This window comes from Hippoglossus hippoglossus, chromosome 3, assembly GCF_009819705.1.
Source record: "Hippoglossus hippoglossus isolate fHipHip1 chromosome 3, fHipHip1.pri, whole genome shotgun sequence".
NCBI classification, from domain to species: Eukaryota; Metazoa; Chordata; class Actinopteri; order Pleuronectiformes; family Pleuronectidae; genus Hippoglossus; species Hippoglossus hippoglossus.
The window spans coordinates 25,042,429-25,330,786 of record NC_047153.1 but is presented as its reverse complement, the minus strand read 5'-3'; the positions used below and the strand labels follow the sequence as shown (position 1 = coordinate 25,330,786).

At 40.9% G+C, this 288,358-nt stretch overlaps 3 protein-coding genes across 8 annotated transcripts; 2 read left to right on the top strand and 1 right to left on the bottom strand.

Annotated features, from left to right (window-relative positions):
• Positions 1-49,789: 49,789 nt before the first annotated feature.
• ntrk3b (neurotrophic tyrosine kinase, receptor, type 3b) lies at positions 49,790-217,575 on the top strand. 6 transcript variants are annotated; one of them, XM_034571640.1, is made up of 18 exons: positions 49,790-50,499; positions 79,409-79,483; positions 82,620-82,691; positions 117,584-117,652; positions 128,379-128,533; positions 128,895-129,037; positions 130,573-130,714; positions 136,218-136,523; positions 137,052-137,066; positions 140,488-140,534; positions 142,178-142,271; positions 177,096-177,284; positions 189,839-189,969; positions 196,808-196,980; positions 198,854-199,097; positions 199,272-199,334; positions 209,587-209,745; positions 213,406-217,575. In XM_034571640.1, the coding sequence occupies exons 1-18, from the start codon at positions 50,258-50,260 to the stop codon at positions 213,589-213,591; spliced, it is 2,505 nt and encodes an 834-aa protein (XP_034427531.1). In that variant the 5' UTR covers positions 49,790-50,257; the 3' UTR covers positions 213,592-217,575. The 6 variants fall into 6 exon arrangements, with proteins under 6 accessions (XP_034427531.1, XP_034427520.1, XP_034427542.1 ...); XM_034571629.1 differs by having other exon boundaries at positions 142,178-142,280; positions 189,842-189,969; XM_034571621.1 differs by having other exon boundaries at positions 49,795-50,499; positions 142,178-142,280.
• Positions 217,576-246,029: 28,454 nt separating this feature from the next.
• LOC117753437 (piggyBac transposable element-derived protein 4-like) lies at positions 246,030-246,751 on the bottom strand (the record flags this gene model as incomplete). The annotated part of the gene is made up of 3 exons (XM_034571521.1): positions 246,030-246,287; positions 246,381-246,577; positions 246,703-246,751. Coding segments are annotated over 3 exons (504 nt in total), but the record flags the coding sequence as incomplete, so codon positions are not given.
• An 11,199-nt stretch (positions 246,752-257,950) lies between these two features.
• On the top strand, positions 257,951-259,207 carry LOC117759350 (piggyBac transposable element-derived protein 4-like; the record flags this gene model as incomplete). Its single annotated transcript, XM_034581418.1, has 4 exons — positions 257,951-258,028; positions 258,546-258,633; positions 258,769-259,021; positions 259,075-259,207. Coding segments are annotated over exons 1-4 (552 nt in total), but the record flags the coding sequence as incomplete, so codon positions are not given.
• Positions 259,208-288,358: the final 29,151 nt, after the last annotated feature.

The following is a 288,358-nucleotide window of genomic DNA, read 5'->3' as shown; positions in this document are numbered from 1 at the left end:
AAGTTCAAAATTCAACTTGTTGAAACCCACAGAAACCCTGATAATTCCAGCAGCACCTATTTCATAAAGACATGCTAATAAATACCACCACATTTCTGGTTTAATATGACCAGGGCTTTATTGTCATCATCACATAGAGCCTGTAAAGGGGCAGCTATTGATCAGAAGGAATAAGTGTCTCAGTTATTAGTTATGCCGACTGGAGACTGGATTTTTTATTTTCTCCATTTGGGGTGAGGGGGCGTCTGTTCCACAAGCCGACCTTGCTCCATCCATCACAACCTGCAGAGACAGAGAACCTCATCACACTTACAACCCTGATTACTACCACAACAGTTGGACCAGTCTGAAGCTGGTAATACTGTTGGTTGTCAGGGTGAATTGCTGAAACTTCGTCTTCCAACCTGGGTCAGCAAACCAGTGAATCACCACACTGCATCTCGTACAGCCGCCCACATCCTCCTCCTTGTTTTAAATCGCTGAAGAAATAGCCTTACTACCTTTCTCCATTGCTCCACTCGTCATATATTTATAGAACATCTGTCCCAGGAATAGAGTCAGGCTACTTAATGTCCTGCATCTCTCACTAGTTGTTGAGCTGGTGATCTTAGATTTATAGCTTATTCTGTTTTGCATTCACTGATTCAGGCTATTTGAGAGCTGAATGCATAAACTCGTGGCTCTAATGGTGAGACATTAAAGGAGAGGCAGAGTGGTGCAGGACTGATAATCCTCTGAGGGTTTTCATACTGTAGGTTTCACACTCCAAACTGCTCATCCCTGAATGTGATACAAGGAGAGTGTTGACTGAACCTGAATCAAAGTCTGACAATCATTTCTGTCTCTCTGTCAAATAAAACCTGCCTGTGGCGGGTGTGTAATCTATATAAAGCAATCCCCACATAATCACAGCAAATACATACGCACTAAAGTGTGGCTTGCATTAAAGAATCCATCAAGCGTGTCGTTGTTTTGGTTTCGGGCCCCTCCGTGCCTTCTGCCCAGGTTTACATTCTCGTTTCAATCATTTAGCTGAGTGCAGCAGAGCAACAGTGCTTCAGGAGAATAAACATGTGGATCCTCAACAACACAAGTGATATTAACATTGTCAGAGACTCAAAGTGTTAGATCCCAGTAATTGATTATATGATAACCAGGAGCCACAGAATGACACTGCAGAGGGCCGGGATGAGGTTTAAATTCATTTGCTTGATTGTTTGACACTAAGTTCCTCCTTAATGACTAATTTGACTCTTTGTCGTTTACTTTGTTTCTTTAGCCAGAGTTCTTCTTATGAGCTCCAATGGTTTTGGTCTTCAGGTGTTTTTAATACCCTTTATGCTTTTTAAAGTTGCCTTTTCCTTCTGTTTTATCTTAGCAGTACTTTTAATGTTAAGTTGTCATTACTGTAGTTGTTGTGTACTGCACATCCCAGAGATCATTTGCCAAACAAACAGTGTGGGTAGTATTGTGTGTGATGTTTTGATGGATTTCAGTATAGGTGGCAGAGTTGCTATTACAGAGTTGGGAAAGGTAACAAAATAAACACTAATACAGCAGAATATCAATCAGTGTTTTAATCCACAGCTGAAACTTGGCCTAAATCCTAAATCATATGTTGGGTTATATTCTATATTTTTTGTATTATAATAAAAATTAAAAAAAATCCCATGAAAATACTGAAACCAACAAAACCAAATATGATCCACATCAATGACTGTGACCGGTCCCTTCATTATGGAGTCAAATAATATAAAATAATGGATGACACCACAGGAGCAGTGTGTTGTGTTTTACGTTTGTAGAAGTGGTCACCATCTACTTCAATTGTATTGGATTTGGCTGCAACTCTGTTTACCCCTGAAACTCCAAAAGTGTTTTGTGGACTCAAACACTTCACCCGGCCCTCCATCGGAACAGTGGTGAGTAGATAATGAGTGAATTTTCATTTTTGGGTGAACTACCCTTTTAATGTTAAACACAGACACAAAATTTGAGCTAAAGTGAAGTATATCAGTTATACGTAGAGATTAAACCTGCACTGTTTAGCAAAGTTAGGTTTTATCAACATGTGATTTAGATTGGGTCCAAACTGTGTTTTCTATTCAGTGATAATGAAATGTGTGCACAGTTGACATTTTGGCTAAGAGTGGTTTTAAATGAACTACCATGATTTGTAGTAACGCAAGATAGTTTGGGCCCCTATAATCTTATTATAATGTGACCATGATGTCAACCCAGCCATTAGCTTTTCATATAGGTCTACATACAGTCTCTCAGGGGTTAACATTCACCAACACAAGGTCTTGGCAAAAAAAAAATTCTGACAAATATGTTGCCACTGTTTTGTGTTAAAGTAGAAGAGATCTGGAAAATGTAAATGGTGGAATTAAACTCAGTTTTCATGTTGAAGTCCTACTCTGTTAAAATTATGAAAGAGATTGAATAAAGGAAGTCTAGTGATGTTTGATAACTAACAGGTTTATTGAGCATTGACCTCGACTCTCATCACGACAACAAAATGAATGATCCTCGAATGACACAACTACAGGGTGAACACACATTTAGAGTCTCATGAGTCACTGATTTAGAATCAATGATCAAAAGTTTTCTTGAACTCAGAAGCACATCTGTTTGTTTGAATATTTCTACCTGGTGAGAATAATGTCAATCAAACGGAGGTGTTCACTAAATAACTGCAGCATCGAGTTCAAAATGTAGATTTGTTTGAAGTGGGATCATAGTGATAAGAGAACGGATCCTAGCAACAGAGCAGAAACTATGAGAGTGTAGTGGCCATACTGCAATTTACCTCACCGCAGGAAGTAAATGTTTTATTCGCCCCCTCACATTCACAGAGTGGAAGTGGACAGGATGCTAAGGTTGGCCGCTGAAACATTTGTGGAACATCTTTTGTCAGAAAAATGACGTCAGCATTGTGATAAATAACAATAAACTTTATTTGTATTGCAGTGGTCTTTCTTGTGGAGTTTGCATGTTCTCCCCGTGTCTGCATCGGTTTACTCTCGGTAATTCATATTCACTTCCTCCCACAGTCCAGGAATGTGCAGACTGCAATTCACTAGATCCAGATTATTTTTTGGATATGGCCAAATTTACACACACTCATTAATATCAGTCCCCTAAATATGCTTGATTTCTATCATCAACCTCCATTAATTATTCTCTGAGAAATTAGGGGAAATTATGAAAAACACTCTATCTCACAAAATTAAAGAAAGTGGAAAAAAATTCATTCCAGGATCAGCCCATTTTATTAAACTTTAATTTATCTTTTAATTCTATTGTCCTTTTTATATTTCTGTATTCTCTTGTCTACCTCATTCTGACCTGCCTGCTGCTGTAACAAGTGGATTTCCCCAGTGCGTGGATCAAAAAAGTTGTATCTTATCTTGTCTGAATTAAAATAAAAATGTTTTGTTGACAATAATAAAACTATAGGGCACTGCCAGGTTTATCCTTTAATGGAGGTCTGAGGCAGGGAAGGTTAGGGAAGTGAAAGAGGTGGAAGAAGATGCAGTCAGGGCCGCTTATTATAGCCACTCCAGGTTTTAAACAGCAGGTCTGCAGGTTAAGTAGCAGCATCACTCTGAAGGCTGTCATGACAGGCATGGCTGCAGATGATAGATGAACTAACATATGGACCCATTAAAGAAAGCTCATCAGGAGGACATACTGTACATTCTCTGCTCGTACCCAGTCCTTTGCTTGTTACAGACTGCAGGACCGCACAGTGGCCCCAAACAGTTGTTGCCATTTGAAAAATGTGGACAAACTGCTGTTGGAAGATTTTTGTCCACTGTCACACCTATTTAAAAGCTGTCCTTGATAAATCAACACAGAACCAAGGATGAGACTTTCATTGACTAGTGTGATATCATGCAATCAACAATGGATGATAGGTTGGCATCATTTATAGATTAGTCTTCACCAGCAACCTCCGATCAGCCAGATGGCTTTTAAAGCAACATCTTTTGTTCTGTGAAAGAAAGAGATTATCTTCTTTTTTTGTTTACAGCTTCAAGGGATCAGCGTAAATCTTTAAGTGTGAGTAAAGTTCTGCACGGATAAATATTACACTGTCACTGTAAAGGACTCAGGGGAATTTTATTGAACAAATGGCAAAGAGGTTAAGCAGAAATCAAACAGATGGTCACTCCAGAGCCCGGTGGCCTAGAACAACACCTGTAGCTGGATTGATCTATAGGTGGGGTTTTAACATGTGTGAGGAAACAGATCAGTCATTTGGATCAACTCTAAATATAAACAAGCAAAATCTGTTTCAAGATGGCATCTTTGGAGGTCTTTGACATGACAATGGGCTTCATTCACAAATCTGGGATTCATCAATATGTTTTGTTACCTTCATTTGTTCGCAGAGTACCATCACATTTAAAACTTCCTGAGACCATGTGTACGCACAAATGAAGGTCCGGCCGTCTTATAAAATGTAAACACACCCTTTTAACCAAATGCATTATATGTTAAAACAAAAACAAAAAAGTCTTTAATAGACAACAATAATTTAATTTATTAAGGCATTGACCAAATGTAACATAAAACCATGAAATTGACGCCCTTTCATCCTCATCATTTATTGTCATTAAAATCTTCAACTATACCAGTTGTGATTGTATATTTAGTTTACAATAAAGTATATAAGAATGTTCATATTGAAATGTAACAGTTTTGGCTCTCATTACACAAGTTAACTATACTTGTTTTTGTCTTTTGGCTAATTAGCTGTTAACTGGAAGCACTGGTAGCTTAGTCCTTCGTTCATCACCACTCTTCTCCACACAAGAAAAACCAGCACAACTGGGACAGGAGCTGGGAGTGAGGAAGAAACAGACTCCAACAGAGACACAGGATGACCAGGCCTTTAATGTGCGTCTGATCCGGAAGCATCGGTGATATAATTTTTCAGCGGAGTCCACATTTGCGTTGCGATGCATCTTAGAATGGAGAAATGACCACAGCTCTAGTGCTCAGCTCTGTGCAGGACACAGCATTCAGCGCCTCAGTTATTGCAGACCAGGTTTCATTTCTTTAATCATCGTCACTCTGGAGCACACGCTACAGAGAAGTGTTCGTTTTGTGTCTTCCATCTCCGACACAATTGTTTCAATTTCTGCTGTGAAATTATTTTTCTCTCTTATAACTTAAATTTCTCTGAGTCGTGGCAGTATGCTAACTACAGAGAGCAGACACGCGCCTGAATGATTCTGATTCACAACCACACACATGGTGGTGAGAACTAAATCGGCTGGTGCGCACGTGTCATTGATCCGGCAGGGATTTTGCGCACGCACTTCTTTTCTGCGGAGAGTAGGAACATTTCTGTGCACATGTTAGTGAATGAGGCTCAATGTGTTTATTACAATGGTTTATCAATCAATGTAGAGGTCAGTGTATACATTGCAGCAGTGGCCACAAAAAAAGTTAACATATGGACAGCGAGAAGCATGAAGCTACTTTTGATTCATTGTGAAACTGTCGCAGGTCAGAGGACGTCAGCTGAGCAGACAGTCCTTCATGTGTGGCCCAGGACACGTTTGCATTTAAACGTGAAAAGATTGTGGCGACACGGGTCCTAGACCACCTCCGAATGTGATCTGAGTGATCGGACCTCAGGGCGCATTGACAACACGTTTGGGTGCGTTCACATGTAACGCTGTTCACTTAGAATCCAATTCATTCATGATGGATGGATGGTCTGAAAGTTTTGAAAAGCCCATGGAAATATATTACGATAGCATCAGACTTCTTGGGTAATTTGAATTGCCTGGGACTAACAACAGCAATGCATTTGGTCTTTGCAAATGGAATGATATATTATTTGCATACAGAGAGGACGTGAGATCCGATCAAGTGGTCACTGAGGACAAATGTGGAGATGCATTCTAATGCCAGGTGTGAACTTAGGTACTCAGAGCTGTCCACTCGTGTTCAGATCACTTAAGATGAATCTTAATGCCAGGTATGAACAGAGCCAATGCTGTGTAACAGCAGCAGCGCACTTTGTTGTGGAGATGGAGTCTTTGTCATGTTAATGCTCCTCATATTGCTGAGAGGGGGGGCGGGGTACTCCAGCACGGGGACAGACAGACATTTATCACAACAGCCTCCTCTTGAATAGGTTTTGTAGACTGAATTAAATCTTCTAACATGAAAATCCAAAATCTCAAACAACTTCCTGTTAGACCTGACTGTGAGCACATTTCTGCAGCTATAAAATTCAAATGTATTTAATATTATGAAGGCAGTGCAACACGCTTGAAATGCAGGACTTTTGCATCCATGAAGATACAAAAAATGTCATGTACACATACATATTTGTGTCATATCACATTTGTACACTTGATAGCGTAGATGACAATGTTGTGAAACAGGACTGTGATGAAGCACTTCTGTCAAGGTAAGACGAGGTTGACGTCACAGCCAGAGAATCTGTCGTCTAATCCCTTAGTTTAATTCCAGCCTGAAGAGAGAATCAAACTAATACTATAACTCATGAAATGGAAGAGAATTGCTCAGAAGAAATATACATTTTCTTAAGTTAGTATTAGCAGTGAAGTGAGTTGGCTGCAAGCAGACATAATTCACCATATTATAACATGGATCATATTATACCATCCTCACCAACACTAACGCTGCTTTCAGACACAAACTGAATTACAGATCATATCTGGACATTCTCCAGAGGGGATGTCCAAGTGAGAGGCTCTGGACTTTCTCCAGTGTTTCTCCGGCCAGCCCCCAGGAAAAAAACTCTGAATGAGTTCATGTGAGAACACAGGAAAAAAAAGATCCCGATGAAGATTAACCGTTAGCAAGTGGGCGTGTTGATGACATTTCTAAGAGATGCAAAAATGAAAAAATGAAAGAACAAAAAGAAAACAAATGTCTCAGGATGAACAAGTGCTGCTACACATGTAGAAGACACTGATGAAGATGTCAAGAGAGCTGTTTTGGTGATAAGGGCCGACACCGGTTTCAATGTGCTGTAACAACAACATGATCTCTGCAGCTAAGTTACGTCCTTTCTCTTCCTGCTGCACCATCCCTCACCTTAACACTCTGGTAATTCCTGTGTTGTTGTTGAACCGAGCGAAGAAACTCCTGCTGATTTGTTTATGTTTGAACGGTAACATCCGGAGAAAGTTCGGACCCCAGTGCACTCGTTCTCCAGAGTCCATGTCTGAAAACGGCTTACTGTAACTGGACAGGCACATCTACAAGTGGCTGCTATAAGAAGAGACTGTGAGGAAAATAATACTGTAACTTCACAAAGTAGAATCAGAAGTGATGAGTACACAGGTACAGAATAGTTAATGGCAGGTGGGCATTTCGAAGTGGCTACTAATTTAGTTGTCTGTTACATATACTGTATGTGGTGCAACAGGTCGGCATCTGGCTTGATAATCAGGATTTGTCAAAGCAATAATGATCCTGACTGCTCTGTATTGACTGTCCCCACAAGAAAAATGGCAACATTTGTTATTGTTGAGATGCATTAAACTTGTTTGCTATATTTACATTTATCTGAAAAGGACCTCTAGTGGCCATATGAATAATGACTCCGAGTCTGTCTGGACCAAAGGTGGAAGCAGTGTGAGGACGCCTGTAGAGCAGAAGTACCTCATGGGGCTGAGCTCTGGGTGGTTTGTGGCTAAATCAAATCAAACCTCAACTACTGTGCTGGCTGATCATAAACAGATCAATACATTTTGTAATGCTTTTGGAAGGTATGTACAAATAACGCTCAATCCTGTTGACCAGAGCTTGATGTCAAAAAATGCCAGGCCAGTAATCTTGAGAGTTGTGTTCATAATGGATGATTCACTGCTCAAGATTTACAACCTGTGTCAGCACTCAGTACCGAAGCAGAAAGTAGTCAGCCTTTATTCAGTGATGTGGAAAGTAAAGTTGTGGCAGTTCGGCTGGTGGATGGACATGCAACACATCCGACTTCCATACAAGAAACTAGAGTTCATGACGTGTCATAGATAGTCAGTTAAAGTTTACTCCTACTCTTACAGGAGTTAGTTAGTTGTAATCCTACCTTTACTAATCAATGTTTTGGATTTTACTGTCATATTTCCCCAACCTTAAGTCTGCAAAAGATTTTTGGTCAATTGCTGCCAGTGGAAACAAGTTGTGAACACAACATCATAACCTTTTATGTTGATATTGCAAACAGATATTTACACATTTAACAGTTTCACAGCAAAGTTATAGTTCATTGAGTCCGACTTTTGTCCATCTGGTGACTCTCTTTTAGCTCGGTTTTTGGTCTCGACTTACTCTTAGGGGAAATTGAGCAGAAAGTCACTAAAGCTCCTGAGGATTCAGGCGATGAGTGGTGCAACAGGACAGGACGTGAAGAATGATTTCTGCTGTGGAGATCACACGTTTTCGGTTACAGCACATCGGCATCGGCCCTTGTCACCAAAAACTCTCTTGATATCTTCGTCTTCTGGCATTTGAAGCTCAGGAAAGCAGAAGAGAGCTTTAGATTCAAGGGGGTAATGTGTTGTGGATTTATCTCTGTGAGAGAACACTTTCACACCTTCACATTACTTTTACATTGTCATTTGATTCTCTATGATAATCATAGTAGTCATACCCACCTCAAGCAAACCTTAGGGTTCATATGCAGATGTTGTAGAAAGCATTTCTTTTTTGATATTGGAATTAGTCTACAACAGAAACAAAAACAAAGTATTTGCTGTTTGCAGAACTCTCCATCATCAGCAATGTTTTATGGCTATCGGGTTGGACTCATTTGTCATATGTGTGGGTTTGAAAATCAATTGAAAGCAGCTACCATTGTCACGCACGAGTTTGAAGACTTTCGGATGTTTGTACAGAGAGTGACTGTGGTGACTTTTTCTCCTGGGATATAATGTATATACACTTTCTAATCTACATATTTCTAAGGGCCTGCTGAATTATCCTCTTCCTCTCTTTATTGACTTATTTTTCGTCTTTTGTTTTTGTACGAGTTTATAATTTTAACACATCTCTTTTCACACATCTTCAAAAACTGCATCATTCACAATGACCAACATTAAATAAACTATATTCTTCATCAAATGATGAAAGGTTAATTGAGAAGTTAGACCACTATGGAAAACTGTACAAAAGTCACACATTTTCATGCTTGTTTTTAGTATGAAATTGAAATGAAATCATAATTTCAAAAGGTGAAAGTAAGTAGATGTTGTGATTATTAATAAAAATAATTGCTTTTTAGATGTCAAAATAAAATGTTTATCAGCAGTTCCTCCTTTGATGGAGCGAGAGCTGCCTGTGAGCAGTGAATTATCGGTTCACTCTGTCAACGTGGCTCTGTCATCATATTGATGATGAGAGTGGCTACATATTCCAGGAATATTTTAAGTCTGAAATATAACCACCGTTAATTATTCCTGACAGTAAACATAGTAAATTCAAAATTTAATGATGCTCCTGTTTTCCTGAAATAATCGCCTGTTCCATTAAGTTTGGTTGAGATATGAAGATCTGTATTTCTGAGTTGACAACGACCCACGCAGGCCATCGTTCTTGTCCCAGTAGATGACCCTTAACTGCCAGGCAGCTTGTTTACATATATTGTTTTTCTTTTCAATCGTCCTTTCTTGGATATGGCAGACATATTTCCCCCTCATATTCCAGGATAATTGGCAACCTGTTTTAATTTGCATCAAGTCTCTCCCAACACACTCTAACGAAACAGACTGGATCTTGTTTTTTCTTTATTCATAGTTTTTTTCGGACTACTCACGTTCTCGACAATTTCAGTCAATTTACTGATCTGCGCTAAACTAGACTAAAGTAAACGTTTGTTTAGAAACTTGGCTTCTATGTTAAGTAGAGGAAACCGTTTTTCTATAATAAGAAACTGGGACGAAGGTTGGTTGGTTGGTCAAATTAGACCCGTTACTTTCTTCTTTAATCTTATGTGGTGTATGTGGGTTGATTTTCTTGAAAAATAAAGAAACTGGGATTTTATTCCCAATAATTTATACAGAAATTTAAATCCTGTAAGGAGGTGGCATGATTAATTAGTTGTTTACTATACTGAGTAAACTCTCCCTCACCTCTTATTTAACCTTTTACCGCTGCAAGCTCATTAGAATAAATGGTTGTAATGGAATGGATTAAATTTATCTTCATTTCAATAAAATCATTTGGCACCACCTTAAAAAAAAGCTTGCTATGTTGACTCTGACGCTCTAACTTCTATCACGAGATGCAGTGTATTTTAAATTGCAACAAACATGCTGTCCCTGATTTACTCATACTATCAAGTATTAAGGCCAGTTAATGGTTTCTACGTGCCCTCGGAGGGGCACAGACTGCTGACATTGACGAGGAGGCATTTCTTTTTATACTTCAATTGGGGTGTAAACATGTGCTTTGGCACGGCATGGAAAAGTAAAAAAGATTGCGACATGTGGACAGTCAACTTGGAACACGAAGTGTGAACAGTTTGTTGATAGAATGAAGAGACTCGAGTGCAGTTGTTCAGACATTCCCAAAAAAACACCAATGAACATCACAGAGGCACTAGAATCAGTGGAATTCAACCTCTAGGGAATATGAATGTCATTTATTGAAAATCGCTCGGTGTGGACCAAAGTTGTGGTCTGGCAGTGACAGATATGCTGCTCAAGGAGGTTAAGTTTTCATCAATGTGTCTTTGTCTTTGTGTCTTTGTTTGTTACACAATTACACAAAACATTTTTTTTCCATGAAACTTTGTGGAAGGACGGGCAGGGCCTGAGAAAAAACCCTTCAAACCTGGAGAAGATTGAGTTTCTTTCTTTCCTTTTTTAGCAAGATAGGGCGTTAGCCTTGGTGGAGGTATGTACATTATGTTCAGTGCAAGAAATGGTTGGGAAAAACATTTGGGCAATTGGAGGTATTTGCCTGAGCCCAATTACCACTTTCTTCAGACTGAAATGCCAGCTGTACACCTACTGTATCTCGTGAAATGGCTTGATGCATTTGAGCATTAAACTTGAGTTTTGTACGACCATGCTTCAGCTCTCTCTCATTGGGTTTTGTGTTTTTGTTTGTTTTCTGAAAAATAGATGAATCTTTCCATTTATTTGATGTAGTCTGCCTCTGTGAAATGAAAGCTTCTTCATTCATTTACATGCACATTAGTATCCTGGGTACTGTTGGCTTACTGCACTAATCTGATGGAAATGAGAAACCTGGTTTTCTTACAGGCCCTCTTTACCTATATGGTCCACAGCGGTGATTATTATTATCCTGATTAGACCTCTGAGCGCTGTGTGGGTGTGTTCACAAGGAGCTGGGCTGAAATCTCTCTGGCCTCTGAACTGGAAACAAAGTTTTATCATACTGACCTCATGTGTTTCAGCTACACTCACTTGTTTAGTCTTTTAACCTCTTGCATGTTGTATAACATGCATCATGTTGATTAGTTTGTGGTCTTAACATTTTACATTACAGAAACATTCAAATACAGCTGCCATAAGTCCAAAAGTATTTCTGCAATCCCCCCCCCCCCCCCCCGCACACATTAAACAATATCAATTTATATATATATAGAATAGAATTTGTTAGACATCGCAGATACAAACAATATTGTCTTGGTAAGTAAAGCGGACTCAAAACTCCACAGGGCATCTTTTTATTTGATGTTAAAAAGATGGATTAATTTTAAGACTGAACCCTAAATAAACCAAATGTTTGTGTATTGTCAATAACTTGATTCTCTCCAACATGGCATGCCAGCATGGTATAACATTGGTGCCTCTAGGCAACAGCAGCTCTGCTTTTAAGTAAATATAATACGTCAAAATGTTCTGCTACACATATTGGCTGCTGCATCCCGGTACTATATATATATATATATATAAGTAATATAAATGTGACTTATCCAGTAACAAACAACTACTAGTCTGCTTCCTATCAAAGACTGACTGATGGCATTAATTACTTAATTTATTCAATGTGCAGATGTAGGGGGATCCAAATGCAGAAGAGAAATAATGCATCAGTTAAGTGATAATCAAAAAGATGATTTTATCACCAAGATATAGCTGCTTCAGAAATGTGAATGTACGCTTCCAACTCTGAAAAATGTTTTCATTGCTATTTGAATCAATCAGAACTGTTGGTGCTAGCAACAAGGAGAGACAGAGAGAGAATAAACAGGGTCATGGCTCAAATGAAAAACTGGGCAGGCCACATAGGTCAGTGTAGGTCAGTGATTTATGCAGCGTGTCGACACACTTTACCCGAGCAGAGGACTAATTGTCCTAAAAAAAAACTTAAGACACTGGACCACGTTTTTTGATTGATTTTGATATGTGTGCAAATGTAGGACAGGGACAGACAGGGAGGGATCTATCAGGGTCACAATAGCCTTGGCAGATGAATAACAACATCAGTTATTTTAACTGTGTGTCCTTATTTCCAAAATCCAAGTAACTGAAACTGAAAAAGAATCCCCTTTAAAATCAGTCAGTTTCTCCAGCTGAAGATTTGAGCATTTATAGACTGTCTCACTACACAGCCTGTCCTCTCACTGCACTGTCAGCCCAAATGTTTCAACCAAAAGGCAACAGCTTTGAATCATAAATTCACTGGAAACGAGACAGACTTGGTTAAAAAGTAAGGTACAGCAATGATGATCAGCTACGACTAGTGACGTAACTGGAAAACGAAAGAACTGGTGGTGGATTTCCGCAGGCCAGACACTCCCCCCCTGTCCTGGTGAACATCCAGGAATGGACATAGAGTCAGTGACCTCTTATAAGTACCTGGGTGTTCACCTCAACAATAAACTGGACTGGACGGATCATGCCAGTGCACTCTTTGAGAAGACTGAGGTCTTTTGGAGTGCAGGGGGCACTGCTAAAAGCCTTTAATGACTCTGTGGTGGCATCGGCCATCTTCTTTGGAGTAGTTTGCTGGGGCAGCAGCATTTCAACTGCTGACAGGAAGAGACTGGACAGACTGATCAGGAGGGCCAGCTCGGTCCTGGGATACCCGCTTGACCCAGTGGAGGTGGTGGGACAGAGGAGGATGATGGCGAAGCTGTCTTCTCTGATGGACAACCAGTCCCACCCCCTGCAGGACACCATCACAGCACTGGGCAGCTCCTTCAGCGACAGACTGATCCATCCCAAGTGTCTGAAGAAGTGGTATCGCAGGTCATTCCTTCCTGCAGCAGTGAGACAGTACAACCAGCTCTGCTATAAGTAAAACTACATTCATCACCATTATGGACTGCACTTTAACACTTTAAGTCTCAACTGTGCAATATTCACTGTGCTGTATTCATCTGTCTGAGCAATATCAACTGTTCATGTGCAATTCATTCACTGTAAATATCCTCACATTGCATATTTTTTTCCTGTCTTTACACTGTATATACCAGTTTATTTACATTCATGTTTTTCTATATTTCTATATATTTTTTATATATTCCTTACACTTCAGTATTGCATGTTACTTATTACTTGTTGATGTCTTTTTGACTCTTGCTGCTGTAATACTGTAAATTTCCCCATTGTGGGACTAATAAAGGACTTTCTGTCTTATCTTATCATAACCAGCAGTTTACTTCACCTGGTTCGTTCTGATAACATAAACATATTTGTATTACCTTCACCATGGAGGTTGTGTTTTCATTTGCAGTTTTTGTTTGTTAGCAAGATTATGCAAAAACTATCGAATGGATTACCACAAAACATGGTGGACTGAAGTGGTGTGGGTCAAAGAAGAACCTTTTTGTTTAACACTTTCAACCTCCCAAAATAGGATGTTTTTCACCATTTTCGTTTAGAAAAATTCATGGATCTTAAAGAGAAAATTCAGGTATATTCAGGGGACTGATATTTATGAGTGTGTACAATTTGATGCATATCCAAATAAAAAACAGATCAGGTAATTGAAATGTGGTTTCATAAGGGGACTGCTGGGCCCTGGTGGAGGTATATGCGCTCTGCTGAATGTCATTCTAGTTTCCTTCTGAATTCAGGATTGGCTCCTGCGGCCCTATATTATGTCATTTAAAGTGTGGTTGACATTATATTAGAGAAACAATGCAGGTAGTAGCCAATAATTCTCATTCTCAGTCCTCTTTACCAAATTACCTGTGCAAATTCCTAATGCTTTTAGACAACTTTCTGCATCAAGACTCCATTTAGAATGAGAGTGGACACGTTGTTCACCAATTATGGGGAACAATTGGGGAACTTTATCCCCAGATTGGGCCAAAATCTAAGCTTCATTTTATCAACAAAACATTATCATTACCAAGTCGACTGTTCTATTGTGAATAAGCTGAAGTTCACACTGTCAGTGTGACAAATCGGTACCGACCGACTGTCAGGCTGACTTGCAGCATAAAAACAATGACAAATAGGTGGCACACTCCCATATATATATATATAATTATGTCTGGCTGCCTGTGAGCACTACAACCACTCTTTAAAATAACTGCAGCAGTTTACAGCAAATCATCTTGAGTTTGCTGCTTTTAAGATAAACAGGAAAGTGTCTTGAGTCAGGTGGGATAATATGGCCCTAACATAAAGATCACACTTGAAACAAAGCCATAAACTGCATCAAAGTATAGATCAAATATGAAAAACCTTGAAAAGAAAATGTTTGGCTTCTTAACATAAGAATATAGTTGAGAGATCTCTTTCGATGTGTTGCCCACTACAGCCTGTCTAACAGCTTCCTGCATGTCCAAAAGGCTTCTGGTAAACCAACTACAAGCCATATGGACTGTGAATTATCCAACCACAAAATGTCTGCACTGGCGCTAACTTGATCAAATTATCTTATTAATATTGAACTGCAACTGCACCTCGAGGCCTCAAACATCTCCTCATACGACCGGACTGCATTTCGCCTCACAACGATTCTGTGATTGCACTAAACATGCTGATGTGCATTTTTGGGGGAGTGTGGAATAATATCATTAGTGGTTTGGTGTAGCCGGAGGGGGAGAGAGAGATTGGTGATTTGCAATAATTACATTAAGAAAGTGATAGTGGCTGACTTAAAATGGAATAAACATGAGTGCTTAATGCAACCCTGCATTATTCTCCCCATCTCCCCTGCATTGTTCTAAAGAAATTGGGCTTCTGAGAATTCATAATTACTTGTTTTATTCTTGGCCTAGCTTATGAAAGATTAAAATTACGTTTAAGGCAGGCTTCTCCCTCTGTTGTTGCAGGAGTGCTTTTGTATGCCAATATCTGGAATACTTATCACAGGAAGGGATATCTCATAAATGCGTGCTCGTGGATACTCATGGCTACTCTGCCAAATTTGTCAGCGGCAAATGTAACATCTAAACTCTGTTCAGACATGCTGGGCGAGTGAAACCCAGAGGAGCCCTCTAAAGAGGAGACTGAGGGGAGCAAACGACAGAAAATAAATGGCATGGAAAAACATGGGCTTATGATAAGTCTACAGGGAAATGGTTTGTTGGCCCTGTGCCTTTTGATATCAGTTTGAATTAGAATGATATTATTGATTTTTGCCAGCACGGCCTGAAAACGCGCCTGCAGCCAGTCCTTAGAGAGTAAGGAGACAGAGGCAGAAAAAGACGAAAGGACAGAGGGAGGCATGGAGGGAGATAAAGAGGAACAGGCAGAGGAAGACGGATAGACAGAGGGAGGGAGGGAGAAGAATGGGTAGATAGAGGGAGGGTTGGAGTAAAGGAAGAGCAAAAGGAGGAAGCATGAGTGAGGGTCTGCTTGCAGAAATAGAACGACTCCCCAATCAATTGTGCGTCTGTGGCCCTGCTGTGAGACTGCAGGGGATCCCTCAGCAGGAACACATAAAGGAGAGGTCGTAATGGGCCAATACATGAGATAAATGACATTTACTGCTATGGAAACGACTCCAACCTGGCTGGAGGTTGCCTACCTTGCTGGCAGCAGGCTTGTATTTATAGTCCTCTCCTGAACCTCAATGTGCAATTTCTCTGCCACCCTACCATCACACACACACATACACACACACACACACACACACACACAAACACCACTCCCTCCTCTTCCATCTCCTCCTCCTCCTGCTCTTCAGCTTTGTCTTTTGTATCCTTCTTCTCCTCCCTTGGTCTCTGTGATCCTACATTTGATATGCTGCCACCCACGTATCCACATCACCTCCTTTCCTGCAACCGGTTCCTGGCCGCCATGGTATTCCAAGGTGGCCCTGCTGGAGACTCACCACTTCCTGTTCGCTCAAGAACTGACCTGCTGCTGCTCTAAGTGTTGCGCAGGGAGCCACAGAGGGGAGTAGCACTCATGGAGGGCAAAGATCAAATAGGTTCAGATTGTGTATGACGCTGTGGCAAATATGCACAGTAGTTTTCTTTACTATCAGTTTATTATTTAGTGATCCATTCATCGGATAGTGATGTCGGCACTGACTTGTTGAACAGTCTGTTCAATATCTTTATAATAACAGTATATTAAATGACAATGTGAAATCAATGTGACAGTGTCAAAGCAGTCAGTTGTAGTGATGACCCCACAGCGAGTTATCAGCTGAATCTGCAGCTCCCCTCGGCTTTACTAAGCTTTTCAGCGAGTTTTAGCGCATTGTTCAGCTATCCAGCACAAAATGTTGATGTTTTATTAATTCTCACAGCTTTCACTCTGTCAGCTGCAGGTGAAAACAGTGAGGAGGCTCTAACAGCCCACTGGACAGTACTGCACTAATGGAGCAAATAGCTGAGAGCAAAGTGGAGCGGATTTTCCTCTCCAGGAGTGGGTGGAGACCAAAAGCGGAGCTAAAAGAGGAGTGAATACATGTCTTAAAATCAGCTAAGATTTGAATGTTCCTTGTGCACAGCTTCACGCATGGACTCATCTGGTGCCACGGCAAAAAAAATAATAATTCAAGGACTGCCGGTGACTTCTCGGGCTTCCGCTGAAATAAGTCATGCTGTAAACCGCCTACAGGTGACAGGGGGCTGATCTGCTATTGATTATTGTAACAGAGGGGACACTGGGGAAATGATGGCATGAATGGAATGGGAATTTTTCATTTCTGTGGCGGGCTGTGTGGTTTCTGGAGTCATACAAGGACATATTTTACACAGAATAATAAATATGTTCCTCTGTCTGTATTCACGTTTCTATTTATCCTGATGCCTTCATTTCAGCTTCAGTGACACCTAAAAAGATTTCACAATCTATTGTGTACAACACCCTCACCCCCTCTTCTCTCCCTCACACTCTTTATCTCACAATGGGAGATGAATAATTAATTCCTTATTCAAAGGAAAAGGGCAAGCATACTCACAGTATTGTCCATGAACCAGTGCTTATAACCCACAGACCATTGTCACATTCATGTTTCCCAGGGGAGCGATTCCAACACAATTTACTGAGCATGAACATTAGTCTGTCAGAACCAGGCCAGAGCCCCTTTCCTCCCCAACACAACAACTCTGGTCAACTAATGCTCAGGGGACGAGAAGCATCAGGGAAGGCTTTGCTCTCAAGTGATGGCTCTTAGCGATGCTTATTCATTAAACAGAGTGTCTGAAAAATACAGCTCTACGTAATGTATCTGCTTTACACATCCTGAATTATTTATAAGCAGCAGGAGAATGGCTTCATATTCAGAATGGGTTAAAAGCTTAAAGGTCGTTAAGGGACTGAAATCATTACAATGGGGAGTTCTGCAGGGACACTGATTAAAAGATTCACAAACTAACAAAGTTCTCCCAGTAAAGTAACGAAAAATAAATAATCTGCCATGCTGCAACAATTCGGTGTCTGTCTGTCGCCCGCTGTGAGTGTGTCATCTTGTTTCTTCATCTCAGCTGTTTGGGGATATGACTGGTAGCTGTTGGTGGAGCACGACGCAAACCAGGTATTTGATGCAGCAGTGAGATCGGCCATGTTGTCTCTTTATTATAATTTGCAGGCGTGGATCCAGGGGCAGGGGCCAGGGGGCACTGGTTCCAACTGATATTTGATTGGCCCCTGTCCTGTCAGTCTTTAAAAATAGCATTACAAATATTAAATGATTTTTTTTTTTTTAAAGATGTTGTTTTGCACACAATGTGCCTCAACAAGGAACATTTACATAATATATTCAATGATGTGTGGCTCTTTGCGTTGTAGCGCAGAGCTATAGAACTTAAGTGAACAAGGAGTAACTTAAATGCATGTTAGCAAATCAGGAATTTTGCATGTTGGACATGTAATTGGCCCCTTTGTGTAAACTGTGGCCCCTTTATGGCCCCTGTTTTTAAAAAATCCTAGATCCGCCACTGATCCCATGAAATAGTGTCACCATTGTCTTCCTTCTTGCTGTAGAAGTGACGATCCAATCGGACTCAAGAAACTGAAAGAGACAGTAAGGAGAAAGAGAGAGCCACGGAGAAGGGAAGGAATATGCTGGAAATATAATTTAAAAAATGAAGGATCCACAGATTTAGTTTTTTTTGTCCAGAACAAACTTTAATACACAAGAAACACCTGCACATTCCCTGCATACATGTATAATTCCATCAATAAAGATAAACCCTTAAAACTAAATACAGGAATAAAAAGGTACAGCTTGCACACCAGTGATTGTTCATATATTCACAGGGACAGACTGCACTTCTAAACAGCTGCTGGTTTACTGTGAACCTCAGCATGGAGCCCAATTGACTGTTGTGTACAGTCTCCAAGAGCTGCGAGAATAGCTGTAGATTTCTATTCTATTGTAAAGATCTAAGCATCCACTTTTCCTTGGCAGGGGAAGAGTTTGCAGCAGAAGGCTCGTGGTTCAGCTGGGTTGTACTTAGTCTCATGGGCATCGTGGGTTTGTTTTGTGTGTTAAATGCAATATATCAATAAAAGTAACGTCTCCCATTCACTTTAAAACCACGTGCACCTTTATTCTAGGAGATTTGCAAAAATAATGATGGATTTTCAAACGCTTCTCTGCAGAGGAGCAAATCATTTATGGCAACACTGGGATTCCACCCAAAGCACCTCAAGGTGAAGCAGGTGTACTTGGTTACATTCCATCATTGTTCACCCCACACCTTTCCAAATAAACAATAACAATAATAAAATGCTAATTTATTGGTCTACCTGATTCGATTTCAGTTGTAGTAGTCTCCTATATAGTCTCTGATATGGGTGATTGAAGTTCATCCACCTGTTTAATAACAGCATGAGAACTTCCTGAAAATGATAGTTTTACCCACTACAGCACTGTTCAACACCTTCATATACAGTCTATGTCACCACCTGCTAAACTTTGAACAGTGTAGCGATTCTCATTCACAGCCTGAAATGTAAGCAGCCCACAACTACGTCACTAAATCCCTCTGGCACAACTCTGTCACTGCAAGCAGCCCAGACTGACCAATCACAGTTCTTGTGTTCTTCACACGGCATCTCCATGGTCCCGATATGGAGGTACCTTTTTAAAGAGGTGCCTGCCAGCTCTGGAGCTTCCTCATGTAGCTTCTGCAGCGCCCTGACGCAGCCTAACACAGACTAACACAGCCTGACACAGCCTAACACAGCCTGACACAGCCTAACACACACGTATGCATTCACATAATGCAACATGCAAAGATTAATACACATAAAGTCACACACACATACACACACACACACACACACACACAGAGCTGGCATCTAATCTTGTGTTCACAGTACAGATGGTTATGTAGGAGTGATTTAATGAGGTGTGTGTGTGTGTGTGTGTACTTGTACAGATATCTTTGTGAGGACCATTTTGAGCCCACAACATACAGAGTGAGAACATTTTGGACGGCCCTTTCTGACCCATGTTTAATGGCTTATTTCAGGGTTAAAACTTTAGGGTTACGATTAGAATTAGGTATAGGTTAGGATTAGGATTAGGCATTTAGTTTTGATGGTTAAGGTTAGAGTAATGGGCATTATGCCAATGAGTGTCCTCACAAAGATAGATGTACAAACATGTGTGTGTGTGTGTGTGTGTGTGTGTGTGTGTGTGTGTGTGTGTGTGTGTGTGTATGTGTGTGTGTGTGCGTGTGTGTGTACGCGCACGTTAGAGAGGTGATAGTGGAGGTAATCGTCAGCCTGCTGGTAAATCCTGCCCTCTATAACCTTTCACTTCCACCTATATCATCACCTCTCAGCTTCAAGCTGAGTGTGTACATGTATGTGTTATACAGTGTTAATTAAGTGTTACACACGTGGAGCATATTGTATCTATTCGCACACAGAGATAACAGAAGAAGTAACACAACCCAATAACACACGTATAGAAACAACCTGGAAGTATTCAGGTTCAGATAAACAGCAGACACAGCATTTGAATGGATGTTTATATCCTGCATGTATGTGTGAATTGTGTTTTTGCCCAATATGCATGTGTGATGAAGTGAACGCAGCAGCCTCCTATAAACTAAATAGCTAGACCCACTTAAGGCTCTGTAGCGTGTTGTGTCTGACAGCAAGTTAATCACGCAACACAAAACATAAAGAGTAAACAAAATAAGAGGGAAAAGCAGCGTCCACGCAGAAATTGGGTCAAATCATTAGATAGTGTGTATAAGCTTGACTCCTCACTTCTGGAGGTTGTTATATCGCGAAGATAAAACATTTGCTGAAAGTTATATCTGTCAGAACTATAGTGCCTACTGTATAGGTACTAGAAACAACCATTCGGTAAAACAGATCAGATAAGATAAGATACGATACGATAAGTTAAGATAAGATAAGATAAGATAAGATAAGTAGCTCACACATAAAACTATACACCAACAATAAGATACAAGTCTTTAGGTTAAAAACCGGATCAAGACCAGCCAAAGAATCACTAAGAGCGAGGCCTCATGTATAAATAAATAAATGACTAAATGGCTAAATAGGTTACTACAATTTCTTTGTGTGGTGGTGGTGATGGTGAATGGGGGTAATGATGTACTATGTCCTCACATATTCTGTAAATTAGGAAATTCAATGAGTTTATTGGCACTATTTGGCAAATGGAGACTGTTACACATCTGTGCCCAGAGCTGATCTTATTTTGTAAAATATGTTTTAACAGTCCTGACCATATGGTTTGACTCTACAAAATTATTTGACCAAATTGTTCTTGGCTCTCCTTTGCAAGGTCCTGTCACGTCTAAATAAAGTGTCAGGGAACATTTACGATACAGACACCTACAGTGAGCCTGAATGACAAACAGCGGTCACGGCAAAAGACAGATGAAGACAGCACTGTTTCATATACCATGTCTGAAAAACAGCTGTACAGAGGTATTTGCATGAGAAAATAAATGGCATGACAGATGCACTACGCCTTATCTCTCTAACATATCCATGTTTAATTAAAATCTTGCATCGGCTTTGAATATAAACACTGACATATCTCAATCACTGACTCCGTCTCGTGACAGCCTGGATCAAGATACATAAAAATTCCTTCACTCACTTTAGCTGCTTTCAGACATGTACTGAACTCGAGGTAAACTCATGAAATTATCTGGAGGGGTTGTATGTGAAAACACAAATGTCCGAGTCAGTTGATTTCCACATTTTCCAGAACTTTTCCTGCCAGCCCCCTGGTAAAAACTCAGCAGAATGTCAGAGTGAGCCATGTGAGAATACAAAAGGAGATGGTCTGGAAGGATTCGCTGCAAGCAGGTGGGTGTGTTGATGAGGTCCATACACTTTACAGAAGCAAAACTAGAAAAAAACAAAGAGAGTATGAATGTATGAATGAAAAAGAGGAGCCATACACCAAAAAGACAGAGACGAAGATGTCAACTTGGAAAGAGATTCGAGATCTTTTGGTGATAAGAGCCGACGCTGGTGTGGATTTGCTGCTAAAAAGAACATTTCGGCAGAGTTTATAGGTCATGTCTGGCCTCCTGCGTGCTCTACTCAGACGCCCCTCCAAAGCCTGAACGCTCCAGAGATTTTCCTCTTGTTGTGAACATATCAGACACAGACAATATATTTATATGTGAAAGGCAACATCCGGAGAATGTGAGGAAAATTCCATATTTCATTTAAACAAATGCAAGTTAATGCTACAGTGAACTACACATGACTTTTCAATAAATCCAATAAAATGTTACCCGAGGTTAAAAAGAACAAACTTTGGCTTTGGGCCATAAATAGAACCTTAGAACTATCCTTTGCCAGTGGACACGTGCTATAAATTGTTTTCCTTTGTCTTGTGCTAATTTAAAACACAGGATTAATCAACAATTAACTTACACATACACTATCGTGTTTTCTGTAAGATATCAATGTTAAATTTTAACTGCCTGTGCTCTTACATCTGCAGTAGATACGCCGCCACAGTTTCTTAATGGAAAATATATAATAGAGTAAAATTTAACAGTGCTTTGCGCTGATAAGTCAGGTAATGGATTTAAAGACTTTCAAGCAGTTGCACTTTACACACAGGTTATCTTCAGGGTTCAACATGAAATTGGTTTAAAAACCAGACGTGATGAGGGCAAACAGCAGCTGATGTGCATCCCGTCTCCGTTTGTGAAGTGCTGTAGGCTGGTGAATAATTGGAACTCTGGATGTACAGCCACAGACTGGAGCACTGGCCGGCCGAGATAGAGCCTAGCTGAACAAACCGAGAACAGCAGGAGTGTTTTAGCGGGCTGGCTGCCGCTCTGTGATGCCACCTCGAGTCTGGCGGGGACGCATGGCGGTGTAACGAGCCTCATTAGAACACAACTCCAACGCCACATCAAAGCCTTCCCTCTTTAGAGCAGGAGTGGGATCGCAATCCTTGGGATATTTCAACACCTACTCCATCCCCAAACCTTCACATCTCCCTCTCTGGGAGCAGCACGAGGCAAAGTCAAGTTTTGGGTCATTTTTAGATCTCGGTTGCTGAGTGATGGAGGCGGCGCTAATTAATACAGAATTATGATAATGGTCTTGAGGATGGGGAAAGGGCAGATGAGGCTTCTTATTAACTCCTCCGCTCAGGTGATGACAGATCCGGGCCCTGATGTTCTCTGACATTGGGCCTGGACAGAGAGAGACTTTTTCATTTTGTCAAGTCAGCAGGCCCCAAATCAGGAGCTTGTTTTTTTTTTTTTCTTCTTTTTTTTTTTCCACCGTGGGCCCGACGCCGCCGTCCATTTTTTGGTCAGGGCATTCATGCTGGGTTGTAAATATCTCAGGGAGGAGAGGGTGACCTCGTTTCCACCTGATCTCCTGCACACAGACACACACACACGCGCACCTCTTCCTCTCTTCTGCATTACTCTAATTGGAGCTCAGGGTATGCAGCCTTTGCCAGACACCCCCCTTCTCTCGCTCTCTCTCTCTCTCTGTCTGTGTCAAACTAACTCTCTCTCCCGTTTACATGTCAAAGTCACATTTCTGTCTCTTTGTCACATCTGTTTCTCTCTTGTCAGCTTTCAGATGATTAGAACCTTTTTTATTGAGCAATTTGCTCCATATTTGTGTAGGATTTTGAAGACGGTAGTCACAGTAGTCTGCAGCGGATATCTTCTTGTACACTCCAAGCACAACATTAAGAAACTGAAACCACTGATGTATGACTTCCTGTCAAATTTTTTTTTATATCTATTTCCTCCCCATAAACTACATTGTTGGCAATTACACTTTTTTGTATGTGTGTCCTTGATCGTTAATGAATTAAAATCCAAGTCTAGCAAGCACTGAAGCAGGTGAGCTAAAGCACCCGCCACACTGAGTGCAAACTCTCCCACCACAGCAGAGTCTACAATCACTTTTAATGGAAACTCCTGAATACCTCTTCCGCCATTAGAATCATTAAGCTTGTACCTACTGGAAGAAACACAATTTCACAAGTTCAGTTTGGAATGCTCCAACACATTACTCATTTGCAGATGGAAAGCGAAGAAAGCGGTCAAAAGGTTTCACTCATGCAACACTAAATCAAGAGCAATTTGTTAAATGATCTCAACTTCACGCCGCCGCAGCATCTCATGCATGATTCAACAATTCAACAAGGAGTATGTGAGAGAGACTTTCAGACCTACTTGCCCTAACATTGTATTGTAGATGAGTTGTATTTTTAGACTAATCATTGTCATCAGAGGGGCCTTGACTGTGCTGGGTTAACCAGGGAGTAATCAATAATAAAACTAGTTAAATATTACTGTGATTAGTCAAAACACGTTTACATATCCGTTCCGGATATTTGAATAACTCATAATGAGCAAAGGGTATCATGCCCTTTCCACACTAATGTGGATAATTTCAAAATAAACTTTTTCTTCTGCATTTTGGTCTCTCGTCGACACGCAAAAAAACATTTAAAGACAATAATCAGAGCACGACGTCACATGTGTATGCGTGTAGCTTTGTGTTACTGCATCATAGTCTTTTGGACTGTGTACCAGGAAGCTCTTGGATAATTTGATGAAACAGACATCAAATAACTATTGGCAAAAATATAAGTAAGAAAAATGATGAGCTTCAGTTGTTTTGGTTTTGCAGTTACTACTGCCTAAGGAGAATAAGCTCACTGAGCATGCTCTCTGATACGTGTGACGTGGACTTTATAGCCACCTACTGGCTTGGCACGCCTGTGTTGGTAGTTGTTTTTGTTTTTTTGTCTGGACAGAGATATTTTGTAAAACTAAGGTTAGTGGAGATCTTTTTAAAAATGAAGGGTAAAATATCAGATCAAAAAGATATCAGCAGTTGTGTAGCAACAATAACAAAAAAATTATAAATATAATAATAATAATAATACACTTGCAAAGCTGACAAATCATCAGAAAAGCAAGATCATAATCAGCAATGCAATAAAACAAAACAGATAGAACAACAATAAAAGAACAACATTAGAAAAATTTAATTAAAAACATACAAAACTGTAAACATGCCTCCATCACACCAGCTGCCTTCCTGCACAGTCTGACTCCAGTATCTCATTAGCTTGAGCTGCAGTTAAGTCTCATAAAGCCGGTGACTTGGGACACAGGTACGTCAGCAGGAATCAGCCCAAGTATTAGATCATTTGGAGGCTCATGGAGGCAGTTCACACCAGTGATGGTCTGCTTTGTTTCCATGTTCTTCATCCACGTTTGACAGACTTGGCAAAAGGCCTAAACCTTATTGCAGAGCAGGTAACAATGATGTTTTGATGAGCTTGGTGAGTTTCTGGAGGTTTTTCTCTGTTTTAAGACTCTAAGTTTGATGGGGAGGAACTATTCCTTTGCTGGACTGAAACTGTAGCTGGATTAATGGTTCTTCTTAGTTTTTTTCATCTACACACAGGGTGTCTGAGACCTGTTTTTCTGTTGTCCATCTTGCTTGTGCCTCACAGAGCAAATATGCCTCTGTTTAAATCAATACAACTGTCTACGCAGACCACATAATGACTCATGTTCCACACACACACACGCACACACACACGCACGCACACTACAGTGTTGTTGTTGTGCTGGGAGGTTTTGGGTGTCATTTTTTCTTGGTATAAAATGGGTGCCGACATCTAGATGTATTAAGTGTGTTTAATTTTCAATTATACAATGTTGCACTCCCACCCACAAGAGTGTCTGAAACACTAAACACAATACGCAGGTATTGAGTGGAAATATAAACAATATGCATCATTATCCTCCCAAAATATGAAGCTGCCAGCTACATAAAGATGATAGGTCATGAAATCAATAAGTATTTTTCTTTACTCACTATGATAATTATGTTGTTCCATCCATTATTTACTGGGTGAGAGGCGGGACACACCCTGGACAGCACCACAGACGTACAGAGACAAACAACCATCCATGCTCATATTCACACCTACGGTCGATTTAGAGTCTCCAATTAATCTAACCCCAATGTTTTTGCAGTGTGGGAAATCCAGAGTATATGGGTTAAATATCATTTCATATTTCGAAAAAAGACTTGGAAAGGTTAAACTCTATGTTTTAAAGCTTGAAATCTAATAAAAAAAAGGTTTTGCAGGATTTAAGTGATGAAAGTTTTGCATAATTGATGGAGTAAAAAACATTATTATTATTTCTAATATTCCAGAACAGACCAGCAATGTTTTTTTATTTTGTTTAGCAAAGGAAGTGTACACTTTAGCTGTGTCTCAATTTAGGGGCTGCATCATTTGGACTCTGCCTTTGAGGACCGATTGTGTCACAGTGGCATGGTTAGGCTGTCACATTCCAACACACTCCTCCTAACACAACCGATAAATGCATCCTTCCATCCTAGAGCAAGGGAGACCCCAAGGGGTGAATGCCCCTCGGACTAAACTATCCCAGGATTCCTTATGCTGGCAAGCGCTGAGACGTCCGAGGTTTACACGTTTAAATGTAATATCGGGCTTTAACCCAACTCAACCCGAACAGCCACAGGCGTCAAAAGAAAAGAACTTTCTCGTTGTGTCCAACTGCACTTCTGTTGCTAGACAACAATACTAAGGATGTGACAAGCTGGTGATGCAGAAATCCTCCATAGACCAAACTATGTTCTTTCGGTTTGGCCAACATTTGGCCTAGTCTAGACTGCCGCCAGTCATTACACTCATGAGCTGCAGAAAGTTTTTATCTTCCATACAAATATCCTTCTTTTCAGGGCTTTTACACACCCACTTGGTCTCACTTTTCTAGAGCTTCTCTTAAGGTTATAGTTACATTAAAATATGATGTTGAGCATTTAGGTTGGTTATACAAAAGGCCAGCCTGCTAAAATCCTCTGAATTGAACTTATCTTTCATAGATTTGTTGAAGCTTTGTTTAAAGTCACGTTGCAGCCTTTTGTTTCACACGTGCTGTCCCATTTAAATAAGTGAACAGGTAGGAGTTTAGTGTCTTGTTCAGCCACACCAATTAGGGGTGGTTATGTAAGCGGACGATTAAAACACTTGGCAAACCTTCCACATTGCACTGTAACGTGCTGTGAGTTTCAATGTGTATTAAACCTGGTCAAACATGGACGCTAGCAGCATTAGTGCTGCTGCTGTATGAAACCTTGAAGAGATATTGGATGTGCTGTAACTGCAGTCCAGCGAGTTTATATCAAAGTCTTTTTTCACAATGTTACAGTTGAACGTTTAAAGGTTCTTCCACATGGCGAATGTGTGGATATAAAGTGCAATAAGTGTGACATTTAAAAATCAATCAAAGTAATTCAGTTAAGAATATAATAAAAGTAATAACTTAAACTATCTGAAGCAAAACAAAGTGAACTTTTTTAATGATGAAGACCCTCTTCCCTCTTTCCCACCCTTTCTGTGCCTCTCCCGCTCTCTTTCCAGATCAAAGTCGTTGCTGTAGTCATTCCAGCACTGTTTAATGAACATATTTCCAGTCCACCCACACGCTTATTCAGAGCTGCCCACATCAAAGAACTTAGGAGGAACCTTGACTGTCGCTGTGATGAAGACTAGGCCTACCGCTCCGTTATTCCAGCTCTGCCTCAGGCCACAGAATCTGGGAGTTCCACAGCTCTGTGTCCTCCTTTCTGACAGTGGTGAAGTCATCAGCCACCATTAAGATGGTATGCCAAGATATGCAGATAAAAATGAAATATCACAGGTCAAGTTGTAAACTTGGGTGAGCTGTTGTTCCTGCTGGTTTATGAAAATATGATTTGGTGGAGGTAGAAGCTTAACCTGTGTGAATAGACACAACCACTCAAATTCTATTTTTCAGTGTTTCAATGGCTTACGTAAGCGGACATAAACTACGGAAAATGTCCGCACAACGGAATGCCTTTCACATATGAAGAGTACAATAGTAGGGTTGGGGCTGATGGACAATGCCATTGTCATGTTGAGCCGTTTAACAATACAATTTAAGTGTCTACTTCAACGTATAAAAATACAGAAATACACTGCCCCTCGGGATAATATCAGAAGATTATCTGAAGTTCAGTGCATGTCTGAAAGCAGCTGTACTGAGCCCCTGAAAAAACTCTGCTATTTTGCTCTTGATGACCTTAAAGTTTTAATCTTTGACATCTTCTTTTCAAAGTTGGCTTGTTTCTTTTTCTTTTCCCAAAGAGATTTCTCTTGCTGTTTTACTTGGCTCAGAGACCACACTTAAAAACCCAACACAAATTTATTGGGAATAAAGAAAAGGGTGAAGTGAATAGTTAGTATATAATGGAAGCTACAGCAGCAGGAACTGCATGTCCTGTGGAAGAAGTAATGGATTAATCACAGAGAGGAAATCAGACATGATGAAAGGGTTTGTGACTGTCTCAAAGACAAAATTATAACATGGGGATTACCTTTCCAAGATGAAAAGCACTTTAAAAAATGAGAAGGGACTGAAGATATAGCTCTCATCACGACAGCCTGATCATGCTCAGCTCAGATGCTAAAAACAACGTTTCTTTGCTTCTAAATTAATATTGATCTGATAGAATGATTTCCTCTAACCTAGCGTTGCATCTTTAACACATGCCGTGCTGTTTTCCACGCCGGGTTGTGAGTTAGCGGCTGTCAGAATTGTCATCGGCAGCGCTCGGGATTTTAAATGAGGAGGTGGTGGAAAACTCACACGTTTCCTGAGGAATCTGTCATGCTTAGTGCTCTTTTCAGAAATAGCAATAATATACTGTCTGACTAAAACTCCAGAGGGACAGATGGCATTTTTCATGAATCACCTTTCCAACATGTTTGCAACCAGATGGTCTTGTGGCACCTAAAACCCCACAAAAGAAATGTTTAAACTGATCTATTGCAATTCTTCTTTATGACAGAATTGTATGTGACAGGTTAAACCTAAAAAATTAATTCAATAGAAGTTTGACGCCTTATGAAACTGATGATGTGCTGTTTTTGACTGATCAAATCATGCTAATATAGAAAGAGGGATAGATAGATGTACTTTATTGATCCTACATTGGGAAATTACTGTGTTACAGCAGTATGTCAAGGGTATTGCACATAGAGCAAAGTAGCAATAAAACAGATATGAAGAATTAATAAAGCTCAAAATAGAATGTAAAATTCATAAAATGTACTTGAAACTGTACATACTCCCAAAGTAAATTATACACAGTACAGTACTAAATATAATAGACCAACTGGCAGGAAAGGTTCTGGAAAATGTCCGTAGTAAGTGACTCAGACATTTGTGTTCTCACATCCAGCTCCTCCGGATATTTTCATGAAACTGTCTGGAGTTCAGAACATGTCTGAAAGCAGTCAGGTTAATTGTTTTTGCCACTTGGATCATAGCAACAAGCTAAACACAACTTTGATATGAACATGAACTTAAAAAGTGTATATAGCAAATGTGTTCACAAACATGGCCCACTTACACATCCAGCAGAAATGGAGCACCATTAGCTTTCACCTTGTGTTGAACTGGTGAATATTAAGTCCAATGTTCTCTCTAATTTGAGCGGTTGCAGTCTCTGCTAAGGGATGTGTCTGGCTTTTAGCAGCTAAATGTGCCACTTTGCTGTGTGGCGCTCAGGCAGGTAGTGCACAGTGGGTTTATCAGAGCTTTTTGGCTGAAAACAGCTGCCTGCTGCTGCTGCTGCTGCTGCTGCAAGAGGTAATGAGAGCAGGGAACTGAACCAAAACAGTGAGGTTACTAGCTATAAAACTTAACACTTAACTAACTGTAACTATAAAGCCCACTAGAGCTGAGGGGAACTGCAGATTAAGGTAATAATTCTCTGTGGGTACCTTAAGCGGGACTCTTTTCATTTTACACGTAATTTGAGCGATTTTTAATACAAAAATACAAATCAGTGCTGCAAGAGTAAATGTCTTGGAGGGACTTTCTTCGCATAATATTGTTATTAATAACATCCCATTCCTGCTCCCACTTTTTCTTACCTGCAGAAACACAAATTTAACCAAGGACAGCTTAGTCTCAACCTCCTTTAACTGTCATCCACTGGTCTGCCAGCAATAGCTTATCCCCATGAGCAGTGCTTCAAGTGCCTCAGCATCAAGAATATGTGCAGCGGACGAGCCAGAATGCTCTTTCTGCAGAGAGGCGCCGGCAATGTTACAGATATTTTGGTCTCTCCCTGGAGCTGCAGTAGGAACATCATGATAGTGGCGACCTTGTGTGCCAAAAAAGATGCATTCAGGACCAGTTCTTACTTGACAAAAGAAGACGACTCCGTGCCACCCACTGGATGAGTGACAACGACGAATCTTGTCCATCTTTGCTCGTTGCAAACTTGCGCTACTCTACTACTCCATCTCTCCTCGTAGCAGATTGCTCCTGCTAAGAGCATGTACAGACAGCAGGAGCTGTAGACCGTGATAAAAGCACCAACACCTTGTTTTCCTGCCACTCCGCTTGTCTCAGCTGCTCACAGAGCGGCCATAAAGACAGGTGACAGGAGTGAGACCTGTCTTTTGTTACCCTGGCATATGGGAGCGGGACTGGTGCAACAATGTCTGGACAGGGATCACTCTTCAGTTCATACATATCAATAAAAAACAGATGTAGTTTTTCTGAAAAGCTCCTAACAATAAAGTAACAGCCTTAAAAACATGTAGACTGAAGAGATAAAGACAAATCCCTCTTGAGGTCTGAAATGTTCACTGTAAGGCTGTTGTCACTATCATGGTCAATGTCATGGCCCCGTCCGTTGTCCATTAAGTCTGGTAGTTGTTGTTTGGTATGACTGCATCTCAACACAACACAGAAAGAGTTTGTGGATATTGAACGGAAAGGTTGCGGTAAATGGCTGGATGTATGTGTTGGCTGCAGGCAAACAATTTATCCCTTGGAAGGACGCTGAGGCTTTGTGAGAAGGAGGTGAAGGTGACCAGTGATGGGTGGCATCAGGGCAGATCTCTCATTTCCTCAGAGCCATCGGGTGACTTCAATCTCTACAGCTAGTTGAAAGGGCTGCAGCGGACCACAGTGGTAATACCTCAAACCTACCATGTTCTCGTCTTACACTCTGCGACAGACGAAGACTTATTTACTGCACAGAAGTTACACAGTTCCTTTGGTTTGAGAAGATAAGGTAATAATGCTAATACCAAAGATTTTCCTACCATTAAAACTATTACGTGAGCGTTCAGTCTCTTTTAATTTGTGAATAAGCTTCTTAATGTTTGGATTATTCATCCCACTTCACATCTCAGAGGAACAGCATAATTGAGCAAGTCACTGCACACAGTACAAGCACAACTGCACCTTGTACCTGTGCAACGGTGCGATCCACTTTTAAGACGTTAAACTTCTCACTTGCTCGACACAAATCAGGAGCAGCAGGCAAGTCCGATTTTATGGCGTATTTAAGAAAAATATATCTCCGTATAACGGCCATAATTTTTGTAGTAAAAAGGAATGCCTCTATTTTCTATGGTGAATTGTTAATGAATGTGTAGAGCCAGACACTAACTCTGCTTGAAATATGAGTTCCACTCCGTGGCATGAAAGAGATGAATTTCCTGTTAATGAAACGTTGAGTGTAGTGTGACTAGGCTGTGTTCATTTGTTGTGACTTTGCTATAGTCGTACCTGAGTGCCTGAATAGAACACACTGCAAAACAAACACTATATACAGTATACACCATCTTTTTTTTCCTGCTGTTTTGTTGTTTTAAGACAAAACCACGAGAATAAATCAGGTTTCACCTTTTGAAGGCCAATAATGATAATTAATGTTGGTTCTCATATTCACAGATGTGCACTGTACAAAATGATTAATCCCTGGTGACATTCCTTGAAGTTATAATCCTTCTAACATTTTCAGACTCACGATAAATGCAGCAGAAGCAGAGAGAGCACCTTTTTTTTAATCCATGTCCTTTTCCTTTCTTTTCAAGAGCAAATACACTGCATTTCCTGTGTCTGCTTTACAACAAATCCCAACATCTGTGTTGCCAGTTTACTGCCGTCAACATGAAAATAACAGATGGAGTAAGAAGTTAAGATTAATGAGTTAAAATTACAAACTCGAACACACTTGGCTTGGCTTGTTTCCTGTAAATTTGAAAAAAAGTTATTCTAGTATCGGAATGGCAGACTTCCATACACTACTGAAACTACTACACCCACACAATGCAGATACAATGAATGAATGCTGTCAAAACATGCTGTCCATAAATAGTTTCAGAAACAGGATATAATTTCATGAAAATATTATGGGTAATATGTTTTGTGTCATTTTGTCTCTTCATGGCAAACATTTTCGAAAACGTTTAAGTGCCGCTTGGTTTGTGCCTGTAAGTGAGGTTCAAATGACCTTATTTGAGAAGGCAGTAGTGCAAACTGTGAATATGAGAAAATATAAACTTTGGGGTTGAAGCTAGGAGGATGTCACCAGTTGTGACTGAAAAACAACTTTGTATGTTGCACTAATGTAAGGAAAAAGTTTTGTCCCAGTTTTAAACACATAGCTGTGCAAGGTGTACATGCACAGGCAATCCCTTTTGTTATCTGATGGATTTGGGTCCAGTGTGACGGTGAGCTCATTCCCTCATGAACTTCTGCATCCCTTAATGCCTAGACTTGCAGAACAACTAGTTGGGGACATTGACACCTTTAGACAGATGGCATGCGATAGTACTGCAATCCTCTGTGCTGGATATTAGCAGCCGAGCTGATAACATCCATCAACACAGTCACCATGACCCAAGTAATGACATTCACAACAAGCCAAGCCTCTGCACTCTCACCATACTTATCAGATGTGCATTAAAGTAGTTTCCAAGTACTTTTCAATGATGGTGCAAATCTGAGTTGTGAGGTCTCCATGTGTGAGTCAGCAGTGCTGCACGCACTTCAGCCCAAGCCAGTCTGACCGAGTTGGCTGCCATACAATCCCTCCTAATATAATAGAAACCAATTAACTGAGTGGGTGGCTTTACCCAAATCTTGATTTAAAATGGAGCTTTATTAAAAAGAGTTACAATGTGGCAGCATGCTTAACCTGACTGGTGGCAGAGATATGATAAGGAATGTAATCCCTGAGGCGAGAGCTGATTAGCTTATCCTGTCAGAGTCACAGCTAGAGCAGAATGAAAATGGCTGCTGTCTTGGGAAAAAATCTGTTATTTAAAGCCAAACAAATATATATATACATACAGTTGTTATGTTGTTAGGGACATAGACAAAGACATAGGCATAAAGCTCAGCCACAGTATTCATTATTAATTAATTACTGCCCATAGTGACTTTACCAGGTTTATCTTTTTAAAGTGCAGCAGACTCCAACCTGAAAATATGCATTTAGCTAATCTCATCCCATTTTCTGTTTAGGTTTACTAGAGCAGTGCCTGTTCTAAACCTGCCTGTTTGGAATGGGATGTTCTCTTGGACTGTGTTTAAGCTCCAGAGCTACAGAATTATTCCTTGTCATTAGTGAGTCCTCTTCAAACAGTTCTACAATATAATGTCACTTTTGTATTGTTTGTGTGCAGAGTGTTTTACAGTCTGTGGTGCAGAGTAAAGTTTGAAATCCTTCTACCTGTTTGGTTTGCAATGAAGATTTTTATAATCAATGTTGTTCATAAAGTCAAACTTTTTTCATACATTACATATCGGCTATTTCAGAGACCTGTTAAGCAACTGACACAATGTTCAGACTCAAGTTCACACCTTTTTCAAAATAAAAGCTTTGTAATTGAGCTCTATATAAAGCATTGCAGCAACAAAATGAACATTATACTTTTATATTGAAGACAAGTTGCCAAACAGGAAGTGATACTATGTCAATGTCAATGCCAAGACGGACAGCAGTCTGATATGGTGAAATAAAAGGAATGAAGTCATCAAAATGATCTGGGGGTGATTTTGACTGTGGGGTTGACCCAGTTACTGACCACTGCTGTATTTTAGATGAGAACATCGGCTCACAGACTGATGGTTAGCAGTTAGCACACTGTCCTGCCCACACTTACTACTATAGAGCACTGGTTGCCTTGTTATTCAAATTTTATTAATACTGAATGTATGGCATGTCCAACTCACTCTGCAATTCCCTGGGCAATTTACTATACAGATGCCAACTGTAAAGCTGATTAGATGAAAAGCAACATATTTCTTCCACATACACACAGACAGACAGACGTAGATCAACAGTGCAGCTCAACCAGGATTTGATCAGCAGCAGTAGAGTTCAGCTTGACTCTATACTGGGACTCTCCTCATCGACTTTAAACCCCATTCGCTCACTGATTGGATGAGATGTCAATGACGTTTTAATGAGCTATTGGGAAGAAAGTAATATACTGTGGGCGTCCACTCAAAAGATTGAAGCATCAGCACTACCACTTAACCCCACATGTGTCTATTTACTGTAACTACACATGTATCTCCCTACAGCGCCTATGTTTGTAATTTTGGATTACGAGAAAAAGTCAAGTAATGTTTAATGTATAATAATCCATAATGCATCATGTTTGTTGCTATGAAACATGCCCTTGCTCCTCACACAGTGTGGGCTTTTATTCTATCCCCGCCAGAGCCCATCAATGTCAATCAGACAGTGAATATAAAATGCAATGTAAATGAATCTGCGGTAGCAACCTCCAGCTGGCTTGTTTGACTTGGCTGGCGAACGCTGACTATTGTAGGTACAGCCATCTTTTACTCCTGCAGGCTTCCTGTTTGCCTGCTCCTTGTCACTGTTTATCTATGGATTACACCTTGTCGGCTTGTCTGCATGTCGCACTCCAATTGCTGCTCCGTCTTCTTGCTGAACAAGCATCTCTCTTGGACGGGCTCTGCGGTGCAAATGAGGAAACAGCATATTTTTTACACAAAACAGGATTTATCTGAAAGGCGTTTTGGATGTAGTCCCTTTTTTGTAAAAATGTAATTGTGTTGCCAGAAATTGGTCGTATGATTTTAAAGCTCTTCATTTAAGGTGGAAATTGAAAAGTGTGGAAAAGCATGTGTTGCTCCTGCCCCTTCAGTGTATTAAATATTGTTATGATGGATGGAGAGGAGGTGGGTTGGCTTGTTCCTTGGAGTGGCTGTGCTCTAATCCAGTGGTTCCCAAACCATGGGTCTTGACCCTTTTGGGGGGGGGGGGGGGGGGGGGATCATGAGGTGATTTTCAGTAATCAATTACAATCTAAAAACAATTAACAATAGCATGGGTTAGCCATGATTGTTATAATTGAAAAATATAAAATAAAGGCATTGTAATGTCATCAGCCTTCCACTTTTCTTTCTCCCAACATGACCCCTGAGGTGATTGTGACAGATTAGCGACAGCATCCGTTGCAGCAGGTCAATTTACACCACAGGATTTTTCTTTTTTTGTGGACTTGCTCAAATCAATATCAGTTGGGATAATGGGGGGCCCCCAAGTCTCTAGCATCATTACTTTGGAGGTTGGGGTCTGAATCTCTGCTCTAATCAATTAACACTGTATGTCCAGCCTCATTATGTCCATTTAGGATGATCCTGTACCTCCGTTTTCCCTTGTTAATAACTGTATCCAAGTATTTTATAGTTTATTTGCCAAAACTACATCTCTCCTTTACCTTAACCATACTGTAGTTGCCATATGCAAATATTGTCGAACGTTTATGATCATTGGCTTTGAACTTAATTCAGGATTTTACAGAATCGTCCCATACTGATATTCTTGTCTGGCAACAGTGATGTGAGGTTTGTTGATCAAACCAAAATCTTCTTCTCTTGTCCACATCAACCTCATTAACACTCTGAGGCAGAATCTTGTCCACCAAAGGACAAAAGACCCAGGTATAACAAGAGCAGTGTAGTGTGTGCAGTTCAGTGCAGTGAGGTGCACACAGAACTGTACATTGGGGAAACAAAACAGCTGCTTCACAGGCGCATGGGACAACACATGAGGGCCTTGTCGGGTCAGGACTCAGCAGGCTGTCTACATCTAGAGGACACCAGAGGAGACCGATGGTTTAAAATAGGAGTGAATGATTCCATCTATGAGAAAGTGAGATGACCAGACTGGACAGAGGAGGTGCTCTGCCACTACTTGTTTTCCACTAACAGTGTTAAGATCTCTCCACAGGCAGCTGGACACCCATTCTCACCATTGCTGCTTTCAGACATGTACTTTACTCCAAACTTTCTCCTGGAATAAACCAGAGGGGCTGTATGTAAGAACACAAATGTCTGAGTTAGTTGCTCCAGACATTTTCCTGAACTTTTCCTGCCAGCCCCAATGTAAGTGAGTCCTTGTGAAAATACAGCAGATATATCAGGATAAAAAAAGGGCCATACAAGTTGAAGACATCAACAAAGATGTCAACATAGAAGGGAAAGAAAGTTGAGTACTTTTGGTGATTAGGTTCCGCGCTGGTGTCGATGTGCTGTAAACAAAAACATATGATTTTCACAGTGGGATTTATATATCAAGTCCTGCCTCCTACATGATCTACCCAGGCGCCAGCCCTTGCCTGATTGTTAGTAAATGTTCCTGTTGTTGTGAATGCGCCTGTTCGGACAATCGCCTGCTGCGTTCCTCACATGTAAAAAGCAAAGTCCTGAGAATATCCAGGCCCAGTTATCCGGAGTCCCTTTCATGGCTCACATGATACCTTGGTTGGTCAAAGGCCCACTTGTCCAGTTAGACCTTTCTGCTTTGTTGGCGCAGATAGAACAGGAAATAAAAACACAATCCTCCAAAAGGAAAAAGAGACACTTTCAAAATCAGCCTAGTAATACATTTTTAGACTGACAGGCCATTACTTGATTACACATCTACTTGACAGATGTTGTATGTTGCCGACATGCACCTCGATACACAGGGGGCTAATTGCAAGGAAGCATGGTGAAACGTTGTGCGACACCACCCGCTGTGATGTGAGTATACAGAAGTATCAGGTAGCAGTCTACTGACAATATGAGCTCAGGGAACCAGGTCACTGCTTTATTTTTCTGCCTGCAAAACACTCCTCGTACACAGCCCTTCATTATTAGACTCGCCATGTTCTGTTCGCTCTTTGATCTCAAGGTGCAAAAATCGTTTAAGATTTACATTTGGACATTAATTATTCGATCTCTATTACAAGTGACAGTAAACATAATCCAGTAAATATATAATATACTTCACTCTGATGACAAACACTAAACAGAAGCTATTATGAGGCTCAGGGGTCACAGGCATACAGCAGAATCCTTTAATTAGAAATAAGACATATTTCCACATGCCTGGTATGTGCACAAGCCGAAACAAAAAGACAAGTAGATGTTAAGCAGGGAGGTGAGACATCTGTTTGTAATGTTGATGCCTCACATATTATCCCAATGAAACATCCTCACATAAGACCTTCATTTTGCCCTCAAGCAAAAACACTGGTTGTAACATAAAATAAATTAGTTGGTGTGGTTGCCCAGGGGTTAGGGGAGTGGTGCGATGAATGCTGAAATTCTCTGATGGAGCTGAATTTATTGTTGGTGAAAAGACTTAATAATGCTAAATGATATGAAATTGGTTGACAAATGCCAAAAATAAGTTTGCTCCTGTTTTAAGTTTATCATGAAGTTTCTCTACATCTTGGCTTGTTAAATGTACAAAGGTTTCAGTTTGATAATTATTAATTAAATAATAATTCTTAACTTTGAAGTCATTTAGCATTTTAACATTGAGAAACACATTCTCCCTACGCTGACAATCCCTCACCTTATGGATTTTTGGGGGCCAACGTTAAGTCTGATATTGGAGAGTAAAACATTTCTGATACTGATATTATATCTTGAATTGTGAAAATGTAATGATAAATATAAGATTAAAAAATAATTTATTTTGTGTAGAATGCATTTGGAACCTAAGAAACATTTTATTCTGACATGTACACTCAGAGTATTTGAGAGAACATTTCAATGTTCCATTCAGACCATGTAAGCATATGTCTTGAAAATGGGCGTTTAAAAAAAAATCTCACTTAAATGACAACCCTCGTTCTCTGACAGCAGCTATCATATTTGTAAAAATGATGGATATCTCATTTCAAAAAGAGCCTTACACTTGCAAAGCTGCCCACGCTCACCATTTGTCCTGTCGCTGTCTGTGCTGAGGTGTAGTGAAGGTGACAGACACCACATTCTTACCTCTACCCCTGTCTCCTAACGACTCTGAAGTGGTTATCCCACAGTCTTTCTTTGCTATGATTCTAGTTGTCTTCCTGCCTTTAGTTTCCATGAGGCTATGCCCCAATTCATTGTAGAAGTGCCACATTTCACTTTCTGCTGAATTGCTTCTTTACATTGACTCTAACCCCGAGAGCAGAACCACATTTTTATTCACTCTTCAGCAGTGGAAATTTACAAGAAATAGTTGTTGTTTGAAAAACTAACACTATTCAAAGAATCACTGGAAAATCCCTACTGTGTTTATGCAAGTTACGAAGGAGCCTCTCTGCAATGCACATGTGAAACACCCCTCAAACCAACTCGTTTGGCCAATCGTCTCCACTTCTCCTGAAAGAGAAAGAAGCTGATTGTGGGTCTTTGGCCTTTAAAATGCTTCCTCTCATTTCTCCACAGTACTGTTTGTCCTCTCAGCTGCCTTTCTGTCTGCCAGCCAGAGCCGCTGCCTCTTCCACTCCCCTGCTCCTCCTTCTCTTCTGGCCAAGCTAAGCCACAACTGTCCCACGTGCCATGTCTGCTGGATGTGTGAACAAAGCTCAGAGGGAGCGAGGCGAAAACGGACCTCTTAAGTGAGTCAGGCCCAGTCAGGCGGGACGGTTGGTAATGTCTTCCTCTTTGATTCCTCAGGGAACGGAGACAGAAAACAAATGGAGTCTGACTCCCTTATTTTCTGAAGGTCCTACAAGTGACCTGTCGCTGCTGTGGAACATGGGCTAGGGTGCTGATGTTCGTGCTTCAGCCCATTGCAGGAGAGCTGTCCAACGCTCTGTCAGCCTGACACAATGGAGAAGGCCCCTCAGCCCTCCCCTTCCTCATTCCCATTCAATTCGCAGCCACAGACCACAGCACAGCTGGCTTTGTGACATCGCTGACAACTCAGTCGGCCCTCTCACACCTCGATGACCCAGTGAGTAATTGGTCAATAGAAGTCGCTAGTCAACGACTTGTGCGGGCGATTGATGACGCATGGCATGTTCGCCCTCACTCGCCATGCTGTGAACATACCTGCCTGCATCAGCTGCCGAGGGATAAAAGGGAAATTCACAGAGAACGAAAAATAGCCAGTGAATAATTAATGCAACAGTAACAGCACACATGCGCTCGCATTTATCTAATCACTCCGCAGTGGGAATGTGTACATAATAACAATATTATCTGTCTGCAGTGTGGCTGCCAGCAGCCTCGGCCCATTTGGCTGAGCGCTAACAGAGTTTGGCTACCAGTTATCACAGGGCTGCATCACGGCAACTGGATATCTGATTCAGGCCCATGGATACAGGATTTCCATCTCAACATGTCGGAGCATCAAGTCTGAAGTCAGCGCTGTGCTCATGATCCAGATCCTGAGAGAGAGAGAGATGGTGGGGGAGTTACAGGTTGAAGTTCAAACATTGTTTCTCTATGTACGAGCTAACATGATGTAAGACGGCATGCAGGAACATACAACACACACTCCCTGCAGGTTGATACAGCACAGACACTGCTCGGCTGGTCTGCATTCCAACACAAAGCTGGTTAGAGAGTAGGATGCAATATTAGGTGCATTGTAGGGAGAATACTGACGTCATAACACAAAATGTTTCATCAATCCAGTTACCTGATTCACAGACTGGGTTCAGTGCTCAAGGACAGTTTGATGAGAATTGTCACAAACTGGTTGTAGAAAGTATTTGAGACATGAGATTACAGAGAGGGAAGAATTTTTCAGGACACTGCGCCACCTTGCCAAGCATTCTGAGGAATTGTGTGTAGGAATGTGTAGATACAAGCCTGTTGTCCTAACTTATTTATGACAGAAAATCATAGGTGTATTGTGGCCCGAATGCATTTTAACAACAGTCCACCACTCACAGTGAATACCACTGCCAAGGCCCAACAGTCACGAGATCCGGAATTTGGTTTGGAGCTGCACCAAATCACCAAATTTCACATACTCATAAATATCAGTCCCACAAACATACCAGATTTTTTCACCAAGATTTTTGAATTCATTTCTGAGAAATTAACGAAAAAAAAGGAAGAAAATTAACCTCCTACTCGTAATCAAACAAACAAACAAATGCAGGTGAAATCATAACCTCCTTGGTCAGAGTTGTAATTCTGGCACTTATGTTGTATGGATTGATTGATAATGTCACCTCATGCATTAAAAGAAAACTAAATAAAGCATTCCATCTTAAAAGTTGCAGCTAGTAATCGTCGGGCAGCACAGTGAATTAAATTATTGTAGCTGACATTACTAGTAAAGATGAAAAGGCAGGACAACATCCTTCCATTCATCATTCACTCTTGGTTTCTTTATCTGTGAGGTATTTGCATAGCTAGCAACCAACCACCACACCAGTTTTTTTTATCTCACCCTGGCAGGTTGTGTTACTAAACGTCACTAAACAGTTTTTTGTTTCACACCTGGATCTGCCCTGTGTGACCACAGTTGTTTAATTTGTGACTACGGGCACGTTCTCACTTGAACTCGCTGCTTGATGAGTCCTTTCAGAGTTAAATGCATGGCTAAATGGCACCTTGACAGGAGATGAGTCCACGTTGAGGGGATTTTTGCTCTCATTTTTCCAGCCTAAATTATCCCAGCAGGTCACAGATTTGAATACACAACATTATGTTCACAAGCCCGCATTTTTAAACTATTACACGAAGCTCCCCACTCCAATCACACAGCCAGAGATCTAACTGTGTGAGCCATCCAGAAATCACTTGTTATTCATTTTCTACTTTATTTCTTTTCCGCAGTAGCCTCCAGCAAGCATAAGGAGCAGCGCAAATCCTGCAGAGGAAGGAAGTGAATGTGGAGAATTTTGACTGCGCTGTCAGGGGCAGTCAGAGCTGGTCCAGTGTGTCGGGATTCAAGCATAAACCTACAAATAAGAGCAGAAATTAGGATTGAAACATCCTTCATGTTGCTCTGGGAACATTTAACTAAATGACTCACAGTGGAAGGATGGAAGGCTAGAAAGCTAAATCATTTTCGCCTTATTTTCTAAAAGATTTCAAAAGCTTTCGTCTTTACGACCAATCTCATTTTCAGCTCTGCACTGTTATCATTGATCTGTTCATGGTCACATTTATAAATCATGCAATTGGTAACCCAAACCTAACACTGCCATTAAAATTCAGAACACATAAAACAAATGGAACATGCTGTGACTTACAAATTGACAGATGGATCTGACTCAAAACAACATTGGATGATAGCTAAATTTAAGAGAATCAACTATTGTTCATATACACCCAAACAAAACCAAATGAAATTTTCATCTATTTCGCTTGTGGAAACCTGTTGAAATGGTTTTATATCTCCCTAAGGCCATCAGACAACAGGCACCGCAATGACGTTGCCACTGTCACCAGCTTTAACAGAGTGAATGAAGCTGCAGTGTCAGGGCTCTGCTAATTTGAAACATCTAAAAACCTTTGTGCCTTGTTCAAATCTATCAATGCCTGTGATGTAATTACATTTTAAATAGGCTCTGGTGATAAATTGAATCTCTATTTTCTTCTGCCCCTAACCAAACTTGATTAATCCATTTTTAATCAGTTGGAGGCAGGGAGGTGCCTTGATGTTTCATTTAACCGAGGCTGACAGCTCAGACAGCCATGCTTTTGTCTGACGTGTCCTGCAAAACCTCGAGACCACAGGTTGGAGACAAAGGAAAATGGAGTTTTTCAGTGACCAATTGACACCTAGTTGAGTCTGTCTGCGTACACTGGATTCTTAGAGGCATCAAGCATGGTGGCGGCGTGCTCGCTTGCCATGTGCAGGGGCTGCGATGTTTTCCCCCGCAGATCTGAATCAATGACCCCTATGAAGCTGCCTCCTCTCTACACTTACTGTACAGTGTGCGGCTGAGCTAACAGACAAGCTAAGAAGAAGTGCTTCTAATTATAGATGACAGACACAGGCTCATTCCCCCAGCGTCTTCCTCCTCCCAGTGGCCATGCTGCAAAGAAAAACACTGTTAAATAGAGGAACTTTCACCCTCTCCTGTTGCAAATGCAGAAGCTAAATGCAATACAATACACATACAGTGATATAGTTTGTTCAGAATATAGAAATAGCTGTGTGTTTTTTTTGTGTGCTTATACTCAGTGGTGGAATGCAACCAAACATTAAAGCATTAAGAAGATTTAAGGTTCTGTATATGTTTCCGTTCGTTTGTACTTTACACCCTTAATTTAACAATTCAAAGGGAAATATAATAATAACAATTATTATTATTATAGAAGAGGAAGAAGAAAATTAGAATGTTATTTTTATAAAACTTTTCTTCGCAATGTTACAAAGTGATATAAAAAGAAGAAACTGCACAAACAAAAGGAGAAAAAACAATTGAACAAGTGAAGAAAAGATATGACAATTAATTATAAATTAATTGGAATAGTCAGTTTAAATGTCAATCATTTGTTTGACATTGGAAACAAAAACTCAGCTCTTTGAAATATAAATGAATTAAAACCCCAAAAAATGAAAATAGAAAGTAGAAAGTAGAAAAATTATATTTTTCGGACTTTGGATCCAATAGATCAGTTGTTTGACCTTGTGTTTGTTAAATGTTCTCTCACAAATACTACTACCACTACCTGTGTAGAGTTAATAGTGTACATGTGTTCTTATTTTCTGGTTGAATGGAAGAATCGAGCTGGTCAAATGTCATCTATGGACTGATACAACAATTATGGGCTGGGATCGCCATCTCAGAATCTCTTCAGATTCAATCCAGTAGTTCAAAAAGCCAATCAACACTTATATTCTCCCTCACACTCACAGTTGAGATTCGACAGATTGCATAGTCAGTTTGGAGCATGTTCTAGAAGTGAAAGTGTTGCAAAGACCACACAGAGCGCTCTACACTGACGGTGTGCAGACAGTGCACCACACCCCGTAAGGGGACAGTGTACACCACACCTTTAAATGACATAGGGATAGAAGCGCTAAGCTTCATATAGGTCCTCCCTCAATAATAATTCATGGATCTTGATGAAAAAAATCTGACATCTATACTGGACTGATATTTATGAGTGTGTGCAATTTGGTGCAGATCCAAATAAAAATCTGTACCTAATGAATTGAAGGTGACTGATGGGCCTTGGTGCTGGTATTCACTCTACTGAGTGACATTCTAGACATTGATGTGCTCTTTTGCTCTTCAAAGAAATGCTCAGTTAGGCTAAGGTGCACTAGTTAGCTGGACATAACATTTGTAGTTTAAACCCTTTTTTGCTCTCATGATTCTCATTTTACAGAGGTATAAGTTTAGCAAGTGATCGATTACCTTAATTTAATCTAGAGGCATAGTTCAGAATATTGATGGGATTTAGAAAAATGTGATAAATACCCTGGTTAAACCGCAGTATGGCTGATGATTAAATGTGTGTGTGTGTGTGTGTGTGTGTGTGCGTCTTGCTCTGTGACCCACATGTCTCTTTTGAAGAAGATGGCAGATGAATCACGTGTGGCTGCTGGTTATAAGACAGCGTCTGGTGTATGTGAGTTCACATATCATTGAGCAATAGTACAATGACACAGAGGAAAATCAACATTTGGCAGTTTCCACCAAGAAACACCAACTGTCATCGTTCTGAGGGGATTACATTCTTCTTCTGCTGTGCGACAGAAGCACTGAGGGGTGTAAATCTCAGGTCAGGATGACAATGTGTAATGCACCTTGACTAATTGTCTGTAGCATTTCCAATGGCAGGAGCTGAATGGATGTGAAAACAGAGAAAACCATAGGAGCTGTTGTGGAGGGCGGAAGGGTGTATTTACTGTAGCTTCTGGACTGCTGGGCATGCTGTCTCCATCCTTGGCAGAGCTGCAGAATCACAGTCGGGGATAAAAACACATCCCTCCCATAATGTCACTGTGAAGCCTTTCTTTCCAAATCCTCAGATTTGTTCTGTCTTATTCATCTCCGTATTCCTCCCACTCTGCTCCTTTTCAATTCTCATCAGTCATATTTCTTCTTTTTCAGTCTTGCTTTTTATTTTCTCTAATTTTCACCTTCCCCCTAGTTCTATAAAAACTCAAACTTTAACAAACCTCATCCAACTTTTTCCAAAGCTCATGTAGAAATGTACAGAACAGTTTTGCACAGAAACCATTTCACAGTGTACACTTATATTTTTACAGTTTCCCCGAAACAGTGCGTAGAATAAATACACCTGTCATTCCTCTTCTCAGTTCTGGCTTCTCTCCTCTGGCAGAGGCGGGCAGGCTTCTGACATTTTTTAAATGAAATGTTGACACAGTTTTCCCTTATGATACAAAACAACATAAAAATAGATATATAATATGTGTTTTGCAGACAAAATAACTACAGCAGTGTGCATCCTTAATGTGAATTACTGAGATGAGACACAGTAACTAAATGAATGAGAAAAAGTGCAAAGGAAACTCTCTAAGTTGAAACATTTATAACTATTTTCCATTTGCAAAGCACTGATTGAATGTGAAGAGTTCTTCCATAGCCTTGACTCCCACACAGGGAAGTAGATTTATTCTCTTTAAACAAATTATGACCTTCAGAAGGAAACATCTAATCTGACCTTATCTTTGATGGAAATTTGATCTTGACCAGATGGAAGTTTGACTTACTTCCTCATTGGAACGAGCTGGGATAATTATTTCCCCGCGTTTAAAGTCTTTGTGCCAAGCCAATCTAAGGTGGTAGCTTCATATTTACAAAAGCCTTTGCGTATACTGTAACTCTGCAACATGAAAGCAAATATAAAACATATTAACCAAAATGTCAAACCACACTTTTAATATTGTGTATCTGCTGATACTGAGCAGATAAATGTTTTTATTGTATTTTTGCTCATTTTCTTCTATGCAGCAGCATATGCAGCACATCAAGTCACATTAATGGAAAGTAATAAGTAATGCCTGAAGGGAATAGAACCTGCATGATGAATTTTACATTGTGGATCTGCAGTGACACAACGATTTGCAGAGGATTGTTATGTTTTCATCTCCAGAAGTTTGAAGGTGCTATGGTAGCTTGGAGGGGAGTGGGTCATTTTATGTCTTTGTTCCAGGGGCTCACTATCTTATAATCCTCGTACGCTCATTCTCCTGTATCCAACATATGGAAGGCAAATTAATAAAGTGGCCAGAAAATTAATGATACCAGATTTAACAATTTGTTTATTATCAAACTTGTATCTTCACCTCTTAGTTTTGGAGGTGGTTCTAAATGCCTTTAGAACGCAGCGCTGGAAGGTGGAGCTAAGATATGCTTACCAACCCCTCCCTTCCATCTCTCCCCAAAACATATTAGCTTGCTAAAGCTAAGTTATCTAGGTTTTCTAGCTATGAGTCACAACTCCAGTAGCAACAGTATCAACCAAGCTGATTGAACTGCTGGCACAGACAGCCGGTGCTGAGACAAGTTGGGATGAAGCAACCGTGTCTAAGGAGTGTGGTGGTTCCGAGCCATTCGAACCGCTGGCACAGGCAACTCGGGTTTTGGAAGCCGTCTTCTTCATACAAGATTTCTGTCTGAGGACCAAGGGGTGCAGGAGAGGATGGTGGACGTCTCTGAATGGTAGACGATGTGGTGGTTTAGAGGTTTCGTCTCAGCATAGATTTGAAAATTAACGTAACTTTCCAGATTCCCACTCACGAGCGGTCGCTGGCAGTGGAGCGTAATGAGCCATAAAAACATTATCAGAATGTTACAGGATGTTTGCTCTGTTAACCAGCCTGGTTAACAGGAAAGCAGCATTTTGAGAAAATAAATTGAGGTCTCTCTGCACTGAGGTCTCTCCAACTGAATAAAGTTCAGTTGGAGAGACCTCAGTGCAGTATTCAGCAACGCAGCAGGGTTTGAGGCCAAGCCATCTGAGATCTATGATAAACTGTTTTTTTAGTTTGCAGTTTATTTTGACATGCTGAGGGGCACAGTTTCAGGTCTTTAATTTGAAAAATTCCAAAGATCAGTCAGATCAGTTTTCCATCCTCCATGAATGCTCCACTCAATATAACAACACTCCAGCCCCTCTCATTAACACTAACCATTATTCTCAAGTCGGGTTTAAAACATCACTTGTCGAATAAGAGCGGGTGAAAACAATGTACTGCTGTAAAACACACTCCACAACTGTAATATAAAAAAAAAAACATGTTGAAACACCATAATTTAGCTGAAATCACCATATTTACGACGGCTGCTTGTCCTCACTACTTGCACTCTTACTTCATTCCCTGTACTACAGACTGTAATTTCAGGGCTCCCGCTTGGAAACTCAAACAATAATCAACTTCATGCTCTATTGCATTGATCAGTACATGATGTAAAACCTTTCTAGCGAGATGTTATCAGTAAAATGTCTTGTGAGGTGTTACTTGGAGAATAACACGTGACACTGAGGTTGGAGAGACCGTGCAGGGATTGTAGGGAAGATGATCTTTTAGACACACATGTTGATCAGATATCAAGATGACTACCTCACTGTTTTGTTTTGTTATATTTGGCTTAACAACAAGAAGGGTGAACAAAAAGTATTCCTGCCAACCATGCCAAAAAGCCCCTTCACATATAAAACATACTTGTTTGAATGGTCATTTCTGTCTAACCTTGGTTTTCAACAACGAAAAGGTTATGAAAATATTAAAATGACATTTACTCATTTTATCTTTCTCTCAATCCACAATATGTTTTCACAATTGTCTGTGCTGTATGCCTGTCAGATCACCGTCAGGCTGAACCAAACACACACACACACAGTTTCCAACAAGATCATATTTGATCCATGCTTTTAATTCATTGTAAACTGAGGTGGGCTGCCATAGTCTAATCCAACAGTAGCAGTTATAAGCCAATCTGGAGTGTCATTACAGCTCAAACCATGCAGCTAAGCTGACCTGCAATGATGCTGCAACGTACAAACACCACACAACCGGACATATTTGTGAGTTGATTACTGCTGAGTTTGATTCAAATTAGAAATGTTTGTCTTAGCAAGCCATACGTGCTTTAGCAAGAGCAACTGGAAAGGGGTAGCACTCTGAATGCCCAGTATGGCATTTGAATATACTGTTAAGTAATGGTGTTACGGAGTTTTCTGAACATGAATGGAAGTACTGAAGACATTTCCTACACTTTTAATGTCGAAGCCGATATGTGCCTGACGACCTACAACATGAATTCATTGTGCGACAATCAGCTCAAGGCTGTTTACAATATGCTTTATGATATTTTATTTTTAAAAGAAATAGAAATTGCACTTGATGGGAAGTTCCCCATCCCTGTGTGAAACAATGGTACTGTTCTGCTCCGGCTCGATGATGCAAACTTGCCTTTTCCTCCTTTCTTTGGGGTTCAAAAGATCTGAGAGGGTGTCGTCTTTTAAGTTGCTCAGTTTGGAGAGACAGCATAACCCTCCCTCCACTTAATTAGTCCTTTGCAACCTCATGCTCTGCTCATACAGCCCTTCATCTTCAGCTACCCCCTTTGAAGGATGTACACTTATATTGGGTGTTCCCGATTGATTCTCAGAGACCAGCTGAGCTGGTAAAGCACTGAAGGGAGGTGCATGTCACAGCAAACAGACACTTTAAATAAGAGAGGGTTCGTGCACGGCTGACAATCAATGAAGGATGATAACTGATTGAGTCAGAAGAAGTAAGATGGAGGTTTGGTGTAGCTTGGTGTCTAGCTGGAGGTTGGCTCTCCCAGTGATTGCAGTCTGTTTGAAAGGCAAACTTCAGATATTGTGGGTGATTGGCCGATAGTCTGGGAGATTTTGAAACTCCGCAATGACTCCTGGAAATGAAATGGAACAGGAGAGTGACGGATTCACTTATTCTCATTTGATTTGAGATGGAACTGTCTTGAGCTCAAAAAGGTCTTTAATGACCTTTTCAAACTTCATTAATGGAAATATTTCAAGACAGATAGAACTTCAGGAGGGGATCAGGTGACTTGACATCATCTTAGGAACCAGTCACATTTTGATAGAACTCTTGACGCCACTTGAAAAGACCTTCATCTCAGATACGATCAGAGGGACTATGACTGGGTGTTAATACTGTCAGCCAAAAAATCTCTCTCTATAAATATATGTAAAAACTTGTCTTTCACATTTTATTAGTCTTCCCTCTATTTTTAAAGTTTAATCAACAAAAGCAATTTCTGGTCGCAATGGGTAAGGCACTTTGGAATTTGATGGCAAATAAAAACTGGGATAATGTTTCACAGTTCAATAGCCTACAGTACAAAAGTAGAATTTTGTAATCTGATTACTATGCATAGAGGCAAATAGCATTCGTGAAAAAAGATCTGTAATCAATGCAAATATGGCACGTTATTCAAATGCTAAAATGAAAATGAGTTGTGTTACACAAGCTCTATCAGAATATCAAAGCAAGGTGCTTTGCTTGAGCTCTCTCAGATAAACAACGCAGAACAACATCAATTTAATTTGATTCAAAACTACCTTGATAATTATATTTGAAAATTAAATTGTTTTCATGCAGGTTTTCAGTGTGAGAACTTGATAGAGTCAAATCCAGAGACAGCCAAACAAACGTTATTTTTCATTCCAAAAATGTTAATTTTGCTACTCGGTATATCAAGGTGCTTCTAACTTCACTTCTAAACCGGTGAATGAGGAGGATGGTTCAGACTTAGCAGTAAACAGTTCCAGCTTTATAGGAGATTATGTAAAACAAAATTAATGAAATTACCAAATAAAAATACAGCATTCATATTCCAGCTGCTACATTAAATGCCTCTAATAGTGAGAAATGTATGTATATAGACTGCAGGGTGCTACAGTTGCTGTGCCTATAAACATGCAGGATTTACTCCACTTTGAAGTTTTCATGTTTTATTGAGTTACAACATTGAATCAAAGTAGAGACATCAAGCAATTTGATGTCTCTTTTGGACACGGATCGGCAGAAAACAAGCCTTTAATGTCAAAATGAAAACAGATCTCAAAGTGATGTCAATTTATTAGATAGAAAATGCATGTTTGCGTTGGTATGTGCCATCATTTGCCATCTCCAAAAGTCAGTATTTAGATGCGCCATTGGCAACAAGTAAAGCAGCATGAATGGCTCTTTATTACCTCAGCCAGAGAGGTTATGTTTTCAGCACTCTCCATTGGTTTGTCTGTTGATTGGTTTAAATACACAAAAACTGCAGTACAGATTTCCATGATACTTGGATGGACATGGGCCAAGAAAGAAGCCGTTATACTTTGCTGCCGATCAGAACAGGGGGTGGACCCAGGAACATTGCAAGGTTGCTATTTTTTGGACATTTTCATTGGTTTCCAAGGGATTCATTCATGATTCTTGATAAAAAAAATCATATATATATATAGTGTTTATCAGTGTGTGCAATTTGATGCAGATCCAAATAAAAATCTGTATTTAGTAGATTTAAATGTGGTTTCATAATGAGTACCATTGTGGGCCTTGACGGAGGGATGCTTATATGATTTGTATTCTATTGTTTGGCACTTTGTAACTGTGTTTTGAAAGGTGCTTTTCAATAAAGTTTAACATTAACTTTGCACATGTAGACATTCTTCTTTCTGTCGAGCCATTATTTATCAATCTCTTCATGACTGGTTTAACTGCACCACCCCTCATCTATATTCGAATGTTTAGTATATTGAGTTTATAATGCAGCACAGACCCAGTCACATGACGAGTGGGATCACGGTGGATAGCATGCAGTTTCTGCAGGTGTCAGTATGACTGTAGCCGGTGGGAGGGACTTGATGCCCCAACTTCTCATTCTGTGTCTCCCTGCTCTCCAGCCAGTCGTCCTGGTCCTGCTCGGGGAGAGAGACGTCGACAACAGCAGCGCGTTACTCCGGGAAACACCATGAATCTGAGGCTGAAAAGACGACCGGAGCCTCGCCTTATTATTTCGCCCTGTTCTTCTTGATTTCCGTTCTCTTTTTTTCTGTTGCATCTATTTTTTTTTCTTTCGCCCCCCCACCCCCTCCCCTCCTTTTCACCCAATCTCTGACGCGCAAGGACACTACAGCATCCATCCACGGAAAGGCTCACATAGAGCATCCTCTGTACAGACGCACCACCATCCTCCTCCTTCCTTCCTTCCTTCCTTCCTCCCACTCTCCTCCTCTCCTCTCTCCTGTTCTGTTCGAACGCAGAGGACATCGGGACCTCGTCTTCTCCCACCCCCCGATTTACCCGGAGACATGGATCTATGGTTTCACTCGATCCGGATTTGCTGGTGGAGGGTTTTGTTCCTGATGAGTGTTTTCCAGGACTATCTGAGCTCCATGCTGGACTGCCCGCCGACCTGCAGCTGCTCTCAAACAGAGATCTATTGCAATAAGTCCGACAGCGGCAGGTTTTTCCCTTTACTCGCCCTGCAGGACACTGGGAACAATGGGAGCAGTGTTGACATAGCAGAGTTATTCAAAAACATCTCCTCTATGTAAGTAGATGCGGATCCTGCCGTGCGTTTTGAATCATTAATTGATCACATATGAGGCGTCTATGCGCCCTGGGTGGCTGTTGCTGGGTTTTTTTTCTGCACTGATCTGACTTGTTGGCTTCTTATCTTTTATTCGGAGACTTTTCTGCGCCTCCATCAGTGTGTTCGGTGGCATTTGGTGATAAATCCGCGTTTAATAAGGCTGATCGTGTGTGTGAGGGTCAATGCGCTCCTGCTGCCTCCTCTGCACAATAAGAAAAAAATCCTTTGCAACCTTGTTGGACGTGGCAACTTGATCTTGAGCCTTGCTGGTGGTGAATGTCGGGTTTCTTCATCCTTATGTGTGCGTGTGTGTGTGTGTGTGTGTGTGTGTGCGTGCGTGCGTGTGTGTCCATAAAGTTGCTCCTCCGCAGCGGCACCGCAGGCCTGAAAGCTAAATGACAGAAGGACGTTGCGGAGAACCTCAGATCACCCATTCACTTTCATTCGCGTCCCCGCGCACAGCAACTGCTCCGACAGATTGTGCCAAATGAAACAGAAATAAATGGCGCAGTAAGGTCAACCGGATACTTCTCAGCCCCGCATCCTCCGGGACCGAGGCGACCCGACAAACTTTAATATGCCCAGATGATGCGGGTGCGTGGGGGGGTAGGGAGGAGAGGAGAGGAGGGGGCGCTGGAAACGTCACTTGTGGCGCTTCATCCTTTCTGTTTTTTTGTCCTACACAGACGAACACGTAGCCCGGGCGCGCGGCTCTCTGGGCATTCATGAAGTGCTTCCTTTAAAACAGAGGAGCTGTGATGACGGCACACTCTCCAACCCCCCCCCCCCCCCCCCCCCCCCCTTCCACCATCACCACCCACATACACCCACCCCCAGAAGTACATTTTCATTCTGCATCCTCCCCCCCCACCCCTCTCTCTCTCTCTCTCTCTCTCTCTCTCTCTCTCTCTCTTCCTGGCATCGATCCCTCCTGTCAACATCAAAGCTTTCTTTCTTGAAAAGTCAGAGGAGGAAAAAAAGAAGAGAGAGAGAGAGAGAGAGAGAGAGAGAGAGGGAGGGAGCTGGGGCCTTAAAATAAGACCCCTGGTGTCGATGGGGGTGATTTACATATAAAGTCAACATCTCCCTTCAACAAAGTACTGGAATTCCCCGCACGGCCTCCGCCACAAAGGACCCCCCCCCCCCTCCCCATCAGTCCTGGTATCCCGTTTACCCTCCATCCGTCTGAGGGAGACAACAACTTATTTTGTGACACGGTCCATCGCCTCTGTGCGCCACTAGAGGGTAGCCTGGTACCCCTTTATACACCGGCAGCAAGTGCCCTTTACAGCACTGGAGCCGTTTACGTGACTGTTTTATCAGACAGGCTTCTTTGTCAAAAAACCCGGGGCTCAGAATAAGGCCCAGCAACATTTGGAGCAATGGTTGTTAAAGAGATGAAGGGTCGGAGGTCACAGCACACAATGAGTGATTAAAGTGGCCCCAGAGTGACCCCCCCCCTAGATAAGGATTTTCTCCTTGTGAAACCTGCTCCATTCACTATCCAGCCATTTCCCTCTGCTCCCGCTCACTGGGATCAACAGTAGGATAATCTAGCTCGTGCATTTTTCACTTAAAAATGCCAGAATTCGTTTGGTTACGAGTACAAAGTCACCCGTGAATTGCCTTTGAGAAACCCCCAATGCAATTGACCCAGTACTAATTGTCCATTTTATGGTCCCTGGCCAGCAGGCTGGTTGTTTTCTTGCTGCTCAGCCCCGACGGGCAAACTCCACCCAGCACCACCACGCCTCAATGACAGCTTATCAGAGACCTCACCGCCCCGTGTCTCATCAGCGTGCATGTCTGATAGGTATTCAAACAGCACAGGCGTGATTATTTGTAGAGCTGGTGTGAAATCAGATAGAGGACTAAACAGGGACACATCAGTATATAGTAATTTAGCATTAACATGTACATAATTAATCAATTGTCTCAGAACAATAGCAAACAAACACATTGTATATCTATAAATATATATCGCGCCCACTGAAACATATAAATAAACGTGTCTCATAAACAACAGAGGTTAATTGCTTGACATTCATTTAATATCTGGCCAGCAAACGCGCTCATCAAAAATAAAACAGTGCAGTCAGTGCGTGAGCCCACAAACAGCACAAATTGTCCTTGCTCCTCCATCTCTTTGTGAGGTGTGAGAAGCATGCAATTTGCTAACAAGAAGTCTATTTCATTCATCACGAGGGAAACAGAGAGAGATGGGGCCAATTTAGGAGATAGAAAGTAGAGCGAGGGCTCCTTGCAGCAACTGAGGGAGGATTGGCCAGCCAAAGAAAACTGCCAAGTTCAGATAATAGTTTTCCATTTCTCTCACATTAGAGATTCATCACAAGAGGCATCAGTGTTTGAAGTGGATAAGATAAGGCCTTGCTGTGATACTTGAGGAAAAAAAACAGTTTTGTGAGAGCAGCTGAGGCATTTGACAGGTTTGTGTGTGTGTGTGTGTGTGTGTGTGTGTGTGTGTGTGTGTGTGTGTGTGTGTGTGTGTGAGAGAGAGAGAGAGAGAGCACGGCTCTGACCACAGGTGCACATTTCTTTGCTGGATCCAATCAGTGTTTCCACCTCTGGCGTTGGCATGAGGTTTGGCTTCATTTTGTTGTCCTTTTTCTGAACCGACGAGAGGCTGGTTAGCAAGGAGAGGCTGAAGTGTCGCACCAATCTGTGCCGTCATCACCGTGGCGTCAGTCGCTAAATGCCTGTTATTCCGAGGAAAAATCACCCCCGCAGTCATCTCGCTCCACTTCATTCCCTGATGCCTCCATTCAACTCTGACGTCTAAGCGTATGTATTCAGCAATGTCTATTCATTCGCTGCTGAACCTGCTGCAAAGCTCTTAACTATTTAATCATTTCGTGAGAGTTAGTGAACGCAACCTAGTAAGCTACACAACTGAACCTGTAGTAGCAGAAGGCCTATTACTTTGTGTACTTTACATTATTATTATTTTATTTTCGTATGGTAATGTAGTGAAATATGCTCATAAATATCCTACAGGGACTGATTTGTATTCACTAACATTCCATCAAAATCGTACAAATGTAAATGTGGAGCCCCTGACATCCTGAAATCATTAATTAATAATTATACATTTTTTGTCTTGTGTGCACAAAAGTTAATCATTTCAGAACGTTGAGACACTAACATTTAGGCCATATCTAAATTTTACAGCCAATTACATGGTTTCCTACTTGTTCACAGAATATGCAGATTTTCCTGGAAGTGAAACATTGTGCAATTTTCTGGTCCACCAAAACTTCCCATAACTCTCTGGGAAATCTGCACTGAGTTGATAGTAAAATTATGGAATGTTATCACCAATGTATTCACTGTAATGTTAAGCCTATCATTATCTCATAGGGATTCATTTTTCTCAATTGTGTTCCACTTTAGATGTTTCAAGACATAAAAATACATGTTTTTACCATTTCCCCCCCCAAAAAAGTGCAATTACCTTGTTTAGATTCCTAGAATTACATGAACTCTTTCCTCCTCATGTAACAATACTAAATCTATTATTATATGAGTATTTTAGTTTCGAACAGTTTAACTATATAAGACACAAGATGCCATGACACCATGATCCTCTCTTAACCATCGATCCAACCATCCATCTTGCCATATGATGTAATTTAAATACATATCATATTGTGTTATTCTCACTATGTTTAGTCATTATAGAGCACGCGTGTCTTTTTAAAAGTGAATGTAAAAAACAGAATTCCTCAGTTTGTCTTTGAATCGTAGTTTTGGCTTTTTTAATGCCAACTCTTTGTTCAATTTGTGGAATTGTAAAATTGCCATCTGTTTATCTGCAAAAAGAGAGCTCCACACTCAAAATGCTTCCCTGTTTATCTACTTAGCACAAATATGGCTTGAAGTTTATCATTTAATATCTTTAAATCTTCATGATCCACTCTGTTAAAGTCTGTGCCTTCTCATTTCCAAGGACTTATGTTATCCTTTAAAATTCCTCGTAATGTTATATTTATACTGATTAATCTTTTAATATAAAGAAAGTGTCACTTTCAAGTGTTAGACGCCACACTTTGGAACGAAGCAGAGCAGGGACATTGGATCACAGAGAATCTGTATAGAATGAAGGAGCAGAATGATGAAACAGACCTTGATCTCTGACCTCCATGTGGAGGAAGGGAAATAAAAAAAATCACTTGGTGTATGTCATTAAATATGAAAATAGGATGGAGGGTGTTAAAAAGAGCAATAGAAAATTAAAGCTGGTACATCATTGCTTGCATGGTATATACTTCACTGGCCATCACATTGATTTATTACCTATACACTTTGGATCAATCAAAGTTGCACCGATTCGTCAAAAAGGTTTTTGAGAAGTTGCTTCTCTCCTTTTTCACAGTTGAAACATTTTAAAGCAGCTCGGCCGAGCTGCTCTAAACTATTGATCTGTGAACACCTTCAACTACAAATCTTACATGAGACCTGCCAGCTTGCTGATGCTGCCAAAGAAACCTGTTTCACACAGGAATGTTTCACAGGTCCATTTAGATGACCTGTGTGGGCTGGTAGTGTCCCCTGGTTCAGACACTGAGCATTACTCCGTTACATAAATTCAACGTTTTCTCTACCCCTTCAAACTCCAGTGCAGCCCACATATTGTGATTGTGTGTGTGTGTGTGTGTGAGACCAGTAGAAACTTCAATATCTGCTGTATACTGCAGGTCTTGCATAAGGCTTCTGAATGGGAATAGATAAGCGAATCTTTATAGAATTTCACTGAAACTGTTGTCACAAGTGGAGTATTTCCTGTTCAACTGAGAGTCTTTGCTGAAGTGCTGGAGTACCAGTTGAACCTGGATTGAAAAAGGTCTTTCAAACGTTTGGAGATATTTTAAAGGGCCCCTCTAGTAATTCAGCATTGCTCTTACATAATTTGGGAAACCTTCAAGAGACAAATTTACAAAACAAATGCTCGAAATTAGCAGTGCAAGCTCAGATGTCCGGAATTTGAGACCCTATTGGTCAATGTCCAAAAATGCCCTTTATTAAACTTGGTTGTGCCATTTTTTGACCCTCCCTGGCTGATGTATGCCCTTTATTTTCAAATCTCCAGTTTGTAAAACAGCCCTCTGAGCCATTGAACATGTCAAATTATAAAATATATTTTTTGTATTGTAAAATACAGTATGTTACTACTTTAAGTAGCATTTGCCATATCCATGCTAATATAGCTCCGTAGAAGTGTTGTGTGTCGGAAGCATTTTCCATCACAGACATAAAGGATAAAAGAGATGCAGGAAAACAGTGACATACTAAAGCTGCTTAACACAAAACACAACAGATAATCAGACTAAAAACTTTTGGACTCTTATCATGAAATGTAATTTACTTGATAACAATGCACTTGCAGCCAGACTGCATGAATATGATTAATATCTTTTGGGGAAAGAACTGACAACTTCCAGGGTTTCCCAGGCCCACAGAGCTGGAACACAGTCAAAGGGTTTGTTCCGCCCCCTAATCTGCCATGTCAGACGGACATTAGTGGTGGTTATTTCCCCTCTGCATCCACATGCACTCACAAACCTTTACTCTCTCTGAAAACACTCCTACCTTCCCCTCCTCGCTGCTGGTATACTTATTTTATTTCCCCACCATGCATCACCTCCCCCTGCTCTGTATCCACCGCTCTGTCTTTGTTCTCTGCTTCGCTGTGTGAAGTTTTGATGTCTGGGTTTCTGATGCCCAGCTCACCTGGATCTGTTTGTCATCTCGATTTATTTCTCTCTGTCACCTTGATGTTCCTATTTGTCGTTTCCATTTATTGAGCCTTTTTTTCCCTCCTCTATTCTTAAGGGGTGAGGTTTTTACGAGCCTGCAGGGGTTTCTTTGTGTGATCTGCAGTTTTTGGTGTGTTAGTGTCTTTTGAAGGCACAGGTAAATGATACCGAAACCTCACTTACCCTCCGTGAGCTTCTCATGAAGAACATAGCTCGGAGTTGTACACCTGTCTGACACCAGCCTTGGATATCGGCTTTATATATATGTATGTATAAAATATTTCTATCTGTAGTGAAATGTGTATATTATGCACGCATTCTTGCTCATACGGGAAGTTTGTAGTTTTATCAGAGAGCTATTTAGATACATAAATGAATTACTGGCCTGTCTTTTGCCATAGAATCCCTTTCTGATTAAGTGGTTTGCACTTAGGATACAGGTGATCTTGACAACCTTTAAACCCCTCGGCCCATCTCCAGTCCCATGATGCCTCAGTGTCATCCTGACTAATGTCATTTAACCACCCAGGACGAAGTTGCTAACACACGTCCTGCCAGTTGGTTCTCACCATACGGACCCCCTGCTGCCTCCGCATTGCGAGGCTCACCTCAGGCAGTGCACAACGAGCTCCACTGTTATAAGCATATCATCAAGTTTGCATGAGCCTGTCTTTGTGGAAAGTAGGTCACGGCTGCCATCTGAGAATTACGGGGAGAGAGCAGCGTTTTTTTCCGTTCAGATCCTCTACATGCAGGGGATATGCTGTGAGAAGTCCAGGCCACGTGACTGACCCAGGCTCTCCCACGCCCCCACCGCCTCAACTCCCGCATCTGCAGGCAGCCCTGGTGCCTTAAAAGTTGCATACTAATGAAGGGCCCCCCCCTCCCCTTTAACAATCAAAAGACGCATTGAGGATCGACGGGTGAAAAATACTGAAGGCTCTGCTGTTTCGGCCAGGATTAGAAGAACCCTTTAAAGCCTTACAGCAGCATTCCAGGGGCTTTCTGTTGACATTTAGCTTCTTCATTTATACAGCAGATTATGAGTCAGTGGTGCTACTGTGTGCAACAGTTTGTTGTGTCGAATGTGGGGGATTTAAGGGAACAGAAGAAAAAAAATCATGCATCTACCTATTTAAACTGCAATTTGTTCCATAGTAGCATGAAAAAAATAGACACGACGGAAATAGTTTCCTTGTTTATAGTCAATCAATTTACATATATTTACATGCACTGGCTTTTGCTGGATTTTTTTTATGTAAAATGTGCCATGTGACTGCTCAGTGCTAATCAACAATTATCAAGTATACTGGCTGCCGTCAGATATCTAAAGGCAGACATTTTTAAGTCTAATCAGGTAGCATGAGCTTTACTGAAGGTTTATTACAGTTAATCATGTTTAAACATGGTATCTGAGGCTTAGTGAAGCCACACTGAAAGCAGCATTACAGCTAATTCCTTCTTCTGCATGATACTGATGGATGATTCATACCGTGAGGTGTCGGTGTCTTAGAACCTCTTTTCTCTCATTCTCTCTCTCTCTGTCTCACACACACACATGCATTGTTAATATCCTCAGCGATAACCTCCTCCCAGGTGAGGAGGTATGTCTGACCGTCACCATGTCCGTTGCACTTGTGTCGACTCCCATCAGATGTCACAACAGATTCCCCCTCCTACCTCCCTTCCTTCTCTCCCGTCTCCTTATAAAGCTACTGCTTATAATTCATGTGAGGTGTTTTGTGTTTCAAAAATAAAAACATAAATCATCATATATTATCAAGTAGGATGAGTCACCCCACTGTCCTCCATGTCAGCGATGACTGCCAGAGCTGTGTGAATAATGTAGCTCTCTCAGCCCTCACTAAGCTTCAGCCATGTTCTCCTTTACGGTGCGCATGTGGATGCGAGCTATTCAGCGGCATTGTCCATTCTTTTTCGTGAAAGAAACAGTCATTATTAATCTGAATACATTTATCGTTAATCTCTGTGCATATTCCATTCATCTGCAGTCCTGTGTTGTTTGTAACTGCCTGCTTTACAATTCCGCTTCAGCGTGTAAGACTGTGACCTCAAATGGCTGTTTAGGGTCGTTTGGGGCCTGGAGCGTATCCCAGCCTTCTTCCCAGTATTCTTGTTATTTTTTTATTATTTATTTTATTTTAGGCCACCGCCATTTGGTAAGCTCTGAGCTACAAAAACACTTTCTTTCAAAAAACTGAGGTGCTTTGTGTTTTTAGCATTTCTTTCTCAGACATTAGCAAAGCAGTACATTACTCAGATAAGAGCAGCGAGCTGCCCTTTCCTGTCCCCATCCATCCATCCATTTACTATCTCTTGAGGCAATATGTGCTCTGATGTTTGGGTGGTAAACACTCATAATGAATTAATGGCTTTAAAATCCTGGCTGTTTAGCTTTGACAACCAACATCATCAGCTGTAGGGACAGGCTAAAGCATTTGCGGCACAAATGTACGTCCATATTTCCCAGAAAGCAGAGAGAATTTTATATGTGGGCCAGGAGTGCAATAACAGCTTCTACTTATTGATTACCTCTGATATCTGTATTTTCTCTGTTCTGTGTGACTATTGGTGCGTATGGCACTACATCATAACATTATGGACATGGCAGGCCATTCAGCCGGCCTCACCGATCATTCCCAGCGAGCCGAGGCCTCTCTGTGGCCGTACAGGACTGGAGAGCACCAGGAGGGTTTTTGAGACCCTGACGGAGCTTTGTGTGGAGGCAGATGAGAACACATTTATACTAAATGGTCCTCTGGGACTCAACTCCTCTCCCTACTGGCTCCCTGTTGGTGCAACGACCTTGCTACTCATCTTCACAATATCGCAGTCACTCTTCATCTACCTTCACTGGCTAAAAATGTCATCTTATTAAGAAGTACCTGAGGTCCTCTCTAGAGCTTTACCCAACCTACAGTTTTGCAACACAGTCAGACAGCAACATTCATGTAATAGTAAAGCAAACAAACCACCCTGTCCTTTCAAGCTAATGGGTGCTAGCTACACTAATCATGGTTCGGAAATATTTTTTGAATAAGATTATGGTGTATTTCAAACTATTGCTTTTAAAAACAAACCATGAAAATGTAGGCTAATTTCAGAAATCTAGTTCTTTTGTTTTACGATTCTCAAAATTCAAATTGTCTTATAGTTTAGGTTGCTGAGGACAACAAGCTTGTACATATAACAGCTTGCAACATTTATTTTTAACAAGAAATTAGATTTATTAGCATTAGAGTTGTTTTTACATGGACAAACCCTCTGTTTTGGCAAATGACCATGTACCTGGAAAACCCTGTTGTGTTACCTTGACGACCAGCATCCATGGATTCTGGCCACCAGGCCTACTTTAAAGGCTTTTAATGTTTTCTTGGTCATGTCATGTGTCTTGATACGTCTGAAAGTGCAACATAAAAATAATCTAGGAGTTGTTTTAGTTTTTAAAAGATGAAGTGTTATTATTAAAATGAACAGTAAAACCAACAGAAAGGTTGTCGTTCAGGGAGCCGTGGCTTTGAAATTTGTACTTTGTTATCAGCCTATTTTTATTGTCTGGCTTAGTAAACTGGGAATTATTGTTATTCAGTTGCATACCAAAAATAAAAGTGAATAGGGCGATTGAGGCGTTGCATTGCTGATAAAACTTTATAGACACATTATTGTAGCTGCTTCCATGCTTCAAATTCTTAGAGGATTTCTTTGGCGAAATAGTTTGGCTTAAAATGTTCACACGATTAATAAGGGTTAATGGTGATGTTCAGATTTCATAGCTACATGCTATATATTTATTTGTGGTGTGAACTGAACCTTGATGTTTTTCGTAAAAAAACGTTTTCTATTCTTTTGTCTTTTGAACTATTAATATGAATTATAATGAATGTGTGTTTTACATATATATATATATATATATATGTATTTATTTAATATACAATGACTTTCAAATATTTCGGATCCATTTGCATCGCTAAATAGGTAACAGCCGAATATTCAACAAAACAAAGTTTGACCTTAGACAGCAATCATCGGGACACAGGAGATTTCAGAAAATTTCATCATCCCACATTTCATGCACTTCATGTAGTACTGTGGTTGGTGTATAATTTATTAATAACACAAGGTCCCCACATGATATGACTGGGTGTCAACAGAGTCAACAGTGCTAAAAAAACAAGCACAGCCACGAGTGCATACATTATGGCAGGAGCGGTGGTACCTTTGGGAGTCAAACTAATTTGTTGCCGTGGCAAAATTAGCCTCCATGAGGAACACCGCCATCTCTCCTTTGACAAGACTTTGATGGAGAAACAGGCTGGCACGTCAGTCAAGAGGAGTGACTTGCGGCGGCAGCTGTCTACATTTGACACTGTGAACTCTGGAGGCTTCTTATTTCCAGAGGAAGCCATCACCTGTCAGGCATCACCAATGTGTTTATTGTTACTGCAAAGATCAATGTGTTCCACTTTGGTTATTTTACAGAGGAGACAAAAGTGTCAGTGATTGAATGTTTGGTGATGTTCAGATTCCTGTCCTGCTGAAGTGAACCGTGTTAGGGCCTTATGTTTCCTAAATACTTATTTAACTTTTAATACGGTCTGATATATAGGCATTTGTGAAAGTACAGATTCTGAGACAAATCGCAGGAGGGCTCAGAAAAATTAAAACCAACCACCCACCCACACCTACATAGATGATATGACATGAATACTGCACAAAAGTATTTTTGTCTTTCTAAATAGTAATTTAGCATGTTTCTGTGGTCAGGGTCTGGCCTATTTTCTCTGCTTACTGCATGCAATTAACAGCTAAATATACAAAGAAAAAGGTCTTTCACACAGTTTCAAGGTCTATATCTGTCGAATAGATGCAGACACACATCACGGTGTGAACAGCAGGCGCCCCTGTGAGATGCAACAGAACAATAATGCAGCTGTAACACGCTGCACATGCACCAAGTGTTGCACAGGCGTTAGCGGTGTATGTTTTGTGTCTCTGTGCATTTTATGCCTGTATATGGTTGTTTGATCGATTTTCATGGTACCGATGGTCCAGGTACCTGGCCCTATATGATTAGTAGGCCCACAGGTCATCCATCAACGTGTACAGTATGTGTTTAGGAATATCACTCATGATACGTTCAGGAGCATTTGTAAAACATGCACAGAGGGGTGACAGCCAACTGCCGAGGCTTTATGTCTTCTTGTAGACTGATGAGACGTGTCCTGAGGTTAATCTGTCTGGCTGCACGGATTAGGAGTGGGCTCATGGACCCTCATTTTGAGGTAGTATGTATTTGTGTAATACAGAGAGAGAGAGTGTGTGTGTGTGAGTGTGTGTATGAGAGAAGCAGTTGCTTAAATGGAAGCAGAAAGAAAAATAGCAAACAAATCAATTATTCAGCAACCTTGAGCTCTATCCCCCGCTAGTTCCATCCTTCCTACAGGAGGTAATTGGTTGACACTGTAGACACATGTGAGGACTAGATGTTATTACAGTTCACATCTCAATCAGAAAACATGAACATTTTGGAAGGTATTTAACATCGACACACTTCCCTTTCTTTTCACGGAATGTGAGAAAGCTTGAGCGTATTCACCCAGAGAGATAGAAACATGTAACTTTCCCCTCCTGGTGTATTGTGTTTTAATGAAAGGATTCTTCTGCCAAACACTGACACTGTCAACTGTAGTCCACCTTTCTGAATTATTATTAGGACTGCACCAGTGCACGTAGCAGCCTACAATTTAACCACTCCTGATTGTTAAGACAGCTCGAAGAGATACGATACCCTTGGTTGCCTTCACACCTTCACTTAACGGAGTCTGCTCTGTGAATTCACAGTGTTTTAAAATGTCCAAATTAGCTGAGAGCTTTTTGCTGTGAATAATGAAAATTATGACCAGAAATAGAATAAGAAACGTAACTTCATGGGAATCATAGATAACGTCCCTTGTGTTATTAATAATGAAATAAAGAAAAAAACAACCTACCTATCTATCTTAAGTAAAGCAACTACAGTTGTTTGCTGTCTTGCATAGATATTTTATGAGATTCTCACTGACTCCTTGCTGCAACTCCATCAATCTTCTTTTAGCTCTCAACAAGAAGGCAAAAACTCTATTTCCCGAAATCATTGAACATTATTTATTTAAAACAAAGTGAGTTTTTATTATATTATTATTATATTAACTGGATAATGAATTTTGCCAGTACTGTGGGTCTGCCAGATTGGTTCCAAGGTGACTGAATTATTTTTACACAAGGGCTTTGTTGTAATGTAATATTTGGATGTTTGGCTGATCATTTTATACAACATATACCTTATATGTATATATATGTATATATATATATATATATGCAATCTCGTGTATATGGAAGTCATGTCATAAAGAAAAGAAACAATACAATTCCCCCAAACAAATACAGAAATTAACAAAGCCACATATATCCATGCAGATATTTTAAACCCTAATAATATGTGCACTTATGCTTACATTCTCACTCACATACATAGTGTTGTGTTAAATCAGGTGAAAAGGTAGTAAGCATAGAAAACAAAATAAAATGAAGTGCATACCGTTGCCAAGGCAAAATGTTACAAGACTGCATCGCCAATTCTTATCAAAGAAAAGAAAAGTGTGCCCACTCCACAACCCTCCACAGCAGAGCCTATATTAAGATGGCTTCCTTCAAAGTTTGTAATTTCCTCTCTTTATCTTAGAGAGGGTGTGTTTTAAGCTCAGTTAAAATCTGATATTTGAAGCTTTTAGCATTTAGATGCAGCATCCTGCTGGTGGAACAGCTGGAGGTAAAACGTTAAGAGCTCGTCCACTGATCGTTTTTAATATCACCTTGTTGAAGAGCATGTGTGCTTCCATAAACTGAAATGTGTAATCAGTCTCCTTTAAAAACCACTACCTGTATTCCGCCTGTCAGGATGAATGCACCTCTGATCTTAGCCATTGAGAGGTGAAATTTGAAAATAAAGCTTTGAACACAGAACCTCTTTGATGCTTTGTTTTGAGGAGATGATAGAGCTGTTTTGTCTCAGCACCTCTCCTCCCCAATCTCACAGTGTTTTACTCCCCAAAACAGGACACATTCACTCACTGTCAGCTCAGTGTTATTTTTACACCTGGATAAATATCATCAGGGCTGAATCTAAATCCAACCATGAGCCTCGTTCCTCTGCCGCAAGTGTAAATTCCTCCTGTCAGAGTCCTTTGTCAACATAGGAACGCTAATTTATCAGGAGCTCTAATTAGCACGAGGACTCAGGTGGAGAAGTGTCTCACACACACACACGATCCAGCTTAACCTTTTGCTTTAATTTCCCCCGAGACTAATTCCTGGTATTCACAGAAAACAGCTCTGTTTGCCCTTGTGGTTCTGAGCCTACAGTGTTTCATATCACTGCGTATTGTCTGATTTCAATTTGATGTGTGTGTTTCAAGCTGCAAATATGTCTTCAAATAATTGAAAAAACTTCCCCACACTTCCTCTGTCCTTCACGACTAATTAAACGTACGCACTCCATAAAATCAATTCGTCAGACCTTTTTCTTTTACTACATCGTCTTCTACTACATCAGAATCAAATCGTCCTCTACTCCACCCTCTGGTTCTCACCTCACTTTTCAAAATAAAGTGACAAAAAAAGGTTGTGTGAGATGATTGTAGCTTTCGAGGCACAATGCACCGAGATGACTGAAGATTGCCTTCAGAGGAAATGTAAGGCGCAGATAAATAAGGAGGAAACTATTCATTATTTTCAAAATCCATTACCTGAATAAGCTCAAAACCCTCGTACATTGATTTTGATGTGTTGGAAAAAGCCCTATAATAGTTAACATGATGATGATGATGTAAAAATGCAGCCTCACAGAAAACTCAGTTGAGACTGAATCATAACAACACTGATGTGAAAGTACTGGTACAGATATGTGGGGACTCTTTAAATATTGAACAAATATCCTAATTCAAATAGGATTTTCACATTTGGGAAAAGTCCATCACAACCTGCCTCATCCGTGCCTCAGGAAGTTCGAGATGGATTGTGTTGGGGTCTGGAGGATGAACTCAATTTTGCATCTTATCACATGCACTTAACATCCGATTTGCCAAGCACAAGAAATATATAACAACACTGTCACTGACTTACATCTGGGGTTTATGCAGAGTCATCATTTATGTTTGGATCATGTTACATTTGGGACCAATTATTCGCTTTCACAACATCTCATTCCATAGCTACGCAGATGGTACACAACTGTAGCTGTCCTTCAAAACCATGTGACAGCAGTAAATTGACCTCACTAATCAATTCATGGCTGACATGCTAAACTGGATGTCCCAAAACTTTTTTAAATGTAACTCTAACCAAACAGAAATTGTCATCATTGGCCCTGAACACTGCCCAACTCAAATACAACCAGTCCTTGGCCCCGCTCACTCCCACCATTAAGTCAGCCATAAAAGTCAGGGGTTAGTTTAGACAGTAACTCGAGCCATGAAGAAAAATAGTCCACTCATGTTTTTATCGACTGAGGAATATTTCCAAAATAAGGTATAAATTATACAGGCCCGTATATATTCTTATCTCGACTACTGCAATGCCTTGTTTACTTAGGCCAGACTTAAGACTAAAGGTGATTGAACCTTTGCGGCACTGGCTCCTCGGCTGTGGAGCAGCCTTCCACAGACTGTTCGATCTCTATTGCTTCATTTAAATCTTAAAACTTACTTTTACAGATAGCTTTTTAAACCTGATAGACTTTACTTCTGTATAGTGTTTCCCATTAATCATCCAGACTGTGACAGCCTGCCATATTCTATTTTGTTCTGCCACAGTTTCATAAGGAACCAAAACATTTGATAAACTTCTCATAATAACATCAGAGATCTGTAACTTCTGACTATTTGCTGTTACCCTGTCCTACCTTGTGCTTGCGCTATGGTCAATAACGTTTTTTTTACCATCCACAAAGACAGGCCTCATAGTTTCAGCTACTTTTGTGGTTTGCACTGCAGTTCTGTTAGGTCACGCAAGAACGTATCTTTCACTCTTTAGACTGTGTACCTGTCACTCGGAATCTATTGTGCGTGAGAGTGACCTTCGTGCACATGCACACTCAAGCACATACCTCACGTACGTACCCCCACTGCTGCCATTAACTTGACCTTGGAAAGCACCTTGTGCTCATTTACTTGCTTGTAGTTATTATTATTATTATGTGTGGATCATACAGTGTGGCAACTTGGACATCTTCATTTATGTTTCTCATATTATTTTTAGATCTTCATATCAGACTCACACCTTCCCTGCATCTTTTCTCACATTGTCTATCTCCTTGCACACTGTCAGCACCTGTAGTAGATGTGAATTTGTTGTGATGGTCCTGAATATGATATCCATATTCATATTTAAGCACTTTACTGCAATGTCTTGCAGCCATTCAATAATGTCATAGTTTGAAGTTAAGTGAATGTTGGGCTTTAATACTCCACTGACTTTGAGAATGAGAGATGCATAAACTGTCAATAAAACCCTTACTAATGTTCTAGATTAATTCAAGCAATAAACCACTTTCCTTGTGTTAAACTCAGTAAGTCTCAGGCTTAAAGTGTTAACAAAAAGCCTAATCTTACATTTAACGATAGCTTTGAGTTTATTGCTACATCGTTCCATCTCAGTGTTGTTGCTACAAGTACGTGTTAATGTTTTGTGACTTAGTTTCACCCTGGAGGCCATGCATAAGGTAGTCCAATTAATTCCTGGGCCCAGTTTTATCCCACAAAGTGAACGAAGAAATAATTGATATTCAAATAAATCAATTATACTCCTCGAGGGTTTAAGAAAAATAACGGCTAAAGAAGCCACTGACGATTATCATAAATTCCCTGGGATGACTTATTCTAGGAGCAATAAAGTTGCTGAGTCAGAATCGTGCTTATATTTTCCATTTCAGACGTGTAGCTGGTGCTCTCTGCTGAGATTATCACACAGGCAACACGCATTATTCTAGAGCACAAACAGCCAGTTTTTGCAAGGTCAGAGTTCCTTGCATCGAGACAGCGGAGGGTGATAGAACACAATGGACGATAAAGAACGGGCAGATAAAGGAATGAAAAATGAACAGAGAGATGAAAGAGGATCTTTAACTGTCCATTTTCACTGTAAACTGGAAGATAGAGACAGACCTCAGAATGCTGAGATGGAGTGCAGTGGAGTGTAACTCAACCTAAACCCAGTAATTACAGTTTTTTTTTCTCAGGTGATGGGATTGCTTGGATAAGGAAGGTGAGAGACTGTTTGTAGCTGTTGAGTTCTTAAATTTCAAGAATTCATATCAAGGGGGGAGTCAGAAAAAGGAAAATTTGCTGCGAAGATTTTAGCAACACATAATGACGCTGCCTTGACTTCTAAAATGTTTTCAGTCTTGTAAGTGGATGTTGGTGCATCACAATGTAATTGGGATACAATGAATAAGGCGTTTTCAGACATTTTTCAGACATGAACTTCGGAATATTGGGTCCAGAGTTTGCCTCCAACACAGCAGCACATATATATATATATATGTGTGTGTAAGATTTTGCATATATATGTAAGATATAAAGAGCTGACATGTTATACTACAGGTGAATGGAGATGAACATCATAACTTTTAAAGATTGACACAATTCATTTCTCTGTTTCATAATTATGATAATGGTTGGAACTAGCTGTCACGTGTTGTTAGGTACATCCTTGAGACTCACTTTCAGGACCGTGAACGTTTAAATGAAGAAAGAGGACACAAGCAGTATGCACACATTCAGGGTCATTCCAAGATGCAAAATGTTCTGTAGTCACTTTAGACTAATGTTTATTCAGCCACAATTAATATGGTGGTGTATTGATGAATAAGTTCCATTTGCACAGACAGAAAACACAGACAAGCCATTCGGAGCATAATTAACTGGTAATTGAGGTGTAAGGTAATTACAGAGCTGGGTTATTGATCAGGGGAGGAGTTCAAAGAGTCCGCCAAGTCCTCCCAGGTTAGAAAAGTTCCTTTAAAGGTGATCTCAATGTGTTGCTACACGTCTGGAGCACGCAGACACTTCACTCCCCAGGCCTCAATCTCACACCTTCACTCATATTTCAGTCCAACTCTGAATTTCAAACCTCTCTCCTCCACAATGACACCCCGCCTTTTGAGATAGACTTTAAGAGGAAGATGAACTCTGAGCTTGGCTAGTCAAATCAATCTAGTCACGGTGGAGGAATGGAGCTGTTCATTACAGGGAGGGCTGAGGAGCTCTCCGATCAGCTCTCTAATATCACTGTGATCCTCTTCTCTTTTCTTACCTAATTGAATTCTCCAGGAGAGATGCCCCTCAGCTGCACATTTATCATATCCTGAAATTGGAGGAGACTAGCTCCATGAAGGACGTGCGCGGAACATTTAATCCACTCCTCACGCTGTAAGCCGAGCGCCGCTGTCTCTGCCAGGGTTTGAGTTATCCCACTGTGGACCGCTGGCCTTCAGAGAGGTGTTTTCATTCAAGATGAACAGGAGCGGCAGCAGGAGGTGCGGGCATCCCGTATCGAATATGCTGCCTGTCATGTACAGTATGACCACCATCCACAACAGATGGCATCGTAATCTGTAATCAAAGGCCCTTAAATTCAGCTCAATGCACAATATGTCCCTCTCTACTTCAGCTCTTCATTTCTGTCCACCGCTCTCTCCTTGCAGGGGTAGACATTTAGCTTCCCCCTTCCTTTCCTTTCCTCCTTTCCCTAAGATATATCTTAGCATTGAACATTAAAGATAACGTTACTTCATCAGATAGGCAGTCAAATGGTGCTCAAAGTGTCTTGTTAACATAAAGATGAAATGCTGATAAGTAGGTGAAGAATAAAGAGGAGACAGTTGTGGAGGACAGTTCCCCCATGTTGCTACATGTTGTATTGTACTGTATCCTTATTTCTACATCATGTATCATTTCATTTCCTCCTCAAAGCCTCCTCTATCTTTTAGTTCAATCTCTCCTAACCAACCATACCTGCTCTGTCCTGTCACTGCACTATACCTTTCACAGTATAATTACAGATATAATAATACATGCAATATATTCATAGTCAGTTGATTATTAGAGTGTGCAGTGGTTGGAGCGTGTGAATGAAATCAGATATTTATAATTCCAATCATCATGTCCAGATGGGATGTATTTCGAGTACACTGAATTGTGCTAAGTCTGCCACGTTTGCATGCAGTATGGTATTTCTGGCAGGGCTCCAGGGCTATACGATCACTTATTTGATTAAACCCTATCATGCTGAGCAGGATACTGGAGCTTCGAAAAGTTGAGGTGTAACTGCTGACAGCAGCAGAAAGCCTCTCGAGTCATGCTCAGGTTTTTGCTGTGGTCATATCCTTCTATATCTCACAGGCAATTGGCTTGAACCTACTAAAACCTACATGTCATTATGATTAGCTATTTTTTGTGTGTTGTAAATAATTTCATATCTTTGCCTCAATGTAGTTTTTTCTCTTACATGCCCATATTATATATCTTACCCTTTCTGTGTGTCAGTGTGTCATAGCTGTTCCTGTATATTAAAGGTCTGCTAACTTACAAACGTCAATGTCCGCGGCACATGGGAGTCCTTCTCTTCAGCAGAAAACACTGCTCCTGGACACCCCTTCCTTCTTCAAATGCCTCGTTTGCATTTTATGCTATCTTTCCATGATGCCTCTCCGTGAAGTAATATGTCTAACTACAGTTTTAACTGTAATGTAAACAGATTTCACTATTTTAATATTAGCCACATAAGAAGTATACTTTAAACATCAGAAATAGGCTGGAATTGTTATGTCAGAATGGACACCACAGCTGAGGAGGAAGCATCTGGGTAAGGGACAGGCATTTCTGACCTTTTTGTATACAGTCTAAAGCTGTGCCAGACCAATGCTTAGAGGGATAGTTCACCGAAAAAAATAAAATTCACTCATTATCTACTCATTACTATGCCGATGGAGGGGCAGGTGAAGTGTTTGAGTCCACAAAACACTTTTCTGAGTGTCAGGGTTAAGCAGTGTTGCAGCCAAATCCAATTCAATTGAAATAACTGGTGATATAGCAATTTTCAAACGTAATAAAACAACAGAAAAAAAACACAACATACCTCCGTAGTGCTCCTGTGGTGTCATCCAAGTGTCCCGAAGCCCCTACATTCATATTTGACTCGAAACGTCGTCATTGACACCGTGTTTTTAACCTATATGTCCTCTGATATCCTCCTAGGAGTCGCGTTAACGTTAGCACGCGCACACCGGAAACTGCACTCAAGCTCATGCCCAAGGGCACGGGTGGGGTGTGCTTTAGCACCGCTACATCCACTAGCATCGCCACTTCCGGTTGAAGAAGGACTTAAATTGTATTCGATTTGGCTACATCACAGTTTACCCCTGAGACTACTAAAGTGTTTTGTGGACTCAAACACTTCACCCACCCCTCCATAGGTATAGCAGTGAGTAGATAATGAGTGAATTTAAATATTTTCGGTGAACTATCCCTTTAAGTATCAGACTTTAACTTAACCAGACAGAGACCTATTAGCATCGAGCTTGAGTGTATAGCGGTGCATTTATCTGTCAAAGAGTAAAATATATCCATCAGGTGTTGGAGATGAAACAGAGCTCGAAGCAAAATGAATATTGGGAATACAACTCCACATGAATGCTAATGTTGCTCAGTGTGTACATGTTTATAGACAACAGTATTAGCAGCTTTAAAAAGTCATATCTTGTCAGTGTCGTGTTGACAGCTTGACCTGCAGTCACCAGGTTTCTGCTGCTTTAAGTTTCTGTTGAATGAAAACAAAGCAAACTTTAAATGTCACACATAAAATATAGTATTTATTAATCGGGCTCTTACACGGTGCCACTGCACTTTTGAAATGGGCTGTTTTTAATTTCAGAGCATTAATGGTGTAATGATAATGTGGTTTGACAGTGTTGATGTACTCGGAGGTGTACAGTGTTGAAAGTGACATTCGTTGATTTGCAGATCTGGTGCCCTCTGAGCTACTGCTGAGTAACTCCAGTATGGAGTCAGCTGAATCCGGAGAGGATCATAGCTTGATGACACTTGGTAAAATGGCATGCTAATTATAGTAATTTTCATTTTGGGCACAAATGCTTGAGCTCAGTCATGTGCGAAGTGTTGATACCTTTCAGAGCACGGACCAATGCTCCCACGACGTTTAGCCCTGCCAAATCTCTGCTGCGGATTGGCTGAGCCTGTAGCGAGCAGTGACACTTAGAGGCTTAGGTAGTTTCCACCCAGGGCTGGATCGGCAAACTGGTGACACAGAACAGTCTGGGGGCGAGCCATGGGATGGCATCCTGGCTGGGGATATTAGCAGTGCTAAAACACTCTGAGCTGATGGCTCTGGCGAGGCTTCAGAACACCGCGACTCTCTCACATGCAGGAAGTGACCTGGACGATTATGTTGCTGACAGATATTTTTACTGTGAATAGAGCTGCATGTAGACTTTAGTTTTAGAGACACAAGAAAATAATTAAACCAGCCAGAGTCTCCAGAGCAAATGTCTTTTAGTATCAGCCTTTCACAGGTTATCTTTACACACTGACTGCACACACACACACACACACACACACACACACACACACACACACTCTATGGTAGTGCCTAGAATATGCAAAGGCCCTTAAACAAAATGAATGCTTAAAGATTGTGAGACTTTGTGAGACACACATATAAAGTCTCACAATGTTTGACCAGTCATTTTGTTAAAGGGCCTTTGCATATTCTAGTCACTACCGTAGTGAGTGCGTCTGTGTTTCTCATTAAATCGAGTTAACAATCAGGAAGAATATTCTTAGAGAACACTGTTCGCATCATGAATAGAATATGAGTCTTGTCCTCTGATTTCAAAATCATAAAAAATTAACCGCTCTGAGGATTATTTGAATTTAGGAATGTTGCAGATGTAAAAAGATGGTTTTCAGTGGGATTGATAATGACAGGTGTACAGTCAAGGGTTTAAAGGCAAATGAGAGTGTGTATGTGGGCATCTTTTACTATATACTATGATTCATATACAGGATCTAGCCACACAATCTTTCTAGTCCACTTTAAAAAGGACTGTATAGTGTAGTAGTCTATAATGGCCGCGTCCACAGAGACCAGCACTTAGTAGAAGCAACTGGCTGTCAGCCCGTCTCTTGCCGAGAGAATCAGTCCCTGAGAAACCACTGATAACTACAGAAATCAACTGAAATTTTATTCCTGCTATTTTTTCATTTCACTTTGTATTGAACTGGAGTCCCTTTATTAGGCTACCCTCTCTCCCGTCCTCCGTTTTTCACTCCCTATGGATTTTCAGTTGCAGTAGCTGGAAAAATTGGGCTTTATCCTTAGTGCTGAATCCATCGTTTTCATACAGAGCAAATCATTTTTAATATAGCTGTAATTTGGTCAATTTTGCCTGTCACTTTAATATCGATATCATATTCTCTAGCTCGCAGTCTCAGCTGTTAATGTAATTGAGACAAATTGTCACAATTTAGCCGGTTTTCATATTTTTCCTGTAAAAGTGCGGCGGGGATGAGAGGTGGGCCCATTTGATTCCATGACGTTTCTGTCTGCCAATATGAGCATGGAATCATGTTTTTGTTTTGAACCTTTATTTATCAAAGGAAGATTCACTGAGCAAACATGCTTACTCTATGTCTTGTGATCAACACAGGGGTGAAACGAGGCAGGGAAGTGGCCCATAGATTCCTCTCTATACTGTATTTTTTGTATTTGGTCTATATTTTTAAAGCACTTTTCTAATCTTGGAGACCACTCAAAGCGCCCTCAAGCACAGTCTATTGCCTTTCACCCATTCACACACACATTCATCCAGTGCATCTATCGGCAGCACTTTTTCTATGAGGGGCTGTTTAGGGTTCAGTATCTTGCCCAGGGTCTCTTCGGCATGCAGAGGGGGGAAGACTGGGATCAAACCGTAGACCTTCTGGTTAGCGGTTGACCGCTCTACCTCAGCCACAGGGCCCTCCATCCTTCCTATAAACGTGTACTCCACACCATCACTGTGTGTGACTGTATGGACATGAAGCTGAATTTGGTGGAAGTCCAACGACCCTCCAACCACGCATCGCAGTTAGCTTTGTATAATAATACTGATGTCGGACGTCATTTTATGAATCAGGTTCTGACCAGCAGATGGAAGGCAGATTTAATTTCATTGGCTCATACATTAGGAAGGAAGTAGCTGCTACATCTGTCTTCCTATGCGTGTGATTGCATTTGCATAGAGGTAGCAGGCGTGGGTTTGTCTCAGTGAGCGAAACTGCAGCGATCGTAATACTTGATTCCCATTTACAAGCTTTGAATGCCAAATGTCCCCCATGATTGGTTTGGAGGATGACTCGTTCCAGCCTACCAGCTGCAGTAAATGTTGAGCGAAATAGCTTCCTTTGTTCTGTTCTTCATCATCGCTACTTCCTCTGTGTCCTTTTCATGCGTCTTCCCGCCTCATCTTTACAATGCAGCTCGCAAACACTTGTGAGTCAAGCTTTAAAAAAAAGGAACGCACGCACGCACACACAAAGCAAAACAGGTTATCTGATTGATGTTAGGCGTGTGCTTTAATCTAGAGGAGTGCTACTTCACCACTGCGTCCCCACTCTGAAGTGTTTAGGCTGTAGAAGAGTGCGGCTCTGCCTCCATGAAAACAGAGAGGGAGGCAGAATGTAGATCAATATCCCAGGAACACACCAGAGACATTCTATTTCATTAAACATTTTCCCATTAAGGCGGTGATCCGAGCGTTGTAGATCATCCCAACAAAGTCGTAAATCACAGACAGACAGCGGCATTGGAAACAATGGGCAGAATCAGAGGAGATTACCAAGAAACAGAAGATATTTGTTGTTTGTGCTGCTGGGGGACTCATGTATCTCGAATCTGCCACACATTTTAACTGAGGAAATGCTTCAGTGATAGTGTTGCAACTAAATCATTTTCATGTCCATCACATTTTGTCAATGGCATAGCTGATCTTGATCATTAACTAACTGAAGTACCTAATACAATACTATGTACTTATTATGCTATAGTATGAGATAGCATAGGATCACTTTGTTGAATGTTAAAACAAGGCTTTTCCTACTAATGGCAAGTGAGCAGGTTATTTGGAGTGTAGACGGGAGGTACCTTGCTAAATGGCACCTGAAGCTCACCGTTGACAAAACTAATTTGTGTGACTATGTGAAAGGCGACACTAGAGTTTACATGAACACCAATATTCAGACATGAACCCATTTAAGACAATAGTTTCAATAAGCCACTACATGTTAACATCATTTTCAGATTTTCTTTACCTGAACAAGGTCATACTCAGAATAAGAGATATTAAAATAATGTGGAGTATTCTGACCGTAGTTGCATTTCGTAGACATGTATGCGTCTTAATCCCATAATAACGTCCTAGTGGAGTTTTAACTGTATTACATATGTGTCATTGGCATGCGGCAGTTACCAGTTGCTTTGACAACGCATGTGCTGGGTTTGAGTGTAAAGTAGTATGTAATGTAGATGTTTTAATCAGACTATGCTCTGTAACATATGAATGGAATATTCTATTAGCAAGTCATAATTAAAAATATCAAAATATGATCAATTCTATCAATTATAGGGTCAGAATATTGTGGTCCATATAAATGCAGTTACAGTTATTGACAAAACCACAAAGAATGATCACTAGTGTATCACCTGGACTTACAGAGCATTTTATCATGTTTCAAAAAAAGCTACCTGCCCAGGATTAGCGCACAGTGGAGAGTGTAATTACTTAAGATCCAGAAATTAGCTTTGTGAGTTGGTTGAAGCTAAAATGAGGCTAACTACTGGACGTAAATGTGTCTAGATGTCGATGTTGCTCCATGTCTGCTGAATGTCAGCCTGTATATAATCAGCCAAAACAATTAAAAAGGGCGTTAAGTCAGTGTTTTGTTTACAGCTTGTTCTGCTGCCCATATGTGAAGCAAGTGTTTTCTTCATAGTTATAGTTTAATTCAAATATATATATATATATATTTGAATTAACCCCCCCATACGCAGTCAGCAGAGGCTGAAAATTCAACGTTGTTCAGCTCGTTTGTGTTGCCTAACTTGGGTTTAAAGCTAACAGTTGATGGTACAAAGACAAAATACTTCTGAGAAGCTTTGCTGTGATTTGTGCTCATTACAGCTTTGCTTGCTATCTTCAAAGCAAAGGAACGTAATATTACTGATTTACTTTACCGATAGGTCAAGACGACTGCTGGATCAATGGGGCACACTACTCTCGGTGGTCTGTTACGCTTCTAGACTGTATAAATCAAATTACAACTCAGGTTCACACGTTCGGATGAACAAAAAAGTGACAGTGCTAAAGTCTTGTGGGCGAATGAAAAAGCTGATTGAGCACATTGCTTGTGTAAGAGTGTCTACAAAGAGACGTATAGTATAATTCTCTTTATAACTTTAAAACTTCCACACATTGTGAGCAGTTACAAAAGGAGAGCAGAGAGCTTCTCTTTGGCTTTTAATCCAGTTTCTAAAGTTATCTACATTTGTTGTGTTCACCTATATTAATAAAAGAAAAACTGTTTTATAATGTATTTTTCTTCATATTCACAGAAGCTCAGATACAGTAGCAGGTAGGGGTTCAGTGTGTAGCCCAGGGCGAGTGCAACACAACAGATGGCTGTCACTGGGGTTGAATCTGTTACTGTTTGGTTCCAGGGTGTTCTCCTCGAGCACCAAACCACCCTGCCACCCAGTTTAGATTGTACTTTGCTGGCAGTCATTTTCTAAAGCAGATGGAAGGTGGCTGTAATTTCACGGGCTTGTATGTTAGAAAGCACGCTGGGAGATCTGCCTGTACAATTTGTTCCGTTAGTGTCCTGCTCATTTCCTGTGTAGCAGCCACTTATTGACAACAACATAACAAACATGTCTATTCAGAAAGCACTTTGGACAGGATTAAAATAAGTGTACGGAGAACAAATAATTTGAAGGCAGATAAGAGAGAAGATAAGGGAGTTAGTCTTTCATTCTAATCATGCTGTCAAGAAATATAAAAACTCACATCCCCTTTTCTTCTCATTGCTCAAATCCCCTCACTTCTGTTGATATTCATTTTGACAGAGTAGCAATTCAAATTATTGCACTGTCTCACTCACTGCACGTCTGGATGAGACTGTCAACTCGAATGCCTGAAAATGTAAAATGTAAGCGTCTCCATTACTTTTCAAATTATGTTGATTTTATTTTTGTACCATTTTATTTGTGCATCCTCCAAGGATTCGGGAATAACAGGACAGAGATTGAACGCCCCTGCATTATCATACCATCTTTGTTATTCATATCCATCTTTTCACAGTCGTCTAATCCACATGCATATTCAGTGTGCCGCAGACAATCAGAGGTTCAGAGCTGACAATGTGCTCATGTCCACGGGGAGGTGTTTCCTGCCTCTGCTGTTTGTTGACAGTGGCTTGATGAAAATGAGGATTGCGCAAAACAACATCACAGAGTAGCATCAAGCATCTAGCGTAAATATTGTTGGGATTTTGTTGCATTGATCCATGACGGCCATATCGCGGTAGATGCCAGACTCCTGTAAAAACTTTCCTAATGCAGATAGAAACAATAAAAAACGGTTAGACTCACTGAATGAATAAAAGCAGCTTCTCAGATCTCTGCAAAAACATTTTTTAATTTGAAGGCCAATAGGTGAACTTATTCTAATTATAAATTATTCTTTTGTGTAAAACAATTAAATATATTAGGTTTCTCGTCTTTCCAGTAAACCTGTTGTTATTATCGGATTGAGTCAAACAGTTTCATGTGGTTTTCGTTTCATCATTCGAGGAACAGAAGTAGTGATTTGATCGTTACTGAACCTGCAGGTTGTCTCACGATTTCATCATTTCAACAGAATCACATTAAAATGACGATGAAGGTATGAGGTTTTGTTTGGTTTCTTTGTATCTGTTTCTTTTCCTTGTCTCGTACGTCAAACTAGAATAATTAAAAAAAATTATAAATAATTTTTTAAAAAGACTCTCCAACCCTAAAATACTAATTTATTTATTTTTAGAGGAAAGCTCCAGCAGAGTCTCCCCAGGTCCAGATTGGCTTAGGACTGAGGAGGCAGGGCGATGTGTATAAGGGTGATGAATGAGGATTGTTGCAGTTATTAAGTATTAATTAAAAAGGTATTATTTATTCTTTTAGTTGGATATTTTTATTTAGCAGTTCTAATATTTCAAATGCATTGTCTTCATCTCTTTCTATTGTGAAATGCCTTTATTCGAGGTGCAGCATTGTCAGCCATATTGTGCCGCCCTTATGATCTGTGCATTTTAACATTCAGTTAAACAGTCAGATGAAGACCCTGCGTCGTGGGTTAATCGACTCATAAAGTAAACCAGCTCTTATTGCTGCCGCTGTCATTTTTCACCTGTCATGTAACTTAAGCCTTATTTAATTAACTTGTGTCCGTACAACACTTCCTATTATTATTATTATTAATTATTATCTGTGGGAAAGTGACACTTTGACAAATTGTAATAATATTTGGGTAAAACTGCCCAACAAATCCTATTTAATTAAAACAGTACAAATACACAAATTCACGATAAAAGCTAATTCCGTACACTGTTTAACATATATATATATATATATATTAAGAGACTAATTAAACTTTCTGAATGATTAGAAATTTAATGTTTGGGTAATAATTCATTTATTTGAATTTAGGTACAATCACATTGTTAGCATCTGTCACTTCACCCAGACATGGACAGTAAAAGTGTTCAGCACAGTTGCCTTCTCTTCTGATGGTGTTACTGTACGAACCCTGTCTTATATTCTTGCTCATGGTTTGTAGAGGTGGTTCGACTTTTTCCCTCACCCCGCAAATGCTCAAAATGTCAAAAACCAATAGAACAAAATATTATTTGGATTTTGGCCACCTTGTCAGTGTTTCCCGAGGCTCAAACGCGTCAGAGCCCAGTGTGTGGACCTCACTTCCTGTGTGGCTGCCCTCTCCGCCTGTCACTGAGGCAACACATCAGTAGTGTGAATAAGCAGAACCGTTTGCGAGGGGGACACCGTCATATCAGCTCGCAGGTCTCTTTAATGACTCAGCTCCCCGCCTTCACAATCAGCCGCTTTCACTGCAAGAACTACAATCTCCACATCAGCGACGTTTCTTTGCCAGGGTGACGCAGTGACAGCGGCCACATGTTTTCAGACACACTCTCACATGTGCGCACGCAAACATGCGCTTTACTCTCCTACAGTGGTCAGCTTTTAGTGGTGTCAGAGTGATAATAAGACCGTATACGAATGAGTGGCAGAGTGACAGTGATAATCATCAGCGCCCTGTCGACTGGAGTAGACCCAACCATGATTTACATGAGGCCTGGGAAAACAAACCAATCAGCATTCTGTGGCTTAATGGAAACACTCATGTGTATAAATGAATTTATCCAGAAACATCACAGAAACTGTGGTGCAACAGGCAGATTATTGTTGACAAAATCACTATGCAAGCAAATGTGTATGAGAGCAGCAGTAGAAAGCAGACCAACAGAGGGAGGGAACAACTAAATTGGGTTTAGATTAAAGCAAACAAACCCAATCGAGAAAACAGTCACAGTTTCTGGTGCAACTGCACAAATGTTGTTTGTGCTCAGTCTGGATCTCCCAAAACATCTGGCAAATCCAAGCTCAATTTCCTGTGCCTCAGCTCCCATTACCATCAAAATTGCTGGTGTTCTCGGTGTCATCTGTATTTTAAAATTCTTTTTCTGGGAAAAAAAATCCAGAAGCAGTACCACTCGTGTTCTCTTATCACTGACTGCTCCCACCTGCCTGCCTTCATAAAATAGTTGGCACCCCGGTGGCCAATAATAAAGTTCCAGTGGTGTTGGTTACGTTTGGCAGACCTGCATCCTCCTCTCCACCAGAAGCAGGTGATGCACCCGAGTGTGGTGCAGTGCCAGTAGATATGCTACAGGAGCAGAGAGGTTTCACCAAAGCCAAGTTCAGAAATGTTATTTTCTGCCCTGCTGTTGTGAGAAAACACTGTTTTCTGGTCCCAGAACTCATACTGAGCAGGAAATCTCAGTGCAATTTCAATGTAATGCTTAAACAGCAGGACTGTCATGTATATAAAAGGCTATGTGTGGATGTGTCCCTATATGTGTCTAAACTTTATATGTACATATAGTTTGCTGCATAAAACCTTTCAAAAAACGTCACGATGATATGCTAAAAAACAACCTCTGTATCTTGTTGTATGTGTCTCACTGATAGTTGTGTTCATTGATTTAAAATTTGACATTTAGGATGAAGTTCCCTTTAGCGTTTAATCATATTTTACTTTTCCAGAACAAAGCAATAAAGCCCTTGCCATGCCCTCCGCTACATCTCCTCATTTCCCCAGCTTAATTGAAGCCAGTGTGCGTTTGTGTGTGTGTGTGTGTGTGTGTGTGTGTGTGTGTGTGTGTGTGTGTGTGTGTGTGTGTGTGTGTGTGTTTTGCCCATTTTATTTCCAAACCATAACAAACAAATCATTTACAAATGCTCTTCTCCCTTAAGCTAATTTAAAGACGCCAGCTTCCCTTCTTTTATCCTATCACATAGTCAGAGTTTTCCCTTGGAGTCTGATGGTATTACCCAAAGTAAAGTCATCTGCAGCTTTTATTTGCTCTGTCCCTTCACACGTTCGCTCACATAGATTAAACTTCAGAAGCCGCCTTTTGGCAATTAAATCTATCATAGGGCAGCAGAGAGTGCTTCGTCAGAGCTGTTCCAAAAACTGCAATTTAAATGAATATGGATTCAGAAACTTTGACAACCCGCAGCCAGTTATTTTGCAATTTGGGACTGGAAAAAAAAGTTTCCTCCCATCATTTTTCCTGGTTTGTTTTTCTTTCTCCTTGGATGAACGAGAGCCTCTCATTTACTATTCTCTCTCTTTCTTTTTACAGACACATAGAGAACTGGACAGGACTACAGACTCTGAGAGACGTCGATATGGAGCTCTACACTGGACTGCAGAGACTGTGAGTGTTGATGCTGTTATCTGGTGGGAAGCGAGGGGGAGGCCAGTCACTGACACTTCACTGTTTCTCAGTCTTACCGTGTTTCAGATCTGGGGGAGTAAAATGGAACCTGTACCGCTGTTAATCCCTGTTTTGCATTAGGTTGCCAGTCGGCTTGCTGCAGAGAGGCCAATGGTTACCTCTGTAAAATGAGAGAAGTAACTCGAGTGGCTGCAGCTGCAGCATCACCAGCGACGTTCTGGGATTTAATGTCCGAGACGTCTCTGAATATGACTTAATCCAGGCTAAGTCTCAGAGGAGGCGACAAGTTGTTCGTCGGATTGTGGGGAGAGAAGATGGAGTGAAAGGCGTGTTACTGATCCTAACGCAAGCTGATGTTTAAACAAGCTTTTAATTCTTTAAAGTCACACGCTGGTGGAACATCCCCTTTGCTTTGCTCAGCCACTGATCAAATAATACTGAAAAACAGCAGGGAAAATTGAATTAGTGGCCCCTGCTGTAGAATTGTGACTTTTTTTCATTCTCATCTCTTCACTCCTTGAAGCAATGTTACGCTCCTTTCCTGCTTTGCTACCCTGCACTGTGAGACCACATCCTTTACTTTCCTCTCGCCTGTGGCGCTCCTCCCTCAGCTGCTGACTCCGACCTCCTCTTCCTCTTTGCTTTTTTCTCTCTGCAGAAAATCGTATTCTCTGTTGCCCTCCAAAGTCAAAGCTGGCCTCTCCCCTGATCCCCTTGATCCCTCATCAGGGAAGCCAAGTGCAATATCTCCACCACTAAATTAGCATTTTTCTCATTACCACTGGTTCTCTTCTGCCGCCTTGTCCGGGGACGCCAGCTTCCCACCTGAAGTTGGGGTTTCCCAGGAATCGCTGTTACCTTATGTGATGGTGCCTTGTGGGGCTGTAAGCAGTCCAGAGAAATGAGAAAAGTTACTCTACAACACTTACATTATCTATGTCACAGTTTACCTCCCTCATCTGAATTTAAATAAAGTGGAACAAATTATTTAATAATTCATCTGAAAAACTGAATAGTACTAAATACAGTAGTACGCATACATCCACCAAGACCCAACAGTCCCCTTAGTTCAATCAAGCTGCATCAAATTGCACACACTCGTATTAGTCCCCTATATATGCCTCATAATTCATCAGGATCCTTCAATTATTTCCTGGGACATTGATGAAAATGTCAAAAAACACCCTAGCTCGTAATGTTAAACGAAGTGTAAAATTCAGCCTCTTTCTTCAGATCCGTGTCAAAATGTAATGGGTTCTTTTTTGGCCCAGGTCCCATTCTTCCACCAAGTTTCATGGAAATCCATTTTCTAGTTTTCCTGCTGACAAACAAACAAACCAACCAACCAACTACAACGAACAGGGGTGAAAACATAACCTTTGGCGGAGTTAAAGAAATAATTATAATATAGCTGACTGGCTGCATCCCTCACCTGTTTATTGTAATAATCATTTTTGAAAGGGCCTAATCTCCTTTTACAGCGATGGTTTTTGGCAAACATACTCGAAAGGAGACAACACAGAGTAAAAATAGTGCATTCGCTGGGGACTGTTTTCAGGTGTGGATTAATACAACTTTAGTGCACTACTGAGCTATTACAGCAGTGTGGGATGCCGTATGTGGGATTAAATCAAAAATAAACTGATGTGTGTGTTCATGGTAATGAGGGAGCATGTCAGCCAGTGCAGCAGTGTGGCTCACTGATTTCCTTTTAATGACAGACTGTGGCTCAGAAGAATAAGGAACAGTGGGTCAGGCTTTGGCTTCACACACACAGGAAATTGTCGGATCAGTTCACTGCCAGTTTTGGTGTGTTAAGGGGTTTCATTTATAAAATAAATACAGAATTCATATCCTTGTTAACATATGTGATAAATGTGTGCGTTTATTTAAAATAGCTGCCAGTTGGCATCAATCATAATTTTGGCATCAATTAGACTGTGTTTTATGTGGTGGATGTCAGAAGCACCCTTAATTAAAAAAAAAGATTTGTTGAAATGCTGCAGCTTTAAAACTAAATAACAAAAGGATATTTTTAAAAAACAAATGTGTCTTTGGCTTAAACTCCAATTTTACTTTAAGACTTCATATGAAATCCAGCAAAAATCAAATCACTTCTGTTTCAGAGAAGATTGTGTTCAATATAATTGTCATTACTGCTGAGAGATTCCACTAAAACCAAAGCTCCTATGTTGTCGTGCTAATTTCTAGGCAATAAAATAATAGTAAAATATTTGGGCAATCTTCCCAAGGACCCTTGCCGATCCCAGAGCCCCACTTTGGGAACTTTTAGGTGATGAAACACCACGTCGCTGTCAAACACCACAGAAGTGTGATCAGGCTTCTAGAAGGTAATTGGCACCAACAGCTGGTTATAATCAGCACACTGCGTTATGAGGCGCTCACTGATGATGTCAGTGACTTCTTTGGAGGCAGACATCTGTGATTACAAGATTAGAAGTCATTACCATTGTAGCCCAGAACAGTGGCTTCCAAACTGGGTCGCGAGGGATTCTCCTTGAGAGGATTCCACGCGGGGTCCCCAGAATAAATGAGGATTTCAGAGTTATTTTGCTCAATAAAAGTTAACACAATGGGGGAATGCCTTGGAATGCATGCTCTAATTTCACTTGCTTTACAGACGTGCATGTTCACAAGGCTTACATCACACGGTGGTTCAAAGTGTGGCTCCATTTCAGTGTCAGCTCTGCAGGGTGTAGAGAGGCAAATGAAGAATTAGAGCAGACAGATAATTAGGACTGTTATGGACAGGAAGATATAAAAATGTCTTGAAATGGACCAGTGAAGAAATATAATTTTCTCACTATTTCTATTTTTTTGTATTTAGTTCATTTGCAGTTTTAGTAGAAATAAAAATTTAAAAAACTTGTTCACACAGGAAAAGACAAAATAAATAAATATAAATAAGGAGCAGAGGCAATGAAATGCAGAAAAATTAAATGACATAGAAAATACTTCAACATGGCCCGGATTCAGTTATGTGATCATATCAATGTGATACTGTGTGCATGCATTTGTATAGGAAGGAAATAAATTACTCTGTTTTGGTGCTCACTCTATCATTTCATCTGTACTTTACCTTTTGTCATTTCAGAACTATCATGAATTGCAACCTGAGGGTGATCCAGGCTCGAGCGTTCGCTCAGAACCCACACCTACGCAACATGTGAGTAAACATTTCTGTCTTTGACAACCATGTTTCCTGTGCCTTCAAAACATTTATTATGATCTAGAATGCCTGACAGCTTGTAGTATATGGCTGCAGATAAGTTAGTGTTGAGCAGAAGATGATGCAGTTGATAGAGACTGACTTCGGGAAAATTGGGACGCCGCCATTACTGTCGCAACAGCAGCACATCTTAAATGAGACATCCTTTATTTGCCTTGGATAATTGGATTCCTATCTCCCGGTTCTTTGTGCTTCCGTAGAGCAACATGCAGAAGACGCAGTTCCATTTAGTCTGCTCTCCCCAAATGGACAATTTGTCCAGGAGGCCTAGCTTCAGAGAGCTGGGCGAAGAGCAAAGTAATTTCTTTAACAAAGGCTGATGTGTCACCGTATGACAGCCTGTTATTCCCCAATTTTCCAGGAGTAAACATGGCGAGAAACTCAGTCACAGTCTTTTACCTGAACACTCTGCCATTTGCAATTTCCAGTTGTCGACTGAGAGGCAGTTTGGTCTCTTTTATTCTGCAAATGACTGCTGTTAGGCTTAAATGTGTGCACCTTGCACTGCGTGTGTGGGTGTGTGTGTAGGTGGTGGTGGTGGTGGTGGGGGGGGGGGGGGGGGTTGGTTGTCTTTCATAATACGAATGGTACAGCCGTATGCAGTATTGGTTCTCTTAATCTGGTCTGTTAGTGAAAAGGAAAAAAAAATCTGATCGGATGCTTACTTTTGGGCTGTCTCTCTTACCAAATATAAAGTGATGAGCCACTGGTTTTAATGTTGTGGCTGATTGGTGTCATTGCTTTGCAGATAAAAAACTATGTGCTAAAGATATAAGAAACAGTCAATGAGAGGGTGACGATGCCCTTTTCTCTTTTGTTCTCACCTGTGGTTTAAGGCTAAATCAGAGGGTGAAATTCAAAATGAGCTAAAATGAAGCGTTAAATATTTGCATTGAAGTGTTAATTTAAGCTTTCCTCACTTTCACGATCCCATACTATATTTACTGACATTCCCTTTTAGATTCAGGCTAAAACTCTGGTTTACAAATGGAAAAGACATCTAGTGCGTTTCAGTGGATTTCGCCAGCGACAGTTCTTCCCCAGACATTCCGAGACAGGCCTCTTTTGTGGTGGTGGTAATGCAGGTGAATGGTTGCTAGGTGACCTGAGGATGATGATGTCAAAGAAGATTAATTATTATGCCTAAGCTTAGCCACAGAAGGCTGACCTCATTGATATCCGTGTCAGATGCTTCTGCTAAAAGCCCGGCCAATCAGACGCTCCTTTGTGAGGAGAATTTAAGCCATTCTCTCCATCATATGTTCAGGCCATCACAGGCTAAATCACACAATTAACACCGACAGCTGTTATTCTCTACTTACAATTAATATTCTTCTATTGGTGTTAAATATATTTATCAGGTATCGTTTTGTATGTATGTTGTGTTACGTACCTTGACATAACAATTAATTCTGTGTGAACCCCTCTGAACTGTGATCATCAATCACGGTTCTGTACGACCTCATGTATAAGCTGCAAATGTTTGTCCAGTTTACTAAATTATTACCTTTAGAAATTGATCCTTATCTCTAAGGCCAGCAGCATTATTATTTTTGCAGCATGTAGGGAGCCATCAATATTTACAGGATTTTCATCAGACAGATTGAGCTAAAGTTAGCTTAATTAGCTTTCTAGCAACAGTTGATAAAATATGCTAGCAACAGCCAAAATCCACAGTTGCCAGTTTGAAATTAAACTACTATTTCTCTGGATGTTGGGCCTGTTACTGCCTTCAAAAATCATTTTAGCTCTTTCTCATTGTAAAAGAACACAATTCTCTGTAAAAAAAACAATCACAGCTACAACAGTCTAACAAAAAAAAAAAAAAACTCAATACAGCTCACAAGCTCTAACTGAATGGAAACATCTGCCTGGCTCATTAGAAAAGAGCTCAGCTATATTTAATATCCTTTTTTGTAGCCTTGTTTATTTTCCAAGCAGCTCTTGTCAAGGCATCAGAGCTGTTATTATGAGGTGACCTCTATGGGCCGGCTGTATTTTATTTGAGCCCAAAATAAACCTAATTAAAGGCTACTGCAGCCTGAGAGAGTGCTTCAGTCTGATCAGCAGGATATTGGTACATAAAGATGAATCCAGAGATGGAATCCACGCAGCAGCTGGTATGTTCAATAACCCAGTATCCTGCTGATTCTTGAGCAAGACGCAGAACAGTCGAATATATACTGAATGACATCACGCTGAATCTAAACGTGATTAACTCTCCAGCATTAAAATCTGTGTAACATGCACTCATCACACAAATATTTGGACAACCCTCCGAATTAATATGCTTGTGAGATGCAAGCAGGAAATCAACAAACTGAGATTTACATTTTAAACATTTGGTGATTATCAGTGTTACAGAGAAGTGACGCACACTTACAGCAGCAGGAGGTCAGAGTCATACATGATGATGATGGACGCTTGTGATGTGACTGCGTAGGAGTTTGTCAGCAAAATAACAGTTATTATTATCTACATTCATCACAGCCTTGTGATTTCCATGTCCATCACTAAAATCACAACAATCTGTCTTGTCCTCTCCGCTGTTCCCTAAATAGAAAAAGAAGCTGCCTGTCGGTCTCCGCAGTTGATTATATTCTGTAGGGTCTGAAAAATTATAAAATATTAACCTGTAAATATAAAGTATCGTGTTAACTTTGCTACTAAGTAATCTTACAAAAATTGATGTGAAGATTTTTTTTCTCGTCAAGTAATTTAAGAGTATCTCTGTGGGGTATCTGCTTTTTAAAATAAAAGAGCACTCATCAAGTAAACATATTGCTGTGTTTGTCTCCGTGGCACCGGAGACTCTGCAGCAAATTCCAACTCAGCAGTGGCTGGAGAAACTGATGAAACAGCCTTGAACCTCTTAAGTACCATAAGGGGACACTGAAGGGACAATCAGTAATATTTTGCCCTGTTGCTGCAGAAAATGACCCCACTCCGTGCCAGTAAGACCACAGTTACATCATGGGCTGCTGTGATTTTTCAGGACTTGCAAACAGTCTTGTGTTGTCCGTATCACTCCATGGTTTATTTCATGCACATCAACACTTCCCGGACAACCAATAATGTGTGCCACCAAACCGAGCTCAGTTTTATTTGCACATGCGTGGAAGAACATGCAGGACAACAAGGAGAAATAGTTCCCTTGGAGCTTTTCAATTTCAGACCACAGATCTCCATAAAATATTTTGTGGCATGTTAAATTGCTCATAGGCTATTTGGTCACAGAGGAGACTAGTTCGCCACAGTTGTAGTTTTTATAAAAGATATTATTGGGCACTATGGCCATTATAAGCGTGGCTGGTGGAGAGAGAGCGGGGGGATGCAGTTCATAACCAAACCTGCGGCCGCTGCTCAAGCTTCAGTACATGTACTGTTTATACCCTAGAATTTGCCGGTCGTGCTGCTCCTGTTGTTTCGGACCAGTGTTGTTTCGAATCATGTGAAAGTAAATAAATACTACTGTTTTCAGCTAAAACCCAAATGAACTTGCTTAACACCACTTAACTACCTGGTTCTTACTCAGTCTATTAAAAAGAAGTTAAACACTGACTAAATACTGTGTTAAATTAACCAGTAACTACTTCCCTTCAATTGTTGATATGGTTTTTCTGCAGATCATTGGCAGCCGGGGCTAAATTGTGATTGTCATTGTTTTATAAATTGACTATTTTTTTCTGTTCGGGAGTCTTCCTGCTCAATGTGATGGTGGAGATATAAAGGACAAGGGCCCTTGTGAAATGGTTTTAGATAACAGTAATTATGTGAAAGCTTTAATCTTCTTCAGAAGGTTCTTTACTGAGATCACACACACGCACGCACACACACACACACACACACACACACACACACACACACACACACACACACACACACACACACACACACACACACCTGCTGCCACTGAAGGGTTTATGCTCCACTTCTTGCATCTTGAATTGCAATAATTAACTTAATGACATCATATTTTGTATTGCTGCTACAGACACTGATTTTACAGTAATTAATCGTGGCAGAATACATTGCTCTTATATAAGACAAAGTAAATAGCTTCATCCTTCCAGTGTTATTTTCTTCCCACAGTATATAGAACGTGCATCCTCTCAATGTTTTGAGTATATTACTTTATTTTCAGTTTTACTGTGTGCTGGTATCGAGTGGAAGGATAAACAAAAGGCCTTCTGTCCCTCCCAAAACATTATGCCGCTGTCCACGTACAGATGTTTTTACTTTGTTGCTGTGATACTTGTGTTGCAGATATGTAGCTTATTTAACAGGTAATAAACAAGATTCCACCGGCTGTTTTATAATATATAATGTATTGAGACAGTGGCAGGAATAAATAAATAAATAAATAAATAAATAAATAAATAAATAAATAAATAAATAAATAAATATACCTCAGCCAAGGCCCAACAGTCCCCTCATGAAACAACATTTAAATGCACTAGATCTAATTGGACCCCCACGGAATTACACACACTCATAGATATCATACCTGATCCTTTTTTTCATCAAGATGCATAAGAGTAAAAAAACATTACAAAAGGTGAACACTGCAGCAGCTATAGTCTCTCTAAGGTCTGCAGGAATCAGGAATTATATCCACAGGCCAACAACCATGTCTGACTCTGGTACATGAGTAAATCTTACAAGCCCTAAAAGTTCCCACGTGGTCTCTGCAGCATTCTTTAGCATTTTTTTTGCGAAGGGCAGTACATCCCGTCGTTAACTTGATTTGTATAATTTTCGCAAAAATACAGCACACAAGTAAAGCACTATCAAATTCTTTTTTGAAACATGAAATATACTTCATCTATAAGTCACATACACTCCTCAGCCTATTTTCACTCTTTTGGACTGTTCATTGTGACATTCTGTAACAACAGTAATTACTTGCTGACTGACACATGATTTAGTCTTGAATCTTTTTCTGCAGTAAAGACATACCACTCCCATACAGTATATATAGCTAAGTGTGAAACCTGACCCCTGGGGTAGCACGATTAGCATAGCATAAAGAGTGGAAGAAGGAGGGGAATAATTAGTCTGTTTCTGTCCAAAGGTTAAAAAAAAAAATCGGTCTACCAGTGCAGTTAGAGGTCACGAATATAAATGTTGTATTTTGTTTGTTTAATAATAATCATTAATAAAAGTAGGGGTAGTGACTTTCTGTAGAGGTGCTAACACCATTTAAAACCAAAAGGTATTGTGCCTTCCTTTCCTTCTTTCTGCCTGATGGGACTAGCTCCACATTTAACACAACACAAAAGTGATATCAATTTTGTCACCTAATCTCGGAAAGAAACCAAAAACCATGATTAAACAAATTACTGAACTATTCAGGGACACTTGTGACTCTCTGTTTGACATGAGGCAGAGTGACTTGCACCTCCCATTGGCACTTTAAACAATACTTGACTGCGAGCTAGCGGTTGAGACCGATTAGAGTAATTTCAACAATCACTTCCTGTCCTACTAATTTGATCCGTCCATGTGTGTGTGTGTTTATCTTGCACACTTTTATCCTGCACACAAAGCTCCATATGGAAATGGACGCTATCAACAAAGGTGCCATGACAAGGTCCTGGGCTTTCAACTCATTTCTGCCACCGCTGGGTCCAGTTCTCTGTCTGATGCTGCTGGTCGGCTAGGCGATGCTTGTCCCTGCCTGTGTCAAATTAAAGGTCAGTGTCTGGATGGTGAGGCTACTCCTCTCTAAATTCCAGTGTAGCCGAGGGAGAGGCCCAATAAATCTGGAGGGAATGTTGTCACCGGGGAGTCAGAAAGGTCACTCCCCACAGGGAGAGGGAAGCAAAGAGAGTCTCTCTCATTAAATCTTCCCGGCTACATGGTTCTTCTTTTTTTTAATTCCTAAATGTCACTTTCATACTCGGGTCAGCTGCCTCGCTAGCCTGAGACCACCTTTAATTAGATGTCTGATTATTCTTTGTTTACCTTGTCAGGGCGTTTAAACTGAGAGCAGAGATGCTTGCTCTTCAGCTTTTCTCTAAAATACTCTTCCTTTTTCCCCTTTGTCTTTTTGAAAGAGGTACTCCCTCAGGTTTGCAGGTAGCCTATTCACTTCAGGTGGTGGCTGACTGGGAGCTGAAGCCGTTACCCAGATGATGGCTGCAGTCTCTGTAATGTTCCACCTGGCGTCTTTCACAGGCGTATAAAAATAGAGGAGTGATCTGCAAGGTGTAAATGAATGCTAAATCCTGATACTGTCTGTGTCAAGCACCTTCCATTCACACTCTAGGCAGTTAGCAAACACCCATAGAAACCAGGAGTGCTGGAGGCCGTCTCATCTAAACACAGCCCTGTCTGGACTCATTGGCTGCTGGACTGAACTTTCACTTTGTTTTAATGCATCTACGGTGTTAGCCTGATTTTTTATCCACATCCATTTAATTAATGTTGAAAATAGTCTGATAAAACCATAACTCTTCTTTGTTGTATGATATTAAAAGAGGGTGGCATTTACTCAGAGAAGTGGAGCTTTCTGGAGAGTCGCCGTACTTTAAGTCATGGCAAGCTGGTGAAATTTGTGATGAAGAAAGTAGTTTTTCTTTTAACCTATGCAAGGCCTTCATGAGAGAGTCTCGTTTTCACTCTTTATCTTTTCTGGAAAAATCACTGACAGCTTGAGAGGAATTTATTTACTGTACACATAACATTCCTGCTATGGGTGTTTACTTTCATTTAAAATGTGACTGTAAATGTGAACAAAGCTTTGTTATGCTACTTTCTGCAAAGCACATATAGAAGCCAAATCTAAGTCTAGTTTTTAACAGTTTAAAGGGATGATCTTCTTTTAGAAGTTAAATGTTGAGGAACAGAAAAAGCTAAAGAAATATATCTACTATACAATACAAAATATATCTAATCTACAATCACTTCTACATTGTTAAATCTACAACAATTCTCCCAAGAGCAAAATAATTCTATCTTACATTTGGTTTTCTGAAATCATAGCAGTGCATTAAAATCAGTTGTTTGCAGAGCTGTGGTAATGAATCAAGTATTGTGGGCTACCTTAAGGTGTTTTGCTTTGTGGGAGTTATTGCATGACTTTTGATCTCCAAGAAATGCACAACGGCTGTTATTTCTCCGTATCCTGTTGTTTCTTAATTTAGCGTTGCTCTGGAGGAGGACCTCCTCCTAGAATCCATCCTCGAATCAACAGTAATTCAGCTGAGATCTCACTGTAACAGTTCCTGCCCACTGTGCACTGTGTGGGCGCGTTCCCGCTTTCCGAGTGTGTTAAATTGGAAGTTGGCGTTGCACGGTGAGTAAAGGTTGCATGGTCCTGGCTCCCTCCCACAGACCGGCCTGTCTCTCTGCTCTGCCCGGGCTGAAGCCCTGTGACTGTGAGAGATGGCAGATGGGGAGGTGAAGGGTACTTAGGATCTCCCTCTCACATTAGATTTTGTAGTAGACCGCCTCCGCCATTTTCCAAAACCTCACCACCCACAATGCACCACATGAAATCACTGTGGGAAACAGACCATGGGTTGCATTGTAGGTGTGCCAGCTGCTGTGTTGCCACAGCAGGTGAACCAAACTGGCGTTTGATAATGCACACTCGCTTTCCACTCTGCATTCTGGAAGTGGGGTGGACTTTTTCATGAAAAAAAAACTGCAGCTCAACGGGGCATCAAGAGAGAATGACACATTAGACATACCGGTTAAACAGGGCATACAGCAGGGCTTATTTCCCAGACGTGGAGGTTTGAACAAACACAAATTGAATCAGCATATTCATAAATTCATAGTAAGTTCAAATTTACATTCTGTCCTCTTGCTCGGGTGCTTGGGTGCACGTGTGGTTAATCTCAGTGTAAACACAAACACGGAGGTTCGTCACCCTCTGACGGTGATGTCATGGAGCAGGCTATGTGCTGGCTGCGTAAACTGCAGGCAGAAACGCTCTGCTGCTCACCCCCTGACTCTCCACTGAGATGCTCGCTGGTTGTGAATGAGGTGCATAGTCCATACCCTCTGCGCCGGTTGTATTTATGCAAAGAATGAGTCCTGTGGTCAGGCGGAGATTAAATAGTGCTTAGATGAGCTGATGTTGTGTACAGTTCAGAGTAAAACTATAGTTTCAAACAGGAAAGATTGTCAGACATGCCTGGCCCATCTACAGACTGACTCACTAAAAGACATGCCCACTTCAATCTATTAACTTCTGCATTGTGTGTGCATAGCCGGGTCAGCATGACACATTTCTGTTGTCTGCCCTGCTGCTGTCTAAATCCATTCTGAAATATATCAAGGCCTTAGGGGATGGTCATAATGATTTATTTTATATTTTGCTAGTTGTCCAAATACTAGTAAAAAGGACATCAGTGGACACCACTGCATTGGGTGACATAGGATATTTCCTAGAAATGTTCTGAAGATTAAGAGTTCTTCATATATTCACTGCCGCAATAAATACTACAGAACTAAATGTGGCTTCACCCGGAGCTAAAACCAGCCCCTGATAAATACACAAATTGCTCCTGTCTGAGTAATGTTTGCCAGAAATCACAGTACCCAGGTGTATTTGGAAATAACCTCTTTATAAAACATAGATGTAGCCTTACTTGGTATGCATCAGTCCTCTCAGTAGAAATTGTAGAAAGCAAAGACCACTTTTTGACCACAGGGTTTCCTCCAATTTTCTTTTCTTTAGACATTTCGACAGAGTAATGCATGCTTGTTGTAGCACTGGCGTTGTGCGTCACTTGCAGACACGTCAGAATTGAGCTTTTTAAACCAACTGAATTTAAAAGAAAACTGACTGATGGCTTGTGTTCTCAAATATACAGTATTTACACAACGGTAAATAGTCTCCCAGCTCCCTCAAGCTGTGGGCCCAGTATGACGTTAATGAGTGACTGTTAAATGAAGTCAAACATCTATTAAGCTAAATAGACCAAGACATATTTCTGAGTAGCTGGTTAACCAAACCAATGAGAAGATGTTTTCATTTTGACACAGATCAACATGTGTTGAGAAGAATAAAAATAAATATTTTTTCCAACTGGATGAAATGTGTGCTAGCTGAGATCTGGAACATAACAACCCTGAAATGTGTTCAGAAGATTAGGTTGTGAGTTAGCCAACAGTAAATCAATATAATTTATGTTATTTTCAAAGAGAGCGTTTATGTTTTTTGCTCGTTATTTCTGTTTGGTGAGTAAAGGATTACCATTACCTTTGAAAATAGTCTCGCAAGCAAGTATCAACGGGGTCCAGGTCCCCCTCCAAATTCATTAAGTTTGTATTAATTACATTTTTGACAGTGAGAGCCAGGAGGCTTCGCCAAACATCTTGTTTAAAGTGTCACTGTGAAAGAACTATAAATCCTATTGCTTCAGTGAGCCCACTGTGCAAAACAGCCCATGTTTACCTACAAAAGGAGAAACAATTTGTAAGTGCAAAGTGAAAGATGCGGGAGCTACAAGGGAAAAAGTGCAAAATGTTCTATAAAATCAGAGACACAGGAAGTAGGTTAGAGAGTGTGATGCAGAAAAATCTAAATATTTAAAAAAAATCTAAAAAAACTTATACTGTGATTTTTCTAAATAGGTGCTTTTGTGTCTAGGGGTTTGTGTAGCATTCTTTAATAATAATAATTACAATCTGACAGAAACAGTAGGATCCCTAGAAATATCGTACTCCCTCCTCGGGTTTGGACCCCGAATTATGTCCAAGCTGATAAATCTCCAAATACAGCACATCTTTCAGGCTAAATTATTGGATGGTGGTAATCTGAGTGTTTCAGTGTGTGCTGATCCGTGTGCCTTTAGTTCCTTAATTACTTTTCCGACTTCACTCAGTCAACATCTTGACAAATTGATGTGGGAGTGATACATGGCTATGTAATATCCTGCCATATTTAGCATGAAGATTGTATAATAATGCACTGCTCATAAAGCACTGTCCCCTGATTTGACAGATGGCCATTTGGCACCATATCAGACTAAATCAAGATCCCAGTGAGTGAGAAGGGAAAAAAGTGGTCAAAAGAAAAGGCAGAGACAAAGAAACTGGCTCAAACCAAGCCTGAAAAGCGAGTGACAAAGAGAGAAATTGGCTGTGAAAGCAGACAGACAGAGAGAGAGATTTAGAAATAGAAACTGTGAGACATAGGCTACAGTAGATAATGACAGGGGGGGGGGGGGGGAGAGGAAGGAAGAGAGAGAGAAGTTAGGCATGAAAGCACCGCTTTCTTCAGGCCTTCACCTCCAGGCCCATTCAGAGAGGCCGAGAGAGAGTGGCCAGGCTGTGCGGGCGATCTTTACATCCATAATCACAGCACTCCAACAGATCTTAATGCCTTATGACGGCTGTGCTGATCCTGTCGTGGTGAGCCACAGGAATAATGGCTTCAGTTAATCTGCAGTATAGGACATTCAGTCTCAGGAGACTCCATGTCAACTGGCGTGACTGGATCGATAGTGTCTGTAACACTGAGCTTTCTCCTGCCGCCTCAAATTCAAACCTCCCACTGACAGTTCACTGCATCCTCACCTTGCTGCTTTTGATCTCTTGAGTGTTGAACAACCGAAAAAAAGGGGGGGGGGAAATGATCGAGGCAAGAAAACATTTTCTTTACCTGAGGTGACAGAGCGGCTAAAAATAGTTGCTTTCATCTTGGTGAAGAATTGGTTTAAGGCGGCATTTAGGAACTCCTCTGCAACGTTCCGTCTTCTTAGCCGAGATGCTGAGGTGCTTTCAAGTTGCGGTCCAAGGGTCGAACATGCGGTGACATCATGCTCCGCTCTCACAGTGGTAGCTAGCTGTGTGTCTGTCAGTGCCTGTGAGCTCTGCAGCAGCAGCGGCAGCACTTCTCCAAAGCAGCCAAATCCCGTAGGCCAGATGAGGTTCTCTGAGTCCTGAGGCAGCACTTTGCCCTGGCCTCCCTCCCGTCCGCTCACTCCCTCCCTCTTCCATCACTCGCCACTCACTCTGCAACCTGCGCGCTGACAGACAGTTGTCTGGCTGAGGCCTGACATTCGGTGTACACAGCACCGAGCCCTTCGACACAGGCACTGTCAATCAAACGACACAGCCAAGGAACCCTCAAATGTGTTTGGACAAGAGGATGAGGATTTCAGCCGAGCAGATTGCTATTTACTGTGTCAAGGGGGGTGGCTGTGGGAGGGCGAGGGAGAGGGGGTATCGGCCCTGCTCTCCTCAGCCCCTGTGGCTTGGCTGCCTGGCCTCTGGATGGAGCCTGCGGCCTCTCATACACCAATGTTGCATGGTGCCGCGAGAGTGAGGCAGTGAGCTGATTTCCCTGTGACAAAGACGGATAGAGGTGAAGGACTTTGATAATGTGAAAACGGAAATACGTTTTTTTTCTCCTCGGTGTATCCAGGGAGGCTGATAAGATGGCTGTTTAGAGCCCTCTGTTTCCATCTCAACAATTCACTGCCTAAGAAGATGCACAGGATGATAAATCTCAGTTTTAATAACACATTGTGGACACTTCAGTTTTGTTCTAATAATTATAATAATGATAATAATAATCTTTATTTGTATAGCACCTATCATACAATAAATTAAGTTCAAAGTGCTTTACAATAAATCAATTTAATGCTGCAAGTATCACATGAAATTAGATATAGAATGAAAATAAAAATCGAGATGAAATGCAGTTTTAATGTAACATAAGATGTCAATTTAATAAAACCCAGCTGTTATAATAAGATACAATAAAGATGTAATAAGAATATAGTAACATATGATTGAAAACAAAACAGATGTACAAAAATAGCCACTTAGAGCATAACATTCAAGTCAATTACACTATTTTCAAAGAGATGCAGCAGTGTATACATGCAAAGTCATTGTTAGTTAAAGATTAAAGTAAACAGATACATTTTTATCTTTCTTTAACAAGAAGTAGGTAGTGTGTTTCACAGCTTTAAGGCGTAATTTATCATTTTATTTGGGCTATTTTTGTCCTTTTTAAGTAAATCAAATCTTAATGTTGCAAGAAATCAGTGCAGAGCAGCTGAAAGTGGACTAATGTGCTGTCTCCTCTTGGTAATAGCTGCAGAGTTTTGAATGAGCTGAAGTCTCTAGTTTTTTTTGGGAGGTCAGTGAAAAGTGCATCACAGGAATTGATTCAGCTAAAATGAGGCATGAATCAATTCTTAAGCATCTTCTTGTAAATGGTTGTTCCAGAGACGAAAACATTTTGTTCCTATGGTATCTGAGTTCAAGAGATTGCCAAGTTTTTTAATGAAGACTTTGTTTTCCCAGGTTATTAAACAGCACTCTTATTTTAGTACCAACTAGTTTTTCAGTTTGTTCTTGTTTAAATATTTAATCATCCATATATTTTTTAAATTACATATATTCTGCTAGAATATGCTAATATGTGTTTACACCTGGCCAAAACATTTTCTTTAAAGAAGATATTTTTATATACTTTATATCTATATCTATTTTTAAAAATGGCAATTTTTTCCCCCCTACATCAACATTTTAGGGGATTCGAGGTGAGAGTAGCAAGTGCAACAAAAAAAAACAGGTATACTGAGTGAACAGAATCCATTAGATGTCCCATTGGAGTTTTGCACAGACCATTAATGCTTATCTCCTGTAAAAGCTCCGAATCAGGACCTCAAGGAGTCAGAGTTATGGTGGAGCTTGTCATGTCAGTTTGTGAAGCTAATGTTAACGTTAGCTTAAGGTGCTACAACGCAGAGCTGTATTGATGTAATGTGACCTACCAACAGTTTTTTTTATCATTAATAGAAGAATATGTAGGGGCTGTTATGATGATGGTTCATAAGGTGAGTGTAGTTGACATTTCAAGTTCAACTCTAATTGTGGAACTTCACAAATGGTTTTAAATTCTCAATGGCTAAAGGTCTTCAAAATGGCTGTTACATTTTACTGTTACATTTCACAAAAGACAGTATTTGAGCTTTGTAGCCCGGCAACAGAGATGAGACGGCTCGAGGGAATAATCATTTTCAGAGGTGCTAACTCCCTGCCTCTCTCCAAATGTCTGAAAGACTGTGAAGTGATGTCAGCAATCACAGCTTAAGACACACTGAACCCTTTGATAATCAGCAGAGCCCTCTCTTATAAATGTCACCATGAGTGTAGCGTGCCGCACACACATTCACACGCTTTCATTGTCACTGTCCACATCAGAGCTTTTCAATTTCATTTGCTCTACTTGTGCTTTCTTTTATTCGAAAATCAATTTTTTCTCGCAGTCCACAGTTCAATTCAAAACCACAGAAAAATCTGACGCATTTGATACAGTGTGATTTAAAGCTGATTCAATACAATTCCTTTCATCCCCAGTGAGTACTTGTTCTTTCTTATTTAATGAATAACAAAAGTGCGACTAACACAAATCAATTATTTACTCAGTTTATATTTCAAACAGAATCAGGAATGTGTGCTACAGACAACTCGGTCAGTGATACAGCAGATAATATTTTAGCTAGTCCCCAAGGAGGATAAGTGTTACAAGATTTATTTTATGAAACCATTCATGTGTTTGGGTGTGATGCAGAGTCGATTTCAGACAATGTCTGAGGTGTAGGAAGTAGGTGTGTTATTGAATGTAGTGAAATAGGAAAGCAACACCATGCACGTACCAACACAAAGACACACTCCAGGTGGAAATTTCAAGTCACCTGGTGATTCAAAACATTTTGTCAGTATACCTATTCTCAGTGAGGGCAGATTCACAGCATTATTCTGTTTGAACAGATCAGTGTGAAGATTTGATGTTAAAGATTCTAGTATTTGTGTCATGCCTTGGTTGTATCTAACTACTTTTGTGTTGTGCCAATATATAAGCCTGATTATATTAACTGGTTTAAGTTTGATGTCGGCTAATTGGATTTTCATTGGACCACCTGCAGTTCTTGGTAATATGCATATGTGCATGTATTTACAAATATCACTAATCCTGATGGAGGGGGAGAGGAGAGGCATTATATGATCACATTCACAGCTATGGTCAATTTCTGGAGCCATAGTACCCAGAGAAAACCCGGAGTGAACATCCAAACTTCACACAGAAAGTCTCCTGGCCAAATCGGGACATCAAACCAAGAACCCTCTTGCTGTGAGGCGTGCACTTGTAAGGATCAGTCCATCGAACCACCTCTCTCTTACAAATTACTTTTTCTTTGTTTAGCTTTTGATATTGTACCAAGTTGTGCAGGTGCAGATTTAATGCAAACCATTCGACTCTGGCTGTAATTAAATCTGTTCTGCTAATGATCCAATTAAAGCTGAAGAAGTTGAAGAAAGGCTATGGCACTTTAATTAAGTCATGTCAGTGGAGAGTAAAACATTGGCATAGCCTTTCTTGGCTTCACAGTTGGCTTCCTGGCTAACTCAGAATTGCCCTGGCCTCTGGTTTAAATGGTGTTCCTGAGTGATAATGCACACCAGCTTCACACTTCTCCCTGCTCAGCTTGCAGCCACTGGCTGTCGCGTTCTTTCCACTAACCCTATAGATGCTCAACACATTATTCTGTTTTTGTTTTGTTTTTCACCATTTTCTCTTTGCACCATGACAGCTCTATCAGGACTTATATCCCACCCCAAAGAAAAAGACAGAATGAAAAACAACAGCACAGCGTGGTAAAAAATGAAGCACTAGGGCACTAAAAGGACACATCTGGAGGGTTGACAGGTATCAGATATTATAATATTATATCGCAATGTTCATATTCTCCAAATCTGCCTTTTAAATTTTTTACTCAAGAAATTGGACCATCAGCGTTATCTTGTTTGTTTGAAACATGTTTAACTGCCATTACTGAGGGTAAGTAACAGTAAGTTCTAGTTAGGAAAATGAATAGTGGCATTGCCCTAAATCCTTGCTGAACAGAATTTATCTTGGAATTTTAGCCGTGTTAGTGCGAAGCTCTGTGAATGCAATGGCCATCTGTTGGTTGGTGCACTGCTTTGGTTTAAATTAAGAATATGTCAAAAACTGTTGAGTGTATTGCTATGAAGTTTCTTCCTCTCAGTGTTCTCTGTCAAAAATCATATTAGTAAGTTTATAGTCATCAGTTTTTTGCATAGAGGCACAGAAACTGAACCAGGCCAAGAGCCACAAAATTATCCCCAATGGTGTTGCAGAGTGCTAAGCGCGGCTGAGAGGGCAAGTTTTTTGAGCTGTCTTTGCTGGGTTTGGATCTGCATAGCCCACCGCACTGTGTCTCCAGTGGGTTCATGGGAATTAAGATCTGGCAGCCCCGACTGGGTCAAGGTGGCTTCCTGCTGTCTGAGACTCGCGGGGATGCCAGCCTCATCACCCCTGCCAGTTTAACAGTACCATCTGCCCCTTCTCCTTCTTCCGCTCAGCCAGCCTCGTCAAAACAAGTCAAGATGGCAGCCCCAGGTGGCTGTCTATGACAGCTACGGCAGAGGGGATGCTGGGAAATGCTGAGAGCTGCTGTGGGGTAGTGGCAATCATCCAGGCAGGCCTAGGCTGGTGTATACTGCATAACCACCTGAACACCTTCTCAGCTGTGAGACAGCTGTAGATGTAGCAACCTGCTGCCCCCTTCGCTAGAAAGCCCCCTCGTCGGGGATTACAAGTTACCTCTGGATCGGCTCAAAGGATTGGCAGACCGCCTGCACTCTGTAACACGGGGCCTCTTGCAGTTGATTTCTAAGCTGGAGTTTTTCTGTAACTCTGTTCCTGTTCCTGGTTCTTTGGGTATAAAGTTGTGTTAACACTTCTATTGACTGTGATGTTGTGGAGAGCGGGCACCTTCGGAGATGTTGTGGGATAGTTACACAATCTGACTATTAAAAATATTCTTGTGACAATAGGTGTAGAAGATATACCTCAGTATGACATAATACTAATTTTATAGCATCATGCAGTGGCTGTAGAAAAACACCACTGTGGTGCTTATTCTCTATCTGCTGTTAAATATTGTTCCGCAGGGATAATGTAATTATATTTACCATGTTCTATGCTGGCCTCCTTACAGCCACACACAATGGTGCTGCAAAGCTAAATGACAGCAGCCTTTAAACACAACCAGCGGTTCACTCTAAGCAGGCTTCTGTGGTGGCAAGCAGCTAGTTAGCATGACAAGCATTGTTAGCATAGCATTGTGCGTGCTGTATGTAGCCCATAATGTGTGTAAAAAACAGGGTGTAGCCACAATGTAATGGTTGAACAGCACCATAGACGACAGGTGACAAGTGTGTTTACAGTGTCTGTGTTCTCTGAAATGTCAAAGCAGAAATTAGCGTGCTCACCTGGGTGCCATGTTTACATCATTTTATATAGTGAAGGAAATTCTGTTGGTTCACTTCTTATCTTAACAGTATCTCTATGAACAGATTCTGCATGTGAATATGCAAAAATGCAACACCTTTGGGCCTGTAGATATTTGTTAAGAGAAATTAAACAAATATCATCTGGATTTGAAACAGCTGCAAAAACTATTACTGTTTGTGTTTTATGGCGAAAAACGTTCGGCTTATGTGATTTAAGAGTGTAAATAGTGTACAGCGAACAGAATATGGAGTCTTGGCCTGGATATGTCTACACCAGATGCCCCAAAATCTTGGCCTATGCCCCGAGAGTCTAATTCATCATTAGACAATAGTAGATGGGCTCAGAGATTGACACTGTACTTTACTCTGCCATCTTGTTTCATGAAAGTGGTGAGGGCCAAAGGTTTCACAGGGAGACACTCACATGCACTAATATGGACCTGAGTAGCTCAGATCACAACACAGACCGACGGGTGTGTCTTAATTCTCTGCTCAGAACACTTCTACTCCACTATATTGGTCGCTATATTAATGTTCATATAATCTTAATCTTAAACCCTGCATTCAAATTACATTGGACATATTTGTCTGGGGTGAGAATAGACGTTTGACACTGTTGTTTACTTGATGTGTGACCATGTGGACTATTGTGAGCCACTGGATCAGACAAATAGAATTCAGAGGAAGAGTTTAATGAAATTAAAAAGCAATTTATTATATGATAAATAACATTAAGATGAGTCGCTTACACTCTAATGATCTTTCACCCCAAATTCATTGACATTGCTCAAATATATCGATTTGCCTCCAGAGGTTGGTAACTACATGTTACATGATGTGATGTGAAGAATGGAAAAGACAACTGGATGTAATAAACTTCCTCTGGTGTTTATTCATACATATGTGTGTAGGACTCACCATTCCAAAGCTTTAAAAACACTTATCAAGAGACCATTAATGGAGCGACGCCTGCGAGCTAGTTCAGGCAGCCGACTCGAGCTGCACTGCTGCAATCATGTGACACACACCACGTGACATACCTCACTCTCCACCACCATCTATAATACACACCCACCTTATCAGGTGGTCTATTTAAGCAGAGAGAAATTTCCCATCATCCCCACTGCTCGCACTGCTGCTGCAGTATTGCTACCAGTTGCTTCAGCCCCTCCACCACCCCAGCAGCCACCTGTAGGCTCCGACGGGGGGTTACAAGTATTTGCTCATCACTCCCATATTTCCTGTGTAATCATATGGGGGAGTGATTAAGTTGGAGCCTAGACACCAAACAACCTGTTCTACTGCTGCAATAAACGTTTGAACGTGAGTTGTCTGACTGAACTCATATTTGGTAGAGAAAGTGGAGTCGAATACCACTTGCTTCCTAATGACCTTTTTTCTGTCCTGTGTATTACGTATTTCTTTTTCCCCCAATTCAGTTTGCAATTTCATTTTCTCGTCCTCTTAATATTGTAGATTGCTCAAAAGCCACTGTCAGTCTTAAGCTGTTTGCAGAAGATGACATGTAATATAACAGAGGGGTCATAAAGCGTCACATTGTACTTGTTGCTTGTGCAATATATTAATAAGATGGTACTTTCCAGTTTGAATCAACTTCCAGTCATTAAAGAAACAGATCAAAAGATTAATGAAAATTCAATAATTGATTCAACATAAATCATTGAATTAATCAAAACTTTTGAACAAAATTTTTATTTTGAGTAATAATCTGCTTTACTTTTGCTTCAGTCGTGGTGAAAAGCTGACAGTTTCAAGTGCGGAAAAAAAGTAGAAAATGGCCATAAATGCTGAATGTACTCGAAGGTGCTGTGATGATTGTCTCCTCTTTTTATCTCACATCCATCCGTCTTTCAGTCGTCTTTGCTCCCGTCATGCTCAGGGGGAGTTTCAACCTCACGCACCTGAGTCGATGTGATTAGCTCTACTTCCCTTCTTCTTTTAACCATTAGTCATTACCTGGGACATTGAGGAGACGCCACTTGGCCAAAGCCGCCCTGATGTGTGATGCATGGCAAGGTGATGGTGTTATTGTTGCAGAAGTGCAGTGTGATGAAAGGATAAATGGATCCTCCAGGCTAATGGAGGGAGGCGGCCCAACCTGCAGCCCACTGAGTGGAGCCAGCTGTAGCCGAGCCGGGAGGAATCGCTCTGGCTGGGCGGCAGAGCTGTTTTTCATGTTCTGAACGTTGCCGTGCTCATTTCTGCCAGCGAGAGCGGGAATGATTTGGATGTCACCTCCTAGGGTTATGTTTCTGAAACACGAGGTCGATCTACCTGAATGTATCATTGTCATTCAGCCCACAGCCTCTGTGCTCTGTACCCGCTGCAGAGAGGCTGCAGATGTTAGACATGACAATTCGGGCTGAGCTGACGAACACCAAAACTCAGTTTGTATTTACAGACCATAAAAAAAACAAAAAACATTTTGGATGATAAATTGACTGGACTGAGGAGGCACTTGAGATTATTTGCCATCTTCCCAATAATTATTATAACTCCTTTAAACACCTTTTATTTAAAGTTTAATGTTTCTGTGTCTTATAGTTTTTACTGTGAAAGTGCTAATTCATAGAGATGTTTCGACACTGATGTCAGTATTGGAATTACCTCAGATACTGCAGAAAATGCATTGGCCAGTTTGCAAATCTTTGTATCAATCCAATAACACATCTTTATTAGTTTCACCCAGATAAAACTGCAATTTCTTTTCCTGGAAAAAACTTCACTGCTCCAAAACAACAGTTCTGCTGCGCTGCTGTTAGAGTGGGGTAGAAGAAGAGATTTCTTGCGGCTTAGCGTTGCCAGAGCTTGTTAAAATATATTAAATTTTCTAAATTGTGCCTGCACGTAATCAGTTTTTAAAGGAATTGTTATTTATTCATAGATTTATCTCGTTTTAAAGTTGCTGTTGCTCTGTCTTATACTGTTACTTAAAATGTCTTCTTATGCCTCTGTGCCAGCGACAGCATTATGTTTTCGGGTTGTCCGTCCGTCCGTACCATTCTGGTGAACACAATATCTCAAGAATGCCTTGAGGGAAATATTTCACATTTGGCACAAATATTCACTTGAAGTAGGATTTAATTTTGGTGACCCAAGGTCAAGGTCACAGTGGCCACATGAAGTATATTTATGTTATTGTTGAACTGGACATCTTTAGTTCAGCTTGAGGGAATGTCTTCAATTTTGGTCCCTGGACTCAAAGATGAAATGATGTAGAGATATGTATTGTCCATGCAAACTGCACTGGTTGGCCAAGGCATACAACCGCAGAGTGGGAACTCTAGTATTTTCATAAACTGGCTGCACTTTAACAGCAAAACAAAGGAAGTAATTGTTGTGTAAACCCAGATTTATTATAGTTCTTTGTCACTTATGACTGTCAAACTAGATAATAAAAGAAGTTCTATATTATTCTTTCTCTGTATGTATTTGTTTTGAAAAGGGTTTAACCTGAGCCAGGACATCAACAATGATAGCAATCATCACCTCCATACAGGGTTAGTAGCATAAAGCGGTTAAAATACATTATACAAGTTTCTAAATGCACTGGTATTGGATTGGTACTCGGTTTCGGCCAATACGTAAAGTGTAGGTATCGAAATTGGTGTCGGGAGAAATTTAATTGGGGCATCTCCATTGAAACATGCTCACAGTCTGTATTCAAAACAAGCCATCAAGGCTTCCTTAACTTAGTGAAGTCGCGATGTAACAGCCACCACATGTCTCTATGGCTTCTGTAGAGTGTTTTGCTACAATAATTTATTCATATACACTGCTGTCACACCACTGCCACCAGTCTCTCACCTGCAGTCCCAGTTGATCCCTCAGTATTTCACTCTTGTTGTCGCAGCTGCCCTATCATGCGTCTTGCTGATGTCCCCTCTGGTCTTAGATTGTGCGAACATGCACACTCCACTGACTGGCCTTAACACACACTGACACTGTGTTTGGCACTTGAAACCACAAATATGTCTTTGGATGGATATCAACTCTTCAAATAAAACATAGGAAAAGTGTAAAATATAGGGCCTGTAAAAAAAAATTTGCTCAAGGCAGGCAATGACTTGACTAGAATGCAAAATTGTTCCTTCCACTTTAATCTGCTCCTATTATGCTTTTATGAGTAATTCCCAGCATTATTATGGGAGTTTGTCAAGTAATTACTTCCAATTGACTGCCTCTGGAATATTACTCATATTGATGCTGCTCCTTGGTGAATTTTAGAATATGCCTCCTGTTGGAATATTATGATTATTTCTTTTAAATAGAATTCCAGAAGTGCTGCCTCACTAGAAATAATTTACTGTTGCTCATTGTCAGCCGGATATTCTCTGTTACATTGGTCTGTCACTACTTGCAGTCTACCCCTCTTTGTAAAGTGCCATTTAAACAGAATGCAGATACTCTGTGTATGAACATCTTCAGGGAATGCAAATGGCCAACACAGTGTCTGTGAACAAAATGTCTTCACATCCAGAAATCTCTGTCGGCCTGTCTGTCCTGTGTCTGTCTATCTGTCTGTGTCTGTCGTGTTGGACTATCTGTGTGTCTGTCTGTCTTTGTTTGCCTTTCTGTGTGTGTACAGTATGTGTGTGTCTACCCATTTATCCCATATTAAACTCAAATATTGACAGGGTCATTTTGAGTAACGAGTATAATATAATATTCATATTGAACTTCACTTGTAACTAAATGTACTGGCCAGGTTGAAAGTCAAATGAAAAGGGTTTGAGTATGTGAGTTAAATCCCAGCATTAAATTAATTTGAATATAGTATCTAAAAGGTGGCAGCTTCTGTGATATGCGAAGATAGATATGTTCAGCTAAACAGCAAACAATGACATACTTCTTAATGACGTTGTTTTGGGGGATACAGTCTATGATTAAATTGCTGACGAGTTTAGCATAGCTCAGTCTTGTTGGTAGCCTACTGTTAACGTATAAAGCCTTTTTTCACAGTGATCACACATTTGAATGGTATAATAAATCTTTATTGGAAAAAACAAGCATCGCTAATTTTCAGCAAAACCAATGTTTGCCAGTCATGTCTTTCACGGATGAATGAACTCTCACCTCAGTGCTGAGCCTCTGAAACGGAGCTTCATGTTATGCATATGCAGCAGCTGTCAAGGTGTAGGTGGCAGGCCATCACTTTAAGATAACAACACATTATATGAAGATGCTTAGACAGTAAATCTTCATTCCCCACACCCTTACTTGAATTTCCATAAATTTGCATTATTGTTGAGTTAATAAGTGGGCCGCTGGAAAGTTGATTGTCCTTGACGCCCGTGTTTTTGAGTTGTCAAGGAGAAATCCGCACTTCAGATTCAGTTCCCTTTTTTTCCTTCGTTTTTTTTTTATGAAACATGAAGGAGTGGAGACTGTTCTCATTTCATGCATCAGATTGTTAAAATACTTGAAGGTGCTAAAGCGTACCCACTTGACACCCTGGGTCACTGTTTTCAGAGCTGTATATCCATTTAACTAGCTGTTTGGACCATATAGGATCTGTGAAATGAGCAGGCGCCTTGACAAGACATATATAAGCGTTCTGGCATCACTGTGAAAGAGAAAACCATGTGAGCCTACAATAAAAACGTCTACCTTTTTAGGAAATGTGCAGTGTTTATTGACCTACACCCTTCTGTGATGACTAACATCTTATTTATGTTGCATCTGTTCTCTCAGGCATAAATCAGTGTTTTGTCGTCTAAAACTATGCTTCAGTACTTTCTGCAGTTGCTCTCCTGGTTTCCACAGTAACCAAAACATACACAGCAGCTTGACATGCACACAGAGATTCTGAGCTATAGCCATAGAAAGCAGCTTTACTTTGAAATTAATGAGAGCGTCTCCATTACTACAAAAGTGCTAACAGTATGTCATATTGGGAATGAGTTGCACTTTTGTGGCACCGGTGTTTCATTCCTGATAGAGGCAAGTGAATGCAGGCCTCAGTGGTTGATGCGTGCATTCGTCTTCCTATAGTGAGTTGAAATAACTAAAGATAAAGTTGCCGTTAGTGTATTGATGATGTAAACAAATCACAGAATGAACGGCTTTGCTCGCAGGCTTTGATGTCTAATTTACAAAAGGTGGCACATTCTTCAACATGGCAGACTCCAGAAGCGTGGATAATTTGTAATCCACTGCTGAATATGTGTGTCTGGCTGATGTGGAATATGCTCACTACTATAGAAGGAAAACACAACTCCTGGATGGTGCACAGCAGTGTTATCAAGTAACTGAATACATGTTGTATCTTTACAGGAGCATTTCCATTTTCTTCCATTAATACTTCAACTATGCTACAGTTATTTCACACCTGTAGATACATGCTTATAGGTCCGATTTAATTGTAAGATTTGATAAATCATATATATAAATATCATACACAGTATACATTTCATATACTTTTTTCATTTTTTTCTATTTCCCTTTCTATTTACTCATTTATTATTTTTCCTGCTTTTACATCAAGTCTATTTGACAAATACAAATGTCCTCATTGTGTGACTAAAATAGGATTATCTTATCTTACTTAGCTCATCTTAAATACATAAATATATAAAATATGATGCATTGTTGAAGATGAGCGACACTAAAGGTAAATGCTACTTACATATCTCTGCACTTATCATATACTGTCGTACAACGTAGATAGATTTTCTGCCCTAATTTTACGTTTATTGTAATTTTATGTTTACAAACTGCAGATTCTCTTTTTATTGATCTACACACAATAGATTGACTTCCAGACCATTCTGGAAACTGCTGAAGGTGAAGGTTTTCTAAACCACTCCTCTTGGAGAAGTTTGTCATGACTTCAGTGAGTCTGCAGTAAAAACTGGGATTTCTACAAAGGTTCACCCTGCAGCTTCTGACAGAGGCACAGTATTCCCCTGCCGTATCAAGATGATAAGGGCTTTGATTGCACCTCTAAGGGTTGTGTTCATCTTCTTAAAGCTCCGATCGCTGTTGTCTCAGGTTATTGGTGGGAGAAAACATTTCCTGCAGCAAAGGCAGAATCCAGGCCTTAGCCTGTGGCTGCAGTAGAAATGTTTTAATTGGCTAAAGCAATGTTTAATCCAGTCCTCGGGGCAGCGGGTGAACAAATGGGCACCGTTGCGTCCTGGTCCGGCTGCCCGCTCCACGCTGCAGTGGATTTGGATGCAGCTCCACCTGATATGAATGCCTTAATCACTTCTCTGAAACCTCTAGATTATGACTAAAAAGCACTCAGCCGGTCAGGCTCACAGCGGAGGATTTATGTAGTAGTGCTTTGCAGAAAGGTGCCAAAGACACACAGTCATCTTCAATTCCTTCCCCTTGACTACCTTTATGTCTTTATTCTCTTGGCTGAAATTACTGGAAGAAAATGTTGTTTGAACCCATCACCAAGTTATGTATCATAGTCTTGGGTTCATTATTACCTCTGCCTGAACACATGGGAAAGTACTTTTTACATTATGGATGTAGCAAACTATTACAAATATGGAATTTATTTATCATAATCATGCTCTGTTGAGCTGCTTGCTTGCTGGAAAAAAGTACTCTGAGAAACAAGGCTGGAAGAGAGGCTGTAAATGTTTCTCTCAGTCGTCTCAAGAAAAATACTCCCGGGTGTCCTTATTGGTGTTTTAATCAACTCTAACATTTTATCGATTTCAGCAAGAGGCATTTCATAAAGCAGCAGGCCAGAACAGGTTGGCACTGTGTACCTTCAGCTGAACATGCAGCAAACATTTCTCCAAGGGAACTATGAGCCATGGTTCACCATCATACACCACTGCTTCTCTCCCCCACACAACGCTTGTCTCCTGCAACAAAGTTACTTTTGCAGTGCAATGCGTCTGAGGCTCAGTGCATATTTCATCTCCATAATTAACAAATGTAATCAGAATTAAAGCTAAAAGGTTTGAGTCTGCCTGTGGCAATGCTGTCAGCCCAGTGGCGGTTCTGTCTCTGCTTGTCTCATTAGATTGATGACAATTTCCATTACATTACTCAGTCTATATTAACATCTCCATCCTTATCTGGGAAAATAATCAGAATCATGGCTTAAAGGCTTCGTTCTCTTGTATCTTGGAACGTCGACTCCCATCTCTCCCTTGCAATCAGCAGCATAGATGAATGACTGTGCACAATATTGTCTTGCATTAATTACACTGATAAACTGAAACCTCTAATGAAATTGCAGGAATATGTTCAGGTTACTAATGGCTCAACCCTAATAGTGCTAACCTGACTTAATGGCTCAGTGACCTGGGGTGTGAGGTGTCATGCTTTTCATGCTGGCTCACAGCTCTTTCCACGTCATTTCCTTATCCTCTTCCTACCACCCTTTCCAATCAGCTAATGCAGAAATAGCACAAAACAATTTAAAAAAGATTAAAATCTGCCAAACAATGCCAATACACTGAGATTAATTTGTTGGTGTTATTATACTGATAGCAGGATTCATCAAAACATGGTGAAAAGGCAGGATTAAGCCCTTATTAAAAGTAATCATTCCTTGTCGTTCACACATGTTCCTGGTATACAACAAGTTAAAGATATCACAGGCTCTTATTAATGTAATGAGTTGCCACGAGGCCTTTGTTTACAGAATAATTATTGGGCTGAAGATAAAGTCATCTATTCTCAAATACTGAATGATTCAGGTAGCAAATTTAGAATTTGACTGAATGGGTAGTTAATCATTTTTTAATGAAGGAGATATGGATTAGGACTTTTAAATACATTTATAGCCATGCTACATGGTGTGGCTCTATGGTAGTCAGTCGGTCTGTTCAGTCCAACATATTAAAAAAACGATTATATTGATTGGCCTCAAGTGGTTCATATTTGGATTTTAATAAAATGTCTCAGAAGCTATTGGATGGTAGCCTAGCCATACATTTTGAGAAAGATACCCATGGTGCACAGAGAATCAATTTGATGATCCCAACTTTTTGGCAGGTTACCAATCCAGTACAGGACTCTAGGTACGCTTAGCAAGGTATAAACACTTGAATCAGAAGCATCCCAGCCTCAGTCCAAAAATAACCAGTTCTGCCTATTGGCATCTTTACAGATGAACTGATCTCCATGCACCTTTTTACATCACACCATATTTCACACATCTACTGAAGATGCTGCCCAGTACAACCATAGTACCGACTGCTACACTGCTTTTGACAAACAGTTGGACTCATTAAAACAGACATGGTTCAAGTAGCTCCTCGAGTGATCTTTGATAGCGGTGTCCGTTTCTCGGTATCTAACCCTGTTGGATGTCGAAGAAGAATAGACAGAAAAGCAGATGAGAGAAAATTCTGCCGTGAGATTAGCATGACACATGCACACATATACCACAACCAGAGGATTTTTCGGAGAAAAAAGAATCAACTATTTTTATCCCTCTTCCCCAGAGCCAACCTTACCTATGCTTGATGCAGATTTGGGGTGAATAATATTCTTCATTATAATGAAGTGGTGGCTGTTTGAAGTTGAGACTTGGTTGTTTTGATTAAATGAATTCCATACAGCACCTCCAACACAATTTAAGGGACTTACTCCCTGGCTTTGTATTTCCAGTGATTGGACTGCAGAAGGTGGGAGATTTTTAGCATATTCAGTCTAATGCCCTTACCAATATAATACATACATGCGCTATCTCACTCAAGCATACCTCACAGTACATCCCATGGTGTATTTGAGTGTTTTTCATCAAGGATTTACAGTTTGTCTTTGTGCTGGATTGTGGTTTGACAGGATGTTTTAAAACATAAATATTCAGACCAGGAGTATTTTTGATTAATAATTCTACTTCCCATATTTATGACCTTCACCGGTTGGAAAGCAAATCTAAAGAGGACAGCTAGGAACTGAAGGTTTTCTAATTAAAGTATATTACTTTTTTCCACCTGTGAACTTGTACCTTAAAAAACAGCATATAATCTGCAAATATGTCTGACGCTGTTGATTGAAGTGTAGAGACTACAGTATAGTACACAGGGTTCGGTGAAAAGAAAGGCTTCAACTGCTGTGTGCAAATTATTCTATTTTTAATTATGTCCATTAATAAATAATTACCGCATTGATTTTGACACATTTGGGCAATTAGTGTAAACAAATGAGTCGCCTTCAGCTTCATCGTGGCATTTCATAATGATGTGTCCTCAGGTTCGGTTGAGCCAAAACCATCTGAATTTCTTTGAAGTAAAAGGACTTTACTTTATCACACAAATTGGAAAAAGGACAAGTTAGTAGCTGATATTCTACTATAGGGCAAACAATGATTCAGAGAAACCTGAGAAGATGAGACATTTCCAATAACGTCAACTTTTATACCATTGCTTACGGTTATTATACCACATGTATTACAATTCAAACTTAGCTCTTACTTAGCTTGTCTGACTTTGGAGAAACTCAAAGTTTAAAACACTGAATGAACACAATCATTAACATTTTTTGCATTTTATAAGACAAAAATAAATCTTTATAAACCAATCAGAGATATTATTGGAATCATAATACAAAACAAGCCAACATTTATTTAATCATCTAGTCATAAAAACAATTTGATTGTATCTGGTCCAGGTTAAGTGATTTTCATCATTTTCTGAGCACTACGCCCGGGCCACACTGGACACAGTTCAGCAGCAGAGCGCCTACTGCCATGATGTCACTTTACATCAACATTTTCATCCTTGACGAGTTGACCGACATTGGAAGTTTTTTTTTTTTACCTGTTTCACATAGTCCACTCACACACGCTGTTTGCTCAGCGTGTGTGAGTGGGAGAGAGTTTTAATATAACTACTACAGCCCTTTTAAGGTTTCTGGTATAATCACTGTCTTTTAAAAGTAGTCCTACGTACTCAAATAAATACCTGTATTATACAGTACGAAGCAGTGCATCTTCCACTCATGCTAGTATTTCAAAATAAAAAAAACCTTTTTAAAACAAATGAATGGATTCAGTCAACAGAAACGCAGGAGTGCTTTTGTTTTGAAAATGGGTACAGGAAGTGTTGCAAACATTTATGTTCGTGACATATTTGACAGATATGTCTTCAGAAATATTCGACAGAGCATTAAAACAGTGGGTGAAAGATAATTTTCACTGTTTATTCTGCTGAGAACAGCGCGCGGAATACTGGGGAAAAAATTGGCGAGACTGCTACCCTCTAGAAGAGCAGCGTGGCTTCCGAGGCTGAACCGTGCCGCATCAGGTGCGTCAGGTCTAATCTGTTAACGTGGCCGTGGAAATGAAAACCAAGCCTTTCAGTGTGGCCAGTGGGGCCCCGGCTTACTACTTGAACATGTATTCATTGTTCGATTTGTTTTGCAACGTAGAGACAGTGCTACAAGCTGCAAACACAACATGTTAGCAAACATTTTCTGTCTTACTGACGCATTACATGAGCATTCATTTGTCGCAGTTAGTCTTTACTTCACTTTGGACAAAATAATTTCTGGCCACTTGGTAAATACATGAAAAAGAAAATGTATGGTCCTGTTTTTTCTGTTTTGGTTGTTGTGTTTCAACCAGGATAGCATACAGCTTGAAACAGGACTGAGAGTGATTGTTGAGCCAAAACTGTGAACGTGTGGCTCCCAGGGGGAAACTTATCTGAGCAGGTGATTAGCTGTTATTTTGTTATTTTACATTACAGGTAGTCATGTAACTGAACTGTGTAACTATATAATATTGTATAAGGCATGATTATAAATTACAAATTTTGGATGTTCAGTGCCAATTTTAAGTGCACAAAAATATCTAAATCGGTGCTCTCAGTAGTGTATGGAAGGTGTGTGGATGTGTGTAACCTAAAAGGAACAAAGACAAAGCAACCAAAACACCATTAAACCAAACCCCTGCCATCTGGAATGAGAGAGAGACAGAACTGATCATTTAGCTTCAGGGGTCGTCCCAATAGCTCAGCAAAGGAGTGCGTGTGAAGGTCAGGGTGGAAAACAGGCATCAAAACCAGAGATCTGGGTTCATGTGATCTTTTTTAACTTCTCTCTAACATCCGTTACAGCTACTTATACAACAATCTATTTCTGCCCAAGTAGTCTAGTTTCCAACCAAAACGGACCAGAGTTCAGTAAAAAGCTTGTGCATAAAAGAGATCTTCTTCTTCTTTTTTTTGTTGCAGTGGTTATAAAACAGTAATGTTTGGTTGAAAAAGCTTAAAACCGCTCAGCAGCAACAGAGAGTCTATCAAGAGAATTGATCCTCATGTAATACATGAACTTCAAGAGATACATACACTCCCATTGAACGAGAATTTTAGTTATTCACAGCATCACCAATACAAAAGGAATCCGCACATTGGCAGGAGGTTGGTGTGTTTAAGGAGCTGTAGTGCTGGGCTGATAATCTTTGAACTGTGTGCTATAGCAAAAAGGAAAAACATAAAATAGATGTCTTTGGCAGCAGGACTGAATTTTTTATAAAATGCAGGAATGGCAATGTTAGGGAAGTAGAGCCCACAAGCTGTTTTAAAAGATTAGGTGCGGTATATTTTACTGCTCATGTGATATGCATGAAATGGTATGGATTTGGAGGAGTACTGAAACATGAAATGTCAACAACTGACAAAAAGCCAATACCTGTTTCTCCTGGCAATTTAAACCCATATGTAAAGAAGGTCCAGTGTGATCAGAGTCAAAGGTCACACACCACAGATAATATTACCAAAGAAAAAGAAGGTGAATTAAAGCCTTATGAAGATGTGATTAACATTATAAAATATTGACACATTGATTTACTGTGGTGCTCCTCTTTAATTAAACCTCATCATTCTGGGTGGCATTTTAACCACTGGGAAATCACAGGATAAGGCCTGTAATAGACACGCACATTAAACAGGACAATACCAATAGAAAAAGCCAAACCTATCAAGGGGGTGTGCAAGAGATGCAGTTTCTGTTATCTCTGATGTTCATTGTCAATACAGGACCATAAATCCAGTAGAAATCATAGAAAAGGGAACTTGACTGAGAATCGTCATCATCGTATTTTTCGAGACATATTATACTCATATTCAGGTTGTTATATCTAATTACGGTTATTACATGAAAACCTTAACAGGCTCCAATGATAAGAAAACACATCACTTTCCTCATACTGTCCATTCCTGCAGCTCTTCTTTTCAGCCTCTGTCTGAAACGCTTGGTTTTAGCTCCTGTCTCTTTAAGGGCCACCTTCTCATGAAGCCCAGTCTACTCTGATTGGCCAGCTGGCCCACTCCTTTGTGATTGGTCCACCACTTCCAGCACTGGTAGGAAATGCCGGCCACTGCTCTTACTTTACCTGATTGCTTTTTGAGACTACACCGTTAGCCTGCATTATACAAATGTAATGTGACTTCACAATGGTGCCTCAGTATCGGCTGGACTCCCTATGACCAATAAAGCACACTAGAGGAAAGGGAAAATTTAAAAAGCATATTATGTCTACCTGAAGTTTTCTTTGGTGGTGAAAATGATCCACCCATAGTTTCTGTATTCATCAAGTCGCCTTAAAACAGTGCAATAACAATGATATTTATCATAGCACTTAAATACACTGTGCAATATTCACATCAATTATTATTTATCATACTTATCTTTATCAGTCACTTAACTGCCGTTGTATGCACTACCTCCATTTATGTTAACTTATATTCTATTAAGAAAATGTACTATATACTTGTTTGCTGTATTATATTATTGTTATGTTTAAAGATATACCTTATTATATATATTATATTTTTGTTTATTATACAGTTGCTTATTTTATTATCTCTCTATATTCCCTTTGTAAATCAGGCACAGGCACACTTCGATCTGAGGATGAATCTCATGGTTTCGTTGTGCTTGCACAATGAGAATTAAGTTCTTGACTCTTGAATCTGTACATCGATGGGTGCGTTGCAAACTGGAACTGCCAATAGCCAATTGAGAATACTTTCAACGGTGGCAAGTTGATGAGCAAGTTTGCTGTAATTATTACATTACATTACATTACTTTTATCCAAAGCGACTTACAATAGTGCATTCAACATCCACGATGGGCCATTTAGGGGTTCAGTATCTTGCCAATGGACACTCCAGCATGCTGATGGGAAAGACTGGGGATCGAACCACCGAACTTTTGGTTGGAGGACGACCCCTCTACCCCACAGCCGCCCAATTAATTATGACTGATAGGTGAAAAATCCCTCACATTCATTCTGGATGTGATTAAAATCCTTTCACAGGTTATCTTAAATCCTGTCCAACTGGGGCTCAAGAGGCCTAGGATATTTGAAATATGCATTTTTCAGCCCGTGACGGCGGCAATGCTGCTGTGGCTGAATATGCATGTCAACATACATTCTGTACTCTATCACTGTGTGCATTCAGGCAGGATGCATACAGCTGCAGCTGTACAGAGCGGATGGACTGGTGGACCATGAGATTCATAGTTACACAGGGTAGCATGAAAAGCATGAAATAAGTTTTGTGCAGGCAGAGACATGCAGACAGCTGGAGTGTCGTAGACTTATTCAGACATTACACCTGGGACCTTAACTTTTTATTTGTCAACCCGCAGCTTGAGGACAATCATGTTTTTGTAGTCAGATTAACCTCTGCAAATGAGAGGGGCTACTTATTTGGGGATAAGTGGTTATGGTATTGATGTTTCAGGCGCGTTATCAACACAGTAATTACAGGAAGTGCAAAATAATACCTGGCAAAACATTTCATCTGAATGCTGACATTCATGCTCAATGTTTCCAAGAGGATATTTTCCTGGGTGTTTGGTGTTTAGATGAATAAAAGACTGTCAGACTGTCTGCTGAATCACTGTGGTGTTGCATCAGTCAGTGATAGATGCAGAATGAAAGTGTATTTCCATCTAACACGTTGGGATTTTAAGTATTTTTATGTTGTACTGTAATTACCCATAAGTAATCCAAAGCAATGATCTCTCATTTGTAGACACACGCAATTTGCACTTCTACTTTCACGTTGATGGCCTCCATCCAATTACTTTTACGTTCATATTATTAAAGTAACAGTATTTTGTGAAGTGCAAATGGTTGCTGTACAACAGGAAAATCTCCCTACTGTAAAATGTCAGCTTTTCAGGACCAATTTAAAGGAACAGGAAATCTTTTTTTCCGTATGAAATGTTGTTAAAGTGAACAGAAAACAGCAGCAGTTGGTTTGGGGTATTAGCAGCTTCTCAACGCAGTGACAGATGACGACTGGATTTCACGACGTCCCTGCTGCTGATGGGTTGCGACATCTCGCACGGTGGCTGTCTGGTTCTGCTCTGCGTGGTCCTGATGTCAATCTGCAGACGCTTCCCCACACTCAGACAGCATAGCTACCAGTGATGCTGCACTAATTAGCCAACCCTCTCGAGTAGCCAAGCCCTCCCAGTGGCATCTGTGCCAAACAGAATTATTAAAGAAGGAGGGAGGAGGAGTCGCACCTCTTCTGCAGAGGAGCAAATATCCAGGTTCTGTTTAGCATTCACCTCGTCGCCCTCTGGCTGGGGAGCCAACCAGGCATCAATATTAACACCTAGATACATCCGTCGCTGTAACACATATCTTTTACCCCAGCCTGATGAAAATTTCATGTGAATAACATAATTATAATTCCTTATTCAAATGAGTCTGAGGAGCAGAAATAATTTGTGGCTCAGTGACGGAAAAACTGTGGATGCTGATGCAGTGTTTGTTTCACACTTAAGTCAAAGTATAGTGGTCCATGTCAATGTACAGTGTGTGTGTGCTTGCTGGGTGGTGTTATACAGGATGTCCTTCCAGTCCTGGATACTGAGCTGCCTAGCTTATAAATAGATTAATTTTCTACACCGCTAATTTTTTAATTTAATAATCATTGGCCTCCCTCTTCACAGCACTTGGCCTTCTTCACCTCCTGTCTTTTGGCATTCCCTCAGCTTTGATGGCTTACTTGTTGATTTGTTTATATATTTATTAATTCATTTACCCCCCCAATCCAATTTCAGCTGACATTTCTTGTGGAGATGCGAAGCATGACCTTTGAAAGCAGAACACTTCCTGCCAGAGATATGAAGGAGGTCTCACTACCTCTCCTTTTCTCTCCTCTACTCTGCTTAAAAGTGCAATACCACAAAAAGACGGCTGGGGGTTGCTCCAAAAAAATCTCAGGCTCAAAAAACATTAACTTCTTTAATGAAATATAAGTCATTAATGTTTTATGGTCATGAGTCATTACAGTGTCATTAGCTGAGTTTACTCCGTCTTATCAGTGTTTTGGTGATCTATCTGGAAATAATGTCGTAATTAATTAGATATTAGGGATCAAAGAACAGATTTTTGCAGTCGCGTCTCTATGATGTCACTACTCGTCAGGGATGATTGACAGCCAGCAGTTCAGGTGGGGCAGACCCAGGGGCATACTTCAAAATGGCATTTCACAAACCAATGGTAGATGGCACAGTGGGCTGCCACCTTTTGCCCTCAAAGGATATATATAGATATGGATGGATGGATGGATCTTCCATTTTATAAAAACACAAAATGTTTCAGTCCCATCCATTTAATTGAACTGCAGCTAAATTTACTTATGGATGTACATACATGTACATTAACGCCTAACCTGCCCCATGAGTTGGTTCTTCGAGGTCTTCAAGGTGACTCTATGTTTCTGTGGATCCAGCAGTTTCATTTATTGAAAGGAACTCACCAGAAATGATCCCATCTTAAGTCTTCTTTTATAAGAAAATATAAGAGTCAACAACCAAACCGTCAGCAGTGTCTCTATGGGCTCCTGTAATTGGATGTGTATTTGCATCTTTGGTCTGAAGATTGTCTCTTTCAGTGTCTGTCGTGTGACGTGTGTCTGTTTGGAGATCTGTGGTCTAAATGTGTCTATTTTGGGGTGTGTGATTTGACGTAAATGTTGAGCAGCCTCGCACTACATCACCTAATGAGCTGCTGTTTGCTCGCCCATTCTCTCTCTCTCCCCTTCTCTCTCCCTCTCTGTAATGTATTCTATCAGAGTGTGATACAGGTCCAGAGGGACCACAGGTTTTCTCGGGGAGGTGAAACATCGTGCAGCATCTTTACATATTCTCACACACATCCCCTGTTTTCTGAGCGCTGCATTCGCATGAGCACACATTTCAAACTGACAGTATTTAACAAGTGTGTGTGAGCGGCTTCATGCAAACATGCTTCTTTGGATGTTAACTGAGTGTGTGTAGGCGTGTGTGTGTGTGTTTGTGTGTGCACGTAACTGAGTGTGGGCGCATGTGAATGTGTGTGCACATGTGAAATCACAGGAAATGAGAAAGTCCTGCAGCATCCTTAGTCCTTGTTGCCATAGCGACACTTCTGGTTACAGGAGTATCTGCATTTCAACATGAACTCACCCAGTCACAGTACTAGACATTACTAGCAAGTCCTTATACTCCATATATTTAACAATTATTTTTATATTTTATTGTATTTCTTAAAATTGCATTACTGTTGTGTTGTTGTCTATATGGTTAATTAGGTTTTACCTTTACCACACCATTAAAATATATAATACTTGTACACACCCACATGGTGAATTGTAAAAAATCATTTTAACAGTTATCTGTATTAATCTGGCTAATTTGCTATATTCCAATTTCCTGTAGGCTATATCTGTTTTTTTATTGCTGCATTCTGTTGGTATCTCCATTGACCCACTGTGTACATTCAAATTTGTTATTGCACTGTATATACAGTACATCCTCTGTCATTTCAATTAGCGTGACCAATACACACTGCGAGCGGTGCTGTTGGGTTCAAAGTGACCGTAATATGGAAAATGTGTGAGTCGTTAGACAACTTTTCACATCAAAGAAAACACCAGATCAGATCAAATGTTGCTCTGTCATTTCTCTCTCGTGGTGTAATGCAGTGCATTGATGGTGCCTGGACTGATGATAGGATTTGACGGTGTACTTTTAGACTAACTGCTGCAGTAATGTCCACACAGAGACGTTGTATTGCTCAATAACTGTACAGACAGATGCCTGTTGCCCATATTTTAACTGGTTAAAGCTTCTGGTCAAATCACCTGTAAGTCTCTGGCTATTTGCTATTGAGTTTAGTGGCTCTGTGAGCTGCAGGGGTTCCTTAAGTCAATTGAATTATTTGACTTGAAAGCAGTCAACTTTCTTTTATTGAGTTGGCCAGGCCCCGAAGCTCCACACAGCCAGAGCCGTTTCCCTTTCCTTGTCAATAGTACTTTGCTTTATTTTTAACTATGAATACCAGCCTTTATATAAATTTTTATATCAAGTTTTGTTCCATTCAATTTTAGCGCAGTGTTCATACTGAAACACATCACTGCATGAGTAGAAGAACACAGCAATGTGGGGTTCAGACAAAAAGAAACTGATAAATGAACTTCACCTCAAACAGAAAATGGAACAGACATGACATCAAGCAAGCGACTTAAATTAATTCACATGTAACATTTAACTTTCTCTTTGTTTTGTTTTTCCTCTGCAGAAACTTGTCAAAGAATCCTCTCAGCACTCTGTCATGGCAGCTCTTCCAGCACCTCCAAATCTCCGAACTGTAAGTGTTCTTCCCCTCTCGGATCGCTCTCGTTGGCTCGTTTTTTTTTGTGTGTGTGTATTTTATTTCAGCAATTTATCATCGCTGCCTGCGCACTATCTGCCTCAATAAAAATTTTCATCATACCACACCAGCACACCAATATAATTCCTGTCTTTGTTGAACAAAAACTCGAATTTGTCTGAGCACATGTAAAAGAGGGAACCTATAGGCGGTATAGTGGCATTATGATCTAAGAAGTCATTTGTTGACTTAATTAGCACACACAAAGGAAATGTAATGGCCTGGTAGGAGGAGGGAGTCGGACCCCATTTTCTTGTTTGTTATGAATATTTTAGCGATCATTGTGTTTATGAAATGAGTTTGCTCTTTCACCACCGGGGAGAACATTGCGATGCCGACCCGCTTGTAATTTACACATCATTACCGCTGTCAGATCTGTCCATCATGTGAACCTTTTGCTTGCTTTGAACAGTAGCTGCACTTCCTGCGCCTCGTGGCATATAGAGCTGAGGTGATACGAGACTATTTCAAGCAGGCCTCCTTATTGTGCTATTTTCAGAGGTAGAAGCAGGGCAGGTCCTCTGAGAACACGCCACAATGCTGATTCGGAGTGGTCCTGCCTCCGTACACTCCAGGTAGCACAGTTGAGGGAAAGCCCTGCTTACACTGACACTGTGGTTTTGCATTTGGGGCATTTAGCTTACCCTGTCATAGTGAGAACTCGCGGGACCCTGTGATATTACAGAACATTCTTTCTTATCCAGCCCGCGTAGGAGGCAATTCACACTAGACCCCATACCAGTGCTACACAAGTGTCCTCTCACTATGGGCCCTCATCAGAGGCAGATGGGTCTGTGAATCCCTCAGAATGCCCGTTATTGGGTTGTGAGATTCATTCTTCAAACTCGTTTGTACAAGTTCTCTGCTTTTGTCATCTAACCAGCTGTTCAGTTCAGCTTAACTAGTTTGGCATTAAGCTTCTCTTCTTCTTGTTGCAACGGCATTTTCTCAATCTTTCATATGAACATTAGATGTAACATTAGATATGCAAATGATACTTACATCCCATGGAAACATTAAAAATGTCTTCAGCTTTTTACTGAAGTATTGGAATTCTAGGTGAACACATTCAAATGTTTGCAACATTGACTAGTTTGAAGTATGCAACGCTAACTTTGGCACTTCTTTAATGTCAAACATTCACCAATCAATCTATCTTTTATAATATGTAATATATATATATATATATATATCAATTTTTAAAAATGCTTTATTTTGAAAAACTAGTTTAAATATAAATATAAATATATAAGTGTGTTTCTAGATACTCGGAGTAAATAAAATAACAAAAGAAATATCAACGTATATAACTAAAACATAATTGATTAAAACAGTAGTAGAAAAAAATTACAAAACAAATTATTCAATTAATGAACAATTATAATACAGTAGTAACAACAGTAACTAATTTACTTTGTTACCTTTATACTTGTAGCCTTAATCTAATACTTGTAGAAAAGAAAAGATTGGGGTATTTTCTCTGCCATTTTCTGCAGGGACACTGACACTCAGGATACTATGAGGTTTCAACAATTTGACAGACTACATGACATGCAGCAAACCCAAATAACTAGCTCAGATCCGTCTTTACCAAATCACCCCTACATCTCCCAGAGCTCGATTTGCTCTGATGTGCAATCCTATTTGTTCTTAGGCAACCATTTTAGATGTGTACAAATGGTGTCTTTGTTGTTCTACATGAAAAGCAGGGCAGGGTGATGCCCGTGTTTCCTGGTGAATGCTGATGAGGAGCGAGGGTTTATGTCTATTCCATTTGGTGTGTTTAGTTAAGAGGTGTCAGTTAGAGTGGCGTGGCGGCACAGACGTGGGCCGAGGCGTTATGCAAGAAAGAAGCCATGTGGAATCAGGCCTCGCAAATAGGAAATGAGTCACTCTATCATGGGCAGAGTCTGCGACGTGGCCCTGACATCATTACTCTCCTCACTGTGGCTACATGCTCGCCCGGACCATATTAGCTTGGTAGGTGCCAATCATTTAATCACGCCAAATGAACCGTGCTCACCGGGTGGCTATTGCCTTTAATTATTAGAATAATTCACAATGCAGTATCAGTGATGAGTGCCCACACATGCTGCTGAACCACACTGATATTATGTAAATGGAGGGAAGATCAAACCAGCTGAAATAATTTCCGTTTTATGCGACAAAAGGAGAGCATGGCCCTATGCCATGATGCTGTTGCAACACCGTGTTATCTCAGTCACTCTAGGCGCTGTTTTTTGTAAGTGTATTTTTTAACAATGAAAGAGTAAAATTTTTAAAGCCGTAACATCGGTGACAGTGACCTGCAATGAATATAAAATGAGTTCAAGCTTTTTTAAGCCTGCAATTACAATGTATGGCCTTGGAAGCTTAAAACATGATGTTTGACCGATTGATTTCAAAAGTCAAAGTCTATTATTTGAACACAATAGCTCTAAATGCTACTTGATTATTTATAAAGATGAAATGAAAACAACAGGGGGAGAGGCGTCCATAGAATATATTACAATTAAGAAAATGTATTTGTACAGAACAAGCATGCCCAAAAGGTAATGCGTCAAAAGTGATAAAAAGCACCAGTGCCCTTCTGAAATCCCAATTAAACAACATGTAGTTTCATCAAAGCTGTGTGATGAACCAAGATAGGAATTAAATGCTACATTTTCTGCTTGTAACTGCTCCTACACACATAATTAATTAGGTGTAAAACATGTTAAAGTAGCTGAATAAACGACTGAGCTTCTTCCACATGAAGGCAGGGCTTCTCTTTTCACCCCGAACAAGCACTGACTGTGTAGTTCACTCATTATGTGGCCTGTTTAGTAGCATTCTGTGGTTTTTAGGGGCTGATGCTTGCAGGTTTTATCCACAGATAAATCTGACGTGGGGACAAAAGTCAACCTTTATGATAAGACAGTTGCTAAAAAAAGAGAAAAAAGGAGTTTCTCTCAGTAAACGTATTTCAAGTCTGTTTTCCTCTTATCGGACACCCCTTATCAAGCTTAGTACATTGTAACTGCAAAACAGTGGCTTTGTTTTGCAGGTTGCTTGTGCAGATATTTCACACTCCCTGCAATATCTTAATATCAGTAACAATAGCAATATTATCAGTGAAATCTCAATAATCTCAAGTCTTTTGTGGCTCCTGTGAAAAGGCCCCAACAACACATTGAAGCTGTACAATAGATGTCTGCCGCGTACTGCCTCTGGATGAGACACAGATAATCGGCTCTGCCTCTTTGTCTGTGTGCCCTTTAGCCAAAGGACCAGAGCTGCTGCAGTGTGCTGCACAGCCCAGCCAATCACGAGCCTGAGAACCGCAGCAGGGTGAAGGGGGCGGCTAAATGCTAAATCTTCCGCTGTGGCTTCCAGGGTGATATTATTGGAGATTATTTGAAGCAGAGTTAGCAGCAGTCACCCGGACTGGCGTCTTCGAGGAAGCTCATTCTGTCTGGTCCACAAAAAGAGAGCAGAATATTCGTATTCGTTAGGAGCTGAAGTGATCGGCCTGAGGCAATGTGCATCCCGAATCCCTTTATTCTGTTAGCGCTTCTTTAATCCCAGCTCTCTGGGAAGCAGGGCCGACGCGAAGTCAAACATTTACGCCTCTCACTGCAAAATGGATTTTTCCTTGAATATGGATGAAATATGAATAGATAAAACCTGTAATCGTCTGATGTGACTGCCAGTGAATTAGGATGAATTAAACATAAAATTTCCAAGGGCTCTGTGAGCAGGTAAATTACTTGATTTTAACCTTCATTTCATTAGGCTCCGATTGCACTCAGGGACATGACATTTACAATCATTCTTCAAAAACATCAAAGACTGACTTGCGAGAGGAAAAGAGTATGAAAATGTTAAACGTGGTAGAAAAGACTGGGGGCAGCAGTGGCCTGTACATTAAAGAGGTCTCCAGCTTAAAAGCCACACTGCTGGGCAGAATACATGTGTGCAAAATGAAGAGGAGACCTTCACTGATTAACTGATTTATTTTTTATAGTATAAATGCAGTGTTGAGAGGGAAGATGTTGACCAACTCTAAAATAAATTATGTCCGGACATTTGTTCTGCAGCTGCTATAGCACTTTGGCCCAAGAAAAATGTCCCCATGGGGACAATAGAGTATATTTGATTAAAATAAAAGTACAAAAAATACCGAATACAAGACAGCTCGGCTTTAAGGTGAACTCAGGTATCAGCAATCATCGTGGCATGAAGTCAGTGTGGTTTATTAAACTTGCAAAGAAACTGAACGTGCAGTAACTACATCATTCCAAATACTGTAGACAAAAAGCAGTAGTTATCCACGTGACTGCATGAAGTGACTGCAACAGTCCCATTCACTTAGAAATTATCTGATTATCCAGAAAATTTGTGAAGTAAATGTGCAGGGCTAAAAATTACAGATGCAAAACTCATTTCTTTCACATTATGGCTGCAGCAAAGTTTTAATCAGCTTTAACAAGTGGGGCTTACAACCTGAAGTGGAAACTGGATTTCAATGTATCTTTGAATGAGTAGAATATATGTCCTTCTAATTTTGGATATGCTGGCTATTGAGTGTTTGAGTCACATAAGCTAAGTTAAATATAAAATAAGAAACTGGGGCATCGCCAGCATAAACAAATAAAAGCCAGGTTAAAAAAAAACAGTGAGGAAGATGGACAGCTCACAAAGTAAACTCAATACAAAATACATTTCCAGTGAACTAATTCCACCATTGTTTTTCTTTGCCTACCTCTGATTGATGGTATGATACTCAAAATGCCCTCATGTTTTCTCACATCAAAAGCTGACCTATAAACTAAAGGCAGCATGATTTGAAGTGAAATTTCTGGAGGAAGTGTTGAATTTCACTCAGGTTAGATCAACATCAGTCTGGGGACTGGCTCTGACATGACTCATGCTCTACTGAGTGATTAGTGCTGCGAAAATGGATGTTATACTTTATTTAGTAAGACAAAAAGTAAAGATGGAGTTTAAAGATGGTAAATTAGAATTAAAGGTCTCCCTCTTGTATAATCCTGTCCCAAATAAAAGGTCAGTAAAGGCCCTGGCCTCAATTTGAGAATTTATCTGAATTCTGTAATTTAAAGCTACAAAATATTCTGTTTCTGATGTGACATTGCTTAAGCAGTCAAAACAAAAAGAGACATGGATTGAATGGAGAAAAATAATGAAACCAAAAAGTAATTTACCCACCAGAACGGAACACAACCACCAGTGCACCACTTAACACTCCTCAGCTAAAGCATGGCCAAATAGTCCCAAGTACAACAAAGAATTGTCTTGAACCTGCCTGTTACTTTTCCTTTGGGACAATAGAGCCCTAATGCACCTTGGAGCAAGGCATTTGACCCATAATTAAACTATGAGGTTAGTCAGATTTGTTGTTACACTTGACAGCTCATATGTGAAAGTGTGTATATATTTATATAAACCAGTATAGCAAACAAAAAGCAGCTTTCAAAAAATATCCCCAAAGTGTCGGAAGAGTCCATACAGCAACATTAGAATGTGAAGAAAAAAAAAACAATTGTTGAGCTGCTGCTCACATTGTCCTTTTTTGCGACCTGGAGCCTTCCCTGACCTGACTCTGGTGCCCCTGCTCCTCTACATGATTGCAGTGCAGGTGGTGTTGTCGATAAGCCAAAGTCAGGTCTGGCTCCTCAGACAAATTATGCGGTAGAGGTTTAAAGGGGGGGGGGGACACTCAGGCAGTGAGAGAGCCTGCTGGGACACTAACTGGCCAAGTGGCTGCAACCTTACAGAAAAGCTATCATGGGACAAACAGTGATTTATTTATTCACAGCGTGATACAGCATGACAATGATGGCGGCTGTCCAGCAGCAACCAGGAGTGTGGCGAAGCAATGATACACACTTTGTACGGCTTGGTAAAAGCAACTGTTTGCAAATTCAGCCGGATCAGGGGGAAATGCTTCTGTTGTAATAGCTCTTGCTGAAGAGAAGAGCATTACATTTGACATTGGTTGAGTCAACTCTCCGTTTTTTCTGCATTTATTTCCCCTGATTGATTTACACCATTTTATCTTGAAACTCTTATCTCTCTAACTCCTGCTGTACAGTAAACAGTATGCATCATTTCATGTTACTGACAAGGGACGAGCAACAGTGCAGCAGGCACCAACCACTTTATGTTCCTTGCTTTGTCACCTCATTCAGTCCAATGCCTATGAATAGATATCCGACTGTCAATCAGCTGCTTCAAGACACTGGAAGCCAATCTAATAAGATGACAGCTGGATAATCTCTATTCTGCATGATAACAATGATGAGAGTACTGGCCACACTGTTGGATTGGAGTTATATTGTCACTTTTCTTAGTTCATGTTAAAGGCCGTCTTTATTAACTGCGGTTTATACAAACGGGACCGATGCCAGGTTCAAGTGCATTGCAATGGTTAGGTCTAAAAGAGATGAAACCATGGATGACCTTTTATAAATCTACAGAGGAAAGGAATGACCTGATCTTGGTCAGCTGTCTCATTTGGTCAAAGCAACACGGGAGCACTTGGTTCTGTTCCTCTTGATGAGAAGAGAGATAATGTTAATGCTGCTAGTATCGGGGCCATGGAGATAATTATAATGACTTATGTTTAATTTGAACAAGGCAGAACATAGTAAAAGAGACATTAGTGGCATTCGGCACATAGTGGATGCACCAGTCGTGAACAGGCACTTTAATTCAAAGTAACTCACATTATAATCTTATCATAGCTAATGAAATACTCGTCAGTAATTGTTACATCTGATAAATATGCCATTCACTCCCTTCCTCACATATTTGTCTTGTGTTTTTGAGTCTTTGAAGGTGAGAAAAATAAACCTACCCTATATTTTAAATATTATATAAAGTGCTCACTCCATCTATACAGTTTCTTAATGAAGATCATTTTGGAGTTTGACGAACATGCTTTGACAATATAGGTACAGGAACAATCCCTGTCTGGTGGAGGGTTTAGCAAGCAGTCAGTTGACAAATATTCAAGGATATACAGTGGATCCTCAATTTCATTTTCTATTATTAAATATGCATTAACATGTGGATATGCTGGATTGTCATATAAGTGATGTGACAGGCAGGAAGAAAAAATAACCCCTCTTTTCCGCTGAATTACCATAAATCCTGGCCTCACAGGAAACACAACCTACAGTCACACAGATCAGTGGAACAGTGGTAGAGAGAAAAAAAAGCCAAATAAGGCAATTTATTAAGCACACGGGATTTGAAAGGCTAAAATAATTCCTGACAACAGTATAAGGAGAGGAAGCAATGCATTCAAGCTGAGATCAAAGCACACAAGCAACAATGCAGAATATAGCTTATCGTTGCTTGTGATCCGCGTCTCCTCAGCCAAAGCACCTGTGTGTACATTTCCCAGAAAAACAGCCTCCGGTGGTGATCATTACCTCTCCTCTGGAGTAGTGGGGTGGATCGTTAGCCAGCTTCAAGGAAACATCATGCTGTTAGCTCTCTCCATCTGGGGTCACAGCGCTGTTTGCTTTTGTTCTTTTCTAAGTCTAATCTGCTCTCCTTCACACATTTATCAACTTCCATCTGTCAGTTTGCTATATTTTCTTTTGTTGTCTTATTGCTCGTTTAGATGGTAAAACTTTAAAATCGCCACTGCGATGTTCAGACCTGGCACGTGGTTAACACACAGGGATGCAGCTTTCTTATCCTGCTTTTTCCAGCTTATTTTCAGTATCTATATACAGCAGCACGTTGGAACCTATGAGCTCTGCCCAGAGCAACATGGGGTAATGTATGGAGGTTGAGGTTTTTATTAACAATTACCATAATTACAGTACAAATGGAAAAAAAGCCTAGGCTGCCCTGCTCTGCCGAGCTTTGATCCCTTGTGCTTTGACTTTCTTAGCGCTAAATTAAATTCTTCTCATAGGCATTCAGGGAGCTATCTGTCTGTGGAGAAAGCTCCTCTTGTATTTTTAGAAATCATAATATATCATGGGATATGTTTTCCTAATGGGAAATTAAGACATGTGACATTGAGTTGGCAGTTCTTAGTTAGTATGATGTCTGTTTTATTATACTACTTTTACCAGTAACAGATTTTACAGATTTATAGGAGATTCATCATTTAATCATTGGACCTTCATTGGACCTAAAATCGTATTGGTGTGTTTTTCAGGTTTGTGAAAAATGAACTCTGGAACTAATTATAGGTAAAACAGAGACTAAGAAATGCTTCATTTGAAAAAAGCATGCAAAATATAGTTCAACAGTCAACCAAACATTAAATTGTTTAAATTTTAACCATACACATTGCCTATATAATTATGATATATATTTATATATATATATATATATATATACTGTATATATATATTGTTAGATTCTGAATAATGCAGTATTCAGTATTGGTATGTAAGTTAAAATGTATTCCATCATTGCATCTTCATAAATGAATTGCTACCAATCATGAATAAAATGAATAGGGTTGTAATTAAAGAAAAAATAAGTTGGATGATAATGGATGGTGTGTCTGTTAGCTTGATGAATAAGTGGTCACATAATGAATGCGGCTCTAACAACAGTATCAGAATCAGGAAGCACCTGATAAGAAGTGAGATCTACCTGCGGGAATCTATTCTCATTACTTCATACAGCATGGTGGACGTAGCCCATACATTATTCATACTTTCTGCAATATCTTATTGACCTCTGTCAAGGACATTTGGACAGGCATTCATCTTGACAAAATTGGTCAATCACAGCCTCCAAATTGGACATATGCAAAATGCAGAGGTGGCACGCCATGTTGAATAATGTGATTGTGTGGTGCACACTAGTGTAAGGATAAAATGTATGCACAGAGGAGCCTAATGATACCAGTCTGCTGCTAATACAGCTGCGGACTGATAGCCTGGACACTGCTTTGACCTTCGACCTCCTCACATTTGAATGCCACGATGCAGACATTCATTTCTTTCCCTCTTGTCTGTTGACTTGAATAAAATATGATGACACATATCTGTGGAGACTGTCATGCAGTAATGTGAGCAGTCACTGTCATTAGATTGAAGATTTTCATCACTGACATTGTTAATTATATTATGATTGTGAAGACTGTTTTGGGTTGAGAGTGTTATCAGTTTGTTGCTTTTCCTGCAGCAGATGTTTCCTCCGGTTCTGCTGCTAATGAAGAAGATTAAGTGTGTGCACAGCTTTGACGAAGCAGCTGGCTGAAGTTCATTTTACATCCAAAGATTGTAGCATTAAATCTTTTCCTGTGAATATATCACTCTTTCCTGATGCTCCTGTCATTAAGTTTGATTTTAATCATTCAAGGATGATTAACCATAAAATGGCATGTATTCAGAATTTCTGATGGGGTATATATTTGGTTTTAGGAGATCGATCAACAATTGTTTTTGATGAAGAAAGAACTGGATAAAATATGTGTGGCCATGTATCTTACACCGTAAAGAAGACATGCACCTCCCTAAAAATGTAACCACACTTTGCGGTGATGAAAGCTGCTGTGATTGGTCGACCTGGTTGCATGTCTAGTCCAGTGTTTCTCATTGAAACGACAAGCAACTGACCCTCGTGCTTCAGTCAACTCCAACCTGATCTACTTAGCTTCAGCCTCCGCTGTTTGAAGTACACATACAGTGGCATAGTAACCTTACTTGCAACTAGTGTTTGGTGTTGTATTGAATAGCGACAAAGACATACAAGTGCACAGCTGTAAATGCTCATCACGTTGTTGGCCTCTTGTGAAGGGCTAAGGTGTAGACTCTACCTGCCTACACAGATTGTATAAACCAGGCTTTTACCTAAAACTAACTGATATTATTCTTTGTTTTGGTTATGTAGCAGTATCCTTGTTGTTTTTAGTTGCATGTATTATATTTGAAACTCAAAGATGATGCAATCAAAAGCTGATGTCTGTCATATTGGGCAGAAACATGACCAAAATGGTGGGGGGGGGGTTCTTTACAAAAATTCACAGCAATGGCAGAGATCTGAACTTCTGAAGACTCTTTGTCACAGGGAATTTCTGAAGTGAACTCCAAGTCATCAATAACACATCCGATTATAGGCCGGGTAATACAACTGAATCAGTGAAAACGTTATACAAATCCTGCAGCTGTGCTTATGTTTAGCCCGATTTTCTACTGGTCTTTGATGAAAATGCTGAAAGGCAAAATCCTCTACTGGCAATTGGAAAGGAGTCAATCACTATTTTCTTTTAGTGGGTTTACCTGCTTTAAAAAAACCTGTGTAGGCCTATAGCCGATAATTTGAGTGTAAAAGAGGTATTGTAGAGGTGCAATTTTAATTTGACAAATCAATTTGTTGGTGTTGCTGAAGAAAATGACAGTATGCTGCCTCAGTCATCAGTCATCATGGTTGTTGCGTTCGGTAGACTGCTCTTTCTTTTACTGATATTGTTGTTGTTTTTTATGCTTTTGTTGTTTATGTAGCTGAGGACATAAACAGACGTATCGTTTTGCTGTAGTTACGTCACTGCCTGTGCTGTATGTGTGTGTTCTCCAGATAATGGTTCGGTGCCCCTTTGCAGCTTGTATCCTAAGGTGACTGGACAGTCTGCTTGTTGTTGCTTTTGTTGTTGACTCTTTGACTCTGTCTTTTGTTTTTAAAGGCGTCTGGATGGTGTGGTGTTCGACTGCGGTTGTGATATCCGCTGGATCCAGCTGTGGCAGCAGAGAGGAGAGGCCGGGCTCCACACGCAGCAGCTGTACTGCAGGAACGGAGCCTCAAAGATGCGACTGCACAGCATGTACATCCACAACTGTGGTAAGGGAGGGAGGGGGGTTGATCTGCTTTTAAAGGGAGGAAAAGAAGCGAAAACAACAGGGTGTGGGGCGGGTGAGGAGACGGGAAAAAGTGAAAGGTGAAGCAGGTGGGGTAAGAAGACGGGAAACACAGGAGGGAGAAGGGAGGGTTAAAGGTGAAGTAGAAAAAGAGAAGAGAAGGGGGATGAGTTGAGGAAGAGGAGGAGGTGTGACAGAGGGTTCAGAGGGTGAATCTGGTTTGAGAAGCTGTGTGTTGATTCCGACAGAGGCTGTAGACTCTGCAATATTATCTCCTGTTGGTGACTCATCCCTGTGACATTTAATGTGTGTTTGTCTGTGCGTGTGTGTCTGTGTGTTTGCAGACTTGCCAGAGATCAGTGTGAGCCACAGCAGTGTGCTGGTGATGGAGGGCGACAATGTGACGGTGAGCTGCAATGGATCTGGATCTCCGCTGCCTGAAGTGGACTGGACTGTCAGCGGCCTGAACTCCATCAACACACACCTGGTCAGAATCTCACACACACAAACACCTGGTTGCTCAGAGATTCTCAGAACTTAACCTTGCCATAACATCTTGAAAAAACTAGAATAACAATCAGTAGAGTGCAGACCTCCACTAAAGCCCAACAGTCCCCTTAAATTCAATCAAGCTGCACCAAACTGCAGACACTTATAGATATTAGGCCCCTAAATATGCTTCATTTATTCCATCAAGATCTCTGTATTATTCCCTGGGAAATCAATGAAAAAAAAAAAAGTCCTTTCTCACAGTGTAAAAGAAAGTGAAAATTCCTGGATTTGCCCCATGGTCCAGCTCTATGTCCAATCATATGTTCCATGGAAATCCTTCCCACATACAAACAAATAAATACACAGAGAGGGGTGAAAACATAACCTCCTTGGTGGAGGTGACAGCAACAAAGGACCCTGCTACTTTGGTAAATCCACATCAGATTATTATAGTTAAATGCCTTTTTTCTCAAGGTTGTTATTCGTCAGGAACTTATATTTCAGTTAATTGGACAATTTAAATTTAGTGTAGTTGTGAATGTGAGTGTATTTTGTCTGTATATTGGCTCTATATTGTTGGTGATCTGGATCATAAATAACAGAGAATTCTTGAGATTTTTTTTCTCTTATTTCTTTAGCTACTTCACACTAAAACAAAAAATTATCGCATTTGTCTGAAAATGTGTTCAGATCACAGTTTCACTTTACTGCTGATTGCACTAATTGTGAATTTAGTCCGACTTTAACCTGCGCTGAGGCTGGTTTGGACCCTGTGCCTTTTTTCCAAAAGCTTTAATGTGTTTAAAAAATGCAAACTTTGGTCTGAAAATCAACAATCAAGCTGTATAACTTATTCACATGCTGAGAACAACTTGGCTGTATAGATGACCATGGTGACCTACCACTGTTCAAACTACATCAGTCTATGTGTGAGTGAGAGGCAAGGGTTGCACCCACAGTGAGCTAGCTAACCCTCTAATCTCCCCCCCAGAGTCAGGCCCCAGGGACGTCACAGCAATAACAACAGCAGAGATAAACAGCGCTGAGAGGAGAACAGCAGTTTCTGAAATTGCCATGTGGCTGTATTTGTCATCGGTGTCTTTAATGCTCGCTGTGACTATAGAGATGAAAGTTACCTCAGCCTCGGGCTCGATGTTTTGCGGTAGACAGATATTGTAGCTCATGGGGATGACTAAGAGTGTTGGGGAACCTGGCCAGCTAAAGGCAAAGAGGGAAATGTAAGGCTTCCTGAAGGTGGAAAGGTGTACATTTGTGATAAAACTTATCAATTATCTCTCTTTACATGCTTGGTCATTAGTAGAAAGACCAGACTAAATCTGTGAAGTAATTAATGCCAATTGATGGTGTGTACTCCCTCACTGTATTCTGTATTCTAACCAATAAATAATTCACTAAAGTTTTAATTAAGTAATTAAAGATTTAAACCCTGCAATACAAGTGTATGTGCTGCACAGTATATCATCGGCATACCCAAACATCTCTCTGTGTCTGCTCATCCTCTGTCCACAGTCCAATGTGTACTGGCCCAACATCCACTCCATCAACCTGACTCTGTTCAACATCAGCCGAGACGACAACAACTTCCAGCTGACCTGCATCGCAGAGAACGTGGTGGGGATGACCAACTCCTCCATCCAGCTCAACGTACAGTGTGAGTTGGATTTTTCCTGTGATCAAATCTTTGAGGAAAGTTGTGTTCATTCACTTGAGAAGTGAGGGGAGGACTATGTTCAGGCCTTTAGTGGACATAGTAACTCACAGCCAGAGACGAACATTTTAATCCTAGAGGCTTTTCTTGATCCCTGCTTTCTTCCACCTTGTGCACTCTTTTCCTTAAAGTTATAAATTATGAAAAAAACTCTGCTTTCACATTCAGAGTTCGTGTTATGTGAGGGTGAATATGTTCACATAAAACATTTGCTTATTCACACTGATTTGTTTAGTAAATCTTAATTGCAAAGCTATTTATGTTTATCTTATAAGGTTTAATATCATCAGGACAACAATCACAAAAGACTCATAGTTTTCTGGACAACAATGTACAATATAAAATTTGTATATTTGAACTGCTCCCTTTAGCACCAGGGTTCTGCAGCAGCCCACAGGCTCTGAGAGGCTGTATGTAGGCACAGTGCTTTCAGCAAAACGCTAAATTCAACATGCCAACATGCTCACAATGAAAGTAGTCTGTGATGTGCCTGGTCAGAATTATTCAGGATTTTGAATTGTGCTACTTTATAAATACAGTAGTCCAATAGCATGATTCGTATGAGTCATAACATGATTGGTTACCATGCACCAGCGGTCCCAACTGGGATTTTTGGCCCCATGTAAAGAAGTTCCATTAGGCCCGACCACCCGACCACCACAGAGCATGCCAACACTGAAAAGACATGCATGCAAATGTACGCAAATTGTAAATACAGTGAATTCATTATTTGTTGCAAGACAATATATAGTATATCTTTTACAATTGTATTTGTAATTTTAATGGTTCTTGAATAGGAAACTGTCTGAATATAAATAAATTACCTTAAATAAATATAGTTTAAATATCCATAAGCCTCTTCAATTCAAATAAGTTATCATCTATGAAATGACATGAACAAAATGTTACAATCAAGGTTTTTTTAATACACCATCTAGAAAATAATTAGTTGTAAACTATACAAGTAATGAACTACAGTATTTTAATTCCTATTATTGACAAGGACTCAATAATTTTTTTCCATTTTGATGTTAATAAAACAGAAATTCCCTCGGACCCAAGCCAATTACCCCAATTGACATTCATTCAACTGCTGCTCACCTGCTTCTTCAGTTGGGAGTATAGGGTAGGTTCATTGGGGGATTGGGAGGCGGGGCTGCTGAGCCTGAAGCCTCATCTGTTGTTGCCAGACAGAGGCAGGAACAAATGATCTCGTATTTAGTATGAATAGCTCACTAAGTGTTTGTCTGGATTGATTCAATATTGGCTAAAAGAGGAGTGAATTTTACACACATCATTTTCTGTGAAGATATTGAGTAATTCCTCTCCACCAATCCAGAACAACACCTGCATGTCTTTGTAAAAACGTGGGTGATATTCTGACACTTTCTCTTCTTTTGCTTTCCATTTCCCTTTTTGTTATGGGAATGCAGATTTGTCTTTAGAACCATTTCACGTAAGGCTCTTTGGATGTTATTCCAAAAAAATAAATATCTACATCGTAAATTAAACGTTTTATCAAAGATGATCAATTATTATTTTTCATTTGATAAATATATATATTTTAACATGAAAAATAAATAATTCCATACTAAAAACGATGACCTAATGTTTCAATACATGTTTCAATTCGGCCCAGGCTTGGCACTATGTCTTTAACTGGACACATGCAGGCAGACAGAAAGGAAAAATAATCAAAGAAAAAAGTTCTGGATAAAATACACTAACTTTGAGATGGGGAGGTTTCATTATGAACGCTTGGAGCCAAGAAGACTCTGCGATTGTCTTTTGCATGAGATGACTTTCACAGCAGCTTTAATGGACTGAAATATATCTCGTATTAAAGACACTGACAGCGTAAGAGAATAATTTACAACAGGAAAAAAATCTCCTTTATCAGGCAGAAGAGACAAATCATGCAGGTACATTTAGAATGCAATGATGTGTTGCACAGTTACAAACCAAGTGAAATTGATGTAGCCAATTAACAAGAATATACCCTGCAGCCCACAGGAAAGTGTGGCCTTGATTGGAGCAAAAAGAGAGAAGGCAAAAACATAAATCCCTCAACAATGATAAAGCAATGATTTCATAACCATCAGCATTTCTCTAAATATCCACGCCATGAATTATATTACATGCCGTATATAAGCTCTTATGTAAGTTCACCCTGTGGATTGGCAATAGGCAGATATGGGACACATTGCATTCAAAGCCAATATTTATCAAAGGTGGCAGACATTATTCTCTTTTTAGGAAGCTTGCTGTCGTGAGGCACAATCTATTGTGGCTGTTTGCGATTCATCCTGCCACAGGACGGAGGAGATTTGTCACCGACTCAAACAGGAGCAGAGCTGCTAAGGACCATGCCAGAATGACTGATAGACTTTGCAACATCTAGGCTTCAGGGCTTCCTCCACACGGACACTATCAATGTACATCTCCAGGCATTTCTTTTTTTCTGTTGACACTCTCTGCTGGTGCTGCAAATTGACTTATTAATTTTTCACCACATGCTCTGATGGTAATTACATTTCCTCCCCTGTGCAGCCTATTGTCTCTGGAAATGTCATAAAATAGCTTAAACTGCTGCTCTGATTAGGGAGTCATCTGATTGACAGCGAAATTACCAGCCGTCAAGTAACGTTCCCTGCATTCAAAGATGAGTTCCCTTTTTTAGAGAAACTGTAATTAGCCACGATGCAAATTCTGCAGGCCCATTGTTCTGCTGCAGTGTGGAACAATAGCAGCTCTACAGCAACGTAGATTCATATGTTACCATATATTTTACTGTTGGACAAGCAAGGTGTAGCTCTCTGTGAAGAACATGGCACAAGCTAACACCTGGGTTAGTAGTTCTGTTCCCTAGGTAGCTTCAGGGGTAGAACAAGGAATTAACTCTAATTATAACTAATTAATAAGGAAATTATCCCCCCTGGGACCCTGAATATAACTTACGCTTCGTGCAGGTTAAAATCTTAATCACGATTTGGTTCAGCCCGGAGGGAATACGTGTCCCATGAAATGCTTAGCCTCCCCTCCCACTGCCAGCCATGATGTTTTATCTCTTGAACATGGCATTTGAAATATGCCACCAATGTTACCACTTGATAACATTGCACAACTGGCCTTGTATTCAGTGTTGTCACTGATCAAAGGCATGTAGTTATCAAAGCTTGTCATCTGTATGAGCGCCACAAGGACACCATGTTGTTATAGACCAGTATGGAGCAGTGTAATGACTTGTATTGTATTGAGTGAGACTGGGCTGACAGCTTTGCTGAGGGGAAAATGGATCGGTCCTTAACTGTCCATCAACAAGAGAATTTTGTGTTTCTCTCTTTTTTCTCCTTCTCTGTCTTTATAGGCTCTACGGCTATAACCACCCTCACGTCCTCCTCCCTCCTCCCTCCTCCCCCCTCCTCCGCTCTTATGTCTGCCTTTTCGCTTTCTTCCTGCACACACCCCCACACCAACATGTTCACACATCCACATGCCTTAGCCTTTAGTTCAGTTGAATGACTTTATTGTCACTATTGTCTGGCAGGAACAATATCACCGAAGCAATTTATGAAATGACAGCTTCACCGATAAATAGATTATTCATGTCCTCAGTGGACGATTATTTGCTTTGAAAACATAAGCGCTAGTTGTTACACACGTAATGACCAGTGCTGTAACTGACAGCTACATTTATTTCATAATTTTAACTCAAACCATCACAGTTTATCACTGTTACAACCACATAGTGAAATATAATGACACTCAATAAAGCAAATACCTCCACTAAACTACATTTAAATTCACTACATCTATTTTTTATTTGAATCTGCACCAAATTTCACACACAATATCAGGCCCCGAAAAACATCATCATCATCATCCATGAATTCTTTGAAAGAAATAAAATGTTGAAAAAATGGAATATGCCCCTGATCCAGATCTACTGCAAAATGTTATGGATTCTTAGTTTTTCTGGTTATAAGTCCAGTTATTTTTGCGTGGTCCTGCTAACTAAGAAATGGATAAACAATCACCATGAAAACATAACCTCTGTGGTGGAGGTAACAACGTTTTTAATACCAGATCTGAACCGCCATACAGGAAGACAAAGGCAAGCAGAGGGGAAGTCCACAATCTTGATCCAAACTAAAATATCTCCACAACTATTAAATAAATTGACATTGAACTTTGTGTGTACATTAATAGTTCCCAGAGGATAACACCTCGTGGCTTAAGCTGATATTTTCACTAATATTTTCTCTTGTATCACCGAAGGGTCAAATATTTTACATATTCAGTAATATATTTCAGGATGTATAAATATACAGGCCTACATCTCTTCATCTATCAGATTGGTTGGAACCAGATAATGAACAGACGTGATCATTAATTATATTTAATTAATAAATGACTAAACAAAAAGCCCAACTCCACCTCTTGGTTAAAATTCTAATTAAGAAACATGCACTGTTGAGTAGCGCACTGAAGGAGACTACAGGTGGGGATTCATTGGGACAGCTGCAGAGGTATCTGAATGACCACATAACCACACACATACAACTCTAGATATCGAGTTATATAAAAAGGATGGCTTACACATGCTGGAAATTGCAGGCTTTAATGAGGGTGGCTGTGTGTGTGTGTGTGTGTGTGTGTGTGTGTGTGTGTGTGTGTGTGTGTGTGTGTGTGTGTGTGTGTGTGTGTGTGTGTGTGTGTGTGTGTGTGTGTGTGTGTAGGTGGATAGGTAGGTTTGGTGGGGCACGGCTGATATGTAGAACAGACACAGCGAGAGCGACTGCCAGATTAAATCTGCCTGCCAAATATTTCCTTTTGATGATGAAGCTGCAAAAGTGACTCATGCAAAGACAAATTAGCAGATCAATTGTTTATGAAACGTATCTGATGGTTTTAAAGTGATAAATTGCCTCGTAGCTTGGCGTCATTGAGGATTCAGAGGTGTGTTGCAGTATGTCAGGAAAGTGAGGCCCCGTGCTTGTTTATGCACAGGAGATTCCTCTGTGTGTTTGAAGCAGGAGGAGTCCCTCTATCCGTTTGCCTCTCCATCCCTTGCAGTGCTGCAATTTGCAACACACAGTAAAAGGCTCATTGCCACTCCCAGGCAAGAAACCTAAGTCCTAAATGTCATCTTTCCTGGAACAAATCAAAACAGCTCTGTGTTTAGTCTGCTGCTGCATTTTTTAGGTTGTTCAGAAAAATTAGGAAAGGTTTTCATCAGCCTGAGGGTGGTGGAACTTTCTCAACACATAAAGGTCTTCATACTTCACCTTATGTTTAACACAAAAAACAGACAACAGGTTCTGTGATGGGAGAAGGAAGGACTGTGATTAAGAGCTGCTCATTCTATTCTTCCCCTCGTGCTCTGCATGCCCATAACATTTCTGTGTCTTTTGAATGACCTGGTTTCCTCCCTTCCTCACTGCAGTTCCTCCAGTAATCCTGAGACTGGCTGAGCCAGAGCAACGCCTCCACACCTGCATCGAGTTCACGGTTCGGGGTTACCCCCACCCCAAGCTACGCTGGTTCTACAAGCAGAAGGAGATAATGCAGAACGACTACATTCGGACTGAGATGGACTTCTACCAGGACTATCTGGAGGGTTGTCTGACCTTCCAGAACCCAACGCACATCAACAACGGCAACTACACCCTGGAGGCCAGCAACCCGCTGGGAACGGTCACAAAGACGGTGTATGGTCACTTCCTAATGGAACCAGACATCATTGACGAAGGTGAGTGAGATATTCCTTCTTGGTGGGTCTTCCTCATGGTACATGTGTTTAATGAGTGATGCACAGTTGACAGCATGATCACAGTAGAGTACACTAATTGGTATAATGTAATTCATACAAGGTTTACTAACACATTTTGCCTTGATATCCCATGGATATCCTTTGGGAATGAGCATCACCATCATAACAAGGCCTCAACCACTTGGATTTCTTGTCTTCACTACCTGGTGTGTGAATTACAGGTTCTGTTCTTGGTGGAAGAACGATTGGGGGCTTTTAGTTTTTATTAAAAATCTTGCTTCACAGGCTGCAGGTTGTGCTGCTGATCCCTTTTGGCTGGATAGCAGCCAGGGTTCATCCACAGTTCAGTCAGGTTGATTGTTCGCCAGCAGTTCATCCTCAGTTCACAGGGAGGAGAAATAAACCCACAAAGACTCACAAATTTCTCCCCATGGTCAATATTCCAAGGTTAATACCTTTTGTCAATTTATTGACATAGTGTGACTTTCTCTGTCTTCTCTTTTGCAGACATAGTGGAACTAGGTGAGTGTTTCAATTTTCAACTTTAAACCTGCTATTTTCTTTGGTTTGTTTGGTGTCGTTAAGCACACATAGACAAACACATCACTTGTTGGTCGACTATTATGGGCTCAGATCATTGTTTGGCACAAAATGGTATGGGCTTGATCGTATAGTTGTATGAAGCCTTGTCAACTTGAGTTTGAGTGCTGACTTTTCCACAAAACAATTTTATTTCTACACAAATGTTTTCTAAAGCCCACATTTCAGCTACAAACATGACTTTCTCATGCAGATTCACTTTAAAGGTTACAGAGGCTGATATTCAAGTTTGGATGGTCAAAATCTTTTCGACCCCAATTTGAGGCCATAGATTATCTGGGGTGGAGTATTAGGGCTATTTAAAGGGATAAAAATTAGATTTCGGGAATAAAGTCAAATATTACGAGAATTAAGACTCTTTGCTCTCTTTTCCTTTATTCTAATAAAACTATATGACTATTTTTTCTAGTTATATTACAACTTAATTCTTATAATGTTTTGACATTTTTCTCATGAAATCTTAATTCTCCTAATATTACAACAGTCCTCTTAATTACAACTTTGTTTGTGTTTTATCACAATATCATTTTTTAACATGGCCCTAATACTCCATCATAACTATCACGACCACAACCATGGAGAAATTTGTTCACTTTGTGCTGCAGTCAGTGCTGCTGCTAAATTTTGATTTCAAAGCTTCGCTAAACATAATGAACGTGTGGTACACAATTTAGCTCAAGGGCACACCAGGCTGTTGAGAGAGAATGGACAGTATTCCCCTTCCCTGCTTGGATTATTCTCCCTAGTCAGGATTTAAACTGGCAGCCTTTTAGTCAAAACCTGCTTTTTTGAGTCTGTCGGGGTGAGGCTGAGTTTTTAAACTAAATAATACATTATTCCTCATACACGCTCGTGTCATGTTGCTGTTCATTCTAGTTTTAAAACAAGCGGCAGCTTCTCAGTGGCTTCTGCTTTTCTACAATTCACCAGACACTTTGCTGCCTTTTTGGGGATTTGAGAGATTTCATGCTTCAGATGATGCTGCAGTGATGCCCTGCTTTACCTTCAGACAAATAATGTACAGTCTCATAGTGAGACAGCCTCTTATGGCCACAGTCTGCTACTGCTGGTTGCTACTTGGTAGGTGAATTATTGCCGGAAATCTCTAATTTGATTCCAAGGAACTCTATTTGAACAGCTGATGTGTTGTTGTTTTTTTACTGTTTGCTAAACCCACTGAGTTACTGTTGCTTCACCTGACGATAATAAAATAATAAGAAATGAAAGAATTATGAAAAATCGCAAATCCTTAATTTCAGACAGAGAGAGACAAAAATATGTTTCCTTTCAGTACATGCAATTTAGCCAGCTGAAATGACAGCAACATTTCATAAGCTGTACCTGCTGTTCGAGCTTAGTATCTGAATGAGTTGATTGAGTTGATTGAAATTGTCCAGCTGACTCATCATAGGGAACCATATGAAAGGGTTTAAAATATGGACCTGGTGGTTACAATTATTACCTGTCCTTAGTTTGATTACAGCCAGGAACATAGCAGTCATGTCATTTGCTCCCTACGTCCAGCCTCAGATTTCCCTCATTGTGTTTATTGGGAATTGTATCAGTGACTTAACATGCGTAGAGTAGTTAGGCTGCTTCCCTAACACTAACTAACTGACCTCAGTGTAAACAAGCTAGCTTCCCACCTCATTTGCTGGTGATGTGCAGCAGTTTGTGAAGCAGTAAGTGCTGTCATATTGTGGGAATGGTGCTTTGGCCCACACTCACACTGCATTGTAAATCTCTGGGTGTGATGCGTGGCTTGGCCTCAGGCTGTTGTGACCGCCTCACTGTTGATGGCTCATACAAAGTGGGCCGGTCTGATCTCTGCCCTTCATCAGAGTCTTCTCTCATCTCCATATGAGGCCATTTTTTCTCATCAGCCATGGATTATAAAGCTGCAGCATGGCCAGGGACAGAGATGGATGGAAACTAACTGTGTAGTGAGCTGCATTAGGCAGGCAATGGCTCTATGTTGCCACACAGACACACTCACAGACACACACACAGTCTTGCAGGCTTACACGGCGTCTGGGAGCGAGGAAGGTGAGGGAGAGGTGTTTAGGTGATGAGAGTGTGAAACATTATAGCCGTGGTGTGTGAGGGAGTCCAGCAGTGGAAGGGAGACTGACGTGCCGACCGATGCTAATTCTGCTGAGGAGAGAGGAGGGCAGAGGGAGGAGAGGACAGAGGGATGAAGGCTGGGGGGGAGGGACAGAGATGGTAGTTAGGGCACACACACTCACACACAGAGTCATGCACTTTAGTGTACTGTGTGTGTCAGAGCCAGTGGCAGCCAGTCTACCATGTGCTCATTAATTTGCCCACAATTAGTCTCTGATGTCCTGGCTGGAGGCCTCAGAGTAGAGTTTCCCTCACACCAGCTCATTTGGTTTCGTGGCTCTGCCTCAGTCCTCTTCTCCTTACACTCCTCAAACCTCTGAGCTTTACCAAAGCCTCTTGTTTGTCTAGGTGTGACGTGCATTTTAACATCAACAAATTAGTCTGAATGGATTTTCAGATTGATATGGCTACTCAGGACTGAATTTGGGTGAGATTTTTTAGTTCAATGGGTTTTTCAGCTGATTCAATTTTACCTAATTCAGCATTTGGTGCTCTGGGCTTTATACCCTTCTTTTATTTTTGTCTGCTTGTATAATTGTGTTAAGTTCTAAAACTGCTTGTTTTCATTATTCTGTGCCTTTGTGTGCGTACAAGCATGAGCATGCATTTGTGCAATTGAAATACAATTCCACAATCTGTTTTCTCTTACTTAAATTTGAGACTTGAGTCTAGGTGAAACTGGATGGTAAATTCCAGGCCCCGGTCGGCTCTTGTGACAGGTGTCAGACTTTAGTGTGCGTTTAAGGCTGCACAGACTTTTAAAAGCCTCATAAAAATGCTTAGTTCATCAACATTGTCTCAAGCTGTTATGGCACAGCTGTTGAAGTCAATCCACTTCAAGAGACCAATAGCAATGAGCCCTAGCACAAAATACTGGAATGATACTGAAAATATGCTTTCAATCATACACACTAAAGAGCACAGCATGTGCTCTTATTATAGCCTTTTAAGCTGTGCATTTACCTGTGTAAGTGTTATACTTGTTTAATGTGATAACCGGTGCATAAACAGATTCATACCATAGTAGACCAAAAAAGTCACTTATTCTAGTGCATCCACTGTAATAATACATGACAATAAGAAATCTTACCACAAAAATAATATAAAACATTCACAGTTCTTCCTTATTTACTGTAATTACTCGAATGTATACCACAGACATTAAAGATATACTATCTTCCACAGCAACTGATGGCTGTTTTGTGTTTGTGTGTTGCAGTTACAACGCCATCAGATTCAAGTCGACCAGACGAAGATACATTCGGGGTGAGTTTTCTCCTTAATGATGTTGATGAAACGGACACTAAAGATGTTACCCCTGGACTCATCAGAGAGCTGCTGTGTGTTCCAGTACAAACCCCACACTGCTTTTTTATTTGTCAAAGGACCCTTGTAGAGTTTTGTACTGCGTGTTGACATGCAGCGCCCAGGCACAAACACGACAACACAGCAAACAATATTAAAGTCATTTGTCATAGTTGAATGTTTGGACACTAATGGTGATGGGGATGGTAACACATTCCTGCAGTGAGTGATGCTGTTTTAAAATGTTACGTAACATGTGGATTCTAAACAGTTTTTAAAACCAGTGCTGCTGAGTTGAGACAGAGATGCTAACACTAGTGTGGTCAGTGGGCTGAGTGAATGTAGGTATTACACGTATGTCGTAACAGTAGAAGCTCTGCTGTTATTAACAACAATAATAATGACTGCAGTCACTGAGATGTGCTGGATACATAAGAGCTTAGCGGGATACATAAATGGAACGGAGCCATTATAAATGTATAGCATGCTAAAAGACTGGACTAACTAATGGGTTTAGCAGACATCAGTGTTAGCATTATTCTAATTTCTGATAGTATGCAGAAAGGAATACCACACATCTCACACAAATATACTACACAAAAGATTTACCGTATGAGAAAAAAAATGTAAACTTCCCAAACTAAAATTAGTCAGCTAATGAACTGCTCTTAAACCTCAGGAGTAGTGTCCTGTTACTACCCTAGGCAGCAAGCTAATTAGCTGGACATGCTAACGACTGCAGCATAGTACATGTCCAATACCTTTTTTCTCAAAGATGGTTTCTGTCATTTAAGGTAGTTCTTATCACACTGATGTTTGTTCAAATGCATTTTTTTTCTGGTAAGTTAGCTTTGAATTAGTTACTTGATGATAGAAAAGTGAAATTTCACTATTGACAATTGAGACTGATTCAAGAATGGTTGAATGTATATATTGTTCGCGTGACCATGCTACATCAGCTCCAAATGTGCAAGATTGTCTTTAGGTCTTTAGGATGTTTAGACATATAATCAATAATACATTTGTTTGGCAGTTTAATACGATTTCTATTTATAACATTTTTCATATTTTAAATTGTTCATATTATATTTGATAAATAAACAGTTACCCATTTAATAAATGTGCAATAAACCTGACAACTTGCAGGTGATGATGAGAAGAAAACTGCACTGTGTAGACTGAAAAAATAGCAGCTGTCTTGCTTTTCATTCTGAACAGTTTATTTTTAAAGATCCAGATTGATAGAGTTTAGATAAGAAATAACTGTTTGAAATGAGGATGATAAGCCAGATGCAGCAGCTTCTTCAGAGTCACATCACACACATGACTTTAAAGTAACTGCTGCACTTTTTCCCAAACTGCACTGAGAGTAAAGCTGACTATAGATGAGGATCACATTTAAATTACATTCTGTCAACTGGAATACATCACAGCCAGACAGCTGTTTCACTTTTTTATCCAGAGAAAGAGAAGGGAAAAACCATAGTAGACACAGTTTAATGGATTCAACTCTGATTTGCAGTATTTAAGGTGATCAAAAATGAGGCAAAGATTTTGAGGCGCAGTCTTTGCCTGAGTCTGACACAGTCTTTCGTCCCTCCCAGGTTTCCATCGCCGTTGGTTTGGCGGGCTTTGCCTGTGTCCTTCTCCTCGTCCTCTTTGTTCTCATCAACAAATACGGCCGACGCTCCAAATTCGGTATGAAAGGTAAGACTACACAAATAGTCTGACGAGCTGATGGGCAGACAGGCAGCTTTGCTTTTTGCCTTTCTGCCAGTTGCGTCATTGTGTTGAATCCATTCCATCAGTTAATCTCTATAAAACCTTTGTTCACTGGAAAACGTACATGCAGCTAATCTAGAAGTCCTGAGTAAACCCTCTGCATTCTCGTTCCAAAGAAGTCATACTGCATGTTTACTAAAGAAAACTACACTTGAGTAATATTCTCAAGTGTCCCCCCCACATGCTGCACATGGTTGAGTCCTGCCAAAGGACATACATTTGCAATTAGCCATTCACATGCACATATATAGACAGCTGGATCAATACTTAAGGACTGAGTGCATGCAAACGAGGTCTATGCACTGTACATACACCTCATGTATTCACTGTGTCTACTATGTAGAGCAATTTCAGAAGGGATCCTGAATTAATTAGTGGACTCTGCACTGTCGATCATGCTGAGGAATTCAATAGGATTAATACGGCTTTTGTGCATGCTGAGCTTTCCTTTTGGGCCCGTCCCAGTTTTTGCTGATGCCTCTGGTGTTGCTGTTGTTCGAGGAGGTAAAAGCTGTTGTAGCGCTGATCTACAAACAGATGAGGAGAGGACAGCAGCGGCTCAGGTGCTGAGGTTCAGGTTCAAGTGTTTGTATCAGTTGGCAGGCCGAGTGGTGGCATCTGCTTGTGTTTGCTTGTTTGTGTTGGGCGAGTTTGTTTGCCACTCACAAAACATACAGTACATCCTCCGCCCCTCTCTGTTAATATTTGGGAAATGTAAATAATACAATCACATTTAGAAGCCTTCTTTCGATAAATGAGAGGTGCCAGAAATTGGCCCAAAAATAAGGCCAAAAATAATATGTTTGACGGTAGGTCTAAAAAAGCACTTGCACATACTAAAAATGTATGTGGTTTGAATATGTACTTTATGTTGTAAAATAAAAAATATATGTATTTCCAGTATACATTTAACAGTTCGCACATTCAGACAGAAATGACTCACCTACCTAAAATGTGTTAAATCAAGTCAAAAACTTGTTTATTGCTCTGATATCCTTGACCAAGTTCTGGTGCCGAAATTCAGATCAAAACATAAAGGATGGACGGCATATGAATTATCCATCTGAATTTTGCGAAGCCTAAAATATAAATGTAAATAGGAGACTATTGAGAAATGCACAAAGTGAAAATTGAGAAATTTCATTTACAGAGAAAGTGAAAATAATAAAGTTTCAACATCAAGTATTCATTTGCAAATTCGATAATTAGTTTCCAATGATTTACACATACCCACACACGCATGCTAACCCTAATCAAAACCTAGTTCTGACCAATGCTGAGCCTTCCACAGTGACAGTGACAAGTCACCATGGGAAAGTCTAGATATAGTCAAAACACACACTAACCACCCCCACCCCTATTCGGTCCCCTGCTACGTCTGAGCCCTTGAACCTAAGTGTAAAGTAGCATTAGCTACCGCCACCTCTTAATAGCTACTTTACAGGATAAGCGTTTGTTACTTACCTCAGTTAAGAACTCTCTGCTGTAATTATTTAGGAGGTGACAATTATTGCATTGGACTAAAGCTGCCTCTAAACAAGAATAAGTCTTATAGTTAATTAGGCTTTGCAGTCGTGTTTGTAATGTCACGACATTGTCAAATGTCACAACGAATTTAAGCAGCGCTAACAAACTGCCCCGACAGAAGGGAAACAAAAGTCACAAATCCGGATTATAAAGAAGCCTAAAAGATAATAAAAACAAGATGATGTAAACAAAAGCTCACACACTGTACAAAACGTGTTAAAAATCCATGACATGAAGAGACTGTAACCCCCTGTGTTTGTATGTATGTGATAAGATTTAATTAGTGTCATAGCTGTTTACTAATGGTGCATCTACTCTCCAGAAACATCCTTAGGGTTGTGAAGCACCATAATCAGGTGGATAGCAATGCATTTTACAAGTGTTTTAATATTTATATTATCCGCCCACATCCGAGAGTCAAGTGAGAAAACACACATTTGAATTGTTTATTAATGCAACAGAAAATAGTACGCTTCTTGCTGTGTCTCAGAACTCATCACTCCCCTCAGATCCGACAGTCTGCCAGACCCTTCCAGGGTGTGTATGGTAGATGATTGTAGAGAGTGATTATTGTTAAACCACATACAAAACACATTAGTCTAAAAAAAGAGGAAATATGCTTCAGCTGCGAGCTCAGTCCCTGGGCAGGTGAAGGGAACAATAAACCAGAGAGTAAGACCTAACACCACCACTACAGATAACACAACATCCTGTTTATAACCACAGACACACAGACATAAACATACAATAACACACTTCATAGGAAGCAAACACAAAACAGAATTTAAACATCATTATCTTTCTATTCACATGAATAGAGCCGTGCAGCTCGAGCTTTCAGAACCAGCTTAAAACATTTGCTTTTGTGATTTTTATTTAATTTACAGTCCAGTAAATGCACCATCTGAGAATTGATGAGTCTTAGTCATTGTGTAAGTGTAAGTCTTAGTGTTACAGCCCTGCCTTATTACACTTTACACTTACTATCAAATACAAGCGGGCACTGCTTAATAGTGCTGGCTGCATTCAGAGCATAGCATGTTTTAATGGTCAGCACACCCACTGTTACTTGAGTCAACTCTTAGCACAAGGATGCTTCAAATGCAGTTTCAGTTCTCTCCAAGCAGCAGCGCTGAAGAAGGTAATTTGTCTCCCTGATGACAAGGTCCAAAGTTTTTCTCGGACAGTGTAGGGAGTTTTTGGGAAAATTGTATTGCATTACAGGGCTATCTCACATTCGACTGCAAAGCTCACCACTCCATACAATATGTTGAGATTAGCCGCTTTGCTCAAGGGCACCTCAGCGTTTTCTGTCGAGAGACAGAATAGCATTTCTCATACATTTTTCTGCACCCTTGCTAGGTAACTAACTGTTTTATAAATGACTGTAATAGCTCAAGAAAACAGAAACACATTGAAGGTTGAGCATATCACCACACTGAGTAATTTCCACTGCTAATGTTTTTTTTCAGCTTTTACATAAAGGCCAGTGTTAGGTGGGGAATCAGCTGCATCCTATAATGTGAGGGAGGAAGATATGATACTGCCTTTGCCGTTCTGCCTTATTGTCACTGTAATGATCAGCTTATTGTCTTTGGGTCATGATTACCAAATAAGAGGCATCAGTTTTAGTTCTGCCATGTTTCATCTTTTCGTTCTCCATCTCCAGACTGCAGATACCTGATCCAGTTCACTTTAAATAAGAGATGCCTCTCTCCTCTGTCACTGTCAGTGATTGAAGGAATAAAAGACCTAAAGAAAGGTGATGTCAGCGTGGACACTCTTTCAAGACCTCACGCTGCTCTGTACAAAGGCCTGATTTGCCAACCTGTGTGTGTGTGTGTGTGTGAGAGACAGCGAGAGAGTTTTCTCCTCCCACTCTTGTTCTGGAGAATCAGCCTGAAGAAGTCATTACCTTTGGATGGAGCCATAATGGATTTTCGCTCCACTAAATCACTGGGGCTCTTTTGGTTGTTGGAGTTTGAGCACCGACCGTTTCTGGGCATCCAATAAAAATTCTGTTTATATATTTTTTCTTTGGTCTGGTCGGACCTGTGCATGTGTGTGTGCGTGTGTGTGTTCGAGTTACATTCAATTGATTTGCTTGCCTTTCAGGTTTATTCACAGGCCGCCTTGCATTTACAACTCTGAGTGATACACTGCTCCTCTGTTTATCTGCTTGAAATTGTGGTTTTATGAAAGATACCTGTCTACATGTGTGTATAAATATATATATATATATATATATATATATTGTGTGTGTGTGTGTGTGTGTGTGTGTGTGTGTGTGTGTGTGTGTGTGTGTGTGTGTGTGTGTGTGTGTGTGTGTGTGTGTGTACGCGCATGCATGGGGCAGCTGTGGCTGAGGGGGTAGGGTGGTTATCCTCTAACTAGAGGCGGTTCGATCCCAGTCTTCCCCCTCTGCATGCCGAAGTGTCCATGGGCAAGATACTGAACCCCGAAGTGCCCCTCATAGAAAAAGTGCTGCCCATAAATGCACAGTATGAATGTGTGTGTGAATGGGTGAATGGCACTAACCTGAACTGTAAAGCACCCGGAGTGGTCATCAAGACTAGAAACACGATATATAAATACAGAGCATTTACATATATACAAACATCCACAGATAACCTGTTGCTCTGATCAGTATGCTGTCAACTTACCTCCAGCAACAACATCTTGTAGCACAAGCAGTGGCCTCTTCGTTCACATAGTGATTCACACCAATGGGTTTTGAAATCTCTTTCACACATATCTTTGTCAGCGGGGAATCAATGATGCTTCTTTGGAAAAAGACACACAGCATGCCAGTAATGAGTATTACGCTCCCTTATCGTCTTTTCTTACGTTGTGGTCGAAAATCACCCCACCTCTGCAGCAGTAAGTGCAGCCAATGCAACACAAAATGTTTATCATTTGTGTTCAGGCCTATTGGGTGCACTAGCTTTTTTTCAGAATGGGAGCAGTAGACCTGACATATAAAACTGTAATTGACTTCGAAAACAGAAAAAAACTCTGTAAAACCTAAAATAATCTCATGAATATTTTTGTCATCATTACAAAACAGCGTCTCACGCAGTCCTGAATGTTGGAAATAAAACCATTTTGAACTAATTCTGAGGATCCCAGTAGGGCTTGGGAATCAGTGCCACATTCTGCATATTTCTGGGTCTCTTCCACAATGGAGGTTGGCAGCTGCTGAGTGTTTACATAAGGAGCAGATGATGCGGGCACTATTTTTGGCCGCATTTCACTACAGAGTTTTGACTGAAAATATATATTTAACAAAAGCACGCAGAGGTAACAAGTCAGGAGGAACAGACAACTGATGGAAGAAACTGAGGACATTAATGTAAGGAAAGAAAAACACTGTTTGTTAACCCATTAAGACCTAAGGCACAAAATAGAAACAAACTCTATAGCAAAAATGACCTTCTAAAACTTTATAAAACTCTTCTTTCTCCTCCTCTTCAAACATGTCTCTTACAGACTTTTTGCAGGTGAAGAAAGCTAACAAACAATTAAACGACAGCATATTTCCCATAATGCATATTGCCTTTCCTGTAAGAATTTCTGTAAATAACAATGTATTTCATGAGTTGCATGTCTTCAGAACGATGAGATCATAAAATACGTGCACACGTCTCAGCAGGCTCTAAGGGAAAAGCATGCAAACATCGCTCCGTGTTTTAAAAGTATATACACACATATTGCATCAGGTCTAAATGGGTTCAGTAAATACAACTTAGTTATAAATTGTTATATTCAGTTTATGACATATCTCATCCACACAGCTTTCATATACACTTACTTGGGGGGGATGTTTCTGTAGAATATAGTGAAAAAAGTTTAAATTTTCAGTTACTGCTTGTTGCTGCTTTCAATTTAGCTCAGTAAGAGAAGATGCTTAGGGTTGTGTGAGTAAAACACGAGCTGCTCCTGAGGTGCATTTAGGCAACAAACAGCTTAAAAGCTTAAAGTCTGTCACATGGGCCACTAACGGTGGGCGAGAGCTAAAGATTATGCCACTGAGAAAAGTGAAGACACAGTCTGCCGCTTAAGCGGTTCATTTTTTAAAAATTCTGGGTCAGTTTTGATGTAGCAGCTATGAGACCATGTTTTGTTAATAACTGCAACAGCAAAGTGATTTGAATTCCATTTACAATCCGTGCCTCTGACTGACTATTTGGTGCCTGAGACTCATGGGTATCGTATCTTTTAGCCCTGAGAGAGCGATGGACATTATCAAAAACAGGGCGTTAAGTTGCTCTTTACAAGGGATCGAGACAAACTGGGTGAAGCTTTGTTGATCCTGTGTAATTAGCCAATGAATCCACAAAAATGATTTACAAAATAAATCAATATGTAATTAATGTTTTCCAGCAAAAATGCCAACGTAAACTCAATATGATTGACTGGCAATTACATGATGTCATTATGGAGTTGGAAATTGTGCCCATTTTCAACTTGAGCGTGGGCCACATTGGATAGGTTAGCGACGTGTGTGCAACGTCTTTCTTTTTATTTCAGTTCACATGTTATCAAGTTAGAGTGGTCACACTGCCAGCATGAGGCGTGCCAGAGTCAGGGGATATTTTCTCCGCGTTCACAACAAAACAGACTGTAAAAAATATCTTTCATCACAGTTTCACTTTCTATATCTGTCTAATATGTCACAAACATACATTTTGCAACACTTCCTGTACCCGTTTCAAAGTAAAAGCAACGTTTCTGTTGACTGAATCCATTCAATTGTTAAGGTTTTTTAGCGTTATTGCTGGACCGCATTACGCTACTTTAATTCAAGGACACACTCCCTGTGTGGACAACTGCCACCTGCTGGACGCAGCAGATCAGCGACGCAGCCGCCACGCGTTGCACACACACCCAGTGTGGCCCAGGACTTACTCATATTTATGAAATGCATAATTATACTTTTCGCACTCACACCACCCTCCCATGATAGACAGACTTTCAGGGTTTTCCTGTGTGTGTGTTTGTGTGATCTGGATAAATAAAACACAAATCTGGCCCTGAGTCTTTAACCCTATTAATACTATGAGGTTGGAAATGCTGAGCAAGCAAATGACTGACCCATAAAAGCTGAGACGCCAAGAAGTCAGGGTCAGATGAAGCAGAGTCGGAGGGGTCAGGCAGCAGGCTACCTGTGAGTCAAGGTGAGCACTGACACTGTTCACACTGAATCTGAATTTAGCCATTTGGCCACTTAGTTTACACTACTACTACTCAAAGTGCACAGGCTCAGTGCTCAATAGTGCATGTCCATTATAGTCCATTAAAACTTTTGAGTTAATCAGCATAGACAGTAGTCAGGTTTTCAGACACCCAGATGGAGATGGAGGTAATGCCCACCAACACAGTGACACATACACCTACACTGACACACACACACGAACCATACCCTGCGGCGGCCAGCTACAGCCTCTGTGATCCAGGCATGTGTGTCAGGTCGGCTTACCCTCCTCTCCGCTACATTACCTGAACCAGGCCTGGGGATGATCAGTGCTCACACGCACACACACACAAACACGCACACACACACACACGCAAACACACACACTGCAACATTTACTGCATCACTGCCCCCCTTGGACTCCAGTGGCCTGAGTGAGCTGTGCTGCCAAGCAGTGAGACACGTCTGTCTAAAGAGAGACAGACAGACAGACAGATACTCTTGTTAAGGGTCTGTAAGAGTGTCAAGCAAATTTTTCACAAAATCAATTAAACTTTGTTTTTCCTAAATGTGGACCTGCTAAAGAAACTGAGTCCATTCAACATATCTTTCAACAAATGTAATGAAAAGTCCCCAGACACACTTACACGGTCACCAATATTTAACATTTATTTTATTAGTTTTTACCTGAATAAGGTCATACTCAGAATAAGCAGTAATCGAATTAAGACATGTGGATAATTGTGACCTTAGTCACATTATGCAGAAATATATATACTCACATTAAATTATGGCTGGGCGAAATGAGCTACAATTAATATCACGGTAAGTAATCCCTTCAGTACTGTCCGGGTACTAATATCTTCTGATTAGTGTTGCCGTTTGTTTAAGTGCAAAGTGAGTGCAGGTCAGGGGGGAGTGGGGGGGAGGAGGGTGAATGTGCATCTGCCCTGATCATGAAACTGTGGCTGTAATAATTTTGCAGCTGTTTCCACCTGTTATTGAAAACCGAGTCAACAGAGTTTCCTCTCCTGTGGCCGGCTCAGTTTCCCCGTTGTGTTCCGACACTCCCCTCATCTATTTAAGCTTAGATCATAGACTGTATATAAAGAAGGACATATTGTCCGTGATGTCACCCGTTGGTTTCTAAAGAGTGGAAATGAGGCTCTCTGAGGCTCTCTGCTAACGTTTTACCAAGCACCTTGCATGAAGGCAGTGGCTAATATGACAATTGTGTTTTTACTCTTTGATTCGAATTCGATTTATCACGGTGAGGATGGTGTTGCACAATCCATGTCATGGCTCACTAGCATACTAGTGATGACTTTGATATGGTGTTCCGGCCACTCCTTCATACTAGACATCGACATTTGTCAGTTAGCCTAACAACTGCTTGGCAAAGCATCTAAGTGTAAACAAGAGGTCAAATTAACAACTTGAAACTCTTCCAGAATTAGACACAAAATACTGAAAGGTATACGGTAACATCTATCTACCATGAAATATTTCAGCCTGTGGGTTTAAAATTCAGGTGTCGAATGTATGAGTCATAATCAGACTATGGTGTGTAACATGTAGATGTGAATATGAGAAATTTATGTAAACATCATAATTGGATGTCTAATTTAGAATATGGTCAGATTATTGGTGTCCAGTCAAAGTATGCTGCCATATGTTTGTTAACATACTTGAGTATAATTCCTGGTACTCCTATGTTATGCTACTTTATATTTCTACTCCACAGCTTTCCTGATGGGAACGATTTTATTTGTATTAATAACAAATAGCTTGCCAGAAATTTGCTTTTAGGTAACAATGAGAAAAATCTTTAAAAACAACAACTACAATCTTGCTGTTTGTTTGAAAATCCCAGAGGGCAGAAAAGTGCCAACACTAAGTAACACTTTTGCTAATCGTGCACAGATGGAGTCTTGTTAGGGACAGATGTTTTAGGGTCATTTCATGTTACATAATTTCTTCTTTTGCTTTTCAAAATAAAAGGATTCTATTCATAAAATCCTTTGTCTCAAGCAAACATAGGACATAACAAAGAAAATGCTATGAATGTTTTATTTCTCGTCACTCTGCTTTTCTTCAGCAGTGGCACAGAGATACAGATCGTGAGTGTCTTGTCTTCCCTGCACAAACCATGTTTACCCTTTGCTCAGTTGCCGCAGCAGCAGCCACCTTAATTGGCTGTAATTCATTCTTCTGAACGCATGCGACAGATGGGGATTGTAAGGGGAAAACAGCAACAAGCACACGGCAAGTGCTTTTTTTTAATAAGCGTTTCATAATATATGTCTTTCCAGAAAAGACGGCAGCAGGAAGTGAAATTCGTCTTCCATTATCTGTCGTCACGTTGCATTGTCCTTCAGACCATCTCTGCCGCTGACGCCACAGTGCTTTTAGTGAGGAGGGATCTGGAGGCTGCCTGCACTCTCTCAGCCACAGCATGATCTCATGTGTTTCCCCTCTCGATCTTTTTGCACCTTGTGTAGAAAATTAATACAAATACAAAAAAGGGATGTTTACTTATTTACAGCATCTCACTTCAAAGTTTCATGAGAACCTTGTTTTCTAGTTTGGCTGTGGTGCTGTGTGTCCCTGGATGGAGTTGGAGTGCAGGGTGACCCGGGGCTGCTGCTGCGGACATGATGTTCCTGGTACAAATAGGATTGCTATTTTTTGTTTTATTTTATTTTGGACTTCGGACTGTCAGCACTGGACTGCTAATAGCTAAGTGCCTGCTGTCCTCTCAGAGTCTTTCTGCAGAGCTGTGCACTGCTGTGCTGTGCCACGCATTGTAAAGTAACACCCAGTAAAAGGCCATGTTTCGCCGAGTGGTCTTGTTGAATGCACTTTGACTGGGTGTATGGAAGCTTCTCCCCTTTTAAGCCTTTGCTATCAATAGTTGAGAAGGTTGTCCTCGGTCTTCTGAGTTTAACAATAGCTTAATATAGCATCTTTAAAATGTCAGGATACAGATGGAGGATGAGAGGAAGAAGCTGCACGTCTCCACCACAGGCTTTCTGAAAGGCTGCGGCAGTTTGGTTCCATCCCCGGGGGGAAATGTTCAGAAAAATAACGCGTTGGCTCCTTTTAACAGCCGTGGAAAGTAACAAGAGCTAGCTGTGTTAGGGAACACAAGCACTTTGTTTTATAATGAATACAAATGTAGTTACACTATAAACCATTTAAGAGGAGGGACTGACTCCAGTGCAGCTAAACAATAGGTCCATGTAAATGCATCAGGGATCACTTCTACATTTCCATGTTTCAATTAGTATTGATCTGGGAAGCTCCTCAACTGCTGCTCCCTCCTTTTATTGTGTGCTGCATCTCAAATTGAGAAAAATTGGAGTGTGAATCTAAACAGCGCATGTCAGTGCTATTGTTCTGATGTCAGTCCAATCATGTATATTGCTGTTGATGCTATCACACCATTTTTTAAACCTTTATTGAGCCATTGGTGCATCACATTTGTTCATAATAACCATGCATAGCACACACACTGTCTTTGTCAGCCATTTACTGCCAGACAACTTTTTTTGCTAAAATTCACAATACGCATTTTTTTGTTAGAGGTGCGAGCATCTCTATCAGCTAATCATAGCCACATTTAGCCGTGCTTTGAGCTTTCATTCCAACCCCCAAACATACAGTATGTACCCTACCCAGGAGGACTTTGCTAATGGTTATTGCACTCATATTTCCTGCACTTTAGATGAGGCCTTGAAATAGACTCATGGCTGAATAGTGCTGATGAGTTTCTTCCAAGTACTGTAAATGAACATTAGGGGACTGAGTCTCACTAGACCACCCTCTTTGACTACAGTGAAGTCAGCTTGGATAGCACTCCTCACATCTTGTAGTGCAGGACTGCTTGTTCCCTGTTGACTGCACAGTGTCAGCAGGAGGTGTTTCTAAGTGATGCTCTTGGTCTAACCGTTAACAATCGTGTTAAAAGCTGGTTATGGATTTTTATAAAAAGATACATGAAAGTGCCCAAAATTGTAGAATCAGAGAAACAACATTTTAGCCCTCCGTTTCCCTCTGGAAACCCCTGGCATGACTCCATTTTGGATTTTCTTCTTGATGAGAATGATGCTTCGCTTATTATAGCACTGCACCAGAGAGCCTCCACTCAGAGGTGGGAAGGTGATTCTCAGGGTGTGAGGTTCCTGCCTAATTTCTTATTTATGTAGTTATTTTTCAATAAAAAGGGAGAGAAAGAGAGGCATGCTGTGGAGGATTTTAGCCCCCGCTCTAACCACTGGTTAATTCAGTGTGAATTTTAGCCACCGGCCGGGCAAACAGCTCGCATTATGTAACAGCCAAATGTAGGGTTCTGCATGCTCACGCCCACGCTGGAGAAGATTGTGATTCTTTCATACCGACAGATTCAAAAATGCAAGCTGATGCACAGGAATTATTTCTTTACAAAATCAATGATGATGTGACCATGTGTTTATAATGTTAATGATAAGAGTAATATAAAATACTAGCCTATATACAGTTTAACATTGTGTGTACTACCTTGTATATCCAAATATACTGTATATATTACTGCAGCACAGATCGTAAAGTGAGAGACAGGATTCATGTTGAACAGTACCAACACTGTGCTGCATGTTTGATAGCAGCAAATTCCACTACCTGTGTAACTTTGACACATATGAACCATCTCTGTGCATCTATTAATATATTATATATTAGTATATATACCATAATTTGCTATATTATAAAGAGCTGGAACTGGACTGAATAATAACAAAAGCCTTCAACATATTATTCCACACACTCTTCTATACAGTTTACTCTACATTCATTTATATACAACCTTTTTACCTCTACCTTATATCCAATGATAATTGTTCTAAAAATAAAAAAATGTACTTTAATAACAGTTTGTTTGATAAAAACAATGCAGCAGTTGATCAGTTTTTTCTTCAAACTTTTTTCAGAATTCTTTTCTTCTTCTTACTTTGTTGAAAAAACTGCTTCATTTTAAGGCCCATTAAGCCTGAATTCATAATGGTCAGGTAGCTTTTCCCTGTGTTAAATATGGAGCACTTTCCATCTCTATCCCCATATTCCCATCGGCCCATCTTCCCATCAGCCTCTCTCCAGTTTGCATTAACACACCTCTGGGAGCAGACTGCAGCCGCTGTGATATAGATAGAGAACCAGCCTCCATTTTTCATAAGGCTGGTTATAGTTTTAGCTCAAGAGAGTAATTGTTGTGTATGACAACTAGGGGATTAATTATTCATAGAGCCATGGACACACACACATGCACACACAAGTCTTTATGAATATCTATAGATAGATAGATAGATAGATAGATAGATAGATAGATAGATATACCTATATATGTACAGAATGCATACACTAACAAATCTCTTGTCTCTCTGCTCTCCTCATCTATTTGTGTCTCTCTCCCTCCTCAAACCATTCTCCCCATTTGTCTCTCTATCATCTCATCTCCTTTTCTCTCTTTTTCTCCCTCTCTCTTTACACACTAATGGAGTTAGTGATCACCGGGGATAAAACAATTAAAACAAAATTCATTTGAATGAATTAAAGAGTCGGGAGCTGCAGTGGCTGACACTTCTCAGGCAAGACAAATTATCCTGCAAGGCTGGTTTAGTAGCATTTGACAGTGGCCTCGTCCCACCTCATTAACCTGTGCATTCACCCATGAAAATGCGTTGTCAGTACACGATAGTGCAAAAGAGACAGGGGGATAAATATGCGAGGAAGGAAAGGGTTAACACACAGTGTAAATGTTGCTGTGGACACTTCTGATGGACTTGGCCGCGTGGCGTACAGCCTTTGGAGTGAGCCTTCAAAGACAATGGGGGTGAATAAAAAGTCACCTTCCTGTCACATCCATGCATCTTCCAATATTTTCAAGTGAGCCGCAACAGGAGATGCACAAGATTTGCAGCCTGGCTTACGAAAGACTTCAGAGGTTGTTAAGGAAATGCCAAGGCCATCTGTGCTGCTCTAAGAGGGTGTGAAATGAAGATGGAGAGTGTGTCACACTGCGATGAGAGGTCATTACTGGCTCCTCAAAGGCAGCAGATTATGTCAATTTTACAGGTCACAGTCTTGTGGGTCACTACATTTTTTATCCTCTTCGTCTCTGTGACACCTTAACGCTCGGTAATGAGTCCAGAAGTGTCTTGAGTTCAAATGTGCATTAAGAGCTGTGATGCTCAGGAACAGCAGTGTCGCTGGTGATGATTAGATGCAGCCAGATGGCGTCAGGATGATGCTTCTTGTGCTCAGAATAACTGCAACAATCACTCTCCCTCTCTCTCTCCCCCGGCAGATTGTCACTTTGTGTGTTTATGTGAGGTGTAATGACTGAACACACACCACAGGTTGTACATCTTACTGGCTCAACAGAGTCGTTTTCATGTGACTAGACTGTGTGTCATCCAGAGCAATTAGATTTCTGAGAAGTTTTATGCTGTCCCTGCTAAAGTGTTCCGAAGATTGACACTGAAATCATACATGGCTTAAAGCCTGTTCTGTTGCTGAGCCTGACCTCTGACCTCTCCATTGAGATAACAGGATTTCTCTGCAGGGAGCCACACAACTATAGTAAGTTAGCCAATAGGCACTTTGGCTCTTGACAGAACTGTCAGTGGTCAGACTGCACTCTGATATTTCTGTGCGGGCACAAAGCCGTGGGAAGTGCATATCCACAGGAAATCTTTACAAATTGAGATTGTGTTTATGCAGTTCATTAAATTATGCATGTGTTTCCGCGTCAGGGCAACTTTTTATGTATAGACAAGTGCACAGAGCATTAGTTTGGTGAAAGCACAATTAAGCTTGTCCAAAACATTTTAGGTAATTAAAGGTTTAATTTAAACCTCCTTTACGTTATGGTGAATGTTTTATTAATGCATGTTTTAAGCACATACAATTATTTGTACAAATGCAAGTCAGGCAACTGCCCTGGATTAATGGCTCATTTTATCTGTGAAATTAGCATCTACACCACTTGGATTTGTTTCAATGGCAGATCATGCCTGCCCGCTGTCTCTGCTCAGAAATGTGTCAACGTCCACACAATTGTCTAGTTTTCACTTTTAAAGTTTATTGTGCAAATAATTTGGACTAGAGTGTGGCCTCCCCTCACACGGTTTTGACTTGATTTTGATTTGATCTCATGTTGTCACATCTCTATGATTTGTATCACATAGCAAGGTGTAAACCATTTCAGATACACAGTATGTCACATCAAACATTATGAATGAGCAGCTGCAGTTTCCGTGTTGCAGTCTGCCTCAGGAGGTGATTACCTATTAATCGAGCATGTTCGAACTCCACCTCATGATACTGCAAACCTTCCACTGCAACCACTGCTCAATCCTCTTTATGCGTTACTGCACCAAGGTTGTGTTGCTAGGGCTGTGTCCAAAATGACTCCCTAATCACCATAGTCCACTATAGTGAGTTGGCCATTTTGTAGTGGTGTCAGAATGTTTGGTGAAATTTGTTATTCACTATACAGTGCACTCATTGCCATAATGCATCATTAGAAATTGTGTACAACAGATCGTCACTAACCGAGCAATATTTACCATCATGCATTGCTCTCGCAGCGAAGAGAGCGAGGGCTGCTTGAACTGCCTGACCTGTGATATAAATGTAAATAGGAGCAGAGCATCACAGCACAAACTGCGGCAAGCAAGTTCATTTCTACATTTAAACATGGTCATTCGACCTGTTTTTCTATCAGTACGAAGTGTAACATAAATATTTACAATTTATAATGGGATTTTTCACTGGCCGATGTTGTTGTTGTTGCATGTCATAATCCTGTGACAAAGATGTCATTACTGGTGCAGAATAGTGTCCGAATGCTTTTTTTTTCTTTTTCTGATGAGCTCACTATATAGTGCTCTATATAGAAGACCCTATATTGTAAAGTAGCGGTTAGGGAATGAGTGATGTGATTTCAGACACAGCTCACATCACCGAAAAGTTTTTTTTTTAAATCCATAGCAATTGTGCATGTGTCACAAGTTGGCACTTGATTGCACTTGCGCCCATTTTCAGCAAAGAGGAGCCCACTGTGTTTTGAAGAACTGAGACCTTGACCTGCTCTTACAGAAACACTTTTTCCTCCATTAGAGTCATGTCTGTTCCACAGTCATTCTTTAATAATAATAAAAAAAAAAGCTTCTGTCCTCCTGTTCCATTCACAGAGCTTTTGAAATCCTTCTGAGAATCCAATGGGTCGCTGTGATATTATATTGTAGCTGTAATATTGCATTTCAGCTGCCTGGCAAAGTAGCTTTATTTCTGTGTCTGGACTTCATGGCTGCTAACTGGCAGGGAGATAAACCCTGTGTAGCCCAGGGGAGCGTGGTGATGATGAGCTAAACAAACAGGCTAACGGTACCACAGCACCACCGAGGCAGCTGAACACAGCATGTTCTTTACGCATGGAGAGGGAGGACGGATGAGGAGGTGTGAGGCCGGACGGGAGAGGGGGGACGATGGGGGAGAAATCACAGAAAGGGAGGAGAGGAGACATAGATGTGTTAAGGGAGCTCTGATAAGCTGCATGGCTCAGCTGTGTTTTAGCTAATGGGTGAGCTACTCTGCTGACTCTCCTCTCTGACTGTGGGGACGAACATTTCACTGTGGTGTGTTCAATTCTTTTTACCCTGAAGCATCTGAGGGGCTCTCAAACAAGTCTCCCCCCCGTCCTGACAGATGTAAGGTCAGCTATATAGGTTTATATGTAACAGCTAGGAACATTATAATAACAGCATCATTACAGCAAAGAAGAAACTGAAGTAAAAATACACATGCAAAGCTGACAGTGTCATTAGAACACTACAACGCTGCACATTACAGGATGCAATAAACTGTGAAAGGTCTACAGATGTGCTGCGGTGCATTTGTGTGTGTGTGTGTGTTTGGGAACCCTTGATTTAATACCACCTCCAGGGACTGAGCATTGATTTAAGAGCGTCTTCATGGCGACCACAGCAATAGGCACTTTCTGGGTCATGTAAGAAATGGCATCCTTAAGATTTATATATGAACGCCTCCCATCCCCTACAATCACACACACACACACACACACACACACACACACACACACACACACACACACACACACACACACACACACACACACACACACACACACACACACACACACACACACACACACACACACACACACACAAGAGCATATTTAAATTTGGAGAGGTTCAGTAAGTCTACACACAAACTGAGAAATAGACAAAGTCAGACAGAACATACTTATTGTGTGTGTGTGTGTGTGTGTGTGTGTGTGTGTGTGTGTGTGTGTGTGTGTGTGTGTGTGTGTGTGTGTGTGTGTGTGTGTGTGTGTGTGTGTGTCCATTACCTTTGCTCTGTCAACAGTAAAACTCAGTTGAAGCCTATTTTCACTGAGCGAGGTGGAGCAATATGTTTTGGACCAATGCTGTAGCTAAGATAAGATCCACGCCGCTGCAGCCCACAATCTGATCCTGCTGCTGTGCCGCAGGGCAAAATCCAATTTCCTCCACACTGCGAAAAAAAAAAGCAAAACAAGTAAAGCAAAAACACTTTTGTAATCAATGATTACATTGATTTTTGCATGAAATGACTATTTAACTTATTATGCATATTCCACTAGGACAACGTGTGGCAGCTAATATAGTGTTTGTACTCGCTGGAGGATTTTGTCAGAGTAATTGTACGATAAGGCCTGGCACATCTTTAACCTGAGCCATTGTGTCTCCCTGGCCTTCCTCCACCAGACCATGTTTGCCTCCTCACAACATGACATTTAGAGCGCAAATTGTCTGGCCTTTCAGAGGGCTGGACTGTCTAGCTCATACTGACAAGACAGACAAAACAGTTCCTCAGATAACTGCTCCTTCCTCAATTATTAGACTTCTTTGAACTGAAAGTTCCCTGCTCTGCGCACGTCTGTCATCTCGTAGCGATAAGCAGGGCGGCTACAACTCTGCGGTTGATTTGCCAGTGCACTTTGTCACTGTGTTGCTCAGGGTGTGCAGGGGGGGTTTATTACTTGCTCACAGGTCAGCATGAGACTATGAAACCAAACCATTTGAATACTGATGAGCAGAACGTACCATTTGTACCAAAGTGTCCAATTATAGCTCAGCAACTGTAACTAGGCACAACAGGCCGGTCAGTGTTGGATTTCATGTTGTCGGTTCTCGTGAGATAATGTGTTTTGAAGTAGGAATGTGGAAATTACATAGACTCTGTGGACAAAGTGTGTTTTATGTTTGTGTTTAGAGTGTTTCAACACCTTGACACCTCTTCCCAATATTGAAATAATTATGAAGAGCAAAAACAATTGATCAGGTGTGACAGCCATATAAATAATTTAAAACTTATGCACGTCATTCATAATAACATCTGTAATGGCTAAAAAGAGCCCAGGAATATATTTTTCCGGTTATTCTGACACCATATTAATGCACAATCTCTCCTGCTCTGTCTGATATGAGCAAGTTAACACTCCAATAACACGAAACCAGCATTAACGCAAAATTAAGGTAAATTTGCCAAACTCTAGTACTTTATTGTTTCCATTGTAACATTAAAAGAAAAACATACTCTTTGAATATAAACAAGGAAAAGATCTTAAATTGATCTCCTGCCTTGTCAGAGTATGTAAGCTAAGCCGCTAAATAGGATTAGCATGAAATAACAGCCTAATCTAAGATTGTATTTTAGATTATATATTGTTTGACTAAGACTAACTAGCTCTACACTGCAATAAAAGAAAATCCCTTTAACTTAATTTGCATAGATCATCTGCGGGTGATGATTTTTTAAATTTGCTTCAATCTTTTGACCTGTAGCCATCATGTCCACATTTGAGACCACTCTCCAATGTACTTAATTCAAAGTCAGCTGCAAACATTGAAAAGTTAACCAGACAGCATTTCAGCCATATTCAACTCTTTCATATTTATCAAAAAATCTGATGCACTTTGGCTTCATCTCTACTAATGATGCAGCTAAAGTACATCAGGCATGCAGCAGGGAGAGGCAGTGCTACAGTAGCACCATCTGTATGTAATCCTCTGTTGATCTTCATGTAGCGCTACCGCAGTTCTCAGCTAGCCAGCTCGTCTTGTTGCCCCCAGAGTCTTAATCCCTCCTCCGCCTGTTGTGTTTCCACTCCACTGGGGACCAATCGCACCAATTCCACTCATCGAGCTTGATAATTAGTGACAATTGTAAAAGTAATTTACAAACTCGAGCGATGCCATTGAACAAATGGTGCCAATTAACTAGAGATGCTAATGTGGGCAGAAATGCGGAAAAAGCAGCTTTCGACCTCCATTACAGTGAGAGGAGGAGGGCCAGGAAGCTGTCCTAGTCCTGTCAGGAGCCATCGTCCAGGGAGGAGAGGGGAGAACATATTCTCATTGTTGGTCTGGGTTTGTCACCGTGATACAGATTAATCCCACAAAACAAATAGCCTACAGGTATCGTGGCCAGGGCAACAAGATTTTAATGTACCTTCAAGGCTATTAACTGATGCCCTTATTTACAGCCACTGGCAGTCAAACAGTGTGTTTCAACTCCTACATCATTAGCATAGCAAACAACTCAAGCTTTGCTTTTTGGAAGAAAAAAAAACTCCCACCGTGTCAGCTGAAATTAAAAAGGCTGTGTGCACGAGAAAAGTGCATCATTATCACAGCACTGAGATGCTGTAGGTTGCTGCAAGTGGTTATCGGTGTTGGATGTGGTTACAGGCTGAATATCTAAGTGAACAACAGCCGGTTAATGTAACAGGACATTTAACGGTATTTTTGAGAAATGGGTGTGTGATTTTTTTTTTTCTTATTCAAATATCCCCTGCCTCTGCCCTCATTTTCACCTCGTCTGTCTGGGATTTAAAATGACAACATTTCAGCCACAAGTTGGACTGTGTTTGTTGAGCCCCTTTAGTTTAAGAATACCCTTCTCTTCATTGCGTAAATCAAGAGATCCACAAAGCCTCTGGTGTGTGGGAACGAAAACTGTAGATGATGCGGACAGATTAAATTTTGGTCTATTTGTGTTTTAGGTTTTAGAGAATATCTTGAAGAGGCTCATTATTTGAGGTCGAGGCCCCACTGTCTCATTATGAGTAGTGTAATTGTTGCTCGGTTCAATGCTTCTAGCTTTCCCCGACCTGAAAAAGAATCAGTAATGTGACTAATCCACTGTAAGCCAAAGGAAGCCTCCAAGTTAATGGTATAGTTTGGCCTTTGTACAAACCTCTTCTCTCCTCTCCTCTCCTCTCCTCTCTATCCTTCCCTTCATCGTCCTCCTTCTCCGGGATTAAGAAACAGGAGGTGTACTCTCATTCTGTCAGTCATTTTCACTCTTCCTCCTAGGCCTCAGCCTCTATCAGTGTAAACAGAAGAGGGAAGGCAGTGTTTGGTGTTTTCCCTCGTCTAAAAACCTCCTTTTGGTGTCTCTTTGATCCCAGGCGCCGGAATAATAATTGCTATCACTTATGAAACAAAATGACAAGCGCTGCCAACAGCTTAGCAATGCAAATACAAAAGAAAAGAGAACAGAGTAATGGGGATATAGGTCTATGAAGAAGAGTTGATGCTGTCAGTATGGGCTGTGTGGAGGTCCTGAGTGTGCAGCTGAGATGGTTCTGAGTGCATTTTGGAGATGCTGGATGATTTATGTCAGAGAAATATTTTTATTTTTAAATACATGCATTGTTTTAATGTGCTCATCCATAGGACTGTGCTTTATTTGGCAATTTGACATCGCAGAGTTTTCTGCCAGACACCAGCACTCCCCCATTTTTTCAGTTTTGATTGCAACTGAAAGAGTTAATGTCCAAGGACTAACCGTAAATGGCACAAAGGGAAGCAAAAAAAGAAAAAAAAAAGTTTGCAGAGTTAAAACTGAAAAAAATCATGTAAAATTTATAGAAAGCAGACTTTTTCTCAGGGATTTTAAGACTGGTTACTTTACAGCTTTGCTGTTGAAGTTAATGAAGCCTTGACACTTTCAAACCCTCTGTACAAAGACTGTGCGACTACACCCTGTGATTCATTAAAGGACAATGCCATACATCAGAATGGTAAAGCTGATAAATAGATAATGACTCAAAACATTAGAAGAAAAGAACCAGAGAGAGGCTTTGTGTGAATGAGGAGTACTTTGATTAAATTTAGGTTTAGGGTATTTATCATGTAATTATACATGCTTTAATTACAGAGCTCACTCAGACCTATGTACTGTATATCTCCTTGTGTACTGCATTTAAGCACACGTGCCATGCATCGCTTTTGTGTCTAAACTTTGGAATAACAATTAATCAAGAGCAAAACATCGCACTAAGCCTGCGAGTGGACATCAGAAAAAGTTTAATTTCTACAAGAAGCCCTTCCTGAAGAACAGAGAGCCAGCCCCACTGGGAGCTGAAGACTGGTCTTTCTGTCTTACATAAAGTGGACACAGCCAAAGCAGCGATGGCTGGATGCTGGTGATTCAAACAGCATAAGGAACGAGAGAAATGAAGGAACTGGATGACTCCTCTTAACTCTTTAAAGCTGTTGAAGAGGATAAGCCTCTGGTGCTTTTCTCAAGCTTCCTCTGACATCTTCTGTTGATGTTTATTTAAATGGCGCTCAGATCGGTGTGGAAATCATCCCGTCGCGATTGCCCAGCAGGACACAAAACAGCTGGGCTCTGGAAGGGAAACAGAGAAAGAGAGAGAGAGATAAGAATATTTTCTAAAAAGGACAGAGGAAGAAAAACTTCAGGGTTTTATGTAAAGGAAGGGATTTGTGTGAAATGTATTTTGTGTAATGAGACGCTCCAATTCTGCTCTTTGAAATAGCATTACCTGGAGCTGGAAAATAAAAATCTCTGCTTCTGCCTGTCCCCCTATGGACCCGGCTGTTCTCAGCTTACACTGGGCCTATCCTCCATTTCACAAAAACACTCCAATGCTGTATTTTCTCAGATTTAGTCGTCAGAAGAGGGTGTCATTTCAGATATCCTGCTGGGAGATTGCTCTGTCTTCTAGGACATTCTGACACAGAGCGTTAATAATGTAGCTCTCTTTTCATTGCACTCACAAACACAGCCAGTGACCCTATTGCCATCAATAGGTTCGCTGAAATGTCTGCAATATGAATAAGCTGCTGCTTTCTGCTATATTTTGTTAGATTATATAATATATAATATATTACTTATAATAAAGACTTTTTTTGTTTGTTGCCTCTGCATGGCGTGTGGCGGACATCCATTTAGCTCTGAAAACATGGGAGCGCAGGGGTTTCTTTTGCGTGATAAGCATCGTGACCGCCCCTTGTCTCAGCATCCTCAGCATCCTGGCCCATTTTCAGGCAGCTCATTCACTTTATTGCTCTTCGCTGATGGCAGCACTTTGAAGTGTTTGCTAAAGGGGGGTGGGGTGGCATGCGCGGGGGCAGGGGAAGTTTAATTGGCCGCATTAGCTGGTTTGCTTCTCTTTCTCTTTCATGGTGCCCCCTCAGTTACACTGAGTCGGATTAGGCAACCGACAATTTAGCCCCCGCCCTCCCTCCTTCCAATCTTGATTCTGTGCTAGCAGAACTGGGTTTTGTGTTGAGTTTTCTCTGAAGGATCCGTGTTCATCTCCACCAGCTCCTTTTAAAAAGTAGTTTTGGAGTTTTTGATTTGGGAAAAATAAACAAAAATAGACAAACTCAGGTCCTCAGTCCCCTCTGTGTTTTACATTGACATGAATCTGTTCAAGCGGACTACAGGAAATGTTAAATTTAGTAACTTCATCCCTGTGCACATGACACTGATTGACAGGATGCCGTGGGTAATGATGTGTTCTGTTTCACAATGTGTCACCCACAGCAGTCGCCCTTGGACAAGTTTTGATGTTTGTTTTGTTTGAAATGCCTATAGACTCTTGTACATCCGACATGACATCTCCCGCAGTGTGTTTGGCTGGATGAGGCTTCCATGTGGAGAGAGACAGTCGAATCAATCATTTTAAAGGGCGTACAGATTTTGGGGGGGGGTTTGATTATTTGAAGCTTTTTTTCCAAGCCACCTTTTTTTACCGGTTTAAATTCTGCATTGAGGTTTTGCATGAAAATGTGTTGTGTGACTGATACACTAAAGCCTCTTTTATACCAAAATTGGCAGGTATATTCAGATTTATTAAACATGGGTAAAAGAAAGGTGATTGGCTCCTTTCCCATTGCTAGGAGGGGAGTTTATTTGTTTTTCTTCCCTGGTGTAAAGATCAGTAAAGATCTCTCACCTCGCTGTCTTGCCAAATTAGTGTGTTCACTCAGGTGACATGTTTCCATCACTGCCAATCGAAGCCGGAGCCGATGGAAACCCTCTTCTGCAGAGTCCTTTTACCCGGGAGCGAATGCAGATTGCATCCATTCCCATTGCAGACAAAAGCCAGATGTGGGTGTTCGGTCGTTGTTTTGGCCAGTTGAAAAGAGGCTTAAGTTAAAGAACCGATTATGGTGCTATTAAGATTTTTTTTTTTAGATAGTATTACACTACGTACAGTCAATGGAGAGAAAACAAGTATTAACCCAATTATTACTCATGATAACAGACTTGATTACAGTTTATAACACATTCTGTAGCACCACACTTACCCCTTATGATGCTTAAAAATGTAAGTGCTTAGAGAATGGCCAATATTAAAAGAACCACAGAGAGCACTAAATCCTATATATGAGGTATTGTGTGATACGACACTCTAACCTGGACCAAAGAACCTGTGAGGGAGTGGCGTCCATTCTCTGAGCATAGTAGTACAGTGTTCGGGTTCAAACGAAGGGAGGTTCATATCACAGCTAACCTTGGCTGTGTGCCCTGCATGGCTGCCCCTGTAAGCCATCAGTCTGCTGAGAGTCTGACTGAAATATTAAAGGGCCTGTCTGCTCGCCTGCTGTAGCACCTCACCACTAAGCAACCCGAGTGCAGTATATGTCATAGGTACGGTGTATTTGTAACGGATGGAGCCCAAGGTGAAAAAGGACTATTTTCAGTTTAATTGACACTCATATTACCTTCAAGCCTCTGATGCATTCATCCGTCTAGCTATACATCCGTGACTGACGTGACCTGGCTCCAGTTCGTTACATTTGTTTGCAGGATTAGGACTTAATTAAAAAACTGTGACGGTACAAATACATCCTGTTATCATGAAAGAGATGCCCTTGCAGCATTGAATCTTCCTTTTGTAGATAAGCACACCAGACACTGTACTGTAATCTCTCATGTTGTTCATGCAGCACATGCATGAGGGTTTGATGATAAGTGGCCTGCAACACACTAGCAAAAGCATATTAATAGATTTACATCCTAAATCAATGATTCTGCACCTTATCACTGTTCAGTGTTGACACAGGAAGTGCCCTTGATGTTGGAGGTAAAAGGTAAGGGTTTGGGTTAGGGTTACTAACTGCGCACATTATAATTCAGCACCATGACAGCCATCATGTCCCAACTTGAGATGTACTGACACCTTCTACAAACATGTTTTGCATGTTTGTAGATCAATTTAGTTGTAATGTATTTCAATCAATCACTTGTTGATTCTGTAATGGAATAAAACAAACTGCACAAAAATGTCCATTCAGCTCTCCACAGCTGTTTCACACTTCAGTCTCTTTGTGCTCTGTATGTAGCAGCAGCAAGAGAATGGAGCAGAGATGATGCCCTGTGTATGAAAAAGGGGATATTAGGCAGGTTGATTTGTATTCATGTGACACACTCTGGTATGTAATCAGAATGACCCTACGTGCTCACACACACACACACTCTTCCCTACCTCCTCCTCCTCCTCTTCTCCCTCCTTCACCGCCCAGGCTAACAAATCTGTTTGGTCCTGAACCCTCCAACGAAGGAAGGAAGTTGTGAACGACCTGAGGCAGGAAGACCCCTGGGGCAGTAAACAAGAAAGACAATAGAGAGAGATGAAATATATGATGAGTCTTTTTAAAAAGGGCTTTTAAGTTATGATGAAACAGCAGTAAACAATGCTGATGGAGGATTTTAGATTTTGATCAATTGCTGTTGCTGTCATTCAGGAGGAATTTGATTTTCTGATCATTTTTAGCCATGTTGTTTGAATTTCAACTCAGTTTGACAAACGTGTTCAATGTCCTGACAACTAAGACCCCTGAATGGAAAGAAAGTTGTCTGGGCAATAGTGGAGAGAAAACAAAAGAAGGTGCTATGATGGCGAAAATAGGGACATTACCATGTGATAACCTGAGACCCCACAGCAGTTCAGCAATTTAATTGTGCGTATTCTAGTCTAGTCCTGAATTAATGCTTAAGAAATGGGCCCTGAATACACCCACGTGCAGAAAATGTGGTTAAAGTGCTTCCTCCTTTTCATTTTAAGTCCAAAGAGTACAATCACAAAACACAAAGAGCTGAGAACCCTAGCTGTGAAAAATGAATTACCAGCTTTTCACTGCTTTATTCTAAACTTTAGTTTTTCCCTGATTCACTTTAACATTATAATGTTGGCTCATATGGATAACCATGAAATTTAGTAGATTCATGGTTCCCAGAAGATATACTCACTGTGGCAATTCCTCAACATATTCATATGTGTCACCAGGAGGCTGACACGTTTGGTGTGTTAGTGAAATGTCTGGGCACTGGATGGATATCCATTCCTAGTAGTTGCCCTATCATGTTTCCCAGAGGATGAATACTAAATATTTTGGTACGGCTAAACACAACAGGAGATTCTGGGTCAGATACATTTACAACAACAGGGAAAATGTCTGGAACATTCAGGCGAGGGGGTGATGCCAGAGTAGCGCATGCCGGGGGCAGGACATAACGTTTGAAAAATCATGTGTTTGTTATTTGCTTGGAGCACATCAACATCAACCTTGGCCATATTGACATCTTTATATCTTCTACATGCTTCTGTTGCCTGTTAGAAATGTAATCAACACGCCCACTCGACATTTTCCTGCTGTATTCAGGAAAATGTGCGGACTTTATTGCAAGTCTCAAAGCAGCTTTAATGACTTTGATGATCCACTGACATTTATTGATTGAAATTGAAAACAGATATTCATGGTCCCCAGAGGATGAAGACTTTGTTGATGACTTGATTTTCTTTTAGTGCCACCATGAGTATGACAGTCATGGATTTTGAGCCTGTTGGATGGATTACCACCAAAAACTCAAGGACCACAGCAGATGGACAAGCTAAACATGATCTATATCAGCATGTTAGCATGCTGGTGTTTGCATTTAGCTCAAAGCCTTGCTGTATACAACCTAGGTGCATGAGTGTATTATCATTGTCTTGTTTCCTATGGTAGCGATGCACATACAGTAAGGTATACACTGCTCCTCACTCCTTTGTGTGGTTTTCAGCTATCATTTTTATACCTACTCAGCTACACATGTCTATACTGCGAGTCTGTGAGCAGTGAACTGTTCATGTTCCATGTGCAGACTGTGAAAACATTTTTTTCTCTTGGGAGCACAATGAAGTAGCTGTCTGTCTTGCTACCCAGCCTGCTATAAATATTTATATAGGGGGAATCATTCAGGTTCAGTGCTGCCTTTGAACTGATTCATTTAGCTGATATGCAGATTGTCTGCTAAGTAACAATCACCTCTGTCCACAGGCCTCCTGTGACTAATAATTTACCTCTCTGCTAACCCCCCCACCCCCACTGAGACACTTGTTGCCTCCCAGTAGCATGACGGGACATATTAGCATGCAGAGGGTGCACCCACATCACTGATGCACACAATCATCAAGCCATTTTGTGGGCTGCAGTGGCTGAATGTGACTGTCACTCTCCTCTGTGATTTACATGCAAACTCTGCCAGATTCTCGACGTTGGGGAATCGCTTCATATTCTAATGCCACAAGAAGACATATCGCCGTCAAGAACACAGTTGCTGCTGCACACGTGTTAGCTGTGTGGGCTGTTGCCTCTACTGGTTCAGGATGCAAACTAGCTTCCATAACAATGCCACCACAAGGTTTTTCATTTGGCCCTTTCTGATCGGCCTGCCGTGAGAGAAGAATGAAACCCCTAATAGGGTGGAGAATGTCTTCTCAGATTGCTGCAAGTTTGGGGTGCATAACAGGTAATACAATGCAGCTCCTGCATTTGGTAAAGATCCTTACTCTGTCGTTGTCATAAATCAAGGAACAGACCTGGGACAGGTCGGCTGTGGCATGATGTCATTTTCCATCACTTTTCAGACTTGTGTAAAATTGCTTCGTCTGTCTTCAGGGAGCTTAAAGGGTAATGTGTTGTCAAAGATATAAAAGCTGATAGTGCACTTTGGGAGCAGAGTCAGAATAACAATTTCTGTGTTTTGTTTTATTATCATTCTCAGCATCAGTACCACACATACACAGCAACACCAGCTGTAATTGGTTCAGTGCTGTGTCATTGCAGATAATGTTCGCCGAGGTGTAGATGCTTGATTTTAGAGGACATACAAGTGGCTTCAGATACAACGACTGATGGGTTTACAAATGTCTGTTTATTTCTGTTTCGACTCCGCCTCAGTGTTCGCCAATAAATACCACAATAAAGAGAGAGCATTTTGTGTTGTGTGGGGCGACTGTAAATTGTCAATAGCCTACATTGCAGAGGACCATAAATACCAACTGTCGGAGTGCTCATATTTAGCCACATTTGGTCACCATCAACTGGAGAGGAAACAACATGCAGTCAAGAGGTGTTTCACTGCACAGGGGCTGCTATTTGGATTTTATGAGAAATAGGATGAGTGTTGTTTGCTGCCGGCCTGCACGGCTGTCACATGTTCGTCATGTTTGTCTGTGAGTGGGAGGTTGAGTGAGCAGGCTGAGGCCATTTGTCAGAAGAGTTATTTACATGTTTTCCCTGTGCAGCAAAGCGTGCTGTCATCTGAGCTTCGCACACAACCTTAGGGGTTCTTCACACGATTGTGCCATTTGGCAATTAACTGGCCTTTTTATAATGTGACGCTCGCTGTGTAGATTTACACAGTGGCTAGCTAAACTAGTGACCTCAATCTTACAATAATTTTCAAAAGTGATTAACTGGTTCAACTTAAGGTTGCTATTTGGAAATAGTGGTGGAGCGATTTTGACAATTTAGAAGATAAAATACTGTTTTTGTTAAATGGCAGCAAATTAACCTCCTGCAAATAACTACTTTTGACAGACTAATGAAAAATGCTTTAAACATTTTGACAGTAGGTTAATATTTGAGTCCTGCCGACATCTTGTCTTTGCTTCACCACAGGCACAATGTTTGCCGTGATTTCACTGTTTTCCACTCTTCCCATGTCTGCATTTAATTAATTTCAAATCCATTGCTACCTAGAAGCGGAGCCTTGCCTCAGTAAGTTATCCTTCCTGTGTTCTCTTGTTCATTTTACATGTCCTCAAGTTAATTCCAGCTCTAATTAACTACCTTTGAAAGAAATCTTTGTGATAATTACCTCAAGAAGGTGGAACGGAAGCAATCACACTTTGCACAATTTATTTCCCACCATGGGGAAAACCCTACAGAGTCACTGCTGCCTTTTCTTCTTTTTTCACCTTCAGCATTCACTTCCGTTTGTATGGAAACAAAGACACAGACTGATACGTTTTGGTCTGGTCTGGTATATTTGCAAAAAATATTATTAAAAGAAAAATGCTATGAAAAGAAAAACAAGTGCTGGAATAAATAAACTGTGCAGATGAGAACAGAAAAACCGGGCTCTCCTACAGCAGGACCAGGAGGAACAATGAGGAAGGGTTCTACTAATAACATATTGTCACTACTCAGGTTAAAGCAAAGCGAAAGCACCCATAATGTGACTTGACTTTGTCAGCATGATCCCGTTCCAGAGACACCTGCAGTTTATAGTGCTCCTATCCAACCGGTATCAATCTCAAAACACAGGTCAAGTTTAATTTACACACACACAAACACACACACACACACACAATAATACTTGTGTCATGCTCTGGTGAGAATTTCCAGCCATTAGACATTGTGGGGTTGAATGTAAAAACTAACTACAGTCTTGATAATGAAAGAACTGTTAATGTGCAATTGAAAGTCTCCTATCTAGTGAGGATAAATTAATTTCTGTTCCCACACATTTGGTATAATACTCCTACTATACTTCAAGTTTTCTGGTTTGACTGCATATACGTTAGACAGAGAATCTGTCGACTAATCCATGAATTTATAATCACTTATCCATTATAGAAGAACATGTCCGTTCAGGTTGTACCAGTAAATAATTTCTGCAAAAATTCCTTTGAGGCTGCACATATATGGTACAAGCTCAACAACCCCAACCAATAACATAGATAGGGCAGCTGCTGTATGTGGCTTGAGAGGTGATACGCAAACACAAGTACTGATCCACTCACTGCACAGTGCACAGTTTTACCTCCCCAGTAGATATATGACACTCTTGGCTGTGTCACTGTCCTTATTATGGGTCCTCTTGGTTACATTCGAGAGGGAATCGGCCTCGTAAACAGATTTTATTGTTCAAGAAGAAGACAACAAAACACACAAGGTCATATGTCTGAAACTATGAATGCTGTGTCTGTTTTGTAGATGTGAAGAAGGAGAAATAAATGATTTATACAATCCTATAAACATTTTGGCAATTGTCATTTCACAACTTAGTTCAGGAAGTTTGGCTGACACATGAAACAACACACACATATACAAACGTACATACTCAGAATGAAAAAGTCGTAAACAGTAGTAAAGCTTATTTTCGTTCCTTATTCCTTATTTAAGTGTTGAATTTGTTGCCTTGGTGCCTATTTCAGGCAGCATTCTCCTCTGCTTCTGCTCCTGGCCAGTTACCATTTCAAGATCCCCTTCAGCACAGGAAATGAGAGCAACTTCAGAGTTAGCAACCTACACATTGATTTTTTTTTTGGGACAGATTTAGATCACGCAATGATATAGTCGTCATACGTGTTTTACTGTGTTTTTGTGGTGTTTTCTTTGAATTGAATGAATTGTTTTGTGGAATCAGTCATTTAATGACCTCACCGGGCTTTAATTTTTCCAGCAATCAAGTTTGAAAGAATTTGGCATGACACACGATTAGTTTGAATGTATTTGAATACGAACTGCCCACTTGACATTGCTGCGCTTGTCTTTGGTGAATTCTAAGATGGGTGACCGTGCAGATTTGTTGCTGTTGTAGCCGTTGCATGGGGACAAAGAGACTTATCTTTGTTTGTTACGTTGCAGTTTATGGGTTAGAACCCATAATACTTTCACACGCCGCTTCTCAGATGTTTTGGTGTGGTTGTCCGCTGACGACGGCTTTGCTTCCTAGCGTTGTCTATTTTCGTAGCAAATCAAATGTAACATTTGTGACTAGATAGTGAGTGCCCTCTGCTGGATCACAAGAAGAATAGGATCCCCGCCGACCCCCGGGATTAAGACACTGGTGGTGGTGGTTGATGATCCTGATATGATGATGAATGACTCTGCTGGACTCGGCCAAGGCTTTGTGGAGGCCGGTTACAGCTGATCACTGAAATGATGGGGAAGAAAGAATTTAAGAAAGTAAGACAACAACCACATGATTGGCTGGATGAGATTGTGGCAGAATCTGATTAGTCGTTGAAAATTCCTACAATCAGCAGAGAGAGAGATAGAATTATGAGTCATTGATTATAAGAAAGTCTTCCTGTCTGTATAAAGTCAGGAATGTTAAGTCGGCTTGTGTCTGAAATGTTCAAAGGTTAGAGTGTTTATTAGTCTTTATTCGTGATGAAGACCTGGTTAACAGATTCAACCCTTCAACAAAACCTTAATGAGTGAGTGTATTTTAAAACCCAGGAGAGTAAGGCCACACTGTCTCTGCTCCTGTTGAGTAAATTAGTTTGACTTCTTAACTCTGAGAAACAGATGATGCAGGTGTCACACTTGATAAATTGATTTGGTTGAATTAGCTAATGCACCTGCGAACTGCACCTTGCATGAACATAAAACATTTGCTGCACATTTGCTGGGATTGCAGAACGTCAAAGGGGAAGGGACATTGAGTAATGCCATCTGCGGTGACACATCTCCTGGAGAATCATGGACAGATCTTAGCTGCGGTGCCATATTTCTGAAGAAATAGAGGGATGTTTGCAGGAGAAACATTTTGTCAGACAGAACGTTGAACTATGTGAGCAGTGAGATTTAACTAATGTTCAAACAACATCATGCCACAGGGATATAAGACTTTTCCATAAGGAATTCATGGGCAAACTGGTGAATTATATATGTATATATTTAGCTTGTAGTGCCGTGCCCTTGGATGATCAAATACTGCACATTCTTGCCAACATGTTTATGAGATGTAGATGTGTATCTGATATGAGAGTAGTTCTTTACAATCACCAGTTGGATAGTTTTTATGTGATCAAGTTATTGTATGTCAGACCATTTGACAGTTTGTGTTGTATATTTTGGTTAATGCTCTGATTTGCTTTCTCACTGAGAGGTGGAGTAGAAGAACAATAGTATGCAAAGACTGCAAACCATTTATATTGCCATCAATACTTGGATTAACACCGTTTTCCCAGGGTCTGTGTGAGTACAGTCAGCTCCCCTGTCTTTATTAACAGATTTATTGCTTTGATTGGCCACTTTTCTGCCTGTCAAACTGTGACAGGACGGCTGCAGCAGAACCAGGAAAAAAGCTGTAGCTTCTCTGGCCATGACTTGCTACACTAACGTTAGCTAGTCGACCTACTGAAGCGCAGCTAGTTTATGGCAGCTGAGCTGTAACATTCAGCGTGTGTGTGTGTGTGTGTGTGTGTGTGTGTGGGAGAGCGACAGAGAGAGAGCAGCCATTTTATGTGACTGACAAAACGGAAATTTGCTGCATGGAGATTACACACGTCACATTCTGCCTCACAGGTCAGCTTCAGCTCTGTATTTGTTACTTTAAGAGAGAACAGTCAGAGCTGTGGTCTGTCGCTTCTATGTTCAGTGCACTATGAAACACAATGATTTTAACTATCAAGACCCCACAGGTAACACTTCATTCAAAGTTTTATAGAGAAGTGGATCAGTTTATGTGAGATTATACAAGTGAATTACATGTTCTTAGATAAAGGTTTCTTTGTATCACAATTATAAGTGCCCCAAAACACATGAAAACCTGAATATGTATGAAAACACTATGTCGAGTTAACAATAATGCTTTTTATTTATGGTTCCAAAAAACCTGCAATGTATAATTTAACAATCATTTTGTGAGATTTAATAAAATCCAAGGCAATAATAAATACTTTAGAACTAAGAGCTGTTATCAGTCTGGGCAATAACACAATATCAGTAATTATTGCATTGCAATTCACATCAACAATATAACAAAAGGCCAATGTGTATTAAAAGAATGCTTATGCCTAAGAAAAGTGAGGAGGTCTAACACGTAAAATAAATAACAATGTGACATCTATAATAACTTTATTTGTTCAGCACTTATCTACACAAGATTACAAAGTGCTTTCCAAAATACATTGTAAAAAACAAATGAATACAAATAAAATGTATAGAGAAACCCAACAGTTCCCGCAATGAGCAGCACTTTGGCGACTGTGGAGATAAACAACTCCCTCATTAACTTGAGGAAACCTCTGGCAGAACCAGACTCAATGTGGGCGGCCATCTGCCTTGACCGGTTGGGGTGAGCAGGGAAAAATGGGGAAAAGAGAAGAGATGGGTGGAAAAGTAAGTAAATCTGACTGGCTACTGCATTGTATGGCAGTACTATGAAAGCCATTTAGCCCGCTCAGTAGATCAGACATCTTCTTCTTCTTTCTTCTATTTTGTTCGTTTTTTTATACTAAACTCTATATTCAACAGAGTTAAAGGCTGTCCCATTTAAGGCTGGTCTACCTGCTAGTGCCATCCGACCTCTGCAGCTCATCCAGAATGCAGCAGCTCAGCTGGTCTTCAACCTACTTAAGTTCACTCACACTACTCCGCTCCTCCGCTCCCTTCACTGGTTACCAGTGGCTGCCCGCATCCGCTTCAAGACACTAGTACTTGCGTACCGTGCTGCTAAGGGATCAAGCCCAGTCTACATCCAGGACATGGTCAAACCTTATGTGCTTGACAACATGTATTTAGGCATTTGCCTATAGTTTTGTATATGTCACTTTATTAATTACAATTAATGTGCACTTTATATTGTTATTAACTCTAAATATCCTGTTTGAACAGAATATATTCTAAAGAAGTTACTCACTACTTGAGTAGTTTTTTATGAGATACTTTTTTATTCTTAATCAAATACTTATTTTGTATGAATACTTTTACTTCTACCTGAGTCATTATAATTATAAAGTAACAATTATCTAACTTGAGTACTGTTTCTGTTTACTCTACCCACCACTGCTGATTTCATGCTTAATGTCCTGAAAATAATAGTGTCAGTGCCAATATACGGGTTTAATAGCTAAGAGTTGATTGAAGGTAGATGTAGATGTCTGTATTTACCATCACACATATCATATTATAAACTGTATAATTTGATAAATACAGAATTTTGGGTCAAAAATGTTTAAAGCTAAGTCAAGGTCTGATTTAATTTAACCTTCTGTATGAACCAAGAAAAGTTGGGAAGGGATCAGACATGAAAAGAATAGGAAATAGTCAAGAGTTGTCTCATTTCATTTCCCATTTCTCTTGAATAAATCAAAGTTGGTTTAATAGAGAGAAATGAGGTAGACGTTTGGGGGGGTAATGTCTAGTGCTGAATTCCATTCAGTCCATAAGCGACATCTCAGATGATAAAAACTCTCTCGCAGGCCGTTGGGCCTTTTCATCACCAAGGTAACATAAACGCAATTTTTAGAATGCTCTCAAGTCAAAAATTACAATTTCCCCCTCACTCTTCAGCAAAACTTCATCTCCCACAGAGATGTCGTTTTTTGAGTGCTGTGGTTTGGGCCGAGGCCAGGCGTTCCCCAAGGCCTCATCCATCTGCCACTGGAGTCTGATCAGATGGGCTTTCATTCCATTTCATATTGAATTAAAAAGCAGCACATAATACATAGGATCCATTCAGGGTTATCTTTTATCAGTTTTTAAAGACTTTTGCCCATGACTCATCATGCCTTTCTGTGCAATGATTTTATTTCAAGTGTTCTGACGTCTGAAGCAGTGTTGTAATGCGAGTGTAGCCTGTGCAGTGCAGTGGAGGGTCAGAGGCATCAGGGGAGATTTGGAGCTGTACTGCATCTCAGGTGGTTGAGCAGGTAGTCAGCCAGTGAAGACCTGTGCTCTGTTCCCCAATAAAGTGGATGCTCAGCTACTGAAAGTGTGTATAAGAGCCAATGTTGTGAATAAATCGTTGCTCACATGTTTCGCTCCATCAGAGGATGCCTCTGTGCCACCCCTCTGCAGCTGAGGGTGTATAATTTGATATGACTGGGTCTTGATTACTGTTTTCTATGTAAGGTGAGGAAGAGACTCAACTTAGTGGGTAAACACATTTACTGTCACTTCTCCAATGAATCATCTAGTGCTGACTTCTCATCACTTGCTGCTCTCCCCCCCCCCCAGAAGATTGCAGTTGTCACAGCTCTGTGTTGCTTTTGCCACAGCAGAGATCACATTGTCTGACAGTAAATCAGGTCTGTGTTGTATGACACCATAAATTGATCCAGCGTAGACAGCCCTGCTGCTCCAGCACCAGCTGTGCTCATAAAGATTTGAACATATATTAGTATGTATTGATGTTGGTAACCAATCCTGTTCATATATCATCAGAGAATAGATAGATGGCTGTATGAACAGAATCACTTGAGAAATGAAAACCAAGGTTCAAAACAGACTCTTGTGTGCTGGTTTGGTGGTTCTGAGATGATGCAAAAGCTATATGTGAAACTCAGGTTTGTTAGTGTTGTTGAAGCGGAGCAGATTTTAAGTAGATTGTCTCTCAGTAGAACGCACACCACAGCCAACACTTAACAGTCCTCTCAAATGCAGTTGAGTTTCACCAAATTACACAAACTCATAGATATCATTCCCCTAATTATGGCTAATTTATTTCGTCATGATAACGAATTATTCTCTAGGTAAACTAAGAACATTTTGAAAAACACCCTCTTAAATGTTATATATTATATATATAAATATATTATTGGATCCGCCCCCTAATACGGATCTGCACCAAAATTTAATGAGTTCTCTCCTGACCCATACCACATCCTTCCACCAAGTTTTGTGAAAATTCCTTCAATTGTTTTTTGTGTAACCTTGGTTACCAACAAACAAAGAACAAACATACAAAAGTACAGGTATGAACCTCCTTGTTGGATGTAATACTAGCAGATTTATAATTTTAGTATGAAGAAACATTACTGTTGAAAACATCTGTTGATTATGAACCCTCAAAAAAGTAAAATCTGTATAAGCAACATACTGTATATAAGCTATATATATTTTACCAAATATTTTGATAACCATGGTAACACTTTGTGTGTCATCACGAATGCAGGAATTAGTGTTTCCACATTAAAAATAGTAGTAATGTTATCAACCACACTGTATCCTCCCCAAATATTACAGGCCAGCCATTAGGAGCTATTAACAAGGGGAGAATCTTTTCCAACAACAATCCTTCCTCATGATCACGTTGGGATTCAGAGTGTGCACGGAGAGAAGAGGCTGAGAGAGAGTGGGGCATGAAGGAGCTGAGCTAATCAATAAAAAACAAGATAAAAAAACATTTGAAATAGAAGAAAAAAATCAATGTCTTGTGGTCAATGCTGACTGCTAACAATAAATCAATGTACGGGCATGCATTTGCATTAATATTTCACTCAGTCAAGTACAGTATGTTTTCTTATGAAACAATAACACTCACTGATCAATATTATATTACATCTAAGTCAGATATCCGTAACTGAAGCCTCACATTTTCACTTTTGAACTGTTGGGTAATGTGTCATTTGTCTCCTATTCCTCCAGGTCCAGTAGCTGTGATAAGTGGTGAGGAAGACTCTGCCAGCCCTCTTCATCATGTCAACCATGGGATTATTACCCCCTGTACTCTGGACGCGGGTCCTGATGCAGTTGTTATAGGGATGACTCGTATCCCTGTGGTGGAGAACCCTCAATACTTCAGACATGGGCACAACTGTAACAAGCCAACCACCTGTAAGTAACATTTCTCTTTGTTAGCAGTTCATTGTGTGAAAGTGTTCCTCATGTCTACTGCTGACCATCTTCACACATTCTTTGGTCTCACCTTGGTAGAGATACAAAGGGCCCCTTGGACCAGGTTGATGTGGTTAGGTATTTTAAGTTCATAAGGCGCATTAGAAACCCAAACCTCCAGAGCAAAGTGCAGCATCTGGGCGAAATGCCAGATACCAATCACCATGTCTTTATGTGGCTCATTCCAGCCGGTTCATCTCCAGTGTAATCTGCTGTTTATCTTTACAATAAGAAGTGCCAGGGCCCTTGGGGCAATATTGTCATCTACAGAGCCATTGTGATCATGTGGTGTTTGCATATGTTGGCACAGTTCCAGCCTTTTCCTATACAATCTGTTGACAAAAGTAACCCTCTGGTGTTCAGACAGCTCACCCTCCACCTCACCTCACTCACTCTCTCCCGGGACTTGACACTTGTTGGGGAAAAGACAAGACAACTTTAAGGCCTAATTACTCACAATTACATCAACTGCTCAAGAGAATCAGCAGAAAACAACTGGCACCAGCTGTTTCCCCAACTGGATGTAGTCAGGGGAAACGCTCTCCTCCGGTCCGAATGGCAGCAGACAAAATCTGTCTACCCTGGTCCCTCTCAGCTTCAAATGCATTGTTTACATCTTGGCTCACTCTCAAAATCGCCGTTGGTCAGGCTAGGATAAGTTGACTTCTGAATCGGAGCCAATGAGGAGGAAGGAAATCCCATTTGGAGGTGATAAATAAATGACGAGTCATATGTATTAGGAATGGCATGAATTGTTAATGGCGAGCCAGTGACTGATTTATAATGTCTCATGCCTTGCACAGGAGATCTGATTGTGAGCTAATGAATAAATGACAACGGGCACAAATGAAACTTTCTCCCGATTACAGTGAACCTGTAATTGAGAGTCAGACCACGCATGTGCACGATGGCAGCTGAATTCCACGGGATGTTCTCCCTTTCAGAATGCAGCATCCCATAGTCTTTTAGTCGTTTCTTTTTAGATTTAATTCCGAGTGCATGCCTGAAAAAGGAAACTGTAGGAAATGGACCCTGAATTCATCACAAGGTCATAATGGCCACTGCTTTCTGCCATGGGCTGGAAAAACAAAATGGCTCTGAACGGCTTCTGCCTCTTGCGATCGTTCACTGAATATGAATATACGCTTCCCCCTCAGGACACACACACACACACACACAGGGAAAGGAAAAATCTGTGTGTATCCATGTGTGTATATCTACAGTCTGTATGTGGGTGTACGACAGTGAAAATGAATCTGTGCATGAATGTGGATGTAGGCATTCTGTTAGTGGGGCTTGTAAGGTAGAATCTATTTCCCTCGGGTCGCCCCATTGTCCGGCTGGCCTCTCAGTTGCTCTGTTCTACGGCTTCACATGTCAACTAGAGAGCTTCACTCAGCTCAAACACTGCTGCTTTATTGATGGTTTGTCACCAATCCATAATGTATTCATTCATTTCCTTGAAAGCTTCCTATCCAGCGTGCTTCCAGGGTGTCACAAACACATGCATGTGCACACACACCCACACACACACTTTTTCTTACCCACATCCATTGGTAGTTCAGGTTGGTCCCAGTCTGCTTCTACCACTGGTCTTCTGGGTAATTTAAGGTGTTCCTTACTGTTCGGTACTGTGCATATGGAAACCCTCTCCAACAGTCTGTTGCTGCTATCTGCCATGCTGGCTTCTGTTAAAACAGCTGCATGTGATAGGAAATCGCCTGCTGCATGAGTCACACCAGTGATCCCAGCATGTCTCACCAGATGTATTATTCATGAGTATTTGATCTTCAAGTCAATCCTACCAAATATATACCGTATGTATTGTTCCATCGGTTAAATAGTTAGTAGTCAGCTGAAACAGAGCACACAGTAACAGAATTGCTGCTGTCAGTTTCTCACTGCACAATAAATAAATAAAAAGACATCAAAATCAACCAATCGCAGTTGTCCTCCAGCTGAACCGGCGACCTGTAAACATGAATTTGTAAACAAGCTCGGCAGATTGAGGACATTACAGCAGAGCAAAAGTGTTGTCATTCTGATGCCAATTTAAAAACATGGCGTGCGTGCAATGGGCTCATCTTCGGGATGAACCAGTGGCCTGGACTTATTGCAGCGGTAAACAGACGATACGTGACTGATTAGGACATTCGTTGAGATCAGCTTTTTTTTTTTTCAAGCCGAGCTGAAAAAGGCCAATCCTGGAGAAACGTAGCGGCATTAGGGAGATAAAGGCAGAAAAGGCAAAGGACAATTCTTTAGCCTAATGACAGATCCATATCTAGCAGGATCCGCCGTCTCCAAGCGAGTGGCTTTGTTTTATCGTAGCTTGCTATTTTAATTACGGATTTGTCACATCCCACTGGCCAAAATTAGACAATAGCTTTTGATGTCGGAGTGTAGCGCGTAGCCTTTCATTATATCCATGTTATTAGGGATATCACATGTGGGCACAGCTCGGACAAACCCACGCTCTTTCCCCCCTGCTTTTAGTGCAACAGAGGCATAATTATGCTCAAGGTGATGTTTTTGAAGATTAAAATGTCTCCAGCAGAGACAAGGAGTCACTAATTTGGTAGCTTGAAAGCTCAGCATGTGAGTGGGAATGAAAAGCAGATTGAGTGAAAGGCAGTTAAGTTATCGTATTCCAAGGCAATGATTCCATGAATTATAGTTTGAGAGAGAAAACCCCACAGGCTAGCCAGTTGTGAATTAAAAAAAAACACTTCAATTTCTAACTGAAGAAGTCCAAGATGAGTTCTTTAAGCTTGGCCCAAAATCCAGAAGCGAAACAGAAACTACTCAGTAGAAAAGAGCTCCAAATACTAAACCACACATACAAAGTAGAGTGTTCTAAAAATTGAATTCATTAAAGAGTAAATTAAAAAATGTTTGCTTCTGCAAACACATTTAATTGGTTTGCAAATCTTTGCAAAGCAGAGCAGTGGCAAGAAGCTAAAAACTAGCTAGAGTCAATTAAAATACTCAACCATCACTCCACAGTTTTTGGCTCCTACAGTGTTAACCTAGAAAAACTGCTTGTAACAATGTCACTTGGTATTTAAATACCAATATGAGATTTATTATGGTAACATGATGTACAACAACACATGACCAATTTGGTTCAAGCATGAACACGGGAGTTAAAGATTTCTTCATTAAAGTTGCATGTTAAAATAACACATTCTCATGGGTGTTGACACGTCTGCACCACAGTGAGGAGTTCATCAATGAGCACCCACTTGACTGTTTTATAACAGCAGAATAAAACAAATTTACACAGAATTAATTATGTCAAAACTTAAATATAAATGTACTTTTCTGCTTTTATTTAAACATAAATTTATAGTGTTTCTGTGATAAAAGCTCAGGCTGGATAACATGCCTCTCCTCTCACAGGTCAAATATAACCATTTTGTGTTGGGGGCATAGACTTTTAAAGAACCTCCCCTGAGTAGCAAGTGTAAAGTACTTAGTGCTTAAGTGTACTTAATGCTTAAACTTTAATCCAGCAATAACACAGAGGTTGAGCCCAGGGAGCAACTATTGTCAAAAGGAAATCAATCACTACTTTACTGTGTATATATATAAATAAACAGCAAGCTTTGCGGTATGGACCCATTAAGTGTTCAATATTAAGTAAATAGGGCATCATGAAATAAATAACCGCTTGATTAAATCGTGTGATGAATTAATGAGGACGGCACAGGGGTGCACTGTCGCCTCACAGCAAGAAGAAGCCCCACATGAACCTCATGGCCAGACACTGCCTGTCTGTGTTGAGTTTGTATATGTTCTCCCCATGTCTGTGTGGGTACACTTAACTGAAGACTCTAAATGACAGTCGGAGTTAATGTGAATGGTTGTTTGTCGACCCTGGGTGTACCCCCCCCTTTCACCCAGTGTCAGCTGGGATTGTTTCAAGCCCTCACGTGACCCTCGAAGTAAAAGGATGGATGAATAAGGTACAAAAAGTACTACATAAGGATTTCATAATGGTACTTTTGCATCAAAACGTTTTAGGACAGTTTTGCCACATATCGCCACCCTCTCATCATTCAGCCAATCGCATTCTCCTGCTACTCAACTAGCTTAGCAACTAATACCACATGTACCATTAGATACACAGTATACAGGAACACAAATTGACATTTTATTCAGATTAATAAGGTTGCAAATGCCACTGGACCTTAGCTAGTCAATTTAGAGCTAAGCTGGCTAATAAGCTTGTGTTATTTACCGAGCATCAACTTAAAGAGGTTAATTCAGAGTCAAACATTCAATGGGTTGTTCCCTGACTCAAACCACATCCTTCCACAAAGTTCCAAGGTAATAACAAACAAACAAATAGACTGGGGTGAAAAGATAACCTCCTTGGTGGAGGTCACAAAGATGATGCATTTTGTTTCATAATGAAGAATTGTTTTTTCTTTATGTATTAAATTAATTTATAATATAATTGACATAAGTTCATTAATTGATTTCTTGTCTTATTTATTTGTGTGGTATTGAACATTTTGGGAATACATATTGTGTCACATTAGGAAATGCTAAAAATGGTCTTGGTTGATAGTAGCAGGTAACTTCTTCATTTCTAACATCATCAGAGTGACTTTTGCGATGCATTTTAAACAAATCTTAGCGCGGCCATAGGTGGTTGTTCACACAGGTCTGGGTGTTCAGGGAGGCCAGGCAGCTACAGAGACGCAGGCCGGCAGTCAGCCAGCAGCAGCAGGTTAGGAGAAGATACCCACTGAGAGTCAACAATAAAGGCTGGTGTTCATGTCACAGCTGCCCAATGATGCTGAATGACACACAACCCTTGTGCTGCACTGAATTTAATCGCAGAGAGTCTTTTGTATGCTATTAGCTGTTGGATGAGTGCCTCCCACCTCACTAGGAACATCCTGTGGTGCTCTTTGTGTAGACGGGCAAAGGTTTAAGTACATTTCTTTTGAAATACATTTTCTTTTAACTTTTCCTTTCCATATGTTAGTTAGTCATAGTATGAACTAAAATATCTCAGAGGAGAGAATTATAAACTAATTAGTTTGTAAGTGAGCCTGAACATTATTTTAATTGTTTTACCATGAATACATGTATTTTGTAAACCTGTGCATTTGGAAAATCTGTATGTTTCTCTTGTGTTTGCAACATTAATCAGGAAATGTGTGATTAGTCATCAGTCCTAAACATTCATAGATGCTTGAGTTTAATAGGTTTTAATTAAAAGTCGTAGCGGTAGTAGTGCAGTGGTAATATTTTATAAGTACTAACCTAATGGTGCAGTGAAAAATGTTTATGGCTGAAATTGAATGACTTCATGTCCAAAGGTACTAAACATTGAGCATCTTATTGTTAAAGTATCAACCCTGCAAGACATGTTTTCGGTGACCATAAGGACACACATCGATCAACCCACCACACACACTCAGGGAATCTGTCAGGAAAACACACACATACACAAACACACACATATATAAATCTGAGGGAAACACACCGTCAAACACTCATAAACACCCACATACTCACACTAGGGGAAGTTGGCAGGTAGCTGTGGTGAAATGCGCGCACACACACACACACACACACACACACACACACACACACACACACACACACAGGTACAGAACAAAGCCCTCCAAAACATCTGTTCTCTCCCAGAAGCCTGACCTGACTAGCTGAGTAAATCTTGGTGTAGCGTTGTGTCTCGGCCTCCAGGGAGAATGTATGCTGGCGTGGAGTCCTCAGGTGAGCGAGGACAAATGAATGATGCTGAGCTGCAGGATAGAGATTTAATCTCAGGGTTTTTCAGCACACCAATCTGGGTAAATAGGCTGCAGGATGCGGCCCGAGTCCAACCTGCAGAGGAAACTGAAGGTTAACGTAACTTTACCTTGCCACAATCGACAGGCATGATCCATAATAGCTGCTTTGCTCCCATAAGTGGGGAAAACGAGGTGATCTGTGGTTATTCAGCAGCTAAATGAGACAAATCTGAATGAATTATTTACATCCAGGAAAAAAGGAAGAAAGAACAACTGGAAAGAATGTAAAGTTACACAGGTTTCCAATGTCTTTGCTTTAGTAGTAGACAGCGGTTTTCTCTGAAGAGCTCCTAATTTTCTTTCATCCATTTGCGCCATTTATGCAAACATTATTTACCTGTTCTACAGTCTATTAGCTGAAATATGTTTAGTCAACTACTAGGTTTAAGATATACAATACATGATAGAAATGTTAATACATCATTGATTTATAGTCTGAAACCTATGAAGTTGTAAAACTGAACTTTTGGCCTGAAAACACAATGAGAGTATAATTAATTTCAGGGATCAGATGCTTGTGGATTTTGCAGGTTTGGTGATTTGCAGGTCAAAAGCGTTAAAGTTTTTTAATATATTTCAATTGCACTTCACTGACTGCATTTCAACATGTAGTTCTACAGGGACTCGCTTGTCTGGGCAAAGAGTCAAATTCTTTTACAGCGGTGCAGGTGTTAAAGTTATATGCCACCACCATTATTTATGTCCACCTTCAAGTGAGATTTATTTATATATACACCTCTATATGCAATGATGGATAGCTTCATATTTATATCGACATCCGTCTTGGTCTTATACCACTGTGTGGTGATTTTTCTATTGTTCTAGGTAATGTACTGTATTTCAATGTGGCTCAATGTATCAGCCTGTTAATGCAAGTGTCTCGTTTTTGAAACAAAGTCTCTAAATGGGTTTGAAAATTTGCCAAACGTGGTGACAAAGCTGCTAGGCTGACAGTGATGTTCGTCTTACAGGAAGAGCAGTGTCACTGGTGATGAAGAGTCTACATCCCTTGTTGAACACGAGGGAGTCCTGACTGGCTCATCACTTATTCTCCTCTGTGGCATTTAATTCTTCTTTTTCTTGACACTCTTTGACACCTAGAATCAAGGCAGAGTTTGAATCCTTTCTGACAGAAATGTAACCTGCAATAAACTAAACCATGGCCCGTAACTGCTGATGCCTTAAAAAGACCAGTCTCGGAGTAAAAGTTCAGAAAGAGTTTATGTAGCATCTAATGAAGTTGGACTATGGAGAGGCCAAGGCAAACATGACAGGCAGAGGAGTGAATTGTTGAAATAGTGAAGCAGCATTGCTTCTTTTTTGTTAATTTACATAAAGATGGAGGTGGCAAAATGTTGATAAAAGTGATAAAATATGATACAAAACTATGCAAATTAAGAATTTGCATATGTGAAATAAATCGTCTGTGACACTTCACCTCACATTACTGAAAAGTGAAAGTCAAGATAAAAAATAGTAACTTTTAAGGAAGAAGTCGAAAAAATAAATCTATTGTGCTCCAGCGTGATGTGGTTAAACCAGTATGTAGGCGTCTACCTGCTGACAGATGACAACCTTCACAATTTTACATTTTTGGCATTTCACCAGCGAGCTCATCCAGAGAAGCTTAATGACGGGTGCAGCCAAAGAATAAGCCTCAGTAGCTGGATCATCAGCGTGACAGGCAACTGCCAGTAAGGCCAACACTGATCCTTGAATGATCGTAAAAGATGGGGGGGTACAGGGACAAGAATCAAAGTAAGGGATAAAGAAAAATGTTATTCACATTTATTTTCAGCAGGTTATAGAAGTTAGGTAAAGGAAACTCCTCAGACTTGAGGGGTAAAAAATGCTGTCTCTTTTTTTGCTGAGAAACTGTAGGAGACATTGGGCCCAAGAATTTCATTCAAAACATATTTTGAATTAAAATGTATGGAAAGCGACTTAAAGATGTTTTTCTCAAGTCTCGAAATGCAAAATCTTTTAGCGGATGAGGAGTTGACAGTAATGATGTAAACGTGTCCCTGTTGGGGATTTCACCCGGCAAACCAGCTGCCAGTTTCTACAGACACTTATATTCTGATCTACTTTAAAACTGGGACAATTCTTTATCTTTAACACTGACTTCAGAAACAGCGAGGAGAAATGCCATCTGGCAGAAACACCATTGAAATTGGTGGTTTGTGGATTCTAGAGAAAGAAAAAAAAAGAAAAACAATAATTGCCTGAACCGATTTCCCCCAACTGTACAAAAGTGAGGTCAAAATATCTTATAAACTGGTGCTGCCATCTTGGGCTGTTATGTAAAACCTGTGCTATAATGATTGGAGAGTGGAAACATAGGTACACACGATCATGGCATCTCACCTCATTTTTACTCATCTACTTTTTGGAGAACTCCATTTGGATAAGGCAACAAAAAAGTACCGCGGAGAAAGAACAACTCCTTTAAAAAATGCATAACAATAGCGGGTGGCAAGGGAGTAGCAGGAAGCAGTTCAAATAAATGAACTCTTGACTTGGAGGAGGAGGAAATTGTGCAGTAGCTTTTGATTTCTCTGCATGTTGGAGCATCGTGCATACAGCTGTAGTGAGAACAATTCTCTGCTTATTTAGCCTTTCCAAAACCACAAGAGCTTAAGTATGAATTTAACAGTGTTTTATCTGCCCCGGCGTCAGGTGAAGTAATAAGCACATCTGGTTAACAAGCTTACTACCTACTCTGTGAGGTTACAGGTTCCATTAGTGAAGACACCTGCCATAGTGAAGGCTAACATTAGCAGCCCTCAAGTATTATTAGAATTAGTTTGTACTCCAACAACCAAAGCCAAAAACTGACATCGCATTGGTTTGTCAAACACAACTGTTAGCCTTCATTCTAAAGCATTTTCTTTTGTAATGGCAAAAGTGAGGCATATAATGTGAAATTACAAACAATGAAGTGTAATGTTATTGTTACATCTCTTCCGACTACACCTTGGCTAAGAAGATGGTCGAAATCAAGTTGCACTTACAGTATATGTTGCACTTTGTGGTTTGCCTTTTTTGAAGCTAATGTACCTACATGATTCTTGCGGTTTTGGGTTTGTACCCTCATGGTTAGATGCACTTATTGTAAGTCGCACTTATTGTAAGTCGCTTTGGATAAAAGCATCAGCTAAATGATATGTCATGTAATGTGTAAAAACAGTTATATCAGAATGAAATGACTCCTAATTTACACTTTTCCTCATCATATTCACAATTATCACTCGCTTTTGTTTTTCACTGCAATAGAGGAACAATCTTTTTCTTTATTTCAATGTATTTCACATTGATCATTTACTGTTGAGGATGCTGACTGTTTTCCTGGGACATGCAGATTCAATCTCAGTTGTTTAGCACGATTTGTGTTGCCATCGTGTAATGGATGGGATGCCTTTCAGGGGTCTTTATTTTAAAACAAATCATCTGGAGACATTAAGAAATGTCCAGAGACACTATCTACATTCAACACATGAATCTAACACTACAGCTTAATTAGCTAAATAGCTGCAGTTGATCAAATCTTCAGGGGATGGTTGACATTTCAGACCTTATCAGCCCCCTATAGAATCCCTATAAAGAAAGGTTTACAGTGGCAACAGTAACTAAGTGACACAGTTTAGCGAATGATCATAATTAAATTGCAGATGTCAGTTAACTGTTTAATCTGCAGAGAGAGATCCTTGGATGTTGGGAGAAGTTGAAGCAAGACGACCCGTGTCTGAGTTTCAGGCTGTGGTTGCTGATGACCTTCGATTGACAAATGCAAATGCAACAGCCTCAGGTTTAAGGTCTAAGGTCTGCGGACACTTCAGTGATTTCCCTATATACTATAGCGCTATACAATCTTCAGACCCAAGTTTACAACTTTTCAAAATAAAAGTTCTGTAATTCAGCTCAATATAAAGCATTGCAGCAACAAAACAAACATTGTGCTTTTACTGTGAGGGTTAATTTTAAAGAGGAAGTGATTTTATAAATGGTGTTGCCATGACAGAGATCAACACATGTGACACCTGTGAATGGTGAAATAAAAATAATCAAAATCATCTGTGATTTTGACCCGCGGTTGCTGTAGTTTATCCGAGGATGTAGATGAAGACGTGTTCATGTCGCTCAACAGACTGAAGGCACACCGTACACCCTCACTGATTGACTGACGGTGGCCAGCTGTTTATTCAATTTTTTTTTATTTTAAAGGGCCAATATTGTGTAAAATACATTTCCTGGGCTTTTACTAACCGAAATACTTGAAGGGGGTCAGTAGGTACCCTCAAAGTATGAAAAAAGTCACTTGGCAGACTTTTTCACTCAGTCCATTCTAAGAAATATGTTATCGAAACGTCTCGTTTCTTACTTCCTCCTCTGTATGATGTCACTCGGGATCGCACTCATCTCTCAACCCCACCCAGCCGGTACCAGTCCAGCCTCCGAACCCACCACCCCCGCTCCCCACCACCACCTCTCCACACCAAACTCGACACTAAGCAGACATGTTGCTGAGCTAGCAGCTTGTTAGCTACCACAGGCTAACCACAACAAACAACACTGAAGAAACACTGCAGTGTGGAGGGATGCAAGGAAGAGAATATATCCGTGCACATTCCTCCTAAGAACGTTACTGTTCGAGACCAGCGGTTACGCTTTATTTCTTCTGACGTGCAGTGTCACTGTGCTCAGTATGGAGTAAAGTCTACGTTACTCCGTATTGAAACTCTGTTGTGAAACTCCGTACTGTAACTCGGGACGTTACTCCTACATTGGCCATTTGTCCTGATAAAAGGATGGTGTAACTTACCGTTCAGAAACATCCTGTTGTAACCAACTGTAAATATGTGGCTGTTCTTCTATAGCTGCAAACATAACGTGACTTTCAGCTGTGTTTACCAGAGAGATCGTAAATACGCCAGAATGAGACTGGTGATAAGCCTGGTCGCGTGTCACTCAAAGTGCAGTCAACCAATCAGAGGAGGGGCTCAAGAGGCGGGCGAAAACAGCCTGTTCTGTCTGCAGCTCCAGAGAGAGGCCATGGACATGGAAATACACATTGCAGCAGTTTTTTCCACTTTAAACCACTGATATATCATCTTAGGGGTACCAATACCTCAAAGTAAATCCCAGAAAGGTGTAAAATATGGGCCCTTTAAACATGTTGCATGTCCAAATTGCACCAAACTCTGCATTATACTTTCTTGGGCGATTTACAACACACATGTTAAGTGTGAAGCCACTAAAGGTTTGCAAGATATATGTTCCGCATACATACAGACAGACAGAAAGATATTGTTCATTTATTTCATTAAATTCAGTTGTTGATGTTTACATTTAATTTAATTACTAATTTATGACTTAATTTCATATTCAAAGCATTATTTTGGCACTTCACCCGAATACTGTTGCTAAGCATTTAGAGAGAGAGCTACTGTAACTGTGTGTGTGTGTGTGTGCACATTTAGAAGCAGTACAGTGTTCATAGTAAACCTACAAGGTGCCTTGTTTGATTCAGAGTCAGTTCAGAGGAGCTGCTCTGTTCAGAAGTCAACAGCTCCTACACCTCCTCAGCTCTTTCATCCTGAACCTGGCAGGTATCTTATGTAAAAACCTTACCTCCGACACAGATCAGGCTCAACACTCCCTTGTCTCACTATTTCTCTTTTTTCCTGGATCTTTGTCGTTCTCTGTCTGTCTCTCCTTCTGTCTTTTTTCTTCTGTCTCTTGCTGTCATGAGTGTGGTCAACTTGGAAGACTGGAAGTCTAGTTTTTCTTATCAATAGAAGAATGAGCTTTAGTTCTGTGGTCACAAGCAATGCTAGCAACCACAAGATGGGCGAACGATGGTCAGATTTTTACACCATGTAAATTATCTTGTCAGAGTGAGTTCATAAGAAAAAATGTGAAAACAAAGTAGAATAAGAAATATATATGGAGCGACAGAGGATTGTTTTTCTCACTCTGCCCAGCTGGTTGTTTTATTGTCCTCACTGAGACTTTTCACAAATAGAGGTTTTACAATTCTGTTCTCATTAGAAAATGTGCCCCTTTGTTGTTTCAATGCCAACAGTAAAACCAAGGAATCCAGATAAGAGATTTGTAGCTCAGCAGGTTCAGTGTTATCTTGCATTTCATTTGCACTTCAGAGATTTGAAACCGCATGAACCCGACTGTTTCCAGTATTCTCTCTGAAGCAGCTTTAAAGTCAGATAAAACACTTTTTTTACACTTTGACAACATCACATGTTTTGTAACTGCTTTTTAAGCACTTCGCAGCTGCTGTATCACACTTACTGTATATTGAAAGAGTTATTCAAATGGTCAAAGAGCATTTTTATGGATAAACAGAATTCTAGATGTTTTGTGCATGATTTTCTACACTCTCACTTGTATTTTACCATGACATGTTTGGTGCTGCATCTTGATTAGCCTTCAGATCATGACCAGAATCTAAGATATTGCACATAGCTGCATCCATTCTTCCCCTGCTTCATATTTACTCCCTTCTTCTTCTGTATTTATATTTTGGGGATTTTCTGCAAAAATAACACAGGATCCTGTTTCATTTAATGTTCAATCATGTGATATCGGGAAAAGGTTTAACAAATTACTCTGTGTTTCTCTTTCTCTGCCCTGTCTTTGTTTTAGTAGTCCAGCATATAAAGCGGAGAGACATAATCCTGAAGAGAGAGTTGGGTGAGGGAGCGTTCGGTAAAGTCTTCCTGGCAGAGTGTTACAACCTGAGCCCCACCAAGGACAAGATGCTGGTGGCTGTCAAGGTACGTCTTTACTGTGTGTGTGTGTGTGTGTGTGTGTGTGTGTGTGTGTGTGTGTGTGTGTGTGTGTGTGTGTGTGTGTGTGTGTGTGTGTGTTGAAAAATCCATTACAGCAACATTTGGGGAATTGTGCTTATTTGCTTTCATGCTCTGGTATCAGTTGACTGATGCCACTCTCACATCTGTGCACTAAGAATGAAGCTGCAGGCAGCAGACAGTTAGCTTAGTTTAGCATAGGGACTATCACAAGGCCCCACAGTGGGTATCATCATAAATCTACTGATCCCTCTGACAGTCGATACTGTTCTCTAGCCCTGATCTAATGCATCTGTAAAGACCCTGTAAACCCCACTCTCATAGCAAAGAGCAGAGAGACAATCTCTGGCATTTGACTAGGAACACAATGCTAACACGGGTAGGGTCTCGCTTTGGTTAACGCCAAGATGTTTTATTTTATAAATGTTCCTCTGAGATTCTGCTCCATGTTGACATGACTGAATCACATCATTAATGCAGATTTATCAGCTGCACATTCATGCTGTCAATCTCCTGTTCTACCACATCACAAATAAGTGCTTCTGGATTTGCATCTGGTGTTTGTTGAGGACACTGAAGTTTACTGAAGACGACTTTTGCTTTGTGACGTGGATTTTTATCATGCTGAAAGTATCCATTAGAAGATGGTCCACTGTAGCCATAAAGAGATGCGCATGGTCAGCAACAGATTGGCTTTGGCATTCAAATGATCCCTGGTTGGTGTAAAGGGGCCCACAATTTTTGCCAGGAAAACCTTCCTCACACCATCACACCACCACCACCAGACTGGACCGTTGACACAAGGCAGGTTGGGTCCATGGATTCATGCTGTTGACACCAAATTCTGACCTCACCATCTGCGTGTCTCAGCAGAGATAGAGCTTCATTAGACCAGGCCACACGTTTCAACTGTCCAGTGTTGGGGAGTGTGTGCCCACTGCTACCTCAGATCTCTGTTCTTGGCTGACAGGAGTGGAACCCCACACGGTATTCTGCTGTTCTAGTCCATCTGCCTCAAGATTCAATGTGTTTGTTCCTTCTGAGATCACACTCATCTACATTGTCTGATGTCCCCTGGCCTGTATCGGCATGATGTTATTAACTGCACGTGATCATTGCTGTGTATGAGAACACCTTGAGAAAGCTTATATGAATCCTTTCTGGTCAAACTGGCTTAATAGGTTACTTTGTGCAAATGCCTTGGCCTGTTCAGGTGACCACCCACCATATAACTGGTTCCTATAGAGTATGTGTGAGAGGTTCATGTTTTCTCACCTTAACTGCTTTATTTATTCTGCTTCCAAATTCAAATAGCATTGAATGTATAGAGATGCCTGGGTTAGGGTTGGAGTTAGGGGTCAGATAAATGCCATTAATAGGGCCTACCAAGCTTTTTCAGGTTCTATTCAATTAATTTTTATTATTAATGCCTTTACTTTTTACATTAACTGACTACCCAATGTGCCAGCTGCTGCTCAGAAACATAATGTCATGTTGAAATTGCAGTGCAATGAAGTTTTAAGTTAATCATGCAGCCTTTATGTCCGTAAAGATGGACGCTATGACTGCTCCCCAAAAGTGATACTGAAAAATCTTGATCGTCCTCTGGTGACTTTCTACATTATAGGTCATAAACCCTTCATGTTAGTGGATAGGACATGGTTCTAACTAAAAAGTCAGAATATACGTTTAATACATTTTCCTCAAAGATGGTTTCAGTCATTGTAGGTAGTTCTTAACACACCAATATAGTCAAGTGTTAATTTCTCTGGTAATTGTGATTAAAAGTGATTGGTTTCAATTAGTTTTGATGCAATTAACATAGCGAGAAACATTATGATTGACACCTGATATTGTGATTGATCAAGAGTGTGTATTGGAGGGATTTCAATACCATGGCCCCACACCGCAATCTCTACTGTATGAGAGGCCCCATGAGAGATAATTCATACTTATTCATACTCATGCACACAGCATCATTATGTCACATATACCCCACTATACTCTTACACAAACACTACTATACTCTCTTACATGCACACTCATACTCTGTTTTATTTACTATCACACTCTCATACACACAACACTGCTCTCTCTAGATATTATATTTGAAAAAGAGTACCAGCATATATAAGTGACTAAATAGTATTAAATAATACATGTGAACGCAAATAACCATGTGAAAGGAATAAAATGACAGTGAGTGTAAAACAGAATGATATGATATGTGAATGAGAATAGTAGTGTGTGAGAGTGAGTTTGGTTGAAAAGGAAGTAACATTGAATTCTCAGGTCCTAATTGGTTATGTTTGATGAAGCGTGGTTTCACTGACATGGCCTGCCCTCCAAATCAAGAGATCCATTCGGGAACATGTTGGACCCGGGGCCGCACTGCGCCTCCAGGGGAATGTTTTAAACTCTCCGATCATTACAATAATGTCAGAAATGCTGGATCCACAGAGACCTCCTGTAATACAACCACACACACAGGGACCTCTTCCAATGCAGCCGAGGAGGAAATGGGATGGTTATTCAGACCAGGTTCATCAGGTGCAGCGTTATCATAGAGGGCCAAGGGCACTTCCTCTGGTGCTCGTCTGACACCCAGGCCACACTGGCTGCGGTTGTGCCACGGAACGGCCGCGGATCGGCTTGTTTTTCATTTCCGGGTCCATAGCGGACACACTGCCTGTTATTAAGCTGCAGTTCAGCCGCCCTGCTCTATTAGAGATTCGAGGTCTCGCAGATTTTCCCCGCATGTGGTTCACAGAAGAATAGACAGAGAAAATTATCTTTCAGCAGTTGAAATTTTTATCTGTTAAATAAATGTCACAAACATACATTTTCCTTAACACTTCTTGTACACATTTCAAAATAGAAGCACTCCAGCACTTCTGTTGACTTAATCCATTCATTTGTTTTTAGACGCACAGCTTCATACTGTATAGTACTGGTATTTGTCTGAGTACATAGTAGGCATACCAGAAACATCACAAAGGCTGTAGTTAAAGGCTATTAAAGGTTAATGTAAAGAACTTCAGGTGATGGGCTGTAGGTGCTCTCTTTCTCTCTCTCTCTCTCTCTCTCTCTCTCTCTCTCTCTCTCAATCTCTCTCTCTCTCTCTCTCTCTCTCTTTCTCTTTCTCTCTCTCACACACACACTTACACACACACAAACACACACAACCAAGTGAATGATGCGCAACAGGTAAAAAAAACTTTTCCATTTCGGACCACTCGTCAAGGATGAAAACAAAATAGTGATGTATAATGACATCATCGTAAAAGTTCTATTATTTATGGCCACTTTCACGACAAACCCTTTGCTGGCAGAGAGTTACGCCCGGGAACACACTGGTTGTCCCGAGGCAGACAACGCTGGTTGTCTGTTCTTCACACAGGCAGCAGGTCGGCCCTATACCTGAACACACCTCATTGTATTGGTGGAAAAAATTGTAATGTCCTCCTCATTGCCATTTAATAGAAACAAAAACTGACCTTGAAAAAGAAGGTAAATAAGTAGAAATACTACTGATAGTATTATTATAATAGTAGTAATACTATTGCGACCATCTCCCTGCCATTCTAACAAAGCTGTAAAGTTTTCATTTAAATGCTCCTTGTTGGCTAGCACTGCCTAGTCGGCGAAAGATATTTTAAAACAGTCTTCCTGTTTGGTCAAACTCACTTTCTTTTTAATCATACTCTCTCACACAGAGGGCATAGTAGTGTGAGAGTATGATGGTGCATGTAATGAGAGAACAGGAGTGTGTGTGAGAGAGTACGATGGTGCATGTATGAGAGTATTGTAGTGTGTGTGAGAGAGTATGATGGTGCATGTATAAGAGTATTGTAGTGTGTGTGAGAGAGTACGATGGTGCATGTATGAGAGTATTGTAGTGTGTGAGAGAGTATGATGGTGCATGTATGAGAGTATTGTAGTGTGTGAGAGAGTATGATGGTGCATGTATGAGAGTATTGTAGTGTGTTTGGGAGAGAATTATGGTGCATGTATAAGAGTATAGTAGTGTGTGTGAGAGAGTACGATGGTGCATGTATGAGGGTATTGTATTGTTGAGTATACAGTGTGTGTGCAAGATTATGATGCTGTGTGTGAAACCAAGTATGATATCATAGGGCCTCTCATACTGCTTTGCAGACTCTGCTCCAAATGACATCAAAACCACAAAAGTTGTCCAACTTTTATACACAGTCTGCTCTGGTTCCACTGGGTGCTCCATTTGCTCCATTGTACATATCTATGTACCAGCTCAAAAACTATCAATCAGCCAAGAAACCAGCATTTACTGTGAAGCAAAGATGATATGAATGAACTAAAGCAATTGGCCGTGTGTGGCGGCTCTCAATGTCTTCACAGGGTTCAACAGGAATTTGTGCTTGGCAGCTCCCTGTGTGAATCTGAAGAACTGTATGAATGTGAATCAGGGTTATTCTGAGTAAGAGGTTGCAGACTAAGCAAACCTACCCAGTAAAAACAAACTACTGTCAAAAAGCTACCCTCTCCTTGACAACAGGAAAAGAAGTACAGGAGTTTTGTTGCTGATGATGATGATGTAGTGCCAGGCGGTCACTTCCTTTTCTTAGTATTACATAATAAACCTCTTGATTTTTTTTAAACACAACGTGTGTGCATCTTCATCTGAACATGTTTATGCCTGAAATAAAACTAAAGGTCAACAAAGGGAAAAATTCATTGCAGCTCTTTCCCTCAATTTATTGTATTCGTGCACTTGAAGGTATTGTTTTGGAAGCATGCCCAGACAAGAAACATTTCCTTAAGAGTGTGGTTTGATTTGGTAATAGAATTTTATGGCCATCTTACCTACGCTGCTGTACATCTCAACAACCTCCAGCAATTCACTACAAGCAGAGGACATATGAGTAAATGTATTTCTATCTCAAGGTCTTTCCATCTGTAATAATGTCAGCATCAGTCTGGGAAAGCAGGACTCAAGGCCAAGGAGATCAAGAGAAGCAACTAGCTGTATTTTCCTGTTGCTGATGAAGTGTCAAGAGTGTTTTTCTCTTCAAGTAGAGGAGGTATTTGATTTTATTTCCACCTCCCTTTCTAATACTGCCAGGCTCAGCTGACATACCATCAAGATTTGATATTTCATGTGTCCTTGATGTCAAAAGAGTTCAAGGTACGCCCGGCTCGATCCTGTAACCGATCTGATCAATAGATTGTGTATAAATTGTTTCTGTAGTGCCTAAAATTTACAGCTTGAGTGATCCCTGGCCTTAGAACTGTGTACAGAAGTATTGGTTCGATAACTTTTTTTTAAAAAGATACCAGAGAAAAGTGCTGTTGAATAGACTAGTTCACAGTTTAAAAGCTTTATTGATAAAGATGAAGGAAATATAACACAATCTGGTGAATAAAGCCCCTTTTGGTGTAAAAGAGGTATCATTGTTGTGTTTACCATCAACTCTCAGAAGAACCCACGAACTGAGCAACAACTCTCTATTCCTACGGAGTGGTCAAACAAGTGCTCAAACAACGTTGCCTGAAGGCAGTGATAAAGTACAGCTGTTTGGGTGTTAAAAGAATCATATGAGCATGATTGATCCTCCACATTTAAAACAACAAGACTAAAATACTTTTACCGAAGTGAAAAAAACATCTGGGAAAATGTGGGAAAAACTCAAAATCTCTCCAAAATCTTTTTTGTGTGAGTGTTTTTTATGCTTGACTGTGGTCGAAGCATTGTGTGTCCATAGAAGTAGAATGGAAATAGACTTATTCAATAAATCATGACGTATTAAGCATGTGACTCACTGAAGCTTCTGCTCCACTGAAGACACAATAAAGGGCAGCACATAAAAACATCAGAGCTGCATTGACTGACGAAGAGACTGTGACGTGCCTCAACGTAAATGCTTTATTTCCATCACATATCCCACATTGCTCTCCCCTGCTTGAGGGTTGTCACTCTTTTATAGCTAGTAGAGACTGCTTGGGAGTTCCGTGAGGTCACCGGATTCATTCCTATACCAACGTCAGACAGTGGAAGTCGTGCTTGTTAGCCTGGGGGTATTACTGATTCTTACCGCCTGCAGACTTTGGAGAAACTTTGCTGCTCTCAGTTCTGTAAAGTTTCACTGCTGTTAGAGATTGTTAGTGTTAACAATATTTTTGTTATTTGATTATGATAATTTGAATCTCACCATGTTATTTTTTTTATTTCTGCTGCCAATGCATTTACAGAATATCAGTTTGAAGGTGTTTGTTTATTGAATGTTAATCTACACATAGAGAATCAACGCACTCAAATATCCCAGCACTACACCTGAGTGTAGAATCAATAACTGTTTCACAAAACCCAAACTGTCAAAGTCATTGTCAGTAGTGATCCTCTGGGGACCATCGACGTCTGCACAAAATATCTTAATTCATCCAGCATTTATCAAGACATTTCAGTCAGGACCAAAGTGTTGGACCAACCGAACGATCAAATGGCATTTCCATGTCCAGAGCATTTTTACAGATTGAAGACAAGTGGGCGTACTGAGTGGATGTTTCAAACCGAAAGAGATCTTTCAAATTACAATATGGAGGGTAGCCGGAGAAACAAGAAGAGCACTTAGCATAGGGATGGAAAGTAGAAGATATGAGTCAATGCCATGCAGTTTGGGGGCAGGACACAAACGTGTCTCCTGTGGATAATTTGAAGTTTCCATGTCGGTGATATTACCCTAATGTGGTCCCCAATGTTATAAACTTGTAGCGTCAACAGATGAACACCAAGCAATGTCTAAATCTGACTCATTGTTTCCCCTTTCAGACACTGAAAGATCCCAACCTGTCTGCAAGGAAGGACTTCCAGAGGGAGGCGGAGCTGCTGACCAACCTGCAGCACGACCACATCGTTAAATTCTACGGAGTGTGCGTAGACGGAGACCCTCTCATCATGGTTTTCGAATACATGAAGCACGGAGACCTCAACAAATTCCTCAGGTTAGTTTTTTACTGACGAATCAGTCGGTTTAACCTTAATGTACCAGGCAAGAGCTGGAACTGAGCATTTGAACGGACAAGTTAACCACAGTGAGTGAAAGGTTATTTTACAGTGTCAAAATGTGTGTGCTACCTCAGGGCGTTTTCCGTCAGGGTATTGTTCTTTTAGATGGAATTGTCCACCAACTTATAAACAGTATGTAAATACAAAAGAGTCAGTAAGAGTCAAAGAAAAGTAAATTTGTTGAGGACAATTCCTTCTGCTTAAACAATATCCAGCTAACTTCACAGATTTCTGAGTTAGCAAACATGAGTGCTTTGGTGCTTTTGTTCTGTAATGTCAGACTGTACCGGGGGAAGTGACCTCTGATAAGCCTCAACAAAAGCGACATGATGCTGGTGCAGCGAGCGCTTTGGTAAAGGAAATCTTAGCTGGAAATGATGTCAGTGTGCACAAGAGGAGTCTGAGATAGAAGTCTGCTATTTCAAGTGCGTTGACAGCAGCTGTGCGTGTGTGTGGTCTTTCCTGTTTTTGAAGTTTGAGCTTTAATTGAAAAGATGACATGTTACGATTGAGTGCGAGCGTGTGTGCGTGTGTAGATTCAAGAGTGCGTGAGGAACTTTCTGTTGGGAAATCACTCTTGAAATGAAAGGCAATGTTGCGAATGATGAAATTCTTTCATGCAGGGTGCAAGACACGGCTGATTTTTGGTCTATGGGTCCTGTTGGTCACATTTAACAGATGAGATGTGCAGGGAATCAACAGGAGTGAATAGAGAGATTGGATGGGCAGGTCCTGCTCAACCTTCAGATATACAGAGGGCCGCCTGCCCTGAGTACAACACTACTCAATGTGTGTGAAGTCAAGCAAGAAGCACACACTGTAAGAAAAAAAGTACTGCTAATCCCCCTACAGTGGAGCTGAATTATTACACAGACACACAAAGCCAAGATCACTGAATTGCACAGCAATTGAGAGATGGAAAAAGAAAAGCAGCCTTAAAGAGGGAGCGAGAGAGCTGTAGTCTCCTCTGCTTAGTGCCTGGTCTGTAATCACATTGATGAGAGCGTGATAAGAACAGCAGGAACCTCTCACAGGAAATGAGTTCTTCATTGTTACCTAAAAATGCTAAGCAGGGAGAGAGCTCTCGACCCACAGTCAACCTGCTCTGGTAAATGTATGACTTGCAGCACTTTGATGAAATTCCTAAGCCTTGGTTAAAATTCCTAACGGGCGAGAATTCATGAAAATGCTTTAAATCCACCAAAGATTCTATACATATACGGCTTTATGTAACTGCATACAGTCTTATATAAATAACAGCCCAGACACCTCTCAGTTAATCGTAGGGATTTAAGCTGCTTTACTTCTTCTAGGTTATAGTTAATATGTTCATATTCCTAATAGTCACTCTTTATTATGCTAACTATTCTGAAGGGGTAGAGCAAGGTAACAGTGCAGCCAGGGCAAAGGTTTATTAGTTCTGTAAGAAGCTTTGTCTTGTTCATAAAACAGGCTGTCAGGTTAGAGTCTGCCATGAAGAACAGACACTAGAGGTTCCTATGTCCAGTTCTTAGAGCAAGACTGTGAGAAGAAAGCAATAACAACAAAGTTCTTCGATGAAAATGTGACTTCATGAGTAATAATTTTGGTTCAATTTGTATTTCTTCACTTGACTCTTTACTTGTGTAACAGTTACTCAATGCTATCTTTAATTATCTTACAGATAAATATGTGATTATACTGTCAGTAATTGTGTCACTCTGTGGTCAGTGGTTAGTGAAAGTTGCATACTCTCGCCTTCAAACAGAGACCAGAGAACTCATCATTATCAGTTCATTAGAGCAATCAACATTATTCTTTGTAACCCAGAGCCCACGGCCCAGACGCCATGATCCTGGTAGATGGCCAGCCACTGCAGTCCAACGGGGAGCTGGGCCTTTCCCAGATGCTGCACATTGCCACCCAGATTGCCTCGGGCATGGTTTACCTGGCCTCCCAGCACTTTGTCCACAGAGATTTGGCTACACGCAATTGCCTGGTAGGCAATGGCCTGCTGGTGAAGATTGGAGACTTCGGCATGTCCAGGGACATCTACAGCAGCGACTACTACAGGGTAAGACTTCAGGATGCTTATTTTTCTCCACCAGAATTTGAATTCTTCCATTGTCACCTTCCTCCCATACACTATGTTCAAAAGTAAAAACTCCCAGTAACAAATCATGCTTTGCTGATGTCCCCCACCATGCTGCTTTCTATATATTTGACTTGAGACTAACCTGTGTAACAGACTCATCACACAGCGTCCTTTCCTCCGGAGCTGCAAACTACAGTGAAAAGACATTTCCAAGAGGTGAAGACTGCTTCTCTGCTCTGTGTCATTTTCGTTGTTATTTTTGATTTCATCTTTTCCTTCCTAAGGAGACTTAGCAGCTCCCCTTCCCCACGTGCAACCCCCAGATCCCACACCAGCCATCATACGTTCGCTCAGGGTGGAGAGGTTTAGCAGTGTGGCAGAAGATGAGCCTGCTGAGCTTCCAGACTGATGCTCAGAGGCTTGTTTATATAGTTTTCTATTCATGTCCTCGCTACTGTTTAACACGATTAGCAACTTTGAAAGTTACGAACCAAGGCTGGAACTGCCGGGCTAAAGAATTTAGCATTTTGCTGGGTAAATAAGTGAATATTATGGGGTTATGGCTGCCATAGATCTGGCTCCTTGAAACAGGCTGCTCTTGTGTAATGACTTTAGGTGCGCCTGATTTTGTTTCCAGGCGTGACAGCTGGGCCAGTTCAGACTTTGCTGGGGGCAACGCCTGCAGTTGTGAAGTATTTGCCTGCTGGGGGGACATCTCTGTACGCATGAAATAATTAGTAAGGAATTTTGAGTGAGTTGTCTTTGGTACTTGGTGCATGTCTCCTCCACGCACACCATCTGTGTGGTCTGTGTATTATTCAAAACTGAAAGTGTATTGTTGAGCCCAGGTTGGGGTTGTGGTCGAGTGCGCATCTGTATAATCGAGCGTACCAACTGTTGTGGCCCAGAGTGGATATAGAAGTGTCAGTTTGGCACTGAGGTGCGGTGAAGGGGGGTCAGTGGCAACAGAAAATCATTACTCTGACTTTATTAAAAATAATTATGTCTGAAGCTCTCTGATCACAGCAGAGCAACTGTGGGTGGAGGCTGTTGAGACCAAAATAACAAAAAAATTTAAAACAGCAAACGTTTGGACAATTACATTCATGAATTCCAACAGTGACTTAGTTTCAAATAAGTTGCACTCTGAATTAGATTTTGTGTAATTTTGTGGACACGTCCTCCAAACAAACACTAGGCCAAAACAACACCAACACCAAACAGCTACATATCTGAGTCGTCTCGTGCTGTCCATGTGTCCACAATGGAACATATTTTCATAAGGAATATAACTGAGGACTGAGACAGGGCCTTGACACAGCTGGGCTGGGGTTGGAGGGGCCGGCATAGACTGCAATGACAGTAGAGAGAAACAACATTTTATGATGGTCACTTTTCACATGTAATCAAACAAAAAATAGTAGTTGTTAATTGAACTCCTATTTTTAACATCATAAATTAAAGTGTGGTTCATGAAGTTCAGAATTTGTGTCGTTTTCAATGCTAGTTAATGTTTTTTTATTTTTTATTTAATACCAACTAGTCTTATGCTAGGGTGTATTAAGCTAGATAACAATCAAACACAAACAAGTTTTCTCCTCCCCAACTACTGCAATGCATCTCCGTGACAACCGGTAGGACTATGGGTGCACGGCACAGTTTCTCTTTGGCCTCGCTGGACAAAATACAGGATAAAAACCTTGTTTCGGCCCAAAGAGCAGTTATTGCTAATTGGCCCTGAGGACCTGGTCACAGCGGATTTAGCAGGCAGATACTGCTCAGCTAGAAGATTTAATGGTTTAGTTGACTGTTCGTGTCTGAACAGAACTGAGTTAACTGTGTTCAGTCAGAGTGCAGAGAGAGAGAGTTTCTTCAGGTTAAGACCCAACATGATGCCTTGGAACAGTGTAAAATAGGAATTGTTCTGAATCTGTCTACAATCTCATATTAAACAAGTGTGTGGGCAGATATAGTTTATTAATGAGTGTCGGGGTGATGTGAGATAAAATAACTCACCGATACCCCTGCAGTACCCCACACAAGCAATATTCTTTAGCGGAAAGCCAGTGAAGGATCTTGTCCTTGACACTATGCCAGAGACTCCTGCTGGTTGGTCATGGCGTCTGTGCAGAACGGGTTGAACCTGGGGGCGCTGAGGTGAACCTCCGACCACATTACCTCACCGACAGGTGAAAAGGAACAGCTGGTGACTCCGTGTGTAGTTACACTCTGCCCAGGCTAACTGCGGAGTCAGCAGTGAAAAGAACCACAGGGTGGAAGGAAGTGGCCAGAGAAAAAAATTAAATAAAACAGTCATCGTGCAAATGTTTAAATAAACCCCATGAAACTGCTTCATTAAATTACAGGTGCACGTGTGGGTGCACAAAACAAGTCCTGTGGTTACACATAAGACACGAGGAAAAGAACTCGTCTTTTTGAAGCAAATGTTTCCTTCCTTCGAATGGGTCCTTCTATCAAACTGAATTTATTTAGGAAATTCTAGACATTTGAATAATTTATTGAATAATTTACTGATTCCACTCACGCACACAAACACATTTACATACTGCAGTGATAGAGAGAGAATAGTTCTTGCAAATCTGTATGTTAGACTAAACACAAACTAGATAAATGGTTTGTAATAGAGACCATGTGTAAGCTGGAATTTGGCGCGTGCATGTGTGTGTGCATGTGTGTGTGTGGCATGATTTTTGTGAAGCTGCTGCTGCTTGGTGTGTTGTGTTGTGATAGCATCACCGCCCGCCTACACAGAGGAATATTGACAGAGCCCAGAGATAAGGAGCTCCTAACAGTATTGGACACTTTCCCTGTGTTGAGTGATTATAAATAGCAGCACCCTGCCAAGAACGCAATCCTCCCATCGCTGACTAGTCGTATTGACGCTTGTTGCCCTCTGGGACTCCAGAGACACTTTGCAGCAGGAGGGAACATGTTCAAGAGAGAGATGAATATTGTCCTAAATCACATCTATCTGCCACGTCCTCCTGCTCCGCCTGCACCGACTACGCTCTTGTGTTGTTTCAAAAGAGACAAATGCAGATCCCACACAGGCCGACGGCAGCACTGGTGCCTGTAGGTGTCTTATACCACTGCCTCACAATATAACAGGTAATGTTTTCCTGCGGAGTGCTGAATTATGCATGTGTAGGAAGGTATAAATGACAGTGAATGCTCCAAAGGTGCCGGCACTTGAAAGGTACAATAAGAGTGAGAGACTGTTTTTACCAGATATCTTTTCACAAGGGGCGCAGACGCAGGAGCTCATGCTGGAGCTCTGTCAACCTGCAGATCTCAAATATCATTATTAGATAAAATTATTTTCTTACAGCCTAATCACAAGTTTCTTTGTATTCCGTGCCCTCTATATTACAGGAATGAGAATTACCAGTACAATATGCATCGCAGTAAATTTGATTGCCCTCGACAGCTAATTCTCGTCTGTCAGTTTTCTCATAAAAACCAGTTAGATTTGTACAATATTCATTAGTTCTATAGAAAGCAGGAGTCCAGGAAAGCGTTCCACTCTGATTTGTCGTAGTAATTCACAGGATTTATGTAATTTATGTTTAAGTCAGGTTCTGATTGCATGAAAACGTTCTGGAAAAGCTGCAGATACTGAGACATGTTCCGGGCTGGTCCTTCAAGACGAGGAGAGAAAAGACGTCATTACAGCCAAATTATGAAGAACAGCATGTAGGTTCTTGTGGAAGGATTAAATGCAGAGGCTCATAGTTTCCTATTCTTTTGCCAGAGAATATTAAACACTCTTCAGACTTTTCCTCTGGAGGTTTACTTGCAGATTGAGTGTTTTCATTTAGCAATGGCAGGGTTCTGTTCTTCATTTCAGTGAGTGCTGCACGCTCAGAATGTAAAGCAGGACCGTGTCGAGGGAGAGCATGTGTCCAGTTAACCTTATAGAGGGCAACAACAATTACAAGCTTATCCTCAACATTTGGGTATAAAATGGAAATAGTTTTGAAGCCAACATCTGCTTTTTTTGATTTAGGGACTAATAACTATCAAACATTGCAATAATGTTATAATCTAATGATTCAGTTTCAAGGACTCAGTGTTCTCTGTGACTCTGCCAGGAGCCCTCTGCTTACCTGCACCGCATTGCTTTGAAGAAAAATGGTCCCCAGGTTTGTTCAGTTTCAAGGATCAAACAGACGCTCCGCTGCTGCATTATTTATCAAGCAGAAACCCCTGAAAATTGTATGTAGCTTGGTGCTAATGAGTACACAGGCCATATTTATTACTGCTGCAGGAAGGGAAGGAGGGGAAAAAAATCTGTTCTGCCTCTCCCCTTGGGTCTTGTTTTTTCTCTCTTAGCCCTACCACTCCTGTCTTACATGATCACTCTGTTATGCAGTAATAAATCTCTGGAATGGAGGAGACGCTGCGTTGACCTCAGAGGATGTCTGTGCCTTCAGTGGGGCCCAGAAAATACAGTCCCTGCATTCTTTTGAGCCAGCTCAACATTTTAGGGAAAAATGTCTAGTTGCCTTGTTGTAGAGTTGGATGAGAAGATGGATACTACTTTCATGGCTGTGTGGTGACTGTGAAGCTACTATGTGCAGTTGGTTAGCTTAGCATGACGTAAAGACTGTAAGCAGAGGGGAACAGGCAGCTTCCCTATAGAGAAAATGTGTTAACTTACTGCTAAACTAAACTAATGGGCTGCTGGATTTAGCCCTATATTAATTAACAGAGTGATATCATCTTCTCATCTAACTATTGGCAAGAGAGCAAATTAACATATTGCTCTGATTTTATTTCTGCATATATAATACAGCGTTTAATGGTTTTGTTTTAATAAAAGTGGACCCATGTAGAAAGCTGCTCACTGTTCCAGGAGACAACATTTCACAGCATGACACAGGGCTCCACTGCTAAAAATGTATCATTCACAGTGCAGTTACACAGTCGTCATCAACATGGAGCCGCCTGTACACACACAGTAATGTACAAGAGCTAAAGACTGAAAGTGTGGATTGAAAATTGCATGATAGCATTATTGCTGTGTGTTTGTGTGTGTGTGTGTGTGTACGTGTGTTTTTAAAAACATTCTGAAAGTTTCACCACCCACCGGCATGCAGCAGCCAGAGTAGATACCACTTTATCTCCACTTGGCAGCAGCGCAGCAGGTATAAACTTAATGGACATCATAGCCTCTAAAAGTGAACTTGTGTTCTCTGCTGTTTGAGCTGGGAGAGCAGAGATAGCAGTGTGGTTAGAGCGGGGGGAGAAAGTGTGTATCTAGATGGTTATCTGGGCCCTTTAAGGTGTCTGGGGCCTCCCAGGGCTCCCTGCCGGCCCCAGAGCGCCCGTCGAAGAGCCCAACTGTGCCAGTAATCTATCCTCCTGCCATGCTGCTGTGCTCTCCACGCCGTTAATCCAATCACTCTCCTGCCACGGTGGGACAGGCAGAGCACTAATCCAGTTTACACAGCAACAAAAAAAAGCCCCAGACTCATTCCTCACTCCCCGCAGAGCATTGCCGGCTTCTCGATGTGACATTGAGTGAGAAAGATGAGGATAATTACAAGGGCAATTATTTTATTTTTATTATGTCTTCAGACTTTTTCCCCCTTTTCCCCCATGTTCCAAGCTAATTGCCATGGCCTTGTCACAAAGACCCAAGGTGATAGCATGCAGTCATTCGGGAAGCAGAGAGTCAGGCGGCTTTAATGCCCCTCGCCACAGTGGTGGTGGAATCATTATCATGCATCTGATGAGGTTTAGCCTTGCGTACAATGGGCAGGGTGGACCTCAGATAAGTCATTTAGGCTAACAGGCTAACTTAATTAATTCTGTTTAATCTTTATAAGGCTCCACAGGGGGACAGATTGGTATACAGCCCCTCACCAACTCCTTCACCTCCCTCTCAGCCCACCTAGCTTGGCTCGGCACAGAGGTTTTGCACAACAGGGGCGACTGGTCTCTGCATCAATATTGGCTTAATGTTGTGTACAGTACTAACACGTGTCATGTCTAATGAGAGCAGGTGGTGTATAAAGTCAGTGTTCATTTAGCCATCAGCTTGCAGGGGAACCCCAGTTAATGAGGTTGAAGGTGAGCGCAAAAGAGAGAACTGCTGCCAGGCTCCTTCGATGCCACAGAATTCCCTCTGGGACTGTCACTAAATACCGCGTGTGTTTGAGATGTAGAGAAAAGCTAACCTGAATTAGGATTTTATCTGTCCTGCCACTGAGGAAAAACACCAACGGCGTCTTCTGTCTTCCAGGGCGATAGATAATACTGTACTCGTTTAGGATGGGACTCAGTCTGAGAGGGTGCTGACAGGAAAGTGTGCGAAAAAAATTAGGAGTTAAAGGATGTTTCTGTGTTTGAGATTATTTTAATGTCTCACATGCTCTTGGGTAAATTATAGAAAAGCTGAATTGTGACATGTGGATCTGGGGAAAATGGCACAGAAGTGTTGTCCTCACTTTACAACCTCACGGAGATGCAGTTGCGAAGAGCAGTTAACCCCTGGTGGGATTCACAGAAGACAGTGGTTGCACTGGGCGGCTCTGAGGTGTGAATGTGTTTAATTGTTTAAATGTGAAGCAGGATTTGGCGAAAAAATAAGCGTGTGCTCAGCAAACCCTCAGGACTTTTAGTTACAGTATATGTAAAAAAAAATGTAATTAAAAAGTTGAAACACTGCTTAAGAACTAAAAGGATTCAACACAACACACAACACTTTGCAAGTGTTGTGTAAAAAATAAGAGTTAAAAATCCAGTAATTAATTATTACTGCCGTCAAGCAGGTTATGTTTTGTTTGTCTCTCTGTTAGTTAGCAGGATTATGCAAAAACTACTGGACAGATTACCATGAAACTTGGTGGAGAGATGTGGTGTGGGTCAGGAAAGAACTGACTTCAATTATGGTGCAGATCCAGGAAGTTTTAATCACTTCTTTAACATTGTGAGATAGGGCGTTTTTTACAATTTTTTCCAAATCTCTTATTTAAAAAGTTAAATCAGCCCTGTTTAGAGGACTAATATGTATTAGCATGTCTAATCAAATGAATTTAAATGTGGTTTCACAAGGGGCCTGTTGGGTCTTGGCGTAGGAATGTCCTTTACTGTCCTAAGTGCTATTCTAGTTGTTTCATGTTTAAAGACAATTTTTGTGCAACACTTTTGTTGTTTTTATTATTCCAGCTCACATCATTACTTGTTAAAATAGATGAAAGAGAAATAAAAAGTGTTTTTAGTGAGGGAGGTCTGGAAGTGAAAAGGAGGTTAATGGAGTGTGATTTTGAACCACAGTCAGCATATAGGTGTTCTGGTAGAAAACCATCTCTAATGGTCTTGTTGAACTCCAGGCCATGTGGACAAATATCGATTTGTGTTTAATGTAAGGAAGGCATACAGCCTCATGATAACAATGTGCAGTAAACACCCAATGCCACACCCCAGTTATCGACTTGTTCCAGACACTCAAGACAAAGTTTCACACCGAGGAGCTCCGAGGTCCAAAGTGGCACAAAACACCAAGAAACATAGTGAAGATTCAATATCCACAGGGTATGAAGTGTCTTGTGGTTTTGCTATGTGAGATGACAGGGTTCTTTAAAGAACATTTGCCTTGTGGGATAAGGTTTATGAAGAATATATGACTTCTTCAAGGTCCTGTCATTGGTTTTCTGAGTTTTGTAGTAACACCAGCACCTCATAGTTATTTAAAGCTCCTCTTTTCAGTGTACATTTCAGCTGACCATGGGCTGACTCCTGCATGCCACTGTGTGCACTGTGGTGAATACTGAGTTGTTTTTTCTTTCATGCCCTAACTTTGTCAAGTCAGTAGTTTTAAAGACATCATCATAAAGCGACATGACTGGAATGTTGTGTGACTGTAGCGCAAATAGTGACAAGCACATAGTCAGCAAACTGATGCAAAAATGTCACATACACAATGATATCGATCCAACGTTTGCCAACTCTAACCACAAGCTGATGTGAGCATAAAAGTGTTTCTTTTAAAAGCTGCACATTATGCTTTTACAGTTTTTTCTTTGTGTATGTAAAAGGTCTTTCAATTTAAAAAGACCATCGTCATCAGTAGGTGTGACATCATGATGCCCCACATTTTCATATCTCATGTTACAGCGACTTGCCTTGCACACTTCCTAACAAAGCAAAGGCAGAGGCCGACACTTCCTACTCGTGCTGGAAGTGGTTGACCAGTCACAACAGAGTGGGCCAGCTGGCCAATCAAAGCAGACCAGGTTCTATCAGGAGGGGAGCCTTAAAGAGACACGAGCTAAAACCAAGTGTTTCAGACAGAGGCTGAAAAGAGGAGCTGCAGGAATGGATGATATGAGGAAATTGACGTGTCTACTGAATATTAGAGCATGAAAACCTTATCATGTAATAACCCAAATTAAAATTATCAAGCTGAATATGAGCATAATACATCTCCTTTAAATTTTAGTGATGCCACCTAGATAAATTACGAATTGCTGTCACAAGTACAGTCCAGGGCATCAGAGAAGGTCACAGACAGGACAAGTACAGCCAAAGGAACAAAGGCCTCATACTCAACAACTAGATTTAGTGAAGTGAACAAACAGGAGAAGGTTCTTCATAAATGCCCAGGAAGGAGCAGCCTTTTGACAGTTTGACAAATCTCATGTTTCATTAAAACATCCAGAATTTGAATCTTCCGCATCAAGCTGACACGACGAGACTGTATTTGACTTTCAAAGGATCATTTTAAATGAGTGCACTATGCAACTAGGAGGTAATTAGTATGATTTTAGTGGTTTTTAAAAAAATCAATTCTTTGAAATGCCTCATAGCTGAAGACACACAGATGTTGGAGCTGGTTAATTGATTTGGGAGAAGAGCTTATGATTGAATGAATGAAATTATTGTGTTGTAACCCAGAAGTGCAGCCTCGAGCTAAGAGGGCGTCCTCCTAATCATGATGTCAGAGCTCACGGTGTGGGACTCTGCATTTGGTTTGGTTTGGTCCTAATGTACAGAGAATGAGCTCGGATGTGTGGATGGATGGAAAAAATATTAAGATTAGCCTATAGCAAGGTGAAAAGGGGAACTAGATGACAGATAAGTGATGACAACAGCGAGTGATAGGAAAACAAATGCCATACTATAAGTGGTGTCTTGTGTTATATCTCCAGTGTTAAATATATCCCATTCATATTAAAAATATATTTTGTATTATTTGTTTGTAGCCTGCCTTGTATTAGATTGCATTCTGTGTTTCAAATCTGATTATCTGTTTATGAAATTTCAATGTATTTGCTTTTTTTTTAATTGTACCAATTTATTTTGGTTACCACTGCATTTTTACATATACAGTTTATACTGTACAGTCTCCGTTCTATAACAGATGGTTGTATATTGTTTATGAGGATTTTACAGTTAAACAGATGAAGGTTCGTTTGTAAGTGGCCCTTAAATTAAGATGTTCTCTTGTGTAATTCTATTAGGACAGAAAATAGGTACAGCGACAGTTGGCAGAGACAAGGGGAAGCTTCCAGTGTCTCTGGCACCAGCAGCCTCCACATCAAATCACAGCAGCATGTTAATAACATGATATGTCAATAGTGAACTTTGACTCCTGAACTTCATTATCACATTAATTAAAACTGTGTGAGGCTCCTGAGCTGAAACTTGCAATACGTTTCTGCTCTTTCCGACATCAGTCATGTCCAGCTGATCAGCGCCACTGACGTGAATGGGAAATAGATGTAATAGATTTTAAAACAATGTCTGCTAATGGAAGCTGAGAGCAAGGAAGATTAATGGATGATTGTTTAATTGATTAATATCCAGCCTCATTGGGTTTACAGTGAAGGGACTTCATTTCATGTTCTGCTGGTTTGCAGACTGTAAAGAGCTTCCTGTTGAGATCTCCGGTGCCTCGGCGGTTACCTCACTTAGTGCAAACATGCTTTTGAATGCACAAGGTGAGCGATAAAAACAGAAATCAGGCATTTACATTAGCAGCTATTTGAACTCTTTTACCATGATAGTGCATGTGAGCATACAGTCCATTGAGCTGTTTTCTTAACCCCTTCTCTGAAGGCGTCTTACATTAAAACTAATTAGAATATATTCAATTCCATGCTCTGAAAGCTTTTGATCCTCCGTCTGATGCCTGATACGTCTGCAGAGAAGCGACCACAGATTGCTGTTTTCATAAAGAACAAAGGGACGCTTTAATTCCATAACCTGAGGAATTTCACATCCCATGATTCAATACATACAGTGCGGGTAGATAAGTCAGCGTTTTCCTGTGTCGCATAAGTGTCTCCATCCAGCAGCGCAGCATACATTTATGAGACGCTAAGCCTATTGTATCAGTTACATATGAGGACAGTTAATCCCCAGACGCCTGGGAGTTGTGTTGATGACTACATTTCCTAATCTGTGTTTTGAACTCCATCCTCTCTTCTCTCGTCCTCAGGTTGGAGGACACACCATGCTACCTATTCGCTGGATGCCTCCAGAGAGCATCATGTACCGGAAATTCTCCACGGAAAGCGACGTCTGGAGCTTTGGAGTCATCCTGTGGGAGATCTTTACTTATGGGAAGCAGCCTTGGTTTCAGCTGGGTAACAACGAGGTACAAAGAGCCTGAAGCATGTTGTTCATAAACATTATACATATATGAAAGGCTGTGCTGCAGGCCGTCACGCACATAGTGAAAAGGTATTGCTCCAGATTATCCACTGGGAAATATTGGAATCTTATTTTCCATTTCGAAATGTCAAGTAAAGGTGTTAATTGCAAACACCTACAGATGGTATATTTAACATTGCCTTATTAAAGAATGAAAGAAGTAGGATGTAACTGAGCAGATTGGTCCTCCCTCATTGAGCATCTGGGGTGAGGAAATACTCCCCCTTGCTTCAGCGGAATTGAAAGCGCAAGCTTTTTAATCGTAGATTTAAACGAATGTCTCCATTCTGGATCTCATACCACCATCGTGTTGTCTCTCTTCCCTCTCCGAAGCTCATGCTGGCCCTACGAGGTGATAAATTGCTTCTGCTTAGCCTTCAGACAAGATGCTGTGTTACATAACCGCCATGATTGGTTTGTTTTTTCATTGGAGGCTCTGCTTTGAATCAATAAAATTGAATTAGGATTACTCTTGTAAAGCGGGCATATTGAGAAAATTAAATTGACCTAAAACAATAACCTGGCATGTGGCACACACAGCACCTTTGCGTATTTCAATTGAAACATCAATATGTTCACGGGGATGACACAAATGAACATTTCCACATTTATATGAATCGTGAGGACGAGGAGTTTTGGGAAATTTTAAATGAAACCTTGCTGATGAAGTGACTTTACTAAAACGTTATGACGCTGTGAACAGTACTTTGTCAGAAGGGTAGATCCACCATCTGTTTATCCAATGTCAGTTTGTCTCCAGGTTGCTTTACATTGGAATATTGTGCTTATTATCATCATATTACTAAGTTACACATTACTCTAAGCATTATAAAAAGGCGTCTGTGACGATCATAAATTATTACGTGGAAACTGTCAAAACAAACGAGCCAGGTTCTCCTCCAGGCTCTGTCCCCACATTCTCCTGCACAGAGCTGCACGGTTGACTTTTACAGGCAAACTGCTATGTTTCCAGACTCTGTTCAAACCGACAACACCTCACTAGATTTCACTGGAGGTTCCAAAGATATGAGATGTGTGAATTATGGGGGAAACTTGTATAAAATGATGTGTTAGACATGGAGAACATAACAGCACAGCCATAAAAACGTGGAGTGGAGGTTTGTGTATTTCACTTTGAGCTGGAACAAGCTGATTCAGAATATATACGTGACACTGGGAGACAGGTAGAGAAAGATAAAATGTAATAATCTCAAAGCCATTCAGGGGAAACAAGGAGAGAAAGCTATGTGGTATATGTTCACATATTGTATTTGTAGTTGTAGTAAAAGATGTTGCATCTCCTGCCTGGGACTCCTCAGTCACAGCGGATCACAATCCAGTCTGTCACATGTGCCTGCAGCTCAGTGCTCAGCGTCCATTTGAGCTGTTGTTAGGTGAGAGGTCTGGAGTCGAGCTGTGTTTTGTGATCGTATGACGAGGGTGACAATTCACAACCTTGTCTGTCTTTTCCCTTGTCTATCTGCAACAGTAATGATATTTGCAGTTTTATAGACATTTCATACACATACTCTTGATCGTGAACCCTCAAGCTATCGGCACTTCTGGTCTTAAAATCCTTGATGGCCAACGTTCACATAATCAGTAGCTTATATTTATACTTGCACCAGTTTATCCAGTGGTCACCATTTTGATGTCAGTCTTTCAACTAAGTGTTTCCATGATCACATTCAGCAGACGTCACACAAAATAGGGTTTCTATATGGACAAAGTAGAAACTGAAGTGAGCCATACTGGTTTAAAATCAAGTAATGTAATCCTAATAATCTGTTTGAGGTCCTGGAGACACAGAAGTGATTTTGTGTTTCTAAAGTCAGCTACAGAAAATAATACCTTTTAGAGTCTCACAGACCTCATCTGTTTTCAAATACTCCGTATCTGTGTTTGGTGCTCACAGTATATTTTACTATGTTGAAGCAGGGAGTAAGACCTTTCCAGGGTCTAACTGTATCACTAGTAGTATCTGTGAATGACAAAGAAAAGCAAATGGTAACATGTAATATAAAACAAGCTGTATATTTGGTCTAATTTATTATGATCTTTTTACCGTTTTTTGTCACCATCATCAGATGTGCCAAAGGATGATGCCTTCAATATCTCTCTCACTTTTAGATTAAATATATGAAGGAAAAAAGTTTATTTTACATTAACATTATTATTATATACAAGTGTGGGGCCACGAAAAAGAAGAAGTAAAGCCTACGTCAATAAAGACAAAATTAAAGAGAAAACTCTACAGATCATGACGTACATGGACCAACATCACATGCTGAATGAGTTAGTACAATGATTGGAAATGCTCATTATTTGTTTTAATCTCAACCCTACGTCAGCACCTTTTAATTTGATGACTGACTGGAAATGGTAGGTAGTGTCAGAGGAGGTAATTATAATTGTGCAACACTGTAATAGAAAGTGCAGGAAAATAAATTGCCCACATAATCTATAACCACAGCCCTGTCACCTGGTGAGTTGTGAAATGATCAGAAAAGTTTTCCGCAGCTAACAAAATCAGTGCTGCAGTAAAAGAGCTGGATTTCCCCCTAAGTCGTGTTTGTTCCCGGAGTCGCCTGAGTATTCTGTCGGCTGCAGCCTTTACCATCGGTCGAATGTAATGTTTGCGACCTGCGGATTTATGCAAAGAGCCTCCAGGTTACTTTGCAAGAGTTGATCCTCTAACAGCTCAGTCTGGAGCCAGCCTGTCTATACGACTGACTGAATATAACAATTGAACAAAAGAGTAGGTGGTTTACCTTGGTAAAGAGACGAAACAATGATTCCTCACAGGTTTGTTTTAATATTTTGTGTAGTTTCAGTTTGGTTGACAGTCTTTGAGTGTAAACAACAGTAAGGTCATGTTTATTTAAACACGGATTAGGTTTGTTGTACAGTCTTTCCAGAAATTAGGCTTCAGATAGCAACCGATATGCTTTGTTCTGTGTTGTTGTGCTGCTAGATCACAAGAGCATGAAATTGCAAAGCACCATAGTTTGTGGCTGTTTTTCCTTTTCAGTTGACTTTGTAATTATTGTGCAACCTAAAAAATTAAACACGTAAAAAAAGAATTACACATTCAAGCTAATGTCAGTATCTATGTACTGTCTATACTGTATACATTGATTTATTGTATACACAAAATTGTACATTTTTTTCCGTGCATTTTTTGTGCAGCCATCGTCCTTACAAACAAATAAACCCATGTCCATTCTCCTAAGAGACCATGGCCTGTAAATGACACAAGTAATGCAGTCAAACTGTCACAACAGCAGTGAGTTACTTAGCTGATAAGTGCTCAAGTCCGACAGATCAATTACCTTATTAGCAACATCTTAAACCTCCATCCTCACATATAATCACTGTTATTGTTATTTTGTGTTGTGGGACAGGGAGAAAAATCTTGTTTTGCCTTAACATTGCACAGATTTAAGACTGAATGCATTCTGTTTATTTCTTTCATCTCAGTTTCATTAGTTCAAAGCTCAGAGGACAGTCTCCTCAGTGTCACCGCTTTCTCATTATGAGCAAACCAAAGCAATCAGTCAGTGAAAATCGTCTGTCTCACTCCACTGCCCTCTCTCCTCTGCAGGTTATTGAGTGCATAACCCAGGGTCGGGTTCTGGAGAGGGCACGGATTTGTCCTAAGGAGGTGTATGACATCATGCTGGGCTGCTGGCAGAGGGAACCGCAGCAGCGACTGAACATTAAGGACATTCAGAAGGTCCTGTTCGCCATGGGAAAAGCCACGCCGGTCTACCTGGACATCCTGGGCTAGCAGCAGCCGCGGATGGCCCGTTCCTCGCCAGACAGACAGATGGACAGAGACATACGGACAGACCGACACACACGAACCCAGGAATAACCAAACCAACCTGCTCCACTGTCGAAAAAACATCTACAATGTTTGGGAAGGACTTAAGTGCCTGCAACACTTTTGGATATAGTGGATAAAACGTATTCAAAAAAATAACAAAAAAAAACACGCACTTTTACATTTTGTTTACTTGCGTATAAGATGTACAGGTTTGAAGAAAACTTTTTTTCCCCTCAAAAAACTGCAAAAATACACAAAAATGGAGACAAAAGGGAAGCAATGTAGACTGGCAATAGGAAAATGGCCACAGTTTGATTCTACTATAGAGAGAACACATCAGAGTTAAAATCTATCCTGGGTTTGGTTTTATGAATATATATATAGAAATATTACATATATTTTATATTTATTTCTTTTTGTCAAGGTGTTGGAGGGTCTATCATGTTTGTTGCTAAGGGCTCGGCCCTGTCCGAAGACGCCACTGACCAACTATTGGCAGGGACTTGATGATGGAAGCCTTACTTGCACTCTGATTGGCCGGCTGAGCTTTTAATGGGAACTCTGCTTCTGTGGAATTACACTGGATGGTTTGAAAAAAAGGAGCACTCCGTAAAGGACCTACCCAATCAGACAACTGACAAATCTATTTTAATTTAAATATAATGTACATATTGTAAAATTCTATGTGTCAAAATTATGTTAACTTATTTTTTCGGACGTTATTTTAGTTCTTTTTCTGACTGTGATCTGGGTGGCTAAAGTTTAAAGCTATGGTAATTGTTTTCATCTTACACTAGAGGAGATTTCTCTCGGCAGTTACCTGTGTCAGTGCTGGTAAGTTGTCGTACGTGCTGAAGGTGAATAGATTTTGAAAAGCCCACTGACGCTGAATCACAGACTTTGGAGAACAGGGACGACTTGGAGCCATGGTTCAACACGACACTTTTCCAAAGAGGTTAGGAAACCTCATGCTCACTTTTTCCAGTTCATTTACACCACAGCCCACAACACATACACACGCTTTGAGAAACTATCCTGTCATTTTTCAGGCTTTATGGTGTAAAACTGCTTTTCCACTCTAAAGAAAACATTTTTGTAACTGAGATTATAAATCATTTGTGAGGCACAGGTGTGCGCCCTGCATACACAGGCTACGGAAATCTGTAAGAGAAAGAAAAGGTTCGACATTTTGAGAAAATGCAATTATTTACTCTCTCGCTGAGAGTTGGATACTGCTCCTATAATCTGTCAGCTCAATATGAAGCTACAGCCAGGAGTTAGCTTACCTTCGCATAAAGTCTGGGAGCAGGGAAACAGCTCGTCTGGCTCCTTTCAAAGGGAAGAAAATCTGCCTACCAACACCTCTAAAGCACCTTTAACATCAGCAGGTTGCGAGAGCTGAGGGGAAATCACAGTTTCCAGGCTCTGATCCAGAAGTAAGAACACATCTTTCAAATGTACACACATTTATGACAAGGCAAATGACCTGGATTTGAACAGAGCCTCAACCCCAACATCATTTCCCAAAAGTCCATGGGTGAGTTGAGCAGCCTCAGCTGGTGAATAAAATTGATAGGGATGAAATCATGGAGTTTGTTGAAATTACAAAGGCTTGAACTTCTAACAGCCACGGCTGTGGTAGACAATGATTTATCTATAGACCGTTACCACAGGCTTCATTGTGTTTTTCAGAAAGACAGAAACTAGATTGAGTTACAGAAGCTAATGGAACAGAGGTTAGCTCGAACATAGTCCTGCTTCGCCAGACCTATTTTCACAGTGCTGACACAGCACTGTGAAAATAGGTCTGGGCCGTACCATTATCATTCTGCTCTTGGGGGAAAAAACAGTCATAATCACAAGTGTCTTGGGTGCTGCTGAGCCCAGGATGCAGTGACAGTGTCCCTGAAAAATAGTGTGAGGAAGGAGAGGTTGTTCTTGTGGAACATTTCCACACGGGGAGTGCACACAAAAAAGTAAAAGGCGAATGTTGTCTGCGTAATTGGACAATCCAAATATTTATGAAACTAGCTAAAAACCTATAGGGCATTTTCAGCTTATAGGTTGTTTGCTTGAATGTTGAGGTTGTTTCGTATAGTGAAATGGATTTTGACATTGGTAACAGATTGAAAATGGAAGTAAAGAAGAATGCTGCGTGAGAAACTGGTTTATATCCAGTGTCAATGGGTTGAGTCAGACTAGCCCTGATATGATTGCGAGTTAGCCTCAGCTCTCTATATTCTGTTTGTTTGACCTACAACCACCTAAATGTAAAAAGTTTTAAAAGTAACAATGTCACCACAAGGCTGCCGACTTTCTCCCTAAATAAACAAGATGTAAATCAGTGAGTTTTAGCCATGCTAACAGGCTAATGTTAGCATTCGGACAGAGGCAGGTTTACTGTCCCCTTGTTTCCAGTCTGTCCTCAGCTAAGCAGCTACTAGGAATTCTTATTTACCCCACAGCCATTAGAGTAGTGTTGTTTTTCTCATTGAACTTTTGGCGACAAAACTAAATGATGTATTTTCCATAATGTTGAACTATTGCTTGATTGGTTATCATCAGTATCCTGCCAATTCACAATCCATGAAAAGAAAAACAAAGGCTTCCTTTCTCACATTTCATTTCAAACAACTAAATGAAAACATTACTTTATTTTATTACCCATATAATCTTTATTAACTGTACGTGACTCACATTCACACGTTTTCTTCCTCGCACTCGTGGCCTTTGCATGTTTAGCGATGATGAGGTTTCACGCCCATCCTTTGCTTTGATAAAAACCTCTTCTGTTAAACCAGAGAGGCGCCACTGAAGCAGGTAGATACTCTTGTTAATTTATGGACGGTACATCAAAAATAATAATTACTGAAGTGGATCAGCTAATTGTGTTGCTGTGCGTATTCCATTAATTCTGAACTGGAAAACATGAAGAGTTTTGTTCCAAAATGTGACAGAAAAGCATGACCCCCCCCCCCCCCCCCCCCCAAAAAAAAAAGCTTAACTGGAAAAAAAAGATTATCCAAAAAGTAAAACCAAATGTTATTAGTTTCAACGAACCATTGGTCATTAAGTGCTCCGTCAACAAAATTAGTTAATTTTTACAGAGGGGATCTTATAGATTTCTCTGACATGAATTACAAACCTCAGGCAAAACAATTATTTTATGATGTATCTGGATATCTAATGTTTTGAAGTGGAACTCTTCACATCTCTTCCCTATTATCTTGACATGGATTCTCACAGTATCACAGTGTTGTCTCTGTTCCCCCTTGGGACTATGTAAATCATTAATGAGCATTCAGTTATTTCAAGTGTTTTATATGAAAGGCAGGATCAAATCCAATGAGTTACCCAAAGCATTGAGTTTTTGTGTATTCTCTTGTGGTAAAGATAAATGCTTAAAGACATTATGACACAGACTGTGAGCATTTGCAGGGTATTGTAATCCTTTCATGGTGAGTTGAATATTGTTTAGAACATTCTTTCTTTTTTTCTTTCTTGGATGAACTAACTGAACACTTTTTGAAGCAAAGTTGGCATATTACAATGTACACATGTTACAGAATATAAAAATGTGGTATAACAATTGCAGTATATAAAATACTGGTATTCCATGATAGATCTTTGTATTAATGTGACTCTCTTAAGAAAATGTCTTCAAACAATCCGACGATCTCCTTTTCCATTTTGTCCTGTCTTATAAAGATGTGTGAATTTGACTAAATCTTGTCTTCATCTAAATCTCTCAGAGAGCTGAACAGCATGTGTTCAGTGTGTTGTCTGCTTTTCTTCTATCCGCTCCTGAAGAGATGGAAGAAGATGATTCTTTTATGACCGAGGTCACGACTGGCTACAGATCAGTGGCTGTGGAGTTTGTATAGATTTTGTGTTTTTCTGCTTCAGCAGGACAAGCTTTTCTTAATATAATGCCACAGTATGAAAGACCATATTTTGTTTGTTTCTGTGGCCCAATCAATGCACTTCTACAAATGTGGGTTTTTTTCACACATATTTTCAAAATAGGCACATTTCATCTTTGGTAAAATTCAACAAATCCGCTTAGAAACCATAAAAGCACCTTTTTATAAGGATAAGCTGTTACCTAATCATCATCTGATGATTTTCTCCTCAGTATTTAGTTAATTTATGTCTGTGTATCCATGGTTACAGTGCAAGCAGGAGCCAAGTGCACTCAAAGTGTAGCCCATAGCCACTTTACATCACTAACTCCAAGGCAACGTGTTCCCTCCAGTTTACATCAGTTCACTGTTGTCCCAAAGCTCAGAGCAGGGTTTATTAACAGAATTTAGAAAAGTGAAGTGTTTATTGTTGTGGGAGGTTGAGATGTTTCATCGATCATTTCATTTATATCCCTGGAAAGCTCTCTGTAGCTATTAATATGCAGATATTCGTAGAACAAACATTTAGGCAATAGAGGGAACAGCGCAGCATCATGCATCTCTTTAGAGGAGGATTTAACTACCCCTAACCTGTGTTTTTGCATTTGTCTTAGAAACACTGTCAATCCATATAATCATACCTCCAACATGGCTGATAGGCCAGTTTATCACTGTATTGCATATACATACATTCAGATCAGATATATACAGACATTTTCTGCATTCTGCTTACATTTTCACTTGATCTTAGTGCTCTACATTAGGGCTTGTTTTCATTTAAAGATCTTTGCATTATTAATTCATAAGTTAAAGGTATAGTTCACCGAAAAATGAAAATTCACACATCATCTATCATCACCACTATGCCGACGGAGGGGTGGGTGAAGTGTTTGAGTCCACAAAACACTTTTGGAGTTTCAGGGGTAAACAACAAATTCAATACAATGGAAGTAACTGGTCACATCATTTACACTATGTTTTAAGTGTCCTCTACCGAAAGTAGCGATGCTACAGGAACTAGCAATGCTACCGCGCACTCCAGGCGTACCCTTGAGCAAGAGCTTGTGTGCGTGCAAACGTGAACATGGCTCCAGAGGAGGATAACAGTTTAGGCTAAAAACACAGTGTAAATGACTCCAAATATGAATGTCGGGGCTTAGGACACTTGGATGACACCACAGGAGCAGTATTGAGGCATTAAATGTTTTTTTACGTTTGAAGAAGTGGTCACCATTTACTTCAATTGTATTGGATTTGGCTGTATCTCTGTTTACCCCTGAGACTCCAGAAGTGTTTTGTGGATTCAAACACTTCACCCACCCCTCCATCGGCACAGTGGTGAGTAGATAATGAGTGAATTTCCATTTTTTCAGTGAACTATCCCTTTAATAAAAAATGGAAAAAAGACGGTTTCTCCGTCTCTCTGCCCCCTTGATCAAATCCACTCCAAAAGTTAATGGGTCCTTCTACCAAGTTTCAATAAAAATCAGTTCTGTAGTTTTTGCGTAATCCTGCTAAAAGACAGACAATCAGCAATGAAATCATTACATAACAAATATGTAACTAAGCAGAAGAACAACTGCAGATTGAGCTTCTTGCTCTGAAGTGAGTCACATGTCCCTCGTGAAAGAAAAGAAAAACTTCACATGAAATCCCCTCAGGTGAGGAGCATGATAATTTGAACTTTATATTATTTGTGCCCATGTATATGAACATATGTTCTGCAGTTAACATGACATGTAAACACCACCACAGTCTGTCAATGAACAACAAACATGTTTAGTTTTATCAATGTCCACACATGAGGTGACAGTCGTCTCCTCAGCGTTTTAGCAGCAATCTAACAAACAATTGGAAGATGGAGACACAGTCGGCGGCGAGGGATTTGAGGTCAGTAAGCAGTGTGCTATGATGGTACTACTGTAATTGTTTATTGATTTACAATTACACAGTGTTGTGTGTGTTAGGTTTCACTCTGTATGTGTGAGCTTAGGTTTCTGGGTGTGTGTGTGTGTGTGTGTGTGTGTATGCTCATAATTGTGGTTTAATCTTGAACGCCGCAAGTGTCTAGTTTCAACCTCTGTGTGCTCCGAATGTAACATCAGCTGTAATATCAGCTTGACAAATGGACTCACAGAAGACAAAACGTAAACAAGCACTTTAACTAAAAGTCACAGGAGTACAGTTACACACACACACACACACACACAAACACACACTGTAGCTGTGAGTGGAATCCATTCAATCTCCAACAATTGGTTCTCTTTGAAATAGTAGTTTATAATTGTATCTACCACATCGAGTACAAAAGTCTGGCATCACTTCCCACTAAACTCCTGGACAGAGACATTTGATGTTTCAGTGTTGTAGGCATCACACAATACGGCTTATATAAAATGTTTAGGGTAGATTTGTTTAATTAAATACACTGCTGATGTAAGTGAGACAACCAAAGTCTGAGAGGAGATGATTTAACTTTTAAAGTAGTTTCATAGTCTCTGGTCTGACTTTTTATCTGTATTTTTGTTATTTTATATACATGCTTCAAGTGTGTCAGGTGGAACTTCGAGGAGAGTTTCAGGACATCAACTGTAAATCATACTTACTTCATCTTACAGCTGATAATTATCCACTGCATTTTTTAGGCCTGTGATAGGTGTGAAATAGAATCACAATGATAGTTTATCCACTTGGTTTAATTAGAGTTGAAGTTGAACGCTCGTTGCATCGGAGACTGTACAGAAAAGTGTTGTTCCTTCATAATGCAGAGTACAGACATGTTAATCACTTCATCTAAGAGGTCAAAATCATAACCTGAAGCAGTGGGTTGTTCCTGCTGTACGATAATTAACGAGTTATCACTTCACTATACCTACACTCATTTATAATAACAATGTAAGACAGATCCAGGTAATTATTAAGCCCGGAAGAAGAAAGGATGTCACTAGGGAAATGATGTAACTCTTAACTTAGAGCAAACTGTGTTCAACACTTTGTGACACTGCTCAGACCAACTCTGTTATTACTGCTGAAGCAAACGTGAACACGCTCCATCATTTGTTTCATTGGCAGCAGCTGAACACAGGGTTAAAAACAACATCATCCACACCTGAACATGCGTGTGTCACCAATTACAATTAGTAAATTAATCATAATGAGGAAACCATAATTACAGTGATCAGTGTAGAGAGGCTTTGGTTTTACTGTGCAACTACAGAATAGGTTAATGTAGATGAGAGGTTTTTTAGGGATGGACGTGTGTGTGTGGGGGGGGGGGAGGCGGGAGATAGACTTACTGCAGGAGGTGAAAAGGACAGGTGCATGCTGGTCATCCAAATACAAGAGGAATTTAGTGACTGCAGTTTAACCTGAAGAGTTTGTCAAATTATTGACATGGTCAGTGGTTGGATCAGAAGCAGCTGAAAGCTTTAACACATTGCAGTGCCTGACTGCTGCAGTTTACATGAACAATCAAGATCTTCTCTCTTAATTTGGACAAATTGGAACACGCAGACACAGTGGACATACATACATAAAGCTGTTTAGAAAGTATCGGAAAAAGATGCTCCTTAGAACTTCCCTAAGAATCAACATATATTCAAACCTATTTCAGGATACATGCAATCCAGTGACAGTGGGCTGTACATACATGAATACAGTGTGAACAGGAGCAAATGATATCTAAATCAGCCGACCTCAACTGTGCTAATTTGCCAAATTTGCCAACAGATGTAGTAAAAAAACAAAAAAACAACAGGCTCAACATGTAGCCCACAGAACAACGTGATTACTGCTGGTTGTGACAGGTTTCTGCACAGCTGGCTTGATTTTGTCTGAGGGGGGTCCCAAAATATTTTGAACAGCCCCTGATGTAGACCACAAACAGAAACGTGTCCCACTGTGACATTTAACACAAGCAACTACTGGTGCTTTTTTTTGTGATGTTTGATGATTGATGATTAGTGTTTGGTTCTCATACAAACCAGCTGCTTACTTCAGTGAACAGCCTCCCTCATGCTTGTGATGTGAACACTTCTGCTGTAGACTGTATTTTCAGTGAATACCGTACGTTGTGTTGATATGATGATAAGTGTGATAATAACCAACACTAGTGTCGGTGTGCTGTAAACAAAAACACGTGATCTCCGCAGCAGAATGAATACGATACAATCTGCGTCTGCCTGATGCTCCACCCGTCATCTGAATGCTCCGGAGGTTTCTGTGCAGAGAATCTCCTGCTGAATCACTCTTATCCAGGTTTTAAGGACATAAAATACGTCCATGGAAGTGAATCACTCCTCAAGCGACACTCTGTTGTCTTTGGTCAAAACAATCCTGAACTGTATTCAGCTGTGTCAGCTCGCCTTGGATAAACTCACACTGAACATCATCAATAACGGTGGCGGCTTTATAGAAAACACAAGGACAGGAAATGGAGGCTAAGGATTAACTGCGTCTGCTCTTTGGTGCAAAGACGAGGAGGTGCGCTCATTTGTGAGGGAGAGGCTGTACAAACAAAAGGAGAAGCCTCTCCGAAGCTCATTATATAATCCTAATACCGCACTGTTTTCATACCCGCACATACGCAAGCAAATGTACTGACCTTGAATGCAAAATTGCCCACTGCTATTTGATCAAAAATGTTTCTTCCGTCAGATGAGTTGAGGAATCATAATCTTCTGTTCTCCCTCACAGCAGTCTCTGGTGCTATCACACTGTAAACACTGTGTGTGGGTTTTTTTTCTGAGTACCTGAACCCAGAGCAGCGTTCTCACCACCCAGGGAGACTTTGCCTTTGACTAATCCCCAAGGCTTTCTTATCAAGTGTGATTGAATAGTCTTCAGTCCCCAGACGACGGCCTAACCTCTAGCTCGCCTAATTTCTATTTCTGCATCTCTTTCCTTTCTTTTCTCTCCACAACAAGGTATTGGTGGGAAACAGAGACCTGTTAACTGTTTACCCCCGCCAACGTGCACATCGTTTCCCCAGTGGGCGTGCGTTTGAAACATGAAAGGCCTCGAACAAAATGGAAAATTTCCACTCCATTTGCCATGCAGCCAATCAGTGCGCAGTGACCCAGATAAGGAGTGTGATATTGATGATGACAGCAATAAAGACATATTTTCACCAGCAGCCTTCTTTCTAATTAGGTTGATCTGCAGAGAAAATAAATGAATTTTGACAAAATGCAAAAGAGGTGGTGTGCGGGGAGGATTAGACAAGAGAGGGTGACGGGAGGGGGGGAGACGAGATTCACAGGGTTCCTGGGGGTTAAGTGACTCCGCCGTTGGGGAGCGGGTGACAAATACCACTGAAATGAGATTCTGTGACTTCAGGTGCCTCCTAAATATGCTGTTTGGTCAGGGTAATTGTTCAGGGTCAGACCGGTGATAGTCACTGATGATGCTGTGGTTTAGCCTCTCTCACTGAGCTGCTACACTTCGGACAAACCATCATATTCACAGTATTTAAAGTGTCTCTGCTGCTTTTTCAGGCTGCACATTAACGGCTTGTGTTCTATGAGAGAGAATTCACTCATTATAACTAAAAGGAAAACTAAAGGGTGGCCGTAGTCTAGAGGGCAAATGTCTACGCTGATTAGAATACCAAACCAGTTTTAAAAAGCAGCAAGATATAGACATTGAGCAAAGAAAGACGATAATTGATCATTTGGTACATTGGGTTGTTTTTCAGTATCATTTAAAATTGACCCCCCGTACAGAATAAAGCTGCAATTAAGGCACAGTTTCCAAAAACCTCACTGTAATTTTCGTGTAATTTCATGGAGTCTGGTTCATAAAAGCACTTTGCTTCTTTTGTGTGTCTTCTACTCAGAATGTGCTGTGAGTCACAGAAAGAAGAAGGAAATGTTAGAAATCAAAAAAATAAACAATGTGCTTATGGATGTCTGATGGTATGTTGACCATCAGTCTAACTCTAATAGAGTTATTTTAGTTAAGTTATAATCCATACAATTTAATATCATTTATTCTGTTGTGGATCAAAAATATCCAACCAGGGAATATTTCATTCCCAAGAGGAATATAAATGGTGCACAAACTAGATGTTATTTGGACGGCAAAAGTAGCATGTGCATATAATCCAGAATACTATTCCGCTTATACAACTAGATTGCTTGGATAAACAATATGTCTTCTAACATGAGCTACCATTACTGGTATCATTATAACGGTCATTGCTACTCCCTTCATCCCTTTAACCATTGATCACATCACATCTCTCCATTGTGTTGATGTCCTCATTTTCCTGCTACAGGGGCTTTATTTCCTAGTGTTTCCTCACTCTTGTTGAGGTTGAAGGGCAGAGGATGTTGCACCTTGTTAAGTTCTATGAGGCAAATTGAGAACCCAGAGAGAACCCATGCAGACACGGGGAGAACATCGAAACTCGACTCAGAGAGATGTTAACCTGCCACGCTCCTGCTTCCCTATGTCTGTATTTGTTTAATGTTTTTCATTAGAAATGAAACAATGACAACAGTTGTTGATGCTGATGCTGTTTTTCACTTTCAACTGCTTCTGGTTATGTCAAAGAGGAGGTTGGCACTGTGGCCACGGTGCACAGGAAGCAGCCATGCAAGCAGGTAAGCAGGTTAGCAGCCGGTGCCAGGAGGAACAGTCATGCATGGCAGCGCTGAAATACCATCCTCTTCACTTTCTCCTGGAGGGAGCGAGGAATCAGATGCTGCATTAAGTTTCCACAGCGGATGGGAAGACGGGGGACGTCACCCCACAGCAATCCACTGCACAGTTGGCAGGTGCTGACATCTAGATTAACCTCGGACTGAGTCCAGTTCCTCTGGAAGGCAGCGTCTTATTAGGATGCACAGAAAGAGCTCATATCCAATCCCTGGCTTCTGGAGCCCCCAGGTACTGCCCCTCGGCCGCTGACCTGTCGATCAAAGGGTCTTCAGGACATTGCTGCGAGGATGGAAGCTAACTGAGACCTTTAGCCCAACAGTGACTGAGTCTCCTCTAATTCATATAAGTTTGACTTCTCTTTATGGAATGCATTTATTAGATAGAACCGCCACAAGGTAAAATCAGTATATGTGTGAAGTATTTCAGCACCATTTCCTACATACTGTACCTGATGACCCAATCACTTATAAAACCCACATTCATCTTCACATTCAATCATATGCACTCTATAGTTCTGAGATAAGGTGAAATAAAAAAAGTAATACATACTTTTATCTTGCTATCTATAGAGACAATGAATGTCACCTTGTCCTTCAGTGTAGCGTATTGTATATTATGTTTCTATACATTCTGAACTGTGTTACACAACCTGCTGTAGCACCTTCATGGCACCCAGTATATAACAACATTTGTGACTAGATGTGCAGGATGCCACGACAAAGATGTTGCGAATAAAGAAAATGAAAATACAGACATAGAGAGATGTCTGCATTTATAGTTAGATATATAAGAATTGTATCATCATACATGACGGACACATCATAAAACAGGAAATATAAGCGGAGGTGAAAATTTGTTTTTCCATCTTATTATCACCACATTTCCTGAGAACAAACACATGACCGAAAAGTGAAGAGTAAATGGCTGCTGTTATACTGTAAACAAGCAGAGTGCAGGCAGACACACAGCGCTGCCTGCATCTCTCACCCACGGCTGATAGGCCTGTTGAGCAACATGTCTGACATTTCCATGGAGACTATCAGCTTTGTTTTTCCCCCCATACTACAACCATATGTCTGTTCATTAACCCATACACCATAAACCAAATACCGTTCTGCTGCAGCTGATGACAAACATGTTAACGTGCAGAGCTGAATTAATATTCTGTGCTGCTCACAAGTTCCACCGTGGAAGTTGCACAGCCTGTTGCCATAGCAACTCTGAGAAAATGGCATTTCTGATGGGGATGTTGATCATTCCTGATAAGTATGAACAACAATGCAGTCTGTCCTTGGACATGGGGGAGAATCAGGGTTTAGAGAAATGCTTCTTGTGAGGAGTGGATGATATTTACATATGATAGATATTTGTGCCCTCTGGTTGTGTACAAAGGCTCTGTTACTTTCAACTGGTAAAAGAATAAAGTGAGTCAATACAAGCTCAGTTTCCAGGAAAAGAACCAGGCTCGGATTCCTGGAATATTCAAATCCTATCCCACCATACACCACATGATTGACACAGGGTCACGCAAAATGATGCCCCTGGTTGCATCATGGGTAATGTAGGAGCCAATGTTTTTGGAACTTGACCCATAGCAGAGGCTAATATAGGACATAAGATCCTCTGCTGCTCTGATTCAGATTTTGTCTCTGGTGAGTCCTCAAACATGATGGAGGCACAATAATGAATCACTGGAATATCCTGTGACCACGGCTGTGGATTCAAAACGTCCCGACTCTTCACACAGCGCTGAGCAGTGTTTACATTTCATTTTATTCTTTACAGTGAATTTAAAGCTACCTGCTGAATTGTTGTTTCTGCAAACTTTCGAGCACTTGGGTGTGAAACCAAAGACATTCTGCCTTTGGTTTTATGTTGTCCCATTAATCAACGGTTTGGTGCGGTGATGCTCCATTAAACATAGCAATGTACCAACAAAGGCAGTGAAGAGGAAGACTGGTAAGAAGCAAACAGGCTCAAGAAATATGACTTTGCAAATGTCATGAGGAGTGCACTTAACACACTTGAGAAATTAAAGCTGTTATTTATTTTATTTACAATTAAACTTCCCCGCGTACCATAATGTATTTTATTATATTTAAGAATCATTGATGCCTCAACACCTGATGGTTGAACATTTTATGACAATTTTATAACAACCAGGTTTGAGTTGGTGGCTCCAGTTACTGAATTGTCAAAATGTTTATGAGCTGCAACTTCAGAATCAGGACTCAAATGGCTCCTTTAAAACTGATTCCCAGTATGTACAAACTTGGCTCTTGTTTGCTCTGGTCCTTAATTAATACGGTGGCTTCTCAGACCAGTGGTGTGCCGTCAAGACAAATGTTACCATGGGGACAATAAAGTATATTTGATTTGATTTGATGAGAGTTAGCAAGTCGTGCAGTGCTTGACCTGTTAAATCTAAAAACAGACATCAATTGAATGATACTTAAGCAGAAGTGATATGTCTCCTTACATCTGGTCTCAGAACAGTGCTGTGTCTCAGAAAGGATCTCATTGTGTCTGCTTGCATTGATTTATAATTTACGCCCTCTTGTGGCAGCAGTTGGTTATTGTCTCAGGAAGCTAGCTTGACTTCCTGCCGCTGCATCTATCGTTTCTGTCATTTTCGTGGGTGCGACCGTGTCCTGTTGACAAAGCCTGGAGGGGAGAGCAGCTTGATCTTGAGGATCAAACCTGGGGTCTCTTACGTAGGACTGGCTACAGACTGAGTGGTTGTCAGGGTGACGCGAAAATGACAGTCTTTTCTTCCTCAGTGTTGAGTGGCAGCAGCAGGTGAACGAGTGATTGACACTGATTTATTATTTCTGTGCAAGATCACCAGGAAGTTTGAGGAATTTGCAAGTGAATATTGTTCCACAAGTTGTGCAGATAGTTTAGTTGTGTGTGTAGATGTGACTGGAGCAGAGAATTAGAAGTTAGCAGTTTAATGTGATGTTCAGGCTGATTGTCAGTTAATCAAAGCTAAGAGTCCAGTTAACAGCTCCTCTGCTTGTCTATGTGTACAAGTCACCTCATGCCACTGCCTCACAGAGCACGAAAGTTACTCTCATGATTCTGAACATTATCATGTAGCACTGATGGATCTGACAGCAGTTTGGAAGGACTCAGATATGATATCAGATATTCTGTGTATTGATCGGTACAGACCCGAGCCTCAGATCAGATTTCTACAAACCTTGTTTGATTTAAGCTCAGTGTTGAAAGATGTGTCTGTATATATTTCTGTTAGAGCTCTTTCCGTGCAATACACGTCAAGCATGTGATTCAAATTTTTGAATCTGGTATCTGTGGAACAACAAACAATAACAAATCATTCCGCTTTTGATAATTCAATAAACTCTTGGAAGCGAAAACATGGAAACATCCAGCTGTGTCAAGTTGTGCAGTTTGGTGACGTTACGACTGAGAGGAGAGGTGGAAAAAAATCTGTAAAAATAAAAGTGTTGTTTTGAATATCTGTGTAAACAGCTCCCATAAATACATACACATTTATCAATATCAGTACACATTATATTATGCCCTTATTTGCAGTAACACTGTTAGGCTACCCGACATGAGTAAAAGCTAAAATTAAACAATTGGCATTGCTTGTTTACTGCTGCACTCAGTGAGGCGTGTGGGAGCAGCGAGCGCTCTGTGACTCTGCTGACTGAACCCTGATTAGTCAGCTGAATGCAAATTATATTGTGCCAAAATACCACGGGCACAGCGACTGGCTACTCAGCTCGTCCTATGAGAGCTGCTGAAAATGGCTAGAGATTACAGTCACAGAGGCATTTATTAGCAGGAGATCGTGATTGGTTGAACTGAAAGTTGACAAAGCAGATAATCATAGATTTGACGGCTGATGCTTCAACATTAAGACAGTGCTGGTGTCTGACTCTGTATTCCTGCTAGTTTTAACATTTCTCTATCAGTGCACCTCTATTCAAATTCTACACTGTTGGAAGAAGTCAGCTGTAAGCCTGCTGACACACTGCTCACACGCTGTGAATGACAAGATAAACCCCCTGGCAATACAGAACTCACTTTATGTCAAAAATACACATAGTTTGATGAAGAATGTGTTTCTCTGTTGGGTCATGGGGGAGCTGAAGATTACACAGTGTTGAGGATGTTCACTGGTTGTGACTAAAGAGGAGGCTTTCCCGAGAATATGAGACTCCAGGACATTTGATGGACTGAATATCACTCTTGCCGCCCACACACCACAGTCCTGACCTGAAGGCTCATGTCAAGAGACTTCTCTCTTTACTTTGGCCCTTTAATATATGTACCTGTGCCAGACCTTAAAGTTTGGAGTCTAATCACACTGGTCCTAACTGTCCACTCAAATTTATCGCTGTGCAGAAGTCCAGGCCTTCAACCTATGAAGGCATTTAGATCCAGGATTATGTGCGTATGATGGATGGATTAAGAGCCTATTAAGTTTAGGGCTGTGGCTGGTGATGATATTTGAAGACTTTTCTTCTCTTTCTCCAGCCTCTTTGGAGCAGAGCACCGATGCCCATACGCCTCAGTGCAAATATTTTAAAGATCTATGGTCCATTAACAGTGGGATTTTCAACAAATCACTCCTCAGACAGCCCACTGGCATTTGTTAGATACTCTGCCATGCCTTCCTTGTTTGAGTGTTTGTGCATAAAAGTGTGCCAGAGTGTGTGTATGTGTATGTTTGTACACTTGCAAACTGCCTACTCTGTGTGTATGTGAGGGCGTTGGTTCATATTTTTTTGTGATATACAGATTAGACATGCTCTAAATTCAAATAGCCTCACAGCTCAGTAATTCCGGAGTCTTACCCACTCTCATTTTGTGTGTGTGTGTGTGTGTGTGTGTGTGTGTGTGTGTGTGAGAGAGAGAGAGTGGTGGGGTGTTTGGGGCTACGAGGGGGACAGTCAACTCTCCAAGTCTGATGTAGTGCTACTGTATCTCTACTGAAGGATTTACAATAATGTCACAGCCGAGTGTGAGAGTCACAGGAGAAAGAGAAATTTATAGTTAGTGCAAAATCGTATTATTATTCTGACATATGCACTGTATGTGCACACGCACAGCCACACGCACATCTGCACACATTGAGGCAGGCATGCACGCACGCACCCCCACACCCACACACACACACACACACACACACACACACACACACACACACACACACACACAGAGGCACACACAGACTCAGGCAGATTCTTTTATCCTCAACTGCCCTCTTTTTCAGAGATTGAAATTTACAATCCAAGTTTCCCTTTGTTAAAAAAAGAAGAGAATACATCTCAGTGCCACTGCCAAACTTAGCTGAATAACAACAACCTGACAGCACCTTCTGCTGCAGAAAAGAGACGCTTTTCCCTTTTTGGACTGAATTATGTATAGCAGCTTAGAAGACACTCCTTGGCCACGCTGGTGTTACTTTCCACATATTACTTATTCAGCATGTCTAACCTTGGGCCCCATTAGCTTTAGAGAAGTAGAAGTATTTCCTCTGCTCTTCGTGTTCAAACACAGGATCAGCTCAGAGGCAGGAGGTGGAAACCCTCCATGAGTCATATGGCCTCTCTCTGCTGCTCTGCCCTCTTTTGGCAAATTAAGACAAGACTTCATGGCTTTAAGCTACAGATAGCATGCACTGCCACAGGCAGTAGAGTCCCGGGGTTTTGCCATATTTTCCTACAAGATGTGACATTGTGGCTCAGCGTGTCTTTTGATATGCCTTGTCTTTTTAGCTCGGCTTGTCTCTGCGAATCAGCAACGGAGAACAGAGCGTGTTTATTTCTCTGAAATGTGTAGTGCTCCAGCCGTCACCTGGATGAGGTGATTTGTATGTACCGTCGCTGCACATATCAAGTATAATGCCCTGATTGTTCATTTCACATCACGATCCCGAGCGGTGTACAGCAAGTGAATTTGGGCATTTTTTATTCCTTTGAGTCTGTCTGCCTTTGACATGTTGTCAGCGTGGAAATTCACAGCCCCCTGCCACTCTTCCTCCTGCAGCCTCTTGATGTGCCACAGTGAGAGTCATGTCATGAATAAACATGCTGATTCACAAAGGGATGAGTGTTGGTTAGAGATGAGATAGACAGTTTACATGTGTTTGAAAGGGACGGTCGTCAAAGATGGACATGACGGGGTCATGGAGCACCAATAGGAAACCATGCTGCATCCACCAAGGTATGCTTTAATTTGGATCAGTTGCAATTACTGGAACATGCTTGGGGGAAACTGGTTGTGGCTCCTGCACTCGTTTTTCTAAAGGTAATTTCTTTAACTCTTAGAACTTGGCTCCCCAACACTCAAAGGCACGCTGAACTCTCAGCATTGTGAGGAACAAGCAACATTAACCTCTTGAGTTTGTAAAAAATAATAAATAATGAATGCTTTCAATGGAGAGGCTCCTAGAAATCTGGCTGCATTTGGAAGGTTGAGATACTAGTCTCTAGACTTGAGCCAAGTGTTGGCGTGACTAAGTACAGCAGATCTAGGACAAAACATCCAATTAATAATCCTCAAGAATTATTACAATTCCTCCCCGTTTTTTTTTTTTACTTCGTCCTTTCTGGGAAATTTGAGCATGTGTGCACTTTTGTAACAGACCATTCTGTAAACCCCTCAACCATTCAGTGCACGGTAGACCTGACAAGATCTGTATCACTTCACATGCTGAAGCATTGTGAGTTTTAAAAAGGATTTTAAAATAATTTTCTACCTACAGAAGTAACTTGAACCAGCATAACTTTGAAGGCCAGAAACATTAGCATTTTAACTATATTTACTGTATGAAAAAGCCATGTACTTCCAAAAAGTTTCAAAGCTGAATGGTCACGGCTGCTTGCTCTTCACTGAATTTAGGGTTTATGTTCCAGCAATTAAACTTAGCAAACCTTACCTAAGACAGTGTTACTTTTGCCAATTTAAATTAAATTCAATTATATTTGTATTGCACCAAATCACAACATACAACATCCCAGGGCACTTTACTAATATACAAAACAGTTCCCACAACGAGCAAGCGCTGGTGACAGTGGAGAGAAAAAACCCGGGTAGGGGAGAAGGAGAGAAATGGAGGAAGAGAGCAGGGGCGTCGCCTGGTTTTGGGCATAATCTTTTCTTTAGCCCCGAATAATTGCCACTTTCACGTGTGCATCAACCAGAGTTGTGGAAATGTCTCGATTCTTGGATGAATTGTGATGAGGACTTGGACAACTCTGCAGCGATGCAGTGACTGAACATAATCAATTCATGCTACATTCATTGTTTTAGCGATGTCCCAATTCTGCTTCAGGATCAGGACAGATGCACATTAAAGGTCCGGTCATCCTGTGTCAGAGTCTCTGTCGGAGTCTGCTACCTCCTCACTCCTCCTCTGACCTGCGCTCACTTTAACAATAAACACCATCACTCATCAAAAGTTATTAGGACACGTACAGTTCTGACGTTTACTTTGTGTTTGTTTGATTCTCTCTAGAGTTTATGAGACACATGTTTAAACCTGCTACACAACACGAGGCGTGACGTGATGCTCACAGTCAGCACATCAGGGCTAAAGTGACAGAAATGATCCGGAGTCATGATCCGACATCATCGATTAATAACTAAATACATGTGATTATCAGTTCGAGTGTGAAGAGGGACAGAGACAAGCAGACACGCACACACACACACACACACATCCACACACACACTTCAGCAGAAGTGATACAGTCAAGGCTGTAATCAGAGTTAGTCTTTTTAAGCCTTAGGTGCAGCACACAAGTCTAAACTGCGTAAATGTCAAACCATGTGTGGAGAGCACTGACCACTGTCATACACTTACTGTTGTAGTCTGATTTATTAATTGAAACCATATTTTGTAAATTACAGCACACTTGTACTAACAGTAACAGTCTTTAATACTTTTTAAAGCACTTTCTAAATAAAAAGGGAGTTCATATTTGTCTGACTGACTTTATTTACTGATATTATTTAGGGGTACATTTAATCTCAAAAAGTGTTTAGAACCATTTTGCTGCAGTCTCTGGGCTGAAATATTTAAATTGAACTTCACCTGACACCGTCAGATACACACAGATACTGTGCAGCTGACGCCCCTGGAAGAAAGGAGAGGTGGGTGGAGAAATGGGGAGAGAAGAGGAGATGGGAGAAAGAGAGAGAGACCAGGAACAGATGTGAAACCATTGCCAAATACAGTGGTTAGTCATCTAAAATAATCATTTTTTGAAATGACAAACAATAATAAATCTAACCATTGGTTATATTTAGACATTGCTTAGATGGTCACATGGTACAATTCTATGAGTTCTGTAACAATATTATGTTATAAGGAAATAACTCTGATCTGACAGTCTACATATTACTAGGACCAACCTGCTGTAAACTGCAATACAGAACCATTCAGTTTTCTTATTTCTACATCTTCCAAATGAATCAGCTGCTAATGGTGCTTACTTTTTGCCTGGGATAAATCATGATGCTCATGTTGGCTTAATTATCTTGCTACTTACTGCTAATAAAATCTGTGAGCTACACTGTCATGGCAGATGGCCAAATCAATAGTCTGTGTTTGGAAATGAGAAAACCGCTTTTATTCTGACTCTGTCTAGAATTAGTGTTCTTGGTTTTTTAAAAGAAGACACACAGAAGTTTCTGTGGTGAATCTGCAGACGACTTTCTGTTATTGCAATTCATTTTACTGCTGCTACATGTCAGCTCGGTTGTCTACCTTAATACTCGTGCCTGTACACAGTAGTACTGCCGCTGCATCTAATGAGTCTCACATTCAGCTCCATGCATGTGTCACACACTGTGTGTCTCTGATCCTTTGTGGGCTGTGAGTGAATAGGATGCAGTGCTGAATAGCAGTTGCTGAATGGTATGGTTGCTTGCAAAGTAACATATAGATGTTATCCTGGGTAAAAACAGTCTCTCCTGGTTGATTTCCTAGTCATGTAGTGTGCTCGTCTGCCTGCTGTGCAGCAGATAGTGTCAGAGGGACATCAGCGGAGACCCAGGGGATCGTACGCTAACAGATCAACCAGGAAGATATGCTCTCAATGACATGCTGCCTGACCATGGGTGAATACTGCCTATGTTTTTTACTGTGCTCTTAGCCAATCAACATTGGTTTTCTAATATATGTAGCATTTAAACCTCAATTTGTGTGTAAAGAAGCATGTGTCTTATTAAATCGAAAGTTTGAGCTGCAGCAGAGACAATTAGTCCAATACCTCTGACTGAAGTACAATTGATCGCCTAAAGTCCATTCAGGTATGGACATGGATACAGCAGAAACTCTGCAGAAGTCTGTTCGACAGGAAGTGACGTTCAATAGTTTAGAGTGAAACGCAAACATTATTCTAACCTGCAGTGAGTAGAGAAAGTTCTACTTATCAACCTAACAAACAATGGTCCTGTTTCTCTCTCATCCTTTTTCTTTCTTTCTAATTTTTTGGAATAAAACATCACCCATTGACTGTGTTGGTTATGGTGAAGAATCTTTTTAAGACCTCATTGCTCCTCTTTCATTCTGGATACTGACGTCCAACCTCTGTGCATGTTGCAGCTCTATGTGTGGGCTGGCAGTGGTCAGAAGCCTATCTCATCATGCTTGTGATGGTAAACGGGCAGTGGAGCAGGTGATAAGGTTCTTACAGGCAAACACATATTATTTACAGTATTCCAGTACAACTGTTCAACAGATATTCATTACTCTGAGACTGTGAGATGAAATCAAAACGCCCGGGGGATAGCACACAGACACAAACAGAGAAAGAGGAGAAGAAGGCCACAGCAGGGTCAGGCTGGATGTAGACACTACTGTTACTACTGTTACAGTAGAAGCTATTGAGCCAATGAAATATTCTGATATCATTTTTAATGCATATAGTGTTACAGCTTTAAAGATCATCAGGATGAGATGGTCTTATGTTTTGTCCAACAAAATTTTAGACGTTGATCAAAGAAAAAGCATTGCATTTCCTTGGTAGCAAATGTCCCTGCATCTTGAATTTTGTTGATTTTCTACATCCAAACACTTATGAAGTTTAGGGAAAGTTAAGCCAATAACGCCTGTACTGCACCGTATTAATGAGCAGCGCATGTGAATGTCTTGCTTTTCATTTTAGTTCAGGTTAGAGCAACTTTCCTGCCGGCATTGAGCTCAGGCACGTCTCATGGGTGTGAGTCACGCTGCTCTTCTACAGTCTAGTTTCTCTTTGTGCTGCGTGTGGCTCACGCTCACAGCAAAATAAAAACTAAGAATAATCTTTCACCACAGTTTCAATATCTGACAAAAGTATTATAAACACAAATGTATAAAACAGTAACCTGTGATTTACTTCAAATTAAGAACTCTAGAGCAGTCTAACATTTCTGTTGACTGAATCCATTAAGTTTTTATTGTTATTGCATGAACAAATGATGCACGGCTTCATACTTTAGTGTCCTGGCATTTAGTTGAGTACATAGCTTACTGTTATACGAGGAAATACAGCAGTCACACCAGAAATCCACATAGAAGCTCGGTTGCAGACATGCAGCAGATGCAGTCCTTGTGTGAACAACAGACGTGCGTGAGACGCATCAGATCAGTGATGCAGCCGTCACATGCTGCACCCACACCCAGTGTGGCCTGGGCGTAAGACTGTCTTCTTGTGCATGGCTTAAATGGTCTAAAACAACATTAAGGCCCTATATCACCCCCTGGCCCTACCCCTTTGTTTGACGCGTTCCCGTGTAGGGTTAGGCTGTCCCAATACCTGTTGGGACGGAGGGGTTTGGCTAAGGCGTAGGGCTTTATACCCCTCCAAACTGAGATTTTTCCAACCCTCACTTCGAACGTAGCAGTACCCAGAATGCCTTGCGAATCACCGGCAAGCTGTGAGAGATTTTCTCAATTAATAAGGATTTTAAAATTACAATAATGATTGTAAAATCTTAGTGTAATATAATTTCTATGTATTATTGTCAATTTTTTCACAGCAACCTTAAAACCTAGCGATCATTTTTTTTGCATGATAATCACATATTTTAATATGATTTAAATCCCCGATGTAGTGGCTTCTAGAAGGGCTGTCCCAATTCGGAGAGGAAGATTTCAACCACTACCCCTTGTGACTCCGTTTCAAGGGGCAAGATAACCCTCAAAAACAAGGGGTAGGGGTAGGGCCAAGGGGTGAAATGGGATTGGGCCTTTGTGAACCTTTGTGTATTAAGGCAACAATTCCCACAAGCATTAACCTTTACTGTGGCCAGTACGTAGGTCACCTGAGCAACCTCAATTAGGTGTCGCAATCATTGCTCTATTCTTTTTTTTGAAGTCACACAGAAAAACATGGAACCTTATAATAATAATAATAATGTGATCCCTCAGCTACTGTTACTGCTGGAAGCCCTGCAGCATTTTCATTGTCTGCTTCTCTGCTAATTTGCCTTAAGTTATAGTGACTAGGTCCTTCAGCAGTCCAATGCTAGCATTTAATGATATCATAAAGTCTTGCCTGGCCTGACAGCTTTCCATGGAAGACGATCAAGTAAACAGCTAATAGTCAATGCTGGCCTCAAGCATCCTGGGTACAAAGGCCACATTAATGTAAGAGAAAAGAGGAAAGCAATAAGCTACTGGGTAGGACAGATATCCAACAGAGAGATGCTTTACTCTGTCTCTGTGCTTAGGCTGCGTTCCATTGTACTCGGAACTCAGAAAAAAAACTACCTCCGACTCAGAAAAGTGCAATGGAATAGTGCTACTCAAATCGGAATTCCAAAATCGGAAACTCGGGCAAGATCCATGTAGACTGTGTCGGCCGAATTGATGTCACATCAATATGGCACACAGTGAATGTGTTTTCAAGTGTGAGAGAATGCAGAGACTGGCAATATGCACAGTATGGGTTTGAAACCGTAAGTGAAATGGAAAGTGTAGACCTACATTACATTGTAGCTAACTACCTTGGCAACCGTTTAGCTTACACATATTTTGACCTGTTTGGTTTGTTATTTGAATGAGCAAGACATAGACATTTTGCATTACCCGTTTCTCCTCACTGAGAGTGTTCAGTTACCTCATGTAGATTCTCAGTACATGCTTTTGATAATAATAACTGTATTTGTATAGGTAGCCAAACAAACAAGAGTTTCCTGCGGGCATCCAGGTTTTCCCGAGCAGATGCACTGGAACGTGTTTAGATCGGAAGTTGGATAAAACGACACTGAATTATCGACGTGCAATGGAACGCAGCGTTACAAACAAGATGGATGAGATCAGAATGAGAACATTACCTCGTGTCTGTGCATCCTGCAAACAGCTGTGTGTAATGGTGTGGTTTGATATTCCAGCCAACTTTAAGCCCCTATACATTGAGTTACTTGGTATTGTCTCAGGTACTTTGTTCCATTTGCCCACAACAAGAGGGGGGGGGGGGGGAATTGCTCGTACATGTATACATTCATTGAATACTCACAATCAGGAGGAAAAATGACTTTTTCTATAATTTATTCTCAATGTCTGTCGTCGGGGTGGATGACCTGTGAAGTCAGAGCAACCATTTACAACCGTCAGGCTGGAAGAGCCTATGTCTAGGGAACAGAATCGGGGGAACCGAGCCGGGTTACACGCTAGGCTTAAGGTTAGAATGAGCAAGACATAGACTTTTTGCATAAACCATTTCTCCTCACTGAGGGGGTTGTGTTACCTCATGTAGGTCCTCAATACATGCTTCAGAGGCTAGCCAGACAAACATGAGTATCCTGCGGGCATCGAAGTTTGCAGATGCAGTGGAACACATTAAGTTTGGAAGTCAGAAAAAATGCCACGGAATGGAAAGGCAACTGAACGCAGCATTAATCCAATATTTGTGATAGAAATGCTTATAACTGACTGTGCAGGCAGCTTCAGCTGAACTTTAATGAAATTAAATTCCACAGAAATTCAAAAAGCTTTATTTAAAGGGGACATAGCATGCAAATTCCACTTTGTTAGTGCTTCTACAGGTTAATATGGGTATCTGGCATGTCTACCAACCCAAAAACTCTGGGAAAAAAACACTCGCGCGTTTTGTTATGGTTCCTCTAAGTCAGAAACGTCATGCTTGAGTGACTCGAATGAGCTTCCTGTGTTTTGTGTCGTAACAAGGCACTGGAAGTCTCCCTACATGGTCTTGGCCCACCCCCCACCTCATCCCCCCCGTCCCCCCACACTCGTTACGCCGGGTTTACACCGGACGCAGCGAGGCTGCGCAGCGCCGTTCCCAAGCACGCAGCCGCCTGGCTGTTCACACGGGACGAGCATTTCTCCGCGCTGGTCAGCCCGCGATTCACTCACATGTGGCATTTGTCTGGATCGTTGGGACTGGGAGGCTGCAGCAGCTGCTCGGGCGCGACCGCTCGCTCTCCCATGCGTGAGCTGGAATTTGTGTCAACACCACACAGCCAGCAGTGTGGAAGACTTCCGCAGTGTTCAGCACTACTGTAACACTGGCACAAACAGAGCCCCCCCACTCGTTACGCCGCCGGGTTACACCGGACGCGGAAGCGCCGCAGCGAGGCAGCGCAGCGCCGTTCTCAAGCACGCAGCCGCCTGGCCGTTCACACGGGACGTGCATTTCTCCGCGCTGGTCAGCCCCATAGACTGTATATATAAGGTCAGCCCGCGATTCTGCTTTCTCCGCTTGTTGTTGTACCCGTTGAATGTCGGGGTTCGGGGGTAAATGATGGTCTTCATAGCCCCCCCCCCACCTCTCTTTCTCTCTCTGTCTGTCTGCTTGTGTGCTTGTAGTGGATGGGCAGAGGGGGACATTTAATTATGTGATTGGGAAAATTAAAAATCCAGGACAACAGAAGGGGAATACAAAGTATGGGATGCATATTTGATAATTTATATCATATAAAATATGTAATTTATATTGTTTAAAATCATGGGGGGGAGGGGGGAGCTGGCTCATTAGCATTTAAAGGAACAGGCACTCAAAACAGGTCACTCTGTGGAGGGCTGTTTTATACAGGGTAAAAAGGGTGCTGTTTTAAATGATCCTTGTGGTATTTTGACCAAAGTATGTTACAGACATTTCATTAAGACCCCAAGGAACCATATCAACTTGTGGTAAAATGGGCATGCTATGTCCCCTTTAATGATATCAACACATATTTAAGGATGTTTTTATTCAGTCATGATCACTTTTCTGTCAATTTCAACACATTTTGTCTTAAATGAGGATAATAAATAAGAATAATGAGCACTCCAAACTTTCACAGAGAGGTCATGGAGAAGCAGACTGCTGTCGTTTCCTGCAGACGTCAGTTGCTGTCTTTATGTGGAGCTTCAAACAAGGACTTACTTTGTTAAATTGTCGCATCAGAAAGATGTCAGGTCTGCTGGAATTCTTTGTCTTGTCTTTCCTTCATCAAGTCTCAGAAGACAATTCATTATCTGTAAAACCAAACTCAGGTCGAGTTTAAAGAGTGGAGAAGAGATGACAGCTGTTTTGAACACTTTTGAAATGGTGAGGCTGATTCATTTGTTTTTGTTCTACACTCGCTGAGGACATTCGGGTTTAAGATCAATAGATGAATAAATGTCCAGCACTTTATTCACTGGTATTTATATGTAAAGGTTTAAGAACCTAGGACATGGCACTTTTATTGAACCCACCCAGTTTTCAAGTGAGCGACAATCTTGGAACATTTGACTAACAGGTGTTTCTTGTTGCTTTTAACCTTTTTCAACTGTGAAAAGTGCATTTGTTGTGAAAAAGGACAAATAACCGTGAAGAGCAGAGAGATGACTATGGGAGAAAGGAAAGCCAATTCTGAAGCCGAGACAAGAGGGAAAATCGATCAGAGCCATTTCACAAGAATTGGACATAGAGAACACAACAATTTGGAAAGTCCTGAAAATGAAAGAAAATGCTGGTGAACTCAACAACAGACATCAAACAGGTCGACCAAGGACAAAAACCCAGAAACAACAAACAGTGACCACCAACTTCACAGGGCACGATGGAAGGCATCACAAACTACCGTTCAAAGGCGACTCATTTATGCTTAATGTTAGATACGTATACCTCATTTATAAAACAGTGTGTAGCATTCATACTAAAAGTGTACCTGCGCCAAAAGCTGAAAATGGTGTACACAAAAAAATCGGATTTATAAAACCGTGCGCATGCACACCTGAATGCAATGTTTACTTTATAAATCACAGTCCACCTGGAAATGTTTTTACTCAGATCTGCCTCATATCCCGCGATCTACACGCCCATATTCAATCATAAATGGTCAATGCTAAGCACCTCATGAATATTAAATTATCCTGCTGACCAATGTGTTTCCACGCTGAGTCACGGCACAAAGCGATGAGAAGAGGAAGCGAAACTGTCGGACACTGACATTGCGGTGTTTGTTAGTGAGGTGGAGGTGAAGAGCGATTTTAAAGAAAACGAAGAAAATCTAATTCAAAGGTGGAGGCCAAAAAACAATTGCTTCACACTGTCACACTGGGAGGGAACTTGTTGTATCGCCTGTTCGTATTTTAATCATCCAAACTGCAGATCATTAAATTCAGAGACAGCTGTGATATTCTAAATCTATAAAATGTAACAGAATTATTATTATATGCTTGTGTTTCTACTGGGATGGTCTGATTCGATTGGGTTGATCTGTGTAATACTGGACTCAGTTCAGCACAAACATCCAAGATCACAGATGAATCTATATCAGCTGAATAATCATCGTCATGGGACAAACAATCTTTGTGATTGCTGAACCCTTGTTTCCTCCTCATCCTTCCATTGGTGTGCATCCATCACACAGCGTTACGCACAAGTGTCACCGCAGTATTTATATATTTAGAGCAATCGGACCGATTACTTCACACATCAGTGGATCCTAACCTCCACTCTGGGATATTATTTGGAAATAGAAGTTTGGAAGTGAATAGTTTTTCTTTATTTTTTGTGAGTGATCTCCAGTGCGATCTGTGTGCCTGATGACACAGTCACATTCACTGCAGCGACTTTACACACACAATCATACTGGATGATACACGCACAGTGTTAGAAGATATTCAAAACTATTAATGACTCAGCTCTGCAACTCTGCTGTTTATCTTAATGTAATTTGATGTAAGTTCTTTTATATCTTTTTCAATTGAAGGTTCGTATGGAACAGTTACGTCGCGCAAGCACAAATAACGCTGTTGGTTGCAATGTTAATGATGAAGTAGATCCATATTCAGTTCACCACCTCACGTCTGCATCGTCATTTTCCAATCTCCAAAATGTTCGTACGCATGGGTCAGAGTTTGGAAGTGGAAGTGCGCACATTCTCCCGTCAAGTTTGTTTTTATAAATCCCAACGTTTGCATGAGAAGTGGCGTACACAAGTGTCAGGCCCCGTTTTGTGAGTATGCAACGGTTATAAATGAGGCACCAGGACTGTTTTGCACTCTCATAACCTCCTCCACTATCAGTATGTTTGCCCTCTAGTGGATGTATTGCTTAACAACCATGCCAACGTGTAACAGTTGGAGGTATGTGGGCTGTGACGGCTATATCGTTGATATCTCTTATCGCATGTAAAGGCAGCATAAATTAGCCTTTAAAAAGCAGAAACATATGCTACAAGATGCAAAAACCAATCATTAGCAGTGAAAATCAAAGGCTATCATGACTGCTCACTATCTTTATTGATGGTGTAACTCAGAATTAATCCATAAGTCTACAGAAACATCATGTTACAGATATGCAGTATACATAAGTACAATACATGTTGGGAAACTAATTGGGAGGACCGTTATCATGCGACAAGACGATGACCAAAAACACACTGACAACTGGGCAGTGGTCTTAATCAAGGGGACAGGGTAGAGAGCTTTAGACTGACTGAGTGAATCACTGGACCTTAATCCAACAGAGCAGCATTTCACTTCCCGTGTAGAATGAAGAGAGAAACTCTCTGAAACAACTAAGAACTGACAGGGGCTGCAGTAAAAGACCTTAAAAGCATGACAAATGAAACCTGACCCGATGACATCAGTGGGTTGTAGGATTGATGCAATTATTGCAAGCAATGGTTATTCGACCAAAACATTTATGCTACTTATAAACTTTGCAACAATCTGTTTTTTTGCCTTTGCTCACCTACATTTAGTGTTGTATTACAAAGAAGAAAAAACGGAAAGGAGACAAAAATGCTCTGACTCTAACAGAGTTTAGTACAGATAGGAGATTCCTCAGCGTCAAGGTCCAAAATGAGATCTGATCCATCAGAGCAAGACAAAGAGTGCAGGAGTTAGTGTGGATGAGTGGACTGACTGAGCATGGCAAAGCTGTAAGCTTTCAAAATGGTATGTGACGATCTGATAGAGTAGTAGTGTTCCAGCCGGTTTTTAAATACTGCTACAGTTGGTGGCAGAAGAAGAAAAGCCGTGCCCGGCTAGCAGCACAGAGGCAGAATGAGGACAAGGCAAAGCTCACATACAGGCAACGATCCAGTCGTCCAAAACTAGTTGTTCTTAATCCTAACAAAAGTTTCTTTTGTTAAACGCAACTGGAAGAAAATAGCAGGAAATTAAAGCTGAAATTCTGAACTCTTGCCTCATTTTAATCTTTTGATCCTAAACCTAAATGTTTTAAAGGCATGAGCTTGGAGGCAGGGCAGGCTTAGTGCTTAGCTAACAGGTACGACTGAAGTTAAGAATGAAATGTGTAATAAATGGACTCCTGTTTGCTTTTTGAGAGAGGGAGTTATTTTTTCCAACGCTATATTTTCTGTATGAAGATTTGACAAATGTTTGATATTTATTGCATGTTTGGGTTTCCAGTTTGTTAAAATGATCTTCTTGGCGATAGCTAGAGCAACTACTGTGGGTTTTGTGAATTTTGGTGGACATTCAACCAATGATAGTTTAGCAATTATGCACACTGCTGGAGACGGAGGTATCCTGCAACCCAAGATTGCAGAAGTTTTTTGTGTTACCTTCAAACCAGAAGTGCTGTACAGGTGGACAGAGCCATAGGGAGTGAAGTTAATCATCGATGGTCTGCATTACCATCATATTCAACACAATTTCCCCTTTTGCTACAACATTTTTTTCAACTGTGGCCTCAGTAAAAGTTCTTTGCAGCAGGAAAATAAGTACATTTAAATACAGCACCAACTTCAAAGACACAGCTGTTATAATGGCCAGAGCATCATTGTGTTGTGTTGTTTGACTTAATAGTCTACCAACGTCAAAAGACCCGTCTGCCTCTGCTTTAGTTGGTTATTATCTACATTTCATAGAATTCTACAGACCAGACAAAAGGTAAGATCTTGATGTTTGTCATTCAAAGAATGGCACATGGGCAGATTATCAATGATAGGGAATGCAGATAATTGCAGCCATAACCATTTTCTAAAAACACAATGTGTCTTTCAGGAGCAACACGTTGTTATCTTATAATATAACTTTTATGTTCTTATGTAACTTCCTTATTATAATATTTTTTATTATGCTCTCAGCAAGCAAGTGAAAAAAGTGCTATGTAATTGTTCTAAATGAATATCGGTATTGATGTGTATTAAGGGTCAAGGGATCATACGTATGTACCTCAGCCTAGAGCACCTTTCAGGTGTTTTTTCTGTCAACAGGATTATGCAAGACCTACTGAATATTCTGTGACTGTTATAATCTGTTTCTTGCAAACCCAAAGTGCAGAACACAAACACAGCAGATTGATGGTAGTAAAACAAAAAGGTTTATTGCTTGATAGCTGGAGCTGGGGGGGTGGTGGCAGGCAGTGGAGATCCAAAGGTGCTGGCAGGCTGAGGCCGGCGCAGATGAAAGTGAACAAACGGGTGAACGCTGTGCAGCTGGTTCTGTGACAAACAAAGGACCACGGGGTAAATAAGCAGCATAAAGCAAGGCACAAAAAACTCACTAGAAGATAGAGGTTCAATCGCTAAGGCGAGATATGTATCCACACTGGTGAACGGACGATCTGGCGAAGACAGGCGAGATGAGCTGGGGTTTTGTAGACTGAAGATAGCTGGAGTTGATGAGGAGATGAAGCTCCGCTGTGCAGGTAGACAACAGGAGGCCCCGCCAAGCTCCAGGTAGACACACACACACACACAAACAGAGATAAAAGGGAGGTACAAAAACCTGGTCCTAACAGTTACTTTGTTTAACAATGTGTGATTTTAACATTTTCACAGCTTTCCCAGGAAATAATTCATGGGTCTGTATGGACAAAATCTGGTATATTGAGGGGCCTGATATGTAAAAGTGTTAGTAATTTGGTGTGGTGTGAATTTGAGGCGACTATTGGGCCTTGGCGGTGTTGCATGCTACTGAGTGACTAGTTTCCCATACGACAGTCTAGTGGTTTTTGCAGTTCCAACGTAGAGAAACCTCTTCTCTCTGGGGGATGGGTTCTTGATATTACTTTGCCATCATACTCAGTATCAGCTAATACCTAATATTAAAAGGACCCCAAGCGGGATCAGGACCAAACACAAATCCTGACAACAAACACTCTACTACAGAGCAGTAACACAGACGCAATAATACGTTAGCATTAAATTTGTTCACTTTAATGACGTATGTGAGAAAAAAAGGAGCATTTGCTTTCTCTTCCCACATTTGTCCAGCCGTTCTGTGAATTGTAACTGGCAACGTGTTCACCAGTCCAGCTCTCTAATCTAAGAGCCACAGACCAACTTTACCACAGCTGGTTAAATTAAACTGTGCTTTACCAGCATGATGAAGTGTCAGGCACAGAGCCAAAATAACTGCATCTGCAGTTAGTCCCAACTGGAGATGATATATCAATAAGATAAATTAATACAGACACACAGAAATTGGAAAACCCCATATCAAAGAATAGCCCCAGTGAGGATGAGCCTCGATTGATCCAGTTTTCTCAAGCATAAAAGCACTGTGTACTGTGTGAGCAGATATAAAATATGTTTCCATTTCTTTTATTGTATTGTTGGGACCTGGTATTTGTGAGCTACAGTTCGGCCTACATGTACAGCATAGTCAAATCCTGATCACATGTTCTTTGTTCTGGAGACAAACCAGAGCCTCCAGAACTCAGTCTCCCAGGGTGCTTCAACGTCACACAGAGTTGTGAAAACTGACCGGGAACACAAGTTTCAACCACTATTGGTCACTCTGGGCCCCATGACCCATGAGGTCACCAGGCCAATATAAGCCAAGACCCCCCTCTCTTCTGTCTCTTTCGACTCCTCTTTCGACTCATCTTCTACTCAACTCTCCAAGAGGAGAAGTGTGGCTTCTCCAGCTCACCTCTCTTTCTGCTCAACGTCCATGGAGGAGAGGTGCAGCTTTCCACTCACCCAGTGAGGGAAACTTCCTCACCACAAGCTCTACCAACCTTCAAGCAGGCCTGCCTGGAGCAGACTTCTAAAACCTTCCAAAAGGCAGCGACGCGAGAGCCTGCCTAAGAACTTCAGCACAAGAGCTGCATCGCACAGCAGAACCACAACAGGAGCCACAAACCAGCAAGACGACTTCACTGGACTTCAAACAGCACATCAACCTTTTTCCGCTTTTCATGGACGGGTAACACAACTGGGCTTAATAATTATACTAGGCTAAGCAAAGACTGTTTATTCGATTCCGTGTGATGTTTATAAGTTTGATTTGTGTTGCTGTGATATTTTGGTTATAAGTTATTTGAAAGTTAATGTTAGTGATGTTATGCTCTTCACAGTCTTTCTTTGCATGCAACTAGCTACTTTCTCTAACCTGGCACCAACACACACACGCATATCTCCCCACATATCTCTCTAACTCCTGCCACATGTTGTAAACATTCCAAAAGGGGGGGGGGGGGGGGGGGGGGTCTGTTATCTTCAGAGTGGCCAGCTGACATTTTGAAAGCACACTCACTCACACAGACACACACACACACGCATACACATATTTATATAGTAAGTACACCTTTAGTAATTTGTGTTTTTATACTTTATTATCTTCATAATAAATGTTTTTCTTTCACAAATGTTTTCATTAATGTTGCATAAGTGTGAATTTTGCCAACCACTACACTGTCAAGAACTCTGTATCCTTCAACTTTGCTAACTATCTATATGGTAACTTTGGTTATAATTATTAATTTAATTGTTAATCAGAGTTCCAAATTTGTAGTTAGTACTTTCATGAGACTTAATCAATAAATCTTTTCCCTTCCTTTGAAGGGTGGTGCCCCGAGGTAACTTTAATCAATTAAAGTTATTATTTAATATTAATATTTTTCTGATAACCAAATTATTGAATGCCGAAAAGGCACACCATTTAACCCTTGTGTTGTCCCTGCTTCCCCCGGCTGTTGGCCCCCTCACATAGCCCACCCCATATTAGGACGCACACGTAGCGCAATAGACAAGTGAGCAGCCCTTGCAGATGTATTTGTTACACCCGCGGCACATGGTGTGAGTTTTACAGTCCTTTTTCCTGGGGCATATCTGACACCTCTTACTCGCCCCGAGCGGGGCTGCTGCTAGGGCTATGGAGGAGGCCGGACACTCGGGTCGAGCGTCGTAGTCAACAGCTCTCTGTGCGGCGGCGGCGGCTTTTACAGCCTTCACATCCGCGGCGGACGCGTCCGTGCGGGGGATGCGCTCCCTTCGTGCGATGAACGGAGTCACGAGAGCCTTTCCCAGCTGCTCTAGGAACACCCTCCGCTTGTTCCGCTTGCCCGGCATCCAGTCTGGGTTGATCTCTCTCCATATCACGAAGGCGTTGTAGGAAGAGACGTCGAGAATGTTGTGAAAGACGACCAGGGGCCAGCGCGTGGTCATCCTCCTGCAGCTGTACGTTCCGATCACCTTGTCTAGGTTGTCCACGCCACCTTTGTTGCGGTTGTAGTCCAGGACGTTGACCGGTTTCCCGTCCTCGCGATCGCTGATGTCGGCCTCAGGGTGCCGTGTGCTCAGGAGCACCACATTCCTGTTTTTCTTTGGGATGTAGGACACAAGAGTGGCAGTGGGCGTGAATGCGAACTTGGATGAGAACACCTCTCTTCCCTTGACCGCGAGCAGCCCGGTCGGGAGCTCGGGCTTGTTCTTCCGAACAGTGCCGACCACGGTGAGCTTCCTCTCCAGGAGCTGCCGCGCGAGTTCGTAGGAGGTGAAGTAATTGTCGCACGTGACGTTACGACCGTGCAGTCCCTCCGTTACATCGAGCACTACCCGCAACCCCTGATTCCGTTCTGGGCGTCCGCCGCTCGGCTTTCCGGTGTACACTTGCATCTTCCAAGCGTAGCTTGATTTCGCATCGCAGGCCACCCACGACTTGATCCCGTATTTCGCCGGCTTGCTGGGCATGTACTGACGGAATGGACACCGGCCTAGGAAGAAAAACAGGAGGAGAAGAGATGAGAGGAGATGAGATGAGGACGAGGACTAGCAGCCGCTATCTACATAACTAACATAACATAACATAATAATAATATTAAAAAAAAAAAAGACTAACCTCTGAACGGAACCAGTTGCTCGTCCACGGTCACTTCGGGCCCCGGGTTGTAGAGGTGCGGTAGCCGCGACACCCACGCGTCCCAGACCTCTCGCACGGCCGCCAATTTGTCCGTGGCTCATCTCGTGCGTCTCGTCTCGCGGTCGTCGAAGCGCAGCAGTCTGGAGTACGTGTGGAAGAGTTTTAGGGGCATCGTGGCACGAAATATCGCCCGGCCGCTCTCGGCGTCCCACAGGCTGGCGGTGGCCTCGCCCCGGGATCTGTACACGCCCGCTAAGATCAGCAGCCCTACGTAGGCGCGCAGGTCGGTCTCGTCCATCCCTTTCCATTCATCACCGTATTTTCGACGACCCTCCCGATTCGTCATCTCCAGGATGATGTTCTCTACCGTCGGCGTGATGAACAGGCGGAACATCGAGGCTAGGTCACCGGTGCGGGACGTCGCGTGCATTGTGGGGCCCGGGGGGACCCCGCTTTGAGCCGCAGCAGAGGAGGAGGAAGAGGAGGAGGAGCAGCCCTCCTCTCGGCCGTACGCCCTCGAGGACCATGTTATTTCCCCATTTCTTGATGGGAAGGTCTCTCTTTCCACAAGTCCGGTGGTGGTGGTGCCGTGGTCTTGTCCTTCTTCTTCTTCCAAGGATGACGAATCTGCAGAAGCATCACCTACTGGGTCGTCGTCGCCGTCATCGCCGTCGTCTCTGTCGTCTGTCTTCTTCTCGGTCTGCTTTTCCGTCTGCTTCTCGGTCTGCTTCTCCATCTCCTTGTCCGTCCGCTTCTCGGTCTGGCTCTTTCGCGTCCTCTTCAGGTTCAGAGGATGGTTGCTGGGAGAATAGCTGTTGGAGAACCTGTTCTCTGGTGAAATGCGCCTGACGTGACATCGTGACATGGTCAGGGAGGGTGGCACACGGAGAATGACACCGCGGCTTCTCTGTGGGTCTAAATGACCCCACAGAGCACCACAGCGCCCTCTCTGGGGGTCTAAATGACCACTCCCATGATAATCGAGAATGAGAATCCATTGGGTCACCCTAACCCTAACCCTGACCGGCCAGGGCTTGCGTATGATCACATGCACGCACTCACGCACGCACGCACGCACGCACACACACACACAGACACACACACACTCTGGGTCAATTCGACCCAGGAACAACACAAGTGTTAATGGTGTCACGTTTAATGTATCAATTGCACAACAGTATTTTCTAATATAAAAGCATATACAGTGGTAAACACAGCTTAGAGGACTAGCCCAGGTAATGTCTTTTTTCCTTTTCTAGCTTGTTTTTTGTTATACTTTTGTGGGTGTTGAATTTTGAAAAGAACAAGCCAATCACCTCAAAGGCTGTGGCTGAGGTGACGGAACTGTTTCACACAAGTGACACGACAGAAAAGGCAATGTCACCCTATCAGCTGCTGAAGCTGCATGTGAAGATGTAGCTCCTCACACAAGACAAGAGTGTGCAGCTCACACACAGCACCCCTCATTACAAGTGTGAAAACAGGGTTTGTGCTAATAACCAGTGTTTTTATGGAAGGCATAAAAATAAAAGGTACGTGCATGTTGCAGGTTGAAGTTTGAATTAGACATTTAGGTGAAGACAGTCCAACAAACATTAATGTATCAGGAAGCTTTCAACAAACAATATTGTGATTGAAAAATACGACCTGCTTTACAGATGTCAAAGAAAATATAAACATAATTAAATTTAGTTATTGTAAACGCATATACTTTGCCTTTAAAAATGGACACTGACACAATTTGAAAGCCAAGATTTCTATAAAGTATACACAGTTTCAGGAAATACAATTTCGCCATCAGGGGGGGAAGGGAATGTGGCTTAGCCAGAAAATCAAATAACCATTTCCATTTCAATATCCTGCTTGATAAACATCAGCAGAAGACTCTTCGCTCTCCAGACAGCATCTTATCCAATCAAGTGTTACCTCAGACCAGCAGCGGAGCAGTAATTTGCTGAGTTTTTACAGTTTATTTAGTCTTAATGTGCATCAAGCAACATGCGAAAGGAGAAGTTGACTCATCCGTCATGAGTCATCTCTCCTTGACTTCACTGATCCATGTAAACAGATACAGTCGATATAAAAATACCCAAACCTTTATATGGATAACAGAGTATTGTATTCCAATTCACGGCCTGCTGTGTAGTAATCCCCACTGTGCTTAAATTAATAATAACAAAAATAACCTGGATGCATTTTACAGGAATCTGTGCAGCTCCCATCCATCAACTCGCAATGCCTAGGTGAAGCATTTGATGGTTGACCTGCCTTCATTAACCATGCACGACACATCCATGTCTCCTTTGATGGATACCTTCATGGCACCTCAGTACATTTCAGTGAAGCACTTGACCTTTATCAATACGGCCCACTTCAATACACTGCGCAATGAAGGGCTCCTTCAATTTAATACATGATTGGTTTTGTCAAAAGCCTGCGCTGGGTAAAGATCTGTTTAGATTTATGTGGCTAGCTTGTTGCTAAATGAATACAATTAAATGATCTCTGAAGATGAATGGAATGCTAAACAGCACAAGATGAATAAAAGATAAGTGTGTACGCCCACATTAAATGCAGGTCAATGATTTTTAACCCACGCTATTATTTAGACAAATGCTTGTTTTCAATATCACATAATCTGGCTGGTACATCTAAATAGGATTCACATCTCTTTATTTGCCAAGTATCATCATTTCCACATGCGGTGTGAGAGGTGTGAGACTCTGGGATGAAAGGTACCTGGGATACAGCAGCCAGTAGGGACGGTGAGCGTTACAGTCAGGAAGGGTTAAGTTCTGTTATAATTGGACGGCTTTGATCTCTGCACTCTGCAGGAGGCTCCTTATGATCCGTCCCCAGAGAAACCTCCACTGTGGGCCTCAGACGGATCCCAAACCTCCTGGTTCTCATCGTTTCCAAGAATCGAAGACAATACAACCAGCAGCTAAGTCTGATGTAAGGATTTCACTGGTATCTGAAGGTCAGTAAGTGTCTTGGCCTCAAGCTTCAAATATTTTGCACAGGAATTTAATTTTGCTCCTGACGATCCATAGGTGGGACTTCCCTGCTAAGACCTTAACTACATCAACCAGTAGTTTGTCCAACAAAACGTGTTGAAATTTCACTACGACAGTTATTATGATGATTAACCATAACTCTCATTATCACCTTTTTCAGCCTTCTTAATACAGTGTTGATTATGTTAAAGTAAAAATTATGCAATGTAAAAATTGTAGCCTTTTAAATTGAGATTACATAACAAGTCTGTCTATATGTATTTAATCCAGGTCCTTGAAACTTGGCAGGTGTGTTGCTGGGAGCCCAAGAAAGTGCAATTCAGACACGTAAAATGTTCAATATTAATACATTTATTAATTAAGCGCTCTGTAGCAGGAGGAGCTGGGACTCGTCAATGCAAATTATACCATCATTCACGGCAACAGGGCAATCACGTCGACTGATTCTCCAGTTGGGGTTTCTGCGTACGGAGTCAAGCTTCACCAAACTTTGAGTAAACAGGCAAACAGCCTTTGTGCAGCAGCGGCTTTAGAGCTGACATTTCATCACCAAGTGCGCAGCTGGTCTTTACTTTTCCCGGCTTCAGATAACTGCAAGTCACTTATTATGATTCAAGAAAGACGCAACCAGCAAAACCACAGGTCAAGTGAACAGCCCCATTACAAACGGGCGTGTTTACACTGAGTAATGTTAATCAAAGTAATTTTTAAATTTCAGTATTTAAACACCAGAATATCCATAATATATGAATACCTGCACTTCAGCATCACTTGAGCATAATTGAATTTATGCTTCTTTCCTTTCCTTGAGTTTTTTTTTTTTTCTAAACCAGGCTCATGATATCCCTGGTATTTGCCACTGATATATATTTGTTTGCGATGATAGGCCACTTGTTGAGTTTTGGATTTAGTCCTGCAGGGATTTGTTGTCTGCCTGTGTCCCAGAGAGAGAGAGTCTGTTTATTTTTTGACCTTTGCATTTGTTGTATCCATCTGTCCTTTGGTTGGCTTTGCGAGCAGAGCCGTGTCCTCGGAGGAGAGGCGAGATGAAAGATTTATACAAGCACACACGGTGTGAGAGAGGTAGCGGGAGATCTCCACCAAAGAGAGTTAATTAGGATCTCCCTTTCCAAGGCAATCACTCTGCTCTTCGCTGCACTGTTTCCTATGACTGGAGGAGACTGGCACAGAGAATGGTAGAAATACAGAGGACTGTGCTTGACCTTGGTTAGGTGTTGTGATGCATTGCTGGTTTTATGCCGACATCAGTCTGCCTGCCCATGATAATGTTCACCATGAAACAGTGGAATAATCCCACAGCTCTCCAAGCAGCCTGTCTCAAACATCCTACCTCCTTTCCCCCAAAGTGCAGAGGCCTGTCGTTCCCCCTACCTTTGTGTAAATCCATTATTTTGTTGAAGAAGCACACATATGAATGTTCCAAGGACTCATTTCAGAGGGTCTAAGGTTTTCGTGCTGCAAAATTTAAATGGCGAGACAGAAAAACACATTCATACGCAAATCAGGCCCAGTGGTGAGGTTAGAGCGAGTGCAGCGATACAATGAAAAACAAAACAGGCCATAAACACTTGACAACAGAAATAGGAAACACCATCATAGCTTTGGTAAATTGAAAACCTTCAGTGTTCAATGTGAAAGAAATAGATCTAATGATCAAACCGTAAAAAGAGTGAAAGCCCTGTTCTGAGGGAGAGAGAGAAAGTGTTTGTGTGAGGAGGAAAAATGTGTTTATTGTCCCAACCTCCCTGTCTATCATGTGAAATTGGAGAGAGTCAACGGTATTATTGGACACCAGTGCCAATGCCAGCCAATGCTCTGGCTCCGTGATAGATATGTTTAATGTACACTTTATAGCAGGCAATCCCCTGCTGAGAATTTTTCAGAAAGCTGAAAGAGTGGTTATAGGAAACCTGCTCACAGAGAAAGGGGGACATTACTGTTCTGAAATGGCTTCAACCCAAAGCTCAAAGCAGCAGCATGTCTCTCAGTCCCCACAACCTTTTCAACTGGGCTGAAATAGTCGACTGAATTTCCTCACCTCTCCAAGATTTCATCATGATAGGAACAAAAAAAAAAGAGGGAGCGAGAGAGAGCGTGAGACAACTGGAAATAGTTGTGAAAAAAAAAAAAAAGGGAAGAAATGTGACTTACTGCTGGACCTATGACACTGGGATTTTACAGTCATTGATTCGTGCTTTTATGTAGTCACACATACGGTCATTTTTATTACAGGCTGGCTGAGGTGTTATATTACGGTAGACTGTGTTTTACTGTGTGAAAAAGAAAGAATGTCTGCGCTGTGCTGTTAAATTCTGTTTTGAAAAGTAAGACAACAATGACTCAACAAGGCAGAATCCTTGTTCTAGTTTGGATCATGCGGGTCTTTGACCACCGCTACAACCTGATGATTATAGCCTCCACCCAAAGGTCTCACGACAAAAGAGCCGAGAGGTCATCCAATCACTGATGGGTATTCAGCAGCCCTGGGCAGAGGTTGGCCACATTATGGATTCTCTCAATAAAGCTTTGTATGGGTGTAGGTCAGCTGGGTTCTGACAGGTGTCGCTGAGATGAATGACTCAGTCGCAAACACACACACACGTCCAACCTCACCGCCCAGCGAGGGCAAACGCTGCCAGTAGGAACAGTAGTCATGGAAATGAGGGTCGCTAACCCTGCCATGCTAAATTCATAAATCTACTGCTGTGACCACTGATGAAGACAGTGTTTACAGGTTTATAAACCGTTTGTTGACTTAAGAAATAATATCAATGAAATGATCTATTTAAATTGTTCAGTCCAGCACATCACTTATCTTTCAGCTTGAAAATAAATGGCTATATAGTGTCATTATAATCATCCAAATTTCTTCTAGATTGATTTGATTTAAATTCTTGACATTTGATTAATGCTCTCTCTACTACAAGCAGAAAAGCAGAGAGACATGTTGCCATTTCCTGACATTTATGTGGAGGTTTTGGAAACCTCAGTTATCTTTGTACATGTTGTGAAGGCAGCAGTGATGCTCACTAGCAAAAATGCAAGTCAATATCAAGAGGTAATATCAGGTCGGATCTTCAAATTATGTTAGATTTTAGGATTATATGAGGATTTATTAATTAATAAGGACCTGTTGACCTCACAAGTATATGAGGAATTCCAAATGCTTTCAAAATTAGGTGAAACACACAATAAATAAACCTGGCCTTTTTAAAACTGTCTTTTTAAGTGCTAGGTCATCAAACAATTCCTCAGTCTAATTATGTGTAATACTGGGATCTTGGAAGTGTTGGAAGGATGTTGGAAATTAATCAATTTAGAGCAAACTGAAGGTAGACAAATAAAATAACCATTATTTAAAGACCAGCAGCTTTTAATTTTCAGAAATTAATTATTAGTGTTTTTATTTGCTTTCTTGCTCAGATGAGAAGGTTTTCGTATCAGAGAATGTGATGCTACTCTAGCAGCTCAGGGTTGAGATTCACAACAGAAACACATCTCACAATCTGACAGCACTGGCAGCGACAACAAATCTTTGTGATGCATGTTCAGGTGGAGCAGCCGATCACAATGATTGTGTCGTCAGGCAACTGACCTTCAACAGTAGGGTGCCAAATGGTGCCTAATCTGCTATTAACTCTGATGAAGAAAAGCAAGGTTAAAGGAACAAAAACATTGTGCAAGGGTCATTTGTAGCAAAGTTACCAAAGGTAGTGCAGCATTCATGCACTTATTTACATTATTTAGTACAGAAAAATCATAAAAACTAATAATACATATCAAACATCTGGACATTCATAGTAGTTATTGTAATCAGCTAATTGTTAATGTTGCATGCACATCAACGCTGTCTAGTTCAAACTAAACTAACAATATTATCAATCAAAATATAGCATGTCCACATTTCTGATGGGTCTTATTGTTATTTTTCACATCCTGTATCCTCTGTTTACAATTGCTAAAAGGTTTAACCCTCGTGTTGTTCCTGGGTCGGATTCACCCAGAGTGTGTGTGTGTGTGTGTGCGTGCGTGCGTGCGTGCGTGCGAGTGCATGTGGCAAGCACACCCTCTGCCCAGTGGTCGTAGCTATTACCTTTAAATTCCTGAACCTTGATTTCAGAGTGCAGATACAAACTGAGAGTGTTTTGACTTGGAGCCTGAACACTGAACTTACACAACAACCACAACAACAAAGAGTGAGGCGGACACGCCCACCAACTCCCTGCCACAACTCCACACACTGGACCAACAGTAGCTTTCCATCCCCAGACCTCTCTGCCAGTACTCATGAAGAAATGTGGGTTTGTTTTAACAGCAGCTTCTCTACTCTACTCAAACATGTGTCCATCACAACAACACGCACACTTCCTGATCTCTGATCTGTTTTTTTATTTTTATTTTAAGAAAAGTACAGCATAAAACACAACTCGTCGAGATTTACTTTCTGTTTCTCGTTGTTGTGCTTCCTTGAATTTAAGAGTTTGAGCCCAGGACCTCCTGCTGCGTTCTTCACGTGTGAAAGACGATCGCCAGAGAAAGTCGGTTTATTCGGTTTATTGGCAGGTGACAACCAACGTCAAGGTGCATTACCGCCCTCTACTGTGTGTTTCAATATCCTACTTCCTCTTCTTCCCCATTCGGTAGCGTATCTCTTATTACCCTTGATATTTGATAGCTTCTCCTTCGTTCAGTTGAGTGGCGGGTGACAACCTCCTGTGTTGGAGTGTATATCAGAGTTATCTAGCTCATATTAAATCAGTTTGTCCAATCCTGTCTCCCTCAGCTAATGGAACATACTCCCTATTCCAAAGGTAACTACTATTTCCAAGCTTAGTTCTTCCTCTCTGCTTTGCACTTTTCCTCTTGAGCTTTTCTCGTTCTCGAACACACTTATTAAAGTGAAGCATTACATGCTCCACTGACTCTTCTATAAAATATTTTGTGCGGGGGGGTTCAACACACAGTGGAAGGCAGTAATGCACCTTGACGTTGGTTGCTACCCGCCAATAAACCAAACAGAGAAGAAGAAGAGGCTCGGACATCCTCCGCAATTCATGACTGAAAACGCCCTTAAAATAACAATGTCTTTGAACAAGAGGCCGGGGTTTCTATTAGAGTCACAATCTTTTTGTGGCTTTGATCTTCAACATTATTTGAGATCTTTAAAATTGTCTTTGGTTCTTTATCATGTCTTTGATGTGTCTATATGACTTATGGAAGAAGATACCCTTCATGTTCCATATCAAGGGCGTTTTGTACTACCTTGGTCAGCAGCGCTAAGTGGAAAGAAACGGATCAAATAGACCTAAACCCAGATATGGAGGAGACTGCAATACAGACATTCACCATGGATACATCTAATGCATTGGAGCTTCCCAGCATGACAGTTGAAACTATTCGCATGCAGATTGAGGATCTTTATAGCAAGTTGACTGCGGAGCAGTGGGAACTGTTAAAATCAGAAACACCAGACAACGTCACAAGGTTTCTGTTGGCAGAACTTCTTCTGAACATGACTTTGTCTGTGTCCTCAGACCTGATCACAGCACATGGACACAACGACTTTCCCTTTACTGCGGAGAGTATCCAGTCCAGTCTGGGAGACGCTCTCCGTCAGAGTTTAGCACCGGGCAGCTTAAAAAAGTCTGTGAGTTTGGATCAACTCACTGAGTTGGTTGCAGAGGAGATGACAGAGAGGGTCAATTCCTGCCGGTCTGAGCGCTCCACCAGCGGATGCTCCACCAGCGGATGCTCCACCAGACTGCCACAGTGTCACCAGACCACAGCCAACAAACTTCAGAAAATGGTCAATTGTGTTTGCAAAGTGTTGAAGAAATCTGCCGGCGACATCGAGGGCTCGTTCAAGCCGAAACTACGCAGTCAAAAGACATTTGAGCTGATAAACGAGTTCCCTAGGGGGAAACCAACCTCTTCACGCACTGACTCTTCATCACGCAGTTCTAGCTCTGACAGACGAACATCCTCAGAATCATCAGTCCGCAGCAGTGACTATAGGACAAGTGAGGCCGTCCAGGAAATCATCGGGAAGGAGGTGAGCGACATCATCGAGCCCCTTGTGGATGAAATGTCAGAATCTGACCTGAGTGGGCTGATATCTGAATCTTCTCTGGAGTTTAAAGCTGCTGCAGATGAAATCTATCAGATAATTAGTGAAGAGGAGAGCGTCAGATCATCTGATTCGAGTAGAGGCTCCAAATCCTCAAAGAGCCACAAGAAGTTTTGGAAAGGAGTGGGGAAGAGGATCAAGAAGCTTTTTGCAAAGTTTTTGGCGACAGCATCGATGCTCAAGATGGGGAGACAAGTCAGGAAGAAGTTCAGTAAGGAGACCCAAGTCCCGAGCAGTGAGTCAGTCAAGTCTCTGATGGATAGTGTGGAGTCTCTGCTTCTGACAGAGACCAAGGACAGAGTTTCACCTGCAAACGCCCCCGTCCTTACCGATGTCCTCTATACGTACATCGCAACTGACATTTTAGTGGCGAGTCCAGCTGAAGTGACGAAAGTGTCTGTTCCTAAGTCCCACAGAAAGATGTACGCGGACATAAAGGAGAGAGTGATCAATTTCCTGCCATTGATGAACTGGTGGTACTCAAAAGAGGCCGGTGACTACACCAAGAGGGTGACCTCCGCTTTAATGGAGATTGAGCCCATCGTAGGATCTCCGGTCTCAGAGATCAACAGTGCAACGGAACGGGCAGAGCCCCGCAAAAAGATGTATGTCAATCTCGTCATTGACCAGTTCATCACTCGAGTGTATGCAAAATCCAAAGTGAACTTGTGTGACGAATCAATACACCTCACTCAATACCTGTTTGAAAAAACATGGCCCGAAGTCCAAGACATTGACTTAGACATGTCCCCAGATATAATCAATGTCCTCCACAAGTCCGTGTTCAAGGACCTGTGTAAGATGTGGGACTGTCCAGAAACACTGCTGCTTTCCATTTATCGAAAAGAACCAGAGGTCGAGAAAAGAATCGCCGCCTCTATGGAAAGCCACATGTCCAAAAAACCCGGCAGAATGTCCAGATTCTTCTCCTCTTTGAGCAGATTCTTTAAACGGTAGAAATGCTATTGCTTTAAATGAGGACGTGCATATACGTGTCTTCTACTGAAGGGGTGTGGATTCACTCTGGGAGCTCCAGTTTACCACATCCAAACAAAAAAAAGTCTGCATAAAATGTTTTCTGTAACCATTTTCTGTCACAACTGTTAAAAAATAATAAAAAATAAGAGATGAGTCGCAGAGGTTGTTCCTCTTGGTGTGGAAAGCAGCTAGTGTGTGAGGAGGACCATGCAGGAAAGAGGGGGGGAGAAGGGGAGCACGGGGGGGGGGGGGGGGGGGTCTGCTTCATTAGAACCGAGCTTTGGTCCCATGAGCTCTTTTCACATCTCATAGCATGAAGTCGTGTGTGTGTGTGTGTGTGTGTGTGCATGTGGCAAGCACACCCTCTGCCCAGTGGTCTTAGCTATTACCTTTAAATTCCTGAACCTTGATTTCAGAGTGCAGATACAAACTGAGAGTGTTTTGACGTCGGAGCTTGAACACTGAACTTACACAACAACCACAACAACAAAGAGTGAGGTGGACACGCCCACCAACTCCCTGCAACAACTCCACACACTGGACCAACAGTAGCTTTCCATCCACAGACCTCTCTGCCAGTACTCATGAAGAAATGTGGGTTTGTTTTAACAGCAGCTTCTCTACTGTACTCAAACATGTGTCCATCACAACAACACACACACTTCCTGATCTCTGATCTGTTTTTTTTATTTTTATTTGAACCCTTGTGTTGTTCCTGGGTCGAATTGACCCAGAGTGTGTGTGTGTATGTGTGCGTACGTGAGTGCGTGCGTGTGATCATACGCAAGCCCTGGCCGGTCAGGGTTAGGGTTAGGGTGACCCAAGGATTGTCATTATCCAATTCTCCTGGGGTAATTGAGACCAATGGATTGTCATTCTCGATTGTCATGGGAGGGGTCATTTAGACCCACAGAGAAGCCGCTGTGCCATTCTCCGTGTGTCACCCTCCCTGACCATGTCACGATGTCACGTCAGGAGCGTTTCACCAGAGAACAGGTTCTCCAACAGCTATTCTCCCAGCAACCATCCTCTGAACCCGAAGAGGACGCGAAAGAGCCAGACCGAGAAGCGGACGGACAAGGAGATGGAGAAGCAGACTGAGAAGCAGACGGAAAAGCAGACCGAGAAGACGGCGACGACGACGAAGACTACGACCCAGTCGGTGATGCTTCTGCAGATTCGTCATCCTTGGAAGAAGAAGAAGAAGGACAAGACCACGGCACCACCACCACCGGACTCGTGGAAAGAGAGACCTTCCCGTCAAGAAACGGGGAAATAACATGGTCTGCTCCTCCTCCTCTTCCTCCTCCTCTGCAAAGCGGGGTCCCCCCGGGCCCCACAATGCACGCGACGTCCCGACGTTCCGCCTGTTCATCACGCCGACGGTAGAGAACATCATCCTGGAGATGACGAATCGGGAGGGTCGTCGAAAATACGAATGGAAAGGGATGGACGAGACCGACCTGCGCGCCTACGTAGGGCTGCTGATCTTAGCGGGCGTGTACAGGTCCTGGGGCGAGGCCGCCGCCAGCCTGTGGGATGCCGAGAGCGGCCGGGCGATATTTCGTGCCACGATGCCCCTAAAACTCTTCCACACGTACTCCAGACTGCTGCGCTTTGACGACCGCGAGACGAGATGCACGAGATGAGCCACGGACAAATTGGCGGCCGTGCGAGAGGTCTGGGACGCGTGGGTGGTGCGGCTGCCGCGCCTCTACAACCCGGGGCCCGAAGTGACCGTGGACGAGCAACTGGTTCCGTTCAGAGGTTAGTCTTTTTTTCAGTTTTTTTTAATATTATTATTATGTCATGTTATTATGTTATGTAGATAGCGGCTGCTAGTCCTCGTCCTCATCTCATCTCCTCTCCTCTCATCTCTTCTCCTCCTCTTCTTCTCCCTAGGCCGGTGTCCTTTCCGACAGTACATGCCCATCAAGCCGGCGAAATATGGGATCAAGTCGTGGGTGGCGTGCGATGCAAAATCCAGCTACGCTTGGAAGATGCAAGTGTACACCGGAAAGCCGAGCGGCGGACGCCCAGAATGGAACCAGGGGTTGCGGGTAGTGCTCGATGTAATGGAGGGACTGCACGGCCGCAAAGTCACGTGCGACAATTACTTCACCTCCTACGAACTCGCGCAGCTCCTGGAGAGGAAGATCACCGTGGTCGGCACGGTTCGGAAGAACAAGCCCGAGCTCCCGACCGGGCTGCTCGCGTGGTGCTCCTGAGCACGCGGCACGCCGAGGCCGGGAAACCGGTCATCGTCCTGGACTACAACCGCAACAAAGGTGGCGTGGACAACCTAGACAAGGTGATCAGAACGTACAGCTGCAGGAGGATGACCGCGCGCTGGCCCCTGGTCGTCTTTCACAACATTCTCGACGTCTCTTCCTACAACGCCTTCGTGACATGGCGAGAGATCAACCCGACTGGACCCGAGCGTCCGGCCTCCTCCATAGCCCTAGCAGCAGCCCCGCTCGGGGCGAGTAAGAGGAAGAGGTGTCAGATATGCCCCAGGAAAAAGGACTGTAAAACTCACACCGTGTGCCGCGGGTGTAACAAATACATCTGCAAGGGCTGCTCACTTGTCTATTGCCCTACGTGTCCGTCCTAATATGGGGTGGGATATGTGAGGGGGCCAACAGCCAGGGGAAGCAGGGACAACAGCCGGAGGAAGCAGGGACAACACAAGGGTTAAAGTCAACTGAAAAGCAAACTGTTAAAATTTTGACATCCTTAATTTTACCGCTCGACGTTAAGCAGCGATCCTGATAGGAAAAAACGCCATATAGATTGGCCTGAAGCTGTGTTTCTGCATACAGAAATGGTGTGTGACTGTATGGCTGTGTGTGAATGGGTGAATGTAACTTTCAGTTTACAGCACTCTCAGTGGTCATTAGGGCTAGGAAAGTGCTATATGACTTGAAATATGAAGACTTTAATATTTAATAATGGCCAAGTTCAATTTAAAGTCATGATATATTTTCACCAAACACAATTAAAATGATTTTAGTACAAAATCCCTCTATTAAAGACCCCGTTCCTTTTAATGCCACTTTCTCACCAGTTCTTTAGTCCCCACATTTAGCTGCTCTTTCATCACCGCACAATGGATTATTTTCAGTCTAAAGCTCAGATCTTGATAAGGCATCAAACGTTTGTCCAGAGACATTTCAAACAATCTCGCAAGAGACAAATTATTATTATCAGCTCGCCTGCAATTAATTAGGATGTCATTTGTAGCAAAATGAACTCAAAGAGAAATAAGTGACGGGTTATAAAACGAGCTAATTGTCTCAGATAATACTCAGCTTGATGCGTGTACATTTCTTTCTGTTCTTGCAGCCTTTTATGTCGTTCCCGACAATATTTACCTTTTACGTGCAAGTCTGTGAGAGTGTTCTGAAGCGAAATACACCAAACCCCATCTGCTTTGTATTGTAAGCTCAAGCATTAGGATGTTCCCCGTGTTAATATGTGAACCTGAAGTGTCCCAATCTCCCTCTACATTCCACTTGGTTGACCCTTGACTGCCTTAAATTACCTGAGTGTTATCATAATCTTGTCCTGTTAACCAAGGGAATATCCCTCTATCATGTGCACCACCACCTCTCATCCATGACCTCCTTACTATTGGTTGTTCATACTATCGGTATGCTATGAATTGAAGCTTATTCAGGATCGAGAAGAACCTAACCTCTTACTGAGAAGCACACCCTACCCCTCACACCAAAAGAGCCTAGCACATGTTGTAATGTTTGGGTAGATCTCTAACTTTTAACTTTAAGTGTAATAGCTCAATTATTACACAACTATCGAATGAAATGTCAGTAACTTAGTGTAAATGTTCCCTCCAGCATGACCTGTTATTTTTAAAATCTAATTTCTTCACCGCTGCACCAAATACATGCACAACTAATGAGTAAGAGCCAATAAGCAAATGTTAGCCTGCTAACTTGCTAAACTACAGTGGTGCTCATGTTACTGTGTTAGCGTTTGTATATTGTTCCACCTTCTGGTTTTCTTGATGCATCAGGTCTACATTAAAACCTTTTGCATAAGACATCAGCTGCTGCCTGAGTTCTCCTTTCACCAGCTTCCATGACAAGTCTAGCACAGCCGCTAGCATGTCCACACAGGAGCTTCTCAGTATCATGAATAAACATGATTTCTATAGCAGGCAAATGTATTACCTCATCCAGGGAGGTTATATTTTCACCTCCGTCTTTTTTTATTTTTTTTATTTGTTCGTTCAAAAGCAAGATTACGGAAAAACTACGGACAGATTGACACAAAACTTGGTGGAAGGATGCTGTATCTGTAAAGAATTATAATAAATAAAATGTTGGTGTGGTTCCAGATCAGGGAACGGATGAACATTGTAAGATAGGGCATTTTGAGTAGATCCAAATAGGAACTAGAGAATTTAAATGTGTTTTTATAAAGGGACTGTTGGAACTTGGCAGAGATAAGACCTCTACTGAGTTTTTTGTTGTGTTTTAATGAGGAGAAAGACTTTTTTCTAAGTATTAGTCATATTCTTCCTCTCACACAGCGTCCTTGTACACCAAAAATCTTCCTCCAATTTGGGATGATATTCTAGCCCTGTACCACGCCCTAATGATTATTGATGCATATTATCATTGAATGAAATGTGCTTAGTGTGCTTGAAATTGAATTGGGAGGCGTACATTTGCTTTGACGCCACAGGGCAAATACCAAGAGTCATTAGATGTGCTTCTTAGATAAAACGTAAACTCTCCTCCACTACTGATTCAGCTCCCTCTGGCTGATTGAGAGCCTTATTAGGAAAATATTGTCTGACTTTTTCCTTTGCTCTGCTGTACAATTATCTCCATGAATGTAAGAAACAAAACGCACAACAATCAACATCGAGAATATTGCTTCAGGTCAGTGAATTCAGTTTGAAGAAGGTGCCTGAGCAACTCTTAATATCGGATGCTTGTAATATTGGTCATCTGGGAAATTAAAGTCAGTCAATTTAATTACAGTGTCAGCTGAGTCACTGAAACAGACTAATGTTAAACCAGTCATCTATCTTGATATAAAATTTCAAACAGTTAATAGGGTTTTGCAAAAAGGAGGAATACATTAACAGTGTGTGAAGGTTTTGATCTTTTATTACAGAAATTATTCTTTGATTCAAATTAAGTATTTATCACCTTGTCACTGACCATTGACAAACACACACACGCACACACGAGTAGTGAAAGGCACATTCTCTGGTATCTCTCCTTAGACAGCCATTGATAAGAACTGCATTTGTTGTAACATTTGTTTGAACAAATGCACCTTTGTAGACAGTCTACCTTTGTACACAGAGTAATATGCAGAAAAAGATGAGATCTGTATATCTCCCAGGGTGAGTATCTTGGGGCTAAATCTTAATAAATAAGGTAGTAGAATTTTGAATTTTGAAGTTGATCATGGCAGAAACTGGCAGTCGATATTGTGATCTGAGGACTGGAATTCCATGGTGAGATTTTCTTGGTCCTACTTACAACCCTTGCGGCTGCATTTTGAATCATTTGAGGCTGTCTGACTAGTTTCTTAGACTTACCTGTCAAAACAGCATTACAGTGATTGAAAAGGATTGGAGATTTTGGACCAACATGTTTGACAGCGCTCTCCACCACCAACATCGAAACACCAAATGAAGGAATGTTTCATCCCTTTATTAAGTCCAGAGAGCACTGAAGCTGCATGTGTTAAATATACATGTATATATATATATACATGTGTGTGTGGGGGTGTGTGTGTGTACTGTATAAGAAATTCCATCTGCTCTGTACATCTGTTGGATTTGTTCCATTCACCCACCCATACCACTTATCCTTTGAGGGTCATGGGGGGAGCTGGAGCTAATCCCAGCTAGCGAGAGGGGGCTACAACCTGGACGCCAGCATATCACAGGGCAAACATACAGAAACAAACATCCCTTCACACTCACATTCACATCTACAGTCAATTTAGAGTCTCCAATCACCCTAACCCCAGTCTGCATGTCTATGGTCTGCTGGGGGAAGCTGGAGAACCCAGAGAAAACCCACACAGATACAGTGAGAACTCCAAACAGAAAAGACCCCTGGCATTTGTTTCTTTTAAATCAGTTTTATTTTCCTTATGAAAGATGTAAGCTCTCATCGGATAATTGTTTTTTTTCTCTGACCTAATCGGATTTATTTTTCTGTGTCATGTCCATGTAATTTATTAGTATTTTCAGTTTCTCCTCCTCTACCTGACATAATTCAAAAACTTTATTCAATCAAAATAATAGCTGTGTCCCAGTTCAGTGGCTGAATCTTTGAAGGACAAGGTCGTCAAAAGTGAGTCCTGTGGAGGAATTCAAGGCCAGACTGAACGGTAACTACCTGCTAGAAAAACAACACTTCGAATGACCATTGGAGATCACAATCTGATGAAAGATAGGACATCATCCTCGTCAAAGACTTCCCCCTTGAACATGCAGGGGACACAACTGTCACTAAAACTGCACAAACTGACCAAATGGATTAAAGCAGCCCACACAGCCACCACACCTCCCACAGGAGGCCTGTAGGAACAGTGTGAAACCCACAGATGTAGACAGGATCGACCGAAGCTTTGTCACCTTGATTGTGTAAGAACACACTGGTCCTGCTAAGGACTGGTGGTAAGCTCTACACATAATGTGGCTATAAGTAAACTTCCTGTCACACTGTCATAAAACAAGTCTATCTCAGACAGACCCGTGGTTTTGTTGTGGCTTAAGATTAAAATAAAAAATAGGATAATTAGGAAGTAATATACAGGCAAGTACACAATATGCTTTATGCACACAGCCAGCAATAAGGCAAGTGAAATATGATCCGGTATATCAATGAAATGCATGAAAGGTGTTATGATAAAATAAAGAATGTTATAATATAGTGTAATAATTGAATATTTACCAGGAACGATACAACTGTTTACAAAGTAGAGGATCTCTCCAAAAACCATGGATAAATGACACTGAAACAGAAAGAGAGAAAGTGTGTGCATGCGGGTGTGTGTGTGTGTGTGTGTGTGTAAAGAGAGTGGGACTGTGTTGCGTGTGTGATCTCCATTAACAGCTCTGCTCTGACAGCCAACCAGGATCACTGTGGCCATAAAAGCCCACAGGTAAAGGATTTCAATTATTGATTGACGGGAATGCACACATTACCTGTGGACCCATCTTATATATTTTACATGCCCATTTTAAGCAAGTATGGGTTTTGAAGTGTTGTCATCTGTAAAATGGGGGAGGCAGAGTGCTCTCTTCAAATAGGAGCAGATACCTGCCCATTGTATATTCAGTGAACATGAGAATTTAATGAAAACACAAGAAAAGTATTCAAAGAAAATAAATAAATAAAATTTAGAGTTTCAGCACAAATGGTGAGAACATTATTGTGTTCATGTCACATGTCTGCCACCCAGGTCAAGAGATGGATTCTGATTTTAAAGCTCTGCAGAGACATGATCTTCACCCAATATCCCATTAGCACTCCTCTCCTAACCTGTCCAATCCAGTTATTACATAATTCTGTTCCATATTGTCAGTGCAAAGACATTAAGCTATAAAAATGCTTTAGCTGTAATTATTTCCAGATTTCTGTTTACTTACATAAGTAGTTGATTCTTCCACAAACATTCATGTGCTGCTATAGTCACTAGTCACACATCCCCGCCCTCGTCACTCCCCAAGGTTTAGCTCGTAATAACTCAGTTATTTGATCCTGGAGAGGACAAAGGCACGGGCCTATGAATGAGACACTAATTAAGATATTCTGTCATGTGTGAATTTGGCCAGGTGGCATTCAGATGAAGTCACCACTGTCGCTGATACCTGGCCACCAAGCATCGATCAGATAAGATTTACATCTGAGGGTAAAAATAAGACAAGAAAATTAGAGAAATGGGGCAAGATATAGAAATGAGAACAAAATTCAATTGTCCTGTAAAATGTTGAAGCAGAGACCAAAAATGTTGCTTTAAGACGGACTTCAAAACCATACATGAGAGAGGGAGAGGACCTGGTGCTAAATTGATCCAGAGTTGAGGAGCAATAGTGGAAAAAGCTTGATCCCCTTTGGATTTTAGATTAGAGAGAGGGACACTGAGGAGGAACTTATCCTAAGAGTCTTTAGGGCATGAGAGTGGACGAGGGATTGAGGACACATCTATGTCTATGTAAGGAATGTGTATATGTGTTTGTGTAACCCCACACAGAGTTATACAAGCTCTGTGCATTTATTTGTGTTGGTTTCTTATCAAATGCATGTTGAGAACGAACACTGACCTCGCACTGTCCCTCAACTGAGAATAAGTGACCCGCGTCTGAATTTACCTTTTCTCATGGACATGCACCTTCTCAATCATCTTCACAAAGAACTCTGACAGTCATCCATATTAAGTTCTGCTGTAAAGAAAGACTATACAATGTTTGCTCAGCAGAAGCAGGACAGGAAGTAGCGTACCCCTAGAGGCTAACAGCTCATGTACAGAAAACAAAGATTATCAATTGCTCAGGCAACATGCACAACATTGTCATCTCAGTACAAAACATGGCCGACGCATCTCAGCTTCCTTCCACTATCCAGATGCGAGGCCCAAATATCCCAGATACGATTGCTGACATCTTGCCGATTGGGAGCCTGAGTCTTTGCAGTAGCAATCAGGGGGTGAAGCCAGGGTAGTGAGGTCCCCTCAATATACATGGTCTACCAATCACAAATCAGGCTCAGATGTCAATAGTGACATCTCACCCCATTTTACATCATCAAATAACTAATTAAAACCAAACTTTAATTTAGTTTAACTAAACTAAAATTAAAACTTGAAACAGCATCAGTGTGATAAGAACTACCTATATCGACAGACACCGTCTTTGATAAGTACTTTGTATTTATCCATCCATCTCACATCCAATAACATGGACGATTTATGACTACTGCAGCCAGCCCCCAGGTGGCGATCAAGACTTTGGCTCATCTTTTGGGAAGCTGTCATGCCAACCATCTTAATAAACAGTCTTTGGTACAAACCAGCAACCTAACTGTCCACTCATGTCAGGTCAGGAATGGGCTAATGAGACTGAAAACATCTGAACCCACGTTGTGTGCTAAAATGTAGATGCTAGGAGCGAGTCTCTTCACCTCTGCCACCTGTACTGAGTAAGCTAGCTTCTTGTAGCGAGCTGAAGATCCATGGTTGGTGGTGTGTGATTCCCAGGAGATCGTACCAGCTCAACCGTAAGCAGTTTTCAGACATGAACTGTTGTTTGTCTTTTACATATGAACAATGCAGCTCTCCAGTCTCCAGTCAGGCATGTTCACAACAACACAGGAATCTTTAGAGCATTCAGGTCAGGGGTGGTGCTACATGCAGAGGCAGGACGTAACGTATTCATTCTGCTGTGAAGGTCACAAGTTTATTTTTATAACACATCAACACAGGTATCGGCCATTATCACCAATAGCTCTAATATCTCGTCATTCCAAGTTATTTGCTGGCCTCTACGTATATGGCACTTCTTTTTTATCGTGTGACATTTGTTTTCTTTTTCAAAGTTTTGCATCCAAAACGTATTCATTGAGACCTATCCAGAGTTTTTTACCATGTCCACAGCAACTGACTCATTTGCGTTCTCACATGCAAGCCCCTGTGGATAATTTTCAGGGGATTATTCAGAGTTCATTGCAGGTCTGAAAGAGCTTAAGTAACATAGTACAAGAAGAGGAGTTTGGGGCACTGACAGGGAATATATAAGGCACCATTCTCCCTATTTACAAATCAGAACTGTGTTATGTGTATCTAACATGGATCATCTAATCCTATGAGCCGACCCACTAAGTTTTTATCTCATTGTTTTAAAAGCAAGTTAGTAGGTGTTTTTAACCATCGATCTCCAGGTGTTTAGCAGATCTCTACTGACCCAGTCAGCATTGGGGGGGCACCAGGTTTTTTCAAGCAGCAGACCTCACATCTCACACCTCACAGCCTGGCTTAGCAGGGCTTCTCTCTGTTTGGCTATTTATGAGGCAGAAAATACCTCCACAATGCAACTGTTTTATGATGCATTTCAAGCTTGGCAGTGATGGGGGAATTGTATTAGGTACTTGTAAAATCGATGTGCCAGACCAGACTGGAGCCGCAGGTGATGTTTGGCTGCTCTCCTTGGCCCTCTGAGATCGATTTTACAGGAGATCTTTCATTTAGTGATGCTTTGGTTCATCCAATGTTCCTTAAAGTACAATAAGCAGTCACACGTTGATTACACTTGCACCACAAAGGGAATCAAGGCCTGTCATCTTAACACTGTGGATAGAAGTAACTGCAGATCAATGCTGCTGAAGTGGTTCGTTTACATACAGAGATCAGAGCAAAGAAACCGCATTTCTGCACAAGAACAACTGGCAGTGCCTTTATGATCTTAGCAATCCACTCAGTGATTGAATGTTTGATTGCATTTTTAGGGCTGATCAATTGTTAATTTTTCTGTCATTGTGCAGATGTATGAACAGACGGACAGACAGGCAGGCAGATTTATGATTATAGATCTGATGATGCCTCAATAACTGACTGACTGACTGACATAATGATTGAGATTTACACCAAGATCTGTGTGCAGCACTGAAATATTCCCTTAAACTGCAATGAACGTTCATTAGTGTAATCAGTGCTAAGACAGTGTGTGTATGTTCGGAGTTGAAATGCATGGAGCACATACTGTGTGTCCACGCTGCTTTGCAGAACAGAGAGGTCTGATGTGGAGGGTGAGAGTCTGAGGCTAAGCTGTAATTGAATACCAACAGGAGTAGTGTTTCTACTCAGACCTCTGGAGAAGGATCTGACCTTGAGACGCTGCCGCTGACAGACAGGCAACACAAAGACCCGGCTGGCTAATTAGATTAAAAACATGGATCCCAGGGGATGGAGATGTGACAGGCACATTGATTCACTGCATCTCTGCAATTTCCATCCCCCCACATCCTCTCACTACATTCCTCATTTTATAAATCACAGTGTGCTGTAAATCTTAGCTCAATTTATTTTGTATTTCTCTTTCTACTCTGTTAAGATTCACAGTGTTTTCTAATTGACACAATAATGAGTAATTAATGGGCTTTGGTGGCATTCAATAATCCAAACTGACAAATGATTTGAGAAATGATGATAGACACATGATTTGTCTACGATATAATATCATTGTCTTATGTAGGGATGTGTGACTGGTCTTACAAATGGTTTACTGTCATATCAAAATTTCATTGTCAGTAAAATATGTGTCCATTAGCTCCCCAAATGTCATGTCTGAAGTTTTCTCTGTAAAAAAGGACAAGCTATTCTTAAATGGCCATTTCCTGGTTATAATGACAAGTGTTTGTCAGAGTCTCCAGACAGTGTTACAAGCCATGAACTAAAAACAAATAATGATAAAGGTATGTGTAATATTTTAAAATTCATGTAACTGTTTTGTATATTTAAAGAGTAACTTATCACTTGTTTTCTGATCTCTGGTAGTTAACGGTCACATCACTGTAGGTTGTGGTTAAACGTTTAAACCAGGGATCAATACATCTGCAGCCATGAAGCGTGGACATGAATTAACCAGTTACCAGCTGCCACAAACAACGGCTCCTCACTTTGAAGCTGAGCTAGTTAGCAGACAAAGTAGACAGAATTGTTTAGCTAAACATAAAGAGAGTTTATTTACTGTGTTTATTTAAAGTAGCAGGTAGGTGGTTCATTTCAAATAACTGAAATTGTTATTGCGTTGATGAACAGACTTCACAGGCAAATTTGTAAGCTGTTGTTAACCTTGCTAAGAGAGGCAATGCACGACTGTCCCGAATATTGACATAAAAAAAAATTGGAAATGGAAGTATGATTTGGAACTGCTATATTATTGTATTTTAATAACACATGAGTTGAGTCTGAATTATGTTTTAAAAGGTCTCACAATTGGCTCACCTAAATATTTTATACAAAATTTCTGTTTATTTAGTACCTCCACCAAGGAGGTTATGTTTTTGCTTGTGATTGTTTTTACCTCCCTCAGGGACATTATGTTTTCATCAGTTTATGTATATTTATTTTTTACTTAGCAGGATTACTCAAAGACTACTGAACTAATTTCCTTAAAAGCTTGTGAAGGAGACGGGGCATGTCTGAAGGAAGATACCATTACATTTTGGAGCAGATCAGAATAAATGGGCGGATTGAGGAATTATTTTTTCACTTTCCTGAATACAGCTTGAAAGGGAATTAGTCTTGGAGGAGGTATGCGCACTCAGAGCACCCTGCTAGTTTGTTTGTTAATTTTCTGGAAACGTCTGATCTATTGAATTAAAATGCGGTTTCACAACGGGCCTGCTGGGCATTGACAGAGGCATGCATGTCATTCTAGTGCCAATCTGGATGCACCTCCATTATTTTGGCCTCCAGAACATGAGGCTAAGCTATTAGTGGTCATTAGGTGGACAGATTCATTGTAACTTTTTGTTTCAATGTATTTTACTGAAACTGTGAAAAATATCACCAGTATTCACCTTAAAAGTAGTTTACTTAAGAAACACAAAAGCTATGACTATGGTATTATTTATAACGGACAGACCTGTGGGTGGAGCCCCAGCACATGTGGAAGCAAAGTGCAGGCTCCTTTTAGGGAAGAGCAGCCGCGCTGGCACAGGAAGCAGCAGAAGCATCACTTCTAGAGTGGGGCAGACCTCAGCAGAAACCTAGTTAGTAAGAGCTGAAATACATAACCATCTCACATCCTCCCAGGTACTGCTCTCTAATTAAGCCATCTTCTGTTAACAAGGCTTCAGGCCCTGCTCCCTTTGGAGGGATAGACTCCCATAGAAATGCCTGACAGATAACCACTACGCTCTTACACATCGATCACAGACTAAAGAAAAATGTCAAATGCGCAAACAACATTGCTTACTTTTGAGATTATATGAAGAGGCCTTTGTAATCATAAAAAGGCTTATTTTCAAAATTCCATGACAACATTGATTTGAGTTTGTAAAAAAACACTTTTGCAGTAAGAAGAGACGTGCAGACAGACTAAAAAAACAGGTTCTTTTCAACCAGGAATATGATCCTGATTAAACCGTATGATCCTATTTAAGAGGGCCGTTATTCTCTCATCAGCTTAGTGCGTACAGCATTTCTATCCAGACACAAAGGCAAATGCTGGAGACATTCATCTGCCTGATTAACAACTTCAGTCATTGTCTTCTTTAATTACAACAAAGTCAACAGCTCCATTACTTCCCCTCCTATCTATCTTTCATCCCTGCGCTCTCTGAGGATTGTCGCGTTGGAACAAAACAGAGCAGGCGTATACTCTCATCTGTAGGCCCGGCGAGAAGGTTTGCTCCTGCGCTGGAATGTAATCAGCATTCAGAGGAAGACAAGAGATCGAGACGTCCAATGAAAACATGTATCTGTAGCTCCTGAAGGTAATTAGTATTCCTTTTGCCAATTGGGCTCAGTTCTCTACTGCAGGAACCTCTGTCCTTGAAATTGATTTGCTTAACGTCCAGCAAGTGAGTCAACCACCCGCCTCAGTCAGTAAACCAATCAGTCAGTCAGTCGTTCAACCATTCCTCAAATCAGTAGTGGGGCAGCTGTATCTGTCATACAGTAAACCAGCTGTTAAACAAGGAGGTCAAAGATGTAATCAGCGAGGTATAAAGCAGAGACACAAGACAGTCAGGGAGTAAGAGGGAGCTTCCAGTCATGCAGTCCATCTACATGGCAGCCAGTCAGTCACTGGGTTACTGGGTGATTTATCAAAGATGTATCTGTCAATTGTCACCTTGTTTTGTGTGATAGCATCTAGTCTGAGCATGAGACAGCCCACTATAATGCTGTGTGGCTACAGGGAGGGAGTGATTGATGAGATGGTGAGCATAACAAATGATCCATTTTCGATGAGCACGTTAAGAGTTACAGCTTGTCATTAATGACTGTAACGTTTAACAACAGCAATAATATCAGTCAGTAGTGTGGATGAAACCACCTAAACACTAATAGAGATGTTAATGCTAATTTCCTGTAGATTATCCCCCAGCAGGGGGCAATGCTGGACATTATGTGTGGTTTAAATTGGGGCAGCTGTGCAGTAGAGGTTAGAAACACAGGCGTATGATTGGAGGGTCAACGGTTTGAATGTGCAATGTTAAATCCAGATGGGGGAGGAAAATCGACTTGGAGCGGTCTCACTTGCTAGCATCAAAGTGCCCTTGAGCAAGGTACTCAAGGAAGGTAGTTGACCCCAAAGTGCCCATGCACAGATTGTTACACCGAGCCGCTCCTATTTAAACAGGGATTTAAGTGCATTAATAAAAACTCAGCTCCATCCTCAGCACATTTCACCTGATTCGCTAAAGGGTGTCAGACATTCTTAATGAACAATGTGTTAATATCACTGCAGCGCTGTGGAGCCAGGCAATTACAAAGCCAGGCCAAAAATGGATGCATGTCTCTGTGCTGTAAGTAATTATGGCTAAAACCGCCAAATTGTATAATGCTATGTTATTACATATTACACTTTTCTCCATCCCTCTTTAGATCCACTCAAATGCCAAACACAAAGTAAAAATAACAGCTCACTGGATATAATGACACATTTTATGAGGCCATATTATTTCATAACCCCAAAGCAGGAATACTAATGGACAAAGTCGGATAATAGGCCTGTATCCTCAGAATAATGTCCTTGTTGAATAATAAACGATATCAACATTTAGCGCAAAGGCAGCAAGTACTACTATTCCTATGCCTGCAATTGCTATTTACCTGGCCACTTGGGGGGGGGGACAAAAATGAGATTTGAATAAAATGCCATTGTTGTGTTTTCAGTTGATATAGAAAAAATGTATTAGCTAATTACTATGAGTCAATATAAACTGTATTTTTAGCTCTGTTTTAGTTGACACAAACTCCTGAGAAAACATAGTATCTGGCTCTTTTGCGACAATAGGTGTATACATTATATCTATTAACTAGCAACTAGCTTTATGTGTCCTTTGGTGCAAATATTGGATCAGTCTTTTCAAGCTTAATTGATAAAAGAAGCCTGAATGTGGCAAGACTAAATCAAAACACCAAAGTAGCAGACTGGAAAACTAGAATAATTAGCTTAGATATAGTATGAAGCTTAAGCATTGTTAGTGTCAAACTTAAAGCATACCACAGAAGCCATGTCAGTGAACATAATCTATGATCTTGCAGAATTTTCTTATATCAATCTTCCTGCAATAGATAGAGAACAAGTCTGATGATAATATCATGACGAAATCATCTTTACTCTTGTTTACTGTTATTTATTATGCAAACAGATTTAACACCAGCAATAGCAGATTCAATATTCCTTATTATTGAATCTAACACATTTTATTTTTATTTATTTAGTGAGTAAAGATGACTTTCAAATGACAGTTCAATTGCTTCTTGATGATGAATCTACACTGCTGAGGCATTAATGCCACTTGAATCAGAATCAAATCAAATTGAAGCTACACATACAAATAAGTCTGATTATATACAACAAGTAACAATTAATATCGTGCTATAATTTACATTAACAATATAATATATATAATAGTTAATTTAATATAAATATAGTTATTACATATAAAAGATAGAATATATCTCCTTCAACACAGTGTTGCTCATATAAGTATATGTCGTGGTTTGTATGTACAGCCTGATATTTATTTGGATCTTTGTAGATGCCAGGTATAAAAATCCAAACCTGTTCAATGTGGGTTGTTGCATGTGCCAGGACTTCCACTTCATTGTCATCCATTATGAATGAGTCGTTAGTTGCATTTGCTCACTTTGCATTCTCTAATTAGATTTGGAAAACAAAGTGGGGAAGTTTGGCTAAAAGCAGCAACACAGACTAAATCGAATAAGAAAATGACAATGTGACTCAAAGGCCTCTGTGGAACAATTAATTAACTCTGCAGAGTCATTGTGATAACCAGAGAGCTAATACTGAGCAGCGCCGCCAGAGCAAACAAACACAGACACTGCAAATGTTGAGTCATTGTAGTTTAGCTCTGCATGTCAACACAACCTCAACCCAGTAAACAACCTTTTCCGAACAGTAACATATGAACCTTTGGAGCAAATGGAAAAGTGTACAGGTCATTTATAATAATCTTGAGGATTAATAATCTGTATAAAACTCTAGAGGAGATTAACACTGATGTACCAGGAAACAGTTTCATATTAAATCAGTGTTCAACACAACTAAACTCAGTTGACATCAATGACTATTTCCTTACTGGTTATTACCCTTACTACTAATTCACAGAATTAAACTTCTGCTTCAGCACAATCACCTCCACTATTTCCAATTACCAGCTCCTGAATGTCTGCACAACATTTTCACAAAACTTCTACAAGCTAAAACTGGGTGTTATAAAGAGAATTCATCTGTTTCCTCTTTGCTCGCTCCTTTATTCTCCCTCCACTAAGCCTTGCTCATGATGTGAACTCTTGAATCAGCAGCCTCCAAACGTTAATGAAATGTAATGAGAAATAAAACGGGAACCAAAGAAGCAGCAGCTCTCTATATCCCAAATACAGAGGTTCTGAATCCCTGTGTTAAAACGGATTATGTGTCCTTTCACTACCTGAGTTTTTGTGTGGCCCTGGTTCCTGAGTCAGCTCTCTGGTCGATTTCTGACATTTTCTAAGGCAGCGAGTGCAGATCATGTTTATCAATGAGCATTGCTCTACATGGAGTAGGAAGCACATTAACTCAGCTTCCTCTCTCCTCTCCTCTGCTCTGCTCAAGCACAGAGACCTGAACCAACAGTACACAGCCTCTGTCCCCATTTCCTATTGGCATTGAGTCTGTGTGCTGGATCACCCAAGCCTCACCTATACAAAGGCCCTTCGGCATGTGGTGTTATTGTAATGCAGGTGGTCACTCCTCCTTAATGTCTGCTTTTTTTGGGGCGAGTTGGAAGCAGTGTTTGGTAATAATAATAATAATACTTCGCATTTATATAGCGCTTTTCAAAGTTCTCAAATGCGCTTTACATAGTGAAGGATAAAATAAGGAAACAGTCTTTAAAACAAACAACAAACAACAGTACTCTTTAAAACAAAGAAAAAGATAAGAATGAGGTATACTAAGAAAAAATACAAAAACATGGCAATTTAGATTTTTGTCTCTCAGAAATCTATCACACATATTAAATTATGACACCAGGGTGACCACAGGTACTTAGAAAGTCTTAAAATAAAGAAATATAAAGGATTAAATCATATCAAATTGTGAATGGATGGATCTTAAATGTAATCAGTCACATCATTGCATGACGTTTATACATTCTACACCACTTCATATTTTTTGACAGCTTTAGCTGGTATCTATTTCTAAGATGAAGAATTTACAGAATGGATAGTCAATAGTAAAAACACAATATCAAAGATAAAGGGTTTCCAGGCTTGTTGGTGTCTGGTGTCTTACAGAGATCAGTGTGTGTAGTTAGAGTCACATGTTCTCTGAGTAGCTCACATCTCAACCAGTTTTCTTTCCTCCTCTAAACTTTCCCTGCCATATCTCTTCATCAAATGTTCAAATGATCCAAAGTCTCACCAAAAAGCAAACATAGAAAAAGTGTAAAAATTGATTTGTGTGTCCGAATTTCACAAACCCTCAGGTTTATGTTGTCGCTGTGTATAAAACTGACACAAACTAGAAGCTACAACAACAACATGCTGCTTACACCGTAGTATTTAGGATATCATTTCTAATGATTTACCAGCCAGAGGGACCAAACAGTACTTTAATAACATTAAATACATTTTGCATTTAATCATTCAAATTTCATGTGATGTTGTATTGAAGTGGTTCTATAGCCAGCTAGCAGCTATAGGCTAGGATTACTTTGACATGCTAGTGTTCCTAGAGGAAATCGAGAGATCACTAAACTCGGGAGGAATCATCCTCTGGGGAATTTGAAAATCAATACAAAATTAAATGGCAGTCCATCAAATAGTTGTTGAGATATTTCGCTCTGGACCAAAGCGGACTGACCAACAGATCAATATTGAGCCATGCCACTGACACAGCAAAAAAAAGCAGCTGCGTTGTTGCCTCAGTACTCATCTGACATAACGTTGATGTGGTTCAAACATGGCTGTGAAGCAATACTGATGATTGAGTTGCTAACGTAAGGAGCATTGTCCTACTGTATGTGTCATGCTACAGCTCATTACCATCCATAGTCTCGGATGCCTATTGTGTCATGCTACATTAGGTTATAATGTAATATGCAGATACACAAAACGTGCTGATCATGAAATTCTGGTATGTTTGGGAGGTGTGTGTGATTGTAAGTGTTGTAAGTGCAGATTAATCACCCTAAAGAATGTATTAATGAAAAGGTTGTATGTGGTCTAAGACATGGGGTTTAACAATGATCTGTCTTACTGAATTTAGGGTTTTTTTGAGCAAATTAATTGTCATTGGATCACAATTCTGTGGAATCCTTAGTGGTGATGTGAGGAGGAAATGTGAATAAGAAGTGTGGTGGAAATGCAATATATAAGCACTTAAACACAAAGGTCATAGCATTCTCATATATCCTGAGGAGTGTGAGGCACATATTGCTGGTTTCAGTCTCTGTTTGGAACAGTGTAGGAACAGAATGTGATATTATGTTTAGAGATCATGCATTCTGATATAAAAATCCTTTAATATAATAACAATTTACCAGGATCAACTAACAGTATCACTGAGAAACGTTGGCCGAGGGCTGATATTTGTTTTAGGCTCTAGTATATGAAAACTATGAATTCCAACTTAAATGCATTTGACAAATATAACTGGGTATATTGGACTATCTTACAAAAGTACAATGTCATTTAAAAATGTTTATATATATACACACATATATTGTGTGGCTTTTCATTTATTGTCTTTATTTAAATGTGACTTTCAACTTATGGATTAGCGTTTGCTATGAATTCTACAGAAAAGCGATTGAATAAAACACAGTGGGCTAAGATTCACCTACCTCTATGTATTCATTTAGTGCTGCTGAAGATTTCAGCCTAAATTATCTCTGTAAAAAACATTTGCCTTTGAGTGGCCACCGTGGATCTGAGTTAATGGATGCAAACCTGTTGACCTTGATGTCATGAAGCAAGTCATCTGTAAAGGCGATGAGGGCGTCAATTCACCCTGCGGCAGAGCGTCCCTATTCAATCTGAGTGGACACAGAGCAGAACTATTTTCGTTTGACAGTAACGACAGCTTTGATGAGCGTCTACATCAGCTGCAGACTTAATCATCTGGATGTTTCTGCTCAGAGACATAAACAGAGAAATGCAGAGTCCCCACTTTTAACACTATTAGTTTAAAACACGTCTCGACATGAATGTGTTTGGATGAAAACTTATTTCCATCTAAAAGTCTGCTCAGATGGGGTTAGGCCAATAGACAAAAATGTTCATACAAACGATGTAGAAAAAAATGAATATTATTTTCAGATATGAAGCGCTACATTTTTGAAATATGTATGTATTCAGAATAAGCTGAAGTTACTGACCTATTTCACTTTTTGAAATGTTTTCACTGTAAGCTGCAGGGATCAAACTGCTGTAATGAAAGTGAAGATGCAATGGAAACTAAATAGCAAATACATCATGTATGTATCTGAAGCCTGTGATTAAAACATCTACAGAAGCTTCAACCCCCATGAAAAATGTAATTGCAGCAAACATCTGTGTGGAGCGATTAGGAGACATAACGTTCTTCAAATCAATACATGAAACTAAATGTTATGTTTCCAATGTATCTTCATTTTGGTTGATTGGGTTTCAAATGATGTCTCGTTTAATCACATGATCCGGTTGCAACCGGACCAAAGAATCAATACCTCCTGCTGTTTATGTAGATGCACTCAACTGCTAAAATTTACATAATTTGCAGATTTTCTGGAAATTCTGTAAAATTTTGCACAAACTTTAGATAAAAACCCTGGTTATAGATACTTTAAACCAACTCAACATTTATCTGGAATTCCATCCATTACATAAACCAGCTCCAGAAGTATGACATGACCCAATACAATTCTGACTCTTATCCAGGTGTTAAAATGTATTATTTATTTGTTATTGTTATAAATGTAAGTAGAAAACAACTCAGAAAGTAATACTGTACTGTCCTGCATTAATACAGTATGAAACACAAACATTGTATAATGTACTGTATATTCTGTTACTGTAACACAGTATAACATAGATTCAGAAGTCGATGCTGAGATTCATGAACAATAACAAACCAGCACAGCTGCAGAGGGCAAAGATACAAAAACTCACACAGGTGAACTAAAGCAAAAACTCTGTCTGATCTCAGTTTGGGGTGAACTGAATGTTTCTCCACTCTCAGGCGCAGTTTGAGCAGATGGCTCCTAACCATATGCTCTGGGAGGGAAGAGCTTTGCCAACAGTCTCAGGCGCGTCACTTTGTACAGGTCTAGTTTCACCTGAGCTTATTTTTACTGGGTATTTAAGAGGTTACTGGCATGCCTGATACAGGCAGGACTACACATACAGGTGTACTTAATCCAGTTCTAATACAGTAGCTGTAGTTCTTATCCAGGGACACTGCCAGAGAGCGAGCAGTACATTCTCTAATCAGCAGGAAGCCCACAGGAAGGACTATGAGACTCTTGTTTTTAGAAATGTACAAAAGTACAGATAAAATATTTTCCATTCAGACAGTAAAACACTAAATACCCTCATTATCCCTGAAGGACAAACAGTACATTTGCTACAGAGCATTATGATTGAAGTCAAACTGAATTTCTCACCGAGCACAAATCTCACGTGATATGAAAGTTTGTGTATGGACCTTTGTAAAGTGAGAAAATATAATGTCATTTTCTGAAATTCTCCACCATCCCATCTGTGAAATAGTCTTTGTTCATCCTCTTACATTTGACATTCTCCATTTTAAGCTCTTTGTGTCATGTCTCTTTCATTTCAAATTAGGCTTTGATGAATATTGTATGAAAAAGAACCTGCTTGCAAAGAGACTGACCTTCATAGCTGCTTTGTGGCTGCGTTTGAAGTATTGTCAAGTCCTATAGGCTTACACAGGCACTTAGACTAACAGAAGTAGAAAGAAAAGGCCTGCAAAATATTTAACTAACATGGCCTTGATTCGAAAAAAGCTAGCCGCAAGGCTCAACAGGCAAGAGCTTAATCACAAGGATGGTGGTATTTGAAACGGCACTTTAAATGCCCTTTCTCCTTGTTCTGTATTGGTGAGCTGTCCAAGTCTGCCCATTCAGCTGCATAGCTGTGATAAAGGTTAATCTGTCCATGTCAGATATCACAGTGTAATGGCTATCTTTGGACTGAAATAACAAACGCAGGGAAATGCAGGGAAACCCAGCTAACCCAACAGACACACACAGACACACACACACACACACACACACACACACACACACAGGTGCTTCTGAGGACACTCATTGGCATATTGTTCCAGCATTTGGATCCCAGCAAAGACGTTGGACCCCATAAGTATAGACCTGGTGCTCAGACCCAATGGATGGAAAAAAATTGCATGCTATCTTTTTTGTTGTTGTTTGCTACCTTTGAGTACATGCTACTTTCTAAAGGCTCTTTTTTTAGATAAATATGACTTGACTTAAATTTTCCCTTTTACAGTCTGATGGTCTACTGCACTGCCAGCCATCTAAAGAGGTTTGAGTAAATAACTACTGACTTTTTAATCAAAGACACTGAGGCTTATGGTTGCACCTTAACACACATGCTTGAAACATCTGGGTGACCAGCTGCTCCTTTCGCTAATCCGATTGGCTCCTTAATGTTCTCTGAGAACATCTGGCAGTTTCTCAGCTCTTTGATTCATCTTACCTGGCAGGACCATGCCATTTGGCCTTCACATTAGTCAGTAAGTATTTTTTTTAAACACCCTTTGAAAAATGTCAACGCCTGTGACTACAATCCATTTACAGAAAATAAAAGACATGAAAAAAAGTTCCCAGTAATCAAATCTGTGGTATAGGAGTGTTTTCCTGCAGGGTATTTGAGCTTAACTCACATCCTCAGGTGACGCTGATCGCGAGCTCATTTGCTCTTTTAAACGTGCCACTGACAGTTCATACTTGGGTTATTGGTACCAGTGGCCTGTTAATATCTGCTGCTCTAACGCAGGGCAGAAAGGCTGCAGGCTCCACTGACTGCACACTACATCGCTCACTCGCCTTCAGAGTAGAAAAATGACACAGCCTAGATTGCAGAAGGTGACCACGATGATTGCCTCTGTAGATCTAAATCAAACCTCTGCACATGATAACCTTTCAAAAGGATGTATGCCACATGTTGGGACTGTCTGGAGGAATAAATGATACTTCTTGGTAATGTTGTGCCACCATTAGTAAGGATATTATAACCAAGGAGGCAGGGGATAATGTAATTACAGGCCCATGTCCTTATCAATGTTGATCACAATTTCAAGACTGATGACGACTGTGTATCCATTAATACTTTGCAAAATCCAATAAAGTATTCTTTTTCAAGTATCATTCAAAAACAATTCACAATTTCAAGGGTACCATTGAAGGCTCTGGAGCCACAAACTAAACAATAAATATGCTAAATATCAAGACAGACATCCATATGCAGATAATTTTGTCAGACAGGTCTATCGGGAAGCCTGCGCAGTGTTTGGCTCACTTCCTGTTCAGAACCTGGGTTGCAGAGCGTCTGTCGGGGCAGCTGTCCAAACTACAGCCCAATCAGGCCCCGTGCCATCTTCCTGCAAATTCGGCCTCAAGCTGTCAAGCTCAAGAAATCTCTGGCAGACTTGTGGGTGGCGGAAACGGCCACCTTTTAGCATGGAAACACACGTGGTAGATTTAGATGGAGTGATGCGTAGAACAGCTCTATACATGCTGCTCTGTGTCTGGCAGAGTAGACACTTAACATAATGAAACTGGCATTCAAGATACATATCTCAACAGCTGCACTGCTCTGCCTGTAGATATCACAAGCTCTCAACCTCCTTTTTGTGTCTTCCTACCTCTCAGAGTGCTGAATGCCTGGCCTAAATAAATGCCGGAAGAATCTGACATAAACTGTGTACCATGCTCTCTAAAAATGTCTATTTTCTTGGATGTGCTGCAAATGAGGTGCTGGTTTCACCCAGACCCTGTGGCTCAGTCTCTGCACTCCCTGTCAGCTGACTCTGTCAGTTGCAATCATTTTACCCACTTGAGTGCAGGTTCTTATGAACTCAACCTTGGCTAATCCACACAGCAAGGCTTCTGATAGCTTCCTTGTGGAGATAATATTATTGGATACCATGTGATAAATCTTGATCGTTAGTAATCTGCTTTGAAGAGATTTGGACGAGAGGGGGGAGGTGGGGAGTGTTAATCAATAGTGTGAGTGGCCTGATCACCCCTAGGGGGCTGTGCAATTGCTGTACAGAGTTACTTTTCAATTCAATAAGCCACACAGCCTTTGCTCCTCCCTGCAGAGTCACCACCTCTCTTTCTTTCTCCCTGCATATACAACAAGAATCTATTTTAAAAGGCACAACTCCCAATTTACACAAACAGCTGCCTCCTCCAGACGGTCACGTACGAGTACAGAAACGGGAACAGCGTGATAGGGTGTTGGTACCAATAGAGCTGGTACCAACACTTCCACAGCCTCCTCTTGTTCAAATGGAGATTTCCAGCAGGATAAAGATGTTTCAGAAAAAGTGACAGACTTCTCCTCACTCCTCACTCCCCACATCTAAACCCAACAGAGCTCCTCTGGGATCAGGTGGAACAGGATGTTCACAGCATAAATGTGCTGCCAAAACCCCCCCACAGCAACTGTGTCATTTGACTGAGCCAATATGGACAACGATCCCTGTGGGACAGGTTGCTGAATTCACATCTCCAAAATTTCTCATACATACACTGAGCATACAGTCAGTCTTTTTCCCACACCTCGCAGTGGGTCACGTTTTGCACGGTACATAACCAACTCAGACATGCTAAACAGAAACAAAGCGAGACAGAAACAATAGATGAAAGCAGAAAAGAGGAGAGGAAAACAAAAAAGGCAGTGTCTCAGCTTGTTTTTCTCCTGCTCGTGATCAGCGCTCTGTGCATCATTTGTTTTTACCTAATTAAATACCGTGCACAAGGATGGTGAGGTGTCATTGTAAGGGGCTGCATTGATCTGTCACCGATCCTAAGAGCACGGACTAGATCTGATTGGCTGTGACACTTCCCTTGGTGGATAACCTTCAAGACAGCGAGGGCGGGACAGCTTTGACTCTGCATTGTTCCCCAGTCAGGATTTTCACATTTGCCTCAAGCGTCAGTACTTCTAAACAAAGCATTTCATTTTTTATGAATACTCAACATTACTGTTGTCTCATTACACCTGATCAACAAAGTGTCTTCATTCATCATCTGCAATGTGAAAAACATCTGTTTCACACAGTCAGTGTTAAAGTATAGCTCTGTGCACATTTTTTAAATAGAAAGTGCAGTGTAGTGTACCGTTAAAAGTAAACATGATTAAGGTATTATAATATATGCTAAGCAGTCAACTAATATAATACAAATTAGCTCTGTTATACAGCAACAAAGTTGTTTACATGCCTTCTACACGAATTGACACCTGGTATGGGTGTTGACTTTGAGCATTGGAGATGGAGATTAACCCTCAAGACTGTTAGGACGATATTATATGGCCCTCATTTGGGTGGGTTGACAGAACTCATGAAACAGTGACTACCTATATGACTGTATAGAACACAGCACTAGGGAATAGGAAAAAAATGATGGAATATAGGGAGAGGCCCAAAAGATGACTTTTTTTTCTTCTGCCACAACCCCTTCTATTCATCTTAAAGCTGTAGATACCGTCAGAGAGCTATTTTAAACCATGGGTCATGTTCAATCTTTCATCTCTTTGTAAAAAAATCTATCAGTGAAAAAGTCAGCCGAAGCCACCTCCTGTGACATCTCAAACTGGGGCTGAACGGCTGCTGTATCTCACCGGGATCACAGGTGATCTGTCATAGCAGGCAGGTGTTTTGTATGCTGCTCAGTGTCCCTTCAGAGCAGTATCCACACACACACACACATACTCTTACTCTCTTGAATCTCTTTGTGCTCCATGCCCTCCAACCCTGCTGTTTATCTTCACTTCCCCCAACACAATCCTCCTCAACGTGGAGGCAACAGAGTCACACCTGAGTACAAGCGCTCTCTAAGTAGCAGAGTTAAAGCCTGTCAGCAGGCCAGCTTTGCTGTAAAGCTACGTGAATGCTCAGGGAATCAGGACAGTAGCGCTTGGATGGGCACAGTAACAATTAGTTGCGTCGGAGGACAGCGAGGAACATCTCTTTCTCTACTCCTCATTGGGACTGAATAAAAATGCACGACTCATCAAGGGTCACTGAGCAGAAAGAGTAAACTGGGCTAAGGCACCAAACTGCTTGCATCTGTATAATTTTAGATCTCATAGGCCTGGAGGCACGGCCTGTCCTGTCCCTCTGACATACTCCACTGGTCTCTCAAGCAGATCTGAATGTACGCACCAGTGTGTCTGAACTGATACAGGAAAGGTCTCTCCAATCTCCCTGCTGATGGACTGGAACAATTCCTGTAGAGTGCACCAACTCTGAATCTCTGTATCGGGACAGGCCTCAGATAAGCACCGCGGCGAACCAGCGCATTCCTGGTGTGGTCCAGTCTGGCAGTCGTACATCTGCCGGGTCGACACAGATGGAGGTACGGATGACTAAGCCTGACTCACATAGCCATGCGGGTGACAGCATGTGGTTACCATGCAAACATCAAAGCCTTTTACCTTAGAAACAAATGGCAGGCAGGTGAGGTGATGGCAGTAAAATTCAGATACCCTCTGTCTTTTTGCTTTGAGTGGCAACTTAAGAGGGTAAAAAATATATATACATATAAACTGGACTGATGACAGAAGCAAAGAGATTTCTCTGGACAGAATGCTCGCTAACTGATGCTGTTTGATATTCACATTTTTTCCATGTAAATAGGGCAATTCTATGAGGTCTTAATTAGTGGTTGTGGAACTGTCTTGTGTTCTGCAGCCTTATGTGATTCAGTTGAATAACAGAGGCAAGCCAGGTGCTGTATTATTACATACAAGTCAGGTGATTTTTAATCAGAAATCTTACACATCACCATGCAGTAACTTTTCTTTGAGACTTTTTTGTGAAAATGGTAAAGTAAAATGCTTATGTAATATGCTTATCTCGATCTTGTTACTAGAAGATTTAGATAGCCATATTTTAGTTTTAAAAACAAATATCCAAACAGTGAAAATAATCAAATGACTCAGGGATATGAAAATATGGATTTTGCATTCATCCCGAAACAATATTTTGATTTCAACATTTATTTAAAGGAATAGTTCACCCAAAAATGATAATTCACTCATTATCTACTCACCCCTATGCCGATGGAGGGGTGGGTAAAGAGTTTGAGTCCACAGAACACTTCTGGAGTTTCAGGGGTAAACAGTGTAGCAGCTGAATCCAACACAACTGAAGATATTAGGGACTTATCTTCAGATGTAAAAAAAACACACAACATGCCTCCATACTGCTCCTGTGGTGTCATCCCAGTGTCCGTAAACCCCGACATTTATATTCGACTCGAAACGGCGTCTTTTAATCCCAGATGTCTTCTGACAAGGTGCAGTCAGGGACCGTCAGTAATGCAAACGTCCACTAGCTTAGCCACTTCTACCGACGGTCACTGAATGCACCTCGTTGGAAGATAACAGAGGACATTTAGGCTTTAAAACGCCGTTTCGAGTCGAATATGAATGTCTGGGCTTACGGACACTTGGATGACACCACAGGAGCAGAATGGAGGCATGATATGTGAACTCTAGAAGTCTTTTGTGGACTTAAACACTTCCACCACCACATCTCCATCAGCATAGTGGTGAGTAGATAATGAGTGAATTATCATTTTTGGGTGAACTATTCCTTTAAGGTACCTCATTCTGTCTTTGAAGCCCCTGAAAAATCGGTTTGGAAACTTGAGTATTTCTCTTTAACACTTTATATTTATGGCAAAAATACAAGCATCTCTCAGACGACATAAGAAGCTGAATGAGAAAATATGTTTTCAGGGCCCATAATTTTGTTCAACTTTAACATCATCAAAATCTGTAGCCGTAGAAAATCCCTACATCTTTTTAGGTATGAAATTCAAAAAGAAGTACTTGCTCCTAAAAGGATGATGCGGGTTATTGTGAGAAGTGATTCATCCCTCTCCCACTCCATCATATGCATTAACGACAGCAGCGGCCTGTCTGTGTGGGCTACCATCTGCTTCTCCTTCGCATTCATTGGGCATCATCTTTGCAGTCAGAAAGGAGGGATACTTCATTTCTCCCCGGCCATATGTATTCATCAGAGGAAAAAAGCCTTCACTTGATATTCAAAAACCAGCCATGTTACACTGTCAGCGTATACCGTCTGATTTCCGGCCGCTTTATGACACTCTGGTTCTTTCGTACTTTCTGCTCTGGTCCTTTCCAGCTCATTCCTTTCAACTTTGTCAGGGAGAAGGATTCATTATTTGAATACATCCGCTCTGTCACTAATTTGTCAGGGAGTGAAACGGAGACTGATGCCCTCACTGACCCGAATATGCCGTGTCTAATTATGCCTTCTACCTTTTTTTAGGTCACACCTGGTGTCACAGCGCCACACTCCAGCAATGTTAAGTGGTGCTTTTAATGGGTTTTCTACCACAGGTCCAAGTTAAAAAATAAGGCCCGGGATAGACTGCTCCATATTAGAGATCAAAATTACCTGCAAGAGGGGGCAGAATCATTTAATATCTTGAGAAGGATAGGTGAGATGAAAAATTGAAATGAAGCAATTCCAGTCTTGCTGATGTTATATTAATAATTCCATTACTCATTTTTATGCTACTGCAAATATTTCATATGCAAAAAACACATGATAATGTCAATGAGTCACTTTAGCAAAATGGACTATTACGGAGGCCAAATAAGCTTCTTAATACTCACATGGAAACGTATTGTGTCTGTTTGCGTCTTTCTCATACAAAACAGGTGAAGATGATAGAAAAACTATGATGTAGGTGTTTTACATTTTCTTCCTCTGATTCTGTGCTGACAGATAAGGCAGTGGGATTTCATTTATTTGACCTGCCACGGGTCTTCAGATGCAGCGCTGGCTTTAGATCTTTAAATGGAGAATGGAACAGTTTTTATTCCACTCAGCTCAGCTGCACCTAAACAGAAAGACAGCCATGAAATAGTAAAAAAAAAAAGTGTTTTCAGAAGAAATGTACTCAGCAAAAAAGGAAATTGAAGTTTAATATAGTTACATTAGTGTTTCAGTGGGTTGGGATTGGAGTTTCAATAAATGGCACAGTTACAATGAGTGTTTGTATTATTTGTATCAGTATTATTTGATTTAGTCAAGATCACTTGTTGTTGTGACAGTCTGGTTATGCCAACTAGAACCATGAAAGAGAGATGCTAATGCTAGCTAAACAACCAAAAATCTAAATAATGTGGGGTTCGCACAGTACTGAGCGGGCTGGAGCAGTCGAGGACTCAGTGGTGTTGAAATAACTGAAAAATCTGGTGGGAATAGGTGCTAATGTTCACAAGCCTGGCAAACTAGCTGGAGTAAAAACTCAGTAACACGACGGGTCCTTCCAAATATGTCATGATGCAAAGGGACTGTTAGAAACTGATCGCTAAAACAGCTACAAAACATCTATTTTCAGTCAACTGCTGCCATGGGAAACGCCCTGCCTGAGGCTTGAAGCTTCGTCTCCACAAACATGTCTAAAAACTGGTTTTATCCTTGCGCAAGATTGGAAAATATACTCAGTCAATGTGGTATTATTAGACTTTATTATATATTTCCTTACAGTTAAAGTAGGAATTCATATTTCAGTTGAAAAGTTTGTGGAGGACAATATTACTGACAAACTTGACCAAAAGTCATATCAATCTTTCAGCACATACTGCTGAGGTGCTCTTGAACCAGGTATTGGGAATTAAACCCTAGCCAGCTGTTGTTACAGCCACAGAGAACAACTGTGGATGTACTTGGACATTGTGTGTAATCACGTGGAGCTCAATAGACATTCTAGGGATAAGTAGCAGGTTATAATCATTTCATTGGTCGGATGCTTTGAAAATCAGATGGTATAACTGATGTCAGAGCAATAAGTTGGAAAGACTTATTCTAAAAATCAAAAGGTGGGTAAACAGAGTTTAGATGGCTTTAGCCTTCCCCATGCTTCAAAATGAATTTCAGTCGTAACTCCCCTGACACTGAGGCTTTGCTGAACAGGAAAGGTTGAGACAGAAAGCCCACGGCACTGAAAATGAAGGACTGTTAAATAATTCTTGTCAGAAGGGGCGTCAGACTTGGATTCAAGCAGACAGGACTTCAACAAAATACAGGGGATGGTCCTGTGGGGAAAAGTGTGTGTCATGCTCAACACCTTCACAACCCATTCCGATCAAGCTCTTTTACTGGACAGGCAGATTCTGAACAGAGCCAAATTCTGGAAGAAAAAACACAGATACACGCCTGTTTTGAACCCACTTCCTATTACATTTACATACTTGACTTCAAATGAGGTCACCAAGTTTTGTAGTGTTGCTACTGGCAATATAAACATACGGGTGCGAGATGGTCAAAGGTCACAGACCACAGCATGGAAAGAAATGTGTGTCCCTAAAGAAATCCGATATGACAAACAAGCTGTTGGTGGGTAAGGTAGGGTCAGTTTAACAGCCAGTTCTTTTCTCTGTTTATACTCTCCCCTGAGGCCACATCCTTGACAACATTATGTTGCTGTCCTCTGCTACGCTGATGAATCACTGATCTACCTACCACCCAAAGCGTCAAACCCTACCTGACCTGCCTGTTTTTACCTTCACAGAAAATATCACACATACATAAATGCTGAATGTGTCAAAAAGCCTTTATATCAGGAGAGTCTGGCACTCATAAAGAAAAAAAAAAGAAATGTCCTTTCAAGCCTATCAGCTTACATTATGTCTTAGGCTAAAAATGCATGTATGCTATTTGACTCAGACCAGACTTTCGGTGGACAGCTGACAGTGACAGTGAAATCCTGTTTCCTTCAGCAAAGGGTTTTCTCCAAAATTAGATAATTCCTTTCTCAAGGTAACTTAAGTGGTAAATTGGCTTATTTCATCTTGTCTGCATTATAATGCATTACTCTAGTCTAAGACAAAATAGCATACATCATTTACAGCTGGAACACAATGCTATACCATTTACTTTTAAGTCATTGACAAACTTTAGGGAGCCAACTCATGATGCCACTCATTCTTGCTTCATCTTATATCAGACCTTTGACCCCAAATGTACCTGTTCATAAGGTTTTCAGAATAACCAGTTTGAGCATCTCAGATAAGATGACTCTGAATATAGCCTGAAAACTACTTTCAGAAAGATGTTTTTTTTATCTATGCTTGTGTAACCTGATGATTTTCATCACACTTTTCCATGTTTTGTTTCGGTTGGTTATGTTGGGTTATGGTTATTGTTTTCTTCTTGCAGCACTGTGTGGCATTGTTACAAAAGGTGATACAATTAGAGACAATGATGATAGAGTAAAGAAGTTAGATTATTTACTACAATTTCCATTCTCTTCACGTGAAAATTAACTGCTATAGATTTTTGAAGAAACATTTTCCTGGGTCTACAAAGCTATGTCTTGCTCAAACCAGCTGATCACCAAATAATCCAAAAGGCTGAGTTCAAGGTCTCGTTAAAAGATCCTCAATCTGGTTAGTGGTACATGTCATGGGACCAATCTGCTACTTAAAAACATTTTCTTTTCTTTTAATAAAGTGGTGGAAAGGGTTTTTGAAAAGCTGTCAGTGAAATTTAAATTGTTTATATTTTTGAAAGCAGAATTTGTTTTGTTGATTGAATTTTAATTAAAGCAATATCCCCCAAAACACTGCACTGCATAATAACCAATGTTTCTTACTGAGCAAGGAGGATTGCAAGGGAAAATGTCTATTTAAAGAAAAATGTATATTTAGTCCAGCGTGGGTAACTACAAGGTGGGTAAGCAGCTAGCAGCTGTTTTGCCAGACTTTTTTGTAGGTTTAACAGGCTGGTCCCTGAGGATGTTTACTTAAATTATCCAACGCTATCTGGAATGGTTTTCCTGGTATGTGATGTATAAATATCCTCAATATATGGCATTATTGGTAAATAATGAAGGGAACTTCCATCACATCAGTGGTGGATGACATGGACCGACTAATGTCTGATTCAGTTACTGTCCTGATGTGAATCTGTTTGTTGTCAAGTTAAGATGGAAGAAGCATCCCTGAAGTCTGTGTAGAG

Coding starts and splice junctions, on each gene's coding strand:
- ntrk3b (XM_034571621.1), top strand. CDS start 50,258: ATGGATCTATGGTTTCACTCGATCCGGATTTGCTGGTGGAGGGTTTTG. Junction 199,335..209,586: donor TGAAAAGACATTTCCAAGAG/GTGAAGACTGCT, acceptor TCTCGTCCTCAG/GTTGGAGGACACACCATGCT. Junction 209,746..213,405: donor TTCAGCTGGGTAACAACGAG/GTACAAAGAGCC, acceptor TCTCCTCTGCAG/GTTATTGAGTGCATAACCCA.